This window comes from Mastigoproctus giganteus, chromosome 6, assembly GCF_048544385.1.
Source record: "Mastigoproctus giganteus isolate SK-2022 chromosome 6, ASM4854438v1, whole genome shotgun sequence".
NCBI lineage: Eukaryota > Metazoa > Arthropoda > Arachnida > Uropygi > Thelyphonidae > Mastigoproctus > Mastigoproctus giganteus.
The window spans coordinates 180,606,477-180,880,360 of record NC_143580.1 but is presented as its reverse complement, the minus strand read 5'-3'; the positions used below and the strand labels follow the sequence as shown (position 1 = coordinate 180,880,360).

Genomic DNA, 273,884 nt, shown 5'->3' with positions numbered 1-273,884 from the left:
GGATGTTAGGCATGGAAGGGGCGACAGGGGGGCGATAGGCATGGAAAGGGGCGACAGGGGGCGGATGGAGCACCATCAATGATTGGCCGTTACAAGGATTTTATGGCTTATTTAAAAAATGCTGGGCCAAATATTATTACTGTTCATTATGCCATTCACCGTCAGCATTTAGTTGCGGAAAAACTTGGTGATCAACTGCACAGTTCTCTACAAACTGTTATTACTGCTATAAACAAAATTAAAGCACATTTTTTGAATGATCGTATATTTCGAAAGCTTTGTGATCAAAACAGTGAAGATTTTGAACGATTGCTATTTCACTCCGAGGTTCGGTAGCTGCAAAAGGCAACTGTCTCAACAGATTTTATGAACTCTTTGATACTGTTGTCGACTGTTTTGAAGATAGGAACAACGACCTTAGTAATGACCTCAAGAAAATGAAAACTGATATTGCTTATCTTGCAGATTTATTTACTAGATTCAAATTTTTTACTAACTCAGTGATACGAGGAACTCAATGAACTTACATTTACAAGGACAAGATGTAACTCTATTAAGGTGAAAACTCAAATTTCAGCATTTATTTCAAAATTAAAGCTTTTTATGCGCAATGTAGGACGACGTGAATTGCATCAATTTCCAAATCTCTGGATGTTGTTAAACGTGGCGATTTACGACTTCTACTTACAGAAATTAAACCTAATATTGATAAGCTAATAAATCTCCACCAAGCTCATCCATCGCATTAAATATTAAAATATAATTAACTATTTCCATTAATATCATGACTTATTTATGTGATTAACTTTAATTTTTATGACTTAATTTAAATGACTATAACTGACTTTATTTATGTAGTTGTAATTTTTTAAAATTTCTTTATAATTCACACACATACATGCAGGGCTGCATTTACGTTTTTGGAGGCAAACAGACAAATATTTATTGCAGTTATTTAGCTTCACTTTATATTGGTGGGCTAAAAAAAAGCCCTGGCGAGGGCTTTTTTTTAGGAGGGCGGTGATCCAACCAAGGGGGGCGGTGAACCAAAAAAGTTTGAGAAGCACTGGTCTATATGCTTTATTCGGATCAGTATTTCTCATTGTAAGCATAGCATACAAGAATACCTTGTCCCTTGTAAGCATAGCACTAGTGTTAGAAATCGTAAATAGTGTTTATAGTATGTAGTTTGACTATAGTGCTTCAGCTGTGCCATACCATTGAATACCTATCTAACAATGAAATTAAGCGATTGCTGCAACTACCGAACCTTCTTCTGGTCCGTTGTAGAGTTCTGATATGCCTTTGTTCTAACAGGATTTCCTATCAAACGATGGGAGTGCCAAAGAAATCTTCAACGTTGAAAGAGCTACCCTTGAAGCTGAAGGATCTATTGAGGATGCGCCTCGACATCTCCTAATCCTGCTCACAGGATAGGAATTGCTAATCCTAAATTAGGATAGGATTGCACCGCGATATGTGGTTTCTACAAAGGCTGAAAATTGCCTCCACCTGTTTTTTTTTTTTTTCTCTCTCACTTTTATCTTTTCTCAATTTCTCTTAACTTCCTTTTATTATGGCGGGTCCCTTCTCTGACCCCCCGCTGCACTTCTTTCCTTCCGCACCACCCTAACTTTTCCAGCTTTTTTTATTTATTTATTTATTTATTTATTATTTTATTTTATTTATTTTATTTATTTTTCTCCTAACTTTGCCTATCCTGGAACTTTGTTTCGGTATAGACTAGCATGAAGGTAGAAGATCCTGGCCGCCTCCACGTGGCGGGGATGGGGATGGAAAGCTGTGACCAGGTGTTGCTGCTTCCCACTTGCTAAGAGCCAGGTATCGGCCGACTACATAACAACAGAACACATCATAACATTTACACACCCAACACACTACATACAAATGGCCGGTTCTGGCGTGAGCCTCAAAACAAGAAGTAGTAGCGGCTAATGGGGGAAACCCTGGGGTCCGCCACAACAACATATGAATATCCCCTGAATATCCCCTGTAAGCATAGCACTTCAATTGATTGCAGCTTTGGACAAAAGATGAAAAGTGATGAAAATAACAGTTCAGGTGAATGGCCTTGGGCGTCCAATAATAGGACTCTAACTTTAAGGAGTACTCTTAAATGCAGCACATCTTCTTTGGCAATGTAGAAACCTTCATTGTACAAGCCTTCATAGAGTTTAAGCAGTGCTTCAACACTAACACCGCTAAATGCTGCCTAGATGTTAATTTTTATGTGGTAGTAATTTCTTAATTGTCCTCAAAGGGCCCAAGGATACCATTCGTTGTAAAGAGTAGATTGATGGATAATTTATTTTTAATGGAATGATATTTTTGTGTTGCATGATTTGTAAAAAAATGAGAAGTGAAGATCGGTAGCAAAGCTTTTTCTGACAGTTTGAAAAGACAGGATGCTCTTGCTGCGGGCCTAAGTGAGGCTGTGCCTACTCAGGTGGGAAATATAATTCTGCGCTATAATTTCAGGAAGCTATAGTTCCTGACAGTGAGAAGGAATTGATGGCTATAATTGATTATTGTCGTGTCAATCGTGCGGACACCAGGATGTCCTGGTGTTCTTTGTCAGAGAGCTGAACCATAGGATTTGAGTATGCACAGAATTTTGATATGTATTAAAGGCAGTCGTCTGAATTTAGCAATTCAGGAAATTTATGGATTTTCTCAATGAAAGGAAGCTTACGTTTGTGAAGGACGGCATATATCTTGAAAAAGCAACCCTTTGGATATTGTCTGATGATATCTACTTTTGGTGCAGCGATTGCTGAAACTTGACCATTATGTCCTGTTGCTAAGAGGTTAATAGACTTTGAATCTGTTTCATTTGCTACAAATGGTGACTATGTTATATGAAGACAGAGCTCCACAGCTCTGATTTCCAACACATACTAAAGGATTACTGAAGCAAAAAAAAAAAAAAAAAAAAATCGCAAGTTGATGTTAAGATGTGTAAGCTAACGGACAGTTGTTTTCCTCGTGTTTAATTCAATGAAAGTTGGCCAGATGGACAGTGTCCATCTGGCCAACTCTCATTGCACGTGAATTTGACTTTCAGATGATTCAGCTGCGGAGGAAGATTGAACTCTCAACAGACAACCACCTGAATCGTCTGTTGAGGAAGCTGTCTTGTAAGCTGTGTGAGGAGAAGAGCGAAGTCCTGTAGAAATCGGCAACGTTCCCACAAAGTGGCGAATTCAGGATAGGGGCACCGGGGCACGTGCTATCCCCGTCGTTTTTCGGAAAATATACACCAATAGTTTAAAATCCCTTTAGCTACAAAAAAAAAAATATATATATATTTTTTTCATTGTTAACAGGATTTTATCTATTTTTGCATTATGGCTCAACTATTTTCAACTGACTACAGTTGGCAACACTGATGCTAATGTGATCGCTATTCTAGTGCACAAAATGGTGCCCCCCGTCATTTTTTTCTGGATCTGCCACTGTTTCCACCTCCACATAAATCACTTGATGAAAACTGATAAAATTTTCTTTTTTTCTGCGCCTTCGCTGGTAACACAGAGGTTATAATCATCATCCTTCTACATTAGACTAAAAAGGCCTGAGTTGGAATTCCCTCAGTGACACGAGGAATTTTTTTCATAACGTGGCTGAGTTAGTTTGTCTCAGGCGGGAGTCGCGCGATTCTTTTTCTTCCGGAAATTCGGGTTTTTCGTCCAGCAAACCGACGGAAAGTTTTAACTTGAAATTCTGTTTGTTGGATGTCGCATATATTTCGCTCTTTTGGTGCTTAACACACACCTAACTTAATTTTTTTTTTTTTTTTTTTTTGCTATGGGTAATGTCGGATAAGCAGAATTCGGATTAACGAGCTCAGATTATGAAGACTCTTGTATATTTACCATGTACACACAGCTTCATTTGCGATCCATACAACTAAACCCCAGCTAACACTCAAGGCCATCACTAAAGGAGAGGAACATTGGATGCGAAGCATCCGGCCTTGATGAATGGTTGATTTTAAGTGCTTTCTACTTTTTGTTATGACTAAGCTATAACCTTAGCAGAGATTTTGTGCCCCTTTGTGTCTAGCCCCGGTTGTTCGCACCCTCCTTCCCCACTTCTTCCCCTTTTGAACGGCCCTCCATTTAAGTAAAACAACGCCCTCGCTTTAGTACAGTGGTTATAATAACCATTCTCACACTGTGAAAAGGCCTGAGTTTGAATCCCATCATGCGAGGAATTTTTATGAACCTTTTTCACATCGTGGCTGAGTTAGTTGGTTTGTCTCAGGCGAGGGTTGCATGATTTTTTTTTCTCCCTGAAATTCGGGTTTTTCGTTCAGTCAGTTGCAAACTGACCGAAGGATGAAACCTGTTACAGATACAATATACTGAAGATTCATAGCCATAGTTGTTTTGGCACCTTAATACACACATAATATTCTTAAGTCAATAAATGCTTTCAAAAAAATTGATAAATGTCCTTTTCAGAAGTGCCACTTGAAGCATGCCTTTCAAAATCATCTTCCACCATGGCCCTAGGTGGCATCAGCAAGTTAGTACTGTTGTCAAAGCTACTCAGGCCAATTGTTGTCGTTGTAGTATTGTAATAGGATTTTAGGAACATCAGCGACTAACGCCATATTGCTATACTGCCTGTAAATTGCGTCTTCTGAGGTAGATTTTCTGTTTGTTGGAAAAAAAATCCGAGTTTCCCAGGGAAGAAAAACATGCTACTCTCGCCGAGTCCGACTAACTCAGCCACGTTGTGAAAAAAGCCCATAAAAATTCCTCCCATCATCGACGGGACTCAAACTCAGTTCTTTCCCACCTGTTGTAGGGAGGACGCTGATCCTACCAACTGTGCTACCCACGAGGGCAACTCAGACTAGGAGGCGTCGGCGTGTTGTGTCTGTAAATTGCAATTTTGCGTGAAAAGAAGGCATCGCTAAGTTCCTTGCTTTATTGGCGCAATTCGAATTGGGACTACCTATAAATTCTAGCTTCACCGTGGATTCACTCCATCCCTGCTCTTTAGCAACTGTACCAATCATTAGGCACGTCCGACCAGGAGTACGGACGCGAAGGAATTCTCCTTGCCTGGATTGAAGGGGGGCGAATTTGTTGTGATTTGGGATCCTTTTCAGTCCGTGACCGGATGCATTGTATCCGCTATATTCCTAAGGACCGCCCTTAATCGGGACCCCGCATTGGCGGACCTGTGGGTATTTTCGCCTCTGCAAGGATAATTTCTACAGCCACTGACCTACTTTACCACAAGTACAAGTAGATACGGATGATTAAATTCCTTATTCACCTTCTATTGATTAATTCTGTATTAATTAGTTAAAAAGTATGCATAGATATAAAATTTGAATTGTTCGATGCAACATTGCATCGCAGAGGTGATTAACAAATGCACTGCAGCTTTTGAATGACATGCGATTTATTAAATATTGTAATGTACAATCCTCAAGGTCATTTTAATGCAAAGTTACAAAATCAACTTAAATTTTGATGCTACAGAAGTAAACACTAACATTATATATACGTTTTACTGCAAATGCATTATTTCGTACCCTTATAAGGAATGAGAAATAGTATTTGCTAATTTAATTTCCATAAAAGAAATAGACAAAGGTCGACAATCCAAAGACTAAGTATTCTGTTTGCCTATAAGTTCACTATCATCATGACCCCTTTGAATGAAAAAAAGGTAGGCCAGTTGCCATGGAAACATGTTATACCGTCGACTGAGCTAGATATTTCGGTCAACACAGAATCCTGGGGGTGCCCTGCGGCAAGGGATGGTGAGTCCCGAGCCATTAGCGAGACAGGGGTGTTTAGCTGTTTGTGTTATGTGTATGTCACTTGTGACTGGCGAGAACTGACGCGTGAACGAAGATCAGGGGAAAACTCCACATAAATGTGTATCTGGTTATTAAGCTTACATTAGGTGTAGACTGTTGCGTGTGTTGGTTCAGCAAACTAGCTCTGCTGTAAAAGAAAGTTTATACTAGCACGTGACCTACAGAAGAGTACACAAAGACCGACAGAAGCTCCACCACTGAATTATAACGCGTTTGGACAGTGTCGTCTGTAGTTGCTGTCAGTGTAGATTATGCTATGAAGTAAGGTAGTCAAAGCACGACTGTTTGTATAGGTAAGTGTGAATCTCGTTACGATTAAGTAATTATAGTTGTGGCTATTACTAAAAAAAAACAGTAAAGTGATCGCTATTTTTCATCGCATTGCTGCTTGAAAATACAAGATAATGGAAATGTATTAAATATTCAGATATATTTGTTTCTTAGGAATATACGTTATTTGATGTAATCACGCTAAAATACACGGTGATTCACCGTTTATATTATGCAAGCAACCCTACTACTAATAATGCAAATCCAGAATTCTTGCAACTATATCATCGCTTACTTACTTGAAAAATGGGCTTATCCCATCCATCTTAAATAACCATAGGTATAAATAGCTCGTGGCTGAAAATAACTAATACGATTAAAAAAAACTACAATTGGTAACTTATCTTAATACGATTAAATCTTGTGCATGATTTATTTTTGCTTTTCATTTATATTGAAGTTTCATGTTTAAAATTCCTTATGAGCATGGTTAAAGTGCAAAAATTGCTTTTCGTGGTGCCAATTAGGTACAGTTTATTCAGAGCTTGAAAGACAAAGGACTTTCCTCACAATAATAGAAAATGGAATTTGTCTGACATCTGATTAACTTGGTAAAATGGTAGTGTTACTCCTATTTTTTTTTTTTTTTTTGCTGTACAGTATTCGGTTAACTACTGCCTTTTTTTCGGTAGGCAATGATATGCTGGTATGTGCCCATCATATTAAACGGGGGGGGGGGGAGAAGATTTATGTTCATTTGGTTCCAGTTTTCTCTGTGCGTTTTTCTAGGTGAAGAGTTTGAGGTAACTATTGTTCTTGGACTAACCTCTCCTCTTTGAGAAGTTGTCTAAATTATCGGTAGACACACATATTTAACCCTTAAATTAGTTTCATTAGAGCTTATTAAAGCACTTCAACATGAATATAATGTCTGGAAATAAAAAAAAGTATTTTAAATTTAGCCATTTTATAGCAAAATATCCTTTCTGTAGCTGACAGCAGGTAGTTTCCTTCCCTCCATTTGAAGAAAATCGTTAGGATCGATTTTTCGCGATTCGTATGGCAATTACAATATACAAGGGGGGGGGAGCCACGCAAAAGCCCGTGAAAATAGACGGAATTCCACAACTGCAAAAAAAGCGATTTTTATCGTCTGGCTTAGTCAACCTGTTTTCCATATAACACTGTAGGGAATATTGACCATGATTTCCCCCCCCTCATTATAATATTGCTAACAGACCTAAAAATGGCTTCCACTGTAAGGGTTTGTAATAGTAAGGAAGCGCGAGTAATACGTGTTCAGTGCTTTCACTCGTCTTGTAATCTCCTCGCTACAAAACAAATTGTTTTTAATCTATAATCTTAGATACACGCTCGAAATCAAGCTTCCATGATAGGAACGAGTCATCTTCGAGGTTGAGAAATCTGACTGTCTTCTCGTATGCTTGCTGGCGCCCACTGCGCTTATTTCTGTGCCTTCTTAAAGTCGATGCCCTCTCTTGGCGGACATTTCGAAACGCCGATTACTTCAAAAGACAACTAGTACACGTGGTTCTGATTTTTGCGTGTTTCATTTAGAAAACGTATTATTAAGGAATGACTCGTAATTCTAGGTCTAAAATAATAGCACTGAAAGGGAAAAAAAAAACTTTCTGCATATAAAACAAGACCTACAATTAAAGCTCTTATTAGCTAAAGGTGCAATAAGCTAAAAAGCCATACTTTAAAACCGCAACAAAAATTTTACGTTTATCAGCGAAAACATGATCTTGTGAATCAAACACGCCAATATAATTATCGACTCAATGCCCATCGGCTGGTGTTTTGTGCAATATGGCGGATACCGGTCGGGGCTCTTGCTTGGCTCAAGTCAGTGTTACGCTGGGTGGGAGGTGGAGGAAGGAAATGATGCTGGGAATCACAGCCTCCATTCTAGTCCCAGGGGTGTTTACAGCGCATGTGCTCTTTGCCATGTGCCCTGTGTTGAGTGGTGGCATTGCAGGATCTGTTGTTCAGTAAATGTGGTTCTTTATACTTGCGATCAATTGCATCCACTCTAGGATGGATAGCTATTGTCACGAATACTGAATTTAGACAAGCTGACAGAGAAACTATTTAACAGACGACGACGACTGTCCTGTAAGTGCACATTTTAGTTCATTTTTCTGTAATGCATATTAATTCTGAACTGTTAATTCATCAAGTATTGTTCATACTTGATTATGATTTGCTATTGGTTTTTGATAAGCAAAAAAAAAAAAAACCATTACTCCGGTTTTTCATTGTTTGGAATTAAATTATGGAAGCACTTGGTTGATTTGTTCTTATTTCACTAGCAAATTTGCATGTCCGTATAAAATGGATGCCCTTTGTTTTGTTTTCCAATGCTGTTTGTGTGGAATGATTTTGTTTGATAACCTTATCCAGATACTGAATTATGGTGTGCAAGAAAAAATTCTGTCTTGAAAATCGGGTTCTCTTAAACGTATGTAATATTATTCAGCCAATTAAAAAAAAATGCATACTAGCAGATATGTGCAGCGATATTAGCGTAAACAATAGCAGAAAACGCTTCAGCGTTAGTATAAGACAGGTTTTATTTAGACTACGATGAACTTTGGTCACGCAGTTTCTATGCCAATGCTCGGGAGGCAGACGGCTCATGGAAACAGGACCGTGCGGAATTTAAACAGACGAAAGTTTTTGTTCATCGTAGAACTCTGATTTTAATTTGTAGCATAGCTATGTGATCGCTTTAAGCAAATTTTCAGAGGAACATTTTTGATAATGATATTTAAAAAATGAATCTTTCATGAAGGTAATCCTGGCTTTGTGGGTTACAGGAAAGGCAGAAAAAGGGGAAACACCAGGAATATAAACAAAAGAAAAATCCAAGATACATACGGTATATAAAGAATCTTATTGTCATTAATTCTTATCAGTATTCTAAATAGAGCTATTTACCCACATTTTTCGCTTTCGTGATTTCAAAAGCATCCTGAAAACGCTGTCCTGACGGGGAAGGTTTTTTGCAGAAATATATTGCATTGATACAATAGCATTAAACATGTATAATACTATTTACATGCAAAGACTCGTATTGAACTTAGAGGGAGTCAAGCGATTACAAGATCATAAACTGCGGTACTGATGTGATGTGTTCCAGTTTGATTTATTGCTTACGTTTCTATATAAGAAACTTAAAACCGATTTCATTAACTTCCCCCTTGCCGAAAAATTAAGGGAAACCTTACCAATTCATACAACTAAAATTTTAGTTTCCTTTCGTCACATAAGCATTTAAAAGATTTAAAAAAAAAAACTTCTGGTGAAAGGGCTCCACAACTTAGTTGAAACGGGCAGATGTAAATTCTAACAGTTGAAACCGTGCAAATATTTTGGCGACGCCAGTGGTAAATTCTAAAACTGGAGAAACAGTTGCACGTCTTGGAGCCAAGGCAGTTACAATTAGTGATGTCAGAAATAAGGCAGATTATGACGAAACGCCAACTTGTCATCGATATGCAAAGATTAATTTTTATTTTGAACATTTAGTGTTAAGGGGAAAAGAAAAGTTAAGATTCCTTTTAAAAGGTGTTTGGTTTTTTTTTTTGTATGTTCAAAGAAGCAGTTCGTTACTAGTAATGAAACGCACGATCATTAACTTTGGCGTGAACGACTTTTGTAACGGTAGAAAATGCTTGCATAGTGTTAAGGTTAGGTCACCTGTGGTTTCCACATCTGCGCCATATGTACTCTGAAGAAATAGAATTACTGTAAATGCCAAAAACGTGTAGTGCTGTGTTGTGGCACTTGGCCGAAGGGCTCCTGATCGGACACGACGTTGCCCGCACACACATCGCTAGGAGATAGCCAGGCTGCCTTTATTCTTTGGCTGGTCAGGGTCGCCCGAGCTTCCTGAACGGAGACAAAAACAAAGTGCAGTAGTACAGGATATATGGAAGAAGGGGGAGTGAAATTAAGAGTAAGGGGATGTAGGTGAATCCCCTAAGTTGCCAGTGGAGCGTTTGCTTCATCACATTAGCAAACCAAAGGCAAGCGACGATCCTAATAAGAAACTAATAAAATCCTAATTTTAAGTGCGTCAAAGGAAATGCATTTAACGCACTTAAAGCTATGCTTCGACTTAAGGATCTAAAATTCACACATGCTACAACAAATAGAATTATACTTTCCTAATGATTGTGATGTGATCCGTAGACTAATGTTTTCCCCCCTTCTTGCAAATATGCTTTTTTTTCTTTCTTTCTGTATTCGGTTAAGTACACTACTATTTATTTTAATGGTCACTATATGCAAGGTACTTCTACTGTAAAATTCTCCCCCCACCCCCACAGTATTATTTGAAACAGTATTATTTGAATATAAATCAAATAAGTAACTGTTCTGCAATTATGTTATCGACGAAAAGGAAGTAAACTCCTTAAGAACGGGATGGAGTTTCCTCTGACCTTACTAAAAACGCGAGTTTTTTTTTTCTTTTCCCAGTCCCATTTCATTGCGAATTGCAACTACAGCCATTTCAACATAGACGTTTTCATAATTTCTTAAAAAGAAAGGCAAAAATAGTTATGTAAATTTGAACTTTATTTAAAAACGGTAAACTTTAAATCTCAAATCCAAAAGCGACATGAATTATTGACTCGGTTGAGAGAAAAATTGAAAGTGTGGCGAAATGTCACGACTGAAACTTAATATCACCCTTCCAACGGGAAGGAATAAAGAAATATTAATATATAATAAAAATATATAAATAGTGGTACAAAGCATAGTATAATACAGAATATGCAGTATGTACTGTATATAACAAAAAAAAAAAAATAGGAAGATGGCGCTAGAGCAGTCTTTGATTTCCTTTTAAGTAGCGTGAAATTTTTTTAAAACGAGGGGAATTTACAATAGCACAGTTACTTTCTTGAGGATCAGAGAACTTACAATCGTCGGTTAATACTTTGCATCGTACAGGTGCTGCTCTGGAGAATGGGGGGGGGGGGACACAATCCTCAAACCAAAAACGTCAGGATATTTTTCCTATAACACGAGATCAGTTATTATTTGCCATATGGTGCAAGGAAGCCTCAGGCTTATGCTGCACCATATGGCTAATAATAACATTTAGTAATAAAGCTTATGCTGCACCAGTCAAAACAATTTCCCGAGTTACCTTAAATTCCTACCCTGAGAGTCAGAATTAGAAAGGAAACACCAAGAAAGACAATGTGATATCCAGCTCAGAACCTTGGGTGTGCCAAGCCCATACTCCCTAGATGTTAGCCCCTGGGGCGAGTTGAATCCAGGGGGTGACCGGAGGTGAAACTCATCTCCGACGGAATATAATATCCCCCCCGGAGAAAAATAGTAAATTTTATTCGTTCAAAGACTTCGGACGTTAATTTTCGCAGCATTATTTGTTTAATTTTAATTTTCTTCTTACTGCGCTCTTTAGGGTCCATATTATCAGTTTACACAATGTTGTAATCATAAAACGCGAATTCAATAAATTTATGTCAAATAAACAAATCATAGCAACACGGCGAAAATAATCACTAAAATTCAAGACAATTTTCAAATTAATTAAATAGGCCATATTTCTGGCTGCATAAATTGTAACTAAAAGCCATTATTTCAAGCAGAGCCATAGGGTTTGCGGGGCTGTGTGCGAAAATAAATGCGGGGCCGAAAAAAATAAACTATTTACTCATTAAAGATGTTTTTTTTTTTTTTTCAAATCTAAAAATAATTATTAAAATTAAATCACTTTTTATAGCAAAAGTAACAAACAATTTTATTACACAGTAATTCTACGCGCTTTTTTCGCTGCTAAATCATCCATAATTTGTGAAAAATCTATCCCATTGCAAATGGGATAGATTTTTCACAAATTTGCAATTGCAACTTTCAATAGCCCAACTAGTCCTGCTGCGATATACTGGAGCGTAAATAATTCTTTATAAGTTAATTTCGAACAACTTCGCTGTGCGAAAGCAACAGTTGCTGGAAGGGTAAGTAGAATTCTTAGAGCAATGCATGTATTTGGATAAATGCGTTCTGCGCGAGGATGAAATCAAATGTTATATTCGCGACTTACTGTAAAGTTTTTTTTTTTTTTTTTTAATCAGGGTTCAATATAAGTAATAAAATTCAAACTAATATTTTAATTTTTTATAAAAAAACATCGCCAGCGCTGGGACGTGTGCAGTGCGCATCCTGCCGGCTGTAATTTTCAAGTGTCAGGCATTTTCATTTTATGGTTCCCTTTATTTTTACACAAACATCTCTTGATAGTGTTTCACGCAAACGGTCTACTTGCGACTACAGTACTAATTCTTTATTTGTATATCGCAAACAAAACCGACTGGACTTGGGTTTAGCTGAATTGGTCCTTTATTAGTGACTGCTGCTATTGTAATAAGAAAGTGTCCCGCGGCTTTCAGGGAGAGGGGCTAAACGATATCTGGGCAAGAGAAGAGTCCACTGCAGCCATATTTTAATTGTCGGCAGTTTTGCTTTATGGTTTTCAGATTCCCTTTGTTTTTTTCGTAGCAAGAGTCTGCTTGTGGCTAAGTCTTCCTTCATAAGTATCCCTATGTAGAGGCCTCTGGACCGAGTTCTAAGGCTCGTACTGAAGAGCAATTTGGACAACAGGTACAATAAAGAATGCACTCGCCATTTATTAAAAAAAAAAAGTTACAAAATGTGTCACTATATGGCGCTGTGGCAAAACAAATCACTTGAACAGCGCTACAGTTATTCAATGTGTCCTCCATTGGTCAACAACAGTTTCTATGCGAAGAACAGCATTTTCTACAGCAGAACGTAACATGTCAACTGGAATAGCCAGCACATGACGTCTAATGCTGTCCTTTAGATCTGCCAGAGTTTGAAATCCTTACCGATACACCTGGTTTAAAAAAAAAACCACAACCAGAAGTCGCATGGGGTGAGGTCCGGTGATCGGGGTGGGGTGGCCAAGATGTGTGGAAACAACGGCTGATGACCCGTTCGTCTGTCAAGTGTTGCCTTAGCAATCTTTGGACACAACGGTGGCGCACCATCTTGCATGAATATGGTATCCTGAACCCACCTTGTTGCAGCTCTGGTATTGCGAAATTTGCCAACATTTCATAATACCGCTGTCCAGTGACGGAACTGGTGCGGGGCCCATATATTTTTTGAACAAGTAACACAAGTCGGTGTTACTTGTTAAAAAAAAAAATGGCCCAATAATGAATGTTGCCGTAAATGCACGCCACACACTTTTGGAGAATGTAACGGGACCTCTTGGATAACTCGAGGGTTTTCTGTTGCCCAAATGCGACAGTTGTGCGTATTCACTTATCAATTTAAGCAGACGTGGGCTTCATCACTCCAAAGGCTGTTCCATGGTCAAGTGATATCCGCCGTCATTCGTGCCTGAAACTGAAGTGTGTATGTGAAACGAATATCTGCATCACCATGCTGTAGCATGTGTATCATTTTGCGGACTTGTAAGGATCGTACCGCATTACTAACATTGCAGTGGAAAACAGAATGTCCACTTAGAGAAACAGCTGGCACACTTGCGCTACCACATGAAGATTGACTTGATAAATCCACGAGAGCCATAGCCACATCTTCAAAACGAGAAGTCCACTCGTTTTCAACCTCTACCTGGTTGAACAAGATGTCCTGTCGCTTCAAGTTTCGCAATCATTTTGCGTACAGCACAAAGTCATAGGTCCACGCCTCATGCGCTTCTGACACCGGAATTCTCTGATTGTTGCTGTTCTGATAGTACAGCTTCACTAATAGCGCAACGTTGTTGGCATTGCTGCTGCTGTAGTGCAGGCAATCATCTACTGTATGATTTAGAAGACTGCTTTGCTTTTCTACAGTACAGTAGAGCTGAGTAGTGGCGCTGTGACAATAACTTAACGATTATGCAAATAACGATAAATTATTTGCATAATCGTAACTAAGATAGTTACGCGCCATACAGTGACAAAACTTTTTAACTTTTTTTTTTTTCCAATAAATGGCGAGCGCATTCTTTATTGTATAATTTCTCTTCAGTACGAGCCTTAGAACTCGCTCCAGAGCCCTCTACATAGGGATTCTTTAATTTTAGCAACCCTGTATACTACAAACAAACTTATGGTCGAAGCCTTATAAACAATATATTTTATAATCTTTTCATTATATATGTATCTATATTTGGAAGATTGCATGAAGATAAGCTTACAAGGTCCGAATGAGTTAGTGGAAAAATTAAGTGAAGTGTTGATACGTTATTATAATGCTTGATTATAATTTGTATGAATGTTTTGCTAATTTTAATCGGTGAATTTCATATTATGAAAATATGATTGTCATTAATGCTGTTTTTGTGAACTATTAGTATTTAGACGTTAAATAATATTTCATTTTGTTTTCTAATCTTATATTATTATAACGTTCATCAATGTACAGATTTGTTTGTAACATGTTGTAATTATTAAAAAATATACATGTAATAGGGAAAAAATGCTTATTAGCATTAGTTGAGGACTATCTTATATAACGTCAGCAAAAAAAACGCCCCATATCGCCACCCATCTGGTCACTCCATGTTTGTTTAGTTCAGCCTTAAATTTATTTAAATTAACTTCCACAACAACAGATGGAATTCTGTTCCAGCAATCAACTACCCGCTGGCTAAAGGCAAACTTCATACAACAGTCTTTCTTCAATTTGAATATTTTTTCCCCTCAGGTTCTTAATCCGAGCAAAGTATCCCGTCAGCATCGAGCCTGCTCAAACCATTCAAGGCCTTATACACCTCAATCAGATCACCTCGCAGGTGGTTGTCTCCAGATGCTGCAACTTGCAGAAATTAAGCCTGTTGGTAAGAGCACCCCTTTGTTCCTCTCGCCAATCTTGTTTCCCTTCTCTGTAAAAAAAAAATCTAATTATTGTATTAGGGCCGCCCGCAATTTCTTACATATACGTTCATTTATATATCTGTAAATTGCGAGTGTTCTCTGATCGATTTGCCTGTTTTGTTGGACAAAAAAACCATGCCATCTATGCTTGAGACCGACTAACTCAGCCACGGAGTGAAAAACGCCCATTGAAGTTCCTCTCGTCATCGACGGGATTCGAACCCAGGCCTTTTCCACCTGGTGTGGGAGGACGGTGACGACACCACAGTGCTACCGTGAATAAGAAATAAGTAAAGTTTCTGGTGTACAATTACATATAGCTATCTTTAGTTTCGTTATGTAGCAACCGTTAACATGCGTCTGATTAGCAGATAATGTGATTGATACAACCTCCCTGGATGGCTGCTGTCACTTACCTTGCCCTACAACTGAAACAAAAGCAATAAAGATTATTCAGAGCATCGAAAAAATAACTTGCCGGGCTGATCCTTGCAGTTTAGGTAGTAGAAGAGGATTATATATTAACTCTTTGCTTAGTCTGCCTACGTCCGCTCGTCTAGGCAAATTCCTCCACTGTGTCTGTGAACTTGGCGTTATCATGTTGTCAGGAGGGAATTAAGGCGAATGAGTGCTATAGGCCAGGAGGTAAAAGTTCACACAAAATACCCTTGTGTATTTTGTTTGTAGAAGTGCCTGTTCTCGGGTTGATTTGCATGTTGGGCAACGAGGCGTAACTCACGGGACCTATCTCTCCTAATGAGATCGACTGCAACAGACTCAATTGCAGAAGATCCCAGAAATTCTTCAGTTGTCACTGGAATCGAATCTAGACCTCCAAATGAGTGGTATTTGGCGACGTGTTGTACCGACTAAGCTGATACGGATGGCAGGACAGATTAATTGGAAGAAATCCAGGGGCTCCCATTAGTGAGTATGGGCTTGGCACACCCAGCTGGAATCATCATTTCCCCTGAGCTGGAATCATCATTTTTCTCTTTCTTGGTGATTTCCCCTTTTACTTCTGCCTCTCTCGGGGTAATTCAGAATTTTTTTTTTTTTTTTTTTTTTTTTTTGCTGCTGGTGCAGGCTAAGCTTCCTTGCACCATATGGCTAATAATAATCAGAAAATGTTTTTAGTATTAGGAATAGTCGGAACAGATTTAAAATCTGACAATGTGACTTAATTAAGAGGGGAAGTACTCCCCTGAAATGAAAGTTAAGTTAATTTCTTTTTGAAATTGTAAATAAACATTTTGGCAGATACTGCTATCACTTGGAACGTTCTCGTTATTTTGTTGGTGTAATTATTTTCCGTAAATATTTTATAATTATTTTCACCTGTTTCAAGTGGCTTTCTTACTTAAAGATAGAAAGAAATTAAGTGTAACAGAATATAAAGGTTTTTTTTGACCAGCTGGATTATTAATTCTCGCAATCAACTCGGAACTCTAGGACAACTGGCCGTAATAGCGAATTCGTTATTTGTTGCTCGTTCAGAGAGGCCTGGGTTCAGGACGGCAGCCCGGAAGTGACCACACCTAGTCACCAACTCTCAGGGGAAACAAAATGAATATCATTATTTTATAATCGTAATTTTGTAGTTGCTCGAAACAAGACAACTGCTTTTCATATGCAGTGTGATGAGTTCTGTTGTTCGTCCAATATAACTTAAGCTTCCAGTGAGTACTAAAACGGCGATGTTCTTGCATTTTCTCCATTTTGTAAACTCGGGACTAATATTTAATTGGATCCCGGTATTTCGATCCTCAGTGATAAAACTGATTTTTATTTCATGTGATAAAATTTGATCAGAGTTCGTTGCTTTACAAAAAAATAAATTGTCTGTGTGTGATTCAAGAAGGTAATTATAAAACTGTCAATAAGTTATCGTTAATATCGAGCTCGCATGACTACCATTTTAAGATGGAGAGAGGCCCTAAGCTGTAGCTTGGATAACATATATATAAATCCGGCCCTGCCTCTAACGACGATTAAAGAATACATTGCGAAAGAGACAAAATACAAGAACATGACCAATTTAGTATTAGTAATACTGTACCAAACTTGGTCATGTTCTTTATTCTCTATCTTTCGAAATGTGTTCTTTAACTGTTAGAGAACTTAGAGGCTTTATTGCGAAAGTGCACCTAAAAATTGTATACTTTATCATTAGGTTAAGAAAATATATAAAAGTAGGCATAGAAGAGAATTTCTTTTGAGTAAATTTCACTAAGTATTAATTTTGTACAGCTCAATTTCGCATGTTGCGAAATTGAGCAGGTACGGAATGCCTATGTACATTCTCAAAAGTTAATCTTATTAAGGAAAAAAAGCTTAATTGCATTCAAATTTCGGACGAGTAATAAAAAAAAAAATTCCCTTTGATATTGATTTTAAGTGTAATGCGATTGGGAGCAGCAGTGTCTCGGTGATTAGTAGCAATCGCCGAGACATCCCATTCGAATCAAGTAAAAGCACGAGTTTGACATGAAATGCGTCAGGCAGTTTTTATTTGTTAAATTGTCGTGCTATCTTTAGAGTAATATAAAGATAGCGTTTCCAAAACAGTGTTCCGTGAAAAATTATAATTAAAAATAAATTTTGCATATTTGTAGCGTACACTAGTGCTGCTTAAAGTGCGATCCGTGGACGGGTGACTGTCCGCGACTAATTGGAAATTTATCGTGGACGTTACCGGTCCGCGACGATTGTGTTCTCCAAAAGTACCGACCTCGACGGATTGGAAATAAAAGGAACTGGTCCTTCACAGATAGTTTTGAGAACCACTGGCGTACACTACTTTTGTATCATAATTTTTAACATTTTTATTTCTATTATTAATATACTGGCATATACCGGTGCTAATAATCAAATAGACCTCGGAACACTTTATTTAGACGGGCTTTTGAATAGAGAAGTATGCTTAGAGGTCAGTGTTTATGCCTTCTACCACTACATTAGTCGACAGAAACGCATCCATCACCTGTCAGTGAATAATTTCTTAGTGTCTGTAGCAAGTCATTACGTACAGACGCATCTATAGTCACCATCACACAGACTCGTATCAAATCTTACTTTTTAATTGTAGAGCAGCTCACTGCATTCCATACTGCAGTAATCCAGATTATACCTGTAGTACGATTATACTTTTTTTTTTTTTTTTTTTCACAGTTTTGAAATCAGTGTTCTAGAACCATTTGTCGATATTTCACTTTAAAGTTTGCAATTATTCCTTGGTTGATAAGCGGATGTGACATTGGGAGGGAGGGAAAATTACATCGTTTCAACATTAGTCAGTTTAATGTGTGGGTAAGATGAAGCACAAACAGTTTTTGGTTCTGAGAGAAATGTCCTATAATGGTTAATGTACTTTATACCAAGTGCGTAGTTCCCAGACGTTGCAATTTATAGAAAGTCTTTTGCTTTGATATACACTTGATTTAAAAAAAAGATGATAATAATGGATAGTGCTGCTATTTGAAAGATTACTTACCAAGAACTCATTCGAGAAATTGAGCGCCCAGTATAACAATTATGCCATTCCCATTTTTCTTTCTAGCTCACTGTATAATACGCCCAGCGACCATTCGTATTTTAACGTAAAGTTTATAGCTTTTTTTTTTAGTTTCCTAATTTTTAAAAATTGTTTCACGCCTTTCGGAATTCCTTTTTTGTGAAGTATCCTAATCCTCTGGTACCTAATACAGTACATGCAACTGGAGCTCTCAATGGTCGGTAGTTTTGTGAGAGGCCAATAATCTCTTCCCATTCCATACATCCTTAAGAGGTTGGGCATTGAATGAAATGTGAATGCCTCTGGCTTAATTCAAGGCTACTAAGATGTCCTTGAACAAATCAGGATGTTTTTGCTTAGTCATATAGCTACTGATTGGAAAGAATCTATAAAAATCAAATGAAATCCGGAAAATCGATTTTGAGAAAAGTAAACTTAATAAACAAGGGAAAATACAGAAATATTTTGGGATTAGTATTAACTTTTTCATGCAAGGGAGAAAATATCTAGGAAGTGACCCCCTAGTTCAGTCTTATTTCGGCCTGGGGCGCCGTTTAATCCTTTCAGTTACCAAGTTTTCCGTATTGTATTTGTTTTTATTTAACAATTTAATTGTTTTGTCGAATTATTTAAAAACAAAGCATGTTTATACTTGTCTCCTACGCCATTCTGGACATACTCCTTAGTATTTGTGTATGTATATATTAAGTGGATAGTATGAATCAGAGCTGTAATAATTTAAGTGAAATAATACACAGCCATTTCTGAATAAACAGAATATTTATAAGGCGGCATCGTTTTAAGTTATCTCATATTGCGAATACCTTCACAATGAGTTGCCATAATATTGCACTACTTCGAATAAGTAACGCTTCACCATAAGGAGAAGACTAATGTTACTTATTCTCAGATGGGTACCACCACCCAGACGGTACCGTTTTGAAATATGGTATGGGATAAAGATATCAGCTATCCTCAATATCCCTATAAGACTGAGCAAAGAAAAAAAAAGATAGTAAGAGAGGGAGATTCAGGGCTCTTTGGCCCTTCGGCGGGTGGGTAGGTCCCCAAGTGATGCAATGATGGCAAAACAGTTGTGAAGTATAACTCCACAATATGAGAGATGCCTGATGGTGTATGATGTATTTAGTGCAAATGCTAAATGCATCTTAGTATTTGTGTATATATTAGTAAAAAAAGTAATAAGAGATTGAGCTAATCTTTTTAATAGTGTGTGTAAAAAAGAAAAGTAAAATAATATCCGTTTATTCGCTGCTGGTCAGACTTAAAAAAAAAAAAAAAAAAACGGTAAGAAACACAGGTTACTCAAAGTACACTACAGTCAACTTGATTTTTCTACAAATATGGGGAATCAATCTGGATTCAGAGCAATCGGATATGATTTTTGAACAAAAATTATTTGTTACAGAATGCATTTTCTGTGGGAAAATTCTGTAACTAATTTACATATAGTGAACACTTGTACTTGCGTTTGGCGGTACAGGCCCACTTTCGATCATTCGTTTCGATTCAGACCCCAATGCGCAAGTCTGCTTCCACACTTGACCCCACGAAATTACGAAGATCTAAAAATAGAATTAATTTGAATTTTGCCTTTGCGCTAAAGTTAATATCATTCGTCTTTGGTGCTATTTACCGTATTTTAAAAACGGTTTTGTGTGATTCGGATATCTAAGTTCGGCTACTCCCGCGTTGCTATATTATTTTTTTCTTTATTGTTCTGTTCTAGACAACTAAGCATTTCTGATTTCGAAATAGAATAAAATGTCGATTGATTAGATGGGTAGACGTATTTTAGTTTTTTTTTTTTATATTGTAAAAAAGTGCCATGTGAATCAAACGTCGCCTAGCGAAGCGATATCAACTACCATATATAACGCATATCATAACGCGTCTGTGCTATACCAAGTACCCTACGTTGATCGCCGGAAGGCCTTGTCTTCTGCTGCAGTGGGACCTGAACAGTTTGAGTGACTTCCCTCTTTTAGAGCAAAGAGGACTGGGGGGGGGGAGCAATCATTTAAAGGCCCTTTAATTATAAAACAATTAATGAGTGATGGAATTGGACTGGAACAGAAGAATAATTAGAAATTGATCTGATGCTTATGGCCAAATATCAGATGAACAATTTTTCATTAAATTGTTATAAAATTGACACACCAAATTTTTTTTTTTTTTTTTTTTTTAATTCATTTCTCCATAATTTTGGTACTTCTTTATGTGACAGTTGTCTTCTAATAATTGATTTAGTTGTAATCTTAAAATAAATTATAAATCTGACTATTGTAGGTTCATTTGTTGGTTATTGTAGGTTCAGTTAGATGCCTACAGTACAGTAGATTCTGTGGTAGGGACCACATTCACCATGGAGGCACCTCCGTAGCCAGGTGGGAAGGAGCAGTAGTGCGTAGCACACACTTCTTGATTAGATCGGGGTTCAAGCTTGTCACCACCAAATACGGAGGATGTGGAAAGGTCAGGGAATGACTGCTGCATATCCCGGAGCAATATGGCCTTAGTTGCTAATGCTCCTGAAAACCAAATAACTAACTAACATTCACCATGGGCTAGAATTTTGTTCTGATAAGAGAGGTGGGGTGGCTGTAGTTGACCCAATGGCTTGCATGAGTTTGGCCTTTTTTTAATTTTATTTTTTCAGTAGTAACACTCTATAACTACTTGTAGTTTGAACATGTTTGATAAGTCCTTTATTTAGGAAGAGTTCAGCTTCTGAACTTTTTTCCTTTTTGTACCTTTTTTAAGTCTTCTATTTGTTTTTTTTTTTTTGTAATATCATTTGTTTCTCCTTTGTTTGGTTATCTACAGTTCTTGGTGTAGTGAAACACTTTTTTTTTTTTTCCTCATAATGGCATGTTTTACACTATTCAAGAACTTTTCAAAGTTCACCACTCATCCACATGGGTATTAACATTGGAAGAAATTCTAGTAGTTTGTGGTCACAAATAGTAAATCAGCTAACACTAATGTATTTGCATTCCAAGGTGTCACAGTGGTATCTTATGCTACAAGAAAGTCTGGAATGTTATTCTGATATGTAGTGTGCATCATAGCAGTAAAATTCTTTCAAGAGGAGGGGAAAAACCAAATTTTGAAATTCTGTGATATAGGGCAGGTGCTGGCACAGCTCAAGTTGTGTGCTACAGGATGATAGCTGGAATACTATATGCTGGCCCATAGTGATTTCCCCTTTCCCTAATGAATTTGGGAAGGGGGGAATCACTATGGGCCAGCAGGTATCAGTTTTGCAAGTGTGTAGGTGGTAATATATGAAGGCTCTTCATACGAAAAACCATAGTTGCAATAAAAGATGGACTCATGAAGCAACATTGCTACTGCTTTTGTATTTCAGTCATACAGAATTTGTAGTGAATATCACAAAACCTTGAAAAAGGACATGAATGATTTCATGGTACTAGTTAATATTTGTTGCAGAATTAATATTTATTTATTTATTATTTTTTTTTTTTCACTGGAAGACATTAATTTTAAATTTGTTTTTCATATGTATTAGCTTAATTGCTGAAGTTGAGAATTAATGACTACAGAGTACGTACAAGTTAGTGCAAATGCATCATATTAGTACGCACCTAGACTCTGAATTTGCAAAGGTGGCATCGTTTAAGTTATCTCATTGTGAATACCTTCACAAGTTGCCATGTTGTTGCACTACTTCAAATAAGTAACACTTCACTAAAGGAGAAGACCTACTTATTCTCAGCAGATGCCACCACCCATATGGCACTGTTTCAGGGCTGTTTGGCCCTTCTTCAGTGGGTGGGTAGGTATCCTAGTGATGCAGTGATGACATTGCAACTCATTGTGAAGGTATTCACAATGAGATATAACTTAAACGATGCTGCCTTTGCATATTTTGCTAATTCAGAGTCTAGCTGTGTACTAATGATGCGTTTGCAATAACTTGTACGTTGTCTAAATCTCTCGCAGCCTGAGGCTAAAGCCCTTAGCACATTTCAGTTTTATTTATAGTATACACCATCAGGCACATCTCATATTGTGGAGTTATACTTCATAACTGTTTTGTCATCATTGCATCACTAGGATACCTACCCACCCACCAAAGAAGGGCCAAACAGCCCTGAAATGGTGCCTTCTGGGGGATGTGATGGCCAATGAGTTTCCTCAAATAGGTAAGTCTTCTCTACTGGGGAAGCATTGCCTATTCGAGGAATATGAACCTTGAGTAAGAGTCGAAGGAGCAACTGTCCCTTTCTTCTACGGCATTTCCTTCCTTTACCTCTCCTACTATCACCTTCCTACATCTTTATCTCTTTTCTAAGTCTAATAGGGATAGTATGAGGATAACTGAGAACTTTATCCCATACCAAATTTCAAAACGGTGCCTTCTGGGTGGTGGTATCCACTGAGAATAAGTAACAACAGTCTTCTCCTTTGAAGTGTTACTTATTCGAAGTAGTGCAATATCATGGCAACTCGTTGTGAAGGTATTCACAATGAGATATAACTTAAAGGATGCTGCCTTTGCATATTTTGCTAATTCAGAGTCTAGCTGCATACTAATATGATGCAATTTGCACCAAATTGAACAAGTTAAATCTATTATTGTTACAAGTAAATATTTCAAATATTACTGCTGATTAAATAGCTAATAGACTTTTTTTTTTTTTTCTTTAGGAGACTAAGGTTTTCACAAGAAGGATCTGTTCAGTATGGGTGCTCACTCAAGTAAACAAAAGTCTGTGGATATAGCAAGTTCTCCAAAGAGTAAAAAACTAAAGAGAAGAAAGAGCAAGAAAGAAGCTCCTGTAACTGAAGCAACAGTTAATCAGGTACAAATAATTGCTACATTTATCTGATTGATGGTAATTGCACACATGCTGCAATTAAAAAGTTCAGAAGAAAGGCCCTTTGTGGTGAAAATTGCAATACAATTGATATCTTGGATTTAGCATCAACTTAGCCTGTTTTTAGTTGATTATTGTAAATTTTTCCTTTTGTGTTGTAATGCAATGCCTGTTGCATGCACAAAATTTATAAAAGCCTGTTCAAAATTCATTTTGCTACCTAACTTGTATATTTTGTGCTTATAGCATCCTTCAATATCCAATGCATATGTTATTGGTTTTAATGTGTGTGATTGAGTGGTTAATTTTTTATTAATTTATTTTATTTTTTTGTCATTAAAATCTGTTCATTATGGCTATAGTCTGATATTCAGAAACCCACAGGAGTTGCATAGAATTGCTTCTAGATAACTTCCCTCTTACACTTATAGATGTTGCCACCATGGTCTGATATTGTATATTCGGCTGCATCCTGTATTCCAAAATAGTTCTGAAAAAGTATTTTAACAAGTCAGTTCCCGAACTTAGACATTTAAATATAAAATTTGCCACTTGAGGATGCCTTCCAAAAATGAGGCACATTCTACTTGCACAACAGACTAGTTGCTCTGCTTGGTGCTGGCATCAGTTCTTTCTAAATTATTGCAAAAGGATTTGCCAGTTCCTTATTTCTATCATATCCTATTTTTGTCTTTAGAATGAAAGTCAGTTTTTAGCTTATGGTATGACTGACAGAAGGCCAGCCAAATCTGATATTTGAGGGAATTAAATTTTGAGTGTTACAGTCATCTGAGTGATTTTAATTTCCAAGACCAGTATTTGTATCAAAATAGAAACGTTATCAAAAACCAGAACTGAAATTCATTAACTGAGCTTTATGGCGACTACTTTAGTAGATTGTTTTACTTTGTTTACTGTCTTTGCTATATATGTTTTCAGATATACTATGAAGATTGTTAAATTGACAAATTCATTCTCCATACTATTACCAATAGAAAATTATGGTATCATTTGATTCTTTCCCTTTCATTCCAACTGGCCAGTTCTCTATCTAATAAACTGACTTGTGTGTACATGCATTCAAAACTTGGGCACAGAAAATGCACAATGATACTTTCCTTAGGTAAGTGAGCTGAAGGTTCAATTATATCCTCTGTAGGAAAGTGAGAAGAACTATTGAAAATAACATGCCATTTAGCATGTTAATTTTTAACTATCGTAATTATGTATGCAAACAACAGGAAGGATATATCAGTTTGAACACTTTCTTTAATAATTAAATACAATATTTTGTATTTAATTAGTAATATGCATATATACACCCTATTGTTAACATCTGTATATCTGCAAATAACCTTTTATTTACAGGAAAACTAATAACATGTACTGAAACCTTTAGCCTTTATAACAGCATGAAGTCTTTGTGGAACACTCTTCACCAGTCTTTTGTAAGTGTCCTCCAATATTTGCCATCATTTGGCACTTCAAAGTGACAAGTTAAACTCTTTTTGGGCAGTCTTTTCTCATATGTATCTGACTGTCCAATTCATCCTAGAGGTTCTCTATAGAATTGAAGCCAGGGTCCTGGGCTGGCCAGTTGAACTTTGTCCTGAACAAACCAGTGTGCTATAATGTGATCAGTATGACATGATGCATTGTCTTGTTGATCAGGTGCAAGCCTTCTCTGATATGCCACCACGATGTTGACAACTCAGTCATAGGACATCTAGTTAGATCTCTGTATTCACATTTTTATCCGACACAATCAATGATTCTCAGCCAAATCTGAAACAGCCCCAGACCATCGTGCTGTCTCCCCAAAACTTTGTTGTTGGGACAGTACAGTCCATTAGGTAGCTTTTTCCGGGCATTAGTTGGATTGGTTAGCAGTTTGTGGATGGCTGCACGACTGTAGTAACCTTTATGCAATGTCATGTGCACTGTACTGGTGCTGACATTTGTCTTGCTGAGGACTGGGACATGCCAGCTGCAACAGCATCAACCTGTTACATTGGTTGCAAAGTGGATGATTCTTTGTAGGGCTTTCCTGTCACATTCATTGGCTTCAGAGGAGTTTTCTGGGTCATTTCACCAGTCTGCTTCCATTTGCAGATCATGTTGCATCACCAGCCATCAAGCTAGGAATCTTCAGTGCTGTTGAAATATGTACAGATTTATTGTTTGTGTTGCACCCTGTTATCATACTCTGCTGGAAGTTTAACTCCTTTGATTTCAGTATCTTGCATCACAATTGTACTATTGTCTCCTTGAAGGCATAATTTTATTTCAAGTTGTTTGAAGCATGGCAGGATATGACCAACCATCAACAGAGGTGTCCAGATATTAATGGTATGGCAGCATATTTCTTATGTGTGGGACCAAGATGTTCAAGTTTGGAATGTTCTGCCAATACAGTATCAACCAATGTTTATATTGGTACAGATTCTCTTAACTCTGCAGATACATGTTGTCAACTGTTTTTAAAAGTAGTAAACATTTTTGTTTTCAATAATTTTGAAAATTGGCACAGGAGAATGCATCTGTTCAACAAAAGTCAAGGCAGTGTGGGCTTCCACATGTTAATTCCAGAAATTATCTGGAAGTTGAAAATAGATCAGATAATCTATAAACATAGAGGATATTACTGCATTAAAAAATCTTTAGTTTTTCTGTTTTTGACAGTCTTGCTCAAATGTCAAGATATAAAATCAAAATAAGAAAAAATGAGAGCACAATTCTTCAAAATTCCTTTTGGATTTCTGTAGATGGAATGCATACTTTTTACAAGCTGTCACGCAAGCATTGAGTATATAATTTTGACAACTTTTTTTATTTTAATTGTTAATCTGTTTTCAAGGATGACAGTGAATGCCATGCCAGTAATCTCACATCAGTTTTTGGTGGATATCTTAGAATAGAGCTATATTGTGTTTTTTGCTAGTCTTTCTGTATGTGAACTGTTTTTGCCATCTAAATATGATTCTAATGCAGATTCCCTATAGGCTTTTTGAAAACTTTTTGTTTTGTTTTGTTTTTGGTGTCTTTTAGGATATGTTCCCCAGCAACCAGTGGTCCTACAGCAACCAGACCATTGCATCAGTAAATCTGGACAAAATATTTGTACAAAAAATCCATTGGCTATGGACAGAGCAATGAACAAAAATGCCTCTTTTGTAATTCTGCATCCTAATCTTTCACTTGTGACTGTAAAACAGCCTTAGTTACTTTTATATCTACATAATTACGTAAATATAAAACCATGGGGTTTTATGACTAACTTTGCATTAGCATTATTTTTAGTTCAGATTTTTGTTAGAGGAGCATATTTGTAATTAGTGAAATAAACAAATCTCATAATCCAGATTTTTAAATTTGGAATAAGTTAATTACAAACTACGGTTATGCTATTAGTTAAACACATAAAAACCGAGGAAGTGAAGCCAGTCGACATCGCCGGACAGTGCAGTGTTGAGTCAGTTTGGTGTGACATAAGCATTGGGAGATCAAAATTGAGTAGGAGTGTGCTATAGGCCTAATGACTCTGATGAGTATAATAAGGAATTGTACAGGGAAATAGTGGGCCAGTAAATCAGTCTTATAATGGGAGATTTTAATTCCCCAGATATTGACTGGAATTTGGGGGCTGGTTACTCGCACTAGCAGGGCTTTTGTGGATTTATTGGATGATTGTTTTCTACATCAGCATGTTCGGGAGGCAACTAGAGGGAGTAATACTCTTGATTTGATTATCAGCAGTGATTCTTCATGCATTAAGAATCTGCAGATAAATGAACTACTAGGTGGCAGTGATCAGTGTGCTGAAGTGGGATTTACTCAAAGAGGTAACTACCATTAGGGGTAAAGGGAAGGGTTATTGCTTCTGTAAAGGTGACTACGATGGACTGAGACTGTATTTAAATTCTATACAGTGGGACCAACTGATGATGTTACCAACAGCAAATTCAAAATGGGAAGCATTCAAAGAACTTATCTTGGAAGCTACTAGGCTTTACATACCAACTAAGAAATATTGTTCAAGGTTTAGGCCAAAATGGATGTCAGATGAACTAATGAGGCATATGGCAGAGAAGAAAAATACATGGGATACTTACAAATTAACACATGACACAGAAGCCTATGATAGATACAAGTTGATATGCAACCAAGTTACAAAGGAGGTTAGGCAGGCAAAGGCAGATTACAAGAAATCCTTGGCAAGGGATGCAAAGAAAAACAGCAAAGAGTTCTTTACTTATGTAAACTCTAGAAGGAAGGGGATGAATCAGATTGGTCCACTTGATATTAATGGGTCAACTGTTGATGATCCTGCTCAGGTAGCTAACAAACTAAATAAATGAATATTTTGCATCGACATTCACACATGAGGAGTTATTCAGCAAGGGGAATGCCAGAGGTGTATTCAACTCTAGCAGTAAGCTACAGAATCTTGAAATAACTGGGAGTAAAGAGGAGGAGAAACTGTTGAAGATAAACACAAGAAAGGCACCTGGGGTGGATGGGATCTATCCAGTTATATTAAAGGAGGCAGCAAAGGAAGTAAGCATAGCCATAATTATGAGAGCTTCCTTGGACTCAGGGGAGGTACCCATAGACTGGAAATGTGCAAATGTGACCCCAATTCACAAAGGAGGATCAAAGGCTGACACAAGTAATTATAGACCTGTGAGCTTAACTTCTGTTCCAGGAAAATTAATGGAGGCACTGGTTAAAGAAGCACTGCAGGATCATTTAGACAAGACTTCAGTTATAGCTCAGACACAGCATGGTTTTGTTAAGGGGAAGTCTTGCCTGACCAACTTGATTGGATACTATGATGCAGTCACAAAAGAACTGGATGCAGGGAATAACTTTGATATTATATACTTGGATCTTAGAAAGGCTTTTGATACTGTTGCATATGGAAGACTTCTACACAAATTGGAGCAGTGTGACATTGGAGGCAAATTGCTGCTATGGATAAAGGGGTGGTTGAGGGGGAGAAGACAGAGTGGTAATCAATGGACACTGCTCATCGTGGACTAATGTTATTAGTGGAGTCCCTCAGGGCTCAGTGTTGGGTCCATTATTGTTTTCTGTATTTATAAATGATATTGATGATGGTATATCAAGCTTAATGTCCAAGTTTGCAAATGATACAAAGGTTGGCAGGGTTGCCAAGGACACTACTGATACTATGCTGCTGCAACAGGATCTGGAAAGGTTGAGCAGATGGGCTGAGAGGTGGCAAATGAAGTTTAACATTGACAAATGTGAAGTACTACACATGGGAAACAGCAACCCCAGAGCAACATATCAACTCAGTGGTACTACACTGACAGTGGTAGAGAATGAAAGGGACTTGGGGGTGGTTGTGCAGGCAGATATGAAGTTCTCTGAGCAGTGCAGATGGGCTGCAAGAGTAGCTCATGGAGTATTGTCAATGATATACAGGAATTTTTCCAGCAGGGATAAGGAGGTGATTATTCCATTGTATAAGGCAATGGTCAGGCCACACCTAGAGTACTGTATACAGGTCTGGAGGCCTCATTTCAAGAAGGATGTAGAGCTTCTGGAACGAGTACAGAGAAGGGCAACAAGATTAGTGAATGGAACAAAGGGGTGCTCTTACAAAGAAAGGCTTAAGTTTTGCAAATTATAGTGTCTGGAGACTAGGCACCAGTGAGGTGATCTGATAGAGGTGTATAAAGCCTTGAATGGTTTAAGCATGCTGAATGCTGATGGGATTCTTCCTCTAGCTCAGAAAAATCACCTGAGAGGGCATCAATTCAAATTGAGGAAAGACAGATGTAGGATAGACATGCGGAAATTTGCCTTTAGCCAGCGGGTGGTTGGTGGAACAGACTTCCATCCCTTGTGGTGGAGGTTGATAGCCTAAATAAGTTTTAAGGCTCAGCTGGACAGGTATTTTGAACGAACAGAGGGGTGAAGTGGAAGTGGGTTTTTTTTTTGGCTGATGCTGCATAAGCTTGCTTTCTTGCATCAAATGCCTCTGCTAATGCTAATTCCCAGGTTTTCTTCCAAATTATTGATAACTAATGCCTACCAACTAAACTGGGGGAAAAAAAAAGAAGAAAAAAAGTACTATACTGTATTGTAAGCTTATTTTGGCTTCAATGGCTGAATTATAATTTTACAATAAAAAGAACACTGAAGGAGCCCAAAAGTGCTTTTATTTTTATTCAAAGCAATGACTACTTAATTGAATGCACTTAGTACACTGTTCTGTGAGTTTCTTGAGTTGTTGAAGACATCCAAAGATATGATTCAGTTTGCCAGTTATGTTCTTTGTCCTCAACACCCTGAAGTCTTTTTTTCCTTTGAGACATTTTCATCTTGGGAAAGAAGTCTTCTGGTGCTAGGTTGGAGATGGAGAGTAGGGTGAATGGTTTATCTGTGGCCTTGCCTGGGAAATGTGCTTCAGTAGTCTTTGAAAAGCTGCATGTATATAATGAATGCAGCATTGGCTCTCTCCCCTTCAGGTACAAATTCCTTGTGAACATGATCAGCATTGTCTTGATCCTTGACTTCTGTGAACAAAACGTTTTGGGTCTTGGTGATGATTTTAAAGTTCATTACATGCTCTGACTTGGTTTCCAGGTTGTAATGAACCACCCAACACTCATCTTCAGTGACAATACAATCAAGGAAATTAGGATTGTCTTGACAAGTCTATATGAAGTCTTCACATGATAACACTTTTTGTTGCTTCTGCTCATGTGTGAGACGGTGTAGCTCAAATTTTTGCACAGACCTTCCTTTTCCCTAAATCCAGAACTTGACAAATCATTTCCATATCCAACTCCTCAGACATTTTTGAGGGTCAAAATGATAATCTCTTGCCACAATTTTTCTGAATTTTTGCAACACTGTCCTCATTTTGAGAAGTTGGACTCCACTTCTTGGGTCATTGCAAACATCCTTGCATCCATCTTTGAACTTATATCATTTAATTGCATTGGTACGATTTAATGTTTCATCACCATGAATAGTTAGTTTCATGTTTCTGTTGCAGTCTTTTCTGGTTTAATCAAAATTTGATATTCATTTGTTGCTCCATTTCAAAATTAGAACATTAAAGTTACTGGCTGTTACTTGCAACTTGTTAGCCTAATAGACTTTTTTTTTTTCTACCACTATCTATTGGAGGAAGGTTGAGCTACAACACACCACTTTGGTTTATTTTCAAATGGAAGTGTTTATTTTCAAGTGAATTTTCTGTTAATTCATTTGGATTTACTGACTGGACCATATTTCTAAATTCTTGCCTGTGTTAGTTACCCAAATGTTTCTCAGTGAAACAGTACATTAATGCCCAAGTTACCTTTCCTGATGTTATTAGAATTTATTGAGCAGTTCGTATATGACTGATTATAATCTGACTCCCTGGAGGCAATTATTCCATAATTGTGTACTTCCTGAGGCAGCAGTAACAGTATGTTACTGTTGCCTTGCCTCAGGAAGTCCACAATCATGTCATGTCACAGGGTGCCACATGAACAAAAAGCCTGGTTTAGTAGGATACTGTCTGTTTAGATTGTCTTAAGAGTATACAATCTTAAAGTTAAGAGTTAATGACAAATTATTCTGAAAAATACATGTTATAAGTACTTTAAAATGGAGATAGTAATGGCTTCTATTTTCAGAGTTAAGTACAAAATAAGCCTTTTTATAATATTCACTATATTTAAACTAACTATATGTAATACTTTAACATAGTACTTCATTTATACTTTAAATTCATTTGTATGTTTTAATTTTTTTTTCAGACTTACAAAATTTATTAGCATTTGTTAACTGTGGTGTGTTCCTGACTTAAATCTACCCACATTTGTATATATAAACCTGGCAGTGGCTAACTGTGGATGCCTGATCAGGCCCCCAAAGTAACAAGCTTATAGAAGTATTGTCACCTCGGCTGCTTGTATCTTCTTTCAGTCATATAGCTCCCCAAGGAGCTATTGTGGCCACCAACAAATTCCTTTAACTGCATTGATGATGTGCTATGAGTGGCATTGCAAAATGTCGTGCCCAGTTCACCGATCCCATTCTTTCACCTAATTGCAGGTTTTCCTCTGCATCTCTTCTACTCGGTTTTTTTTTCCTTTATATTCTTCAACAGAGTTTCCCGTCCTTACTAAGTGTCCAAAATATTTAAGTTTTCTTCTGTTGATGCTGTGAAGAATTTTAGGCCTGCCAATTGTATTTGATGCCCACTCATTTGTTCTTTGATCAAGGTGAGAAATATGCAGTATTCTCCTATAATGCCACATTTCTATTTCCCTGTACAGTTCCTTATACTCATCAGTCATTAGGCCTATAACACACTCCTACTCAACTTGAATCTCCCAATGCTCATTTCACACCAAACTGACTCGACACTGCACTGTCCAGTGATGTCGACTGGCTTCACTTCCTTGGATTTAGTTTCTTAACTAATATAACCCCTCCTCCCTTCCTATTTTGTCAATCCTTCCTATACACATTGTATTCCCCAAATTCCAGTTCTGCATTCCTTCTCTGTGTGACACCACGTCTCTGATATCCCAACAATATCTGCCTTTGATGTTCTGAGCAATACCTCAAATTTATTTACCAAACTCTTAGCATTGGTGTACATGCACCTGTTCCTATTCTTAGCCACCCTAACACAACCCATGTGTTTACTTGTACTGCAGTCTTTGAAATACCCTGCATCTTGTTTTCTAGGTTGCTACTCATTTCAATAGAAGCAGTGCAAGAATCACTTTCACCTCTGCCAGTGCCTAATTGTTAATCTATTAGTCCTTGTATCCCCCAATCTAGCAGTTTTCTGATCTACCTAATGCTGCCTCGATGGCATCAACAAATATTCTTGCACCCTTTCTATTTAAGTGTATCCCATCTGTGTAGAAGCAGTCTCTCCTGTTAACAAGTACAGACCAGGCTGGAAAAAAATTCTACAGCTTGAATGAGCCTCGTACGATCTTTCCAGGGCCAAATTGATTGACAAGGCTCTCATCATATACTCCCTCCTATCGTGTCTGAGCAGAATTGCAGACACTTTCAAATTTAACCCTAATTCACTTTTTTTTTTTTCAACAGTGACCTGTACTTGTTAAGTAATTCTGCTGGTCTCCTACTCTTAATATCATTAGTGCCAACATGTACAACAATATCACCCTTTGTGCCCTTAAAATATATCTGCTCTGTCATCAACCTTTGCTCCTGGCAGGCATACCCTGGTCCTGTTCCACCTATCCTTTTAACATAGCATGTTCCCCATTTACCTGACAATAGTTGCCAACAACTAGTTCCTGTGGAACCAGCACATTCTGTTCTCTAGTGGGGGAAAGACAACTTAGTTGATTTCAATCCTTCTAAAACTCAGTCTTGCATAATATTACTCATGCCTTTCAGCTTGGATATTATCTGTCTAGAAAGTGGGGGAAATTTTTATATTTGTTTTGATTGAGCTTGCTAGAAAAATTTATTTACTAGCTAAGATAATTCTACATTTTATATATACTTATTATTATTTTTTTTTACAGATAAATGGAGAAACTGTTACTAAGCCAAAAAGTGAAGAAAAACTTGTAATCGATAATGCGGGTTCAGGTGTTGGTGATGGTCCTGAATGTGCTAAGGCAGAAGACCAAGTTACTGCAGAAAATGGAACTTTACTGAGTAATGATGTCCCAGTTGCTGCTGATGTTACAAATAATGAAGTTTCAGGAATTTTTCAAAGTGATATAGATGAAGAAAAAGTGAAGACTAGCGAAGTTCAAGAAAGCACAGAATTAGATATAAAAAACGAACTTGTCCATAACGAAGTGGAAAGTGATGTTACAGCAGTATCAGATTCCAAAGATAATGAAATCTTAGATGGTACTGATGCTAATGAAACTCCTAATTTTCAGGAATTATCCTGTAATAGGCATGAAGTAAAGGCTATAATTGAACAAGAGCCTTCTGTGGATAAAAAGAGGATAAGTGGGGTATCCTCAGAGGTAAGTGTCTCTTCAAGTAGAGAAATAGTTAAAACTTTAGATTCCGACAATGAAGCCTCTTTAAATTCCGAACTACAAAACATAAATACAGAAAAGTCTGCAATTCCAGAAAACTTAAGTTCAGAAGGTGAAATTCAGCAAGTTAGAGAGGAAAATTTAGTACTTCAAAAAACAGAAGACACTGTTACTTTTGAAAAGCAGACTTCTGGTGAAAAATGTGATACTGTACTTGAAAGCAAGATTGAAAAAAACAAAACCTTATGTGAAACTTGTGTATTTGACTCTAAGTGTGAAGATAAATCTCAACAAGAATTTATTAGAAATGAAGAACAAGATGATTTAGAAAATAAACATGTAGACTGCATTACAGAAGAAACTCTGAAATTTGAAAGTTCAGATCTGATTGAAGAAGAATTTAAACCTAGAGTTGAAGAAAAGGATGCAAAAGAAATACTAACTGCAAACCTCCCAGAGGAATCAAGTACTGAAATTGTAAGTACCCAAGAACTACAAACTGAAGCTGTTCTAAGTACAGAAGAATTGAATACTAAAATTTCCTCTTTTGAAGAAAAGTTGGATGTATCTGACCCAACTAACCAAAAATTAGTAACTGACGTAGCTTTAAATATACAAGGAATAAATGAAATAAATTGTGTTGAGAAGTTCATTGCATCAGATGGTATGAAAAGTAATACCAAAGAGCTAGAAACTGAACTTGCAGCTTCAAATATACAAGAATTAGATACTAAACCTGAAAAAATGTCTGATGTTATATCTATTGGCCTATCAGAAGAACTGGGAATAACTGTAACTTCTGTTATGCAAGAAAATGAATCATTTGAAAGTAAAGACCTGGCTATGTCAGAGGTGGAAACTAAACTTGAAGATTCAGTAATACAAGTGGAAACCCAGTTCATTTTATCTGAACCCAAATTAGAGAAATCTGAAGACAAAGTGCAAGAATTAGAGGAGAAACATGAAAATGCACAGTCTTACCAAGAAATAAGACTTGAAACTGAAGAATTTAATGAACAAACAAGGTCAGATATTTGCTATAACAGTGCTGCAAAGAATGAATTAGATAAAGTGGGTTTACTTGAGTCCACAGATTTGAATGGCACTATTGAAGATTTTTGTAGAGAGCAGAGTTTAGCAGCTGAATTAGAGGATTTGGGAAAAAAGGGATTTGAAAATTCATCTGAAGATTCTCTGCAGCTTAAAGAGAGAGAAGAGGTTGAAAGCCTGTTGCCCATAGTAAACACTGAAAAATTTCAAGGGCCATGTTTAGAAGCTGCTATGCAAGTTCAAGAAAAGGAATTAGAAAGTAATCAAAAACCATTGGTATATGAACAGCCCAAGCAGGAAATCCTAGATATAAAAACAGATGATATAGAAATTCAGTCTGAGTTTCCTGATCTCAAAGAATCAAAAGAAAAGACTTCTACTTCAGTAAAATTAGAAACTAATACCACAGATTTAATTCATGAAATAGTAGAAAGTGAAGCAATGCAATATGAGGAAAAATGTGGGGATATTTTTTTTCAGAAAACTATAATTGTAAATAGTGAAGATGCCTCAAATTTGCAGGAAGAAGTTCCAGTTTCTGAAGAACAGGAAGCTGAAGTTCTATGCATATCAAAAGAAAAAGAAATAAACGATAATTTACAGGTGTTAGATTCAGAAATTCAAGACTCTGAGCAGAGAGAAGATTCTAATAGTGTAAACCAAGAAGTGGAAGTTGAACCACTATCTCTACAAAATGAAAGAGATACTATATATGTTGAAGACCAGAGTGAGTTTTCTGAACTCCTGAACTTGTCTCCAGTTAAGCAAACTAATATGGAGAGTCTCACTATAGATAATGAGGAGAAAGCTGCAAATGAAGATGACTTTGAAATCAGAACATCAAAAATTTGTGAAGAAAATGTAGCAGACCTTGAAATATGCGAGCTCAAGGCAAAAGATGGCACTGAATCTCACGAGGAATGTCCAAATCTTGATGTTGCAACCCAAAGTGCAAATGACTTTGAAACCAAAATCACTCCATTGCTTGAAGAAGAAACAAATATGAATGAAACAGGCAAAACCCTGATTGAATATGGAAGAAATAATGAGAATGTGGAACTTCTAAAGTTATTGCCGTGTTTGGAACAAACTAAAACAGATTCTAATTCCAGTCTAATGAAACAGGATCTTAATGATCCTAAAATGCTCAGTATGATTGCTGATCACAAAGATGTACCTCTTAGTCTTGAAAAGGAGCATGTATATGAAGAAACAAATAAAACAGAACAAGACAGCAAAGTATTTGAATGTTGTAATTCTCATGTATTAATGGATGTTGAGCTTGATCCTAAAATGCTTTCAATGTGTGGAGATCACTTAGAAATAGCTACCAGCTTTGAAAATGAACAAATTAATGATGAATTTACAAATAGATGTATTTCTGAGACCTTTCCTTTTGATGATAGAACCTTAGAAAGTTTGGAGACTTTGCCCATAATTGAAAATGATTTGGAGCAAGATACTGTAGCTGAGGAGCATGTAAGCATAGATTATGTGACTTCATCAGATCTAAAATTAACAATTGAAGATCCTATATTTAAAACTGACAAACAAGTCTTAAACACCAAAGAGGACTCTAATATAATAGAATTAGATTCATGTTGTACAAGTTTTGAGAATAAAAATTGTAACAGGTTGATCAGTGATCTTGACAATGAATTTTCATCCTCTGAAGAGAAAAAAAATGAAACTGATAATGTGGAAATGGCTCTTGATGAACAAAATAATGCCATTTCTTCAGATTCTCTAGTTGAAGAATTGCTAGAAGCTGATAGTTTGGACAGAAAATTTGTAGAGGTAAACATCATAAATGATGCCTTCTGTAGTATCCCAACAATTGCTGAAGGAAATGAGGGAGAATGTTCAGATAAAATTTATGGAAGCAATGTGACCACCAGTGAAGAAGACTCTAGTATCCTAATAGAGACTGTGAATGAAGAAAGCAAAGAATTACTTTTATGTGAAAGTACTGAAAATATAACCTCTAACAGTGCACAGCATAGTCTTATAAAGGAAAAAGACCTTGTTGAATTTGCCCCAGAGTATTCCTGCAGGAAAATGTCAGATTGTGAGTTGGTTGCAAGTGAGGTAAGATTTTTTTTTTTTTTTCCCCCTTCCTCATTAAATGGCTATTAGCCTTTGTGTTTTGTGCTATATAGGAACTCCCAGACTTGTATAAGGGTTGTTCCATAGAATGCTACGTAAATTGGATTTTACATAAGTTCGAATTTCTCCCATGCTTGTGCAGCACTCGCAACTGTGCTCGCTGAATTGATCGAAGCAAAAAAGAAATTTTCGAACATGTAAATAGAATTATTTATTCAATTTTTTATCTTGTGCACAGGAAAAATTTACAAAAGCGTGCAATTTAAAAATGATAAAATTACAAAAAAGAGACAAGACAGGCATAACGTCAGTAAGTCTTACCCCTTGAGCATCATTGCCAGAATCTGTCTTCAGCTGATAGGTATGCCGCTGTGGAGATTTAGAAGAGGTTGGCCGCTCAATCTTATGAAAGAAGATATATTAATAGATGACTGGATGGTGACTTCTTTTGATTGTAGATTTCTTTGTAGCAAGTATATCATTCACCCCTCTGTTAACTTAAGAATCTTTCACTGTCAGGATTCATCATCTCGAACTTTGCCATTGCCATCTCTCTGCTGATGAAGTGTCTCTGCTCTTCATTTGGTTCATCTTGAGCTTTGTCGGCATTTTCTTCTTTTACTGTTGCTGCCTGTAAGTCAATAAGCTAAATAATTCCTTCTTTCTCTAACTCTTCCACATCTTTGGCATCAACCTCCAACTGAAATAGCTCTGCAACCTTTACAGTCATATCTGTAACCTTTTCATATGATTCGTCTTTTTCAAATCCTTAAGTCTTTTATGTGTAGTGGGCATATTTTCTGCAAACACCATTTAAACAACTTTTAGTAATTTCTGCCCAGGCCTTAATGTTTAAGGTGGCATGGTGAATGTAAGATTTCCAAAAGTCTCTTAATGTAAAATTTTTCTCATTGTCTACTGCAGACAATGCCTGAGCAAATTTTGTGCATAAATAGCATGCTTTTAAATTTGAAATAACACCCTGATCCATAAGTTGGGCGAGTGAAGTCACGTTTGGTGGTAGAAATGACTCTTGTTTGAATTAAAATCATCTAGATGTGTAGGATGTCCAGGAGCATTATCTAATAGAAGCAAAATCTTGAAAGGAACATTGTTGTCTTTACAATATTTTTCAAGAGACAGAGACTCTAGTTTGATTGGAAATGCATGGTTAGGGTGGTATTTGATGCTCTTAAATGCACGAGGATTTCTAGATTTAGCATTTGTTTCCAATACAGAGCAGTCTTGTCAATGTTAAAAATTTGCAGCACCTTCAATTTTTTCCAACACATCACAATTTCTCTGCAGCTGCAGAATTGGCACTGGAGACTTCACCGTATACTTTAACGTTGTGGAAACCAGTGCAATACTTGAACCTATTGGTAGTCACTGACACTGGCAATCACTTCTGAATCTGATTTTCCATCCATATTATTAACAGCTGTTCCATCTTCGATATCACACCTGAATGCTGTTGTGTGATCACTGTAAATCTTAAGTGCATTGATCCTTTGACATGTTCTTTTATAGACACTAAAATATTCACCATTGAAGCAATAAGACCTAATTCCCTTGCAATAGATGACAAACTTTGTCCTTTGTACTTAATCATTTTCATCTTTATTTCTAAATCAATTTCGTTTTGTTTCTTGGCACTACCACCACTTGCACTTCTTGTTAGTTGCTTTCCTTTCATCATTGTAATATGTAAACAGGAATGAAGAGAAATTTGAATTTTTTTTATATGAAGATTTCAGTGAAGGGAACACAATTAACCATAATAGCATAAAAACCCACACAATTGCAGTTATCGGTATTATTGCAATACGATAGTTTACTGCCCGTTTATAATCAGATGCACTAACAGAAAATGCAATAAACCAGAAAGTGCAATTGTTTTGTAGTTATGACCTCCAGGAATGAGATTTAGGAAAATATCACAAAGGTATTCAAAATTCTTATAATGGGAACATAAAGATGAAAGGGTAGTGCAATTTCCATTTTAGAGCAGGGGTTCTTAACCTTAGTTCCACGGACCCCTTTGCCAGTCAGGTGAATGCCACGGACCCTTCTCAGAATAATGTTTTTAAACGCATAAAATAAAATTACAAAAAACCAGTTTAATGAAATAGTTACCAAAATTAAAAAAACATACAGTAATGGTTTCTTAACACATTGAATAATAATACAATACACTTAAAATATAGGAAAGTTGAACTTAAATTTTATTTTTTAAGTACATATTAGTGTGAAGACTGTTTTTATCTTGAATAGGAACATTAAACTGTGGTGTGGTATTTGACAAGGCAACACGCATGTCATATTGGACATCTAATAGATTTCAATTTTTTTGTTTTCATTATTACAAGTGCTGAAAATCCCGATTCGCACAGATATATTGTTGCAAATGGTATCAAAGCTTCCATAGCTCACTTTACAAGACGAGGATAGCCTTCTCTCAGGGAACACTAGAATTCTCCAAGGCTTTTTGAGGGGTAGAATTTTTACAGCCTGGTCTGTACTTGTTAACAGGAGAGACTGCTTCTACAGGGATGGGATACCCTTAAATAGAAAGGGTTCAAGAATGTTTGCTGATGCTATCGAGGCAGTATTAGGTGGGTCGGAAAACTGCTAGATTGGGGATACAACTAATAGATTAACAGTAGCCACTGGCAGAGATGGAAGTGATTCTTGCACTGCTTCTATTGGAATGAGCAGCAGCTTGGAAAATAAGATGCAGGATATTTCAGTCTGCATGGAGTCATTGGGGTACAAGTAAACACATGGGTTGTGTTAGGGTACCTAAGAACAGGTGCATGTATACTTGTGTGTACACCAATGCTAGGAATTTGGTAAATGAATTTGAGGTATTGCTCAAAGCATCAAAGGTGGATATTGTTGGGATATCCGAGACGTGGTGTCACACAGATATAAGTAATACAGAACTGCAATTTGGAGAGTACAATGTCTACAGAAAGAATAGACAGGATAGGAAGGGAGGAGGGGTTATGCTATTAGTTAAACACAAAATCCAAGGAAGTGAAGCCAGTTGAAATCACTGGACAGTGCACTGTTGAGGCAGTTTGGTGTAACATAAGCATTGGGAGATCAAAATTGAGTAGGAGTGTGCTATAGGCCTAATGACTGATGAGTATAATAAACTGTACAAGGCAATAGTGGGCCAGTAAATCAGAGAATCTTATAATGGAGATTTTAATTTCCCAGATATTGACTGGAATTTGTGGGTTGGTGACTCATACACTAGCAAGGCTTTTGTGGATTTATTGAATGATTGTTTTCTAAATCAGCATGTTTGGGAGGCAACTAGAGGGAGCAATACTCTTGATTTGATTATCAGTAATGATTATTCATGCATTAAGAATCTGCAGATACAGGAGCCACTAGGTGGCAGTGAGCACAGTGTGCTGAAGTGGGATTTACTCAAGGAGGTAACTACCATCAGGGGAAAAGGGAAGGGTTATTGCTTTTGTAAAGGCAACTACGATGGTCTGAGACTTTAAATTCTATACAGTGGGACCAACTCATGTTACCAACAGCAAACTCAAAATGGGAAGCATTCAAAGAGCTTATCTTGGAAGCTACTAGGCTTTACATACCAACTAAGAAATATTGTTCAAGGTTTAGGCCTAAATGGATGTCAGATGAACTAATGAGACATCTCACAGAGAAGAAAAATGCATGGGATACCTATAAATTAACATGTGACACAGAAGCCTATGATAGATACAACTTGATCTGTAACCAAGTTACAAAGGAGGTTAGGCAGGCAAAGGCAGATTATGAGAAATCTTTGGTAACTTTCTTTCACCTAAACAGCAAACTTTCTTTCACAGGTAAACAGCAAAGAGTTCTTTACTTATGTAAACTCTAGAAGGAAGGGGATGAATCAGATTGGTTCAACTGTTCATGATCCTGCTCAGGTAGCTAACAAACTAAATCAATATTTTGCATCTACATTCACACATGAGGAATTATTCAGGAAGAGGAATGCCATAGATGAAGTATACACTGGCAGTGAGGTAGATGATATTGTAATAATTGAGAGTCAAGTGGAGGAGAAATTTTTGAAGATAAATACAAGAAAGGTACCTGGGGTGGATGGGATCTATCCAGTTATATTAAAGGAGGCAGCAAAGGAAGTAAGCAATCTGTTAGCCATAATTATGAGAGCTTCCTTGGACTCAGGGGAGGTACCCACAGACTGGAGATGTGCAAATGTAACTCCAATTCATAAAGGAGGATCAAAGGCTGACACAGGTAATTATAGACCTGTGAGTTTAACTTCTGTTCCAGGAAAATTTAATGAAAGCACTGCAGGATCATCTTGACAAGAATTCAGTTATAGCTCAGACACAGCATGGTTTTGTTAAGGGAAGGTCTTGCCTGACCAGTTTGATTGGATACTTTGATGTAGTCACAAAAGAATTGGATGCAGGGAATAACTTTGATATTATATATTTGGATCTTAGAAAGGCTTGTGATACTGTTGCGCACGGAATACTGCTGCACAAATTGGAGCAGTGTGGCATTGGTGGCAAATTGTTGCTATGGATAAAGGGATGGTTGAGTGGTAATTAATGGACACTGCTCATTGTGGACTAATGTTATTAGTAGAGTCCCTCAGGGTTCAGTGTTGGGTCCATTGTTTTCTGTATTTATAAATAATATTGATGGTATATCAAGCTTAATGTTCAAGTTTGCAGACGATACAAAGGTTGGCAGGGTTGTTAATGATGCTCTGCTGCAACAGGATCTGGAAAGGTTGAGCAGATGGGCTGAGAGGTGGCAAATGAAGTTTTACATTGACAAATGTAAAGTACTACATATGGGGAAACAGCAACCCCAGAGCAATGTATTAACTCTGTGGTAGTGCAGATGGGCTGCAAGAGTAGCCCATGGTGTCTTATCAACAATATACAGGAATTTTTCTAGCAGGGATAGGGAGGTGATTATTCCCTTGTATAAGGCAATGGTCAGGCCACACCTTGAGTACTGTATACAGGTCTGGAGGCCTCATTTCAAGAAGGATGTAGAGCTGCTGGAACGAGTACAGAGAAGGGCAACAAGGTTAGTGAACAGAACGAAGGGTTGCTCTTACGAAGAAAGGCTTAAATTTTGCAAATTAGTGTCTGGAGACTAGGCACCGGCAAGGTGATCCGATAGAGGTGTACAAAGCCTTGAATGGGTTGAGCATGCTCAATTCTGATGAGATTCTGCCTCTTGCTCAGAATAATCACCTGAGAGGGCATAAATTCAAATTGAGGAAAGACAGATGTGTGGAAATTTGCCTTTAGCCAGCGGGTAGTTGGATGGTGGAACAGACTTCCATCCCTTGTTGGGGAAGTTGATAGCCTAAATAACTTTAAGGCTCAGCTGGACAGGTATTTTGAACAAACAGAAGGGTGAAGTGGAAGGTTTATTTTTTTTTTTTGCTGATGCTGCATAAGCTTGCTTTCTTGCATCATATGCCTCTACTAATGCTAATTCTCAACTCCAATCGTAAGTTTTTTTTTTTTTTTTACCTAAGATCAATGAGTTCATCTTTGGTTAGGTCAACATCTTCGATACAGTTTATATCAGAAAGAAAAGGATTTCGGATCCATAGTTCAATTTTCAAGCCATCAAGATAGAAGTAACTTTTAAAAGAGTTCTGTAATGTTTCCAAGTGTTCGCAGATATCTCTTTTCAAAAAAATTGAGAGAGAAGTTTGCATTTCAACTACATCTTGGTAAAGCACTTTCTGCAACAGTGGAAAGTTTGCCAGAATGTTGGTCTCTACTCTCTTCTTCCATATTGATAACTTAGCCAAGAAAGCTTGTAATATTTCAGTTGCATCCATAATGGTGACTTCATTACCTTGAATGGAAAGATTTATCTCATTCATATGGTGAAAAATATCTGCCAGGTAAGCCAACCCATGGATAAAATCCTTCCTTTCAAAATGTTCCAAGAGTGGGTTTTCTTTCTTCCAGAAAAAGTGAAACTTCTGCCCTTAGTTTGAACAAGTGCTTCAAGACTTGTCCTCTTGAAAGCCAGCACACTTCTGTGTGGTAGAGAAGCACTTCATATTCTGCTCCCATTTCTTGACAAAATCTCTTAAAAATACAATGATTCTGAGAACTTATTTTGATAAAGTTGATAACTTTTATGGCTGTTGACAATACTTCTTTCAGGGTTGTTGGAAGAGTCTTTGTTGCCAGTGCATGTCTGTGTAAAAAGCAATGCGTGACGACGACTTGAGGAGCTTTTTTTTCACTAAAGTAGCAAAACCAGAAGTATTACCAAGCATTGCAGGAGCTCCATCGGTGCAAAGAGAATGAAGTTTTTTTTTTCCATTCAAAGTTTCGTTTATAAAAAAAATCTTTACCATTTCAAAAACGTTGATGGCCTTTGTAGTTTCTGAAAGAGACTACAAAATAAGAATTCTTCTTTGATGGTGTCAGCATGCACATAAAGAACAACAACAAGGAGCTGGCTACATTGAGAGATATCTGTAGTTTCATCCAATTGCATACTGAAGGGAAATGGCGAAGCTGCCATTTCCTCGATGACCTGCTTCAAAATATTAAAAGCTATATCAATTATTCTAGAATGTATTACATCATTTTACAAGGGAACAGCTTCCAGTTTTTTTTCCTCTGTTCCAGTTTGACCATTTCCAGTGCACATGGCTTTACTAAAGTCTCTCCAATAGTTTGGGACTTCTTTTGCTTGGCAATCTGGTAAGCAACTTTATAGGATGCTTCAAGAAAAGGTTTTTGTGAAATGGCAAATCCAAGTTTTGGAAGTGCCCCTGCTTTTTCAAATTGAGATTTTTTTTTTTTGCACAAAAAAACCAGCATCTTTAGATGCATTTTCAGCATGGACAGACTTGAGATGGTCTTTCAGTTTTGCTGGCTTTCATACTTCCGTTTGCAAGAATTTTTCTGCACAAAAAACATTGCAGTATTTGAGTCCCGTCAAGTTCATTAATGCAAGTAAAACCTAATAATACATAGCTTTCATCATACTTCCTTTTCTTCAACATTTCAACTTAAATTTGGTCTGTAACAAATGTTAATTAATGTAAACATAATTAATGCAATATTAGCTACTAAGAAATGTATACAAAGACTGTATGCATCGACAGCCACATGGTGGGCATGCATACACGCTTGTAGCACTGTAGGGGCCTCCCCCGTTGGACCGGTATACACGCACATAGCAGTGAAAAGGTTAAATTACACACTTCAACTCTTATCTAAACTGTAAGACGTGTTTGAACATACCTGGTTTACACTCATAGTCAGCATGTCTATTCATGTTAAAAGTGGCCTACTAGGCGCTGATTTCCTCAGATAGTTTGCCAACTGTATCGCACGATAGTCTGTCCACAGCAGGACTGCGATCAAGTGCAATCTAGTGGCAGGTCTAATAACTGCGTAATTTCAAAATAACGATGAGCGTAAGATTTTTTGAGATATGCAATAACTATAATATGATATGAAAAATATCTGTTATTTCTATTGATGACTACAGATACAGCTAATACAATTGTAATTTATTACATACCTTCATAAGTGAAGGAAATTAATGAGTTGATTTTTTTCCCATCCAAGCTCACAGATCCCCTAAAATCCTTCCATGGACCCCTGGTTAAGAAACCCTCTTTTAGAGAGATAAATAGCTTAGTGATATAGTATAGTGAAATTTTCAACTTCCAAGAACTTGGAACGAATTAAAAAAAAAAAATATTTGGTTTATGTTATATTTTCACAATACCTCCCATTTATTCCTACGGAATGGAAAATAAGTTTCTACTATTTAAGTTTGCCCCAGCTGGCAAAAACCTTAAAGTCAAATTTCCATAAGTCGGGGAGTCCCTGTACTTGGTATAAAACCTGTAGAGTCTGTCAGTCTATACCCATACAACTTTTGAAAGTTCATTGATTTTTCAGTTGATGGTTGCAACTTCTCCATTGTGATAGCCACTTCATGTGAATTAACAATATCTTGTTGATTTGTACTACCATTCTTTTAATATTGGAAGTCAATACCTTTACAGACAGTAAGATTTCATTATATAAGTTACCCAGTGTGTTTTTTTTTTTTTTTTTTCTCTCCCTCTAATTTATAGAATACATTCTAAGGATAACCTTAACAGAATTTTAAAAGGTTGTCAATTACATGTTGTTTTGGTTTTTAGGAGCATTAGCAACTAAGGCCATATTGCTCCTGGGATATGCGGTGGTCATTCCCTGACCTTTCCGCATCCTCCGTATTTGGTGGTGATGGGCTCGAACCCCGGTCTAATCAAGAAGCATGTGCTACGCACTGCTGCTCCTGTCCACCTGGCTACGGAGGTGCCTGTCAGTTACATGCTTATAATACTAAGAGTAATGCAGTCACTTGGCTGATATTAAAAAAAATGAATAAATAAAAGCTGTATATGTTCACATCTATATATATATATATATATATATATATATATATATATATAATATTTCGGTAATTTTTAATAAAAATCAATACTTAAAATTGTATTTGAAATCATTATGAAACCTATATAGGAATTAATTTTTTACACAACTTGTATGCCTTATCATAGATGAGGACTTAAAGTACGTGGTAGCAAATAAATAACTGGTCCTCGTTTCACATTTTGCTATAACATTTCCTTGGGCCCTATTTAATGTTGACACTGCTTTTTTACATTGTAAAGCAGATGAAGTGTACCTTATGTAATGGCAGTTGTGGAGTTTTTGACCATGCAGTATAACCATCTTGAGTAGTACCATGACACTTTATTTTTCCTCACCTTTGGGAAGTATTCTAATCAGTGTGTGTGATTTCAGTACTCCACCATAAAATTCTAGAGATAAAGGTGTATACGAAGGAGGGAGGAGCGGTACTTAAATTTCAGAAACTGAAGTTTTTATTCAAACTTGTCATCCTTTATCATATTTGTTATGCAGTCTCTTTAATGGACTTAATTTTGCACTTATTCACTTTAATTTTTTTTAGCTGCATTTGCAAATGTGAAAGGTGTCTATCAACTTTAACATGTCTGACTGCAACATGTTCACTACATGAACTGATTTTTATGGTTGTTTGCATCATTTTAAGGCTGTTACAAATTTAATCGAAATCTGACTTAATAGTAATCACTTTTTTAAATATGTACAATAGATTCTTGATTATCTGCAGGCAGATTAACTAGGGTCACTGAGCCTGTAGAAGTCTTACATTGAATAACAAAGATGTGTGAATTTGTTACAGATTTGTTTACATCTTGTAATGTTTCTCAGATCTTCACCCCCAACTGTGATTAATTTTATCTCCCTCGCTCTCTCTTTCTCATCTGTGTATATGTCATCTTAAAAAAGAAAAGGGTTCTTCTATGAACAAAAACTTCAGATCAGTAAACATGAAAAGGGTGCTAAAGTATCAACTTTAATGAGTATGATTGACTACATGGAACAAAATCTTGCTTCTGATAATAGGATAATGCTTTGAAATATAAATTACTTTTTTTTTTTGTAGGAAAGGAAACCAAGGGGAGGGAAGGCAAATTTCATTGTAGGAAAACCTTGTTAATAATACAATATTGGCTTATACAAAATCTCATTCCCTTCAAAAGGATTGGGCATTCTCATATTAAATTTATTTAATACAAATACTGTGTCCCTGTTTTTCTGGTTTTTTTTGTGTTGTGGATAGTATAACTATATTTTTAAGTATCATTAGTACAAAGCATGCCAATTGCACTGCAGTACCTAGATGTCAAGGCCCCTTTCTCATTTCAGGAGGGGGTAGTCAGATCTATCAATTTCATGTGAAATATGAAGGAGCTAAAACATGATTAGCATAATTCGTTCTATAGCTGTGGGCATTGGCATAATAAAAAAAAATTCTGTTTATACTCCAAGCAAACCACATAGGATCAGGAGAGTTCCACAAAATAGAGAATACAAGAATGTGACTACATTTATTTTGTAGCCTTGCATGTGGAAACCAGAGTCACTCAACAACACGTATGTCAAACATCAATTTGTTCTGCCCAAGTGAGATTTTCATGTTTTGAATGACTTTTAGTAGAATAAACATTTAGTTTGTGTCAAAAGCAAATTACCACTGTTCAACAGACACAAAAATAAAATGACTTATACTTGCCTAAATTCCAAGTCAGTGGAGAAGTGAAGCTCCCAAAGAAATTGCAAAGCAATTTTAATTAAAGAATCTATTTTAAGTTAAATGGAAGACACTTAATCCTTTTGTAGAAAAAACCTTAATTTTTTAATTAACAATTACACTTGAAATTTCCATTTGTGTAGTTTTAAATTAATTATTTTGGTATTAAGTTTTATTTTTATGAATGTTACATTTTAAATAAAAATGTGTAAAATGAATAATTAAAGTTTATTTGGAGTAAAGTGGAAAACAAAATTAGAAAGCTAATTTTGACATTTCACAAACATAATACAAAGTGAGAAAAATTAGGTTCCTTAAATGTTTTGTTATTAGTGAGGTTTCCAGTATTTTCATTTTACAAAAAGTATACAGTATTTAAAATTTATGTTCATTTTTATTACTTTCTATACTTTATGAATACCATGTGTGTAAATAATCAATTTTTTATTTACACTGCAATGTTTTTCACATTGCAGATTATCCAGTATTTTGATTATGTGGACAAACTTATTTCCCAACTACATTAGATAATTGAGTTTCTGTATTAAAAATTATTCTTATGTAAGTAAGCAAAATGATAAAATTGTTTATGGTTAGAAGAATGTGCAGTATGATAGATATGCAGAAAAACTCTTTTCAATCAAGGTTCATCTTCAAAGAATTAAGCATATTTATTAAATATGCTACTTGATCAGCAGTAATATAAATTAGTGTTTAATTCAAAAACTTAATATATAGTAGTGCTTTTTTTTTTTTTTTTTTTGTCCTGTTTGACAACCATAATTCTCCTGGGCACACTTTCTACCAACTTTTGGTTGCCAGTTAAAATTTGCTTAAATTCCTCCAAAAAGTTTGGTTCCGGAAGAAGGCTGTTTATCCCATTGTGGTTATGATCAGCACTGAGTTGGCCAGACCAACTTTTCAACATTGTCTGCCAACCAGTCTTGTATAAAATGGAATTTTATTGCATTGATATTGTCACAGTGCATAATTCATCAAATAATTAGGCACTACACATCAATGGACCAAGTCTGAAACAGTCCCTATCAACCTTCATAGTAAAAATCTTACACTCATAAGAAGTGCTACTTGGGCAATCACTACATTCAGAACAAAATATGGTGTTGGCAAGCTTGATCACTCCATAGTAGTGTCTGCCACCATTCTGGAGTAAATGAATATAGGAAAGATGTTACTCTAGATGCTATTTTGCATTGTGATAGTTTCATTTTTACAAACATGAAAGGTATTAGAACATGTGGTATTTAGTACCATGTATGGGTTTGAAGGCTGAGAAGATGGAAGATACTTGTTGGCACATTATAGCCACAGAGGCTGTGCCATAAAAGCAAGCAAAACTTGTTTGCTGTAGATTGTAGTATTTTGGGAAAGACGTGAAGGAAGGTTATTCCAGAAAACAAAACTAAAAGGAATAAAAGAGGATTCAGAAGTTGGTTCTGAGTTTTTAGTTGAACTGTGAGTGGATGCTGACTATTTGAGGCACATACTTGAACTGATTGTGATATTTGGCTTATGTGCAGCTACCATTGAACCAAAGGCACATGTCATTTCCCTACATATGGTAGACATTATTGGTTATTCCTGTGGTCCCTGCTCTGATCTTTTCCACAAACAGCATGAGTGATGGGCAAGCTATCATCTTCATGGTTTGTCAGATATGCTTCATTCTTTTTTCATTGAGATATCCCCTACAGGTTTATCTTTCGAATAACACCTGCTATACTGGATTTTTAGGAAGATTAGACATCTCCTTTCTGTGCACAGAAAGGTTGCTGATGTGGCAACTAATTGTTATCTCTTACTGAAAGTCTTAGTTCAGACTCACAACCAGTATTGTCTTTAAGTTTCCTGTGCAAGTAGATCAAAGACTTATATTGGCCTATGAGTAAATAGGCATGCACAGGCAACTTCTGGTATTATACATAACATTTGTGGAGGGGAATATTTGAATATTTTGATTATGTAGTATATATAATAAATTCTAATACAGTGGAATTCCATTAAAAATTTTTAATGACAATTTTTCTACAAACAAATGCTACTAGGGGCCCAACCATGCTCTCTTATTACTGCTTCACGTCTCATTTGAATGAAATACTTTTAGGAAAAGTCTAGTAAATGAATTAAGTCCATCCATGCATAAAATGTATTCATTTGTAATGAAAGGAACTTCTTGGAAAATTTCAAATGGCACAGTGTATCCTATATTTATGGTATGGGCACGGTGCCATTCAAAATTTTCCACAGATAACATGAACTCCTATAGCCCATATTGTATATGGGAGCATTCACTTGGGGGAAATCAAGTTTCAAATGATGTGGCAAAGAACTTAATGTCTCACACCCACTACTGTATTTTGATCTCTCCAAATGATTGTTTTTGTGCTCCTGCAGTTGATTGGTACTTGTGGTAATATTTAGCAAAATAAAAAGGGCAGTTTGGGTATAGGCCTTAAATTTTCTATTTTAAGATGAGGCACTCAAATTGAGAAACAAAATGCAGATATGGAAAACCGTAATAAGAGTACTTGGTTTTTCACGATTTAATGTCTCCTAAAACATTGCTATAAGTAATTCATGTGATTGAAAAAAAGAAGTGTCATAATCCATAACTGAATTAAACTTCTTTAGTCAATGAAATGTTAGTTCAATTTGCACTAAATAGAATTTTCATATTAATGTGTGTGGGGGGGACTTAAAACAAGTGATGTTTGTTAATTTGTCAACTGTACTAATTTCTGAATGCTTCATATTTCCTAAATAAAATATGCTTGCAAAATATTTTTACTTTTGTAGTAAACTTGTCATTTTATTTATTGATTTTTAAAGCCAGTATTTAGGTAAAATGAAGTGGAAATTGCTACCTCCTGTTTATTATAAAAGTGGAACATTATTTATTTCAACAAATAATGCTTTTGGAAAAAATTATTTATCCATTAGAATGAAATTTTATTGTAATAAAATGTGTATCCCTGAGAGGTTTGTAATACAGAATTTTATTCCATTAACCACAGATCTTTGAAATGTTTTATTGAAATTCAGAATGAAATGAGTGTCAAGAGGTACATGCAGTAAAGCAAAAAATTTTTATATACATTAAATTTAATTTGGACCAACAGAAGGGTAGTCATAATAAATTTCAATTATGTATATATTTTCAAGTCTCAGTTCATAAAATAAGCAAATTGTTTAGTCCAACATAAATTAACAGTATTTTAAGACTAATTATGAAAAGTTTGTATGCAAAACATTTGTACAAAGTTCAGATAGAACAAATTTTTTTAAACTAATTAACTTCTAAATTTAATCTAGTGTGGAGTATCTTCCAATTGTAGTTTTTCAATAGAAATCTGAGTTTATTGACTAAATGTTGCATCATATTTGCACTTTGCAATATCTTTATTTCTCATGGAGTAAAAATATTTTTCTGATTCCTTATCAGAATTGGTAAACTTAAAAGGGTATTTAGGCAGCTTCTGCCCTTGTGTAATTAAAATTTTTTTTCTATATTTTTCTTCCTATCCTGTTTCAGATTTTTTAACCCTTGTACTGATATTTCTTTTGCTACCATATCCCTCATCTTGACTCGCTCTACATTCTCCCAGATTAATTTTTTTATGCTGTTGCATGACATTTTGATACTTGATCTGTGATTCCACCAAAATCAAAAGAAAATTGTAATCATTTAAGTCTTCATGCCTTTACTATTATACTCTGCTTTACTTTATTTCAACATGCAGCCCAGTTGTAAACTAGTATTTTGTTATAATTTTAAATATTGGCTAGGGTCTTTTCTTTGTCCTACACTCTCAGAATCTTAAGTTGTCTTCAATGCAAATATTTGTAGCTGATCCATATATTATGGTACTGGGAAGTAATAAAGGCATATTTCAGTGGAAGGATTGAAAGTTCATTACTACTAATAACAATGCTGTTTGTGTGTGTAATTTGTAGTGAACAGTTTGGAAGAAAAGTAATGCAGAAAGCAAAAGAAATTAGTTTTTTAGATGCAGAGGTCTTATTTTATTTAAGTTATTTGCTTTTTTCTGTTGATCACTGAAAACTGAATAACTCTAAAGAAAAGTTTGAATGTTCCTTTATCTTTTGGCATGCTGATAAAAAGCATAGCTACCAACTCTCCAGGCTTACAACAGAGCATCTGTCTTTATATGCTCTGGATATGGAGAGTAAAAATTTTTGTCCATGTGAGGAAGCTCTGTATGACTGTGGTGCAATTTTTTTTCCCATTGAAAAATTCTTAAATGATAAAGTAGCAAAAATCAATTGGCAATACACTTTTTTTTTTTGTGTGGACAAGTTTTTAGTACTTAATGGTGCCATTAAAGGTAAAGAAATTGATGCCATCAATATTTTCCAGCATCAGTTCTGTCAGTTTCAGCATTGAGAACCTGCCAGCCACTTTAAAAAAAAAAAATTGTACAACAGTCTTTAATGGAGGATCTGTCAAGTGCACAAATGTGATAAATATCAAATTATAAATCATTCTTGGCATCTTAATTTCTCATACAATGCCTGGATGTCAGAATATTAGTGACAAAGCAAGCTTATATAGCATTGGCAAAAAAAAAACCTGCCCAGCTCCATACTCCCAGATGGTAGTTTATTCCAACAAATTGATCACTCTCTGGCAGAAAGCAAATTTTTGCTCATCTATCATACAGTGATGTCTTTAACCTAAACATGGCCTTCCCTAAAGGTGCACACTTTGAGGAAAAGACTCATCTAGCTGTACTTTGTAGCTTTATGTACATTCAACTACATGGTTTATAGAAGTTAATCTAATTTTGCCCTAGTTGAAAAAATTCTGTGAGGAACCCCAACTTGCATTCTCATTTGTGGGGGTAACCATGAACATAACCTTTGCACACTTTGAGACTACTGTATTCATTTGTTGGTGCCTCTGGAACCTTTTTAAAAATCTCTTTAAAAGAGCAATTGATCAAGTTAATCAATATAATCCTTTGCAGATTTCATTAAGTATCTTAGAATGCATATTACAACCCATTCATTTCAGTGCTCTCCACATTAGTTCCTTCATTTATCTTCCCTACTTTATTCTTTGGAATAACCTTTTATGTCAAAATCTTGTAGATAAAGTTGATTGTTTAGAAGTTGCAATGTCTTCTAATGTTCTGTAAAACAAGTAATTTCTGAACATTGTGGTTCAGAAATTTTCTGTTTGAAATTACACTGAGCCATCAGTTTTAAGGAGGTACTGTGCTACTGTTATTTTCTGTATAACAGTTATTACCATTACTTTAAATCCTTTTGTCTATTCATAGCTGTTACCCAACCCTCCTTTATAAGTATATTAATTATTGTGGACCAAGGGTAATAGCTAGTGTTAAATGTCTCTAACAGCACTTAACAATAAGGAGAGCTTGCAGTTGTTAAGGTTCAAGGTATGAATTTAATTTTTTTCAGAAAAAAGCAACTGACTTGCATAGCCTCTTAAATAGGCAGGCATCCAATACTGGATTTAAGTGGTCTTGGACTCTGAAAATTTTTTGAGACCTTAAAAATTAGGTTATGAGAGGACTTGTACAAACAGTAATTGTTGTTCCAGACTCTAGATCTTGGGATATTGCATCTGTGCCTTCTGTAAATCTGGTCTTACAGGTGGCATAGGGAGAGAATTATAGGGGGAGTATGGGATGGACACCTTTTAAAGAAATAGTCACAGAAGGAATAAACACCATTAAGAGAATATAACATGAGGAGGGTGTAGAGATGGATAAATGTGGAGCTGGCTAGTGTAATAGAAAAAGATGGCATGGGTAGGCTAGAATCATTCAAATAATGAAGCCTACAATAAAGTTGATTTTTAATAGTACCTCATAAAGGGATTAGGCTGGTGATGGTTGATAATGAGAAATCACTGTATGAGAGAGCAAAGAGGCACAGGTTTTGCATATGTGAATACAAAGAAGAAAATAGATTGGATCATAATGCAATGAATGTGGGAAAGTGATGGATAACCCAGCTGATGTTGCTAACAAATGAAATGGGTACTTTTCATTCATACAGGTGAAAGTTCCTTGGCAGAGAGAAGAAACTGAATGAGTTTATGGGACATTGCTTTTAGAGATAGCAGGTCATAATTCCACTGTATAAGGCAATGGTGAGAATGCACTTGGAGTATTCCATACTTGGACACATATCTAAGTATAATAAAGAAGTTTTGAAAGGCAATCCTCTGCATGCAGATACTATGATATAGTATAGGTACAACACTACTGTGTGAATTAAAAATAATTTATTAAAATAGCAGTTGCCACTTTTTTTGATGTATGGGCTAAATAATGAACTGAATATTTACATTAGCAAAACTTGAAATAGAAAAATGCTAAAGAAAGTTAAGGGGAAGGAAGATTGCTGTAACTTTTGGTTGAAATTTAAAGTACAGCCACTCCCCAACTTGCGTAAGGGTTGGGTTCTGTGGAACCCTGCGGAAGTTGGAATTTCCCTAAATGCTTATGTAGCACTTTCAAATTTGATTGAAGCAAAAAAAATGTTTGAACATGTAAATAGAATTATTTATTCAATTTTTCTATCTCGTGCACAGGAAACATTTCAAAATTATAAAAAGAGGAGACTTGCATAGTGTCAGCAAGTTTTACATTTTGAGCAGTTGCCAGAATTAACTCTCCAGCTGATAAGCATGCTGCTGCAGAAGTTGAGGACTGTGGAGATTGAGGGTTTTTTCCACAATATCACAATTTCTCTGCACCTGCAGAATCAGCACTGGTGACTTCACTGCATATTTTAATATTTTGGAAACCAGCAGGATGCTTGAACCTATTAAACCACCCATTGCTTGCCACAAACTTGGCATGGGGTTTGCCGTACTTATTCTTTAATATCTTCGTAACTACTTCTTGCTTTTGCTTGAATGGCCATTGGACTTATTGCTGCTACTACTTGCTTTTTTGCTTGAATGGGCACTTGCTTCTGAATCTGATTTTCCATCCATATTATTAATAGCTTTTCCATCTTCAATATAGCACCTGAATGCTGTTTTGCAATCACTGTTAATCTTAAATGCATTGATCCTTTAACATGTTCTTTTATACATGTTCTGTCCCTTAAAATAGTATTCACTGTTGAACCAGCGAGACCTAATTCTGTTCAATAGATGACACTTTGTCCTGCTTCGTACTTCTTAATCATCATTTCTAAATCAATTTTGTCTAGTTTCCTAGCACTACCAGCACTTGCACTTTCCATTGGTCCCTTTCCCTTCATTGTAATAAATAAATAGGAATGAAGAGATTCTGGAAATTTATTTGTTTTTTTATGATTGAAGATTTTTCAGTGAAGGGAAACTCATTTCACCATAATACCTAAAAAATCCACAATTCCAGTATTAGTATTATCACAAATGCAATAAGATAGCTTACTACCCATTTAAAATAGATTGCACTAACAGAAAAGCCCAATAAACCTGACAGTGCAAATTGTTTTATGGTAGTGACCTCCAAAAAATGTTTTCAAAAAACATCACAAATGAATTCAAAATTGATTCATTATAACAGAACATATAATGATAAAAGTGTAGTGCAATTTCCATTCTAAAAATTACCTTTTAGAGAGGTAAATAGCTTAGTTATATAGTGAAAATTTCAACTTTGGAGATCTTGGAAGGAATTACCAAAGGGGGAATGCATTATTGGGTTTGCATTACTGTATTTTCATAATACCTCCATTTATTCCTATGGAATACAAAATACATTTCCATGGCTTTTTTAAGTTTGCACCAGGCAGCAAAAACTTACATTATGTCAAATTTTCATAAGACGGAGTGCTTGTAATATTCTCTCCTTACTCTTCCCTCTTCCTTTCCTATTTTGGGTTTTACTAATCTTTATTTAGGTCATTATTTTGAATATATCAAAAAGTGGCAACTGCCACTCAAATTATTTCTAATTCATGCAAAGTAGTGTTCTACCTTAATTCTTGCTATATTGTGTCCAAGTATGGTGACTGCATAAGGAAAGACAGCTTCTCTGTATTAATAAATTACAACTTGTATTTCAAGGTGGTAGGAATCCAGTTTACATTTACTGCTTTTCAGTGTTAATTTAAATGCATACAAGGTGATATAGTGAGTTCTTTTTGACCTCAGCTTTGTAGAACATTTATTCTTTGACTTAATTTTTTTATAAATGTGAAATTGCTTAAATTTTTTTTTTATTAAGAGTGCTAAGAATCTACAGTAATCAACTTTTACATGGCTAGCAAAAGCATTTGGTAGTATGGATCAGTAGTGTGTGGAAGGGGATAGATTCTGGTAGCTTATGGCTGCTTTGTGCTTTCAACTATGCTATGGGAAAAAGTGCCAACTGTGGTAATTGATAGTATATCTAAGTGAGTTGTGCAGTATTGGAGTTAATATTTTATAAATTTGTGTTCTGGTTGAAGTGCATACAAATTAGCTTTTCCATACACTTTGGCTTCAAGGTGTTCAGTTATGCCAAAAAATATGGGGGAAATGGCAGCTGAAAGACTTGCGCCAACCAAGAAAATTACTTTTTTTTTTACTTGTGAATTTGTATTTCTAATGTATGCAAATAATTTTTTTTTTTTGCCCAATTATGCTAAAATCTGGGTGCATCTTATGGTCTGGTCTGGTCTGGCAAAGCCAGTAACTCAACTATTAAATTTATTGTTAATGCAGCTAGCAAAGGATAATTTTTTGCTGTTGCCAAAAGTGTTGATAATAAATTATTTCAAGTGGTTTACAATATATATTTGTCTTTCAATAGGTAACACTAGAAGCTAATGATGAACTTAGTAACTGTGCTGTTACCTTTACTTGGGAAGAAGGTGGTAAAGAAGTAGCAATATCAGGAACATTTAATGAATGGTGCAATCTCTGGCAGCTCACAGAAAAGTAAATTTTTATTGGAAATATTTTGTTAAAATATGAATTATATTTAATGTGATTGATAAACTTCTGGACTGGTTGCAAGCTAATGCTATCATAGTTAAAACAACTCAAGAGTATGGAAAAGTTTGTAGCCTAGCTATGAATCATTAGTACACTAGTCATTGTATTCCCCCACCCCCCTCAAGTATAGTTTCCTCGGAACTGCATATTTTCTAGCAATACTGCAGTGCACTTATCCCATTCTTAAACGATTTGAGCCTGGAAATGCTTTGGTCATTGATATCTTTATTTTGAATTTTTGTCCATTCAGGTGAAGTAGTTCAGGAAACAGTGAGGCCATATCTAATGAATAATATGGTAGTGGTAGCATTTTCTTGGTGAAACAAGTCTCCTTTTGTCAGCATTCCTTTCTTTTAGATGTAGCATCTTGTAATGGATGTAATAGAGTAGCATAATATACACTGAGTAGACAGAAATCATGGGATACCTACCTAGTAATGGGTAGCCCACCTTTTGCCTAGATAAAGGCAGTAACATGGCAAGAAATTGAGTCCACTAGTTCACAAAAGCATTCCACAGGTATTTTCATCCATGCTTGCTGCACTGCTGTCCCTAACTCAGTCGCATTTCTAGGTGGAGGATCCAAAGCTCGAATGGACCTTTCCACGGGGTTCATGCCTGAGGAATGGGAAGGCCATTCCATGGTGGCAAAATCTGTGGAATGCTCTTTGAACCATATTCTAGTTGCCACGGCTCTGTGTGGAGGTGTACCTGCTGGAAGAGTCCATTGCCCTGTGGGTGCATGACCATGAAGGGATGCAGATGGTCTGCAAGGATGGACTCTTAACCTGGACCATTCAAAGACTCGTGTAGACATACCAACGTGTGCCAGTTGAACATACCCCAGACCATTATTATTGACTGTCCACCTGACTGAACAGTTCCTTGTTGATGGGTGCATAGCTTTGGTGCAGTTTCCACCAAATATGCACCCTCCCATCCTTGAAATAACTGGAAACGGGACTCATCGGACCAGGAGATCCATCTGAAGTCCAGGGCCAATGTTCTTTTGCCCAGTTGAGGCATAGAGTACTATTGTTAGCAATGGGATTCTGGTGGGTTGGCAGCTCCCATAATCTATTGCAGCTAATGATTGCCTCATGGTCTTGTGGAGACGTTTCTGGTACCTCCCTTGTTTAAGTTGGCAGTGATTTGTGCCACTGTCACTCTCCAGTGTGCTGAAACAATGCACAATGGCCACGTTCACCCACCACCTTTCTTCACCCACAGCGTGCTGTCCACAATATGTTATTCCAGAAATGGCATATTCCCAATACATTCTTGATACTGTCAAATGGGGGTAGTGCAATTTCTGTCATCCATAATTGATGCCACCAACTGACCAATTATCATTATAAAAATAAACGAAATACAATTAAAATAAATAAGCACAATCGACTCTAAAGTATGGTTTAAAATCATTAAAACTACTATAAAACTGAAGCTTTTGGCAGATGTGCTGCATCAACAACTCATTATAAAGCACTAAGCCTTCCCAGCAGACCCAGGATGTACTATGGTACCTGTGCATACTCAGTTTCCCATATGTTAGCACTGGAAGTGGCATGGGGCTGTACAACCTTAAAACATTTATCCCTATCCAGGATAACGGTCTCAAACATTACTTTAATCCTACAACCCTTATCCCTATTCAAGCTAAGATCACCCAAGGAATAAATCCTTAGGCTCTCCAGCCACTTCTGGTTCCAGAAACCATCTACTTTATCTGTAATTACAGCTCCTAGTTTCCCAGGCATGTTCTACCACGTCTGACCCTGAGACATTAGCCAACCTAAGTGCCCTACTATGCTCCCCCAGTCTATCGCATAATCTATGCTTAGTCTCACCTATGTAACATCCCTCTACAATCTGGGCACTGAATTTTATAGACAACCCCACTGTTGTCAACTCCCACAACAGGGTCTTTATCTGCTGCCATCACTGTGTGCAGCTTCCGACCTGGAAGCTGCACACAACATAATTGGTACGACCGTAAAATGAGGGCTATTGGTTGCAACACGCCCAGATAGTAGGGAATGTATGCAGTGGAGCCAGGTACCTCCTCCCTTTGAGTACCATGTCCACAATCACGTTCGGGGGGTATCCACATCTCATAAGGTCGGTCGTGACCCGCTTGATTTATTCCACCCTATCCTCGCAGGAAGAGCAGTGCGACCAAGCCCTGCTCATTGTGATGTGTTGGTTCTGCCCAGACTGGAGGTCATAAGAAGAGTGTGGTTAGGGCTTTAATGAGCATGGCTTGATTGCACCGCTCTTCCTCGGAGGATAGGGAGGAAGAAATCAAGTGGGTCAAGGCTGACCTTATGAGATCTGGATACCCCCAGAACGTGATTGAAGGTTGTTTTTTTGGACATGGTACTTGGAGGGAGGAGGGGGTACCTGGCTCCACTGTATACATTCCCTACTATCTGGGTGTGTTGCAACCAATAGCCCACATTGTAAACTCTGTGGGTACATGCACTGGGGGAAGAATGTAAACGTTTGGGGGTACACGTATATTTTTTATTATTTAACATCAAAACACATAGTCATTCACAAAAACCACATTACTGACAATAATCAGTTTAATATGAAAATTGCCAATTAAAATTTGCAAAAAAAAATGCAAATTATAATCAGACATGCAAGTACTGTATTATAATAATTTTATTCTTTGAATGTGTTATCAATCATTTTATTAATTTTTCTGATAACTCATTCAGGCCCTCAGCTTATCTTCGTGCAATATTACAGTACAGATGCATATATAATAAAAAGGTTATAAAATGTATTGTTTGTAGGCTGCAACCAAACCTCGTTTGCAGTATATACAAAGGAAGAATTAGCCACAAGTAGACCTTTGCTGTGAAAAAAACAAAAATAGGAATGTGAAAACTATAAAGTGAAACTGCTTATGATTGAATTAGTGGCTGCAGACTTCCTCTGAAAGCCATGGGACACTTGACAATTACAATAGATTTGTAATTGTCAGGAACCAATTCAGGCAAACCTATTTGCAGCCTGCAATCTTGTTTGTGATGTACAAAGAATTAGTCAAGTAGACTGTTTGTGTGAAACACTAACAGATGCTTTGTGTGAAAAAAATAAAAGGAACCTGAAAAACCATAAAATGAAAATGCAAACACTTGAAATAGTGACATTTAGTTACAATTTGCAGCCAGAAATATTGCACGTTAATTATTTTGAAAATTTCGTATCTTAAATTTTAGTGATTTATTTTCACATAAATTTATTGAATTAGTGTTTTATAAAATAAAAATTACTATTTTCCGGGGGGGGGGTGAAACTCTCCCCAGTCACCTTCCTGGATATTACTTGCTCAGATTGCCTTGTGAATATGTTGCTGTAGAAAAACAATCATCCAATAAATCCACAAAGGTCTTGCTAGTGTGCAAGTGACCTACCCACGACCTCCAGTGAATATCTAGGAAGTTAATCTCCCATTGTAAGACTATCTGATTTACTGGCCCACTATTTCTCTGTACGCTTGTTTGTTGTACTCATCAGAGTCATTAGGCCTCAGTGTATAATACACTCCTCTGTTTTGATTTCCCACTGCTCTTGTCACACCAAACTGACTCAACACTGTCAACCCATGTCAACTAGATGCACTTATTTAGATTTAGTTTCTTAACTAACAACATAACTCATCTTTTTATGCTGTCCATCCTTTCTGTACACATTGTACTCCCCAAATTCTATTCCTTCTGTGTCACACAGTCTCTGAGATCCCAACAGTATCTGCCTTTGTCTTGATCAGCACCTCAAATTTATTTACTCTATACTCTCAGCATTGGTGTACATTCAAGTATACGTGTACCTGTCCATACACTTAGTTGCCCTAACATATTCCATACATTTACTTGTTTCTTGAGGACTCCCAGCAGCCCTTGGCATCTCTGGCACCTTGCTTTCCAGGATGCTGCTCATTCTAATAGCAGTGCAAGAATTGCTTTCACATCTTCCTGTGGCTACTATTAGTCTGAATTCCCCCCCCATGTGGCAATTTTCTGACCCACCTAACACTGCCTTGATAGCATCAGCAAATATTCTTTACACCCTTTCTATTTAAGTGTATCCCATTCCTGTTAACATGCACAGACCATGCTGAGAAACTCCACCCCACGAGCCTTGCAAAATCTCTTTACGGCCAAATTGAATGACAAGGCTCTTATCATATAATCCCTCCTCTAGAGTCTGGGCAAAAATTTAACCCTAACTGGAAACTTTTTTTTTCAACATTGAACTGCTTAAGTCTGCAGATCTACTCTTAATGTCATTAGTGCCAATGTGCACAACAATATCACCTTTTGTGCCCTTAAAAGATATCTGCTCTACAATGTCATCAACTTTCCCCTGGCAGACATACCCTGGTGCTATTCCACCTATCCTTTTTGCACAATATATTTTCCATCTCCCTGGCAATAGAATCACTGTCATTAACTAGCTCCTATGAGAACAGAGCATTCTGCCTTAGATTGTCTGATGCAAAAGAGAGCTCTGGCATTGTTGGGCAGCTGAGAGCTTGATGGGACCTCATTTTAATTCCTTCAAGGGCACCTACTCTTAAAACTGACACTTAATTTCTTGGCACTCCCTACACCTAGCACATGCAAAGACATCCTCTTTGGCTAGATCATGTCCTGTTCCAGAAAGTCTGCAAACATTTCACAAGTTAATTTAATACCTTCTGAAGAATACATTACAGCAATCCCCTCTGCAGAGGATTTGCAATTCAGTATGAATTGCCCAGACTGTGTAAGCAGAAGTTGGGCTTAATGAAATTTTTTCCACTGCCTTTCTGTCCCTGTAAACAGTGTTATAGGAGGAAATTATTGGTTAAGGATTGCATGGATTTTTCTCCTAATGAACTTGGTTTTTATCTAGAAAACCAACCATGGAATATATGCAATTTCTAGTCATAGTGAACTGATGCTTTGTGTCCTTAGTTTCCATGGCTGAATCAGTTGACCAACCAATGATTTATTGTCTTCACACATTATATATTTTATTCCAGTGTTTGCAAGCTGATTTAAGTGTACGGAATGGGAAACCATCAAATATGGATATCCTTTGATTTTCTTGGTCTTATTCAAGTGGAATGTTTCTTTCCTTTAACAAACAACATTCTTCAATTTGTCATGCAAGTTTAGGAACATTTGTTTATTCTGCTATTTGTTTCTTATTGACAGATCTTGAGCTCTGTTCTTGAATAATTTATCGTACTGTTCCTTTTACAGTAAAACCTGTATTTAATGGATTATATGGGGGGGGGTTAAGGCTTGTCTGTTATATTTGATTATCTTTTAAACTTAAAATAGTTTCCAAAAGTTAGCTGAATACTATCATGGTGCTGTACTAAGAAATAAAACATTTAAATGTTGTAATACTGTATTTTACCACGCTTATTGTGTAGAGATGTTTGAAATTTTGCTGTGTCATCTAGTAGCAGTGGAAACTGACAATTGCTTCTTTGGCATCTGAAGAGTTGAGTGACCTTGTGGTAGGTTCAGAGGATATCCCTATGGATATATATATATATTTTTTTTTTTTATGTGAACCCCAAACACGAGGGGTATTAGAACCTATAGTACTTAGTACCGTGCTTGGGTTGGAGGTTGAAGACGAAAGATATTTGTTGACATTGGACTTGAACTTCTGTAGATTGTAACTTTCAGGAAATATGTATGAAGGAAGGTTGTTCCAGAAAACGGCAGTTGAATGAATAAATGAGGAAGATGAAAAGTTGGTTCTGTGGGTTTGAAGTTGGACAGTAAATGGATGTTGGCTGGTGGCGGCATGTGTTCGGACTGCTTTGAAAGAGAGCAGGAATTATAGGAGCCAATTCAGAAGAACAGTGTCCATGGAAGTATCTGAAGAAGAGGCATGCAGCAGAAACAGTAATTCTATGAGAAAGCAAGTGGAGAGACTCTGTTAGAGATGAATCATTAATTAACCTAACTGCCCTCTTCTGAATGGAATCAAGAAGCCTGAGAGGTTTTGGGGCACCACCCCAGATGTGGGAACAATGTTCCATGGCAGGGCGGATTTGCAATTTATACAGAGTGAGCAGCTGTTTGGAAGAAAAGTAATGCCGAGAGCGAAAGAAAAGACCAAGTTTTTTAGATGCAGAGGAAGCAATATTTGTAATGTGCTTGTGCCAAGAGAGATTAGAAGTCAGGGTAATCCCCAAAAAGAGATATATTATTTTGCCTAGAAATCAGGAGTGTCACTAAAGATAAGCATAGGAGCAGAAGAATCCTTTTTGCGAGATATAAGACAATACTGAGTTTTAGAAGGGTTGAAATCAACTAAGTTGTCTTTGCCCCACTGGAGAATTACCTGAAAATCGGCATTTAAGGAATTGGTAGCAGATTTTCGAGAAGTTGAAGCTGATTGAGCAGGACAAGGTTTCTCAAAATGGAAAGTTGAATGCAATGTGCTATCATCGGCAAAACTATGGATAGGATTTCCAGTCAATGGAAGTAGGTCATTGATATACAAGAGGAAAAGAGTGGGGGAAAGAACTGAACCTTGGGGGACACCGGCATTAGTGGAGAAGTTAGAAGACAGCCATCTACCATCACCCTCAGTGAGCGATCAGAGAGAAAACTGGATAACCAATTACTAAAAACAGTTGGCAAGCCATAAGATGGAAGCTTGTTTAGAAGACCTTTATGCCAAACACGATCAAAAGCCTTTGAGATGTCTAGAGCAACTACTTGTGTTTCACCGAACCTTTCCATTGAATTAGTCCATAAATGGGTAACATAAGCCAGAATATCACCAGTGGATCGACACTGACGGAATCCATACTGGCGATCGTTGATCAGACGGAAGGTTTCTAGGTAGTTTAAGAGTTGGCGGTTAATTGATTTCTCCATTACTTTAGAAAGAGTAGAAGTAATTGCAATGGGACGATAATTGGATGGGAGGGACTTGTCACCCTTTTTAGGAACTAGTTGGATATGAGCAAATTTCCAAGCAGAAGGAAAAACACCTTTGGAATAAGAAAGTGAAAAAAGGTGGCAAAGAATACGAGTAAGTTCAGGAGCACAGGTTTTGAGAAATACCATCAGGACCTGGAGCTTTCTGACAATGCTTGGCACGTCAGATGTTGATATCACATACAAATTTGACTTCTAAACTTTCATTCCATTTCTAGATTTTCTGAGAAACTCAAAATATTGAAGTTTGAGAATTATTCAGTGACTTCTTTTAATTATGAATGAACCTGGACCATAAATCGGGGCCTGGTGAACTACGACCCACAGGCCGAATTCGGCCTTTGCCTGTTTTTGTATTGCCCACGAGCTAAGGATGGTGTTTACATTTTTAAATGGTTGAAAAAAAAATCAAAAGAATAATATTTCATGACATTTTAGTGAAATTCAAATTTCATTGCCCACAAAGTTTTATTGGAACATGGCCATGCTCGTTTGTTTACGTATTGTCTGTGGCTGCTTTTGCACTACAATGGTAAAGTTGAGTAGTTCTGACAGACTGTGTGGCACTCTCATCACTTTGCACTGCTGCTTGGTGCATTAAGAATCAGTGTAGTGATAACTTGACAGTATTTAGTGTGCCATGCATTTTGCTGTACTGTGACTTTATTTTATTACTAGTTAGTACCCATAGTGTCAAAACAAGAAAAGTGGACCTTGAATGTTGCACTTTTAATGCTCTATGGAGTGTGGATTATTGAATTAAATGACAAAGCATTGTTTATTATGCTATAGCTGTGCTAAAAGAATACAATAGCCGGGTAGGTAAAGTGCCTGCCTGGCAAACCCAAAGGTCGCAGGTTCGATTCCCGCCTTGGGCTGGATATCATGATGGTGCCCAACCAACCGGTTGGTTGGATATCCTGGCCATGATACACGAAGGAGGCAAGAAAAAACTGGTTCCTTCGAGTATTGATCACATCATAAGAAATAAATAAGAATACAATGTGACATTACCAAACTAAGCACTCGTCACAATATTCCCAACTCGCAGGAAAGCAGTGGTTAGAAAATTAAAAAAAAAAATCCATTCTTCTCATTAGTAGACCTGTATTTGTTTGAAGTAATCACAATATCATTTTACTTGAACTTTATCGCTAAGTCATTTTTCATTAGCTTTTATTTTTTTAAATTTTTAGTTACCTTTATTTTATAGCATTTAATTAGTTATTCATTGTGATGACAAGTTGTCCATAAGTCCTTTTGTTCATAGGGTGTCTACTACTGATATCCTATTATTTTTATTGAAAAAACTGTATCCTATTGCACATCATCAAAAACATTCTTGCATATGTTTGTTCACAATATATTTGCATCAAGTTTTTTGCATTTACAAAGATATAGCATTCAAAGTGTCAACCAGGAATAATTTGATATCAACTAGAATTAAATTTTTTAAATTAGAAATTTAGTAATTTTGTTTGTGCAAATATGACTGACCTTGTATTTCAAGGTATCATAAGCACAGTGATAACAATTGAACCAGTAGTGTAATGGATAAGTTGTGTGTGGGTTTTTATTACTTCTGATATACATTTTAAAAGTTGTTGGGAAGGGAATTTATTGATTAAATAACTACTGAATGTCAAACTGAAACTTTATTTTTGATCTTAATAACTGATCTTTATGGCATTCTGTGATCCACCTAGATCACAAATATCACAGACAAGCTGATCACTGAATCCAACAGCATATTTTGCCCAAAAGTAAAATGATTCTACATATACAAATTGTGTAATTATACTAACTTTTAACATTTTCATAACATGCTATTCTCAAATATCTTTGAATAGACTTCAAAAACATCATTACCAAATTTGACCATCACAAGGCAGACTCGACTCACTGCATAAAGTAATGCATTCTAGTGAAATGTTGCTAATAACCAAACTAAAATGATTAGAATGTTGTATATAAAGGTATTGCTGTTCTTGTTTTTAAATAGGCTTTTTTATTGACTAACAATATTTCCATTTAATTGGTAATAAAATGTTATTGAAACATTTCAAAATGTGTGCTGCTAAATGTTACTACCATAGTTATAATTTAAAAAAAATTATATGCAAAACAGTGCTTTAAATTTGGTATACCAGGTTGCATGTTTACTCAATAGGCATGCTCCTATTAGATAAATTATCTGTTTACTTTCTCTTTCTTTCTCTCACTATAATAAGAGCCAATTATATTTATAGGAATGGTGTGTTTTCCTTAAGCAGAGACCTTCCTGAAGGAGAATATCATTACAAGTATTTTGTAGATGGAGACTGGACAGTCAGTACAAAACAGGTATTTGTTTTTAATATTGTTGCCTAAAGTTTAAATGGTTAAAAGTATTCATTTGAGGTAATGAATACTTGTTACACTGTATAAAAAATTTTCAGATTGTTTCTTTATGAATTTAGGTATGCCAATTGCAAATACAACCTTTGGTTTTTGTAGTGTGAATGGTTTGCCTAGAAATGAAAAGTAAATAGGTAATAATATATCAGATTTATTGACAATACTTAACCTCTGTACAGAATAGTTATTTTACTACAAATAAAAAGCTTTAAAAAAACAAAACCCTCCAATTAAAGTGGAAATCCTTCTTGAATTAATCAAAAATATATATATATATTTTAAAATATACAGGGTTGTTAAAATTAAAGCATCCCTATGTAGAGGGCTCTGGAGAGTTCTAAGGCTTGTACTGAAGAGAAATTTGGACAACAGGTACAATAAAGAATGTGCTTGCCATTTATTGGGAAAATGTTACAAAATTTGACTATAAAAATTTGACAAATCACTTGAACAGTGCTACAATTGTTGAATGTCCTCCATTTTGGTCAACAACAGTTTCCATTTGAAGAACAGCATTTTCTACAGCAGAATGTAACATGTCAACTGGAATAGCCAGCACATGACATCTAATGCTGTCTTTCAGATCTGCCAGAGTTTGACATCCTTCCTGATAAACCTGGTTCTTCAAAAAACCCCACAACCAGAAGTCACATGGGGTGAGGTCCGATGGTTGGTGTGGCCAAGATGTCTGAAAACAGCAGCTGATGACCCATTCATCTGTAAAGTGTTGCCTTAGCAATCTTTGGACAACGGTGGATGTGGGGTGGCACACCATCTTGCATGAATATGGTATCCTGAAGGCATCCACGTTTGCAAATTAAGATTATGCAAATAACGTATTATTTGCATAATCTTAACTAAGATAGTTGCATGCCATAGTGACAAATCTCTTCAGTACAAGCCTTAGAACTTGCTCCAGAGCCCTCTACATAGGATACTTTAATTTTAACAACCCTGTACATTGAACCAGATATAATTACCCACCTTCATATTGACTGACATTCTGCCTCCTATTTTTCTGGTTTACAATCAACTTGTCAACTAATTATTTTGTAATTTTCACTTAGTTACTGAGGAAGCCTTTTAGAGATATAATAATTACTAGGCATTTTGCTCAGTATCACTCATTTTGTCTTCCAGTTCTTGTGAAGGCAACATTTACTTAATTGTAGATAAGTAGATATGCCACCTTTTTTTAAAATCTTTCATCACAGTTTTGGAAACAAGATTGTATATGCTTGACGGGATAACAATGCTCTAAAAATTCTGACCAATCATGGTATGGAGTGGTGGAAGCAAGACTTTCTTGGAACCAAGGAATTGTTTACATGCATCTCAATTCTTAGACAATTCTCTTCTGTAGTGCCAATCTGTTGTCCAAGAAGCAGAGAAAGCAAGGGAACTTGGTGAAACCACATTACAACCCCCCCCCCCACCATCTTGAAGTGCTCACAGGTTACTGGTTATACTTGTATATTCTTTAATATGAACAGAGTGCAGAACAGGAATTGATGTGTATGTTCTGATTGTGAAGTAACAGTTATCAAACTTTTACTGCTGTATGAAAAGTCTCCACTCTTCTGGATTGTGACTAATAACAATTTTTTTGTAAAGACAAATAAAACAAAACAAGAGCACAGGGATTCTACATCACTGTCAAAATGTGCACGTGACAGATCTTTTTTTCTGTATGTGGGAATCTTGTAGCTGGAATCCAGTACATTTGTCTTTTTTAAACAGTATGTAAGGAGCTCTGCACTAGATTTGGTTAAGCCCTAGTCCTAAAGTTCTTGCTAATTAGGAAATATGGCACTATACTTCAGGCTTCTGAAGTATAACTCTAATTATCCTGTTCATTAGATTCATCCAGTTTTGAAGACTTTGCTGGAAGATGGATTGGGAATTGGCAGGTCTTCATTTGGTAACAATGGAGCAATAGATTTGTGTTGTGATGGCTTCTTGATATGCTGGCTTGCTTTCAAAAATAGTGGTTGTCATGATGGTTTATGATTCTTCTGATGTTAACCTGCAACTATCAGAGCAGAAACTGCTCTGATAGTTGCAGTCTTGATCACCTACAGCCATTCCAAAATAGTGCTTTCAAACTTTATATAGCATGTAAAGTATAACATTGGTGGCACCAATGTTATACTTTACATTCTATATAATATCAACAAACATCAAGCCTTGAGATAACACTTTTATCCAAAAAACCTATCAATATTATTGGTATGCACTTACGTAATGCAATATAAATATTGCTAAAACAACTTTCAATTGTTGCCAAAATATCGACACTACAGAAAAATCAGTGACTGTTGTATTCTTCATATGATATACACACACAATGGTATGCAAAACTTAAGGACCAACACTATTTCTAAAGGTTGTAACTACAAATTATTTACTTAAGGTACTCTTTACTGATGATAGTAGATTCAGTCTCTGCAGAGGTTCTGGACATCAGCTAATCTGGCGAGAGGTTGGCACACGATATCACCCTGCAAACATCACTGAAAGGGATCAATACAGCAGTCGAGGTGTTCTCGTCTGGGAAGGTGTTATCTTGGATGGATGTACAAAACTCTAGATACTGGAAGGTGGTACTGTAAATGGTGCATGCTATTGTACTGAGTAATCCTTCCCCATGTGCATCTGTTCAGAGGTGCCACTGGCCCCAAGTTTGTGTTTATGGATGATAATTCTTGCACTGCAGCTGTTGATATGCTTTTGGAAAGTGAGGACATGGTTCATATGGATTGGCCTGCCCGTTACTTCCAATCTAAATCCCATCGAACACATATGGGATGCTCTGGGGAGACTCCTAGCGGCATGTCCATACCCACCAGAAGGTGCCTCTGTGGGCAGGAGCAGCAGTGCTAGCACACGCTTCTTGATTAGACCGGGGTTTGAGCACCAAATACGGAGGATGTGGAAAGGTCAGGGAATGACCACTGCATATCCCTAGAGCAATATGGCTTTAGTTGCTAATGCTCCTAAAAACCAAATAACAATCAATACCCACAATACTTTACCAGCTGAAGATGGCGCTGACAGAAATGGATGATGTTACCACAGGACCTTATCAACAACATTGTTCTAAGTATGGACAGGTGGTGCAAAGCCTGCATCAACATTAGGGGTGGTCATATCTCCTACTGAGGACCACCTTCCATCTTTGGCAGCGATGCATCTGAATTATGGCAACCAGTGCTATTTTGCAATTTTTGAAAAGTCCCTCTGTATGCTTTGCTATGCTTTTCTCATATTCAGGCCACTCCTATGAGTCTCTCTCTCTTCCCCCCCCCAACTATAAGGGTGATTTAACACATTGACTGCCACAGCTTATTTGGGTAAACTAGTCTCAGATGCCAATTTGAGTTAGGCACTTTAAATTATTCAAAACCCAAATTATAATATATATTTATCACATACTCATTAAAAAAAAAAAGCATCATGAATTCTCTTAGTTGGTGTATGTAATAGAAAATTCTTCAGGGTAGCCAACTGAGTTAACTCGATTAAATCAGACTTGTAACTTTCAGAATTCTCTGAATCTGTGCTGTGCATAAATCTGCTGCAGTGACAGACTTTGCTGTGTACATTGTATTTAGTACTTTGTTACGTACTAAAGAACCTAAAACATGGATAAGAAGAGATTGAGCTCTATGCTAATATGAGTGACTTGGAATTTAAAGAGCTTTTTGACAAGTTGTACGGTCCTGGTTCATAGATTGATCGGATCAAATGCTCTCATTATTCAGCACTAAGAAAAACCATCAGATGCCAAAAAAAACTCTATTACATATTATAGAAATATATGCATAATGCATACACCCTTTTCCGTCAAGTTACGGGGTTTCTCTGAATTTTGGACATTTTATGGTGGAACCCGTAACTCGACGGAAAAGTTACATTTGAATCTTTGATTGGAGAAAAAATTCTAAATCCCAAAGATTAAAGAAAAATTAGGTCTGAATGTGAAATTCATTATTTAGAATTTCAGTTGGCTATACCACCAACTGAAAAAAAAAAAACCACGCACGACTAAGCTGTGTCGAGTACGTACGAGAGAGGGGAAAAAACTCCACGGAAACAGTTCTTGTCCAGTGTGCTAAGAGAAGCTAGCTCTTTATATGAAAAATTTTATTTTTGTGAATGAATTCAGTTTTCTGACACTGTGGTTGGTTTTTTTTTTCATTCTTATCCCAGAAGCCAACTATCATCAGTTGCACATATTTGCTACAAATATACTCTTAGTGGTGCCTGAAAGGCAAATCATACTGGTCAGAGTTAACCCTTAGTCGGCATCCTGGGCCAGATCACCAAGTACAAATTAACTCTTAGTTGGCATTCAACGTGTTAAAGTAGGGAAAAAAATAATTTGTGAAAGGTGAAAGAATGCTAATACCCTAGAGGTTATAATGAATTAAGTAAATTATGGGCTGAATTGTAAGAAACAGTTAAATTCAAACACTTCTCGTTACATAGTGTTTTTTTTTTTTTTTTCCCCTCTTCTGAAAACTAGTAAGTTAATGTTGGGTGTAAAATTTTTTTTTTTCATGTGGAATTTTATTTTGAGGGCAATTGAAAAAATATGAAATAGTAACAACTTTCCATTGTTATAGTTGATTTAACAACCATGCAGCAGATTTGATTAAGGATTAATCATTATGGCAATCAAAGCAAAGTGCCTGTTACAGAATTGTGATGGTTCTGTGCTGAACTGAAGAAAGCTGGTCAGGAGAAATGAGTTGAGAATCTGCAGAACCAGGGTTTTCAAAAGTTTGGCACTACTAAGAGTGGAAACTTAAAAGTGAAGTTGCAACAGACCAGCAGAGAATTTAAGAGCACTGCTGTAGCAGATATTGCAATAATAAACAGCTCCTAAAGACAATCAATCAGTGCAAGAACTAGGAAAATTTGAGTTTCCTTTGAATGGTATCACAATATCATGATTGTCATTAAAAACATCTTGCATTTGTGAGCTAGGTGGGTTCAGTCAACTTACAGATGAGCAAAAAATAATTTGTCAGATTTTTGATGCAGGCCAAACAATAAGTTTTTTTTTTTTTACCCCATTCATATTTTTAATTCTTGCTTGGAATGAATCATGAAGAACATTATAATATCAAAATTAAGTAGTAATGTGCCATTTGAAAGTGCAGACCCCTTACTGCCAAAAATTATTTCTGACTGCAAGTTTATGTGAATAAGGTTCAATAAAAAAACAACTGAAGGTTTTTTGCAGAATAATGACATTGTATTGAGCATGATAGCATATCCACCTTATAGGCTAGACTTTGCTTTCTGACTTAATTTTTCCAAACTTCAAAACATTTACAGAAAAATTTATAAGCATTATGTTAGTGAAATTCCTTGATTCTCAACTAAACTCTTCAGGGAAAAGGACATGCAAGACAAAAAAAGAAAAAAAAAGCCAAAACTAAGGTTATCTGAGACTTAATAACTAGTATTGACACTTTTCAATCTGCCCTCATAATTTGCTATTGTGGTTTCTGTTTATTCTTTTCACTTATTGGATTTATATTACATGTATTTTGATCAACATGCACACATGCAGGGTTCTAGTGCAGATCCTGATGACAACCACTAATACCCTATTTAAAGTTCATGCTTAGTTTTAGATAAGGAAGGTGTGCTAGTTTAAGAAATGGAATATATATTTGGATTCTGTAGCCTGTGTCTGGCCCCATCGGAGCCTTTGTAGCCACACTTTGCTTGGCATCTTTCATAAGAGAAATTTTTGGAATTCAAAATCTTGATTCCTGGATATCTTATCTGATTGACTAGAACATTGTTTTAATGCCTTGATCTTGTTGCTAGACTAAAGGATCTTTTGCATTTCTTAGGAATTACTGTAATGTTATTGAGTGATAGGACTTCTTCCTGTAATCCACTGTTTTTTTTCTTTCCTGTTGAATGGGTGAAAACATCTGAAGCACTTGTACCTTTTCCTTTGCACTATAACTTTTCAAAAAAGAAAAGTTCATATAGATTGCCTACATGAACTTTTCTTTTAAGGAAATATATAATTTACATTCCTATAAAAATTAAATTTTAAATTGGATTTCATCATGGAAATGGTGTAATATATTCTTGACAAAGGGTCCAATATAACCTTTTTAGATGTTAATATTAAATATTTACTTTAAAGTAAGAGTAGAATATACTTCTATCCTAAATAGTTAAGCATGGTTGTTCTTGATTATTTCATTTTCTTTCCCCCAGTGCTGTAGATGCTAAAAACAGACTGCATTACATAAAAAGAATAATAACCATTTGTTTTCACTAATATTTCCACCTCCTCCCATTTCTAGAAGCATAATGAAGTTTATCTTTTTTTCTCTTCCCTTTTTCCCCTTTCCTTTTTTTTGCAAGATCATAATTTGAATATAGGACATTGAAATATGTCCCTTTTTTTTGTTCTATGTTAGTTTTATCTGAACAAATTAAATGATGTCACTTAAACTGCTATTTGATGAGCGAGTCAAACTCTTGGCACATTTTCTGCTGGTGTCTTCACTAGAAACTGCATTGCTATTAAACTGATAATAACTTAAATGTGATGTATTTAGTAAATTCATCTCAGTAAGGACTGTTTAATGTGTTAATGATTTTTTTGTTCTCTTTATAGCCAATCACAGAACTTGATGGACATGGTCAAGTGAATGTGCTTTTGGTGAAGATAGTCAAATAACATGCATTGTGGGAACACTGTTCATTTTCTATCATAGGCAGCTAATATACTAGTGTTTTGTGCACTAAAAGTATAAACTGGTTACAGCTCTGTTTTCATTGTGGCTGTAGTGTATTTTTTTTTCCCCCAAGAAGCTACAAGGAAGCAGTACTTAGATTTAAAAAAAAGTGCCAAGTTTGTGGATGAAGTGGTGTTAGGTCATACAGCAAGACCTATTGTTTAATAGGTGAAGAATTGGAGGAGAATGCATTAAACATTTTTAATAGTAGTTCATTATAACAGTAATTGCTTTGATATTTGTAAGTTTTTTCTACATATTTAGATAATCAACAAGCTTTATATATATATACACCAATAGTATTAGGTGGAACATTATTTAATTGTACATGTTTCAAGACTAAAGACTTGAATATCACTTTACTAGTATTTCCTAAATTTTTATTCTAGTCCCTTCATTATAATTACTTTCTATTCATTAGAATCTTTATGCTTTTCTCCTCCCATATATAATTTGGTTGCTTTTGTTAATACTTTCCCCTCCTAATATGGTAGTATCCAGAATCATGTCACCTAGATGTTGCTGATATTAGTTTTACAAAATGCAAAGGAGTATTATGCATTTTCTGAAAAGTGGATGTAGTTCATGAACTTCAAAAATATAATTTCAGAATCATGATGAAAAACATTGTGCTATCACCTACAGTGTGGTTACTAATAGTACGACACTGGATAAAAGCAGAGTTCTCAATCTATTTACAAATAGCTTGTGAAAACTAGTCAGGAAGAAGCTCACACTTTTGTATTGCTATTATTAATAAAAAAAACTAATTCCAAAAGCTGTGAGTACTGGTATAACACTTGATCTGCCTAAAAATGTTTACCAAAAAAAAAAACAGGTATGCTGCTATTTTGGAAATCCCATAACTACTTTTTTTTGGTAAAGTGTTACATTAAAAAAAATTTTCCCTCCCCTTCATTGTAGTCCTGTGTTCTAAGATCTGTTTATAAAAATCAATAGATATAGAAGTTTGCTCTATATATATCTCATTTATGTATATATAAAGTACTGACTTGATACATTTACAAAATATTTTAGTTTGATAAGTAAGCAGGATAAAAGTACCAAGAATTTTCTATATTTCTAGTTATTGTAAGAAACTGAATACCAAAGCAAATAACATCTGTTAGTTAAATTGACTGCTTATAATGAAATTAAATTCTTTCATATAACAGTAATTTTAAAATATTACTGGCAATATATACACAAGTGAAAGAGATGGAAATCTTTCAATCCAACAAACTCCACTCAAGAAGTTAACTGTTCTAGTGCACTTTTCTTTATCTGGTTTTGTGATAATTCAAGAATGGCAATTTTTCAAGACTTGTATTAAAATATTTTTACTGGAAGATAATCAGGATGCTTTTCCTTATTAGTATATCTTTATTAACCTCTTTGTTCATAGTCTATTGATATGCACCATCTCCTTTTATTCATTACAATTTAGAAAATGTAGTTAAACTCGTCCCCTGTCTTTCCATTGCTTTTTTTTTATTTTCAAAAAAGAGGTAATTGTCATTATACCTTTATAAACATTTCAGAGGATAGAAATGCCAGTGTTGCTGGAGTACTTACTGTTTTTGAGGTCAACTACTTAAATGTGCTATATTTTTTTTTCAAAATACTGAATTTGTGTAATCTACATGGGCTGTAATTTTTTTAATATACTATTTGCAAAATAGTTTCCATTTGAATTATTAATTTTATTACTTTTAGGCTAAAGGTTAGCACAAGGTGTTTTTTAAATAGTCAAGATTTTCTACTTAGTTTAATATGCATTACTTTATTGTGTAGTCTCAGAGGAAAGGATACTTGAGAATTGCCATTTGAAATGGAACTAGTTAGAAAATGTGGTGCTAAATAAACTGTCTTGAACTTTGTCATGTTACTCTTGTTAATCTGATTTATATCAAAATGCAGCAATAATGGAATGTGCATTTTCATGAAGATTTTCATAGTGGTATGGCAAATGTTGGAAGTTGTACATTTCAGTGAACATGGCTAATGCCTCAGCAGTGGAATCTTTCAATCAAGGTTTGAAAGATTCAACTACTTCAAAATAGTAAGCCATTTTAATTGCAGAAATTAATAAGAGTAATATAGCATCTGTAATTTCCGAAGCAGTCACTGCTAATTGCTATAAAAATCTTATGTGCTTTATAGTTTCGTTGTCAGCTGAAAGGATTATCAATTAACTAGAAATGGCATGTTCACGTGTGCTTTGCTTTTATATGAAGTACATGCAAGAAACTGACTGGTACTCAAAACATTTATTGCCCAACAGTAAATGTTCAAAATTTTCCTACTTTTGTACTTGCATATGCAGTGAATCAAATCCTTCAATCAGCCAGTTTTCACTCCCCCATTGTTTCAGTTAACAGATAATCTATTCACAGGTTTTCCCTTATATTGCAGTTCACTTCATAGGTAGCTTTCCTCTCATTGAATTCACCAATTAAGCATTCTCTATCTGCCTATAAGATTTCCTTTAGTCATCTATCCATAAGAGCCTGGCTGATGTTTTTTGGCTTACCTTCAACTTTTGTAAGTCTGAGGCCAGAGATGGGTTCTACAAAAGCTGTCTTCTATGATAGTTCAAATTATTTTTCATAATTTAAGCAGTGTTTTCTGAAATGTTTAGGTTAAATTCATAGCTATGAAAACTTATGTCAGTGCTTACAGCCTTTGTATTTTTATTGTAAAATGTTTAAATGATCTTAGATTTTGTAATTAATATAACATGCATTTTGTATTGTATATGTTACTTTTAATTCCAGTATTGTAGATTAAAGATTGTGTGTATGTAATATAATAGTTCAAGTTTTGCTAAAGCTGTTGGAGCTGTTTAGCCTTTCATATCTTGTAAAGGAAAAAAATAGCATTTTCTGAGAAATCGATTTTCCACTTGTTTCATATTGTAAAATTTTATTTAAATTTTTAGAGTAGATAATGATATATTTTTTGAGAAATTGACTATTTTAATAACTTCATTTATCTGTAGTGTGTGAAATTTAATCACACAAATTTCCGAATTTGTAATAAATTTTTAACTTTTCAATTAAAGCTGTTTTTACTAAAATGTGAGTACAGTTAAAAACACAGAATACAATTGGTCTGCACAAATTTAGTGTACTAAAAGTTTATTAACCTGATCTTTGTCTTAGACAAAAATAACAAATGTTAGTGTGGCTAAAAATGATTACAAGTTTTTTTGATGCGATAGCAACAGTTTGTATATGTAGAACATGAATTCCAACATCAGCTGGGAAGTCATTGTCCTTATCACAATGCAATCTGGGTACTGCTGGCACAGTGAGGAAAATGGGCCCAGCTTCACATGGTGATGGATGGGCAGCAGCTGCCCAGGTGTTGGCTGCTTCCTGGTGACACCTGTTTTGATGTGATAACAGTTTGTATATGTAGAACAAGCAGGGCCGTGCTGAGCAATTTTAGTAAGAGGCAAGAATGAAAAATTGCACCCTACTGAAAAGATGGCAATGTTGGCAATTATTTAATCTTTTTCTTGGTGCCCATTTCAGCTTTTAACATGAAGCAAGAGCCTCGTTTGCCTTGCCCTCTGCACGGCTCTGAGAACGTGAATACCAACATCTGGAAAGTTGTTGTCCTTATCACAACACAAGCTGAGTATGAGTCTGGGTACTGCTGGCATCCACTGGACCTACCTTTCCTTCCAGTGGAAGGCAAGATTTGCACAGTGAGGGACCCATGCCGATGGATGGGCGACAGCTGCCCAGGTGTTAGCTGCTTACTGGTGGCAAAGAACACATATTTACACTTCACAAATATACATTTACACATTGGTCAGGCAATTTTACAGAAGTTCTGTAGTTCACCACAGTGCTCCTAGGTGGAAATAGTCAGTCTGGGAGCTACCTTAGACAGGGTATACCTACACATGTCCTTATCACTATGCAGAGTTGGGAAAACACTAGGGCTGTAAAACCTGTAACACAATCTTCAAACCTTGTTCTTTGATCTTCATACCAGGATCACAAATGCAATTAATGCTGTAACTTGTGGGCTCTCAAACTTTGATACTGAGATCTAAAATAGTAAATGATTTTGTGCAACCTCCACACCTTCCTCCATGAGTAAAACTAATGATTACATTGAGGTTAAAATTGGGCAATAAACAAATATCCAAATAACTTTGATAGCTAATATTTTATTGAAAATAAAAATAAATTTTGGAATCCTGCAGTAAGAAATATACGGTTATCTGTATATTTCTTACAGAAATATACAGTTAACTGTATATAACTAAAGAAATAGAAATACACATTAGTTTATTTCTTTATAACTAAAGAAATAAACTAATGAGTAGACATCAAATAAAATTTCATTACCCTTAGTTTTTTTTTTAACAAGAGTATCTCTACCAACACTATGGTAAAAATAAATACAAAACATCACTGAGTGGGAAAAGTAGCTTGTCTTGTGATTTGGTTAATGAAGTGAGTGTTAATAATATATCAGATTTAACCCTCATTTTTACCTATGAATCAAGACAGTTTTTATACATTGAACTGTATCCAGCTGCAACCCCTGGGGGTTGCAACTGGATACACCCATACAATTTGAGAAATGCTGTTGTAACTGAATAAACCAGAGAATGTTTATGGAATTGCAAAATAATACTATACTTTCTATCAGTAACGATGTAAGTTTATTGAATCCTGTATAGTACTTAAGTTATTGCAGTTTGGAAGTGCATCAGGACTTTTTGGACCCCCTGTATACCCACAAAAGATCAGCAAGATTGTTTAAAAAAAATTGTTTACCCTAAGGAGAAACCTAGAAAAAGATAAAATGGAACTTGCTAATATGTAATGATTACATTGTTTGTATATCTTTGTTTTTTGGCAATTTATGACCTAAGCTTAACTGCTGGCAAGAAGTACTTTAAAAATTAAGCTAAAGGCCGTGAAATATAAGTAATGCTTATCCAACCAGAAATTCATGATCTTGGCACTCTAATCCCAGTTGGTGCTGGATAACTTTATTTGCTACTAGTGGCATTCTTTAATGTATAAATGGTCTGTGATGAGTGAGATGTCACTTTATCTGCATTCAAACTGAAAAGATGGCTCATTTTTCAAAAGAAATCCATGCACCACAGTTCATTTTTCAAGGAAATAGTAGTAGTGGCATGTGATGCAAGCATATAAGCTTATGTAGCATCAGCCAAAAAAAAAAAAAAAAAATTTGCACATACATTCCCTCCTTGTATTTATTTAAGCCATCAACTTCCACGACAGCTGGAAGTTTGTTCCAGTAGTCAAAAACTACGCACTGGCTAAAGGCAAATTTCTGCACATCTCTTCTACAATTCTTTCCACAATTTGAATTTATGCTCCCTCAAGTTTATAATATGAGCATGCAGAAGAATCCCATTAGAATTTAGTGTGCTCAACCTATTCAAGGCCTTATACACCTTGCAGGTGCAGAGTCTCCAGCCACTGCAATTTTCAAAACTTGACCCTTTCTTGGTAAGAGGACCCCTTTGTTCCCCTTGCTAATCTTGTTGTCCTTCTCTGTACACTTGTTACACTCTTGAGCAACTCTACATACTTCCTAAAATAAGGCCTCCAGGCCTGTACTCATAGCATGGCCTGACCTGCTATATACAAAAGGACAATTGTCTCCTTTTCCCTACTAGCAAAATTCCTGTATATCATTGACAATACCCCATGACCTGCTCTGGCAGCCTGTCAGAAAATTTCATATCTAACTGCACAATTACTGTCTTTCATTTTTTTACTACTGTGAGTGTAATACCACCCAGTTGATGTTTTTTCCTCTGGGGTTACTTCTACCCATTTGCAGTACTTTGCATTTGTCAATGTTAAACTTCAGTTGCCACTTCTCAGCCCATCTGCCCAGCACTTCTAGATCCTGTTGCAGTAGCATACTGTCATTAACAACCCTGCCAATCTTTATATCATCAAACTTCTACATTAAGCCTGCTGTACTTTCATTGATAAATATACAGAACAGTTGGCCCAAAACCAAACCCTGGGATTAATAACATTAGTCCATTGATTATCACTGTTATTGCCCACTCAACCATCCTTTTATCCATTGCAGCAACTTGCCCTTAATACTGTACAGCTGTCTTCCATGCACAATAGTATCAAAAGCTTTCCTGAAATCCTAGTATATGATATCAAATTTATTTTTTGCATCCAGTTCCTTTTGTAACCACATTATAGTATCTAATCAAATTTGTCAGACAAGGCTTTCCCTTAACAAACCCATGCCCTGTCTGTTAGTGCAGTGTCTAGATCCTGCAACACTTCTTTAACCAGTGACTCCATTATTTTCCCTGCAACAGAAGTTAAACAAGTCTGTAATTACTTGTCATTCCCCTTTGTGAATTGGGATACAGTTGCACATCTCTAGTCTGTGGGGACTTCTACAGAGTCCAAGGATGTTCTCATAATTATGCCTAAGGGTTTGCCTATTTCCTTTGCTGCCTCCTTGAATTTAACTGGATGGATCCCATCCACCCCAGGTGCATTTCCTCTGTTTAACTTAAATTTATCCTCCACTTTGCTCTCTTAGTTTAATAAGCTTCTGTCCTTCACTTCCTTAAAGAATTCCTCATGCATGAATGTAAACAAAATACTCATTCAGATTGTCAGCTATCTGAACAAGATCAGCAAAACTTGAACCACAGATATCAAGTGGACCAATCTGATTCATCCCCTTTCTTCTAGGGTTTATATAAGTAAAGAAGTCCTTGCTGTTTTTCTTAGCATCCTTTGCCAAAGATTTCTCGTAATCTGCCTTTGCTTCCTAATCTCCTTTGACTTGATTACAGATTAGCTTGCATCTTGCCATAGGCTTCTATTTTGCCTGATAATTTATATTCAACCCATAAATGCATGAGAGATTCACTAAGTTTGGCATACCTGCTGCTTACAAGATGTGTGAAACACTACTTCAGATCACAAAACATTTTGCTGGGTCCACAGTTTGCTGTTGTACAATATTAGCATCAGTGAAGTGATGTGATATCAGTCGTGGATGGAGTATTGTCAAACTGCAGTTCTCCATGATTTAGTTGGGTATAAACATATCTACCACAGCCAATAGTTTGTTGTATAGTGCCAGCTAATGGCTTTAGTTCCAAGGTTATTCCAGATTGGATGTGCTTTATTCACTTCTAGGCATTATGCATCTTTTGTAAACTCTTCATAAGAACTTTATCAAATATAATAATGCATGCTTATGAGAGCAGCTTATGTTTTGGTTGGTATATTTAGAAATTAATTTTCATAAGTGTAAGGAAACTAAGCAATGTTCTTCTGGCTGTTGCCATAGATAAAATTCTGTGGTTTCTAAGTAGCCTGTTCTATTTATACTCCTTATATGGTTAATTTTTAAGTTTTTTAATAAATGCCATCTGATATCCCAGATTTAATTTTAAAAAATTAAATCTGTCCTTAAAACAAAGACCAATTTAATTTTAAAAAATTAAATCTGTCCTTAAAACAAAGACCATCTCTGCCTAATCAAAAAAAATCTTGTTTATATCATCAGTAAGACTACTGCTTCACCACCTGGATTCTAAAACATTCAAGAATCATTGAAATTTATCAAGCAGCAAAGGAAATCTTCTCAGGAGCAAGAGTGCAGTAGCCCATGCTCTGAGTAGAGTGTGGTTCAAGCTTGTGCCTGCTAAATACAACTAATGATTGTATCTATCATTTATTGTAACCTCTGAGCTGGTGGTAGTGCCAGAGTATAAACAAGAACCTTATTATCATACATTTACTATAAAATTGTGCTTTGAAATAGTGACAGCAAAAAATGGCTGGAACAAACTCTAAATATGCTACAATAGAGTATTGCACAAAACACTACCAGATGAAGTAATTATGATCAGATACAATCTTTAGTTGCTTGACTAAAAAAATTGTATGCCTAAGAGTATATAATTTCATTCTGTTCAGCTGAAGCAGAGGTGAACAGAATTAAGTGATATAAAATTTGCTGTTGGAAGTAAACCTGCTAATAAAATTGACCATCCCTGTTTTCTCACATATATATATATCACTAATATTTTTCTCATCTTTAATCCAAATCTAATATTCTTATTCTTTCTATCCATTCTTACATATACCTTTTCTGTTTTCTTTTCCTATCCAGTGCTGTAGGGGTCTATTGTAGTTTTGTATGCTTTCACCTTTAGCAGTAACTGATTTTGTGACCCTCAAGTTTAATATCTACAGTAGGCATTATTTTGCCTTTGGGATATATCCCACAGATGAAACAAATTTAAGCATGTTATGCACATTAAACAACAATTTAGAAACTGCACATTTCCTGGAAAGATGGCTTACTTGGATTTAGCCATGGCCACTGAAATCTTCACATTAGGAAATTATATTAAATCATTGTTTTAGAATTCCATAGTAAGTGGTGATAACATTGGCCAACATTATTTATTTTTTTTTATCTACTAATAATATCAGCTATTTATTAATTTTATGCCTAGATTTTAAGAATAAATTTCAGATCATGCAACAATTTGTACATATGCAGATTCTTGTGCTTACCCACAACATTATGTTATTAATAGAAGTAGATATGACACTGATATGTTAAAAGGTGCAGTCTTGACTGTCTGCCTCTCAGTAACAAAGGCAGTTGCAGTATATGTGTACAGTTTATCTACATATTTATTGCATATTGTTTATTTATGCTATGTTTTGTTTAGAATTACTTTGTTTAAGTAAAATCAAAGGAATTGTCTGAATCACCCTAACAATTGCTATGTATGTGGACAAGTTAAAGTACAAACTCAAGAAGAAAATCTATAGTATTACCAACATGCATATTCTTTGTACTTTGGTTGTATGATTAATGATCAGAACAAAACCTGTATTACACTAACCACAAAGCTGAGGATGTGGTTAACTGGGAAAATTAAAAATGTGCCTTTTTACTCCTATGGTGCAATGAGAACCATTCCATGTCACTTGATATTTTTGATAACAAAAATATCAGGAATGCCCCAGAAAAAAAAATCAAGCATAGCATATTACAAATTATCTGTAATAAGAATTGTAACACATAACAAAGACCTGCCAATATATTTTCTTCCCACCCCTCTATAATGGAACAAAGAAAGCAATGATGAATATAATGAGGATGCTTTTGTTGGACTTTGCTGGACTCTTTACTTCAGAGGATTTATACTACCAACCAGAAAATTATAATATACTGTAATTAAGCAAGAAAAGTTGAATGACAGTTTTATTTAAACTTATCTAAAGAGCTGCAGAATTCCTTTGTTCTAAATTACAGAAGTGAAAGTGTGAAACAGGAACTAAAATTTCAGTATATATGAAAAATTGAGCTTTTTTAAAAAATTGTTAATAAATACCTCAATGTTTAAAAGTAGTTCTGCTGCACAATAGAAATGCAATTCCTCTACTTCATGTTGTCAGCTCAAAAGAAACAAAACATGTCTCAAGATGCAGAGTGCAATAAAGTAGTAGTGGCACGTGATGCAAGAAAGCAAGTGTTATGACCTTATGCAGCATCAGCCAAAAAAAAAATTGCACCATTCCCTCCAAATGCCTGTCCAGTTCCTCCTTAAATTTATTCAACTTCCACAACAGATGGAAGCTTGTTCCAGCAATTAACCACCTGCTGGCTAAAGGCAAATTTCTGTACATCTATTCTACATCCGTCCTTTCTTAATTTGAATTTATGCCCCCTTAGGTTCATAATCTGAACAAGTGGAAGGATCCCATCAGAATTCAGCGTGCTCAACCCATTCAAGGCCTTATACACCTCAATCAGATCACTGTGCAGGTGCCTAATCTCCAGCCACTGCAATTTGCAGAACTTAAGCCTCTCTTGGTAAGAGGATCACTTCATTTCCATCACCAATCTTGTTGCCCTTCTATGTACACACTCAAGTAAATCTACATCCTTCCTAAAATGAGGCCTCCAGACCTGTATGCAGTACTCAAGGTGTAGCCTGACCATTGCCTTATACAAAGGGACAATCACCTCCTTTTCCTGGCTAGCAAAATTCCTATATATCATTGACAAAACCCCATGACCTGCTCTAGCAGCCTGTCTGCATTGCTCAGAAAACTTCATATCTGACTGCACAATAACTCGCAGGTCTTTTTCATTTTCTACCACCTTAAGTGTAGTAGCACATAGTTGGTACGATTCTCTGGGGTTACTTCTACCCATATGCAGTACTTTGCATTTGTCAAGGTTAAATTTCAGTTGCCACTTCTTAGCCTATCTGCCCAAATTATCTAGATCCTGTTGCAGTAGCACACTGCCATTACTGACATTAACAACCCTGCCAACCTTAGTATCATCTGCAAACTTTGACATTAAGCCTGATATACCTTCATTAATATCATTGATAAATATACAAAATAGTGGACCTAACACCAAACCCTGTGGGACTCCACTAATAACATTAGTCCATGAAGAGCAGCACCCATTGATTATCACCCTCTGTCTTCACCATCCTTTTATCCATTGTAGCAACTTACCCTTAATACCATTCTGCTCCAATTTGTACAATAGTCTTCCATGCACAACAGTGTCAAAAGCTTTCTTGAAATCCAAATATATGATATCAAAATTGTTTTTTGCATCCAGTTCCTTTGTAACCACATCATAATATCCTATCAAATTTGTCAAACAAGACTTTCCCTTAACAAACCCATGCTGTGTCTGAATTATTGCTGCAGTCTTGTCTAGATGATCCTGCAATGCATCTTTAACCAGTGACTCCATTCGTTTACCCGGAACAGAAGTTAAACTGGTCCGTAATTACTCGTGTCACTCTTCAATTCCCCCTTTGTGAATTGGGGATACATTTGCACATCTCCAGTCTGTGGGAACCTCCCCTGAGTCCAAGGATGCTCTCATAATTATGACTAAGGGTTTGTTTAGTTGCTTTGCCGCCTCCTTTAATATAACTGGATAGATCCATCCACCCCAGGTGCTTTTCTTATGTTTAACTTCAACAATTTCTCTTTCACTTTGCTCTCAGTTATTACAAAATCATTAAGTATCCTGCTACAATTTGATAACCTTCTGCCATTTTTAAACCTTAATTCCTCATGTGTGAATGTAGATGCAAAATACTCATTCAGTTTGTTTGCTATCTGAGCAGGATCATCAACAGTCGCACCATCGATGTCAAGTGGACCAATCAGATTCATCCCCTTCCTTTTAGAGTTTACATAAGTAAAGAAATCCTTGCTGTTTTTCTTAGCATCCTTTGCCAAGGATTTCTTGTAATCTGCCTTCGCCTGCCTAACCTCCTTTGTGACCTGATTAGACTAGCTTATATCTGCCATAGGCTTCGGAGTTGCTTGATAATTTATATGCATCCCATGCATTTTTCTTCTCTGTTAAGTCTCATTAGATAACCATTTATGCCTAAACCTTGAACAATATTTCTTAATAGGTATGAAACTTTTAGTATCATCCACAATTAATTCCTTGAATGCTTTCCACTTAGAATTTACTCTTAGTAAAATCGTCAGTTGATCCCACTGTAAAAACTTTCTGAGACCACACTGTACTCACCTTTACAGAAGCAAAAACCCTTTCCTTTACCCCTGATGGTAATTAAATCTTTAAGTAAATCCCACATCAGTACATTGTGATCACTGCCACCTAGTGGTTCCTTTATCTGCAAATTCTTAATATGATCACTGTTGATAACCAGATCAAGAGTATTACTCTCTCTGGTTGCCTCTTGAACATGCTGCTGCAGAAAACAATCATCCAATAAATCCACCAAAGTCTGACTAGTGTGTGAGTGACCAACCCAAACAAAGTACCATGACTTTGCTTGAAATGTCTGTGGTGATCTTAATATAATTGGATTATTTGCTGATCTAGAGGTAGGTTTTGCAAAATTAAGCAGTTTCTCAATTTAAATTCAAAACTATAAAAGAAGGAACTTTCATTGGGAACCTCTAAGGTGTATTTGAAACAAAGTTACTGGCTATTAACTACCATCTTGAATCTTATTTAAAGCAGTTGTGTATGGATTTCTTAGAGGGAAGGAAGATAATTTTTGACATCACTTCAATATTATAAAGTTATGGGCTGCCAAATCTCTGAATTTCACTTTCTTCATTTCCATCTGATTTTCCCTCAAAATTTGGTAGACATGTGTTGGGTTAGAACAACACTTTCATCAGGACTTTCCACAAGAGGAAAGCAGTACCAAAATTGCTGGGATACTGCCATGATTGAGAGATTACTGCTGGTTTGTTAAGGAGGAAAGCAAAATGGCCTATAAGAAAAACTGAGTTGCAGACATTTCTAAGGAAAATACCATGTATGTGGTACATTTTGTGATTTAAAGTATTTTAATATAGCATTTTTTTATTATACAGGAACTCTAAACTTACAGAAATTTGACTTTACATAGTAAGGTTTTGCCAGCCAGTGGAAACTTTAAAAAATGGAAATGTATTTTGTGTTCTGTAGGAATATTGCAATGTAAGCCCAATAACTTTTTTTTTTTTTTTTGTAATTTGTTCTAATACCTTGGAATTATTGTTTTGGTTTATAACTAAGCTATTTATCTTTCTAAAAGGTAATTTTTATAATGGAAATTGCACTAAACTTTCATTGTTATATGTTCCATTATAAGAATCAATTTTGAATGCCTTTGTGATAGTTTTCTAAAACACATTTCTGGAGGTCACTATCATAAAACAAACAATTTGCACTTTCTGATTTATGGGATTTTCTGTTAGTGCAATCTGTTATAAAGGGGTAATAACTTGATCTTATTGCAATACTAACTGGAATTTGGTGGGTTTTGCATTATGGTGAAATGAGTTCCCCTTCACTGAAATTTTCAATCATATGAAAAACAGAAATGAATCTTCTCTTCATTCATGTTTACTTATTACAATGATGAAGGGAAAAGGACCAATGGAAACTGCAAGTGCTGGCAGTGCTAGAAAACGAAACAAAGATGATTTAAGAAGTACAAAGTTGGTCATCTATTGCACAGAATTAGTTCTCGCTGCTTCGACAAGTGAATACTATTTTAAGGGACAGTGTGCATATAAAGCAGTGCTTCTCAAAGTGGGCGATATTGCCCTCTGGGGGGTTTTTGAATTATTCATAGGGACATTAGGCATGACGGGGGGCAGATGGAGCACCATCAATGATTGGCTTTTACAGGGGTTTTATGGCTTATTTAAAAAATGCTGTGCCAAATATTATTACTGTTCATTGTGTCATTCACCGTCAGCATTTAGTTGCAAAAAAACTTGTGATCAACTGCACAATTCTCTACAAACTGTTATTACTGCTGTAAACAAAATTAAAGCACATTCTTTGAATGATCGTATATTTAGAAAGCTTTGTGATCAAATTGAGATAGCTAAGATTTTGAACGATTGTTACTCAGAGGTTCGGTGGCTGTCAAAAGGCAACTGTCTCAACAGATTTTATGAACTCCTTGATACTGTTGGCGAGTTTTTTGAAGATAGGAACAACGACCTTAGTAATGACCTCAAGAAAATGAAAACTGATATTGCTAATCTTGCAGATTTATTTACTAGATTCAACTCAATGAACTTACAAGTTAATTGAGTTAAGGCGAAAACTCAAATTTCAGCATTTATTTCAAAATTAAAGCTTTTTATGCGCAACGCACGATGACGTGAATTGTATCAATTTCCGAATCTGTAGGAAATAAAGAAAATAGCTGATGAAACTAACTTTTTGTAATCATCTAGAAATGTTGCACAGAGATATGCAGGAAAGGTTCGAAGATCTCCTTAATTTGAAAATTCCAGATTGGGTTAAAAATCCTTTCTTAAATAATGACCATGGTGAACGTTTGGTAGAAGAATTGAGTTACAAAATGAAGTTGAATTGAAGTCAAAATTCATATCAGGAATTTTGGTTACAAACGAAAATCCCTGACCATTATCCTGCATTGTGGGGAATTGTAAAAAAATTACTTTTTTTTTTTTTTTTTTTGCAACATATCTAGTTGAAACTAGTTTCAGTGCTGTATCTCAATTGCTGACAAAACAAAAATTGTCTGATGTTGTTAAATGTGGCGATTTACGACTTCTACTTACAGATATTAAACCTAATAGTGATAGGCTAATTAATCTCCACCACGCTCATCCATTGCATTAAATATTAAAATATAATTAACTATTTCCATTAATATGACTTATGTAATTAACTTTAATTTTTATGACTATAACTGACTTTATTTATGTAGTTGTAATTTTTTACAAAGAAGGAATAAAGTGCAGTAAATAGTTTTCTTCATAATTCACACACACACACATACATGCAGGGCTGCATTTACATTTTTGGAGGCAAACAGACAAATATTCATTTCAATTATCTAGCTTCACTTTATATTGGTGGGCTAAAAAAAAAACCCTGGCAAGGGCTTTTTTTTTATGGGGGGGATCAAAAAAAGTTTGAGAAGCACTGTGTTAAAGGCATTCGGGTGCTATATTGAAGATGGAAAATCAGATTCAGAAGCAAGTGCCCCTGGATCCAATGGCAATTCAAGCAAAAGCAAGATGTGGTTATGAAGATATTAAGGATAAGTACAGCAAAGTTCATGGCAAGCAGTGAGTATAATAGGTTAGCTTCTGTTGGCTTCCAAAACATCGAAGTATGCGGTGAAGTTGCCAGTACTGATTCTGCTACTGCAGAGAAATTGTGATATGTTGGAAAAAACCCCTTCTAAATCTCCACAGCCCTCAACTTCTGTAGTGGTGTGCTTAGCAGCTGGAGTTTTTGGTGATGATGCTTGAAAGTTAAGACTTGCTGATGTCTCCTTTCTTTTTGTAATTTTTCCCACACAAGATAAAATTGAATAATTCTACTTACACGTTTGTTGACCATTATTTATTATTTTTTTTTTTTTTTGCTTCAATCGAATTCAGCATGTGGTTGCTAGTGCTGCAAAAAAGCCTTTAGGGAAATTCTGACTTACGTAAGTCTGAACAACTCTTACATAAGTTGGGGAGTTGCTGTATTTGAAATTTGGTTCACAATAAGTAATTAAATTTTAGTACCTCTCAATATATGTGAGGAGATAGCAAGGATATGTGATAGCAATGTAATTTAGACATTTTTGGAAATATCTCCTTTTTCTACAACTTTTGTGCAGAGATATGAAGATTGGTAGCCAGTGTAATCATCTACTGTAATACATAGGGAAAACTGAAATGTTGGTTCATTTTACCTAGAACAAAGGAGGGAGAAACCATACAGTTAAACATGTACAATACACTTATTGAAGAGGGAAAATGTGCACACATGCTGTTGAGGTGATGAATTAATTCTTCACTGAATATTTTTTCAGAGATATCTAGTTGGAACAAGACCAGGATATGTCTGCCAGGGGCAAAGGCTGATGATGTTGTAGAGCAGATATCTTTTAAGGGCAGAAAAGGTGATATAGTTGTATACATTGGCACTAATGATTTTAAGAGTAGGAGAATGGCAGAATTAACAAGTATCGGTTACTGTTGAAAAAAAGCTGTGAATTAGGGTTGAATTTGAAAGCGTCTGCCATTCTGCCCAGACATGATAGGAGGAAGTATAGGATGAGCCTTGTCAATCAATTTGGCCCTGGAAAGATTGTGCAAGTCACTGGGTAGAATTTTTTTCAGCCTGGTCTGTACTTGTTAACAGGAGAGACTGCTTCTACAGGGATGTGATACACTTAAATAGAAAGGGTGCAAGAATATTTGCTGATGCTATTGATGCAGTGTTATGTGGGTCAGAAAACTGCTAGCTTGGAGGAATACAAAGATAATAGATTAACAGTAGCCACTGGCAGAGGTGAAAGTGATTCTTGCACTGCTTCTATTGGAATGAGTAGCAGCCTGGAAAACAAGATGCAGGATATTTCAGAGACTGCTGGAAGTCATTGCGGTACAAGTTAACACATGGGTTGTGTTAGGGTAGCTAAGAATAAGAACAGATGTATGTATACTTGTGTGCACACCAATTTTAGGAGTTCGGTAAATGAATTTGAGGTATTGCTCAAAGCATCAAAGGTGGATATTGTTGGGATATCAGAGACATGGTGTCACACAAAAATAAGGAGTGCAGAACTGGAATTAGGGGAGTACAATGTGTACAGAAAGCATAGACAGGCTAGGAAGGAAGGAGGGGGGTATGCTATTAGTGACATAAGCATTGAGAGATCAAAATTGAGAATAGGAGTGTGCTAAAACCTAATGACTCTGAGTATAATAAGAAACTGTAGAGGGAAATAGTGGGCCAATAAATCAGTCTTATAATGGGGGATTTTAATTTCCCAGATATTGACTGGAATTTGTGGGTTGGTCACTCACATACTAGCAAGGCTTTTGTGGATTTATTGGATGATTGTTTTCTAAATCAGCATGTTCAGGAGGCAACTAGAGGGAGTAATACTCTTGATCTGATTATCAGTAGTGATTCTTCATGCATTAAGAATCTGCAGATAAAGGAACCACTACATGGCAGTGATCACAGTGTGCTGAAGTGGGATTTACTCAAAGAGGTGACTACCATCAGGGGTAAAGGGAAGGGTTTTTGCTTTTGTAAAGGCAACTACGATGGTCTGAGAAGGTATTTAAATTCTATACAGTGGGACCAACAGCAAATTCAAAATGGGAGGCATTCAAAAAAACTTATCTTGGAAGCTACTAGGCTTTAAATACCAACTAAGAAATATTGTTCAAGGTTTAGGCCTAAATGGATGTCAGATGAACTAATGAGACATATGGCAGAGAAGAAAAAATGCATGGGATACATATAAATTAATGGTGACATGGAAGCCTATGATAGATATAAGCTGCTCTGTAACCAAGTCACAAAGGCAGATTATGAGAATTCCTTGGCAAAGGATGCAAAGAAAAACAGGAAAGAGTTCTTTGCCTATGTAAACTCTAGAAGGAAAGGGATGAATCAGATTGGTCCAGTGGATAGTGATGGTTCAACAGTTGAGGATCCTGCTCATGTGGTTAACAAACTAAACGAGTATTTTGCATCTACATTCACACATGAGTTATTCAGGAAGGGGAATGCCAGAGGTGAAGTAAACTCTGGCAGTGAGCTAGATGATTTTGTAATAACTGAGAGGAAAGTGGAGGAGAAATTGTTGAGGATAAACATAAAAAAGACATCTGGAGTGGATGATATCTATCCAGTTATATTAAAGGAGGCAGCAAAAGCAAACCCTTGGCCATAATTATGAGAGCTTTTTTGGACTCATGGGAGGTACCCATGGACTGGAGATGTGCAAATGTGACCCCAATTCACAAAGGAGGAACAAAGGCTGACAAGTAATTATAGACCTGTGAATTTAACTTCTGTTCCAGGAAAATTAATGGAGGCATTGAATAAAAAAGCACTGCAGGATCATCTAGACAAGACTTTAGTTATAGCTCGGACACAGCATGGTTTCGTTAAGGGAAAGTTGTCTGACCAATTTGATTGGATACTATGATGCAGGGAATAACTTTTATATTATATATTTGGATCTTAGAAAGGCTTTTGATACTGTTGCGCATGGAAGATTGCTGCACAAATTGGAGGAGTGTGGCATTAGAATCAAATTGCTGCTATGGATAAAGGGATGGTTGAGGGGGGGAAGAGAGCGTGGTAATCAATGGACACTGCTCATTGTGGACTAATGTTATTAGTGGAGTCCCTCAGGGTTCAGTGTTGGGTCTACTATTGTTTTTATAAATGATATTGATGATGGTATATCAAGCTTAATGTCCAAGTTTGCAGATGATACAAAGGTTGGCAGGGTTGTTAAGGACACTACTGACGCTATGCTGCTGCAACAGGATCTGGAAAGTTTGAGCAGATGGGCTGAGAGGTGGTAAATGAAGTTTAACATTGACAAATGTAAAGTACTACATATGGAAAACAGCAACTGCAGAGCAACGTATCAATTCTGTGGTACTACACTGACAGTGGCAGAGAATGAAAAGGACCTGGGGATAATTGTGCAGGCAAATATGAAGTTCTCTGAGCAGTGCAGATGGGCTGCAAGAGTAGCTCATGGTGTCTTGTCAATGATATACAGGAATTTTTCTAGCAGGGATAAGGTGATTATTCCCATGTATAAGGAAATGGTCAGGCCACACCTTCAGTACTGTATACAGGTCTGGAGGCCTCATTTCAAGAAGGATGTAGAGCTGCTGGAACGAGTACAGAGAAGGGCAACAAGATTAGTGAATGGAACAAAGGGTTGCTCTTACGAAGAAAGTCTGGAGACTAGGCACTGGCAAGGCAATCTGATAGAGGTGTAAAAGCCTTGAATGGTTTGAGCATGCTCAATGCTGATGGGGGGGATGCTCATGCTCAGAATAATCACCTGGGAGGGCTAAATTCAGATTGAGGAAAGACAGATGTAGGATAGATGTGTGGAAATTTGCCTTTAGTCTGCAGGTAGTTGGTTGGTGGAACAGACTTCCATCCCTTGTTGTGGAAGTTGATAGCCTAAATAAATTTAAGGCTCAGCTGGAGAGGTATTTCGAACGAACAGAGGGGTGAAATGGAAATGTGTTTTTTTTTTTTTTTTGGCTGATGCTGCATAAGCTTTGCCTTCTTGCATCATATGGCTCTACTAATGCTAATGAATCTAATTGATAATTTCAATAATTGAAATAATCCATTATATGCAAATTTCTCAAATATGAAATTGCCAATAGTAGCTACTGACCAGAACTGTTTTGCCCAAATGGAAATTATATATCATGACTGAACAGAATTATGGTCTTGAAAACTTTAGCTTTGATAACATCTGATCAAATCTATACACTGTTTTTTTAGATTTCTGAATCGCTTAGTTTCATATAACTGATTGACAATCATGACCATAGCTTAAATCAATATTGTCCTATATAATCTTGCCTCTCACGAATACTACAGTACAAATAAAATGTAAGGTCTTGCTGCTGTCCAAGAAATTAAACCACGCTTATACTGAGCTATTCTCAGATTAATACAACTGTTAACTCTGCCTGCTTCATTCTTTAAATACTCTTTTCTTGCTATTATGCCAATTTTGTATTGTGCATAATAACATTTAGAAGCACCATTTGTGTTTCTATTGATGCAGTTCTAAAATGTTTTATATCTGAAAAAGTGCTGTGTGGTTATTATGTCACTGCAGATTTTCGTATCTTAAGTTCCCAACCAAAATGCTATCAGCACACCATTCTGATAGTGATGAATCTAATTCATGATGATAGATTATTTCAATTATTGAAATAATCCCCAGTCAGACCTAAAGTATGGGAAGAGTTCATTTTAAAGTTTTTCATTATCAATATGACACTACAGTAATCATTGAGTACAAGAGCCTAAAGGCTTTAAGTACTCAGAGCCAAGTATTTTATTAGACTTATATTTGTACATCAAAATTATCTTGACATATGGCAATAAGTTTGTAATGGAGAGTAGGTGTCCGTAGCTGATGTATATTAAAAATGGCTTGCCCCCCTGCATAAAATAAATGGTTTTGACTGATATGTCATTTTCATTTAACCTATTGAGTTGATAAGCTCTAGAAAGGGTTGCAAGCAAAAGTTAATAGGTGCTATTAAAAGCAAAGTTTGCAACATAAATACCAGTTTTCTCCCCATTTTGAAATAAAAAAAATGTAGCTGGTTATGTTTCGTAACTACAATTAAGTGTTTTGGTGGCCACCATAAATTTTGCAAGTGAGCATCATGTTGAAAGCTGAAGACAGTCCAGCTGCTGTTCTGCTAATTGTCCAATCCTAGCCTTGTGCTAGTTTAATTTAAAAATTTTACATAAGTGTTAAAGTACTTATTTTTAATCTAGTATGTATAGCTATTGTGAATATACTACAGCTTATTACTTCTTAACTTATGTCCTGAACTGGATATCATCATTCTTGGGGGGGGGGGGGTTCCGTTCTATTTCTCTCTTTCAGGGTAACTTTTGAATTTTTTTTTGGCTGGTGCAGCATAAAGCCTCAGGCTTCCTTGCACCATATGGCTAATAATAATAACTTAAACATGGTGTTGATATTAAAGTAACGTAAGCTATTGCCAAAGAGTGTTTTAAAATTAAATTTAAGTATTGACACCAATCCCCCTCACTAAATAAATTAAGACGAGCATTACCACCTAGGCTGGGTTTTCTTTTCTGGTTGTGAAAATAAAAACATTACAAGTACATTTGATACATGTTCTTTCACTTGAAGACAAGCAGGAGTAAGGTAATAGTGGATAAAGAATATATTGTAGTGAGAATATATTAACAAGTCAGTTTGTTTGGAGTTAAATGCAAGCATATTTAGGTTTTTTTTCGTTATTTTGTAAATGACCACAAATCATCCCCCACATATAGATTAAATTCTAGAAGCAGTTTTTTTTTTTTTTTTTTTTTTTTAGTAAAGTGAAACACATTACCTTACTTTCTAAACAATTCGTTTCCATACACAGTCAAGTTTTGCCTTTCTGTAAGTTAAGGATAATAAATTAACTGCACTGTTTCTCCATGATAAAATTATGAAGCACCAAAAAGCACTACTACAATACTGTCTTGACTAAGCCATCAGATGATATTGTGCAAGAGCATCAATACTTAAATTTAGTGAATGGAAAGCTCTGAAATTGCTGAATAACTAGCTATGACTAGAAAGTTAAGCCAAACAATGGGCCGAGGCAATGGATAGTAAAATGTTGACTTCCAAAGTGGAATAAACACTGGTGTGCTAAAGCAGAGGATGGGTGCACTTGTAGAGCCTTTGGGTGAAGGAAAATAGAAACATGCAATCATGTGGCCAAAAAAAAAAAGTAAGGTGACAGAGCACGTGCTCTACTTACAGCAGATTATCAATTATAAGAGTGCCACACTCAACTGTCTTCTGCATTTAATGCAGAACCATCAAGAAATCACTACCTCTACCATGCAAATAAGTCTACAAAGAATGGGAGTAGATTTTAGAATCCACACATAAAACTGTATTTGTGCCATGAACAAAATGTGATGAAACAAAACTGGAGACAAGTCCTTATTTGACTTTTTAGCACCAACAGAAGAGTGTACACATAGAGCTAATCATATGAAGTAATGGAAGTTGGGTGTATTTACAATAGAGGCTCCTGGAGAAAGTGTAATGTGGTTTACCCGTTGTACCACTGAAGGACAGTAAGGATGATAGACATCCCTGAGGATAAGGTACGACTAACAGTTTTGTATGGATGGACAGACAATTTTCAAGATGCGTGAAACCATCTGAACTACCAAATGAAACAATGGTTTTAAGAAAACTTCAAATATCTGCAATCATCAGCCTGCAAGTTTTGCATGACACTTTAATTCATTTCTTTGGTATGGGATATCTGAAGGAAAGTTTTTAGAGTGATTGCCCATTGAATTTAAAGAAAATATTGCATCAGTATTGTGGCAATTCTAGCAGTTCCACACATTAGAATGACTACACTCTACAAAACAATGCTTGTATGTTACACAGTGTGAGAGAAAAATGGAAAAGTGCAGTAGCTGACTCCAATCTGAGTGAAGTTTGGGATGAACTATAATGCAGAATTAGAGCAAGTTGAACCCCCCCCCCCCCAATTAGTGGCACTCATAAGCTTTTAAAGAGGAGAGAACAATACAATCGGCTTTCTACAAGAAATTAATATAAGGTATTCAATGACTATTACTTTTATGTTTACACAGAATTAGTATAATCCAAAGCTGCAGTGGAAGTTACCACATTTTAATATTCAATATGACTTTCCACCTTCTGTATAGAATGGAGGAGATGCACTATCTTGATGGAAGAACATAGTTGGTAGTATTATCCTGAGCAATTTACAGGATCATTCTACAGAATGTAGAACTATTATCTTGTAAATTGATTCATTACACAGGACTGGTGACTAATCTTTCTGTGAAAAACAGATCATTTGCCTTTCTGCAACTTGAGCACAAAACATGTCTCAGCTATTACAAAAACCACATTTGGTCTTTCATATCCTGCACTCATATTGTACATTCAACTTGCCTGTGATATAGAACTAAACACTTAAGCAGCTGTGTCTTCTGCCTTCTTAGGAAATATATCCACACACAGTCTGGCTGGCAGCAATAATGGCTTATACTATCTGCAACTAAATTAGTTCATTATTTATCTATATTCTAATTTCTATTACTAAATTACAAGAAATGAATCATGGAAGAAAATGTAACTAACACATTAAAAATAATTCTTGCAGACTTCAACCACAAGTAGAAATGAAAACAAAAATGCTAATTGCAACTGTTTCTCTCTCTCTCTCTCTCTCTCTCTATAGGCCAGCTCTGTTTATCAACAGCAGCAATGTTAAAATTGAAAGTACGAGCTAATGAAGTGCAGAAGAAATTTCAGAAGCAAAATAACTAAGTGCCATTTAGGAATTAGTAAAACAAAGAAGTCTTTGGTTTGAAATTTAGTTGGATCATTGGAGATAAGAGTATTTATCTATGAAAAAAATGGGGATGCAAATATACTTGCTAATAGCATCTTTGATGAGGAAAAAGTAAATAACAATCACTTCTAAATAACTTATATCACTGTATAAATTAACTAAAATATTAGAATTTGTAAGAAAAACTAAACGATACAAATGTTGAAATATGATGGTATAACTGATATGGGTAGCAGTAACCCCAGAGTAACATATCAACTAGGTGGTACTACACTCAAGGTAGTGGAGAATGAAAAGGACCTGGGGGTAATTGTGCAGTCAGATATGAAGTTTTCTGAGCAGGGATAAGGAGGCAATTGTCCCCTTGTATAAGGCAATGGTCAAGCCACACCTTGAGTACTGTATACAGCTCTGGAGGCCTCATTTTAGAAAAGATGTATAGCTGTTGGAACGGGTACAGAGAAGAGGAACAAAGGGTTGGTGTTACCAAGAAAGGCTTAAGGTCTGCAAATTGTAGCTTCTGGAGACTAGGCACTTGCAAGGTGTATAAGGCCTTGAATGGATTGAGTAAGCTCAATGGTAAGGGGATTCTTCCTCTTGCTCAGATTACTAACCTGAGTTGGAGCAAACCTCTATCTGTTGTAGTGGAGGTCAGCAACTTAAGTTCGACAGAACAAGACAAACATTGGGAGTAAATGGATGGGTGAAATGGGAAGTTTTTTTTTTTTTTGGCTGATCCTATATAAGCTTGCTTTCTTGTATCATATGCCCTGCTAATGAAAAGGGGGCAGGCAGCAAAGCTGCTCAAACCAGGTTAATAAAAAAACGAAGCAATGAAGTCTTAAATACTACACATGTGATAACAATTTGGAAATGAAAAGAGACCAGAATCGAACAAGAAATGGTATTATATGAACATAATAAGATTAGATATATCAACTTGTAAAATACCAAATGTCTATACAGGTTGACAGAAACTGAATTAAAATCAATGCCAGTTCAAGGAAAGTCTGCACACAACTAAAACAGGTACAGAAGACTGCATAGAAGAAAATTCCAAAAGTGAAAAAGTGCTTGAGACAATGTTTATTTTACCAGCTTAAAGTTAACAAACTGTAATTCTAAATTAATAAGAATAAGCTATAGAAATCATCTTAAACATTGCTTGCCTTCAAATTCCCTCGAGTGGCATTATTTTTCTTGAGTTTAATGTGTACCAATTTTGTTATATAGATACCACTTCTCTTTTCTACAGATAGTTCCATGGGTATCATGTCAAGCCATCACTATTTGTTTAGAGTTTGATGCCACACACGTATTTTCACTATTATCCCAATGCCCATTCCAACTTTCAGCTTTTAATTCAATCTTGTTTTATGCACTTCTTCACAATTCAAGTAAATATTGATTTACAAGTTTTCTTCTGCGTCACTACTCCAACCATCATACTTATACTCTTGGATTCAACACCCATTTGTGTTTAAGATGATTAAAACAAAATTAAAATAGCTCAAGTTGTCTAAGACAAGATGATCTCCTCACCTATTCATCACTTTCAGAATATTAAAGAGTACATTTTTAAAATAATGGCAGACAACATTGAATAATAATGATATCATAATGAAAAGCACTTGGAATATTCTGTCTAGTTAAGTGTTTTTGGCCAGCAGATTTGAAACTACAGTAAATATTGCCTATTAACTAGACCATTTTGCTATATTAAATATCATAATTTGCATAAGTATGAATTGACTGTCTGCTATACAATTTTAGTGAAGGAGCCAGACTATTCAAAACCATATGCTCATAAATAAATTTCCACATCTGCAATTTTAACAAATATTTTTAATAATAATTGGTCAAATTAAAACAATGTTTTCACACAGTCTGAATTTAACAGTGGTAATATTTATACAAAAAAGTTGTATGAATAGTTTATACTGATTATTTGAAGAATATACATATTATACAAGTCTTATTATGGATGGTCTTCAAGATGAACCATTTAGAAATACACTGAACACTTTCTAAAAAAAAAAAAAAAAAAAAATATTTTCCTGCATAAAATATGTTACAGCATAAAGACCATTATTTTCAGTTCCATGGTCTTTAAATCCCAAGTAACATACCTATAATTATAGTACAGTTTCCTCGCTTTGCTTGGTCAGTAGCAGGTAAAACATTTCATCTTTCAATATAAAAATACCTTTCCCTATTGAATTCCATAAAAGCTAAAAGTATTAACATTTTTAAGAACAATTCTGCTTTTTAATATTCTCAGCAATTTTAGATACAAAATTTTTCCATTACAAATAAAAATAAAGGTAGAGCTAAAATAAAAATAAAGAAAAATCAAGCTTTGATCTACTAAATGGTATTGCCTAAATCAATAAATATCCAGTATTATAAATTATGTTAATTTCAGTATGACACCTTTACATTGTTTTCAAACAAGTTCAAAAACATGGCTTCTCATACATGAGATGTGAACACATTTCAATTTTTAAATAGGTTTTAAGACAGACCTCAGACTTTCCCCTCCCTCGGACTTTCCCTCAAACTCCAATATTTACTTTGAAATGTAGATGACCTAGTCTTAAAGGAGTTCCTCAAAGTGGTTACTTTAAGACAACAAACAAAAATTAAACCATAATTTCTATCTATGCCACAAATACGACAAATATAATAAAGAACACTATAAGAACAGCAAATACTTTTATCATTAGCCATCTGTTTGATGTTACAGACTGAAAATATTTCAGTATCTCAGAATGAGCTGCTTCTACATTCAACTGAGTATCTTCAACGTTTGCATCAATTCTGCAATACAAATTATCAATTAAATTTCAATATTAACCTTTACTGAATTAATGAATAACATTTCAAAAAAAAAATTTAAGGAGTTAAGTTCCTGAGGTTTACTAAAGAAAATTCTTGAATATGCATGTAATAAATTGTGCTAAGTATTTTAAGCATAAAAAAAAAAAACAATATAAAGTTTCTATTTAGTATAGTAAACTCTTATTATGATTCAACACATTCATTTACTGCTTGACACAAGATAACTAATAAAGTACCTACTGTCTGATAATGGAACTAAATTCAAAAACCAGTAAAGGAAGTTCCTGAGTTTTTAATGGATACACCTAAAAATATTAGTTACTTTAGTCATTTCTAAAGAAAGTCCAAGTACTGTCACTGGAGGGACAACAGAATCCTGAGATGGTAAAACATAACACAGTGTAGCTGTTATTTGATTTTTAGGAGCATTAGCAACTAAGGCCATATTGCTCCGGGGATATGTGGTGGTCATTCCCTGACCTTTCCGCATCCTCCGTATTTGGTGGTCACGGGCTCAAACCAACACAGAGTAGCATTATTTTATAATGCTATTTCAAACTCTTGTTATAACACTCCTGCTTATAGCACTAGCCTGCTTTTAATGCTCTTTTCTTCTGGTCTTATGATGAATCCTATGAAATTCCATGCATTTTTTAATGGTTATAGTATTCTTGTTCAAAACCCTTGTACATAGGTCAGGGGTGGCAAACCGATGGCACGTAGAATTCAGACTGAGTAATGACATACATCAATGGAGTTGCATGTTTTTGTTCTCCTCATATATATATTTTTTCTCGTTTTTAAATAAATGCAGGATATTAGTAATAATAAAAATTTACCCTGTATGTGAATGTCATGATCAGTATGATTAAATCATTTACAAAATTTTAAGGTACCATTAGCTTTTAGTACAAATTGAAAGAAAAGATTTCAGAGGCTGTTTAAGAAAAAAATGCATATATTTCAGAGATTTATTCAGAACATAAGTTATTGGTAAAATTGTGAGATATATCATCCACATTCAGTATTTAGCGTAGCCTACTTCATTGTAAATTATGGTATATGTGGTGCAGAGATTGGAGATTAAATCCCATAAATATTTTAATTGCTATTTGCCCTTTACAGTTGTTCAGGATGGCAGCTCAACCACCAAAGAAATATAAACATACAAATGAAGAGGAGAGTATGTGAGAACTGCAAGAATCTTAGAGTGAAAGATTTGGTATGATTAAGAAGGATAAAGCATTTTGTGTTCTGAAACAAGAGGGTAGTTTTTTAAAAGATTTAGTCAATTTTGGCACGCACCCTTTTGTATAAATTTGACTTAATAGTCAAATTTATACAAAAAAGTAATAGTAATTTTTGGAAAAAGAAAGCTTATACAGTCAGTAAAAATAAAACACACACACACATTTTACCTATCCATCCCCTCCAACAGTTTGTCTACTTCTTCATTAAATTTATTCAAAGTATCTACTTTCACAACAATAGATAGCAGCTTTTTCCATCAATCAACCACCCGACGGCTGAAGGCAAACTTCTGCACATCTACTCTGCAACCATCCTTACTCAATTCGAATTAATGCCCCTCATGTGCATAGTCTGAGCAAGAGGAAGAATCCCATCAGGATTAAGCTTGCTCAATCCATTCAAAGCCTTCAACACCTCAATCAGATCACCTTGCAGGTGCCTAGTTTGCAGTCTACAATTTGCAGAACTGAACCCTTTCTTGATAAGAGCATCCCTTTGTTCCCTTCACCAATCTCTTTGCCCTACTATATATGAGTTCCAGGAACTCTACATCCTTCCTGAAATGAGGCCCCCAGACCTGTACTCAAGGTGTCACACTGCCTTCTGCAATGGGATAATCACCTCCTCATCCCTGATAGCAAAATTCCTGTATATCATTGACAAAACCATATGATCTGTCCTGGCATGCTATATGCACTGCTCAGAGAACTTCATATCAGATTGTGCAATTATGCATAGGCCCATTTCATTTTCTTTTCCCCTGAGTGTAGTACTGAAAACTAGTAAGTTAATGTTGGGTGTAAAATTTTTTTTTTTCATGTGGAATTTTATTTTGAGGGCAATTGAAAAAATATGAAATAGTAACAACTTTCCATTGTTATAGTTGATTTAACAACCATGCAGCAGATTTGATTAAGGATTAATCATTATGGCAATCAAAGCAAAGTGCCTGTTACAGAATTGTGATGGTTCTGTGCTGAACTGAAGAAAGCTGGTCAGGAGAAATGAGTTGAGAATCTGCAGAACCAGGGTTTTCAAAAGTTTGGCACTACTAAGAGTGGAAACTTAAAAGTGAAGTTGCAACAGACCAGCAGAGAATTTAAGAGCACTGCTGTAGCAGATATTGCAATAATAAACAGCTCCTAAAGACAATCAATCAGTGCAAGAACTAGGAAAATTTGAGTTTCCTTTGAATGGTATCACAATATCATGATTGTCATTAAAAACATCTTGCATTTGTGAGCTAGGTGGGTTCAGTCAACTTACAGATGAGCAAAAAATAATTTGTCAGATTTTTGATGCAGGCCAAACAATAAGTTTTTTTTTTTTTACCCCATTCATATTTTTAATTCTTGCTTGGAATGAATCATGAAGAACATTATAATATCAAAATTAAGTAGTAATGTGCCATTTGAAAGTGCAGACCCCTTACTGCCAAAAATTATTTCTGACTGCAAGTTTATGTGAATAAGGTTCAATAAAAAAACAACTGAAGGTTTTTTGCAGAATAATGACATTGTATTGAGCATGATAGCATATCCACCTTATAGGCTAGACTTTGCTTTCTGACTTAATTTTTCCAAACTTCAAAACATTTACAGAAAAATTTATAAGCATTATGTTAGTGAAATTCCTTGATTCTCAACTAAACTCTTCAGGGAAAAGGACATGCAAGACAAAAAAAGAAAAAAAAAGCCAAAACTAAGGTTATCTGAGACTTAATAACTAGTATTGACACTTTTCAATCTGCCCTCATAATTTGCTATTGTGGTTTCTGTTTATTCTTTTCACTTATTGGATTTATATTACATGTATTTTGATCAACATGCACACATGCAGGGTTCTAGTGCAGATCCTGATGACAACCACTAATACCCTATTTAAAGTTCATGCTTAGTTTTAGATAAGGAAGGTGTGCTAGTTTAAGAAATGGAATATATATTTGGATTCTGTAGCCTGTGTCTGGCCCCATCGGAGCCTTTGTAGCCACACTTTGCTTGGCATCTTTCATAAGAGAAATTTTTGGAATTCAAAATCTTGATTCCTGGATATCTTATCTGATTGACTAGAACATTGTTTTAATGCCTTGATCTTGTTGCTAGACTAAAGGATCTTTTGCATTTCTTAGGAATTACTGTAATGTTATTGAGTGATAGGACTTCTTCCTGTAATCCACTGTTTTTTTTCTTTCCTGTTGAATGGGTGAAAACATCTGAAGCACTTGTACCTTTTCCTTTGCACTATAACTTTTCAAAAAAGAAAAGTTCATATAGATTGCCTACATGAACTTTTCTTTTAAGGAAATATATAATTTACATTCCTATAAAAATTAAATTTTAAATTGGATTTCATCATGGAAATGGTGTAATATATTCTTGACAAAGGGTCCAATATAACCTTTTTAGATGTTAATATTAAATATTTACTTTAAAGTAAGAGTAGAATATACTTCTATCCTAAATAGTTAAGCATGGTTGTTCTTGATTATTTCATTTTCTTTCCCCCAGTGCTGTAGATGCTAAAAACAGACTGCATTACATAAAAAGAATAATAACCATTTGTTTTCACTAATATTTCCACCTCCTCCCATTTCTAGAAGCATAATGAAGTTTATCTTTTTTTCTCTTCCCTTTTTCCCCTTTCCTTTTTTTTGCAAGATCATAATTTGAATATAGGACATTGAAATATGTCCCTTTTTTTTGTTCTATGTTAGTTTTATCTGAACAAATTAAATGATGTCACTTAAACTGCTATTTGATGAGCGAGTCAAACTCTTGGCACATTTTCTGCTGGTGTCTTCACTAGAAACTGCATTGCTATTAAACTGATAATAACTTAAATGTGATGTATTTAGTAAATTCATCTCAGTAAGGACTGTTTAATGTGTTAATGATTTTTTTGTTCTCTTTATAGCCAATCACAGAACTTGATGGACATGGTCAAGTGAATGTGCTTTTGGTGAAGATAGTCAAATAACATGCATTGTGGGAACACTGTTCATTTTCTATCATAGGCAGCTAATATACTAGTGTTTTGTGCACTAAAAGTATAAACTGGTTACAGCTCTGTTTTCATTGTGGCTGTAGTGTATTTTTTTTTCCCCCAAGAAGCTACAAGGAAGCAGTACTTAGATTTAAAAAAAAGTGCCAAGTTTGTGGATGAAGTGGTGTTAGGTCATACAGCAAGACCTATTGTTTAATAGGTGAAGAATTGGAGGAGAATGCATTAAACATTTTTAATAGTAGTTCATTATAACAGTAATTGCTTTGATATTTGTAAGTTTTTTCTACATATTTAGATAATCAACAAGCTTTATATATATATACACCAATAGTATTAGGTGGAACATTATTTAATTGTACATGTTTCAAGACTAAAGACTTGAATATCACTTTACTAGTATTTCCTAAATTTTTATTCTAGTCCCTTCATTATAATTACTTTCTATTCATTAGAATCTTTATGCTTTTCTCCTCCCATATATAATTTGGTTGCTTTTGTTAATACTTTCCCCTCCTAATATGGTAGTATCCAGAATCATGTCACCTAGATGTTGCTGATATTAGTTTTACAAAATGCAAAGGAGTATTATGCATTTTCTGAAAAGTGGATGTAGTTCATGAACTTCAAAAATATAATTTCAGAATCATGATGAAAAACATTGTGCTATCACCTACAGTGTGGTTACTAATAGTACGACACTGGATAAAAGCAGAGTTCTCAATCTATTTACAAATAGCTTGTGAAAACTAGTCAGGAAGAAGCTCACACTTTTGTATTGCTATTATTAATAAAAAAAACTAATTCCAAAAGCTGTGAGTACTGGTATAACACTTGATCTGCCTAAAAATGTTTACCAAAAAAAAAAACAGGTATGCTGCTATTTTGGAAATCCCATAACTACTTTTTTTTGGTAAAGTGTTACATTAAAAAAAATTTTCCCTCCCCTTCATTGTAGTCCTGTGTTCTAAGATCTGTTTATAAAAATCAATAGATATAGAAGTTTGCTCTATATATATCTCATTTATGTATATATAAAGTACTGACTTGATACATTTACAAAATATTTTAGTTTGATAAGTAAGCAGGATAAAAGTACCAAGAATTTTCTATATTTCTAGTTATTGTAAGAAACTGAATACCAAAGCAAATAACATCTGTTAGTTAAATTGACTGCTTATAATGAAATTAAATTCTTTCATATAACAGTAATTTTAAAATATTACTGGCAATATATACACAAGTGAAAGAGATGGAAATCTTTCAATCCAACAAACTCCACTCAAGAAGTTAACTGTTCTAGTGCACTTTTCTTTATCTGGTTTTGTGATAATTCAAGAATGGCAATTTTTCAAGACTTGTATTAAAATATTTTTACTGGAAGATAATCAGGATGCTTTTCCTTATTAGTATATCTTTATTAACCTCTTTGTTCATAGTCTATTGATATGCACCATCTCCTTTTATTCATTACAATTTAGAAAATGTAGTTAAACTCGTCCCCTGTCTTTCCATTGCTTTTTTTTTATTTTCAAAAAAGAGGTAATTGTCATTATACCTTTATAAACATTTCAGAGGATAGAAATGCCAGTGTTGCTGGAGTACTTACTGTTTTTGAGGTCAACTACTTAAATGTGCTATATTTTTTTTTCAAAATACTGAATTTGTGTAATCTACATGGGCTGTAATTTTTTTAATATACTATTTGCAAAATAGTTTCCATTTGAATTATTAATTTTATTACTTTTAGGCTAAAGGTTAGCACAAGGTGTTTTTTAAATAGTCAAGATTTTCTACTTAGTTTAATATGCATTACTTTATTGTGTAGTCTCAGAGGAAAGGATACTTGAGAATTGCCATTTGAAATGGAACTAGTTAGAAAATGTGGTGCTAAATAAACTGTCTTGAACTTTGTCATGTTACTCTTGTTAATCTGATTTATATCAAAATGCAGCAATAATGGAATGTGCATTTTCATGAAGATTTTCATAGTGGTATGGCAAATGTTGGAAGTTGTACATTTCAGTGAACATGGCTAATGCCTCAGCAGTGGAATCTTTCAATCAAGGTTTGAAAGATTCAACTACTTCAAAATAGTAAGCCATTTTAATTGCAGAAATTAATAAGAGTAATATAGCATCTGTAATTTCCGAAGCAGTCACTGCTAATTGCTATAAAAATCTTATGTGCTTTATAGTTTCGTTGTCAGCTGAAAGGATTATCAATTAACTAGAAATGGCATGTTCACGTGTGCTTTGCTTTTATATGAAGTACATGCAAGAAACTGACTGGTACTCAAAACATTTATTGCCCAACAGTAAATGTTCAAAATTTTCCTACTTTTGTACTTGCATATGCAGTGAATCAAATCCTTCAATCAGCCAGTTTTCACTCCCCCATTGTTTCAGTTAACAGATAATCTATTCACAGGTTTTCCCTTATATTGCAGTTCACTTCATAGGTAGCTTTCCTCTCATTGAATTCACCAATTAAGCATTCTCTATCTGCCTATAAGATTTCCTTTAGTCATCTATCCATAAGAGCCTGGCTGATGTTTTTTGGCTTACCTTCAACTTTTGTAAGTCTGAGGCCAGAGATGGGTTCTACAAAAGCTGTCTTCTATGATAGTTCAAATTATTTTTCATAATTTAAGCAGTGTTTTCTGAAATGTTTAGGTTAAATTCATAGCTATGAAAACTTATGTCAGTGCTTACAGCCTTTGTATTTTTATTGTAAAATGTTTAAATGATCTTAGATTTTGTAATTAATATAACATGCATTTTGTATTGTATATGTTACTTTTAATTCCAGTATTGTAGATTAAAGATTGTGTGTATGTAATATAATAGTTCAAGTTTTGCTAAAGCTGTTGGAGCTGTTTAGCCTTTCATATCTTGTAAAGGAAAAAAATAGCATTTTCTGAGAAATCGATTTTCCACTTGTTTCATATTGTAAAATTTTATTTAAATTTTTAGAGTAGATAATGATATATTTTTTGAGAAATTGACTATTTTAATAACTTCATTTATCTGTAGTGTGTGAAATTTAATCACACAAATTTCCGAATTTGTAATAAATTTTTAACTTTTCAATTAAAGCTGTTTTTACTAAAATGTGAGTACAGTTAAAAACACAGAATACAATTGGTCTGCACAAATTTAGTGTACTAAAAGTTTATTAACCTGATCTTTGTCTTAGACAAAAATAACAAATGTTAGTGTGGCTAAAAATGATTACAAGTTTTTTTGATGCGATAGCAACAGTTTGTATATGTAGAACATGAATTCCAACATCAGCTGGGAAGTCATTGTCCTTATCACAATGCAATCTGGGTACTGCTGGCACAGTGAGGAAAATGGGCCCAGCTTCACATGGTGATGGATGGGCAGCAGCTGCCCAGGTGTTGGCTGCTTCCTGGTGACACCTGTTTTGATGTGATAACAGTTTGTATATGTAGAACAAGCAGGGCCGTGCTGAGCAATTTTAGTAAGAGGCAAGAATGAAAAATTGCACCCTACTGAAAAGATGGCAATGTTGGCAATTATTTAATCTTTTTCTTGGTGCCCATTTCAGCTTTTAACATGAAGCAAGAGCCTCGTTTGCCTTGCCCTCTGCACGGCTCTGAGAACGTGAATACCAACATCTGGAAAGTTGTTGTCCTTATCACAACACAAGCTGAGTATGAGTCTGGGTACTGCTGGCATCCACTGGACCTACCTTTCCTTCCAGTGGAAGGCAAGATTTGCACAGTGAGGGACCCATGCCGATGGATGGGCGACAGCTGCCCAGGTGTTAGCTGCTTACTGGTGGCAAAGAACACATATTTACACTTCACAAATATACATTTACACATTGGTCAGGCAATTTTACAGAAGTTCTGTAGTTCACCACAGTGCTCCTAGGTGGAAATAGTCAGTCTGGGAGCTACCTTAGACAGGGTATACCTACACATGTCCTTATCACTATGCAGAGTTGGGAAAACACTAGGGCTGTAAAACCTGTAACACAATCTTCAAACCTTGTTCTTTGATCTTCATACCAGGATCACAAATGCAATTAATGCTGTAACTTGTGGGCTCTCAAACTTTGATACTGAGATCTAAAATAGTAAATGATTTTGTGCAACCTCCACACCTTCCTCCATGAGTAAAACTAATGATTACATTGAGGTTAAAATTGGGCAATAAACAAATATCCAAATAACTTTGATAGCTAATATTTTATTGAAAATAAAAATAAATTTTGGAATCCTGCAGTAAGAAATATACGGTTATCTGTATATTTCTTACAGAAATATACAGTTAACTGTATATAACTAAAGAAATAGAAATACACATTAGTTTATTTCTTTATAACTAAAGAAATAAACTAATGAGTAGACATCAAATAAAATTTCATTACCCTTAGTTTTTTTTTTAACAAGAGTATCTCTACCAACACTATGGTAAAAATAAATACAAAACATCACTGAGTGGGAAAAGTAGCTTGTCTTGTGATTTGGTTAATGAAGTGAGTGTTAATAATATATCAGATTTAACCCTCATTTTTACCTATGAATCAAGACAGTTTTTATACATTGAACTGTATCCAGCTGCAACCCCTGGGGGTTGCAACTGGATACACCCATACAATTTGAGAAATGCTGTTGTAACTGAATAAACCAGAGAATGTTTATGGAATTGCAAAATAATACTATACTTTCTATCAGTAACGATGTAAGTTTATTGAATCCTGTATAGTACTTAAGTTATTGCAGTTTGGAAGTGCATCAGGACTTTTTGGACCCCCTGTATACCCACAAAAGATCAGCAAGATTGTTTAAAAAAAATTGTTTACCCTAAGGAGAAACCTAGAAAAAGATAAAATGGAACTTGCTAATATGTAATGATTACATTGTTTGTATATCTTTGTTTTTTGGCAATTTATGACCTAAGCTTAACTGCTGGCAAGAAGTACTTTAAAAATTAAGCTAAAGGCCGTGAAATATAAGTAATGCTTATCCAACCAGAAATTCATGATCTTGGCACTCTAATCCCAGTTGGTGCTGGATAACTTTATTTGCTACTAGTGGCATTCTTTAATGTATAAATGGTCTGTGATGAGTGAGATGTCACTTTATCTGCATTCAAACTGAAAAGATGGCTCATTTTTCAAAAGAAATCCATGCACCACAGTTCATTTTTCAAGGAAATAGTAGTAGTGGCATGTGATGCAAGCATATAAGCTTATGTAGCATCAGCCAAAAAAAAAAAAAAAAAATTTGCACATACATTCCCTCCTTGTATTTATTTAAGCCATCAACTTCCACGACAGCTGGAAGTTTGTTCCAGTAGTCAAAAACTACGCACTGGCTAAAGGCAAATTTCTGCACATCTCTTCTACAATTCTTTCCACAATTTGAATTTATGCTCCCTCAAGTTTATAATATGAGCATGCAGAAGAATCCCATTAGAATTTAGTGTGCTCAACCTATTCAAGGCCTTATACACCTTGCAGGTGCAGAGTCTCCAGCCACTGCAATTTTCAAAACTTGACCCTTTCTTGGTAAGAGGACCCCTTTGTTCCCCTTGCTAATCTTGTTGTCCTTCTCTGTACACTTGTTACACTCTTGAGCAACTCTACATACTTCCTAAAATAAGGCCTCCAGGCCTGTACTCATAGCATGGCCTGACCTGCTATATACAAAAGGACAATTGTCTCCTTTTCCCTACTAGCAAAATTCCTGTATATCATTGACAATACCCCATGACCTGCTCTGGCAGCCTGTCAGAAAATTTCATATCTAACTGCACAATTACTGTCTTTCATTTTTTTACTACTGTGAGTGTAATACCACCCAGTTGATGTTTTTTCCTCTGGGGTTACTTCTACCCATTTGCAGTACTTTGCATTTGTCAATGTTAAACTTCAGTTGCCACTTCTCAGCCCATCTGCCCAGCACTTCTAGATCCTGTTGCAGTAGCATACTGTCATTAACAACCCTGCCAATCTTTATATCATCAAACTTCTACATTAAGCCTGCTGTACTTTCATTGATAAATATACAGAACAGTTGGCCCAAAACCAAACCCTGGGATTAATAACATTAGTCCATTGATTATCACTGTTATTGCCCACTCAACCATCCTTTTATCCATTGCAGCAACTTGCCCTTAATACTGTACAGCTGTCTTCCATGCACAATAGTATCAAAAGCTTTCCTGAAATCCTAGTATATGATATCAAATTTATTTTTTGCATCCAGTTCCTTTTGTAACCACATTATAGTATCTAATCAAATTTGTCAGACAAGGCTTTCCCTTAACAAACCCATGCCCTGTCTGTTAGTGCAGTGTCTAGATCCTGCAACACTTCTTTAACCAGTGACTCCATTATTTTCCCTGCAACAGAAGTTAAACAAGTCTGTAATTACTTGTCATTCCCCTTTGTGAATTGGGATACAGTTGCACATCTCTAGTCTGTGGGGACTTCTACAGAGTCCAAGGATGTTCTCATAATTATGCCTAAGGGTTTGCCTATTTCCTTTGCTGCCTCCTTGAATTTAACTGGATGGATCCCATCCACCCCAGGTGCATTTCCTCTGTTTAACTTAAATTTATCCTCCACTTTGCTCTCTTAGTTTAATAAGCTTCTGTCCTTCACTTCCTTAAAGAATTCCTCATGCATGAATGTAAACAAAATACTCATTCAGATTGTCAGCTATCTGAACAAGATCAGCAAAACTTGAACCACAGATATCAAGTGGACCAATCTGATTCATCCCCTTTCTTCTAGGGTTTATATAAGTAAAGAAGTCCTTGCTGTTTTTCTTAGCATCCTTTGCCAAAGATTTCTCGTAATCTGCCTTTGCTTCCTAATCTCCTTTGACTTGATTACAGATTAGCTTGCATCTTGCCATAGGCTTCTATTTTGCCTGATAATTTATATTCAACCCATAAATGCATGAGAGATTCACTAAGTTTGGCATACCTGCTGCTTACAAGATGTGTGAAACACTACTTCAGATCACAAAACATTTTGCTGGGTCCACAGTTTGCTGTTGTACAATATTAGCATCAGTGAAGTGATGTGATATCAGTCGTGGATGGAGTATTGTCAAACTGCAGTTCTCCATGATTTAGTTGGGTATAAACATATCTACCACAGCCAATAGTTTGTTGTATAGTGCCAGCTAATGGCTTTAGTTCCAAGGTTATTCCAGATTGGATGTGCTTTATTCACTTCTAGGCATTATGCATCTTTTGTAAACTCTTCATAAGAACTTTATCAAATATAATAATGCATGCTTATGAGAGCAGCTTATGTTTTGGTTGGTATATTTAGAAATTAATTTTCATAAGTGTAAGGAAACTAAGCAATGTTCTTCTGGCTGTTGCCATAGATAAAATTCTGTGGTTTCTAAGTAGCCTGTTCTATTTATACTCCTTATATGGTTAATTTTTAAGTTTTTTAATAAATGCCATCTGATATCCCAGATTTAATTTTAAAAAATTAAATCTGTCCTTAAAACAAAGACCAATTTAATTTTAAAAAATTAAATCTGTCCTTAAAACAAAGACCATCTCTGCCTAATCAAAAAAAATCTTGTTTATATCATCAGTAAGACTACTGCTTCACCACCTGGATTCTAAAACATTCAAGAATCATTGAAATTTATCAAGCAGCAAAGGAAATCTTCTCAGGAGCAAGAGTGCAGTAGCCCATGCTCTGAGTAGAGTGTGGTTCAAGCTTGTGCCTGCTAAATACAACTAATGATTGTATCTATCATTTATTGTAACCTCTGAGCTGGTGGTAGTGCCAGAGTATAAACAAGAACCTTATTATCATACATTTACTATAAAATTGTGCTTTGAAATAGTGACAGCAAAAAATGGCTGGAACAAACTCTAAATATGCTACAATAGAGTATTGCACAAAACACTACCAGATGAAGTAATTATGATCAGATACAATCTTTAGTTGCTTGACTAAAAAAATTGTATGCCTAAGAGTATATAATTTCATTCTGTTCAGCTGAAGCAGAGGTGAACAGAATTAAGTGATATAAAATTTGCTGTTGGAAGTAAACCTGCTAATAAAATTGACCATCCCTGTTTTCTCACATATATATATATCACTAATATTTTTCTCATCTTTAATCCAAATCTAATATTCTTATTCTTTCTATCCATTCTTACATATACCTTTTCTGTTTTCTTTTCCTATCCAGTGCTGTAGGGGTCTATTGTAGTTTTGTATGCTTTCACCTTTAGCAGTAACTGATTTTGTGACCCTCAAGTTTAATATCTACAGTAGGCATTATTTTGCCTTTGGGATATATCCCACAGATGAAACAAATTTAAGCATGTTATGCACATTAAACAACAATTTAGAAACTGCACATTTCCTGGAAAGATGGCTTACTTGGATTTAGCCATGGCCACTGAAATCTTCACATTAGGAAATTATATTAAATCATTGTTTTAGAATTCCATAGTAAGTGGTGATAACATTGGCCAACATTATTTATTTTTTTTTATCTACTAATAATATCAGCTATTTATTAATTTTATGCCTAGATTTTAAGAATAAATTTCAGATCATGCAACAATTTGTACATATGCAGATTCTTGTGCTTACCCACAACATTATGTTATTAATAGAAGTAGATATGACACTGATATGTTAAAAGGTGCAGTCTTGACTGTCTGCCTCTCAGTAACAAAGGCAGTTGCAGTATATGTGTACAGTTTATCTACATATTTATTGCATATTGTTTATTTATGCTATGTTTTGTTTAGAATTACTTTGTTTAAGTAAAATCAAAGGAATTGTCTGAATCACCCTAACAATTGCTATGTATGTGGACAAGTTAAAGTACAAACTCAAGAAGAAAATCTATAGTATTACCAACATGCATATTCTTTGTACTTTGGTTGTATGATTAATGATCAGAACAAAACCTGTATTACACTAACCACAAAGCTGAGGATGTGGTTAACTGGGAAAATTAAAAATGTGCCTTTTTACTCCTATGGTGCAATGAGAACCATTCCATGTCACTTGATATTTTTGATAACAAAAATATCAGGAATGCCCCAGAAAAAAAAATCAAGCATAGCATATTACAAATTATCTGTAATAAGAATTGTAACACATAACAAAGACCTGCCAATATATTTTCTTCCCACCCCTCTATAATGGAACAAAGAAAGCAATGATGAATATAATGAGGATGCTTTTGTTGGACTTTGCTGGACTCTTTACTTCAGAGGATTTATACTACCAACCAGAAAATTATAATATACTGTAATTAAGCAAGAAAAGTTGAATGACAGTTTTATTTAAACTTATCTAAAGAGCTGCAGAATTCCTTTGTTCTAAATTACAGAAGTGAAAGTGTGAAACAGGAACTAAAATTTCAGTATATATGAAAAATTGAGCTTTTTTAAAAAATTGTTAATAAATACCTCAATGTTTAAAAGTAGTTCTGCTGCACAATAGAAATGCAATTCCTCTACTTCATGTTGTCAGCTCAAAAGAAACAAAACATGTCTCAAGATGCAGAGTGCAATAAAGTAGTAGTGGCACGTGATGCAAGAAAGCAAGTGTTATGACCTTATGCAGCATCAGCCAAAAAAAAAATTGCACCATTCCCTCCAAATGCCTGTCCAGTTCCTCCTTAAATTTATTCAACTTCCACAACAGATGGAAGCTTGTTCCAGCAATTAACCACCTGCTGGCTAAAGGCAAATTTCTGTACATCTATTCTACATCCGTCCTTTCTTAATTTGAATTTATGCCCCCTTAGGTTCATAATCTGAACAAGTGGAAGGATCCCATCAGAATTCAGCGTGCTCAACCCATTCAAGGCCTTATACACCTCAATCAGATCACTGTGCAGGTGCCTAATCTCCAGCCACTGCAATTTGCAGAACTTAAGCCTCTCTTGGTAAGAGGATCACTTCATTTCCATCACCAATCTTGTTGCCCTTCTATGTACACACTCAAGTAAATCTACATCCTTCCTAAAATGAGGCCTCCAGACCTGTATGCAGTACTCAAGGTGTAGCCTGACCATTGCCTTATACAAAGGGACAATCACCTCCTTTTCCTGGCTAGCAAAATTCCTATATATCATTGACAAAACCCCATGATCTGCTCTAGCAGCCTGTCTGCATTGCTCAGAAAACTTCATATCTGACTGCACAATAACTCGCAGGTCTTTTTCATTTTCTACCACCTTAAGTGTAGTAGCACATAGTTGGTACGATTCTCTGGGGTTACTTCTACCCATATGCAGTACTTTGCATTTGTCAAGGTTAAATTTCAGTTGCCACTTCTTAGCCTATCTGCCCAAATTATCTAGATCCTGTTGCAGTAGCACACTGCCATTACTGACATTAACAACCCTGCCAACCTTAGTATCATCTGCAAACTTTGACATTAAGCCTGATATACCTTCATTAATATCATTGATAAATATACAAAATAGTGGACCTAACACCAAACCCTGTGGGACTCCACTAATAACATTAGTCCATGAAGAGCAGCACCCATTGATTATCACCCTCTGTCTTCACCATCCTTTTATCCATTGTAGCAACTTACCCTTAATACCATTCTGCTCCAATTTGTACAATAGTCTTCCATGCACAACAGTGTCAAAAGCTTTCTTGAAATCCAAATATATGATATCAAAATTGTTTTTTGCATCCAGTTCCTTTGTAACCACATCATAATATCCTATCAAATTTGTCAAACAAGACTTTCCCTTAACAAACCCATGCTGTGTCTGAATTATTGCTGCAGTCTTGTCTAGATGATCCTGCAATGCATCTTTAACCAGTGACTCCATTCGTTTACCCGGAACAGAAGTTAAACTGGTCCGTAATTACTCGTGTCACTCTTCAATTCCCCCTTTGTGAATTGGGGATACATTTGCACATCTCCAGTCTGTGGGAACCTCCCCTGAGTCCAAGGATGCTCTCATAATTATGACTAAGGGTTTGTTTAGTTGCTTTGCCGCCTCCTTTAATATAACTGGATAGATCCATCCACCCCAGGTGCTTTTCTTATGTTTAACTTCAACAATTTCTCTTTCACTTTGCTCTCAGTTATTACAAAATCATTAAGTATCCTGCTACAATTTGATAACCTTCTGCCATTTTTAAACCTTAATTCCTCATGTGTGAATGTAGATGCAAAATACTCATTCAGTTTGTTTGCTATCTGAGCAGGATCATCAACAGTCGCACCATCGATGTCAAGTGGACCAATCAGATTCATCCCCTTCCTTTTAGAGTTTACATAAGTAAAGAAATCCTTGCTGTTTTTCTTAGCATCCTTTGCCAAGGATTTCTTGTAATCTGCCTTCGCCTGCCTAACCTCCTTTGTGACCTGATTAGACTAGCTTATATCTGCCATAGGCTTCGGAGTTGCTTGATAATTTATATGCATCCCATGCATTTTTCTTCTCTGTTAAGTCTCATTAGATAACCATTTATGCCTAAACCTTGAACAATATTTCTTAATAGGTATGAAACTTTTAGTATCATCCACAATTAATTCCTTGAATGCTTTCCACTTAGAATTTACTCTTAGTAAAATCGTCAGTTGATCCCACTGTAAAAACTTTCTGAGACCACACTGTACTCACCTTTACAGAAGCAAAAACCCTTTCCTTTACCCCTGATGGTAATTAAATCTTTAAGTAAATCCCACATCAGTACATTGTGATCACTGCCACCTAGTGGTTCCTTTATCTGCAAATTCTTAATATGATCACTGTTGATAACCAGATCAAGAGTATTACTCTCTCTGGTTGCCTCTTGAACATGCTGCTGCAGAAAACAATCATCCAATAAATCCACCAAAGTCTGACTAGTGTGTGAGTGACCAACCCAAACAAAGTACCATGACTTTGCTTGAAATGTCTGTGGTGATCTTAATATAATTGGATTATTTGCTGATCTAGAGGTAGGTTTTGCAAAATTAAGCAGTTTCTCAATTTAAATTCAAAACTATAAAAGAAGGAACTTTCATTGGGAACCTCTAAGGTGTATTTGAAACAAAGTTACTGGCTATTAACTACCATCTTGAATCTTATTTAAAGCAGTTGTGTATGGATTTCTTAGAGGGAAGGAAGATAATTTTTGACATCACTTCAATATTATAAAGTTATGGGCTGCCAAATCTCTGAATTTCACTTTCTTCATTTCCATCTGATTTTCCCTCAAAATTTGGTAGACATGTGTTGGGTTAGAACAACACTTTCATCAGGACTTTCCACAAGAGGAAAGCAGTACCAAAATTGCTGGGATACTGCCATGATTGAGAGATTACTGCTGGTTTGTTAAGGAGGAAAGCAAAATGGCCTATAAGAAAAACTGAGTTGCAGACATTTCTAAGGAAAATACCATGTATGTGGTACATTTTGTGATTTAAAGTATTTTAATATAGCATTTTTTTTATTATACAGGAACTCTAAACTTACAGAAATTTGACTTTACATAGTAAGGTTTTGCCAGCCAGTGGAAACTTTAAAAAATGGAAATGTATTTTGTGTTCTGTAGGAATATTGCAATGTAAGCCCAATAACTTTTTTTTTTTTTTTTGTAATTTGTTCTAATACCTTGGAATTATTGTTTTGGTTTATAACTAAGCTATTTATCTTTCTAAAAGGTAATTTTTATAATGGAAATTGCACTAAACTTTCATTGTTATATGTTCCATTATAAGAATCAATTTTGAATGCCTTTGTGATAGTTTTCTAAAACACATTTCTGGAGGTCACTATCATAAAACAAACAATTTGCACTTTCTGATTTATGGGATTTTCTGTTAGTGCAATCTGTTATAAAGGGGTAATAACTTGATCTTATTGCAATACTAACTGGAATTTGGTGGGTTTTGCATTATGGTGAAATGAGTTCCCCTTCACTGAAATTTTCAATCATATGAAAAACAGAAATGAATCTTCTCTTCATTCATGTTTACTTATTACAATGATGAAGGGAAAAGGACCAATGGAAACTGCAAGTGCTGGCAGTGCTAGAAAACGAAACAAAGATGATTTAAGAAGTACAAAGTTGGTCATCTATTGCACAGAATTAGTTCTCGCTGCTTCGACAAGTGAATACTATTTTAAGGGACAGTGTGCATATAAAGCAGTGCTTCTCAAAGTGGGCGATATTGCCCTCTGGGGGGTTTTTGAATTATTCATAGGGACATTAGGCATGACGGGGGGCAGATGGAGCACCATCAATGATTGGCTTTTACAGGGGTTTTATGGCTTATTTAAAAAATGCTGTGCCAAATATTATTACTGTTCATTGTGTCATTCACCGTCAGCATTTAGTTGCAAAAAAACTTGTGATCAACTGCACAATTCTCTACAAACTGTTATTACTGCTGTAAACAAAATTAAAGCACATTCTTTGAATGATCGTATATTTAGAAAGCTTTGTGATCAAATTGAGATAGCTAAGATTTTGAACGATTGTTACTCAGAGGTTCGGTGGCTGTCAAAAGGCAACTGTCTCAACAGATTTTATGAACTCCTTGATACTGTTGGCGAGTTTTTTGAAGATAGGAACAACGACCTTAGTAATGACCTCAAGAAAATGAAAACTGATATTGCTAATCTTGCAGATTTATTTACTAGATTCAACTCAATGAACTTACAAGTTAATTGAGTTAAGGCGAAAACTCAAATTTCAGCATTTATTTCAAAATTAAAGCTTTTTATGCGCAACGCACGATGACGTGAATTGTATCAATTTCCGAATCTGTAGGAAATAAAGAAAATAGCTGATGAAACTAACTTTTTGTAATCATCTAGAAATGTTGCACAGAGATATGCAGGAAAGGTTCGAAGATCTCCTTAATTTGAAAATTCCAGATTGGGTTAAAAATCCTTTCTTAAATAATGACCATGGTGAACGTTTGGTAGAAGAATTGAGTTACAAAATGAAGTTGAATTGAAGTCAAAATTCATATCAGGAATTTTGGTTACAAACGAAAATCCCTGACCATTATCCTGCATTGTGGGGAATTGTAAAAAAATTACTTTTTTTTTTTTTTTTTTTGCAACATATCTAGTTGAAACTAGTTTCAGTGCTGTATCTCAATTGCTGACAAAACAAAAATTGTCTGATGTTGTTAAATGTGGCGATTTACGACTTCTACTTACAGATATTAAACCTAATAGTGATAGGCTAATTAATCTCCACCACGCTCATCCATTGCATTAAATATTAAAATATAATTAACTATTTCCATTAATATGACTTATGTAATTAACTTTAATTTTTATGACTATAACTGACTTTATTTATGTAGTTGTAATTTTTTACAAAGAAGGAATAAAGTGCAGTAAATAGTTTTCTTCATAATTCACACACACACACATACATGCAGGGCTGCATTTACATTTTTGGAGGCAAACAGACAAATATTCATTTCAATTATCTAGCTTCACTTTATATTGGTGGGCTAAAAAAAAAACCCTGGCAAGGGCTTTTTTTTTATGGGGGGGATCAAAAAAAGTTTGAGAAGCACTGTGTTAAAGGCATTCGGGTGCTATATTGAAGATGGAAAATCAGATTCAGAAGCAAGTGCCCCTGGATCCAATGGCAATTCAAGCAAAAGCAAGATGTGGTTATGAAGATATTAAGGATAAGTACAGCAAAGTTCATGGCAAGCAGTGAGTATAATAGGTTAGCTTCTGTTGGCTTCCAAAACATCGAAGTATGCGGTGAAGTTGCCAGTACTGATTCTGCTACTGCAGAGAAATTGTGATATGTTGGAAAAAACCCCTTCTAAATCTCCACAGCCCTCAACTTCTGTAGTGGTGTGCTTAGCAGCTGGAGTTTTTGGTGATGATGCTTGAAAGTTAAGACTTGCTGATGTCTCCTTTCTTTTTGTAATTTTTCCCACACAAGATAAAATTGAATAATTCTACTTACACGTTTGTTGACCATTATTTATTATTTTTTTTTTTTTTTGCTTCAATCGAATTCAGCATGTGGTTGCTAGTGCTGCAAAAAAGCCTTTAGGGAAATTCTGACTTACGTAAGTCTGAACAACTCTTACATAAGTTGGGGAGTTGCTGTATTTGAAATTTGGTTCACAATAAGTAATTAAATTTTAGTACCTCTCAATATATGTGAGGAGATAGCAAGGATATGTGATAGCAATGTAATTTAGACATTTTTGGAAATATCTCCTTTTTCTACAACTTTTGTGCAGAGATATGAAGATTGGTAGCCAGTGTAATCATCTACTGTAATACATAGGGAAAACTGAAATGTTGGTTCATTTTACCTAGAACAAAGGAGGGAGAAACCATACAGTTAAACATGTACAATACACTTATTGAAGAGGGAAAATGTGCACACATGCTGTTGAGGTGATGAATTAATTCTTCACTGAATATTTTTTCAGAGATATCTAGTTGGAACAAGACCAGGATATGTCTGCCAGGGGCAAAGGCTGATGATGTTGTAGAGCAGATATCTTTTAAGGGCAGAAAAGGTGATATAGTTGTATACATTGGCACTAATGATTTTAAGAGTAGGAGAATGGCAGAATTAACAAGTATCGGTTACTGTTGAAAAAAAGCTGTGAATTAGGGTTGAATTTGAAAGCGTCTGCCATTCTGCCCAGACATGATAGGAGGAAGTATAGGATGAGCCTTGTCAATCAATTTGGCCCTGGAAAGATTGTGCAAGTCACTGGGTAGAATTTTTTTCAGCCTGGTCTGTACTTGTTAACAGGAGAGACTGCTTCTACAGGGATGTGATACACTTAAATAGAAAGGGTGCAAGAATATTTGCTGATGCTATTGATGCAGTGTTATGTGGGTCAGAAAACTGCTAGCTTGGAGGAATACAAAGATAATAGATTAACAGTAGCCACTGGCAGAGGTGAAAGTGATTCTTGCACTGCTTCTATTGGAATGAGTAGCAGCCTGGAAAACAAGATGCAGGATATTTCAGAGACTGCTGGAAGTCATTGCGGTACAAGTTAACACATGGGTTGTGTTAGGGTAGCTAAGAATAAGAACAGATGTATGTATACTTGTGTGCACACCAATTTTAGGAGTTCGGTAAATGAATTTGAGGTATTGCTCAAAGCATCAAAGGTGGATATTGTTGGGATATCAGAGACATGGTGTCACACAAAAATAAGGAGTGCAGAACTGGAATTAGGGGAGTACAATGTGTACAGAAAGCATAGACAGGCTAGGAAGGAAGGAGGGGGGTATGCTATTAGTGACATAAGCATTGAGAGATCAAAATTGAGAATAGGAGTGTGCTAAAACCTAATGACTCTGAGTATAATAAGAAACTGTAGAGGGAAATAGTGGGCCAATAAATCAGTCTTATAATGGGGGATTTTAATTTCCCAGATATTGACTGGAATTTGTGGGTTGGTCACTCACATACTAGCAAGGCTTTTGTGGATTTATTGGATGATTGTTTTCTAAATCAGCATGTTCAGGAGGCAACTAGAGGGAGTAATACTCTTGATCTGATTATCAGTAGTGATTCTTCATGCATTAAGAATCTGCAGATAAAGGAACCACTACATGGCAGTGATCACAGTGTGCTGAAGTGGGATTTACTCAAAGAGGTGACTACCATCAGGGGTAAAGGGAAGGGTTTTTGCTTTTGTAAAGGCAACTACGATGGTCTGAGAAGGTATTTAAATTCTATACAGTGGGACCAACAGCAAATTCAAAATGGGAGGCATTCAAAAAAACTTATCTTGGAAGCTACTAGGCTTTAAATACCAACTAAGAAATATTGTTCAAGGTTTAGGCCTAAATGGATGTCAGATGAACTAATGAGACATATGGCAGAGAAGAAAAAATGCATGGGATACATATAAATTAATGGTGACATGGAAGCCTATGATAGATATAAGCTGCTCTGTAACCAAGTCACAAAGGCAGATTATGAGAATTCCTTGGCAAAGGATGCAAAGAAAAACAGGAAAGAGTTCTTTGCCTATGTAAACTCTAGAAGGAAAGGGATGAATCAGATTGGTCCAGTGGATAGTGATGGTTCAACAGTTGAGGATCCTGCTCATGTGGTTAACAAACTAAACGAGTATTTTGCATCTACATTCACACATGAGTTATTCAGGAAGGGGAATGCCAGAGGTGAAGTAAACTCTGGCAGTGAGCTAGATGATTTTGTAATAACTGAGAGGAAAGTGGAGGAGAAATTGTTGAGGATAAACATAAAAAAGACATCTGGAGTGGATGATATCTATCCAGTTATATTAAAGGAGGCAGCAAAAGCAAACCCTTGGCCATAATTATGAGAGCTTTTTTGGACTCATGGGAGGTACCCATGGACTGGAGATGTGCAAATGTGACCCCAATTCACAAAGGAGGAACAAAGGCTGACAAGTAATTATAGACCTGTGAATTTAACTTCTGTTCCAGGAAAATTAATGGAGGCATTGAATAAAAAAGCACTGCAGGATCATCTAGACAAGACTTTAGTTATAGCTCGGACACAGCATGGTTTCGTTAAGGGAAAGTTGTCTGACCAATTTGATTGGATACTATGATGCAGGGAATAACTTTTATATTATATATTTGGATCTTAGAAAGGCTTTTGATACTGTTGCGCATGGAAGATTGCTGCACAAATTGGAGGAGTGTGGCATTAGAATCAAATTGCTGCTATGGATAAAGGGATGGTTGAGGGGGGGAAGAGAGCGTGGTAATCAATGGACACTGCTCATTGTGGACTAATGTTATTAGTGGAGTCCCTCAGGGTTCAGTGTTGGGTCTACTATTGTTTTTATAAATGATATTGATGATGGTATATCAAGCTTAATGTCCAAGTTTGCAGATGATACAAAGGTTGGCAGGGTTGTTAAGGACACTACTGACGCTATGCTGCTGCAACAGGATCTGGAAAGTTTGAGCAGATGGGCTGAGAGGTGGTAAATGAAGTTTAACATTGACAAATGTAAAGTACTACATATGGAAAACAGCAACTGCAGAGCAACGTATCAATTCTGTGGTACTACACTGACAGTGGCAGAGAATGAAAAGGACCTGGGGATAATTGTGCAGGCAAATATGAAGTTCTCTGAGCAGTGCAGATGGGCTGCAAGAGTAGCTCATGGTGTCTTGTCAATGATATACAGGAATTTTTCTAGCAGGGATAAGGTGATTATTCCCATGTATAAGGAAATGGTCAGGCCACACCTTCAGTACTGTATACAGGTCTGGAGGCCTCATTTCAAGAAGGATGTAGAGCTGCTGGAACGAGTACAGAGAAGGGCAACAAGATTAGTGAATGGAACAAAGGGTTGCTCTTACGAAGAAAGTCTGGAGACTAGGCACTGGCAAGGCAATCTGATAGAGGTGTAAAAGCCTTGAATGGTTTGAGCATGCTCAATGCTGATGGGGGGGATGCTCATGCTCAGAATAATCACCTGGGAGGGCTAAATTCAGATTGAGGAAAGACAGATGTAGGATAGATGTGTGGAAATTTGCCTTTAGTCTGCAGGTAGTTGGTTGGTGGAACAGACTTCCATCCCTTGTTGTGGAAGTTGATAGCCTAAATAAATTTAAGGCTCAGCTGGAGAGGTATTTCGAACGAACAGAGGGGTGAAATGGAAATGTGTTTTTTTTTTTTTTTTGGCTGATGCTGCATAAGCTTTGCCTTCTTGCATCATATGGCTCTACTAATGCTAATGAATCTAATTGATAATTTCAATAATTGAAATAATCCATTATATGCAAATTTCTCAAATATGAAATTGCCAATAGTAGCTACTGACCAGAACTGTTTTGCCCAAATGGAAATTATATATCATGACTGAACAGAATTATGGTCTTGAAAACTTTAGCTTTGATAACATCTGATCAAATCTATACACTGTTTTTTTAGATTTCTGAATCGCTTAGTTTCATATAACTGATTGACAATCATGACCATAGCTTAAATCAATATTGTCCTATATAATCTTGCCTCTCACGAATACTACAGTACAAATAAAATGTAAGGTCTTGCTGCTGTCCAAGAAATTAAACCACGCTTATACTGAGCTATTCTCAGATTAATACAACTGTTAACTCTGCCTGCTTCATTCTTTAAATACTCTTTTCTTGCTATTATGCCAATTTTGTATTGTGCATAATAACATTTAGAAGCACCATTTGTGTTTCTATTGATGCAGTTCTAAAATGTTTTATATCTGAAAAAGTGCTGTGTGGTTATTATGTCACTGCAGATTTTCGTATCTTAAGTTCCCAACCAAAATGCTATCAGCACACCATTCTGATAGTGATGAATCTAATTCATGATGATAGATTATTTCAATTATTGAAATAATCCCCAGTCAGACCTAAAGTATGGGAAGAGTTCATTTTAAAGTTTTTCATTATCAATATGACACTACAGTAATCATTGAGTACAAGAGCCTAAAGGCTTTAAGTACTCAGAGCCAAGTATTTTATTAGACTTATATTTGTACATCAAAATTATCTTGACATATGGCAATAAGTTTGTAATGGAGAGTAGGTGTCCGTAGCTGATGTATATTAAAAATGGCTTGCCCCCCTGCATAAAATAAATGGTTTTGACTGATATGTCATTTTCATTTAACCTATTGAGTTGATAAGCTCTAGAAAGGGTTGCAAGCAAAAGTTAATAGGTGCTATTAAAAGCAAAGTTTGCAACATAAATACCAGTTTTCTCCCCATTTTGAAATAAAAAAAATGTAGCTGGTTATGTTTCGTAACTACAATTAAGTGTTTTGGTGGCCACCATAAATTTTGCAAGTGAGCATCATGTTGAAAGCTGAAGACAGTCCAGCTGCTGTTCTGCTAATTGTCCAATCCTAGCCTTGTGCTAGTTTAATTTAAAAATTTTACATAAGTGTTAAAGTACTTATTTTTAATCTAGTATGTATAGCTATTGTGAATATACTACAGCTTATTACTTCTTAACTTATGTCCTGAACTGGATATCATCATTCTTGGGGGGGGGGGGGTTCCGTTCTATTTCTCTCTTTCAGGGTAACTTTTGAATTTTTTTTTGGCTGGTGCAGCATAAAGCCTCAGGCTTCCTTGCACCATATGGCTAATAATAATAACTTAAACATGGTGTTGATATTAAAGTAACGTAAGCTATTGCCAAAGAGTGTTTTAAAATTAAATTTAAGTATTGACACCAATCCCCCTCACTAAATAAATTAAGACGAGCATTACCACCTAGGCTGGGTTTTCTTTTCTGGTTGTGAAAATAAAAACATTACAAGTACATTTGATACATGTTCTTTCACTTGAAGACAAGCAGGAGTAAGGTAATAGTGGATAAAGAATATATTGTAGTGAGAATATATTAACAAGTCAGTTTGTTTGGAGTTAAATGCAAGCATATTTAGGTTTTTTTTCGTTATTTTGTAAATGACCACAAATCATCCCCCACATATAGATTAAATTCTAGAAGCAGTTTTTTTTTTTTTTTTTTTTTTTTAGTAAAGTGAAACACATTACCTTACTTTCTAAACAATTCGTTTCCATACACAGTCAAGTTTTGCCTTTCTGTAAGTTAAGGATAATAAATTAACTGCACTGTTTCTCCATGATAAAATTATGAAGCACCAAAAAGCACTACTACAATACTGTCTTGACTAAGCCATCAGATGATATTGTGCAAGAGCATCAATACTTAAATTTAGTGAATGGAAAGCTCTGAAATTGCTGAATAACTAGCTATGACTAGAAAGTTAAGCCAAACAATGGGCCGAGGCAATGGATAGTAAAATGTTGACTTCCAAAGTGGAATAAACACTGGTGTGCTAAAGCAGAGGATGGGTGCACTTGTAGAGCCTTTGGGTGAAGGAAAATAGAAACATGCAATCATGTGGCCAAAAAAAAAAAGTAAGGTGACAGAGCACGTGCTCTACTTACAGCAGATTATCAATTATAAGAGTGCCACACTCAACTGTCTTCTGCATTTAATGCAGAACCATCAAGAAATCACTACCTCTACCATGCAAATAAGTCTACAAAGAATGGGAGTAGATTTTAGAATCCACACATAAAACTGTATTTGTGCCATGAACAAAATGTGATGAAACAAAACTGGAGACAAGTCCTTATTTGACTTTTTAGCACCAACAGAAGAGTGTACACATAGAGCTAATCATATGAAGTAATGGAAGTTGGGTGTATTTACAATAGAGGCTCCTGGAGAAAGTGTAATGTGGTTTACCCGTTGTACCACTGAAGGACAGTAAGGATGATAGACATCCCTGAGGATAAGGTACGACTAACAGTTTTGTATGGATGGACAGACAATTTTCAAGATGCGTGAAACCATCTGAACTACCAAATGAAACAATGGTTTTAAGAAAACTTCAAATATCTGCAATCATCAGCCTGCAAGTTTTGCATGACACTTTAATTCATTTCTTTGGTATGGGATATCTGAAGGAAAGTTTTTAGAGTGATTGCCCATTGAATTTAAAGAAAATATTGCATCAGTATTGTGGCAATTCTAGCAGTTCCACACATTAGAATGACTACACTCTACAAAACAATGCTTGTATGTTACACAGTGTGAGAGAAAAATGGAAAAGTGCAGTAGCTGACTCCAATCTGAGTGAAGTTTGGGATGAACTATAATGCAGAATTAGAGCAAGTTGAACCCCCCCCCCCCCAATTAGTGGCACTCATAAGCTTTTAAAGAGGAGAGAACAATACAATCGGCTTTCTACAAGAAATTAATATAAGGTATTCAATGACTATTACTTTTATGTTTACACAGAATTAGTATAATCCAAAGCTGCAGTGGAAGTTACCACATTTTAATATTCAATATGACTTTCCACCTTCTGTATAGAATGGAGGAGATGCACTATCTTGATGGAAGAACATAGTTGGTAGTATTATCCTGAGCAATTTACAGGATCATTCTACAGAATGTAGAACTATTATCTTGTAAATTGATTCATTACACAGGACTGGTGACTAATCTTTCTGTGAAAAACAGATCATTTGCCTTTCTGCAACTTGAGCACAAAACATGTCTCAGCTATTACAAAAACCACATTTGGTCTTTCATATCCTGCACTCATATTGTACATTCAACTTGCCTGTGATATAGAACTAAACACTTAAGCAGCTGTGTCTTCTGCCTTCTTAGGAAATATATCCACACACAGTCTGGCTGGCAGCAATAATGGCTTATACTATCTGCAACTAAATTAGTTCATTATTTATCTATATTCTAATTTCTATTACTAAATTACAAGAAATGAATCATGGAAGAAAATGTAACTAACACATTAAAAATAATTCTTGCAGACTTCAACCACAAGTAGAAATGAAAACAAAAATGCTAATTGCAACTGTTTCTCTCTCTCTCTCTCTCTCTCTCTATAGGCCAGCTCTGTTTATCAACAGCAGCAATGTTAAAATTGAAAGTACGAGCTAATGAAGTGCAGAAGAAATTTCAGAAGCAAAATAACTAAGTGCCATTTAGGAATTAGTAAAACAAAGAAGTCTTTGGTTTGAAATTTAGTTGGATCATTGGAGATAAGAGTATTTATCTATGAAAAAAATGGGGATGCAAATATACTTGCTAATAGCATCTTTGATGAGGAAAAAGTAAATAACAATCACTTCTAAATAACTTATATCACTGTATAAATTAACTAAAATATTAGAATTTGTAAGAAAAACTAAACGATACAAATGTTGAAATATGATGGTATAACTGATATGGGTAGCAGTAACCCCAGAGTAACATATCAACTAGGTGGTACTACACTCAAGGTAGTGGAGAATGAAAAGGACCTGGGGGTAATTGTGCAGTCAGATATGAAGTTTTCTGAGCAGGGATAAGGAGGCAATTGTCCCCTTGTATAAGGCAATGGTCAAGCCACACCTTGAGTACTGTATACAGCTCTGGAGGCCTCATTTTAGAAAAGATGTATAGCTGTTGGAACGGGTACAGAGAAGAGGAACAAAGGGTTGGTGTTACCAAGAAAGGCTTAAGGTCTGCAAATTGTAGCTTCTGGAGACTAGGCACTTGCAAGGTGTATAAGGCCTTGAATGGATTGAGTAAGCTCAATGGTAAGGGGATTCTTCCTCTTGCTCAGATTACTAACCTGAGTTGGAGCAAACCTCTATCTGTTGTAGTGGAGGTCAGCAACTTAAGTTCGACAGAACAAGACAAACATTGGGAGTAAATGGATGGGTGAAATGGGAAGTTTTTTTTTTTTTTGGCTGATCCTATATAAGCTTGCTTTCTTGTATCATATGCCCTGCTAATGAAAAGGGGGCAGGCAGCAAAGCTGCTCAAACCAGGTTAATAAAAAAACGAAGCAATGAAGTCTTAAATACTACACATGTGATAACAATTTGGAAATGAAAAGAGACCAGAATCGAACAAGAAATGGTATTATATGAACATAATAAGATTAGATATATCAACTTGTAAAATACCAAATGTCTATACAGGTTGACAGAAACTGAATTAAAATCAATGCCAGTTCAAGGAAAGTCTGCACACAACTAAAACAGGTACAGAAGACTGCATAGAAGAAAATTCCAAAAGTGAAAAAGTGCTTGAGACAATGTTTATTTTACCAGCTTAAAGTTAACAAACTGTAATTCTAAATTAATAAGAATAAGCTATAGAAATCATCTTAAACATTGCTTGCCTTCAAATTCCCTCGAGTGGCATTATTTTTCTTGAGTTTAATGTGTACCAATTTTGTTATATAGATACCACTTCTCTTTTCTACAGATAGTTCCATGGGTATCATGTCAAGCCATCACTATTTGTTTAGAGTTTGATGCCACACACGTATTTTCACTATTATCCCAATGCCCATTCCAACTTTCAGCTTTTAATTCAATCTTGTTTTATGCACTTCTTCACAATTCAAGTAAATATTGATTTACAAGTTTTCTTCTGCGTCACTACTCCAACCATCATACTTATACTCTTGGATTCAACACCCATTTGTGTTTAAGATGATTAAAACAAAATTAAAATAGCTCAAGTTGTCTAAGACAAGATGATCTCCTCACCTATTCATCACTTTCAGAATATTAAAGAGTACATTTTTAAAATAATGGCAGACAACATTGAATAATAATGATATCATAATGAAAAGCACTTGGAATATTCTGTCTAGTTAAGTGTTTTTGGCCAGCAGATTTGAAACTACAGTAAATATTGCCTATTAACTAGACCATTTTGCTATATTAAATATCATAATTTGCATAAGTATGAATTGACTGTCTGCTATACAATTTTAGTGAAGGAGCCAGACTATTCAAAACCATATGCTCATAAATAAATTTCCACATCTGCAATTTTAACAAATATTTTTAATAATAATTGGTCAAATTAAAACAATGTTTTCACACAGTCTGAATTTAACAGTGGTAATATTTATACAAAAAAGTTGTATGAATAGTTTATACTGATTATTTGAAGAATATACATATTATACAAGTCTTATTATGGATGGTCTTCAAGATGAACCATTTAGAAATACACTGAACACTTTCTAAAAAAAAAAAAAAAAAAAAATATTTTCCTGCATAAAATATGTTACAGCATAAAGACCATTATTTTCAGTTCCATGGTCTTTAAATCCCAAGTAACATACCTATAATTATAGTACAGTTTCCTCGCTTTGCTTGGTCAGTAGCAGGTAAAACATTTCATCTTTCAATATAAAAATACCTTTCCCTATTGAATTCCATAAAAGCTAAAAGTATTAACATTTTTAAGAACAATTCTGCTTTTTAATATTCTCAGCAATTTTAGATACAAAATTTTTCCATTACAAATAAAAATAAAGGTAGAGCTAAAATAAAAATAAAGAAAAATCAAGCTTTGATCTACTAAATGGTATTGCCTAAATCAATAAATATCCAGTATTATAAATTATGTTAATTTCAGTATGACACCTTTACATTGTTTTCAAACAAGTTCAAAAACATGGCTTCTCATACATGAGATGTGAACACATTTCAATTTTTAAATAGGTTTTAAGACAGACCTCAGACTTTCCCCTCCCTCGGACTTTCCCTCAAACTCCAATATTTACTTTGAAATGTAGATGACCTAGTCTTAAAGGAGTTCCTCAAAGTGGTTACTTTAAGACAACAAACAAAAATTAAACCATAATTTCTATCTATGCCACAAATACGACAAATATAATAAAGAACACTATAAGAACAGCAAATACTTTTATCATTAGCCATCTGTTTGATGTTACAGACTGAAAATATTTCAGTATCTCAGAATGAGCTGCTTCTACATTCAACTGAGTATCTTCAACGTTTGCATCAATTCTGCAATACAAATTATCAATTAAATTTCAATATTAACCTTTACTGAATTAATGAATAACATTTCAAAAAAAAAATTTAAGGAGTTAAGTTCCTGAGGTTTACTAAAGAAAATTCTTGAATATGCATGTAATAAATTGTGCTAAGTATTTTAAGCATAAAAAAAAAAAACAATATAAAGTTTCTATTTAGTATAGTAAACTCTTATTATGATTCAACACATTCATTTACTGCTTGACACAAGATAACTAATAAAGTACCTACTGTCTGATAATGGAACTAAATTCAAAAACCAGTAAAGGAAGTTCCTGAGTTTTTAATGGATACACCTAAAAATATTAGTTACTTTAGTCATTTCTAAAGAAAGTCCAAGTACTGTCACTGGAGGGACAACAGAATCCTGAGATGGTAAAACATAACACAGTGTAGCTGTTATTTGATTTTTAGGAGCATTAGCAACTAAGGCCATATTGCTCCGGGGATATGTGGTGGTCATTCCCTGACCTTTCCGCATCCTCCGTATTTGGTGGTCACGGGCTCAAACCAACACAGAGTAGCATTATTTTATAATGCTATTTCAAACTCTTGTTATAACACTCCTGCTTATAGCACTAGCCTGCTTTTAATGCTCTTTTCTTCTGGTCTTATGATGAATCCTATGAAATTCCATGCATTTTTTAATGGTTATAGTATTCTTGTTCAAAACCCTTGTACATAGGTCAGGGGTGGCAAACCGATGGCACGTAGAATTCAGACTGAGTAATGACATACATCAATGGAGTTGCATGTTTTTGTTCTCCTCATATATATATTTTTTCTCGTTTTTAAATAAATGCAGGATATTAGTAATAATAAAAATTTACCCTGTATGTGAATGTCATGATCAGTATGATTAAATCATTTACAAAATTTTAAGGTACCATTAGCTTTTAGTACAAATTGAAAGAAAAGATTTCAGAGGCTGTTTAAGAAAAAAATGCATATATTTCAGAGATTTATTCAGAACATAAGTTATTGGTAAAATTGTGAGATATATCATCCACATTCAGTATTTAGCGTAGCCTACTTCATTGTAAATTATGGTATATGTGGTGCAGAGATTGGAGATTAAATCCCATAAATATTTTAATTGCTATTTGCCCTTTACAGTTGTTCAGGATGGCAGCTCAACCACCAAAGAAATATAAACATACAAATGAAGAGGAGAGTATGTGAGAACTGCAAGAATCTTAGAGTGAAAGATTTGGTATGATTAAGAAGGATAAAGCATTTTGTGTTCTGAAACAAGAGGGTAGTTTTTTAAAAGATTTAGTCAATTTTGGCACGCACCCTTTTGTATAAATTTGACTTAATAGTCAAATTTATACAAAAAAGTAATAGTAATTTTTGGAAAAAGAAAGCTTATACAGTCAGTAAAAATAAAACACACACACACATTTTACCTATCCATCCCCTCCAACAGTTTGTCTACTTCTTCATTAAATTTATTCAAAGTATCTACTTTCACAACAATAGATAGCAGCTTTTTCCATCAATCAACCACCCGACGGCTGAAGGCAAACTTCTGCACATCTACTCTGCAACCATCCTTACTCAATTCGAATTAATGCCCCTCATGTGCATAGTCTGAGCAAGAGGAAGAATCCCATCAGGATTAAGCTTGCTCAATCCATTCAAAGCCTTCAACACCTCAATCAGATCACCTTGCAGGTGCCTAGTTTGCAGTCTACAATTTGCAGAACTGAACCCTTTCTTGATAAGAGCATCCCTTTGTTCCCTTCACCAATCTCTTTGCCCTACTATATATGAGTTCCAGGAACTCTACATCCTTCCTGAAATGAGGCCCCCAGACCTGTACTCAAGGTGTCACACTGCCTTCTGCAATGGGATAATCACCTCCTCATCCCTGATAGCAAAATTCCTGTATATCATTGACAAAACCATATGATCTGTCCTGGCATGCTATATGCACTGCTCAGAGAACTTCATATCAGATTGTGCAATTATGCATAGGCCCATTTCATTTTCTTTTCCCCTGAGTGTAGTACTACACAGTTAATACATTACTCTGGAATTACTGCTAGGGCATTAAAGAAATTTCAATTAATAAGATAACAACCAAGTAATGCCAAACCAAATCATTTGAATCATATATCAGATTGTTGAGTAGTATTAACTGCTGCCAAACTATTTCTCTAAGTAGAACAATTCACTTCCCAACTTGTTCTGTGAGTTGCACTTATAAGGGCTACTCACAGCCTTTAATCATAGACTCCTAAATTTCATGCACGGTTAAGTATGTGTGTGTGTGTGTGTGTATATATATATATAGAATCGTAATATTACAGCGTTTTAAATGTTAAAATAAAATAAAATATTACATGTTAAATATAGAACGAAACGATTAATGCCATCGTGAGATAGAACATTACATCGGACGTTAGATATGCCATAATTAGATATGTTATAGTGCAAGAACCCTCCACAGTTTGAAAATCGAGGCAGTCCCCGGCCAACCATACTCCTGGTAAAAATGAAAAAACATATATAATAGGTTAATTAATATAATAAGCCTTACGTGGGAAAAGGTATTTTGCAAGGGACTTTTTCGAGGGCTAAACCCCTACAAAATATCCAACCCTAGTTAGGCTGAGCTATCAGTTTCTGTTGTCATCTGCCTGTATAACTAAGACCAAAAAGAGTCCATAATGACGGATAATAACATTAAAAGGAGAACTAAGTAAGCCAAATAAGTACAAAGCAGGCCAAATAAGTACTAGGCAAGCCAACAATTAAGGGGGTATGTCTAAACAGTAATTTATTAGTATACAGGCTGGATGACATTTAGCCCAACCGATAGCTGCGAAAACATAAGCTGAGAACGGAAAGTGGTATAGGTAAAGATATAGTACCTCACTCCCCCTCGAATTACTCTAATAGTTCGTGAGGTATGAAAAAAGGCAAGAGGATAGATAAAAGTAAAAAGCGAAAGAAAAGTAAATAATCAATCATACTTCGGATATTACCGGGGGCGTAACCTCCCGACCCTAAAGGTAGGGATCCTGGTATGGTAGTAAGAGCAGGTGAACGATATCAATAACTTGAGAAAGTACAAAACGGAATGGCTAATTCCTAATTCATATTAGTGCTAAATTATACACTACGTAAATATGGCAAGTAGTGTTGAACCTATAAGGTAGAATGCTAAGCGTTAAATCGATAAAGAACACGTATAATTTAGCGCTAATATGAATTAGGAATTAGCCATTCCGTTTTGTACTTTCTCAAGTTATTGATATCTTTCACCTGCTCTTACTACCATACCAGGATCCCTACCTTTTAGGGTCAGGAAGTTACGCCCCCGGTAATATCCAAAGTATGATTGATTATTTACTTTTCTTTCGCTTTTTACTTTTATCTATCCTCTTGCCTTTTTTCATACCTCACGAACTATTAGAGTAATTTGAGAGGGAGTGAGGTACTATATCTTTACCTATACTGCTTTCCGTTCTCCTTATGTTAGCTAATTTAGCCTTATTCTGCAATCAATTGGTTCTCAGCTTATGTTTTCGCAGCTATCGGTCGGGCTTTTATCTATCCTCTTGCCTTTTTTCATACCTCACGAACTATTAGAGTAATTCGAGAGGGAGTGAGGTACTATATCTTTACCTATACTGCTTTCCGTTCTCCTTATGTTAGCTAATTTAGCCTTATTCTGCAATCAATTGGTTCTCAGCTTATGTTTTCGCAGCTATCGGTCGGGCTAAATGTCATCCAGCCTGTATACTAATAAATTACTGTTTAGACATACCCCCTTAATTGTTGGCTTGCCTAGTACTTATTTGGCCTGCTTTGTACTTATTTGGCTTACTTAGTTCTCCTTTTAATGTTATTATCCGTCATTATGGACTCTATTTGGTCTTAGTTATACAGGCAGATGACAACAGAAACTGATAGCTCAGCCTAACTAGGGTTGGATATTTTGTAGGGGTTTAGTCCTCGAAAAAGTCCCTTGCAAAATACCTTTTCCCACGTAAGGCTTATTATATTAATTAACCTATTATATATGTTTTTTCATTTTTACCGGGAGTACGGTTGGCCGGGGACTGCCTCGATTTTCAAACTATGGAGGGTTCTTGCACTATAACTTATCTAATTATGGCATATATATATATATATATATATATATATATGTGTGAGAGAAAGACTATGTGGATGGGCATTTTAAAAGTAGCACATTCTAGTGCATATTGTAGATCTAAAATAAGGAAAAAAGTTACAGAAACACATTTAATTCTCAATGGTTACAGAGGTATGGCTGTTTGAATTTTACAAAATAGCTATGAAGTTTAACACCCTTGCTGCCTTTATGCATACATGCATAAAACAGTACTAGGAGTGATGTGCCACATTGCATATCTGTGTTTAAAATACGCCCAAGCACTTTGCTGTAATGCAGTGTTTCCCAAACGGGTCCGTAGACCAGTTCCGAGGGGGGGGTCCGCAAAATGTTCTGAATAATATGTGTTTAACTAAACGTGTTTAAATAAACACACGTAATATGTGTTTATTTTCTTAAAAAATATACTGATAGAATTGCAACAAATTTTGTTATAGAACATTACATATTTTCGATACGATTAGTATATGTAATTGTATACATATTTCAAATTATTCATTCTGTGTATAGCAAATTGATGATAAATAAAGTTATTATATATTTGTCTAAAAATAAAGTGTTGTTTTACACATAAAACTGAATTTTATTTTCAGAAAACCCAGTGTTCACACACATCATCAAATATGTATACCTGTCTCACAGTGGCACCAGGACTATTCATCTATCTCCACCAATTATCATGTAAAAAAAAAAAAAAAAAAAAAAAAATAATCCCTTAATCACATCGGCCTGAAGTGTAAGTGTAAATTTACCAGGCCTTTCTGCCATCAGGTGGTAGCCACCAACATGGGCAAATACCACCCAATGCCCATCTCTGGCAGAAGTCAACCCTGGGTCTACTTTTAAGTTAATGCTAAAAGAGCATCAGGAAATCCCGCTCCCGCCAGTAGTTGTGAAAAACATGCAGGTGCCCGCAAAATAAAAAAAAATTCCTGCATCTCAGAAAAAAAAAATAATATATATCAGATGCCAGCAATCCCGCTTATCAATTGCAATGTGAACATTTTAGCCAGCATGCAAATTGCAATTGAGAGCCAGCAAAAAAAATAAAAATAAAAATCCCCTGGACTATAAATCAAAACTGAGGATACATAATATCCCACCTACAGTTACACTGAAACTGCAGGTTTTTTTTTTTTTTTTTTAGGAGCATTAGCAACTATGGCCATATTGCTCCGGGGATATGCGGCGGTCATTCCCTGACCTTTCCGCATCCTCCGTATTTGGTGGTCACGGGCTCGAACCCCGGTCTATTCAAGAAGCGTGTGCTACGCACTGCGGCTCCTGGCTACGGAGGCGCCAACAAACTGCAGGGCAGCAAAAATAAAATAAAATAAATAAATTTTACTGCACTGCAAGACCAGAAGTTGACATTACAACTTCTGGTCGTGCAGCGTGCACGCACACATGGGTCCGCAAGCATGTTCTGATTTTGATGGGATCCGTAAATCTCAGTAGTTTGGAAACTACTGCTGTAATGTATACAAGCGGTCATTCATTGAATGTTATAAACATAAAGGCACATGAAATTAATAACCACTCAGTATTGGCGCACTGACTGAATGTTTTGCAGTAATGCTTGGCTTTTGTTTATAGACTTGGCAGCACACAGTTTTATTTGTTCTCTGCTTGTTGTTGATGTTAATTTATGTACATGAATAAACTTTTGGCGAAGGTAAAGAAAGCCTGCACGAGAATGACGAAAAACGTCAGATAACTTATGCGGAAAATTAGTTTCCCAATATGGCACTCTAGCACTGCTCACTCGGTAAACAGACCGTAGGTGTTATTGGTCTGGAGCAAAGTCGTGAACGATATATTGATTGATAGGTAGGCGTGACAAACAATGTGCTGATTGGTGCGCGAACACAACACACAATAACAGCAGTTTAGTATCACTTTAGCAGCACTAATGGTAACTTGTCCTAATCACACATGCCCTAACCTTTTTTCACCATTACAGTATTTCGTAATGGTGAAAAAAGGCCAGGTTACCTTGATTGGAATCCCATGGGAGTTGAACCCTTCCCGAAGTGGAGGGGGTAACCTAACCTTTTTTCTTTGGAATCAGTCATATTTTGAAATAAATTCATAAAAAAATAAATTTTTTATGACTGTATTTTTATTTTCTTGTTCAATAATATGCCCTAATGGTGAAAAAAGGTCAGGTTACATCCACTTGAATCCCATCGGAGCTTGTACCCCTCCTGAAATGGAGGGGGAAACCTAATCTTTTTTCTTTAGAATCATGGGTAGACTAGCACATAAATTGTTTATTAACAAAATATTAATTTTTTATTACTGTACTTTTATTTTTAAAGACACTCGTGGGGATACATACGTATCATAACGTCAATCAGCACCTTAATAGCTATTCAGTGTATATATATATATATATATATATATATATATATATATATATATATTTCCTAACCTACCATTTAAGCTCAGGTTATGAAATACAACGAAAAACAAAGAAACCTTTTCCTTTTTTCGTAACCAAACCTAAATCAATAATACAGTAAAAACACTCATCAACTGCAAAAATCTGCTTTTAATAATGAGGGAAAAAAAAAAAAACACAACGAAGAACATAAAAATGAACGGAACGAGACTTTGTCAGAAAAAAAATTCATGAGTACAAACCATACAGTTGGACCTGAATAGCTATTCGCAATTTGAGTAACAATATTGTGAAAAGTATCTTCATGATTTTTCTCATAAATTTGATGCCACATATATTCATTGATATGACCCATCAACATATGTTTACAGCTGTCATTTACTCTTTTAGTTACACTTTTCAGTTTCTTCCATTGGGCTTTGATATTATTCGTATGTGCTCCTGTAGGTGGATCTACAAAATGTTGTGTTTCACCGTTAAATGTTTGTAATTATTTTTTTCTAAGGCCGTAATATGGCTATATGCACACCATTCATCTGTTATGATGGTAGTATTTTTCTTCACTCCTTTTCTAATAATGCACAAAAGAGTTTTTGCTTTCCGATTTTTTATCAATTTCACGAAGACGAATTTAGATTCTCTTTTGAACACACCAAACACCCATTTCTTCTTAGCAATTAAATTTTGTCCTCTGTGATGTTTTGGTTTAACCAATACAGTTTCGTCTGCTTCTACAATTTTCCCCGATCAACCCAACTTAATGGATTTTTTTATCAACTGCAATTCACAAATATCTCTTAGTTTGTTATAAAACTTAATTGCTGTCACTTTTGAAATCTCCAGATGGAATGCTGTCATAGTTACCAGCGTGCACATTGACCAAAAGTATACAGTAAACCCCCGCTATTCGCGGGGGTTACGTTCCTGAGAAATGCCGCCAATACCGAAAACACGAATACTGAGTTATGGCTCCCATAGTAATAAAGGGGTTCCGTTCCAAAGTATGAAATATATAAGAAAAACTAGTCTAAAATTTTGTCTATGTATGTATTATATGTACCTTCATAATATGACTATGTACATAGACAGTACATAGTGAAATGCAAGCATATGGCATCGAAATGAAAATAAGAAACAATTTAATATTAAATGTAATATTTATTAGAAATTTCAAACAAATCTTTCAAACCAGCATCTTTGCTAGCTAAAAAACTTATCCCGCCAGTGCTATCACCAGTTTCGCTAAAGTGGTGATAAAGGAGTTTTGCCTTTTCACAAATGATGAGTGAATTTAACAGAATTTTATTTTGAGTTCTGTCTTCTATCCACAGATTTAAAGCTTTTTCCATTTTTTCTAATTTAACATCACGAGTTACAGAGCAAATTTTTGAAGCAATTAGCGCGTTTTCACAGACACTATGGTGGATTTTTTTCTTCCGATTTCTTGATTGATCGTACCGTTGACTCATTGATTTTATAATGTTTTGCCACTGAGGAGACACTTTCACCATTAGAAATTTTGTTTGAAATTTATTTATGTTAATTTTTGTTAGAAATTTATTCGTAGCCATATTTTTGTACGGGTTAGAAAGAACTTGTCCACAATAAAGTCACTTTCTTCCGTTAACACACTCGAAAAAGTCTGTTTTACACTGCAAAACGGTGGATTTATCACTTTTGTAAGCATATCAATTTATAAATTTATTCAATTTATAAGCATATAAATTAAAAGCAAATGACGAAGCCTTCCATGACAAGCGCATAACACATACTGAACAAGGATTAGTGAGAAACATCCACACTCGCGATTTTGTCACCCCTCTCCCTCCACCCGCCGAGCGCTGTTTTGACCGGGAAAGGTAATTTCAGCAACACCCATGTTTTTTTTATGGTGGAAAATGTTCACGGCGCTTTAAAATTCACATTTTTTCAGGTTTCATTTTATTATAAATCAGCGACCGCGAATACATGAATACAGATACCGTGAATAGCAGGGGTTTACTGTATAAGGTACATTATCTTTTTCAATGAAAGTTTTGTATTTTCCATAAAACTATGTTTCAATAAAGAAACTTGCGAAGGACATTTTTTACAATACCACAACTTTCCACATAACTCTGTTCTTGATTCAATTAGTTGAATATAATCATTGCACTTAAAACTGTACAATTTTGGTCTTATCAATTTAGTTTTCATAAAAAAACAAGCAACATTTTATTTTCCTTACAAATTTCTTCCATCTTTAAAAGATTCATTGCTACTATTACCTCTTCACCATTCATTACAAAACTATGTCCGTTCTTTACTGGTAAATACACATCATAATGCCAACCAATGACTAAACAGTAGCTTGTCGTCTGTCGCGCCCACCACCAATCATTTCATTGTTTACCACGCCTTCCTGTCAATCAATATATCCTTCTCGATTTCTGCGAGCGAGCAGCGCTGGAGTCCGGTGTCAGGAAACTAATTTTCCGCGTAAGTTATCCGACGTTTCTCGTTGTTCTCATGCAGACTTTCTTTACCTTAGCCTAAACTTTTTTATAAAATTTTAAGGTTTCTGATTTACAGCTCAGCACAAAAGTAAGCATTTACTCTTAGCAAAAAATTCCAACTTGTAATTTTCAACTGTACAAATTGTCAGAATATTGAGAATGTTGAGGTGCTTGATTTTTTTCAATATTCCGAAAATTACAGAACATTGAATGGGTTTTCTCATATTTAGGTAGCAGCAAATGTGTTAATGGAAAAAAAAAAAAAATAAATATAATAAAGTAATAAAAACAATAAACACTTCACTAGGTGTATACATATTTACATATTCTTATTATTCAAAACTGCATAACTATTTTCTAAAATTCAGACAGCAACTCAGAATTGTACACGTTTATATGACTTTTTTTTCTTATTTTGGCCTTTACAATAAAACCCTGTACTTTTTGCACACAGTCAGTCCTCGTATAACACGTGTTTACACTACATGAATTCGACCATACACGATTTATAAATAGGGGAACAATATCGTATATAACACAAACCGAATTCACTTATGCACGATTCGCCTTTGAGTTTACAAGAAATTGCAGTCAAACGCGAAATCATCCCAACTGAATGCAACACGATAGGAATGAGAAGATTCAGAAAATATATTTATGTTTTTTATATCAGTGAAGGGGAAACACATTTCACCATAATAACATAAAAACAGGTTATGCTTATTGCATAACATAAAAACACACAATTCCAGCTATTGGTATTATCGCAAATGCAATTAGATTGAGTTTACTACCAGTTTATAACAGATTCCAATAGCAGAAACTCAACTGGAAATTGTTTTTATTGTTTTATGGCAGTAACCCCCAGAAATGTGCTTTAATAAAATGTGAGCTAGTGAGTTAACAGTGTGTCTCTGCCTTTATGGTGTTGTTTATTCAGTTTCTACACACACGCAGCTTTGTTTATGTCTATCAAACGTGACTCCTCATATTTTAATTGTGCTTTATTCCTTAAAAATGAGTAAAAAGGAAGCGTCCTGGTGAAGATACTACAGATTCAGAGAGAAAAAGAAAAGCAATATCGATAAACAGAGGGCGGACTGAGTAAAAAAATCCTTACCTGAAAAAATTTGTAGTGGCCTCATACTAGCATTTATGGCCAAAATCACACTGGCCTCCAGGGTTTCCCCGGTAAGGCTTATGACCGCCTCGGTCAATAGAGAAAAAAATATGAAATTGTGAAACGCTTTGAGAAAATGAAAGACCATGTGATATTGCACGTGCTACAATGAGGCAACACCAAGAATTAGAAAGAATGCAGAGAAAACAAAAACAACTTTCATAGCAGGAACAACTCAAAGTGTAATTAAAATCCATTAGATCAAGACAAAGAATTTGTAGAGATGGAATGGCTGTCATCTGTTTGAATAGAAAATCAAACAAACAAGTTTGCTTACAATAGAAGCAAAAGCATTAGCAATATTTTATTATGTAATACAATACGTAAGTATTTTATCACGCTTATTTATTGTGTTTGGTAATGTTTTGGTTACAGATGTGTGTTCAATCTTGGGTGGTCGGAACCTAACCCTATTTTTCCCATAGGGCCTGTTGTTTGCATTGCACGAGGGTTTCTAGGAACACAACTATCGTGATATACGAGGACTAACTGTACTTTTGAAACACCCTGAGTGTACACACAAAGTGATTCAGAATTACATGTCATAAATTTTACAGAGGGTTCCTGACGACAAACAAATCTAAAATATTCGTAGGACTTTTTTGAAATGCATAGATTTTAAGAAAACAATGGTAAAGTTTTGTAATGTTACTTCCATTATCACAAAATTGAATGTAAAATAACATGATTACACTTGAATACCGTAAATAATGTAAAACACTTGTGATACAATCAACCTGAATTCAGAAATAAAAATTATCAAAAAAAAAAAAAAAGAAATGCTTATTGCATTACAGGATATCTCTTCCCACATTGTCTTAAGATGACCGTGCAGGTTTCAGCAAAAACTCGCATTGTGTGACAATGCGATTATTATTCATGTTGGAATCAATCAGTTTATTGCCAAGAATAGACTGTGGCTTGCTCTGATAGAGCCAATTCAATGACGAGGGATGTACATAATATAAATTCAGGCCCCAGAACAGAATAACCAAGTGCAAACTACTCTGGTCAAAAGGACTTAGTTCTATTAGGAGACTATTGTCAGGGAAATGGGAAATATTTTTTTGTAATAAGAATAAGTCTGCCGGGAGCAACAATCAATGATGTCACCAACAGATTGTCAGATTTTAAGGGGTATAAAGATAATATTATTATTCATGTGGGTGGGGACATGATATTATGCACACACAATCTGAAGATTTGTTAAACAAATATAGGACCAAGTTGAAGAAATGCCATGAGTTAGGTCACAATGTCTGTGTCTGCAATTCTGCCCAGACACGATAGGAGGAATTATATGCTGAAAGCCTTGTGGATTAACTCACAACTTGAAGGACTCTGCAAGATTTTTGGGGGAAATTTTTATCAGCTTGGCCAGCAATTGCAGGTAGAAGGAATCTGTTTTGTAGAGACAGGATACATTTAAACAAAGGTGGCACAAGGGATTTTGCCAATATTATTGAGGATACCTTAAAGGTTCAAGGAAACTGCTAGTTTGGGGGAGGACAAGAGTAATATCGATATGTGTTTATCTGATAATATTGGTCAAAGTAACGCTTGCACACACACCTCAAGAGTTCTTGTTTGTTACTGCAACAGAACATATTAGAAAGATGTTCTGAGGGCACTGAATGAGCGAGTAGCTAATGCCAGGGAAGCGAGCTTAAATAACTTTAAGGGGTGTGTCAGATTAGTTAACTATACAAGAACACCAAGCCTTAATTATTTATATAGTAATTTCAAATGAGCGAGTAGCTAATGCCAGGGAAGCGAGCTTAAATAACTTTAAGTCATTTAAGGGGTGTGTCAGGGTAGTTAACTATACAAGAACACCAAGCCTTAATTGTTTATATAGTAATGTCAGAAGTGTCATCAATAAAATGAGCGAATTTGAACTGCTGGTTAGGAAAAGTAATGCTGACATAATAGGGGTTACGGAAATGTGGTGCCACCCGGAGATAGGAGATCATGAGTTTCAGTATGGTATGCATAATGTATTACGAAAGGATAGGGCAAATAGAAGGGGTGATGGGGTCATGCTTCTTATTAAAAGCAAAATGAGCATGATGAAAGCTTTCACAGATTCAGACGTTAGCATTCTAGTATAGAATCTGTATGGTGTGAGATAGTTGGAAGAAGACGTATAATGAAAGTGGAAGTAATCTACAGGACAGGTGACTGTGAAGATTACGATGAGAGCCTCTACATGCAAATGGAATGGGCAAAGTAAGCGATTTTAATTTGCCTCTAATTAATTGGAGCAAATGGGAAGGAAACTCCACATGGGGGACAAAATTTTAAAATCAACTAGATGATTTTTTTTGTATCAAAATGTCAGGGAGAGTACTAGAGAAAATAATATTCTAGACCTCATCATCACCCATGAACCAGATGCCATAAAAGTGCCAACAGTACAGGAAACGGTAGCAGAAAGCGACCATGCAGTTAAACAGTGGAAGATGAAGAGAGAGAGAGAGAGAGAGAGAGAGAGAGAGAGAGAGATGGCAGTAGTTAAAGGTAAAGGAATGGGTTATAATTTCAGAAAAGGAAATTATGATGCCTTAAGGTGCTACATGGCCTCTATTAACTGGGTAGATATCGCACAGAGTGCAAATACAACTTATGGTATACCTTTAAAACATTAATCACAGAAGCCTTGGATGCGCCTATACCATTAAAAAATATACTTCACGAGGAGGATTCCAAGTTGGATGAAAAATGAAGTTGCCAAATTATTTGAGCAGAAAAAGATGGCACGGAAAGTTACAGAGCGATAAAAAGTACTGAAGCCTATATCAGCTACAAAGTGATCTGTAATAGCGCCACAGAAAAGGTTAGGCTGGGATTATGAGAAATCACTGGCAAAGAGAGCATGGAGGGGGGGGGGGGGAATAAGGAATTCTTCACATATATAAATGCAAAGAAGAAAAGGACAAACCAGATTAGACCATTATGTAATGGATGTGGGATAATATTAGCTACCCCAGCTGATGTTGCAGATGAACTCAACAGTTACTTTGCATCTATATTTACAGAAGAAAAACCCTTTATGTAAAGGAGAAATTATGGGGGTGAAGTTGAAAAATATGTAATTAATGATATTAAAATTTCACATGATTATTTAATTAAAAAACTTTCAAGCCTACAGACCAATAAGGCTCCTGGGGTTGATGGCATATGATACAGTGAACCATTGAGGGTAATTATGAGAGCATCACTGGACTTGGGAGTGATTCTGTTAGATTGGAAAAGTGCCAATGTCTTTTCAATACATAAGGGCAGTTCTAAGAGTGAAGTGGGAAATTACTGACCGGTCAGTCTAACTTCAGTAGTAGGGAAAATCATGAAGGCAATGATCAAGGGTGGAATTCAGGATCATTTAGATAGAAATGGAATTCTGAAGGTTACTCAGGATGGGTTACTCAGTAAAGGGAAAATCATATTTAACAAATCTGGTTAGATATTTTGTTAGGGTCACTCATGAGCTGCATTTAGGGAATAATTTAGACATTTTTTATTTGGATTTCAGCAAGCATTTGACTCAGTCCCACACGAGTGGTTAGATTTTTGGTTTTTTTTTTTTTTTTAGGAGCATTAGCAACTAAGGCCATATTGCTTCGAGATATGCGGTGGTCATTCCCTGACCTTTCCACATCCTCCGTATTTGGTGGTGACGGGCTCGAACCCCGGTCTAATCAAGAAGCATGTGCTACACACTGCTGCTCCTTCCCACCTGGCTATGGAAGTGCCTACACATGAGTGGTTACCTTATAAGCTGGAAGTTTAAGATTGGGTTAATGTAAGTGGGGTTCCCTAGGGATTATTATTGGGGCCAGTGTTGTGTTTGATTTTCTTAAACGATCTCGATGAAGGGATAGAGGGAGTGATATCTAAATTTGCTGATGATGTAAAGATTGGTAGAGTTGTTAATGATCACCATCAAGCAGAGCTTCTTCATAGTAACCAAGACAGAGTTCAGGGATGGTCAGAAAAAAAAATGGCAGTTATGCTTTAATCCAGTATTAGATACCCCAGTGCAAGGTAATACACCTGGGGAACAGTAACCCCAAAATAACTTATACACTTGGTGGAGTTGAACTAAAGCCAGTAGTGGAGGAAAGGGACTTGGATGTTACGATACGGTCAGACAAGAAGTTCTCCGAGCACTGTAGACAGATTGCAAGATAAGGACTTCATAATCCCATTATATAAGGCTACTGTTAGACTACACTTGGAATACTGTGTTCAAGTATGGAGACTGCACCTAAAAAAAAAAACACTGAGCTTCTTGAAAGGGTGCAAAGACTTGTAACTCCCCTGGTGATTTGTTTGTTTTGGAGCATTAGCAACTAAGGCCATATTGCTCCGGGAATATGCGGTAGCCATTCCCTGACCTTCCCACATCCTCCGTATTTGGTGGTGACAGGCTCGAACCCAGGTCTAATCAAGAAGCGTGTGCTACACACTGCTGCTCCTTCCCACCTGGCTACGGAGGCACCTACTCCCCTGGTGAGATCGCAAAAGGGCATCCATATGAAGAAAGACTTCAATACGTGGGTTGCACAGCTTGGAAACTAGGCACCTTAGAGCAATTTGATCGAGGTGTTTAAGGCTCCGAGAGGCAATAGTAAAATGAATGAGGATGAAGTTTTCATAGTTCTAAATCAGTGGTCATCAACCTGGTCCCTACCTACCACATACTAGTGGGTGATTCAAGCTTTCATGGTGGGCAGTGGGGGTTTTTGTCCGTTGTTACAAATTTTGTTCTTTCTTCATATACTGAATACGTTGCTAACAACTTCGCGAGTTTGACTTTTTAAAATATGCTTTTGCAATTTACTTTTGAATTCCATCTCTAAACTTTGAATATAGATAATAATTCACCGGACACTTCTCGAAGTATACTTGTGGACGAGGGGCTAAATTGAGTTACTGCAGCACTGGTGGGCAGTAAGGAAATTATACAATCAACAAAGATACAAAAGTGGGCGGTAGGAATTAAAAGGTTGACGACCCGTTCTAAATGATTCTAGAACTACGGTCCATAAATTCAAATTATGGGGAGAGATGTTTAGAATGGATTGCAGGAAGTGTTATTTTAGCTAGCAAGTTATAAATTACTGGAATAAGTTAGCTACATGGGTAGTAGAGGCTGGCAGTTTTGGGAAATTCAAAGGTCAGCTGGATAGTTATCTATGGGAGGAGGGAAACATAGGTTGTCTATTTCCTTTTCTTTTATTAATTATTTATTTTTTATTATTATTTTATTATTATTATTTTTTTTGGCTGGTGCATCATAAGCCATAGGCTTCCTTGCACCACGTGGCCATTGCTAATACTAATAATAAAACAAGGCACATTAGCAAAAAATAATGAATTAATGGAAAACAAATTCAATATGCATTATATAACACAGTGATAATTAAAAACAGAAATAAAGTTTGCGTTGAATGAACACAGTAACAGACAATTTGCATGCAAGTTTACAAAAAACCTGGTACACATAAATAGAACATCAGATTATTCTTGAAGATCAAAAAGAAGCAATGTACAGTCAGTCCTCGTATAACACGTGTTTACATTACATAAATTCGATCATACACGATTTATAAATAGGGGAACGATATCTTATATAACACGAACCGAATTCGCTTATGCACGATTCGCCTTTGTGTTTACAAGAAATGGCAGTCGAACGCAGAATCACCCCAACCGAACGCAACACGATATGAATGAAGAGAAGATTCTGAAAATGCATTTATGTTTTTTATATCAGTGAAGGGGAAACACATTTCACCATAATAACGTAAAAACCAACACAATTCCAGCTATCGGTATAATCGCAAATGCAATTAGATCGAGTTTACTACCAGTTTATAACAGATTCCACTAGCGGAAACACAACTGGAAATTGTTTTTATTGTTTTATGGTAGTAACCCCTAGAAATGTGCTTTAGTAAAATGTAAGGTGTTAATAGTGTATCTCAGCCTTTACGGTGTTGTTTATTCAGTTGCTACACACGCGCAGCTTTGTTTATGTGTATCAAGCGTGCCTCCTCGTTTTCTAATTGTGCTTTATTCCCTAAAAATGAGTAAAATACTTAAAAGGTGTGAAAAGGAAACATCCTGGTGAAGATACTGCAGATTCAGAGAGAAAAAGAAAAGCAATATCGATAAACAGAGGCGGACTGGATCAAAAATTCTTACCCGGGAAAATTTATAGTAGCCTCATACTCTGGTTTATGGCCAAAATCACGCCGGCCTCCGGCCCACCGGGGTTTCCCCGGTAAGGCTTATGGCCTCTGTCGATAGAGAAAAAATATGAAATTGTGAAAAGGTTTGAGCGAAATGAAAGACCACGTGATATTGCATGTGCTACAGACCTAAATGAGGCAACGCCGAGAATTACAAAGAATGCAGAGAAAATAAAAACAACTTTCATAGCAGGAACAACTCAAAGTGTAATTAAAATCCATTAGATTAAGACACAAAGAATTGGAAGAGATGGAACGCCTGTCATCTGTTTGGATAGAAAAATCAAACAAAAAACAAGTTTGCTTACGATAGAAGCAAAAGCATTAGCAATATTTTATTACGTAATAGTCGTAATAAAATGCGTAAGTATTTTCTTACGATTATTTATTGTGTTTGGTAATGTTTTGGTTACAAATGTGTGTTCAATCTTGGGTGGTCGGCACCTAACCCCATTTTTCCCATAGGGCCTGTTGTTTATATTCACGATTTTGCATTGCACGAGGGGTTTCTAGGAACGCAATTATCGTGCTATACGAGGACTGACTGTATTTGTAAAATTAAAAGCCACTTGCAAATTGCATGTTGATGCAAACATGAGGGAAGGATGATTTAAAAAAAAATAAATAGACAAGCTTTGTAGAATGAACAAACTGGGTAAGATCAGTAGCTAGAGCACTGGTTTGTAAATGGGTGGTTCTACATATGTTTCATAGGGATGCTGCAAGTTTCTGAAAATTTATGTATATTTTGATAGATTCCATAAATGTATTTTTTTTTTTTTTTTTTAGGAGCATTAGCAACCAAGGCCATATTCAGTTAGCCAATCCAAAGAGGCCAAACAAAATAAAAAGCATCACTTATGAAGCCAATTAACACACACACACACACACACACACACACACACACACACACACACACACACACACACACACACACACACACACACACACACACACACAAGTAAACAAAGGTCTGTGCAAATTAAGGCCCATTATTCTATTTAAATATATTAAATTTTTGGGGGAGGATGAATTCCGTGGATGCATAGTTGCCAAAGTAACAATTTTTAGGTTAATTTTATGTAGATAAATTAATTAAAATTAATAGAAATTTTTATAATTAACATAAGATAAAATTAAATGAAATTGGTAATGAAAATTTACACGTACTGTATAAGAAAATATTATTTTTGGAAAAATTCAACTGAAAGTTACCTATATAGTACACATTAAAAAGTACAGGTAACCTGTAAATTAAGAAATAAACACATGAACATAAATTAAAATGTAAAACCTTGTAAATTGTAAAAGTCTAATTTAAAAATATTTAAGCATTTTTTCTGGACTGTGTGTAAAAGAGTTATTTTAATTTTTACACATACAATAAGATTTATTTATTATTACTTACGTTATAAGTGTGTTATTTCAAAATTGCACAAAACAAGACTACATGACTGCACTGTACCTTCATAATTCTTTTCTTACATTTCAAATTACCTCATCAAAGCATACTTGTTGCAAAAATGATTGAACACCTGGTGGAGATTAACAGTTTAGTTTCTGGATAGAGAGTATGGTAATATCAGACAGATAATTTTTCTCTGTTAGTCAGACAACTTCAGTAGTTGAGACCCGCTAATTTTCGTAAAATCGGACGAATGCTAACAATTTATTGTAATTTTTCCTTGTAGAGGATCTGAAATCTCATTATGGATTTAAAATAAACTTTGAATTTTTTGAAAAGGGTAGTATAGGCTATTTTTGGGAAATTTAAAGGAATATTAAATATTTTATTTTAAGGCAGAAGAATACTCTTACCTGGGGTTTTATTCAGGGACGGCTGCCTCCGGGAGAGGTGTAATTCAGAAGGTGTTGAAATTGTAATTATATGGAAGGAGGATGTAGGAAAAAGCCAGCTTTTGTCCTAAATCCTGATGGAGGCTTTTCGTTAATACCATCTTCAAAGGAGGATGAATATGTGTCGAGGCTGTCTTTTATAGCGCAGGCACGTTCCATTGCCGTATTTCAAAAGCGTGGTGGTGGTGGGGGGGTTGAGTAATTGGAAAATGGTGAAGTTGGGTGGGGGAAGGAAAAATTTCCCACCTCACTGTATTACACTTATAGTTTGGGAATTTGGAAATTGTAGATTTTTTTTGGCGAAAAAAAAAACGGTAGGAAAGGAAAGAAAGGGGTTTCACTTGGAAATCCGGGTGCGTGACTACCCATCCCCATCAGTAGAGGTCCTGGATTTGATGAGGGGGGGTTATGTTCTGTTGTTAAAGTTGAACTTACATGATATTTGTTTTAGGTCCCATTCTTCAGAGGAGGGTGAATATGTGTTATTGGTCTAAGCATGTTTATTGACCTGTTTGTTGATCTCACTGCTAGTGTTTCACTGATTTCTAATTTAAATTTTCAGTCTTGTTTGTCAATTGTTATCGTGTTTTCGAAGGAGGGGTAATGTCCTGTGTCTAAGTGGTGAGCTACCAATTTGGAACTATTATTTTCTTTTCCGTTCGGTCTGTTTTTATTTTGTTATTTGCTTTGCGGATACTTTTAAACTGCTTTTATGTTTTTGGATTCTTGTATGTAGCGATGTTCTCTTGCTGCCTATATATATGCAATCGAAATCTGGTGCGCATGGGGATTGCATAAACCACGTTTGTTTGCTGTTTGAAATTATTGTTTTTTTGTTGATAGCTGAACTTTTTAGGTATGTCCATAGTTTCTTGGAGCTGCCAAAGGCTAGATTTACTCCAGAATCTTTGAAGATTTTTTCAATGGTTGTTGTACATTTCAATGTACGGAAGCCCCATCCATTGTTTTTTTGGCACTTCTCGTTTTGGTTTTTCTTTACTGCTTTTATTGGCTGTATTTAAGGTGCCATTTATGAGCCATTTTGGGTAACCAAGGTTGGAAAATCTATTCTTAAGCGTTTCGATCTCCTGTTTGCGTTCATCTTCTATAGATGAATACCTGAAAGCATTGTTTGAACTGGGCTATTAGGATTGATTTTTTGTGAGAGAGGGGGCCGTAGCTGTCAAAATGTAAATAATTCTCCTTATCTGTAGGTTTGTGGTATATTTTTGTGTTGATTTTGGTGGCATTCCTTGTTAATGTTAAATTTAGGAAATTTATCCTGTTGTTTTTTTTATTTTCAATTGTGAACTGTGGCCAATCATCTACATTATTCAACTCATGGAAGATGGTATTTATGGTGTGTGGTTTGCCTATAAGCAGACAATCATCTACGTACCTTCCATAAAATTTAAGGTCTGGGAAAGAGTACTTGGTGTAGCGATGTTCTCGTGCTGCCTATCACTACATACAAGAATCCAAAAAACATAAAAGCAGTTTAAAAGTAGCCGAAAATAACAAAGAAAAAACAGATTGAACGGAAAAAAATAATAGTTCCAAATTGGTAGCTCACCATTTTAGACACAGGAAATTACCCCTCCTTCGAAAACACGATAATAATTGACAAACAAGACACAAAATTTAAATGAGAAACCAGTGAGACACTAGCAATGAAATCAACAAACAGATCAATAAACATACACAGACCAATAATAATCTCTGAAGAATGGGACCTAAAACAAATATCGTATAAGTTCAAGTTCAACTTTAACAACAGAACATACCCCCCCCCCCAAACCAAATCCAGGACCTCTACTAATGGGGACGGATAGTCATGCGCCTGGATTTCCAAGTGAAACCCCTTTCTTTCCCTTTCCTACCTTTTTTCGCTAAAAAAAACATCTACAATTTCCAAGTTCCCAAACTATAAGTGTAATACGGTGTGGCAGGAAATTTTTCCCTTCCCCCCACCCAACTTCACCCTTTTCCAATTACTCAACCCCCCACACACACACCACGCTTTTGAAATACGGCAATGGAATGTGCCCGAGCTATAAAAGATGGCCTCGACACGTATTCACCTTCCTTTGAAGATGGTATTAACAAAAAGTCCCCATCAGGCTTCAAGACATCATCTCCCTTTATGCCTATAGTTACTTCCCATGCAAGGATTTAGGACAAAAGCTGGCCTTTTCCTTTGTCCTCCTTCCATGTATTTCAACGCCTTCCGAATTACACCTCTCCCGGAGGCAGCCATCCCTGAAGAAAACCCCAGGTAAGAGTATTCTTCTGCCTTAAAATAAAATATTTAATATTCCTTTAAAATTCCCAAAAATAGCCTATACTATCCTTTTCAAAAAATTCACAAAGTTTGTTTTAAATCCATAATGAGATTGCAGATCTTCTACAAGGAAAAATTACAATAAATTATTAGCATTTGTCTGACCAACTGTCTAATAAAGTTTCGAGACTGTAGGACCTCCACGTCATAATTTTTTACTCTATGAAGAGAAGATGTTAAGAATAGTTTTAGGTGTGTTTATAAATTTTGGGACCTAATCACTACCCTGCCCAAGTTACAGTTCTGTTTAACAGGGTATCAGAAATTGTAGTTCATAATTTCAGGGTGCTACCAGCTAAAAAAAATACGAGTACCACTGATCTAGAGTATTTATAACTTTTAATAACTTAAAAGGGAAATGACGCTTAACTGTCCATAGCCTGTTGCAGAGAGGAATCAGTGTTGGCCTAATTTTGTAGGATCTCCTAGAGATCTGTCAACTGATGATAGTCCACAAATCAGGACAGTGTAATATAGAGCATAAAAAATTTGCAGAATAAAGCTATAGCTTTATTCTGAAAGTTATATAAAAGCTTATTTATAATTATATATTTAATGCATTCAGCCATGAAAGTTCTGGATGTGCTAGGCTCAATGCTAGACAAAATTGGGGAAGCACAGAGTACGTTTTAAGAATTTACTGAAATACCTAATGAAGAAATTAGCTGAATGAACATGTTAAAAATGTTGTTTTAAAACCTGAAGTACTGTGGTAAATTTGTTTGCTAGGTGGCTGCAATGCTGAACAAAACAGAAGTGTTATAACTCCAAGGTCTTTATAAGGTAACCAAAGATGTGTCTATTTGGGCTGGGAGGACTGCAACTTGAAAGTTGATCTCTTATGAGTAATTTGTGGATGCAATGACCCTGAAGGACTGATTGACAGGCTAAAAAAATTTGGACACTCCAAGAATGTATTTAAAATATTACAAAAAAAAAAAAAAACTCTGAGGAGCAGATGAAAGGAAGGAGTCCAATGGAGAAAATTTTTTTTAATATCATCTGCATTAGATAAAACATTTCTATGAATTTGGAGAAGTGATTGAAGGATCACTGAAATGAGTGTGGCTGAAAGAGAAGGCCAGCCGAGATCACTAAACATCTCTTTGTACTTTGAAAGGAAGTCAGTGATGTAACATTCTACTGCAAAGGAGATTCTCAAGAAAGGGAATTAGATCATCTTAAATTCAATAGAAAGATTTAAGAAGTGTAATAAGCAATCTGGAGCAGACAATATAAAGCACCAAAATGATATCCATGTATACAATGTCTGCTTCCTGTTGTTAATGCTTCCATAATTAAGAAATTTGTGACAAGAATATTGGTTGCAGCAGACTACTAGCAATACCATAATGAGGCAGGCAGAAAAAAAAATTTTCTGAAGGGATAGGCAGAGTGCGAAGTTCAAGTATTTTAAGCATTGATAACAAAACTGGATGAATATTTTTAACTGTTTTGTGATTACATTTTGGAAGAGGGTAAAGTTTATAGATTGCCTATGTATCAATGAAAAAGTTGAGCAATATGTTATAAAATCAAGAATGCAATTCAGAGAATAAAAATGGGAACATCAAAACCAACTGAAACCAGTATCTGAGGAGGGGGGGAGGGTAAGTCCTAAGACACATGAGCTTAGCAGACCAACTGAAAGAGATATTATCAAAGTGGCTTGCACATTCTTCCAAAATGTAACCCCTAAGGTTATTCAAAATTTCTTGGTGTTATGCTTCTGCATGGTGAGTGAATAGAATATTTTCCATGTTTTCCCAAATAGCAATGGACATTCCCATGACCTAACAAATTTCTCCATCCATAATTAATTAAACATAAAAATGCCTTAATTAAAAAAAAAAAAAAAAAAAAAAAAACAGTGTACAGTCAGTCCTCGTATAACAAGTGTTTACACTAAATGAATTCGATCATACACGGTTTATAAATAGGGGAACGATATCGTATGTAACATGAACCAAATTCGCTTATGCACGATTCGCCTTTGTGTTTACAAGAAATGGCAGTTGAACACGGAATCGCCCCCAACTGATGCAACATGATAGGAATGAAGAGAAGATTCTGAAGATGTATTTTTGCTTTTTATATCAGTGAAGGGGAAACACATTTCACCATAATAACGTAAAGACCGACATGGTTTCAATTATCGGTATTATTGCAAATGCAACTAGATCGAGTTTACTACCAGTTTATAACAGATTCCACTAGCAGAAATGCAACTGGAAATTGTTTTTATTGTTTTATGGTAGTGATCTCCAGAAATGTGCTTTAGTAAAATGTGAGCTAGTGAGGTGTTAATAGTGTGTCTGCCGTTACAGTGTTGTTTATTCAGCTATGCACACCAGCTTTGTTTATGTGTATCAAGCGTGCCTCCTCATTTTGTAATTATGCTTGATTCCCTAAAAATGAGTAAAATACTTAAAAGGTGTGAAAAGGAAGCATCCTGGTGAAGACATTACAGATTCAGAGAGAAAAAGAAAAGCAATATGGATAGATAGAGGTGGACTGGGTCAAAAATTCTTACCGGGGAAAATTTGTAGCCGCCACATACTAGTGTTTATGGCCAAAATCACACCAGCCTCCATAGTCTTCTGGCCTCCAGCCCACCGGGGTTTCCTTGGTAAGGCTTATGTAAGGCCAGTCTGGCTCTGTCAATAGAGAAAAAAAATATGAAATTCTGAAATGCTTTGAGCAAAATGAAAGAACATGTGATATTGCACGTGCTACAGGCCTAAATGAGGCAACACCGAGAATTTAAAAAAATGCAGAGAAAATAAAAACAACTGTCATAGCAGGAACAACTCAAAATGTAATAAAATCCATTAGATCAAGACACAAAGAATTGGAAGAGATGGAATGGCTGTCATCTGTTTGGATGGAAGATCAAACAAAGAACAAGTTTGCTTACAACAGAAGCAAAAGCATTAAGAATATTTTATTATGTAATAGTCGTAATAACATACGTACGTATTTTTTACGATTATTTATTGTGTTTGGTAATGTTTTGGTTACAAATGTTTGTTCGATCTTGGGTGGTCGGCACCTAACCCTATTTTTCCAAATAGGGCCTGTTATTTATATTGCACGAGGGTTTCTAGGAACACAACTACTGTGCTATACGAGCATACTGACTGTATTACCACCTGGTGTAATACTGTATTACACCAGGTGGTAATATCGGTTTGGTGTTACTGACTGTATTACCACCAAACCGATAACGAAATTGGAATATTTTTTAATACTGACCCATCTTTTTAACCAGAATGGATAATTGGAACAATTCTTCCAATTAATAAATAATATGAAACAATTTCACATGTCAGTGAAATTGTTGCATGTCTCTGAAGATAAGCAACAATATTTTGGTAACGTATCATGAATCAAGTTGCATTTGAAATTAAAATCTCTGAGTTAATATTTAAAAATGTATTCTTATGTTCACTAAAAACTCACACAGGGACTGACTGAAACTTAGCAAATAAAATTTACTGTATTAATGTGATTAAATTTTTAACAAACACAAAATTGTTTGCTTCTTGTAATATGTACCCAGAAATCATAATTGTTCATACTTATTTCCATTAATAGCAAAACAATATACCTTTGAACCATTTCTTCTTGTTCTTTCACCATATGGGCAAGTTGTTGAAATATTGTTCCTAATTCTACAATTGTAGCCTCGATATTCTGCATGGTATCTGCTCTGCTTTGAATATATGAATCCTACAAATGGCACCCATCATGAAAAAAAAAATAGTGATTTTTAAATTTTTTTTTACTTATTAAATACATTTTTATATATTTTAGTAAAAGAACTGACATTACTTTTTAGATCCTTTACAACTGTTAATGTTTAGCATTTTGATTTAAACTGAAACAACAGTGTAAATTCAGTAAGTAAACTGATGGGGAAAAAAAGGAAAAAAAAATTCTATGAGAAAAAAATAAAAAAAGCTATTGTTCATATTCTAGAGAAGGTGGGAAAAAAACTACATATTTTATCTTCCATTTAATTACTTACAGCACACTATTTGCATGCAAAAAATTATTTTTTAAATAAGCCTAACTATTTTAATGTTCACATGAAAATACATGAATATGAAAATATATGAAGAAAAACAAACTCAATGCTTAAGAAGTTTTTAAAATAAACTAACTTTTATTACAGCAAATGTCTCAGTATGAAGAGTGCTATTTTTTTTTTTAAGTCAACACAAATAAAGTTTGTCTCTCTTTCTGTTTTATGCCACAAACTAACAAAGCTTAGTAAAGAAGTCATGATAATCATACAACATTTGTTACTGCAGTTCTTTTCAGAAACACATAATTGTTATGTACTTCTTTCAACAACAGCAAAATACCTTTTCCCAAATCCTTTTCAGAATTGAGGAATGCAGAGCTCTGTAAAATAACCAACAGTCACAATGCAAAGTTTTAACTTTAAAAGAAACAACAGAAGTACACTTATGATTAATGTAGTCTTGAAAGTAGTGCAGTAAGACAGAAACATGCACCTTGGAAATCATTTTCCCATAACAAATGTAATTAAAGCTGGGTTATGTTCTGAATAAAATTATCATTTCTCCACCCATCAATGTACTTCTTCATGTTAATGTTTGATATGCATTTTTAATTACGTTCACAATTACATAAAAATCATTTAATGTGTTATGTGCATAGATTAAATGCAGTAATAAATAAATTTAAAAAAAATGAACGATAACAGTTGTATTTTTTAAAAATAATGGCATGTGCATATGTATCATGCATACTCCATGATGACAAAATTAGAATGATGTCTTAACACGAGCATATGAGGGCCACCCTGTTGATGCATAGTTGATAACTTGATAATCATAGGTTTTTCTAAATGGACTAATGGGAAAGATTTTAACTGTTATGGCCCAGATCACACAGAGTAACAATGTAACGGTTCTCAACTAATAAGTGATTAGTACTATTAATAGGAGAATCCATTAAAAACTTCTGTATTTTGTAAATTACTTTTTTTTTTAGTAAAACGGTATAGGGTGTAAGATATATAAGATTCCCAAAATTGATTAGTTAATTGTAATAGATTTTTATGTGAGATGTTTGCTTCTTAACTATATCATCATTTGCATATGATGACACAGCCAAGGCAGCTGTTAATGACCATTTTAAGGAACAAGTTTCAGAATTTTAACAAGTATTAAAAGACTGCAGGGAAAAAAATGAAAAAGTACACTAAAATACAAGAACATTATATTTAAAAAAAAATTATAACTGAAACCAATATCTTTTCTTTAATGCTTAAACAACATTTGTGTGATGAGGCCTATGATTAAAGTTGGTTCAGCAATGTGTGTAGAGACAGGCTAGCAGGTTTTGACCCCATCTGTTTCACTTAGGTTATTTAGATGGGGCCAAAATCTGAATCACTTATGTATCACTTAGCAAGCAACTAAGTTTGTACTTTCAGTACTGAAAATACAAGTTTAGTTGTTTTTAAAATTTTTTAACTATTTGGGATTTAACAAACAAAACTGTAAATCACTGCCTTTCAAGATAATATACCAGTCCTCTGCTTATCCTTAAACCAACCAAAAATTAATGGTCATTTATTTCTATTTATCAATTATTCTAACTAATCTTGTTTAACCATGCTCACTGAAAGGTCTTTTCCCAACTTTATGTGAAATGTTAAAGCCATGCATTTAATAGCTTTTAATAAATCATAGCATAATATGCAACTACAATTTGTGCTAATTACACTGGCCAACATGATTTTTACCGCCACTATATCAGCTGTTTTGCCATCAATTTTTATGCATAGATTTCGAAAATAATTCTTAAAATTTCAAATCACATCACAAAAATTTCATGTCCACATTGCATGATATGATCGGGAGCTGGTACTTGTTTGACCAATAATTATGCATGACAGTTTATGCTTGGCTGGAGGTCTCAGTCATATCTGCATTGCAAGACACGATTGAGAGCATGTGCCAGTGAAAATGTGTGATGGATAGTGATTTCTTTGCCCCTAATGTGATTCTCCATTCCGAAGTGTGAGTGAATGTCTAAATGCAAGGACATATAAAGGTTATTGTATATTGCGAATCAAAGAATGAGTAAAAGATATGACTGTGTGTATTTGAGTGTATGTCGCTGTGTATGTTAATGTATTTCCCTATTCGTGCTAGGTGAGAAATGTGTCCACTTCATCTGGAACAACAACAACAAAAAAAAAAAAAAAAAAACCGTGTGTGTGTGTGTTGTCCTATTCTGGGTACTCTACAACGTGGGAAAAGTGTGTGAAAATGGTAAACGCATGAGTGTGTGTGTGTGTGTGTGTGTGTGTGTGTGTGTGTGTGTGTGTGTGTGTGTGTGTGTGTGTAAATAAATATATATTTATTTTTACACACACAAAAGAAATTAATGGTAATTTATTAATGGAAATTAATGGTGTGTGCATGTAAAAATAAATATATATTTACTTTTACACACACACAGTATTAGTTATATAAATAAATATTTATATTTTATAAATATATATTTATAAAAATAAATCTGCAGCCATTGTCAATCCACTCCGGTGGGATGCAGGCCTCCTTAACAATTCATGTTGAGGGAAATGGACCATAATCTGCCATGCTGGTCCAGCACAGCCAAGTTAGGTGAGTCGGAAAACAGCTAGCTTGGGGGGGGGGATACACGGACTAATAGATTAACAGTAGCCACCGGCAGAGGTGAAAGTGATTCTTGCACTGCTTCTATTGAAATGCAATTGAGCAGCAGCCCGGAAAGCAAGGCAATGGGGATTTCCAGGACTGCTGGGAGTCATAGTGGAACAAGTAAATACATGGGCTGTGTGTTAGGGTAACTAAGAATAGAAATAGGTGCATGTATACTTACATGTACACCAATGTTAGGAGTATAGTTAATAAATTTGATGAGCTGCAAATGCTAGTCAAGACATCAAAGGCAGATATTGTTAGGATATCAGACACGTGGTGTCACAAAGAAATAAGCAGAATTGGAATTTGGGGAGAACAATGTGTACAGAAAGGATAGACTAGACAGGACAGGACAGGAAGGAAGGAGGGGATTATGCTGTTAGTTAAGAAACACAAAATCTAAGGAAGTGCATCCAATTGATGTTGGTGAACAATGCAATGTTGATACTTGTCACACCAAATAGTATCTTTGGTGTGACATAAGCACTGGGAAAGGAAAAATGACAGTAGGTGTGTGTTATAGGCCTAAAGAATCTGATAAGTATAATGAGCAATTCTGCAGAGAAATAGAATGAGCCAGTAAATCAGAGTGTCTTATAATGGGGGTTTTTAATTTCCCAGAGATCGACTGGAATTTGTGGGTTGGTAACTCACACACTAGCAAGGCTCTTGTGGATTTATTGGATGATTGTTTTCTACAGCAGCAGCATGTTCGGGAGGCAAATAGAGGGAGTAATACTCCTGATCTGATTATCAGTAGTGATTCTTCATGTATTAAGAATCTGCAGATAAAGGAACCACTAGGTGGCAGTGATCACAGTGTGCTGAAGTGGGATTTACTCAAAGAGGTAACTACCATCAGGGGTAAAGGGAAGGGTTTTTGCTTTCGTAAAGGTGACTACGGTGGTCTGAGACATTATTTAAATTCTATACAGTGGGACCAACTGATGATGTTACCAACAATTCAAAATGGGAAGCATTCAAAGAAATAATCTTGGAAGCTACTAGGCTTTTCATACCAACTAAGAAATATTGTTCAAGATTTAGGCCTAAATAGATGTCAGATGAACTAATTGGACATGGTTGTTGTTGTTATTTGGTTTTTAGGAGCATTAGCAACTAAGGCCATATTGCTCCGGGATATGCGGTGGTCATTCCCTGACCTTTCCGCATCCTCCGTATTTGGTGGTGACGGGCTCGAACCCCGGTCTAATCAAGAAGCGTGTGCAATGCACTGTTGCTCCTTCCCACCTGGCTACGGAGGCGCCTAATTGTACATGGGGCAGAGAAGAAAAATGCATGGGATACATATAAAATAACAGGTAACACAGAAGCCTTTGATAGATGTAAGCTAGTCTGTAACCAAGTCACAAAGGAGGTTAGGCAAGCAAAGGCAGATTATGAGAAATCTTTGGCAAAGGATGCAAAAAAAAAAAAAAAAACAGCAAAGAGTTTACATAAAAAGTCGATGGTTCAACTGTTGATGATCCTGCGTGGATAGTTAACAAACTAAATGAATATTTTGCATCTACATTCACATATGAGGAGTTATTTAAGGAAGGGAATGCCAGAGGTGTATTAAACTCTGGCAGTAAGCTAGATAATCTTGTAATAACTGAGAGTAAAGTGGAGAAGCAATTGTTAAAGATAAACATAAGAAAGGCACATGGGGTGGATGGAATCTATCCAGTTATACCAAAGGAGGCAGCAAAGGAAGTAAGCAAACCCTTAACCATAATTATGAGAGCTTCTTTGGACTCAGGGTAGGTACCCATGGACTGGAAATGTGACCCCAATCCACAAAGGAGGATCAAAAGAAAACACAGGTAATTACAGACCTGTTAGTTTAACTTCTGTTCCAGGGAAATTAAGGGATGTACTGGTTAAAGAAGAATTGCAGGATCATCTACACAAGACTTCGGTTATAGCTCGGACACAGCATGAGATTGTTAAGGGGAAGTCTTGTCTCACCGATTTGATTGGATACTATGATGTAGTCACAAATGAACTTGGTGAAAAGAATAATTTTGATATCATATATTTGGATATTAGAAAGGCTTTTGATACTGTTGCACATGGAAGACTGCTGCACAAATTAGAGCAGTGTGGCATTGGAGGCAAATTGCTACTATGGATAAAGGGAGAAGACAGAGAGTGGGAGAAGTTGTGAGGGAGAAGACAGAGAGTGGTAATCAATGGACATTGCTATTCGTGGACTAAGGGTATTAGTGGAGTCCCTCAGGGTTCAGTGTTGTTTACTGTATTCATTAATGATATTGATGATGGTATATCAGGCTTAATGTCCTAGTTTGCAGATGATACGAAGGTCAGCAGGGTTGTTAATGACACTAATGACAGTACAAAGCTGCAACAGGATCTAGAAAAGTTGAGCAGATGGGCTGAGAGGTGGTAACTGAAGTTTAACATTGACAAATGTAAAGTACTGCATATTGGAAGCAGTAACCCCAGAGTAGTAGTAGTAGTAGTAGTAGTAGTAGTGGAATGTGATGCAAGAAAGCAAGTGTATGAGCTTATGCAGCATCAGCCATAAAAAAAAAAAAAAAAACCACACCATTCCCTCCAAATGCCTGTCCAGTTCCTCCTTAAATTTATTCAACCTATCAACTTCCACAATGACAGATGGAAGTTTGTTCCAGCAATTAATCACCTGCTGGCTAAAGGCAAATTTCCGCACATCTATTCTACGTCTGTCCTTCCTTAATTTGAATTTATGCCCCCTTAGGTTCGTAATCTGAACAAGTGGAAGGATCCCATCGGAATTCAGCGTGCTCAACCCATTCAAGGCCTTATACACCTCAATCAGATTATCACGCAGGCGCCTAGTCTCCAGCCTGCAATTTGCAGAACTTAAGCCTCTCTTGGTAAGAGGATCCCTTTATTCCCCTCACCAATCTTGTTGCCCTTCTCTGTACACGCTCAAGCAAATCTACATCCTTCCTAAAATGAGGCCTCCAGACCTGTACACAGTACTCAAGGCGTGGCCTGACCATTGCCTTATACAGAGGGACAATCACCTCCTTTTCCCTGCTAGCAAGATTCCTATATATCATTGACAAAACCCCATGACCTGCCCTGGCAGCCTCCAATCTAGATCCTGTTGCAGTAGCACACTGCCATTACTGTCATTAATAACCCTGCCAACCTTTGTATCATCTGCAAACTTCAACATTAAGCGTGATATACCTTCATCAATATCACTGATAAATATACAAAACAACAGTGGACCCAACACCGAACCCTGTGGGACTCCACTAATAACATTAGTCCACGAAGAGCAGCACCCACTGTCTTCTCCCACTTAACCATCCTTTTATCCATTGTAGCAACTTACCCTTAATACCATTCTGCTCCAATTTGTACAATAGTCTTCCATGCGCAACAGTGTCAAAAGCCTTCCTGAAATCCAAATATATGATATCAAAATTATTTTTTGTATCCAGTTCCTTTGTAACCACATCATAATATCCTATCAAATTTGTCAGACAAAACTGTCCCTTAACAAACCCATGCTGTGTCTGAATTATTGCTGCAGTCTTGTCTATATGATCCTGCAATGCATCTTTAACCAGTGACTCCATTATTTTACCCGGAACAGAAGTTAAACTAACTGGTCTGTAATTACTCGTGTTATCCTTCGATCCCCCTTTATGAATGGCGATACATTTGCACATCTCCAGTCCATGGGAACCTCCCAGAGTCCAATGATGCTCTCATAATTATGGCTAAGGATTTGCTTAGTTGCTTTGCCGCCTCCTTTAATATAACTGGATAGATCCCATCCACCCCAGGTGCTTTTCTTATGTTTAACTTCAACAATTTCTCCTCCACTTTGCTCTCAGTTATTACAAAATTATTAAGTATCCTGCTACAATTTGATAACCTTCTGCCATTTTCAAACCTTAATAATTCTTCATGTGTGAATGTAGATGCAAAATACTCATTCAGTTTGTTTGCTATCTGAGCAGGATCATCAATAGTCGAACCATCGATGTCAAGTGGACCAATCAGATTCATCCCCTTCCTTATAGAGTTTATATAAGTAAAGAAATCCTTGATGTTTTTCTTAGCATCTTTTGCCAAGGGTTTCTCATAATCTGCCTTCGCCTGCCTAACCTCCTTTATGACCTGATTACAGACTAGCTTATATCTGCCATAGGCTTCTGAGTCGCTTGTTAATTTATATGCATCCCATGCATTTTTCTTCTGTCACGAGTTTCGAGTAATGTATCAACTGTGTGGTACTACACTGACAGTGATAGATAGTGGAAAGGACCTGGGGGTAATTGTGCAGATGGGCTGCAAGAGTAGCTCATGGTGTTTTGTCAATGATATACAGGAATTTTTCTAGCAGCGATAAGGAGGTGATTATCCCTTTGAATAAGGCAATGGTCAGGCCACACCTTGAGTACTGTATACCAGTCTGGAGGCCTCATTTTAAGAAGGGCAACAACATTAGTGAATGGAACAAAGGGTTGCTCTTACGAAGAAAGGCTTAAGTTTTGCAAATTACAGTGTCTGGAGACTAGGCACCTGCAAGGTTATTTGTTATTTGGTTTTTAGGAGCATTAGCAACTAAGGCCATATTGCTCCGGGATATGCTGTGGTCATTCCCTGAATGACCTTTCCGCATCCTCCGTATTTGGTGGTGACGGGCTCGAACCCCGGTCTAATCAAGAAGCGTGTGCTACGCACTGCTGCTCCTTCCCACCTGGCTACGGAGGCGCCTCCCGCAAGGTGATCTGATTGAGGTGTATAAAGCCTTTAATGGTTTGAGCATGCTCAATGCTGATGGGATTCTTCCTCTTGCTCAGAATAATCACGAGAGGGCATAAATTCAAATTGAGGAAAGATAGTTGTAGGATAGATGTGCGGAAGTTTGCCTTTAGCCAGCGGGTGGTTGATTGCTGGAACAAACTTCCATCTGTTGTAGAAATTGATAGCTTAAATGGATTCAAGGCAGAATTAGACAAACATTTGGAGCGAGTGTATGGGTGAAATTAGAAGGGGGGGTGTGTGTGTGTGTGTGTGTGTGTGTGTGTGTGTGTGTGTGTGTGTGTGTGCTTTTTTTTTTTTGGCTGATGCTATATAGCTTGCTTTCTTGCATCATGTGCCCTTGCTAATGCTAAAGCATGGGTGGCAATTTAGCTGTATTTAGAAATCGTGGGCTTGAATCCTGTTCTATTGAAAGAGTACGCACCATTTCACACCTGTTCCTAGCCACTCGGCAACAGAGGCCTTACCATATAAATAAATAAAGAAAATCCATTCTTGCAGTTAAGTTGTTTTAATGTGCATTAATGGCAAGTCATCTGCATTAATTATGCAGTGATCGAGTGAATGCTTGTGACTATTACAAAAAAAAAAAACGTGATTGTCTTGGTAGTTGTCCATATCTAGGTGGCATCTGTGTCCTGTATAGTTGTATGATGATGAATGCAAGGTGGCAAATGTGAGAGAGAGAATGTAGTGTTATATGTTGTAAGTCAGTCTGCTCTAAATATATTTCATAAAAAAAAATTTATACCTATGTAGCATTAGTAACTATGGCCATATTGCTCCAAGTACATGCATACATGTAAAGTGTGTTGTTCTTACAGGCCCCCTGCTCAATTAGACTGCAGTGGGGGCAACCTACCATGAAATCCCCCTGCCTTGCTGATGTCATGCCTCCTCTTCTGAAGCATGGCATGGATTCAGCTGGCTTCAGTTGGCCTGGACAGTGTGGGATTTGAAACAGAGAAGTACTGTACGCCCATAGTGTGATCTTCACCCCCATAAGATGCCCTGGCCCTGACTTTACTCCCCCTTTAATATCTGTTTCCCTACTCCATCTCCCATCCAAACTTTTCACCTGGTGGACTCTACTACTATAAAACTTTCCCTTCTCTTAACAGTACCCCCATGGAGAATGGACCCCTTCCACAGGGGTTCCCCTCTGCTCCTTTAACTTCAGTTTTGCAGATAGAAACCTTCCTACAATTCACCTTCTTTTCTTCATATGTGCTCCTCTACTCAAACTGTTTTCCTGGTGCTCTTTTCTAATAAAAACTCCCCCCCCCCCCTTTTAAGGACACTGGGAAGTTTTGGTGAAACCAGGGTTCAACCCACCCAGAGAACCTTTCACACTGTACAACCTGCCCCATCTCCTCGTGGTAATGGACAAGCACTGGGGGGCTGCGGCTAAGTGGCCAGAGGAACAACATACCAACACAACTTTACACTACACTAAAACTCAAACTATCTTTGGCCTTTACAGGGTTTGACAGAGTATACAATGTTGAGGGGAATCCCTACTGCCTCTTGACAATAAACACTATTTACTATCGCATCACAATTTATACATATACAAGGTTTTTGTATTTACCCATAACATGTAAATCTTACTACAATTTGGGGAAGTAGATATGATACTGATCTGTAATATTAATGTAACTGATCTGTAATATTATCCGCAAATAATGTTTGCACTCATAGATGGCAATAATGGTGGGGAAAGTTAATCATGTTCAACCTTGTCTGTCTGCCTCCACCTCTTTCATTTAGTAATGGTAAGACAATTGCAGTGTCAGAATGTGTATATCAGCATTGAGTTTGTATGATGTGAGGATAGGAAAAATTATATTGGGGTTATGTTGCTTAACCAGAAGACCATGAAGAGTGTAATGAGAGCTTCTAAATGCAGATGGAATGGGTGCATGCCTTACAGGAGGTTTCAATCTGCCCCTTATTTACTGGAGCAACTGGGAGGAAAACACACCTAGGAGTCATGTTATTGCTATTTTTAAATCCATTAGATGCTGTCCATATTAGTATCTTAGAAAAAGTACTAAGGACAAAAATATTCTGGACCTAATCATCACCTGTAACTATGATAGTACCATGGGGGCTGACAGTAGAGGAAAGTGATTGCAAGTGTCAAGGTAGTTGATGACAAGTGAGATCTCTGTTGGTAAAGGAAGGGGGTTTTAATCTTGGAAAAGTGGACTATGACAGTCAAAAATGCTACATGGCCACTAACTGGAAAGACTATAGCAGATCTAGGAGAATGAATACAGGTGAATTGTGGAATAAGAGAAACCACAAATGCAAAAAAAAACATTAAAAAAATATAGCAAGAGAAGGACATCAATGTGGATAAATAAGGAGTTGACAAACAAAAACCACAACAGCAGCAGGTATATGGTAAATTTATTTCACCAATCAGTGGAGAAAAAAATCAAGAAACAGTTTGAAACAGGAAAAATTTATTCTTAATTTTGATATTACATTGTAGGCATGTGATGCAAGAAAGCAAGATTATGTAGCATCAGGGAAAAAAAAAAAAAAAAAAAAAAATTCACACATCCATTCCCTCTAAAAGTTTGTCAAATTCTACCTTGGATTTATTAAAGCTATCAACGACAGATGGAAGTTTTTTCAGAAATCAAATACCCGCAGGCTAAAGGCAAATTTCCACACATCTGTTCTACAACTGTCTTTCTCAATTTGAATTTATGCCCCTCAGGTTCATAATCTGAGCAAGAGAAAGAATCCCATCAGAACTCAGCCTGCTCAACCCATTCAAGGCCTTATACACTTCAGTCAGATCACCTTGCAGGTGCCTAGTCTCCAGACACTGAAATTTACAGAACTTAAGCCTTTTTTGGTAAGAGGACCCCTTCGTTCCCCTCACCAACCTTGTTGTTCTTCTCTGTACTTGCTCAAGCAACTCTACATCCTTCTTAAAATGAGGCCTCCAGACCTGTATGCAGTACTCAAGGCGTGGCCTGACCATTGCCTTATAAAAAAGGATAATCATGTCCTTTTCCCTACTAGCAAAATTCCTGTATATCATTGACAATACCCCATGACCTGCTCTGGCAACCTGTCTTCTGCACTATATTATAATTAGAATTTAAAAAAAAAAAAAAAAAAAAAAACATTAGAAACAAGTTTTGCTATCCAAAAAATTTTTTCCTGCCAAATCCCAGGGTATTCAGCAGGGTAAAAAAAAAAAGAGACAGAAACCAAAAATACACAAAAAGTAACAAAAATAACTAATATTTTACATTGTACATAGTGTTATAAAGAATTTTTTTATGGCTAAAATTTTCAATTAAAAAATAATTAACACTTAGATTGAATGTGAATATCATATTGCAGGAATACTGACATTCACACCAATGTCACTTTAATATGGGGATCCCAGAGGTATATCTAATTCTATCAGGAAATGGTTTTGTAATAACAGAAGGACAGTGGAAAAGAAACTGCTGAAGGTAAAAGTAAATAAGGCAGCAAAAGAGGTAAGCAAACCTTTAGCCATAATTATGAGAGCATCCTTCGATTTAAGGGAGTTCCTATGGACTGGAGTTGAGTGAATGTTACCCTAATTCCAAGTTTGCCTTCTATTCACTAGTCAAAAAAAGTAATGCAGTACTATCTAGCCAGGAATGCAGTTATATGGCAGTCATAGCATGAATTTGTTAATGGGGTTATCTTGTCTGACCAAACTGAATGGATACTATGGCACAATAACAAAGGAACAGGATGTAAAAAAAAAAAAAAAAAATTGATATTATATATTTAGATTAGTGGAGTTCCTCAGGGTTCAGTGTTGGGTCCATTGTTGTTTTCTGTATTTATAAATGATATTGATGATGGTGTATCAGGCTTAATGTCCAAGTTTGCAGACGATACCAAGGTTGGCAGGGTTGTTAAGGACACTACTGATACTATGCTGCTGCAACAGGATCTGGAAAGGTTGAGCAGATGGGCTGAGAGGTGGCAAATGAAGTTTAACATTGACAAATGTAAAGTACTATATATGGGAAACAGTAACCCCAGATCAACGTATCAACTCTGTGGTACTACGCTGACAGTGGTAGAGAATGAAAAGGACCTGGGGGTAATTGTGCAGGCAGATATGAAGTTCTCTGAGCAGTGCAGACGAGCTGCAAGAGCAGCTCATGGTGTCTTGTCAATGATATACAGGAATTTTTCTAGCAGGGACAGGGATGTGATTATTCCCTTGTATAAGGCATTGGTCAGGCCACACCTTGAGTACTGTATACAGGTCTGGAGGCCTCATTTCAAGAAGGATGTAGAGCTGCTGGAACGAGTACAGAGAAGGGCAACAAGATTAGTGAATGGAACAAAGGGTTGCTCTTACGAAGAAAGGCTTAAGTTTTGCAAATTACAGAGCCTGGAGACTAGGCATCGGCGAGGTGATCTGATAGAGGTGTATAAGGCTTTGAATGGCTTGAGCATGCTCAATGCCGATGGGATTCTTCCTCTTGCTCAGAATAATCACCTGAGAGGGCATAAATTCAAATTGAGGAAGGACGGATGTCGGATAGATGTGCGGAAATTTGCCTTTAGCCAGCGGGCAGTTGGTTTGTGGAATAGACTCCCATCGCTTGTTGTTGAAGTTGATAGCCTAAACAAATTTAAGGCTCAGCTGGACAGGTATTTCGAACGAACGGAGGGGTGAAATGGGAGTAGTGGTGGTTTTTTTTTTTTTTTTTTTTTGGCTGATGCTGAATAAGCTTGCTTTCTTGCATCATATGCCTCTACTAATGCTAATGCTAGATTTCAGAAAAGCTTTTGATACTGTTTCACATAAAAAACTACTATACAGATTGGAGCAGTGTAGCATTGGGGGCAATTTACCGCTATGGATAAAGGGATGGTTGCATGGGAGAAGTCAGAGGGTAATTATCAATGGGCACTGCCTTTAATGGACTAATTTTATTAGTGGAGTCCCCAGAGTTCAGTGTTGGAGCCATTGTTGTTTTCAATATTTATTAATGATACTGATAACGGCATATGAGGCTTAATGTCTAAGTTTGCAAATGATACAACGGTTGGCAGGGTGGTTAACAACAGCAACCATGGCACACTACTGCAAAAAGATCTAGAAAAATTATGTAGATGGGCTGAGAAGTAGCAACTGAAGTTTAACATTAACAAATGTAAAGTACTGCATGTGAGTAGCAGTAATCCTAGAATAACATACTAACTACCACACTTAAAGTAGCAGAAAATGAAGACCTGGGGGTTAATAGTACAGTCTCTGGGCAGTGCAATTAGGCTGCTAAGATAACTCATGGTGTTTTGTCAATGATATACAGGAATTTTCCATTTGCCTTTATTGCATTTTTTCCATTTGCCTTTATACCATTACCTTATACAAATGATTATCCATTTGTATAATGGTAATGGTCAGGCTAAACCTTGAGTATTGCATACAGGAGTCTGGAAGTCCCATTTCAGGGAAGATGTGGATCTGTTAGAATGCATGCAAAGAAGAGGGGAACAAAAGGTATTCTTACCAAGAAAGACTCCAGGTCTGCAAACTATAGCAATTGGAAGCTATGTACCTAAAAGTAAATCAGACTGAGGTGTTTAAGGCTTTGAATGGGTTGGGTAAACTAAATGTTCATAGCATCCTTACTCCTGCTCCGACTGCACACAAGAGGGTATAAATTTTAAGGAAGAACAATTGCAGGATAGATATATACAGAAATTTGATTTCAGCTGGTGGGTAATTTTAATAAATTTAAAGAGGAACTAGACAAATTATTAGAACAGATGGACAAGTAATGTGGGGTGTGTGTGTGTGTGTGTGTGTGCATGTGTGTGTGTGTGTGTGTGTGTGTGTGTGTGCGTGTGTGTGCGTGTGTGTGTGTGTGTGTGTGTGCGTGTGTGTGTGTGTGTGTGTGTGTGCGCGTGTGTGCGTGTGTGTGTGTGCGTGTGTGTGTGTGTGCATGTGTGTGTGTGTGTTTTTGATGCCATATAAGCCTGCTTCTTTGCATCATTTGTCACTACTAATACCAACAGATATTTAAATTTATAAGTAACTTTTAGTGTTTTCGGTGGGTGTATAAAATAAATTAAGTTTACCTGCCAGAGGGTGAATAGAGCAAAAAAGATAGCATGAGACAGTTACAATGATGGAAAGTATTGAACTGTATAATAGCTATAAGTTAGTCTATAACTCTACCACAAAAATGATTAAGTTGACAAAAACTGAATATAAGAAAGCAATGGCCAAAGAGCAAAGAATGGGAACAAGGAGTTTTATACATATGTAAAAATAAAAGAAGAAAGGTTAAAATCAGACTGGCCTCTTATGTAATTATGGTGAAAACGTTGCTAAGAACCCATCTGATGAACTGTCTGGGTACTCTGCATTGATCTTTTCCAACAAGAGCCCCTTCATAGGGAGGAGAAACTAACACTGAATCTGAACACTAAAATCAGTGATATGGAAATTAAAGAGGATTATATTTAAAAGAAAAACTTTTGAGCCCGAAGGCAAGTAAAGGGCTTTGAGATGTATTGCATACCCCCAGTTATTTCAAATAAGAGGCAAGGGAATGCATTAAACCATCTGGGTTAATTTTTTCGAATGTAGTTGTACAAAAGCATGTTTTGAATCAGAAACTAAAAAGAAGACACTTTTGCATTAGTTAAACTGGTTGCTCTGGAAAACTTAACTCAGAATTAATACTAAAGGTACAACTCTGTACCCTTCTCAGTAGTTAACAAAAGAATATTTAACAATTGGAAATATCTATAATACAGCTGGAGTCCTAACCATTTCAGAAACATGGACCTATATATCAAAGTAACTATATAAATAAAAAAATAATAAATAAATAATAAAAAAAAAAAAAAAAAAATTGTGTTTCCTATATTTGTTCTGATGGGTGGAAAACTTGAAAATGAAGATGTGCTGTGCCTGGACAAAATATGCAGAAACTTGCTACTCAATGGATGCTTTGGAAGTTTCATTTACAGATAGTCATTATCTGAGTCAGTGGCCATTGTTCAGCTGATAATTTGACTGATCTTCTGAGGCCAGTGATGTTGCGGATGATCTGAGGTGATTCTGTGATAGGCAGTAGACCACAAAAGGGATCCACAGGTCTGTGGAGATCCTGTAGGTGGAGTGGAATATTGTGGTAGCTTGATGGATGGTGGGGTGCTACTGTATGCTACCATTGATTTTGGGAGGATTGTTTGGAGGAGGTTGCTGACAGAATGAGAGAAAAACCCAAGGATGCAGGGGTGTGATGATGACTTTCCCTCATTATTATATGTGGTGGATTATATTATAAAGAAAGCTTCCTTTTAGTCTCCATTTTTAGTTGTATTCCCTGATCCATACGTTGGGCCTCTGCAGGTTGGTGTTCACAAATGCTGCAAAAGACGATGTCACTGCTCTCTAGGTTCCCAAAATGGCATGACACTGTGAATCTCTCTCATCCTGGAGCAGAGCTTACAATAAAACTGGCCAATGTGGTATTTGCCACATTGGGAGTCAACCTGGTAGACTGCATTTCTGCTTTCATGACAAGAAGGAAGGGGTAGTGGAATGTTTGAGGATCTGTTTTAATTTCTTTGTCCCCGGGTGGCAGACTTCAATTTTGAGCCTGCAAGCAATCCTGAACATGATAAAGCATGTGTAAATTTATTTGGGTAGCAAAGCATGCTGTTTGGATTAAAAAAAAAAACTTGCTCCTCTTAACTGGAAGGGATTCCTAATATTGTCTCCCAAACAACTGAGTAATCAGCACCTTCAATACCAGTTGACCATGTGGTAAGCATCCCACAGTCACAGACAATACCAGCTATGTTGTTACAGCAATTTTTATTCACTTGGTGGAGTTCAACTAAACCCAGTACTGGAGGAAAGGGACTTGGGTGTTACGATACGGTCAGACATGAAATTCTCTGAGCATTGTAAACAGGTTGCAAGGAAGGCCCATGGTGTCCTATCGATGATCTATCGAACTTTTGCAAGTAGAGATAGGGACGTGATAATCCCATTATATAAGGCCTATGTTAGACCACACTTGGAATACTGTGTTCAAGTATGGAGACCGCACCTAAAGAAAGACATCGAGCTTCTTGAAAGGGTGCAAAGAAGGGTAACTCGCCTGGTGAGATCGGCAAAAGGGCGTCCTTATGAAGAAAGACTTCGAATATGTGGGTTGCAGAGTTTGGAAACTAGACACCTTAGAGGAGATTTGATTGAGGTGTTTAAGGCTCTGAGAGGCATCAGTAAAATGAATGAGGACAAAATTTTCAAGATTATAAATGATGCTAGAACTAGGGGACATAAATTCAAGTTACGCGGGGAAATGTTTAGATTGGACTGCAGGAAGTTTTATTTTAGCCAGCGAGTTATAAATTACTGGAATAAGTTGCCTTCATGGGTGGTAGAGGCCGACAGTTTGGGGAAATTCAAAGGTCATCTGGATAGTACTTTCGGGTAAGGGAAGCGCATAGGATGATAGGATTAATTTCCTTTTTATTTAATTTTTAATTTCATTTTATTATTTTTATTTATTTATTAATTATTATTATTTATTTATTTAATTTTTGTTTTTATCATTGTTTTGTTCGGATTTTTTTTTTTTTTTTTTTTTTTTTGGCTGGTGCAGCATAAGCCATAGGCTTTCTTGCACCATACGGCCGTTACTAATACTAATACTAATACTAATTTGACTTTATAAGGTAATCCATTGGGTATCCACGTAACACAGCTCTGTTGGTGTGTGAGAGAGAGAGAGAGAGAGAGAGAGAGAGAGAGATGTTAACTGCAGAATTTCAGTCATTGATTTAGCATCTAAAATTGATATGTGTAATCAACTTCTGAAACAAACCATTTCCAAAGCTATTGTGATACTAGTGCTTAGCTGATGTTACTTAGAAATTACACTAGAATAAAGTTATTTCCTGTTACTTTCCTAAAAAATGCACTTACCTGTTCATCTATTAGTTGCAATTGTAACTGTTTCTGTTTCTGGTCCCTACCAAAGGATTCCATGTCAATAGCAAAATCTCCACCACTTCTACCAGCATGTTCATCGGCAAGGAGGACACTTCCTGTATGACCTGACATTGCAGATGGCGGTAAAGTACATGACACTGTACCTTGTGTGAATTGTTCTCGTCTAGTTTTTTGATGCTTTAAATTCTGAAAGAGTGGTCAAATTGGGTTTAGCTACTATATATTATCTGCAATTAAGTATCACATATAAAAGAAGAACTGGATTTTAGCAGCATCACTGAGAATATTTCCCAAAATAGCAAAAATACTCATACACTGGTTATAAGACTCAATTATATCAAGTTTGAAAGGATACATCACTTTTTAGAGAAAGGGGATAGAAGAAATTGCTCAAACTACAGAGGAATCTGTGTTTTAAATCCAACAGAAAAGCTCTTTAGTGGGATACTGGAAACTAAACTAGAGAAAGAAATAAGAGAGAAAGAAATATTTTTCTGGAAAAATACCAAACTACTGAACAGGATATAGGATTAGCCTTTATTGACCTGGAAAAAGCTTATGATAGTGTCCCAAGAAAGATGCTGTGGAGTGCCATGGAAAAAATATCAATACGACAACCACTGATCGACATAATTAGAAAAATATACAAAAATAAAACTTGTTGCATTTAATTGGGTCAGAAATATCAAGGAAATTCAAAACATCAAAAGGCTTGCTACAGGAGTGCTGTTTATCCCCCACATTATTCAAGTCGTACCCAGAAGTGACTCTGGAGGTTTGGTCCCAAAGAAGCAGACCAATGGGATTATGTATGGCTCAAAACATCTACCTTTCAAACCTTCTGTTCGCAGATGACCAGGTACTGATTGAGCAGGATGCTGACTATATGTGCAGAAAGCTATTGGAACAATATAGAGAATGGGGTTTGACAAATTTTAATAAGATGGAATATACGAATTCAAGGGGGGGGGGCATTCTGAATGTAAATGGAGCAGAGATAAAGAATGTGAAGCAGTTTAAATATCTAGGAGCTATTATGCAGATGGATGGTTCATCTGAAGATGAGATTACAAGAGAATTAATGAGGGAAGAAAGGAGGTCTTGAGAATGTTGAATCCAATATTATGGAGCAATAACATTCTCCCAAAAACCAAATGATTACTATATAATGCAATTTTTCAGAATATCTTACTATATGGATCTGAGATTTGGACTATAAAGGAAAGGCAAAGGAAGAAATTGCTAGCTGTCAAGATGGATTTTTGGAGGTCAGCCAGAAGATCTAAACTAGAAAGAGTTAGGAATGAAGACATAAAAAACAGCAATGAACGCTCAAATAAACATCTTCGACAAAATAGAACAAAAGAGATTAGAATGATATGGACATGTTATAAGAATGGGGAAGAGAGATTACCTAAAAAAGCAATGGAATGAACACCCCCCTAGAAGGAAAAGGAGAGGAAGATCTAGAAGCACTTAGATGGAGGGAGCTATGGAAAAGAGGAAAATCTGGGAAGACAGAAAAGAGTGGAGGAACAAAATTAAATTATATAAAAAAAAATAAGTTATACAACAGGGAAATCCAAGAAGAAAAGAAATATACCTATACTTTCATGTATCATAATTAGGACAAGGTCACAAAAACAACATTAGCAAAAATCTTGGGAAAGTCAGAGGACAAAAAAATCATGGAGGAAAATCACAGAAGGTAATATACAAAAATCAAATTAAAAAATAAATGTACTTTTAATTATTTAAAATATATTTGTTTGCTACTTGTTCATTTGTTTTGCAATGCGCTAGCACTTGCTGAGAGAGGGAGAGAGAGAGATGATAGCAGATGCCAAAGAAAAATTTATGGGAAGATTTATAAAATTCAGAAATTCTATTTTCAGTGATCTATTATATCAACATGAATAGATCACTGAAGTATTAATTAAATGTGAAATTGAAACCAAAAAATGCGCAGACTGCAAAGCTGCTGACTGCCTGACATAGTTACTTGGCATTAAAAGTTTATCCAGGATATCCCTCCTTGGGTAGTTGATCAAATTTTGGAGGCTGTGTGAATTAATGCCACACTTTCTTGAATTAAATGCATTTTATCTTAATAAAAAATAAATAAAAGCCCACATCAATACATCTTGCATTTCTGCTCATTTAAACATAATGCCTTGGAAACTGCAATAAAACTCATTACAGAAGGGCATGTGATTTCATTAAATTTGAATACAGAAATGATTTTTGATACAGAATTTGAAGTCACTAATTCCATGTTGTTGAGCTAGATAATTTGCCTTTTCTTGGAAAATCAGACCTGATACTGGCAAATTAGATGCAAGCATTTGTTGGTACCACTCAAAAAGTTTTGTTTCAAGCTCCTCGTGTTTTGCACCACAAATTTGAATCCTTTTTTTATAGCTGTCCCAGTGTCACGCACTTCTTCAAGTCTTTGCCGGTTTTTCAGTATTACAGATAAAGTAGGTAAAGGGATGTTGTTATTCCTTTGCAATGTCTACTATTTTGCTTTGTTCCATCCTATCAGCCTCTTGTATAATTTTCAGTTTAATTTCCAGGCTTAATTCTGTCTGTTTATGTTTTGTCACAATAACATTGCTAGATAAGGTTTAACGTAAACAAATTTTAAATTAATTTAAAGATACAACTTCCAAAAAAAATAAAATCTTGCTGACCCTTTGATTTTTCAGTGAAAATTCCAAAGAGTTAAAAGTCCAAAGAGCGGGCATTAAGTGGCCAAAGTAGTAGTATTCACAGCGGATATGGTCTTTGCCTTTGAAATGTGTGGCGTTTGAAGATAGCTTTGGCATAGGAGGTCAATGCTTGGAAGACTTCTTTGGATGCAATAAGCTGATGTTCAGTCTAAGGTCAAGATAGATTGTCCAAATATTTATGATGTGGTACCAAGTTCCCCGTCCCCACAAGGACAGAGCATATCTTCCTGGATTCCCAGATCTTGAAATTTACTGTTAAATGTCCTGTTAAGAGAAAAGTTTTGAAAGTTTGGATTCAGCAGTGAAGTTGCTGTCACATTGGGAAACATTTTCTGGTAATTTCCTGTCTTGGGCTGGCTTGTCCATTTGTTCTCACCGGGTGACAAAAGCCTTACAGATATATTTGTTCTCGTGATGGATATCGGCACCAGTCTTGGCACCGATATTCATTACGAATGGCATGAGAGCTCCCGCAGCAAGCAACAAAGAGGTCAAGGAGAGGCTCCCCCCCCATAAGGACTTGAAGTGCGATGGTAGAAGCTGTCAGACACACCATGGAAAGTTGAAGAAGGATAGTTCTCTGTAAATAAAGAAGTTGTTTAGCTAGAGGGGATTTATCTGTGCAGTGGAACCAAACCACCACTGCGTAAGTGACAATAGGGATGAAAACGGTATTGTTCAATCAAGTGAAGAACTCTGCCCTACAAATCCCAGTCTCTTGTAATTCTGGTGAGAAGGATGGTGTACTTCTTAACTTTTTCTCTGAGGTGCTGATCACGTGGCACAAAGGTGGGCTTTGTTATCCCAGATAATGCCAAGATGTTTGACAGAACAGCAGTTTTAGAAAGAGCAAATGATATGACAATCCTATGGTGAGATTATGTAACACACACACACACACACACACACACACACACACACACACACACACACACACACACACACACACACACACACACACACACAATCAGTACTAGCCATATAGTGCAAGGAAAAAGAGAACATAAAACAGAATAAAGTAAAATAAATAAATAAATAATAATAGTAACTGGACACAATCAACCATCCCATGCACTTGATATCAGTTCTCATCATGGGGTAGAAAAAAATCCCATAAAAGAAAAAAAAAATTTTTTTTTAAATAATACAATAAAAAAATAAAAATAAATAAATCTAAAATAACAATAAAAATATAAAGAAAACTATAAAAGATAAAAGAAAATATATAAAAAACAGCTAAATACAGGTAATTAACCACTTTACCTTTCAGTCTCTCAAAGTTGTCAGTCTTGACTACCTATGGAGGCAACTTCTCCCAGTAATCAACAACTAACTGGCTAAAAGAAAACTTCCCGCAATCCAGTCTAAACCTCTTCCCATGTGATCTGAATTTGTTCAGGAATCCTTGATAACAAAAGTTTGTTTTTGTTATCAAGGTTTCATTTTACTATCTCCTCTCAAAGTCTTATAGACTTCGATCAGGTTCTCCTCCTAAGATGTCTGGCTGCCAAGCTTGTAGCCACACAACTGATGTCTTTCCTCACATAGTTGCCCTTTTGCAGATACCATCAATAAAGATATGTAGAAACATCTTGCTATTTGTGTCACTAAGAAACTTTGTACAAGACATGGTAATTTTTCCTGTAGTCCTATGGAGCAAAGGTCTTGAAGGATCCAAACAATTTGTAAATGAGTATTTGCAGGTCTCCATGTACGCACTAAAGCATTTTCTATACTGTGACTCACCATGATTAAATGTTTGTCTCTGACAAATGTATTGCAAAGGTTTGCCTCTGTTTTGACCATCATGTGCAGGTCTACGTTCCCAAAAACCACACTGATTTTTCTTGTTACATTTTCAGTTTTGAGAGCCAGGTGAACTACATATATAATATATAATTTTTTCTAAGATCCTCCCTAGGCAACTGGTGATTTCATATCAGCTGGTAATTTTGTTGGAGTGATTGTGCTTTAGTCAGTGTTGGGCAGGCTAAGACAAATAAATGTTGCAAAGATTATGGTTAAGTGTTTTCTCATGGGATTCAATTATAAAAAATCAACAGGGAATTCTAAGCTGTTTCATTTAACTATTTTAACACAATGTTATATTCCATCTGTACTAGAAGTGCTGCTGGATGTTCTCAGTAGAGACTCTGAGCTCAATTATCACGAAAGCCTAATTGTAAGGAAGGCATGTGTTGGTATTAAAGGTTATTTTATATTGTTTCATTAACATTTTAGTATGATGGAAGGATAGATCATCCTTCCTGGATGGAAGGAGCTATGGGGGTTTGATGGCACATAAGCTAATTTGGCTATAATGCCCTGCAGGAGCATTTGCCATCTCCAGTGGGAGAGATGTGTCCTGCCTTCCTACTGGAGAGAATATTGGCAGATACTTACAATTTAATGTTTTGTTTTTTTTTTAGGATTTTCTTCCAACATTAATATAGAATCTATATCTTTCATAATAGTATATGCAAGGTATATCCAGGAGTCCTTTGCTATTCATCTTATTTGTCTCTTTTTGCATTAAGTTTTTTGTAATTAATAAGAGTTAGAGTAGTAAAATGCTTATGAAATAAGTTCCAAACTTCATTCCCACTGTTTTGCTTTGTTGCATAAAGCATGCCTACAAGTGATTGGCATGCCTGTGTTTTCTATTATATGATTGAGAACTGTCTTGGCAACTACTGTTAATATTTGCCTGGTAATATGCTCTGCCACAATATCTATGAGTTGAGACTGGATAATATAGTTGTTCATGAAAATGCCAACAAAAAATAAATAAATAAATATTAAAAAAAATCATGTTATCCTTTGTTTTGTGCACATGGATATTGTTATCTGCAATCTACAAATGATGAAAATGATCTCTGCCAAGAAGTTCATTTAATGCTGTGCACTCTACATAGAAACAGAGTAAGGGAACATATAGAGAGTTCAACAGCTGAAATGTATCCTGTTGGAAAATGTATTTTATCTGGTGTTTAGTAAGATAAGGTTGTATTGATCCAGTAATGATTCAATAATCTACCTCTTCTATCCATGTGGATAGAAGAGATAGATTATTGTGGAGAGATCTGCATAATGGATGGTACCAACTGAAATCACCTAATAAATGGAATGGAAATGGCATTTTGCTACAAGTTCTTCAAGATCTTTGGCAGTCATAAGCATGATTTAGGGAAAGATATACAGAAAACAATGGACAGAATAATTCTTGGTACAATACAGACACCAACTGTCCCCAAGGAAGTTTGAACAGGAATATGTATGGATGGAATATCTGAGTTTGTTAGGATTCCATTCCTTTCCCCACTCCAGCAGGCAGAGGAAGATGATTGTCTTTTTAATACAACGTATATTTTCTGACCTTGTGAGTAACTTGTAAAATTAAACTAGTCTCTTGCAAGCAAATCATTATAGGATCATATTAAGAGATTAAATCACAGATATCATCAATATCACTACATAAATCACAGCAATTCCACTGCACAATATGATGCATCATCTAATTTTTTTAGATGAAAGAAAATAGGTCTGTCTGGTTTGCTTGCCATTTTTTTCAGAGGGAAAATAGGACATCCAGAATCTTTGCCATCTGAATTGTTGTTCAGAATATTAAAACCCAGTCTTCATTTCTTCCTAATGAATGAAGATTAAGTACTATTTCATCTTGGCTGGTAAAATCAATAGTGCCCGTACTAGTTAGGTCTGGTTGTCTCAGGGTATTTCCACAGTACCCTGCCTCAGTGGTTTCGTTGATCAACTGATGTGATTTTAGTAAGATAAAGTTGCACTGATCCAAATACACAACTGTATTTGAAATGCTACTGGTTTGCTCTAATTGAGCTGGGTTGGTAGTTGGGTGGTGTACTGAGAGTACAGACTAGGCTCATTCTGCAAATGTGTCAATGTACCAGGGAGAGAGGTGGGGGTGTAACACCACTGAGCTGCTACGCTTAGTAATTTTGGGTGGCAAAAGCAAAGGTGCATTTTGCATATTTATGACTGTATCTGCTTGACTGCCTAAAACTAGCAAAAAAATGGATTGCCATATTTTAAACATTTGACTATATACAATAGTCATCACTGCTATTATTATACCAAAGATTAATCTATACTTTTTAGTGATGAAACAATGTAACAATTGATTAAAATGAAACTCACCTCAGTTCTTACTTCTAATACTTGTTTGAAGTCATTGGACATGGATGCCAGTTTTGACTAAAAAATATCATATAATTAAAATGGAACATCACTGGCTGTACAAATTTAACTGTTTTTAAAATATGAATTTCAGTTTAATTATTAACAGTATGATAAACTAAAGAAAAATTCAAGAGAGTGAATACAAATATGGATACCATTATCTGAAGTGGGTATGTATACAAGCATTGTTGGGATATCAGAGACGTGGTGTCACACAGATATAAGGAATGCAGAACTGGAATTTGGGGAGTAAAATGTGTACAGAAAGGATAGACAGGATAGGAAGGGAGGAGGGCGTTATGTTATTAGTTAAGAAACACATAAAATCCAAGGAAGTGAAGCCAGTCGACATCGCTGGACAGTGCAGTGTCGAGTCAGTTTGGTGTGACATAAGCAATGGGAGTCTTGAAACAGGCCTATGGGGCTGGGAATTTCCATACTATAATAATTAATGATAAAACACCAGCCAGGAATTAAACTAAAAATTTACTATACAATGAAATAATATACAATGAAATGTGATGCAATTAAAATAAAAACACTGATTAAATTATAGTTAAAAACAATAAAATTAATTAAAATAAACTAGGTTAAAAGCGATAAAACAATGAAACCTGGAGCTTTCGGAGAATTGCCGTCTCCTTCTTCAACAGCATACTACTAGTGCTAAGACACATCCTTAAGTAGCCGGTCCATGGCACTCATGCACGTGATCATCAGACACATGATCTACATTCTCCATGCGCATATTGGAAATGGAAGTGGCTCGGGAGCGTGTCAAACAGAAACGGTCATCCCTTCTGAGGACAACTGCCTCAAACAGGGGGTGTAAACGGATCCCCCTGTCCTTATTAATAGTACTGTGACTGGATGAACCGATTCGCAAGTTCTCGAGCCACTTGCGTTCCCAAAATCCATGGGCGCGGTCGGTAATGACCACGTCTGCAGGGGAGATCCGATGCTGCTTTTCCCAGAAATGCTCTGCCACAGCAAACCTCGCATAGTTAGCAGTCTTGATAGCGGTCGTGTGTTCCCCCAGACGGTCCTTTAAACGTCGGCCCGTTTCCCCCACATAACACTCCTCACAATCCGGGCACTTAATCTCGTAGACCACATTGCTAGTATGGTCCTGGGCTACGGGATCTTTAACTTGGGATATCACTGTGTGCAACCTCCGACCCGGAAGTTGCACACAGTGAGTCTGGCACTCCCGCAATGCCCGTACAATACGTTCTGAAAGGCCCGGATAGTAAGGAATGTATGCAGTAGCCACAGGGGCAGGCCACTCCCTACGATTGGACTCAACCCTATGAATATATTTGTCCAAGACCCTCTGGGGGTATCCACATTTCCTGAGATCTGCCGTGACTTTGCAAATTTCTATTTCCTTTTCTTCAGGGGTACTACAGTGGGTCCCCACCCTATTCAACAATGCCCTGGCTACACTGTTCTTATGATGACAAGCCTGTGCTGAGCTATAATGAACAAATTGGCCACGGCACATAGGCTTTCTATAGATCGTTGTTTTTAATCTAGATCCATCTCTGCTCACCAAGACATCCAGAAACGGGAGGGACCCAGCTTCTTCCACCTCCGAGGTAAATTGTATAAATGTGGAAAAGCTGTTGAGCAAATTGAGCACCTCATCTTCCTTTCCCTTTTTTAAAATAGTGAAGGTATCGTCCACATATCTCCTCCACTCGCGCATGGGGAAATTCAACTGATGAAACACCCTAGTTTCCAGTTCCTCCATTGCCAAAAGGCAAAATTCCACACCTTTACAAATATCATCAATGCTTAGTAAAGATCTAGCACTAAAGCAATCATCTCATTCCAAGGCCGATCTTACACAATGCACCCCATGTTCAATGGGGATACATGTGAACAAGGATACCAACATCAAACGAAATCATGAGTTCGTCTTCACCTATAGATTGGCTTCTTATAAAGTTCACAAATTCCTTGCTGTTCCTGATTACTAAACTGGAGCGTCCCACTATAGGAGAGATGACTCCAGCTAAAAATCCAGATAAAGCATAAGTGGGACTACCCACAAATGATACTATAGGTCTCAACGGAATGCCCACCTTGTGCGTCCTTGGCTACTGCATACATTCCTTACTATCCGGGCCTTTCAGAACGTATTGTACGGGCATTGCGGGAGTGCCAGACTCGCTGTGTGCAACTTCCGGGTCAGAGGTTGCACACAAGTTAAAGATCCCGTAGCCCAGGACCATACTAGCAATGTGGTCTACGAGATTAAGTGCCCGGATTGTGAGGAGTGTTATGTGGGGGAAACGGGCCGACGTTTAAAGGACCGTCTGGGGGAACACACGACCGCTATCAAGACTGCTAACTATGCGAGGTCTGCTGTGGCAGAGCATTTCTGGGAAAAGCAGCATCGGATCTCCCCTGCAGACGCGGTCATTACTGACCGCGCCCATGGATTTTGGGAACGCAAGTGGCTCGAGAGCTTGCGAATCGGTTCATCCAGTCACAATACTATTAATAGGGACAGGGGGATCCATTTACACCCCCTGTTTGAGGCAGTTGTCCTCAGAAGGGATGACCGTTTCTGTTTGACACGCTCCCGAGCCACTTCCATTTCCGATACGCGCATGGAGAATGTAGATCATGTGTCTGATGATCACGTGCATGAGTGCCATGGACCGGCTACTTAAGGATGTGTCTTAGCACTAGTAGTATGCTGTTGAAGAAGGAGACGGCAGTTCTCCGAAAGCTCCAGGTTTCATTGTTTTATCGCTTTTAACCTAGTTTATTTTAATTAATTTTATTGTTTTTAACTATATTTTAACTATAATTTAATCAGTGTTTTTATTTTAATTGCATCACATTTCATTGCATATTATTTCATTGTATAGTAAATTTTTAGTTTAATTCCTGGCTGGTGTTTTATCATTAATTATTATAGTAAGCAATGGGAGATCAAAATTGAGAGTAGGAGTGTGCTATAGGTCTAATGACTCTGATGAGCATAATAATCTTATAATGGGGGATTTTAATTTTCCAGATGTTGACTGGAATTTTTGGGTTGGTCACTCACACACTAGAAGGCTTTTGTGGATTTATTGGATGATTGTTTTCTAAATCAGCATGTTCAGGAGGCAACTAGAGGGAGTAATACTCTTGATCTGATTATCAGTAGTGATTCTTCATGCATTAAGAATCTGCAGATAAAGGAACCACTAGATGGCAGTGATCACAGTGTGCTGAAGTGGGATTTACTCAAAGAGGTGACTACCATCAGGGGTATAGGGAAGGGTCTTTGTTTTCGTAAAGGCAACTACGACGGTCTGAGACAGTATTTAAATTCTATACAGTGGGACCAACTGATGATGTTACCAACAGCAAATTCAAAATGGGAAGCATTCAAAAAACTTATCTTGGAAGCTACTAGGCTTTACATACCAACTAAGAAATATTGTTCAAGGTTTAGGCCGAAATGGATGTCAGATGAACTAATGAGACATATGGCAGAGAAAAAAAATGCATGGGATACATATAAATTAATGGGTGACATGGAAGCCTATGATAGATATAAGCTGGTCTGTAACCAATCACAAAGGAGATTAGGCAGGCAAAGGCAGATTATGAGAAATCCTTGGCAAAGAATGCAAAGAAAAACAGAAAAGAGTTCTTTACCTATGTAAACTCTAGAAGGAAAGGGATGAATCAGATTGGTCCACTGGATATTGATGGTTCAACTGTTGATGATCCTGCTCAGGTGGCTAACAAACTAAATGAGTATTTTGCATCTACATTTATACATGAGGAGTTATTCAGGAAGGGGAATGCCAGAGGTGAAGTAAACTCTGGCAGTGAGCTAGATGATTTTGTAATAACTGAGAAGAAAGTGGAGGAGAAAGTATTAGTTTCCTCAGATACACGAAATGACAAAGGATTCGAAGCGCACTGGTTTATGACATAAGGATTTGACGTATACTGATTTACTTGCTAACGGAAAAATATCAGGCAATAAAAATGATAAAACATGGACTACATTTCTTTAGGACAGCTAGAGAAAAACTCTTCTCTAAAAGAGTTAAAAAAAAAAAAAAAAAAAAAAAAAGGAATTGTATTATTAAATTGTTGGTCAGGAAAATACTCCAATTTACATAAATAAAATACATTTACACACATAAAAGTGGCAGTCCAAATTATACAGGTTTTTACTGCAATAGTTTATTTAAAAAACAGAAAAGTAATCATTGTAATTTAAGTGATTGCCTTTGTTGATCACACTATTCCCTTTCAGAAGCGTAATGCAACCATCATAGCAATTTCTTATTAAATTTTTTGTTCTTCCTCTATTAATCTAAAAGTAAAACAAATGGTAGAAAAAAGTGATAATTTTATAAACTAGGTTTAATTTTCGATTATTTAATAAATAATTTAATATGTAAAATTTAAGAGAGAACACAGTATGCAAGTACAAAATGGCAGGGGAAAAATGGAAATTTTTCAAAAGAAATTACTAATCTCTAATATCAAATTCAGAAAATATATGCAGTTGAAATCATTATAAAAGAATGACCAATTTTCCAAAGAAAATATGAAATGACTTACAATAATAAACAACTTCTCCAGGCAATAAATCAACAGAACATAAGAACATAAAATCAACTGCATCTGCGGAGTAAGAGGATTAAGTGACATTGCCAAAAATGTCACTATTTCAAAATAACTTTCCACTACTAAGGAAAAAAAAAAGTTTGACTAAAATATGAACAGCTTTCTTGCTTACATTGAAATTATTCTTCATTGAAAACTCAAATTTGTAATGATTAAAAATGCATTAAAATGTCAATTATTTTTTACTTTTGTCATTTTTAGTGCTGGGGGAGGTAGCTACTAACTTCATATATCCACTGATAGATTAAACAAAGATAATTCCAAAAGGCAATAATTACGTTCTGTATAAAATAGCATAAAAGAGTAAAAGGGTAGAAAATTTATACTTCTATGTCAAGCTGTTTTCACATGGAAGTAGAAAAGGAAAGGTAAAAATCAAACTACTAGAAGCAGACTTTATTTTACTATATTTTTAGAAAATTCATTCTCTGGTTATGTTTTTCTATAATCATAGTGCCACATGCTATAATTTCATTTAATGCATCAAAAAATACAAGGACAATTTAAACATAAGGTGGTTGTTGTTGGTTTAGGGATTTATTAGGCGCATTGGCAACTATGGCCATAGTGTGCCAAAAACATAAGGTAACATGTTTTTGGGGAAGAAACTGTATCTTCTTCTTCAAACGCACAGAAATTCATCTAAAACTGCAAGCCATGCACAGTCTGACTATCATGTCAAAAAAGAAGTTTTTGATGCAATCAATTCAAACATGGCCCACTGCACATGCTGCTGTCTACACACGACAGTGGTTATAGCATTATGGATCAGTAGTGCTTGTCCATCCCCACACAATCTAAACCTTGGCTCTTTTTGACACTCATCTGTTAAGCCTTGAAAAAACATTACAGGGGAATCATTTCAGTTATGAAGAAGCAGTTAAATGGTGTTTACCTGGTTGAATGGGAATGTCCCTGAATTTTACAAGAGGTATTGACTGCACTCCTGACACAGTGGGATAAGTGCCTGAATGTCTTCATCTATGTTTCATTTCATTGCTCTATGATTGAATGTCTCCTAACAAAAGCATTTGATATCTTACTTTTCAAACAGTCTTTGTGAGGAGCTTCGACCCAGTGGTGGTGACACCCCCAATTGTGGAAAACATGGTGGCAGGTCACCTGACAGGTGTCCAACTTTCTTTTAAATTTTTAGAAAAGTTTTTTTTTTTGTTGTTTAATTCTTCTTTCACAATACTAATATGTCATCCTTTCTCAATGTATTGCAATACATATTGTAACATAACTTTTTACTTTTTAATAAAAAAATTAAATACCTAAAAAATGCTGTTTTTTCACACTTCCATTTTCTATTTAAAACAGAGTTAAGATTTTGAAATTTTAAAGATGTGCATATATTTCTGCTGCTTATTGTGTATACAAGTACTTTTACAAAATTTGAAAAAAAAAAAAAAAAAATATATATATATATATACATACTGTGTGTGTGTGTGTGTGTGTGTGTGTGTGTGTGTGTGTGTGTGTGTGTGTGTGTGTGTGTGTGTGTGTGCACGCGCGTTATATTGATAATCATTAATATATGGAAATTATGAGGTAATGCCATTGCAGTGGCAATGGATACACTATATCCATAATATAATATATATACTGTATTATTTTATGGGGAAAGATTATCGTAAAAGACATGCCTACATAAAGCTATGGAGAATGCATAGGTGAAGTATGTTACATATACACAAAGGATAATATCAAAACAATAATGCACAGTATCATTTGGACCCACACTGTGTCCAAGTGGTTCGAGGAACACAGTGAAGATATCATCCATATTGATTGGCCTTCAAATTCACCTGACCTCAATCCAATTGAACACCTGTGGCATGTTTCCGAATGGGAAATGGGGTGTATGGACATGCAACCGTCATCTATTTTGACACGGGAAAGCCCTGCAGGCAGCAAGGCTTTCCTCAGTGTGGTCTTCAGCCATCTAGTGGAGTCAGTGTCTAGACGAATAGTGGCTGTTATGGATGCGAATGGTGGCCCGGCCCAGCATGGTGTTAGGTAGGTGGTCATAGTGTGATCACTGAGTGTATATGTATGTACACATCAGAGATACTGTAAATACTTAATTTACAAATTAATCTTACTTTATTATATAATCAATGCAAAATGTACATAATCTTCATTTTCTTGTTTCATACTATAGTATATAGTCTATATTAGATTATACTATATTGTATTAGTAGAATTATGTTAAATGTTCAAACTTTATTTTGACGTTTCACTATAATAACCATTTTTCTCATTCTCCTTGGGGGGGGGGGGAGATCACTATTAAGGACTTTAATTGTAGTAGCTTGAGAGGAAAAAAGACTATTTAAAATTTTGATGAAATGTCCTTAAAAATTGCTTGTTTGTTTGTTTTAGTTAGTTGTTGGCGCATCGGCTTCTGTGGCTATAATGCACCTCCCAAGGTTTTTGCAGTACTCTGACCCAAGCCCGAGGTGGGATTCGAACCCGCAACCTTTGGGTTGCCAGGCACGCACTTTACCCACCCGGCTAGCCCGGTCGGCCTTAAAAATTGCTGTAGATTATTTAGCTGCAAGAGGAAACTCAGTGTTGAGTTGGGCAAATTTGGTAAGTATTTTTCTTTCAGTGCTTGTAAAACACCTATTGTGGAAACAAGAGGTACACAGTCTACTATTATAGAGTTTCTAACATATGTTAAATATGTTCAAAAAATCTTGGACTGTGCCACAAATTGTAAACAAGTCATGAGGGTCCCACACCCCTTTAACTGTACCTTAACCTCTTAAAGAACTGTTTTGAAAGCACTGTTAGATTTAGAAGAAATTGGACTAAATGCTGTTCCATTAGTTTGTGATTAAGCCTTTACTAGTCAAGAACAATTTTAAGATATTCTTTGGGCAGCATGATGCATTTATTATCTTCAAACAAGGAAATTGAGATCTTAAAGTGACAAAAGGCACACTTTTTCCCCTCCATCAGTGAAAAAAAGACGATGTGCAGCATTTATTGGAAGAGTGCAAGAATTAAAAAAAAAATCATGATATTCAATTTTCTTTTTGAAGAGCTGAATGAAGTTCATTATCTAATTATAATTAGATAATGAACTTTGCTTAATCATTGTGTGCACTATTCGTGAACTTATGGAAATCTAGAAATGGAATGGACATACATTACTTCAAAATCTGCCTCTTCTTTAAAAGGTAGAGAATGTGTTTTCTAACTTTTAAGTCAAAATTGGACAAAAATAGCTTTCAAGTGTGATTGCTTCTTCCAATTTTAAAATCTATTTTCACACTGCTATTTGCATTTACAATTATTTAGAAACACGGACAAGAGATAGCAGCATTTACCAGAAAATTTGTAGTGTACTCTGCAGTGTTATTTGAAACAACATTGAAAACAAATATATATAAATATATAAACAAAAAACGGAAGAAAGTGAAAAAGGAAAAGAAAAGATGTTTACGGACAAGGGCCAGTGACAGACAGAAAGTACCCAACAGCCACAATGAATATAAGTGAATATAAAGATATACACATAAAGAGAAAGGATTTTTATGACAGAATGTCCAAAATAGCACCATATACTCATTTCTTGAGAACTAAATACACATTGACTACTTAGAAGAGGCAAAAGATGGATATAGGTGGAGGTAGGAGTAATGGAATAAACAGAGGTTTTTGAGTGATTAAAAGAGATGAATACAAAGGAAACAAAATATACTGTGTGAAGGGAAATATATGGAATGAATACTCAATTTATTAAAAATTAGACATGAAGTTATTTATGCAATTTTAAATGGCTTATTGAGCAGATTGCAGGTCATCTCCAAGCAAACTTAAAGGAGACCTGTGGCCTGCTCAACTGTGTTTTAATAACGGATGCCCAAGTTAGATCCAAAACATTGACAAGAAAGCAATAAGTTTGTCTTCTTTGTCTAATTTCTACTTCAGGGACTAAATAAACCATTTAAAGTTATATATATATATATTAGTGATAAAAAAGAAAAGAAAGTTAAAACGACAATAACTGTAACTAATATTTATGGATCGATGCAGTTGCAAGCAATCATGCAATACACCCATAATGTCTATAAAATATTAAGGACAATAGAAAATAATAATACTATCAGGGACTTAAGAAAATGCAAAAAAAAAAAAAAAAATAATTATTATCGCTTTTTACCGACAATCTAGATGACTTTAACTGGGGCCAAACACCCAGACTGAAAGCAAAAAACGACAAGAGGTTCTCTGTTTCTGTAATGATTAATATATGCTAAGTAATTTAAATCTAAACCAAATATAAACTAGTATAGGCCAAATATAAATCAAATGTAAGAAATATTAGTAAAATATAAATGTAAACATATATTAATCATCGTTGACCTGACGGAGAACGTAATTTAATGATTAAAATAAGATTAAATATATAATACATACTACATATTTACCGTATCTAGGACATAATATAATAGTGGTCAAAATAATGTGGTGCCCCCTATGTGATGGATACAGTAAAAATAAATATATATAAATAAATTTAAGTTAATGCAAAGAGAAACATGCAGATAGTAAGAAGAAAAACTAAAGGAGTAGGAATAATAGAACCTGAACTCCACAAAGGCAAAAAATAGTGGTATAGATAAGAAATAGTTTCTCCTACGTTCTCAGAATGCCCTAATAATTTTGGAGAAATAAAAATAAAGAGTGTAGGACAGTTTAAAGACATTACAAGATATAAGTTGTGGCTCGGGTATGCCCGGGATCGCAAAGCCGTTCCTATAGCAGGACTATTCAGCTGAATTTACCTCAGCGTGAACTTAAGTAAATTTAAATGAATTTAACTATATATATATATATATATATATATATATATATAGAGAGAGAGAGAGAGAGAGAGAGAGAGAGAGAGAGAGAGAGAGAGGGGAAAAAAAATGATATGCTGTAATTTGCAAGCCGGTGGGTACAAGTTTTCTACGCCCTAAGACACCAAGAATGCAAAGTGTATCCTATGTACATATACATGGCACTAAATTGCGGGTGGTTGGTGGGTGGAACAGACTTCCATCCCTTGTCGTGGAAGTTGATAGCCTAAATAAGTTTAAGGCTCAGCTGGACAGGTATTTCGAACGAACAGAGGGGTGAAGTGGAAGTGGTTATTTTTATTTATTTATGTTACTTTTTTTTTTTTTTTTTTTTTTTTTTTGGCTGATGCTGCGTAAGCTTGCTTTCTTGCATCAAATGCCTCTACTAATGCTAATATATGACAATTATATTGAAACAATAGGTTCAGAAAACCAATTTTTGAAATTAATTATGCTTATCGCTTTCCTGAAGTGATATTTCAGGTAAGCGATAGGGAAATTATTATTAATCAACTTGCCGTATAATGCTGTTATGCCCACTGAACAGTTTTTATTACTATTGCAAATATAAGCAATCCTTAGACATTGCGATAAAATTATATTAGCATGCACTGATTTTGATATATTAGATCTCCAGTTTGTAAGGCTGACTACATTAAAATGAAATGCGTCTCTTTTATTATATACGTTTACATCTATATTATTATTATGGAATATTTCTATACGAAGATCCAAGTAATTTGCTATAGTATCGGAACTATTAGTTTTTTCTACTGGATATAATTTACTGTAATCCTGAACAAAATGTGGACAATTAAAAACACATAGATCATCTACTTATCTGTATATAAGTAGGTTATCTTGGAACGCTCTTTCTGTATAATATAGATAAAGGTTTGCGATTATGCTTGATGCTGGACTTCCCATAGGGGTGCCAGTCACTTGCAATGATGTTCCGTCAATATACATAATTATTAAAGATGCATAATTTTATTAGAGTATCCCAAAAGGTTAAATCAACCTTTATAGCATTTTTATTTTCCAAATACAGTTTCTGGAGAACGACTTTTAAATTATCAAGATTAATGCTCGTAAATAGACTGTTAAAGTCAAATTTTTGTATTTGTTGAATATTGTTATTTTTTACTGCATTTATAATCAGTAAGTTATTATTTATTATAATAATTTTATTTAAGTTATTTAATATAATTTTAAGTAATTTTTCTAATGTTTTTCGGGAAATTTAGCATAACTATTCTACATGATGTTATGAATCTAAAAGCAATAGGTGATTTATGAAATTTAGGTATGCCATATATAAACGGATATTTTAGGTTATTATACTTTAATTTTTTATGCAATGCAATTAATTTTTTGATTATTATATTAGAGGAAGATGTTATCTGTTTATATGTATGGCTAGACTGTAGTTCATTTTTTATAATTTCTATATAATATGATTTACATATGATTGCATAATTGCAAGCAGCTTTGTCAACAGGAGTAATTACAAAATGTTCATGTATATCTTTGAGCTGCCTATTTATTAATTTGGTATTATATAGATTATCCTGTATGAATTTCAATTGATTATATTTGTTAGATATGACCACATGTGGTATGCCTCAACCAGTATGTTATATTTGTATGCTGATCTTATGAAGTATTTTAAATTAATTTCAAAAATTTGTTTTCTGAACCTATTGTTTCAATATAATTGTCATATTTAGTGCCATGTATATATGTACATAGGATACACTTTGCATTCTTGGTGTCTTACAGCGTAGAAAACTTGTACCCAGCAGCTTGCAAATTACAGTGTATCATTTTTTTTTTTTTTTTTTTTTTTTTAATATATAGTTAAATTCATTTAAATTTACTTAAATTCACACTGAGATAATATGCAAATTCAGCTCAGGGTCCTACTATAGTAGTAGTAGTGGCACATGATGCAAGAAAGCAAGTGTAGGAGCTTATGCAGCATCAGCCAAAAAAAAAAAAAAAAAAAAAAAAAATCACACCATTCCCTCCAAATACCTGTCCAGTTCCTCCTTAAATTTATTTAACCTATCAACTTCCACAACGACAGATGGAAGTTTGTTCTAGCAATTAACCACCCGCTGACTAAAGGCAAATTTCCGCACATCTATTCTACATCTGTCCTTTCTTAATTTGAACTTATGTCCCCGTAGGTTCGTAATCTGAACAAGTGGAAGGATCCCATCAGAATTCAGCGTGCTCAACCCATTCAAGGCCTTATAGACCTCAATCAGATCACCGCGCAGGTGCCTAGTCTCCAGCCACTGCAATTTGCAGAACTTAAGCCTCTCTTGGTAAGAGAATCCCTTCATTCCCCTCACCAATCGTGTTGCTCTTCTCTGTACACACTCAAGCAAATCTACATCCTTCCTAAAATGAGGCCTCCAGACCTGTACGCAGTACTCAAGGCGTGGCCTGACCATTGCCTTATACAGAGGGACAATCACCTCCTTTTCCCTGCTAGCAAAATTCCTATATATCATTGACAAAACCCCATGACCCGCCCTAGCAGCCTGTCTGCACTGCTCAGAAAACTTCATATCTGACTGCGCAATTACTCCCAGGTCTTTTTCATTTTCTACCACCTTAAGTGTAGTACCACACAGTTGGTACGTTTCTCTGGGGTTACTTCTTCCCATATGCAGTACTTTGCATTTGTCAAGGTTGAACTTCAGTTGCCACTTCTTAGCCCATCTGCCCAAATTATCTAGATCCTGTTGCAGTAGCACACTGCCATTACTGTCATTAACAACCCTGCCAACCTTTGTGTCATCTGCAAACTTCGACATTAAGCCTGATATACCTTCATCAATATCATTGATAAATACACAAAACAACAGTGGACCCAACACCGAACCCTGTGGGACTCCCCTAATAACATTAGTCCACGAAGAGCAGCACCCATTGATTACCACCCTCTGTCTTCTCCCACTTAACCATCCTTTTATCCATTGTAGCAACTTACCCTTAATACCATTCTGCTCCAATTTGTACAGTAGTCTTCCATGCGCAACAGTGTCAAAATCTTTCCTGAAATCCAAGTATACGATATCAAAATTATTTTTTGCATCCAGTTCCTTTGTGACCACATCATAATAACCAATCAAATTTGTCAGACAAGACTTTCCCTTAACAAACCCATGCTGTGTTTGAATTATTGCTGCAGTCTTGTCTAGATGATCCTGCAATGCATCTTTAACCAGTGACTCCATTATTTTACCCGGAACAGAAGTTAAACTAACTGGTCTGTAATTACTCGTGTCACCCTTCGATCCACCTTTGTGAATTGGGGACACATTTGCACATCTCCAGTCCGTGGGAACCTCCCCTGAGTCCAAGGATGCTCTCATAATTATGGCTAAGGGTTTGCTTAGTTGCTTTGCCGCCTCCTTTAAAATAACTGGATAGATCCCATCCACCCCAGGTGCCTTTCTTATGTTTAACTTCAACAATTTCTCCTCCACTTTGCTCTCAGTTATTACAAAATCATTAAGCACACTGCTACAATTTGATAACCTTCTTCCATTTTCAAACTGTAATAATTCCTCACGTGTGAATGTAGATGCAAAATACTCATTCAGTTTGTTTGCTATCTGAGCAGGATCATCAACAGTCGAACCATCGATGTCAAGTGGATCAATCATATTAATCCCCTTCCTTTTAGAGTTTATATAAGTAAAGAAATCCTTGCTGTTTTTCTTAGCATCTTTTGCCAAAGATTTCTCGTAATCCGCCTTCGCCTGCCGAACCTCCTTTGTGACCTGATTACAGACTAGCTTATATCTGCCACAGGCTTCTGCGTCACCTGATAATTTATATGCATCCCATGCATTTTTCTTCTCTCACGAGTCTCATTAGTTCATTTGATAACCATTTAGGCCTAAACCTTGAATGATATTTCTTAATCGGTATATAAAGTCTAGTAGCTTCCACGATTAATTCCTTGAATGCTTCCCACTTAGAATTTACTGTTTGTAACATCGTCAGTTGATCCCACTGTACAGAATTTAAAAACTGTCTGAGACCACTGTACTCCCCTTTACGGAAGCCAAAACCCTTTCCTTTACCCCTGACGGTAGTTACCTCTTTGAGTAAATCCCACTTCAGCACACTGTGATCACTGCCACCTAGTGGTTCCTTTATCTGCAAATTCTTAATACACGAATGATCACTGCTGATAACCAGATCAAGAGTGTTACTTTCTCTGGTTGCCTCTCGAACATGCTGCTGCAGAAAACAATCATCCAATAAATCGACAAAAGTCTGACTAGTGTGTGAGTGACCAACCCACAAGTTCCAGTCAATATCTGGGAAGTTAAAATCCCCCATTATAAGACATTCTGATTTACTGGCCCACTCTATTTCTCTGTACAATTGTTCATTGTACTCATTCAAGTCATTAGGCCTATAACACACTCCTACTCTTATTTTTCCTTTCGCAGTGCGTATCTCACACCAAACTGACTCAACAGAGCACTGTTCATCTATATTAACTGGGTGCACTTCCTTTGATTTTATGTTTTTCTTAATTAACAGCATAACACCCCCCACTCTTTCTGTCCTGTCTATCCTTTCTGTACACATTGTACTCCCCAAATTCCAGTTCTGCATTCCTTATATCTTTGTGACACCACGTCTCTGCTATCCCAACAATATCTGCCTTTGATGTCTTGACCAACACTTCAAATTCATCAAATTTATTTACTATACTTCTAGCATTGGTATACATGCAAGCATACATGCTCCTATGCCTATTCCTTGTTACCCTAACACATCCCATATACCCAACTATTCCATGATAACTGCCATCCGTCCCTGAAACCCCCAACACCCCTCGCTCCAGGTCGCTTCTTATTCTAATAGAAGTTGTGCAAGAATCACCTTCACCTCTGCCTGCGGTTACTGTTAAACTATTAGTCTTTGTATCCCCCCAAACTAGCAGTTTTCCGACCCACCTAACACTGCCTCGATAGCATCAACAAATATTCTTACACCCTTTCTATTTAAGTGTATCCCATCCCTGTAGAAGCAATCTCTCCTGTTAACAAGTACAGTCCAGGCTGAAAAAAATTCTACCCCTTGAGCCTTGCACAATCTTTCCAGGGCCGAATTGATCGACAAGGCTCTCATCATGTACTCCCTCCTATCGTGTCTGGGCAGAATTGCAGACACTTTCAAATTCAACCCTATTTCACGGCTTTTTTTCAACAGTGACCTGTACTTGTTGAGTAATTCCGCCGGTCTCCTACTCTTAATATCATTAGTGCCAACGTGTACAACTATATCACCTTTTGTGCCCTTGAAAGATGATATCTGCTCTACAACGTCATCAACCTTTGCCCCTGGCAGACATACCCTGGTCCTGTTCCACCTATCCTTCTTACAAAGGATGTTCCCCGCTTCCCTGACAATAGAGTCATCAACAACTACTAGTTCCTGTGGGACCAGCGCATTCTGCCTTAGGGGTTGCCGCTGTGTTGCGTGATGACCAAGTGCAAGCTCTGGCGTTGATGTGGGCAGCTGAGAGCCTGATGGGCCCCTCAATTTAGATCTTTCGAGGGCATTCACCCTGTCCTTCAAACTCTCATATAGGCCCATAACAACGTCGAGTTGTCGCCTGATTTCCTTACACTCCTTACATCGCGCGCACACAAAGACATCCCCCATGGCAATATCATGTTCCGTTCCAGAGAGTTCGGCAAACATTTCACAAGCCACACATTTTTTTAGGCTGTGATGCGTTGGAGAATTGCCCCCCTCAGTTCTCCCCCGAGTCACAGCACTCCTGCCACTTTGTGCCCGTTGCTTTGCTGCTCTAGTTTGGGGCATGGTAGTTTAAATTAATAAAATCAATAAATTAAATGTCAATAGTATTTGAATAGAAACTATTAAATAGAAACAGTGAAGCGTATTACTATATAATTATGCGTTAGAGCTACCTAGCTACCTCAATTAAAAAATTTGAATTCCCTACCACTATATCCAAAAACAATGGCTACAAAAATGGAACGAAATAACGGTTTTACCTATCGTAAGTAAAATCCACAAAAACTCTTTATCTAAATTAAAAATAAAAAATAACCAGCGTAACTATAACTATATGACTACGTATTAAGTACAATATAGGAACGGGTTTACGATCCTGGACATACCCGAGCCACAACTTATATCTTGTAATGTCTTTAAACTGTCCTACACTCTTTATTTTTTTTTCTCTGAAATTATTTGGGCAATCCGAGGACGTAGGAGAAACTATTTCTTATCTATACCACTATTTTTCGCCTTTGTGGAGTTCAGGTTTTATTATTCCTACTCCTTTAGTTTTTCTTCTTACTATCTGCATGTTTCTCTTTGCGTTACCTTAAATTTAATTATTTATTTATATTTATTTTTATCGTATCCATCACATAGGGGGCACCACATATTATTTTGACCACTATTACATATGTCCTAGATACGGTAAATATGTAGTATGTATTATAAATTTAATCTTATTTTAATCATTAAATTATGTTCTCTGTCGGGTCAACGATGATTAATATATGCTTACATTTATATTTTACTTATATTTCTAAAATTTCTTAACTTTTTATTTACATTTGATTTATATTTGGCCTATACTGGTTTATATTTGGTTTAGATTTAAATTACTGCATATATTGATCATTACAGAAACAGAGAACCTCTTGTCGTTTTTTGCCTTCAGTCTGGGTGATTGGCCCCAGTTGAAGTCATCTAGATTGTCGGTAAAAAGCAATACATTTTTTTTTTCTTCTTTTTGCTTTTTCTTAAGTCCCTGATAGTATTATTATTATTTGATTGATTTACTTTTTCTATTATTTTCTATTATCCTTAATATTTTATATATATATATATATATAAAAAATGAGAGTCAATTTTTAATAATTTTCGAGAAATGATAAAATTTTAAATGAAAACATTCAATACTACTTACCTGAAGAGATACTACAACCGAATTGGAATGTGACTGCATATGCCTTCCATGATAATATTCTCTAGATTTTGTAAGCTGTAGGGAATAAAAACAAAAACAGGCATGAACATTATCAAAGAATATTCACTACAAGGAGGGGATCCTAATAAATACTCAAGAGCATGCAAGTTTAAAAAAAAAAAAAAAAAAAAAATTATTAAATTTATTCAAATTACAGTACTTGATTTAATTAAAATATCATTTTTTTTAAAAATAAAATGATACAATATAATAAATTTAAGTCCTGTTCTGTGGCCTAATAAACAAGTTTAGAGAGAGAGAGAGAGAGAGAGATTAAATGCTAACAGAAGTTTCTAAGATGTTAAAAAAATATCAACTTAAATTTGTTAGTTTTAATACTGATAGGAATTGTTTAGTCTCACAGAAGTCTCCAACCTCTTTTCCTACATCTCAAACCACCATCAACTCAACCTTGTGAACCACTACTGTGCACATCTGACCATTCAACTATATCAGGCCATAATATCATTAACTTTGGGTGTTGTACTTCAATTCCAAGTTTATCAGAATTAAAATAAAATGAAGGATTGAGTCAGTGAACAGTTTAAAAACAGAATGAATATCAAAATACCTTTTCGCAAAGTCAAAAGGAAAAGGCAACAACTGTTTCTTTACAAGTGAGACTGGTTATCTTATCTATAAAGAAATAGTTGTTGCTTTTAAAAATTGTAATCTCGATCATTTCCAAACTAACTACTTCTCGGAGGGCAGGAAAAATATACAGCAAAACAACATTTCTCTGCACATCCAGATTTTTAAGATGAAAACAAGGTGTTACTAACGAGGTTACACACCCTCTCTGGGTGTGTAACCTTGGGTGCCTACTTCACAGTGGGTTACCTTGGAAAAATATTAGATAAGATGGGGTTACCAGTATAAATAAAATAAAGCAACTAAATAAATTAACTTTAACTGTGGAAGGCATTGAAACTAAAGAAAACTCCAAATTGCAATCCCTGTCTGAAGGATCTCAAAAAATATTAGCCTACAATAATTTTTTTTTTTTTAACAGGTGAGTTTGGTAAGTTTTTTCTGAGTGCTACCAAGCATTTTTGTCAATCCCCTGGATTGTCACAACTTGGAGATATCTTTGGTAGAAATTACTCATGGAAGAGTGTTGACAGCTCATTTACACCTTTCACAAAGCCAAAGCTTCTTCAGTTTCACAACACGTCTAGTTATCTTTTCTTTTTTATTATCTTTAATATCTTTTATTTTATTTCTTATAGTAATCCTACCTTATTTAATATTTTTCCAAGGTATGCAGGGTGATTCACTACCAGTGCGACAAACTTGCAGGAGGTGTAGGGGACACAAAGACGAATCGGAATCACATAGCATTGCAGGGTCCGAAATGCTTTCGTCATGCGGGAGATCGCATGAACAAAGAAGCAAAGAAAAAGAACAGAAACAGCAACTTGTTAGTGTAACAGAAATCATTTTAATGGCAAGTTTTACACTGGCAAAAAGCCATGCTACAGAAGGTGTTCGAAAGTTCGATCAGAAGCAGTCACACAGGCTTCACAGTGCCGCCGCATGGAATCCCTAATGTTCTGGAAGATTCCTGGCGTGTCTCGAATCTCCTCGGCAGCTACAGAGATGCGAGCGACGAGGTCTTCAACTGAATCAATGGGGGTCTCGTACACCAATGTCTTCATTTGACCCCAGCAGAAGAAGTCCAGGCATGATAGGTCCGGCAATCTAGCAAGCCAATGAACCGGATTACCATGAACTATCTAACGCTGTCCAAATGTAATGTTTAGGTGTTGGCGGACGCCATTAGTGTAATGTGGGGGAGCCCCATCATGCTGGAACCACACTGAGCGGCGCAACAACTGAGGAACATGTGCTTCTTCAATAAGTTCAGGCAGGACTTGCTGTAGAAAGATCAAGTATGCCCTACCGTCCAGACGAGGGGGCAAAAGGTACAGTCCAATGAGGTGGTCTCCAACAATGCCGACCCAAACATTGACAGAGAAACGGCATTGAGTTGCACATGTTCGCATACCATGGGGGTTCTCCAAAGCCCACAAATGGGCGTTATGTTGATTGAAGGTTCCCTCTCTTGTGAAACTTGCCTCATCCGTGAACAATATGGACGTAAGAAATGCGCTGTCTGCCACACTCTGTTGAAGAAACCAAGTAGCAAAGTCCTCCGGAGTGGATAATCCGCAGGCTCCAATGATTGGACGCGTTGCAGATGGTATGAACTCATTTGGTTTGTTGACAGTATCCTCCATACAGTGGATTGGGAAATACCCAGTCGTTGGCCTATCGCTCGAGTACTCGTACTCGGATTGCCTTCTGCAAGACGTAGGACATTCCCCTCATTGTCTGGCGTCCTCGTCGTTCGCTCTCAATTCATGGTACCTCTCGTGAAACAACAAGTCTCACATAACCTTCTTTGCACATGTGCAAAAATCGTATGATGAGGAGCACGCCTGTGCGAGAAATATTCCTGGTACAAGCACAGAGCGGCACGCCTGTTACAGTCCACGGCTCCATACGCGAGGTGCATGTTGGCCAGTTCAACGTTTGAACACTCGTCCATCCTACTGTCTCGGGAACCGGTTCGCAAATGCTGACTTCCAGTGGGATCGCTGTTCACGCGACCTCCCATTCAACGTCCTCTACCGCATGACGAAGGCATTTTGGACCCTGCAATGCTATGTGATTCCGATTCGTCTTTGTGCCCCCTACACCTCCTGCAAGTTTGTCGCACTGGTAGTGAATCACCTTGTATACTGTGTTGTACACATCCAGGGAGAGTCACCACATTAGCAAACTTGTTTCGTCTTAAAAATTTAGAAATGCAGAGAAGTGTGATATTTATATTATTATTAGAATGAGTTATTTTGATCATTAAAACTTAGGAAACATATCAAAAACCTTATTAAATATTGTTTCATCGCTAAATCCAGAATAAATATATATATATATACAGTATATGAATTTGGCTATATCTTTAAAATTAAATTGCACTGTGTCCAGACTTACTTCTTGAAGTTGTGCTATCTGTTTATTTAAGCTGCTTATATCTTGTTTGATGATATATGTTAATTCTTGAATTTCAATAGATTTGTCATCAAACAAGGATCTCTGTTTAGCCACTGAAAAATAAAAAGATTTTTCAATTTAGCAAATTTATTAACTGGTTAAAATGAATATATTAAAACAGTATGTCAGTACAAGAAAACTATATGTACATGTCTTTGAAATGTAAGCACATTTATTTCAAAGACATATACAAAGATATACATATTCTTTTCCCGATAGTGCCTGATACAAATAAAATTCGTATTTAAATAATGGGAGTTACAAGATTACACAATTACCCAGGAAAGGCTACATGCAAGAAAAAAAAAAAAAAAAAAAAAAAGAAATTAGGAAGCCAGAAACGTTCTATCTACAATTAGGAAGTAAAAACTCCAAACTGGGGAGAAGAAACTGTCAAAGCTTCTCATATTATCAGCATCATGTGTTCATGGAAAGGCTTAGAGGACAGAAAACCTGAGAGTAAAGTGAAAACATTATTTTTTTAGAAGAGGTAGGGTTGATAAAAATAAAATGCATGTATTCAACAATCAACAAGTAAAGAAAGGGGTAGTATTTTTAAACTGATGCAACTGACCTCAGGTTCTCACAGTAGTAAAACTAAGACCTTACATAAGCAGGAACTGACAAACCATAATATGTAAAATGATCACAAATAGAAGAGAAAAGGCAACCATAACTAAAAAAATTAAATGCAGAGATAAAAAAAAATTATTGAAAAGTAACAGCTTTTCAATCATAAGGATGAAAAAGTACATGTATGGTAATGACAACAAAATGCAATGTATCCCACACAATGGTATGAACAGTGCAGGCTGATTGCAGTGGTTTTCTGATCTGATGAATGTTTTTGCTGGGTTACCTTAGGTCCTCCGATACATATACAAGAATATTAGGTAGTGAAAACCTATCACACACCATCACTGCTGGCTACATACACGGGTTGATGTTTCTGTTGTTCCCTGAGAGGGATGGCATCTTCCAGCAGGATAATGCACCATACCACCGAGACAGACATACAAGAGAATAATTTTCTGAACACTTAAATTAAAAAAAAAAAAAAAAATTAATGAATGCACCTGAAATATAATGCAAATGTTGCTAACCTGTTTTTTGTTTTGTTTTTTTTAATTTTCTGCTATAATTATTGTTGTCATCCACACCTCAGCATAACAAAGGGTAGATACAAAAATTTTAAATGGAATTTGTACAGATTCATTGCTTTCTCATTATATGAGAAGATAACAAGCCTACATATTTTCACAGAGCAGCAGCTGGTGAGGGGTCTAGTGATACTAACTTTGCAGCAAGTCAGAGATGATTTGAAAAATTTAAAAAAAGGTTCCCACTGTAATGCAAAGTTAACTAGTGAAGTAGCAACTGAAGACAAGGCTGCAAAAGCTTATAAGCTCTGATTTAAAACAGAGACAACAAAGCTTAAAAAAGTAATACAAATGTTTCAATTAACTCTTTTAAAAATGGAAGGCATTTGCTAAGCAAACATTTCTTTACATTCAGTATATTCTTTATCACTAAACAAACTTAAATTTTACTCTAAGATTTTGGCAATGTGATTTATAACAATAGCAAAATATTCAAAATGTAAGGTATATTATTGTTACCATTTATGTTGAAATGACATAGTACACTTGTTATAAATACTTCTCAGCATTTATGTTCAGCTGAAGAGAGCAATATATAGAGATCACATTTATTGCAAATATAATTACACAATAACGTAATAAGCCCATCGTGGCCAGAGGACCAGGAATTTACAATGAGATTGAATATAACAAATACATAATATCTAATAAGATATTATGTATTTGTTATTACATAACTGAAATATGATATACAAATTTGTATATATATACAATAAGTGGATGCTGGTACAGTTATAATATGGTTAAATTCTAACACATTTTAGGCAGAAAACATTATATATTTTCAATATAATACAAAATTACAAAAGAAAACATGATATAAGAAAGTTATTTGACAGTAGTTCAAGAGTCTGCTTGTATTTATATTACTAGGAAGTATATGATAACTGTCCACTAACCCTGACTTCAAGTATCAAGAATTCAAGGATCATTAAAATTATTTTTGGAAACAATGAAGTTAGCACAATATTCATTCATAAAAACTCAATCACGGCACTTTTAGAAACCTGTCCCCAGAGACATGAAAGGATTCTGTATATGATTTATCAACCATCAATGTCTTTAGTGGGTTTTTTTTAGCTTTCACTGATGAGATGGGATATCCAATGACAGATTACCACTACATTTTCTAATTTTCCTATTTTAATTTTCTACTTTCATATGATGTCCAAAGTTTAAATTTCTATGTATTTTACTGATTTCAGTTTTAACTGATATGTAGTTTAAATTTTTAGATTTTTCTTGTCTTCTTATGAGCTATTCAACTTATTCTGGGGCATTCTAAATTGATACAGGTTAGGTGGGGCAGAAAACTGTTCCACCCCACCCTTCTGTTAGGTGGGGGTGGAAAACTGCTAGCTTGGGGTGGATATACAGACTAATAGATTAACAGTAGCTGTTGGCAGAGGTGAGCTGTTAACAGTAGCTGTTGGCAGACACGTGTAATTACAGACCTGTTAGCTTAATGTCTGTTCCAGCAATCCCTAATTCATAAAGGGGGATCAAAAGGCAACATGAGTAATTACAGACCTGTTAGCTTAATATCTGTTCCAGGAAAATAATGGAATCACGGATTAAAGAAATAATTCAGTATCATTTAAACAGGAATGAAATTATACCGCAATCACAGCATGGATTTGTCAAGGGATGGTCTTATCTAGCCAATGCGATAGGTTACTATGATGCAGTGACTAAGGAACTGGATGCAAAAAATAATTTTGACATAATATACTTAGATTTCAGGAAGACTTCTGATACTGCTGCACATAAAACACTGCTGTACAAACTGGAGCAATGTGGCATTAAGGGCAAGTTACTGCTACGGATAAAGGGATGGTTAAGTGGAAGAACCCCAGGGACTCACATCTGGTTAGTATGGACTTGGCACACCCAGGGTCCTGAACTGGAGGATATCATCGTGCTTCTTTTCTTGGTGATTCCCTTCTACTTCTCTCTGTCTCAGGATGACTCAAAAATTTGTTTTTGGCTGGTGCAGCATAAGCCTCAGACTTCCTTGTACCATATGGCTAATAATAATAATAAGGTTATCAATGGGCACTGCTCTTCATGGACTAATGTTGTTAGTGGCGTTCATCAGGGTTCAGTGCTGGGTCCACTGTTGTTTTCAATATTTATCATTTATACTGATGGAGGTATAGCAGGCTTAATGTCTGAGTTTGCAGTGATACAAAGGTTGGCAGGGTGGTTAACGACAGTCATCAGGGTGAGCTACTGCAACATCTAGGAAAATTGGGTCAGTGGGCTCAGAAATGAAAGTTTAACATTGATAAATTCAAGGCACTGCACACAGGTAGCAGTAACCCCCTGAGTAATTTATCAACTGTGTGGTACTACACTCAGGGTAGTGGAGAATGAAAAAGACCTGGGGGTAACTGTGCATTCAGACATGAAATTCTCTGAGCAGTGCAGACAAGCTGTAAGGAAAGCTCATGGGGTTTTGTCCATGATATACAGAAATTTTGCTAGCAGATTATCCCTTTGTAATAGACCATGAAGCCACACCTTGAGTAGTGTATAGGGGTCTGGAGATCTGCTGGAGCGGGTGCTCTTACTTAGAAAGGCTTCAGTTCTGTCTTGAGACCAGGCGGCACCTGTGAGGAGATCTAATTAAAGTGTTTAAAGCCTTGATTAGATTGAGTAATCTGAATGTTAATGGTATTTTTCCACTTGTTGAGACTACACACGAAGGGACATAAATTCAAGTTGAGGAAGGATAGTTGCAGGATAGATTTGCAAAAGTTTGCCTTTAGCATGTGGGTGGTTGATTGTTGGAATAGGCTTCCATCTGTTGTTGTGGAAGTGGTTGGGTTGAATGAATTCAAGGGAGAACTAGACAAATCCTTGGAGGGTTTGAGTGGGTGAAAATTATTATTATTATTTTTTTTTCCGGATGCTATATAAGCTTGCTTTCTTGCATCATTTGCCATTACTAATACTACTATTATATACTGATATATATATTATTAGTAGCGGGAAATAAAGCAAGAAATCCAAGCTTATACAGCTTATAAATAAAAAAATATATATCACTTCAACCCCTGTTTTTTTATTAGTAAATGATGCAAGAAAGTAATCTTTTACAGCATTGGCAAAAAAAAAAAAGAAAAAAAAGAAAAAAAAAAAGCAACCTTCCCACTCACCTATCTATCCCCTCTAATTGTTTGTCTAGTTCTTCCTTGAATTTATTCGCATCATCCACTTTCCACAAAAACATGTGAAAGTTTGCTCCAGCAATCAATCAACCCCCGGCTGGCTGAAGGCACTCTTCCACACATTTATTCCACAATCACCTTCCTCAATTTGAATTTATACCCCCTCATATGCATAGTCTAAGCAAGAAGAATGCCATCATCATTCAGCTTGCTCAATCGACTCAAAGCCTTAAACATCTGACAGGTGCTTTGTCTCCAGATGACTTAATTGGCAAAATTGAAACCTAAAATGAGGCCTCCAAACCTATATGCAGCACTCATAATGCAGCCTAAACATTGTCTTGTAGAATGGGATAATCACCTCCTTTACCACTGATAGAAAAATTCCTGTATATATATATATATATATATATCCTGTACATGCAACAAAAATAAAGAATGCATCAACAATAGCTTCCTTGCATCATTTTGTAATGTTATGCTATGGTAGATAATGCAGTGCAAGCATCAATAACATTTCATCCTAAAATTCTAAGGTCGTGGTTTGGGATTTGAGAGTTTGTACTGTACTTATTCTGGAAGTTTTTGGCTGTAATAATGATGTACTGCACTGTATGAAAAAATATATCAGGAAAAGCATATTCTATGCTAGACAGAGCTGATATAACAATCCAATAAACAGATGCCATTGCCCCCGTCCTCATTATTGCATCATCATCATCATCAGCCATTTTCAATCCACTGCAGGATGAAGGCCTCTCCAGCAACTTTCCAGTTCCTTCTGTTTTGAGCACTGGCCATCCATTTACTACTCAAAAACTCATGAATTTCATCTATCCATCTCCGCCTTTGTCTTCCAGGTTTTCTTCTAGCTCCTCTTGGGTACCATTCTGTTATTTTCTTAGTCCATCTGTCATCATGTCTTCGAGCTACGTGTCCTGCCCAAGACCATTTTAGTTCTTTAGTTTTGATAAGAATGTCCTTTACTTGAGTTTGCTGCCTAATCCATGTGTTTCTCTTCTTATCTAACAGTCTGATTCCCAATATAATTCATTCCATTCTTCGCTGTGTAGTTCTTAGCTTCTCTTCCATTCTTTTGGTGAGTGCCCAAGTTTCACTTCCATAAGTCATGGTGGGGAGTATACATTGATTCATTATTTTACGTTTCAGACAAACTGGGATATTGCTCTTCAGTATGTGACTATATTTCCTGAATGCTATCCATCCAAAATTTATTCTTCACTTGACTTCCAGCCATTTATCATTATTACAGCTAATAACTTGTCCCAGATAAATATATGACTCCACCTTTTCAATTACTGCTCCTTCAATCATTATTTCCCTTTCCGTGGCATACTTGTTCATCATTACTTTTGTTTTAGCCATATTCATCTTTAGTCCAAAATCCTTACTAACTGTGCATAACTGATTAAGATTTTCCTCTAATTCTTTGGGATCGTAGCTTATGACCACAATGTCATCTGCAAATCGTAAATGGTTTAGGTACTCTCCGTTCACATTGACTCCTTTCTGCAACCAGTCTAATCTTCTGAAAGCTTCCTCAAGGGCAGCAGTAAACAGCTTCGGAGATATTGTGTCTCCTTGTCGAACTCCTTTCTCGATTTTAAATTTGCTACTGTCTTTGTCTAGTCTAATAAAGGATGTAGCACTCTCATATATTTTCTTCAAAATCATAATATATGGAGTATCTATGCCTTGTCTTTCCAGTGCCCGAAACATTGCCTTATGCTGTATGGAGTCAAATGCCTTTTCATAATCCACAAATGCCAGGCATAATGGTGTTTTATATTCATTTGCTTTCTCCATTAGCTGTGATATTACGTGAAGGTGATCCATAGTTGAGAATCCTGTCCTAAAGCCAGCTTGCTCTTTCGGTTGATTCTCATCAAGTATTCTTTCTAATCTGTTAGTAATGACCCTTGTGAACAACTTGTAGATATGGGATAACAAGCTAATTGGTCTATAATTTCCAATTTCTGATTTATCTCCTTTCTTATGCAGCAAAACTATGATTGCATTATTCCACTGCATAGGCATCACACCTTTTCTAATGCACTTTGTGAAGAGCCTTGCCAGTTTTTGTGTTATGTCTCTTCCTCCCAATTTTAACAACTCTACAGTAACTTCATCTTCCCCCGGGGCTTTCCGATTCTTCATTTTCTTCAATGCATGTTCTACCTCATCAGGAAGAATATCGGGTATGTCGTATGTGTTGCTACTTTGCAATCCATCTTCCCCACTGCTGGTATCATTCCCTCGCTCCTTGTATAATTCTCTATAATAGTCTTCTGCTATTTGAATTATGCCTTCTCTGCTGTTTATAAGTACACCATAGCTATTCTTCAGTTTCAGTATCATTTGTCTTTCTGTATTACTGCTCATGGCTGCTGATTTAAATCCTTTGTTTTCCCTTAATGCTTGTTCTACTTTTCTTGTGTTAAATCTTCTTATGTCCTCTCTGAGTCTCTTTCTAATGGCTTTGCATAACTCAGTACACTCAATTTTCTCCCTGTCAGTGTTTTTCTTGCTCTTCATTTGTCGTCTTTGGTTCATCATGACAAGTGTTTCTTGAATAATTTTTTCTTCTTTGGATTTCTGTTTCCCTATAGGTTTCTTGGGCTTTATCACTTTCAGAAAGTTGTAATATTCCTCGTCGATATCTTGGTCCTGAGCAGTCTGCAGAAGCTCAAACTTGTTCTTAAGTTCCAGTACATACTGCTTTTTCTCCTCCTCTGTTATTTCAAAGAACTTTGTATTATTTACTCGAGTCAGTTTTTTCCTTTCCTTTCCTACATCTATATCAAGAGTACATCTTACCATTCTGTGATCACTTCCAACATTTACCTTATTCAGGACGGTAACATCATTCACAATATATCTTCTGTTAGTGAGGATGAAGTCGATTTCATTAGTTGTTAATCCATTTGGACTCTTCCATGTCCACTTTCTGTTCACCCTTTTCTTGAAAAAAGTGTTCATTACTGACATTCCTTGAGATTCTGCAAATTCCACAAGTCTTTCACCTCTTTTATTTCTTTCACCAATTCCAAAATTTCCTATAGTTCCTCTTTCTGCACTGTTTTGCCTTTTTCCAACCTTAGCATTGAAGTCCCCCATAATAATAGTGTAGTGGGTTTTCTGCTCATCTAGAAGACTCTCAATTTCAGTGTACATTTCTTCAACCTCTTCATCATCATGGCTCGATGTTGGTGCATAAATCATTATAATCTTTAGCTTGTACCTCTTAGAAATCTTGAGTATTAGTCTTGACACCCTTGGTGATGTACTTTTGAATTCCAAAATGTTGTTTTTAAAATCTTTATGGACCAGAAACCCAACTCCACCTTCACTCCTTTCACTGTTTCCATTGGTTTACAGCAGATTTCCACTTGATAAACTTATAAGTGATTCATTTCTTCTTCTTGTTTCAGCCAAACCGATGATATTCCAATTCACATTTTCTAATTCCTTTTCCAGCTCTAATATCCTGTCTTCACCGATGAGTGATCGTACGTTATAACAGGCCAAGTTCAATTTCCGTGCATGGCAGCCTGGTCGTACCCAGAGATTCTTAGCACCCTCTGCCTCCACTCTGATCCTCTCGCTGCCGTAAGAGGGAGAGTGAAAGCTGCTGGGGACTGAGGGCCATTTGTATTGTTGTGCTCTCATTGCTGGAGGGTTTGGTTTTTTCCTCTTCACGCTGACCAGGCGTCTTGAAGAGAACCACTCTACACGTTCGTTGCCACCTAAGTGACGTAACAGGGCTTACCATCGAGAAGGTGTGCATGAGTGGATTTTAGGGAGGCAGGCCAACCGGACTTCTCCTAAATCTTCTGTAATAGAGAGATATTGGATCCATCAGTGTTTTAGGCTGAGTGTCTGATAACACACAGGATACCTGTTCCCCTCTAAGCCCATTATTGCATGTAACTATTAAATAATCTTGAATAAATACATGCATTATTATTATTATTATTATGTGTCCTCACAAATTTTCATGACCACATCTCATAAAGGTTTGCACCAGTCCTTATGCTAGATCAACAAAAAATTAAGTAAGCATTGCAGTGGCAACACTAATTTTACAAAACAAACTTTTCTGTATGGTATGTCTGTAAAATATATATCGATGAGCCCAAACATTATGACCAGTGAGTCATTATGCAAATCTAAGCAACTGCAGGTGAACTACGGCGCGTGCGGGGACACCTATAAAAAACACCTGATACTGAGCTTCGTTAATCAGTGTTGCTCTTTTTCTTCAGATGGGAAAGGCAGCATACTTAAGCGAGTTTGACAAAAGCCAAATTGTAATGGCCAGATGACTGGGTCAGAGCATATCCGAAATGGCAAGGCTGGCAGGATGCTCACAGTCAGCTGTGGTTAGTACCTACCGAAAGTGGTCTGAGGAGGGAAAACCCACGAACCGCCGGCGAGGTGTTGGATGACCACGGCTCATCGATGCTTGAAGGCTCTCCTGGATGGTACGTGGCAACAAAAGGGCGACTGTGCCGCAACTCACTGGTAAATGGAATACTGGTGACAGGAGTAATGTGTCACAACACACAGTACATCGAACCCTGCTGAAAATGGGGCTGCATAGTCGCAGGTCACTCCGAGTGCCCATGCTAACCATGGTTCACCGGCAACAGTATCTACAATGGGCACGCGAACATCAAAACTGGACCTTGAGTGATTGGAAGAAGATTGTCTGGTCCGATGAATCATGTTTCCTGTTCAACCAGGTGGATGGCCGGGTATGTGTGCATCGTTTGCCTGGGGAAGTGATGGCACCTGGATCACCACGGGACAAAAACAAGTCGGTGGCGGCGGTGTCATGCTTTGGGTGAAAATCTGCTGGGATATCCCAGGTCCAGTCATCCATGTGCCAGGCATTCTGACGTCTACCACCAACCTAAACATCGTTGCTGACCAGGTACACCCTGTCATGGCAATGGTCTTCCCTTCTGGCGGTGCAGTCTTTCAGTAGGATAATGTGCCACGTCACACCGCCTGGATTGTTCGAGACTCTTTCGCAGAACGAGGAAGACTTCCAGGTATTGCCCAGGCCTCCAAATTCCCCCAGACATCAATTTCATTGAGCATCTGTGGTTTGTGTTGGAACAGCAACTCTGATCTGCAGAGTCTCAAACCGTACAGGAGTTAAAGGATCTGCTGGTTACGTGTTGGTACCAGATACCACAAGACACATTTTAGAAATCTTGCCAGGTACGAGCTGTTTTGGCTGCACGTGGAGGACCAACATCATATTAAATAGGTGGTAATAATGATTTGGCTTATTGGTGTAAGTTAAATACGTAAATATTTAAAGTACAGGCAACCCCCGTATAACACTATACTTCAACACGGTTTCGCTCTAACACGATTGATAAATTGTGGCAATCCTCACACAACATGGTACTTCAACAACAAGGTTTAGCTCTAACACGGTTTGAGAAATGCTGAAAATCTCGCATAACATGGTATTTTTGAGTTTTTGTGCTGGGAAAACCCTGCTATTATGTTAGATGTGATTTTCAACGTTTCCATTCCTTTTTGTGAATCCCTGCTGTTGACTCGCTAATCGTTATCGCCTTCATGATATTTTTCTAAAGCACATTTCTGGAAGTCACTACCATAAAACAAAAACAATTTGCAGTTTCCAGTTTATTGGTATTTTCTGTTAGTGTAATCAATTAGAAAAGGGTAGTAAATTAGATCTTGCATTTGCTATAGTACCGACTGGAATTCTGTGGATTTTCACGTTATTATGGTGAAATGTGTTTCCCCTTTCACAACATATTCAATCATATAAAAAACAAATTTTCAGAAACTCATTACTCTGTATCTCACTTGTGTGTGTCGTGTTTGTTGCAACTTGTGCACGCATGTTCTTTGTTATTAATTGCTTATCATTTTTACTGTTTTAAATTTTACGACCAAAAAAAAAAAAAAAAAAAAAAAGTCGGTGAACAGAAATATCAATTAGTATGTACATATTACAGTACGTATTAATTAAGCTATGTATGTAAGTGTAAATTTATTTTTATTTTGCTAACTGGAAAATATTCTTCCGACTTTCATGTATCAGTTAAAGTGGGAGTCCACTGCATTTTGTTGGGAGATCCCTGGGTTAGGTTCTGTGCTATTGAATTTGTGCTTGTTTGAGACCATAAAAAATAATCGTGACTTCGAAGAGTGCAGTTCGTGACTTTTAAAGAGAGCAGAAGGTAAACGAAATCTAGATGCTGCAGAAGAGATTGTGCTTAGCAGCGAAGAGGAAGAAAATCAAATGAACATACATTATCTCACACATAAGTATCACAGTTTGTAAGGTGAGACTTGTGTTCAGTTCTTACTATTTAAGTTTGTAAGGTGAGACTTTTGTTCAGTTCTTACTATTTAAGTTTGCAAGGTGAGACTTTTGTTCAGTTCTTACTATTTAAGTTACTATTATAAAAATAATAGTTAAAATATTAGGTTATTACTACTATAAGTTTCCGATAGTTATAGGAGATTTTGTAGGAACCAAACTTCCGTATCATACAAGGGTTACCTGTATTTAATTCTCATTTATTTTACTTTCAATAATGTGAAACTCACTTATTTTACTTCCCATAATGTACTATGCAGTTCCTGAAGTTGAAAAAAAAAAAATTCACATGATCAAGCTTTTGAATCTATAGATCAAATGTGATGTGTCAAATTCTTGTTTATAAGACCAACTGTTGGTAAATTGGATGTTCATAAATCAGGTGGTTACTGGAACTGATTGAGTGATCTACTGCTTTGTTATCTGATGAACAGCTATACCTTCAATGTAGCATCCTACTGGAGATCCTGTTTGAAAGGGATCTAGGCCTTTTCCTTGACCTGTCCTGATTCCAACTATTTCTAGGTCTGCTGTTCTCTTGTACATTCATTGAAAACACAGTTGCTATCTACCTTCCACATAACCTTTGCAATATGCTCCTGTTTTCATTTCAATATGTGGAATCTGGTAAGTGTAAATTTGCTATATTAGACTTGCAAACAGAAGTTTGTACAGGTAGGTAGGCAGGCAGGCCCAACTTTCCTAAAACAATCATCCAGAGAACCATCCTCAATTTCAGATCTTCTTCACCCCCCCCCCCCCAGAATTAGCATCATTACCACTCTGCCTACCATCTGGGATAGGACAAAAAGTTTTCCAGGAATGGAAGGAAACACCAAGTGAGGGTGTTTATCACAAGCAATAAAAAGGTCGGGCACATTCTGAGAGCCCCTCCCATTACCATCTGAATATCATCTGTTAAATTGAAGGTACTTACTTTAACAGATGGCATCTCCTGAATCAGACTTTGTCTGCAGATTCCATGACATGACTACCTCAGTCTGATGGTATTTACCATTATTTAAAATATTTTAACAACAGAGCAAATTGTCATATAACTTAGTGCATTCCATTTCTATACACAGTAAACCAACCAAAGTTGTGTAGCAGCAGCATTACATGACATTTCATATTGTGAATTCCTTTACAATAAGTTGCCTGTCTCAATTATTAATTTGAATAAGTAAACAGGGGAAGCATTAGTTATTCAAGGAAAATTGAGACAGGCAACTTGTGAAGGAATTCACAATATATGTTATGTAACGACACCACCACACAACTTCAGTTGTGTTTACTGTATATTTAAATTATGTTAGTGCACTAACTTACATGACATTAAATTCTTCCTGCAGTCTGAGGCTTTTTAGCCGTAAATCACATTCACACATTCAACAGAGCAAATTTAACTTATCTAGCAAAAAGGCTGACATTTTTTTTGTTTATCAATACAGATTAATATAATCAGATTGAAAAACTGACTGTATGAATCATTTTTGTTCTCTCTTATTCAACTAACCTGTTTTTAATATACTGTACCTAATTCATGTTTACAGTTCCTACTATTATGAAGTAAGTGTAAACTAGCTGAAATTTATAGGACATGGGAAAGTGTATAAGTGAAACTCAAGCACAAGATGAGAAATTTGCTTTCACGAGTGTGGTGCAGTTTTCCCGTTACAGGACTGCCTTCAAACTAAAGCTGTTAAAAGTGAGAGAGTTGTTTTAATATGGTTATAATCTTCATCAATTTGTCTTAAAACTCTGAAATGCAGTCTTATTATCATCATCATCTAAGGCCTCTTGAGAAGAGTGTTATTTGTAGGCATCATCATCATCATTAGAAAACCACTCAGCTAGGTCTGCAAGCTTCTTCAAGCCTGCAGACAAGAATGACTCTACATCAGTACAGAATGCTGGATAGGCAGGATTTTCCACCCTCCACCAGCCTGCTCAGCATATCAGACAACAGTAATGTGTCATCTGAACCCTCCACGGTGGGTATTCAAGAGTTCTTCACACTTTGAATAAGCATTAGTCAGGGTTACCACTATACAACATGGCAAATTTCAAGCTCTTCTGATCCATGCAAATGGTGAGTGTTTAAAAAGTGGTAAAAAATTTAATTTTTAATTTTTTTTTTTAAATTTCATAGAGTAGTTTTTTTATGATATTCTAACAACATTCTTCAGCAACCATATATATACACTTTTCTTTCAAGTTTATTAGCTGTTCACTAATGCTGATATATAGTCTGTTAAATTGGACTTTTACTAAATGTCCATTTAGTCAAAGTAAAATTTCTTCTAATTTCAGTGTAAAATATTTCCATTAAAACATCTTTTTCTTTCATTTCATTTCATACACAGTGAAGTGACTCTTTTTACTATTAAGTGCTTTAGCTCTTTCCAAAGATTATTTCAGCATTTCTTCATACTTTTCACCTGAACTGATAATTTTTCAATGGACAAATAAGTTATGATTTTAAATGAGATATCTACATCTTAATTAAAAAAAAAATCAAAAAATCATAGGACTCTAAAAGAAACTACTCATGACACTATGAAATGTGAATCAATTACATTTTGGTAGACAAGCGGAGCTAATTTTCTAGATGCTAAAGATTTTTTTTGCCTTTCCTCTGAACTGTTTATTAAGATGAAGAGTATGTTAAAAAATTAGCATTAGCTATTTATCAATTCTCATTCAGCAGACTATTTTTACAATGTTGGTGTGCTTACATTTAATGTGCCTGCCTCTGGGTGGAAAAACCAGAGACTGACTTTCTGAGTTTCTACCCCCCCCTCAGGGTATAAATATCCCAAAACCTCAATCTGAGACTGAATGACTTAACCCATTTTGAAAAAGTGCATAAATTCTGCTCACTGAAAACATGCCACAGAACTAACAAAGTAGACCTTCCTGTCTAAAAGATTTGTGACTAATGTTTTCCTGTCATTGATTGGTTTTTGATATAGTTTCAATTGTATTAGAATACATACTAATAAAAAATATTCAAATAAGTAAAGAACCTGCAAACTGTTAAATGCTTTGCTCTGGACCACTGCTTAAACAAACTGCAAGACTGAGAACCATTTTCTGAAAAAAATGTCTGGTTTTGGCACCACTAAATAAAAAGTTGTCTAACTGTATTAAAAAAAAATAATAATAATCTCTTTTGTAATGATCCTAATCTCTCATAAGGACATGTCTACCAACCATTGAGATTTCTTGTTATTACACAACTTCAAATAAACAGTATTTGCAATGTCATGTTATGCAAGCTCAATGCCATTGCAGAAGCAATTTGTTTTTTCTAAAACATACTTGTGTTCACACTAGATGTGTGATAACTAAAAAAGAGCTTAATACTATAAAGATAAATGTTTAAAACAGAATTTTAATATTTTTTATATGCAAGGATTTCACTAAGACCAACAAACAAATATTAAATAGATTTCATATAATTCCAGCAATGTTTGATTATATATAAAATTTACTTACATAATGTTAATTTTTCTAGCTTGGTGAATGTATTACTGATGTCTCTGCCAATTTGTCTAAATTAAGGATATAAAACAAATCAATCAAAATGCTTAGTTCATAGAGGTAAAATAAAAATATGAGGTTCTACCAAAAGTATCTGAGCTCCCTTTGCCATGGCAACATAGATGATGGTAGCAAAGTTCTGCCACTAGATGATAATATATAAGTTTGTGAACAGCCCTGACACTAACCTCGCTGGTCTAGCATGTTTGGTGTTATTCTATGCCTCTGAGTGATTTACTTGATATCCATTTTGTTAGGATGATGGATTTGAAAGAACTAAAGTTTACATCAAGTTCTCTTAAAAGTACAGATTTTTAAGAGAAAATGGCAACTGAAACACATGAAATGTGAAAGGCAGCATTTAGAAAGAAAGTAAGGGGTAGAATACAAAATTGTCTCTGCCAAGATTTCATTTGTTGTCTCTTCCGAGTGACAACAAATGAAATCTTGCACAAGCTAGCAAGTTAATTCAGAAAAAAGGCACCTCACCATCTTTGATGTCGTGGAAAAATGGGACTCTCCTATGGAACCTGCTAAAGATTTTTAAAGAAAAATTGAACATCTGACACAGACTGTGGCAAAATTTGTGCCCAATATGATGAACCAATTTGATGAACTCCACACTCACCAGACCTAGCTCCCTATAATTTCATTTTATTTCCAAGACTAAAATTTTGAACTAAAAGGGCAGGGATTTAATGACTCAACAAAAAACCAAAAAAACTGTAAGAGGTAATAAAATAGGAAGTTTCAAGAGTGCTTCTAGCAAAGGCAGAATTACTGAACAAAGTGTATTATCTCTATGAAGAGGATAATAGCAAAGAACAGCTGGGTAAGTGCATTTTTAAAATTTTTCAAATTTAATTTTTTTTTATTACAGCTCAGACACTTTTGGATAACACTTTTGCATATTTATGGATAATGTACTTTTCTAATAAAAATAAGCAAATTAGAAAATAATAACTGAAAATTAAAATGCTTTACCTAGCACAAACACACAAAAATAATGAGATCTTTTACAAATTTATAATATAACATTAGTCCAATATCAAAACCTGGTAACTATTCCGTATGTACTAGTAACCAGGAATAAATAGTGAACCGTTTAGACAGGAAGCAAGGAAACTCATGTAATTTAAGTAAGCTACAGATTTTTAAGGTCTGTTTTTCTATATGCAGGGAAAAAAATCCCAAACAAAATTCTGGGTGAGGGAATGGACCTTTATCTCTGCATAGGACTTGCTAACTCAGCCCTGTTTACAAAGGCATCCAAAATTTACAGAATTCAAGCCTGGACTATTCCAGTGAGTGAAATGACAAAGAACACAGCATTAAATAAACTGCAACATTATATGCTATGAAGTGCCATGCCTTGTAGCTCGATGATAAAACTCCCCAATACATCCACCAAGGTAATGACTGTATTACCCATTTGTGTGACTGCCCTACAAGTTTGGACTTTTTAAGCTTTTACTAAACAAATATAACTGATACAACAACTAAGTTTATCTTCTTGGGAAGCCTTATAATAACAGTGATAACCTATATATCCTATTGATAACCTATATGTGCAGAAAAGATGAGAGAATGGAGATTAATTACACAGACATTCAAGGATAAAATGAATAATAACAGGCCTAAAGAAAGATGGATTGTTAGTTAATCGATATCGCAGGTCTTGATACTTAAACTCCCACACGGCTGTACAGGAATATGTATGATATGTACAATGACTATTCAATAAAGAATGATCATAATTTTTCATGAACAACCAAATAGCTTGCTATTTCTACCTGAGCTGTGGAATATAAGACCAAACCATGCAGCAATGCCGCAGTTGACTCATGTACATGGTGTGTAACCTTGGTGGTCAGTGAATTTTATACCTCTTCAGTTTTGCATACATAACAAGGGACATGACACGTGAGGAACAGTATGCTGCTCACAAATTTTGTTTCCATCTCAAAAAAACATCAACAGAAGCATATGAAATGTTAAAAGAGGCTTATGGTGAATTTACACTTCTAAACCACCTGTGACCACAGCTAACAGGTAGTTTAGAATGTTTAAAGATGGATGTGATTCAATAAAAAAAATCGGCAGTCCTGGAGTGCCAACCTCTGCTGTCACCACAGAAACCATAAATACTGCTTCTGTAATCGTGAGAAAAGATCATCATATAACAATAAGGCAACTAGCAGAGATGCTGAGAATATCAGTAAGAAGCATGCATGCATGGTATTCTCCATGACCATTTGCATATGACACATGTTTGTGTACACTGGGTCCCAAGGATACTCACACCTGAGCAACAGCAAGTTTGTATGAAGGTTTGTCAGGATCTGCAATGGATGGTTATTGAAGATGGTGAGGTTCTGCACAAGGTAATAACCATGGATGAAACATGGCTTCATCATTTCAACCCAGAGAGCAACAAAGCTCTGGAAGTTTACAACATTGCCAACGCTGAAAAACGGAAAAGTTGTGACTTCTGCAGGAAAGTTTTTTTTTTTTAGCATCCAAGAAATGTTTCAAATGAAACACTTTTCATGCAAACAACCACAACTGCATGCAAGTGGATGGATGCTGCATCATGACAATGTGAGACCTCACAATGTTCATATGTCATTGAGTACTTGCCAGTCTAAATGTCAAATGTGTTCCTCATCCACCCTACAGCCTTGACCTTGCAATTTTTTTTTTTTTAATTTCCAAAGTTAAAGAAGGAGCTGTGAGGCAAATTTTCCAGTCATCAGAAGTTGTAAAAACATCGGAGGTGATTCTCAAACACATATCACACAATAGTTTCTACCATGTTTTTGAAGAATGGCAGAAAAGTTAGAGTAAGTGCATTTCATAAAATGGGAACTACTTTGAAAAGGACCATCAAAATTATAGATGATTAATAAAGGTATGTTGTGGAAAAAAAAAAAAAAATTGTGATCATTCTTTATTGAACAGCACTAATATATAAAAAAAAAAAAACTTTTTTTTTTTTTTTTTGAAAACCCCAAACACGAAAGGTAGAATCTATAGTACTAAGTACTGTATATTTGTCGAAAGCTGAGAAGACAGAATATACTTGTTGACTTGAATATCTGCAGATGGTAATTTTTAACGAATACATATGAAAGAAGATTGTTCCAGAGAATAGAAGTAGAACAGATAAATGAGGAAGGGAAAAAGTTGGTTCTGTGAGTTTGGAGTCGGATAGTGAATGGATGATGACTGGTTGTAGCATGTGTTTAGACTGGTTTATGTGAGACTTGGGAACTGAAGATGCCAATATGAAAATATACCTGTGAAAATATCTATAGAGAGCGGAAAGACTGTAAGAAAATTATCATTAATTAATCTGATTGCCCTGTTTTGAACAGACCTAAGAATCTGAAAGAGGTTTTGGAATGTCACCCCAGATGTTGGAACCATATTTCATGGTAAGGCAGATTTAAGATTTATACAAAGTGAGCAGCTACTTAGAAGAAAAGTAATGTTGAGATCAAAAGAGAAAAACGTACTTTTAATGCATAATATTTATTATGTACTGCCCTGATAACTCAGCTACAGAAGACTGCAGTTAACAAAGAATTAAATTATTAATAGCATATTCCATAGCTAAACTACAGTTTCAAATATTATGATCATACATAAATAACAAGGCATTTATAAAACAATGTCAAAATAATATAATGCCTAAGTTCATAAGTCAATTGAAAGAGGGCTGGGATAAGCCAACTAATCCAGGTTTGGTGAAACCAACTAGTTATTCCTCTGATTTTTTTTTTTTTTTTTGGGGCATGCAATCAGTCACATATAATAACTAATATGAAAAGCAGAGTTCCTCATGTTTCTTGAAATATGGATCTGGTCTCCTATGCTTCCCTTTTTACTGCAAAAAAGTAGCATTCCTGACATCATATAATAAATTCTTTTTAAAACTCTTTTTGGTGGAACCAACTGATATTTAAAAATGTAAATGCCAAATGGGAAGTATTAAGAGAGGTAATTATGGAGGCTACTAAGTGTTTTATAACAATCAAGGGACACCATTCCAGGTTTATACAAAAATGAAAGTCAGATGAACTGATGATCTTAGTGGCAGAGAATAAAAATGGATGGGGGGGATTATAAATTTCAGGAAGCATACAGTAAGTTTAAAGTATTGCAGCAATCATGTTACTCAGCGTGTTAGGTATGCTATGGTAGCATTATGAGGTCTTTGGCAAAGAGTGCAAAAAAGTAGCAAGGATTTCTTTGTTTACATTAACACTAGAATGAAAGGCATGAATCACATTAGTCCACTGGATATGAATGGCAGAACTATTGGTTGCCCTGTACAGGCTGCTGACAAACTGAATAAATATTTTTCATCTCTTTTCATTATTTTAAGTTTTTAGAGACTGTGTTAGAGAGTATCTAATACTGATTGGGAATTAAATGACTTTATAATTGAAAGGAAGGTGGAAGAAAAACTACTGCAGATAAACGTGAACAAAGCCCCCGGGGGTAACCAAATTTATCCAATTATCTTAAGATAAGCAGCAAAAGAAACAGTTGAACCTTTAACAATAATGAGAGCATCCTTAGGGGTAGTCCATGAGATTAGATTGAAGATGCGCAAATGTATCACAAGTGGTTCAAATGATGAAGTGAGAAACTAGACATGAAAGTTTAATCATAATCACTGTGCCAAGGAAAACAATGTAGTCAATAGTTGAAGTAATGCAAGATCACTTTAATAGGAGTATGTGCAATTACAGTATGATTTTATAAAAGAGAGATCATTACTGACCAATCTAATTCACAAAAGAACCGGATGCAAAGAATAATTTAACATCATATACTTAAATTTAGTAAAGCCTTTGATAATATACAACATGATATATGATTTTTGTATAAATTGTAACAATGTTGGTTATGGGCAAATAATTACTGTGGATAAAGGGATGGTTAAGTGGTAGGAGACAAAGAGTAATTATAATTAATAAATCTTTATTATACTACAATAATATAAAACTTCACAACCAATGGCCTGGGGTTGTACATTGAGAAATAGCTACTGCTATTCACAGAGAAATGTGAAATAAGCAGGGTATCTTAGGGTTCCATGTTGAATGCCCCTTACTGTTTTTAGTATTCACTAATAATACTGATGTAGGTATTTCAAATTTGATGTCTAAGTTTGCTGATTATATAATAGGGGCACAATGTCATAGCATATTACTTCAAGAAGAACTAGATAAACTAAGCAGATATGCCAAAAAATGACCTGGATGCAATACTTGCATTTGTCAACTAAGGTTTAACATTGACTTATGCAAGTATTACATCCATTGGATCTAAAATATTTACCTTCAAATTCCAAAGAGCATTTGCAAAATTATTTCAATCACTTGTATAGTTATGATGTTTGGTATCTTTAATGAGATGGCTAAGGCTACCTTGAGATGTTGGTATATTGTGTTTATAAGTTGTATGTATTCCATGGTTGATTTGCCTGTGGAAAAATGAAGATCTGAGTTTCTTGGGGGAGGGGGGGGGAGAAACATTCAACTTGCCAATAAACTGTATCATGATGTCGAACACACCTGGAGTTTCTTTGACAGTAGCAGAGCGCAGACAAGTCTCGCCATGAGATTCATTTCCGTCTCCACAGGCGATTCATACACGATAGATTTGAGGCCCCCCACAGAAAGAAATCAAGGCTCGATAAATCAGGTGAGCGTGGGGGCCAGGCAATGGGTCCACCACAGCCAACCATCGACGCCCAAAATGCCTGTTCAAATGATCACGAACACACCTTCCATAATGGGCAGGTGCCCCGTCATGTTGAAACCAAATGTTGCGTCTCACATTTGCTGGAACATCGTAAAGTAACCCTGGTAGAACTTGTTCACGAAACATCCGATATTTAGTGGAATTCATGCGGGATGGTAATAGGTATGGGCCGACTAAGCAGTCACTGACCATACCTGCCCACATATTTATTGCGAAGCAAAGTTGTGCGGCATGGGGACGCACACCGTGTGGGCCCTCTGCTAATCCATACACTAGGTGTATGTCTGCCAGCTCATAGTTCGTATATCGATGCATGCTCTTCATGCGGCGACTACTGCTTGAATGAGTAAACCAGAAATTTTCCCTCTCGCAAACTGATGAACAGTGCTGTGTACCAACTTACGGTGACGTTTCTGGTTATGGGTTCCTATGCGATTCACATTCCTTTAGATGTTACCTACCTCCCCTAAACATTTGTACCAATATTTCTGAGACACCCTGTATATATGAGGTCAGCATTTTTACTGTTTTGGCATGAATTTTTTACGGCCAGATGCCCTTTCTGACGCAACCCTCACCCTTTATCCAGGCTGGGGATATGTGGTGGTCACTCCCTGACCTTCCACATCCTCCGTATTTGATGGTCACAGGCTCAAACCCCAGTCTAATCAGGAAGTGTGTGCTGTGCACTGCTGCTCCTGCCCACCTGGACAAGTGGTTAGTAGGTGTGCCTGTGCTAACTACGAGACTAAATCTTGTTTAATCCAGAGGAATGCACATATAGTCTTTGAGCCTCCACACAACTTCTACAACATCATGCTCTTCATCTGCTTGGTCCACACAGCTAAAACTCTTAATACCTTTCAACAAAAGTATTTTTATAATTTTTTTTTAGTTATGTAAAACTTAAAAATGTAGGTCCAGTGACCTAGGTGGCCAATTTTGTGGACCACTATGACCAATTCATTGTCCAGGAAATAAGTCGTCAAGGTGAGTAACCACTGCATGGGAACAACGAGGAGGAGCTCCATTGTGTTGAAAATATATTCAACATTATATAGCCAAACATACACCTTCTAACAGGTGCAGCTATTCACTTTTCAGATTGTAGAGACCTGTCTAGTAAGATAAATCCCAAAAATAAATGGACCAATCAACCGATCACAGAGCATTCCACACAACACATTAACACTGAATTAAAATTACTCTCCACAGTGGCATAGGGATTCATTTCTGACAAAACAAGGGAACTGTCCATGCTGTTGATGTGCTCTCCAGTGAATTAAGCTTCACCACTGAATAGAATGCAAATGTAATTTGGCCAATTGCAAAATTCCAATACACACTCTCAATGTTCTCCGTACTCTCGGAAACACAGAGGCATATGGATATCTTTTGCATACTAGCATAAGGACTACGCTGCACCAGCCTCAACAATGTTCTCTTGCTCAGCCTCATCTTATTGAACCACGGCATTCATATGGGATGTGAACACTGGAAAGTGAGCCAGAATCTTGCAATGTTTGGAAACCTCAGCTAATAATTTGCCAATTTGTAACTTTGTGGTTCAGGAAATGTCGCTGAATATCAGCAACAGCATTTCCTTTGTAGAATACACAAACAAATACCATATCACCATATTCAGCACTTGTAAATGTAAAAGATACCTTGAAAGTAATAGTGGAACATAAAAGAATGGCACCACTCTGCACATGTTTTGTTGAGCTATGTTCAATCAACATCGTGCTGGCCCACAAGTTACAAGCACGATTCACAATGGTGTATTGCTGAGATTCCACAAACATTACATAAACCTGTAATTATTCAGAATTGGACCAATATTCATATAAACATTATGTGAATGAGCGTGCGCACACACGCGCACACACGCACACACACACACACACACACACGCTTACCAATCAGCTGCCAGTCACAACATAAATAATACCAATTTCAAGTTACCTGTTCCATACTGAAGCAAAAATGGCAGAAGTCCAACTCTTAGTGTGCACTAATGATGCACTGATTACATTGCTTTTGCAATAACTCACAAGCGATTAAACTTTTCTGCATTTCACAGGATAGAGCTTTTCAGCAGAGAGTTTGCCAGGGGAGTGGATCCCTCGCAGTGAATTTTCGTAATATCAGACTCTAGGGAGTAAGTATCTTTGTGGGATTTTAAAATTTTGTACAAATACTTTAAAATATTAATATGTCCACATTTTGACTTCACTGCCCAATAATAGAGAAAATTACTATCAAAATCAAATCACAATGATTCTTGCAAGTAATTCTGTTCAAAATTTTTAAATCAAACAAGTTTTATTTTTTTTTTTGATGCAGCAATATCCTCTTCATCTATTTATGTATTACTTGATTGTTTTATCCAATTCTTGATCTGAATTCCACAAAAATTCTTACATTTTGGCTTCTGTAAGCTCAAATTGGACAACAGAGTTTAACAGGTGTGATCTTCTTTTCCAATTTTCAATAATACCTTTGGTTCCTCTTTCCAGTCCACTTCTGATTGTAGACACAGTTTATCCATTATAAACTGTGTCTACAATCAGAAGTGGACTGGTCCAGATGGTTAGGCACACACTGCCACCAGAGCCAATAGCATTTGCAGCATATTAGTGCTGCAAAACTAAAGAAGGGTCAAAACTGCTGGAAGCCAATGTGTCAACTACAGCCAGTTTCCCCCATCTACAATTAGTTGGAAATACAGATAAGATATGGCAGTATGTATTAGAAAAATTGAGACAAATAATACATTAAAATAATGTATTGTTTGAAACAATCTTCAAATCATAAATGTACACACTGCTGAAATGGTTATACAAAGAAAAAGATAACAAATAAAACCCTTTTTTCAGTCAATACTATACTACAATACTAATGTATTATCATCTGCTGCACAAGCCACAGTGACTCTAAATAATGACACAGAAAACCATCATGATGAAAAAGAAAACATTTTTGTTCTAATTTCTAAAAAACAAAATTAAAATTCTTTGACATTTAGAGGCTAGCATCGAATCTAGCCATATAAATGGCTTAGAATCTAGCAAAATAGGTTGGCCGGGACAAAGCAGAGACAAATGACAGTAATACAGTTAAGAACTTACATATTATACACATATAAAGGCTGAAAGAAAGTATTTTAACTGAATTGGCATGGTGGCACATAACATTTCTGTATACTGGAAATAGTGGTACATGAAAGAGGAGGCTGAGGCTCTACTTCCTTCAATCACAATAATAGAAATTCATATTTATGAAAACAGGTTATAAGCCACATGCATCATATATAAATCCACAAATTTTCCCCTTTGGATTAATCTGAAAGAAAACAGCACACCAAATAATAGTGGCAGTTTTCATCAGTGCTACATGATAAAACACACCCCCAAACTGGAATTCTTGTTAATTACTGTACTTACTAAGTTTTTTAATGGTTGTACTTGAATTTATTTTACTTACTTGGCTATTCTTACAAAATCAGTCCATTCTTGAAGTTCTCTGGCACGCTTGTTTCGTGGAGGTGGTAAGTATCCATTTCCCTAAACAAGCAATTAGACAAGGAATGCATTTTAAAATAAACAATCTCTCTGTGTATTAGGCTTGATTTCATAAATGGTCAAGAAAATATTTATATTTTACAATTTTTTTGTACTTCTTTCAAACTAACGGGTATAATTTGAACAGTCGCTCAGCATAATTCAGTGCCATCACCCACTCAATAAAAATATTTGAAATGCTCCTGGCCTTTTATTTATTTATTTTATTTTTTTAAAGATTCTTAAAACAACATAGATTAAGAAACTTGCCAATGAACGAGTACAGGAGGCTTTTGGAGCCATCTATATACAAGGGGGGGGGGTCAATAAACGTTTTGGTATTCACCCAGAAGTAGATGTGATAGTGTTGAAACAAACACCATATACAGGCAGTTCTCGCTTTACGAGTTCCTGGGTTTATGAGTCCTTACCCCCAAGTATGAAGTATCAACAAAATCGAAAATATGAACATTAATCGCAAAAAAACGAATGTTAAACATTCATAAATACCGCATTCCAAACCACGTGCGTAGCTATACAATACAGTGTACCCCGCTTTACGATATTAATCAGTTCCAGAGACACCATCATATCGTTAAAATATCGTAATGTGAACCCAATAACACTGTTTTTTTGGTAATTCGTTTCAAGATCTCAGAATTTGAAATTTTCACTGTATAACTAAGCAATTTATCTCTCTAAAATGTCATTTTTAAGGTCACGAGCATGATCTAAGGCCATATAAAAGGTCGTGAGTATGGTTTGTAAATTGTATTAGTTACCAATTCAAATCATTAAAATGCACTTCACTTTCATCGTTATCATATGTTCCATTATAAGAATCAATTTTAAACATCTTTGTGATATTTTTCTAAAGCACATTTCTGGAGGTCACGACCGTAAAACAATAAAAACAATTTGCACTTTCCGGTTTATTGGACTTTTCTGTTACTGCAAGCAATTATAAACGGATAGTAAACTCCATCTTCAAACATTTGTGAAAATACTGATAGCTGGAATTGTGTGGTTTTTTATGTTATTAAGGTGAAATGTGTTTCCCCTTTACTGAAATCTCCAATTGTATAAAAAACAAATAAATTTTCAGAATCTTCAATTCATTGCATATTTTTTTTTTTTTTTTTTTTAAGGCTTCGTAAATTTGTTACTCCACGGAAATCATTTTAGTTGCAATTTGTGTGTGCCATTAAAAAATGCTTATGCATGCAATCGTGAGATTTATAATTAAAAGAGAAGATTATCTCAGAAACAAACACCTCTTGAAACATTTCTGAAGAAGACAACTCCTTGTGCAACAAACCAACGAGTGCCGAGCCAATAATGAGTGATCAACGAGTGTGCATTTAGTCGATGATGATGAAGAATAAACATTCTTTAACATTTGTAAGTCGTAAATAATTTCTCTATTATTATAATTTGCTTGATTTTACAGGCTACGTTTTCATTTCTTTCGATAAATCAATCATTGTTTAAACAAACTAATCAGCTAGCTAATTTCATTGTTCATAATGTAGCCCCTATTTTTAACCTTATGTCTATGGGAAATAAATTTCTGCTTTACGAGCGTGTGCTAGGAACGAATTAATTTGTAAAGTCGAGAACTACCTGTATTACTTTTTCCAACTGAGTCATCAGACAAAATGGCACATTTTTGCCACTTCTCAATACACTTCCATTGGCTAGTTTTGTAGAAGTCTTCTGTCTTCAAACCATTATTTCATCATCATCAGCAGCAAAGTGTTTTCCACAAAAGGACTTCAGAGCAGGAAAGAGGAAAAAATCTGAGGGTGCAAGGTTGGAAGAATAAGTAGGACGTGGCAATATTGAATCCACTCTCGTGGGCACACCTCACTGCAACATGTGAGGAATGCGTAGTGGCATTATTGGGGAGCAGTCACACACCTTTTGACAGCTTTTCCTGTCTTTTTTTCTTCTTTTATAGCAGTATGTAGCTTTACAAGGAGGTTGGAATAATACTTCATCATCACAGTACAGCCCTTTTGAAGGCAATCTGTTAGTATTACAATGTACTGATCCCAAAAGGCTGACAGCATCACCTTGCCATCACTTGGTTGCACTTTATTCTTTTTGGGGAGTGGTGATTCTGCATGCATCAATTGTTTTGACATTTGTTTAGTTTTTGGATCATAATGATGGATCCAAGTTTCATCTGTGGTGAAAAAACTCCTCTTGCTTTTCCTGGCACATCGACAACATTTCATGTGTACATTTTGCTCTTTCCTTCTTCTGGTAATGGGTCAGAAGTCCGAGAACCTATCTAGCAGAGATTTTACTCATATGCAACTGTTGATGGATGCTGTTTTCCACAGATTCTACACTAATTTGGAGCTTCTAGTTCTTTGAAGCTAATATGAATCTTCCAGGATTAATGTCTCAATTTCTGCAACACTCTCTTCTATTACTGCAGTTCCTGGGCATCCTGGGATTTCTTCATCATGCATTGAAGTTCTTACACATTTGAATTGTTTATACCAATGTACAACTGTAACTTGGACAGTCCTCTCCATAAGCAACAACCATTTCTTTGTGGGTTGTTCTGGGTGTTTTCCTTTGCAGAAAGAGGTACCAAACCATTGATCCATATTCCACTTTATCCACTGTGACACTTCACTTCATTCAACAGAGCAAAGAAAAAAAAAAAAGAAATGTCAGGTCAAAACCAAAATTTGTGTGGTTGCTAAAGAGAACAATGCCTGCTTAAACCAAAACAGCAGTTTAGAATCCAAATCCTTATGCTTTGCCACAAACCAGCAGTTCCCAAACTGTGCACTGCGGGATATTTAAAATTTTCAAGGGAAATACAACAATACTCGACAACTCAAGTTTAACATGTGGCAAATGACACGATAGCATCATGGGAATAGAGGTTGTAGAAATGAACAGCATTATTAATGAAGCAATTGTCTAGTTTCCTATACAAGAGATACCAGATGTAAGTACAGGTAGCCCTCATTTTGTGCTGGTTTGATTTGTGCCGATTCGCAGTAGCGGCAATCACGAACCATAAGGCCATTTTTATTTATTATTTTTTTTTAAATTGAAAGTTTAAAATCATCAGACAAAATTTATTGGCATTGCACTGTACTATGCATCATGTTTCATGTGATCAAGAACAATCTGAGCCAATAAGTAATCAGCATGTCTATATCACAGCCAATCAGAGATGAGAAAGCTTCCCGCCCTCAAAGTAGCCACTCATGGATGCAGATGGTAAAGGTCCATGAAGTGAAGCATTCAGTTGGTTGTTGTTTAAGCCATTTACACATTGGAAACTTATTATGCTAACATTTTTTAATTAATTGTGCTATTAATAAATTAAATAACAATTAATAATAGGGGTAGCCATGTACAGTTTTTGCCAATCGTGTTATAAAGTTTTTAATTTGATAGAATAAAGAGACGCCATGTCTGATAAAAGAAGTTCAATCAATCCTAGTGCAAATTAAAGTGTGAAAAAGGCACATTGATCTATCACATTGGAAAATAAGATGGAGGTTATTCGAAGGATGGAAGCTGGTGAAAGTCACCCTAATGTGTGTAGGGCTATAAATATACCTCCATCAACTATTACAACTATGAAGAATGCTGCAAAATAAAACAATCAATGCAAAGTGCTACCAGAGCAAGTGCTACACAAGTTGGTATAGCAGAAGTAAGCTTTTACAAAAAATGGAGCAATTGCTGACAATTTGGGTCGATGATTTAAACAAAAAAAAATAATAAAAAAATTTTATTAAAATTTTTGGTGCCCGGAACCTAACCCTGTGATTTCCCATTGACTTAACGATATAAAGGGTTCCAATTGGGGCAGTATGGCATTAATGGCAAGTTACTGCTCTGGATAAAGGGATGGTTGAGTGGGAGAAGACAGAGAGTGGTTATTAATGGATACTGTTTACCATGGTCTAATATTATTTATTAGTGGAATCCCCAGGATTCCATGCTGGACCCATTGTTTTCTTCTATATTTATTAATGATACTGATGAAGGTATATCAGGCCTAATGTCTAAGTTTTCAGATGATACAAGGATTGGCAGGGTAGTTAATGAGTAATCAGGGTAAGCTACTGCAACAAGTTCTAGAAAAATCACTCAGACTGGCTGAAAAATGGCAGTAAATTTAACATTGAGAATGCAAGGTACTGCAGATAGGTAGTAGTAATCCCAGATTAACATGCAATGTGCGTATGGTACTATATATATATATATATATATATATATATATATATACACCTATATACCACACCCAGACAGCACCGTTTCAAAGTTTATTGGCCTCTCATCCACCAAGAATAAGTAACATTAGTTTTCTCCGTAGGTGAAGCGTTACTTATTTGAGGTAGTGCAATACCATGGAAACTCGTGAAGGGTATTCACCATATTAGATATAATTAAAACAATACATTAAAACTACCTTGGTAGTAGAAATTATGTGATTGCATTACCCATGCATAAGTAAACTCCTTCATACTCTTAGGCATTTAGACAAAAAAAATATCTTTTAGATTAAACCACACCCACCATCAGGCATCTCTCATATTGTGGAATTGTACTTCATAACTGGGTTGTCAATATTGCAACAACAGAGTACCTGCCCACCTACTGATGAGAAGCCAAGAAACGGTGCTGTCTGAGTGGTGCTGCTGAGAATAAGTAACATTGGTCTTCTCCATAAGAGAAGCGTTACTTATTTGAGGTAGGGCAATACCATGGCAACTTGTTGTGAAAGTATTCACAATATGAGATATAATTAAAACAATGCAATTAAAACTACCATGGTAGTAGAAATGATGTGTGAGCATTACCCATGCATAAGTAAACTCCTTCATACTCTTAGGCATTTAACCAAGAAATATCTTTTAGAAAGCACCATATATTAAAATACATACCATACGGCCTTGCATAGACTTTACAGTAGACATAAATTCACTAGTTCTATCTCTACAAGTCATCTCTTGCAGATGATTAATAGCAACTTTTGGAGAATCTGTCTGTAAAGTGTAATCTTGTGGCCTGCTAAAAGGTAAACTATCTTTCACTTCTTTATCTGTCTCTGAAGTAGTTCTTCTGCGCCGAGTAATCATTGGTGAAATAAATAACTATCATATGAGAGACGTACCACCTAAAAATAAATGAATACAATTAAAACTGAAAGAATAAAAACTGATTACTATTAAAAATTTCAAATATGTTACACACATTAAATGCATTTCTATTTAAAGTATTTTTTTATAAATTAAATTAATAAGTCTCTAGAATACAATGACTTGAGGTTTTCCAAATTGGGTTCCACAAGAAGCTAATGGGGTTCATTGAGCCAATTAAGACGTTGAAATTAGTTCCTTCAAGTGACCCAGTTCAATGCATCCTGCATGTTCAAACAAGAGTGACAGAAATTTGCCTGGGTCAGATGTGGCAATACTATGAGAGACACGAGTAAAGTGCCCATATGCCCATTCAAATAGCATATGCTCCTTATGTAACTCCTTATATAACTGATGTTCTTGAACATTTTATAGTAAAAATGAGACTTTAAGAAATCAAGGCTGCTTCTGATGAGTTAATCATCATCAATGAACATTATGTTTATCATGAACATAGTTTTGTATAGAGTTCAAGCACACAAACTCTTAATAAATATCCATTGCTTATAATACTATAATCCATCACCTTATAACATGGATAACTGGCTACAAACTAATACTAGTAAACCCACAAAGAATAAAAAAGGTGAAACCAAAAGTGAAGTGACCCAAATTCTAGCACTGTTGCATATATGTCATCATCATGTGGAAACACTTCAATACAACTAACTAATATGGATTTACACACAAGAAACATAAACATGTTAAGAGTTCCATCAATTTCAGTTTTACATGGACAAGGAATAAAGACAAACCACGTGGAATGTGTGCTGAATGTGAACAAGTAATAGTAGCTTGAATCCTGCAAAATATAAAGACATCTTGAAACCTAATATCTCTACTTAAAAAATAAAGGTGCCTGAGAGTTCCAAGCAAGCTGCAGTTCACGAGAACTGAAGTCTTTTCTGGCCTTAACTAATCTGGTTGCTCTTCTCTACACCTTATCAAAGAGACCATATCCTTCTTAAAATGAGGCATACCACAGCACTTGACTTTTGCCCTGTCATAACATTAATGAGGTGTGGGTTATGTCTAGTGTATGCATAATTTTTTTTTTTCTTAGAATGAATGATGCAAATTTAGAATAGTTTCTTGCACTTGTGCCTTTATTAGGAAGAGGCCTGCATATATGTGCACTATATACAAGAGACTGTTATTAAAGATATACTTATATGCAGGCCTCTTCCTAATAAAGGCACAGTGAAGAAATATTTCATTTGATTAATTCATTTACAGAAAAAAAAAAAAATTATGCATACACTAGAACATAACCCACACCTCATTAATGTTATGACAGGGAAAAAGTCAAGTGCTGTGGTATGCCTCATTTTAAGAAGGATATGGTCTCTTTGATAAGGTGTAGAGAAGAGCAACCAGATTAGTTAAGGCCAGAAAAGACTTCAGTTCTGTGAACTGCAGTGCTTGGAATCTAGGCACCTGAAAAGGCACCTGAGTGAGGTATTTAAGGCATCATTAGGTAAACTAAACACTGATGGCATCTTTACTCTTTCTTGGACAACACAATAGGGAGAAAAATTTCCATCTGATGTTCTGGAAAGGAGCAATTTGAATCAAAGAATGATTAGATAAATTACACCACTCTACATGGTTTTCTATATTTGTAAACTAATAGCTGATTGCAACTCAGTTTTTTACACTGATTTCAGAAATGTAATTAATTTTTTTCTATCACAAATTCACAATTAAGTTAAGTTGATGTCACGAGTTGTATTATTGAATGTATTAAGTTAGGAGTAAATGCTGGGAATTTGTAAACTAAATCTTCACATGCTGGCAACACTGTTTTCAGTCATTTGTTTCTTAACCTTGAGAACTCCAAACAGTGTTTATCTGTGTTAACTCACTTTATTTTTTAAGCTATCATGTCAAACTTGTGCTGAAAAGTGAGCAAAATGTCTTCACACAAGGGTTTGAACAATCCAAACTTATTTTGTTATATTTGTGGAAGTTATGTAGTCCTCAAGCAAATACAAGATATTAGAGAATTTGTAAAAAATGCATACTGTGCTTATTTTGGAGTGAAACTCTGTGACCAAGATAAACAATGGGCTCCACATAAAGTCTGGTGAAGTCTGTGTTGAAGCACCAAGATTATGGAAAAACATAAAAAGAAGACTATGTCATTTGCAATTCCCATGATTTGGTGGAAGCCTACAAATCACTGTTGATGAATGTTACTTTTGCTTAGTTAATGTAGAGGGATACAATGCAAAGAATAAGAAGGGTATTGTGTATCATAATATTCTATCTGCTATTAAATCAGTCCCACATGGAGATAACCTGTCGATTCCATGCCCTCAACTTATAATGAAGAATGAAGCAGCAGGGTGTGCTGAAAGTGAAGCTTCTGAAGTCTACGCACCTGGAGACGGTCCAGGCCTCAACTATTTCCACAGCAAGAACTCAATGATCTGGTTACAGATTTAAATTTGATTTGCCAAAGGAATTTGCAGAACCCTTGGTTCTAGACTAAAGTCAAAAAATCTTCTAGCACATGGGACATTTTTCTCATGACACAGGCACAGAGAACAAGAACTAGTACCCTACTTTTCTGAGGATGATGCTATGGCTTTTGCAGTAATATAAATGACTTAATGAACTATTTTGGAATTAATTACAATCCGACAGAGCAGAGATTTTTTACGGACTCAAAGAAGAGGAGTCTCAAAGGTGTCTTGCTCCACAATGGAAATAAATATGGGTCAATTCCAATAGCTAACTCTGTACATTTGAAAGAAACACCTTTGTAATAAATTCACAGTGAACACTCAAGAGAAGCTAAAACAAGGTATTTTTGTTGGGCCTCAAATTTGGAAACTGATGAGGGAAGAAGATTTTAAGAGAACTATGAATAAAAGAGAAAAACAGACATAAATTAGCTTCGGGTCTGTTAAGTTGTTAACTTCTTAGGGAACAACAAAGATCCAGACTACAAGAATATAGCTAAAAATATGTTAGTAGTAGTAGCAGCAGTAATGGCAAATGATGCAAGAAAGCAAGCTTATACAGAATCAGCCAAAAAAAAAAAAAAAAGAAGCATGTGCACACTCTGTACATACAAAAGATGTTTTATGTGAAAACATCTTTCAGGAAAATGTGAAACAAAAATGATACAAACAACAGTGATCTCAGACAGCTTTTAAATGCTGTACAGAGGAATCAACTGATGCTACCAACAGCAAATTCTAAATGGGAAGCATTCAAGGAATTAATCATGGAAGCTATTAGGCTTTTCATTCTGATTAAGAAATACAGTTCAAGGTTCAGGTCTAAATGGATTTCGATGAACTAACGAGACTCGTGGCAGAAAAGAAAAATGCATGGGATGCATATAAATTATCAGGCAACAAAGTAGCCTATGGTAGATATCATCATCATCCATTTTCAATCCAATGCAGGATGATGGCCTCTCCAGAAACTTTCCAATTCCTTCTGTTTTGTTCAATGGCCATCCATTTACTATCCACAAACTCATGAATTTCATCTGTCCATCTCTGCTGTTCTCTTCCAGGTTTTCCTCTAGTTCCTCTTGTGTACCATTCTGTTATTTTCTTAGTCCATCATGTCTTCAAGCTATGTGTCCTGCCAAAGACCATTTTAGTTCTTTAGTTTTGATAAGAATATCCTTTACTTGAGTTTGCTTCCCAATCCATGTGTTTCTCTCCTTATCTAACAGTCTGATTCATAATATAATTTGTTCCGTTCTTCGCTGTGTACTTTTAAGCTTCTCTTCCATTCTTTTGGTGAGTGTCCAAGTTTCATTTCCATAAATCATGGTGGAGAGTATACACTGGTTCGTTATTTTACGTTTCAGACAAATTGGGATATTGCTCCTCAGTATGTGACTATATTTCCTGAATGCTATCCATCCAAAATTTATTCTTCTCTTGACTTCCAGCCATTTATCATAATTACAGCTAATGACTTGTCCAAAATAAGTATATATGACTCCACCTTTTCAATTACTGCTCGTTCAATCATTATGTCCCTTCCTGTGGCATACTTGTTCATCATTACTTTTGTTTTAGCCATATTCATCTTTAGTCCAAAATCCTTACTAACTCTGCATAACTGATTAAAATTTTCCTCTAATTCTTTGGGATCAGGGCTTATGAATGTCATCTGCAAATCTGCGACCAGTCTAATCTGAAAGCTTTCTCAAGGGCAGCAGTAAACAACTTTGGAAATATTGTGTCTCCTTGTCGAACTCCTTTCTCAATTTTAAATTTGCTACTGTCTTTGTCTAGTCTAATAAAGGAAGTAGCGTTCTCATATATTTTCTTCAAAATCATAATATACGGGGTATCTATGCCTTGTCTTTCCACTGCCCGAAACATTGCCTTATGCTGTGTGGAGTCAAATGCCTTTTCAAAATCCACAAATGCCAGGCATAAGGGTGTTTTATATTCATTTGCTTTCTCTATTAGCTGTGATATTACGTGAAGGTCATCCATAGTTGAGCCGGCTATGGATGACCTTCACGTAATATCACAGGCCTAAAGTCGGCTTGCTCTTTCGGCTGATTCTCATCAAGTATTCTTTCTAATCTGTTAGTAATGACCCTTGTGAACAACTTGTAGATGTGGGATAACAAGCTAATTGGTCTATAATTTCCAATTTCTGATTTATCTCCTTTCTTATGCAGAAAAACTATTATTGCATTATTTCACTCCTTAGGTGTTATGCCTTTTCTAATGCACCTTGTGAAGAGTCTTGCCAGTTTCTGTGTCATGTCTCTTCCTCCCAATTTTAACAAATTTACAGTAATTTCATCTTCCGCCGGTGCTTTCTGATTCTTCATTTTCTTCAATGCATGTTCTACTTTGTCAGGAAGGATATCGGATGTATCATATGTGTTACTAATTTGTGATCCACCTTCCCCACTGCTGGCATCATTTCCTCAATTCTTGTATAATTCTTTATAGTAGTCTTCTGCTATTTGAATTATGCCTTCTCTGCTATTTATAAGTACACCATCTCTGTTCTTCAGTTTCAGTATCATTTGTCTTTCTGTATTACTGCTCATGGCTGCTGATTTAAGTCCTTTGTTTTCCTTTAATGCTTGTTCTACTTTTCTTGTGTTAAATCTTCTTATGTCCTCTCTGAGTCTCTTTCTAATGACTTTGTATAACTCAATACACTCAATTTTGTCCTTGTCAGTATTTATCTTGCTCTTCATTTGTCGTCTTCGGTTCATCATAACAAGTGTTTCTTGACTAATTTTTTCTTCTTTGGATTTCTTTTTACCTATAAGTTTCTTGGGCTTTATCACTTTCTGAAAGTTGTAGTATTCCTCGTTGATATCTTGGTCCTGAACATTCTTCAAAAGCTCAAACTTGTTCTTTAGTTCCAGTACATACTGCTTTTTCTCTTCTTCTGTTATCTCAAAGACCTTCATATTATTTACTCGAGTCATGTTTTTCTTACATCTATATCAAGTGTGCATCATACTATTCTGTGATCACTTCCAACATTTACCTTGTTCAGGATGGTAACATCATCCACAATATATCTTTTATTAGTGAGGATGAGGTTGATTTCATTAGTTGTTAATCCATTTGGGCTCTTCCACGTCCACTTTCTGTTCACCCTTTTCTTGAAAAAAAGTGTTCATTACTAACATTCCTTGTGATTCTGCAAATTCCACGTTTTTTACCAATTACAAAATTTCCTATAGTTCCCCTTTGTGCACTATTTTGCCTCTTTCCAACCTTAGCATTAAAGTCCCCCATAATGATAGTTTAGTGGGTTTTCTGCTCATCTGAAAGACTCAATTTCGGTGTACATTTCTTCAACCTCTTCATCGTCATGGTTCGATGTTGGTGCATAAATCATTATAATGTTTAGCTTGTACCTCTTAGAAATCCTGAGTAGTAGTCTTTTAATGTACTTTTGAATTCCAAAATGTTGTTTTTTATATTTTTATGGACCAGAAAGCCAACTCTACTTTCATTCCTTTCACTGTTTCCATTGGCAGCCTGGATATACCCAGAGATTCTTAGCAACCTTCTGCTTCCACTCTGATCCTCTCGCTGCCGTAAGAAGGGGAGTGAAAGCTGCTGGAAACTGAGGGCCATTTGTTTTGTTCTGTTGGAGGGTTTGGTCTTTTCCTCTTCATGCTGACCAGGCATCTTGAAGAGAATCACTCTATATGTTCAATGCCACCTAAGTGACATAACAGGGCTTACCATCAAGAAAGTGTGCATTAGGGAGGCAGGCCAACCGAAATTCTCCTAAATCTTCTGAAATAGAAAGATATAGAATCAATCAGTGTTACAGACTGTGTCTGATAACACACACAGAATGCCTGTTCATCTCTAAGCAACTTGTAGATATAAGTTAATCTTAATCAAGTCACAATGCAGGTTAGGCAAGCGAAGGCAGATTATGACAAATCTTTGGCAAAGGATGCTAAGAAAAACAGCAACGACTTCTTTACTTATATAAACTCTAGAATGAAAGGGATGAATCAGATTGGTCCACTTGATATCGATGATCCAACTGTTGATGATCCTGCTAAGGTAGCTAACAAACAGTGAGTATTTTGCATCAACATTTACACATGAGGAATTATTCAGGGAGTGGAATGCCAGAGGTGTATTTAACTCAGGTAGTTAGCCAAATGATTTTGTAATAACTGAAAGCAAAGTGGAGCAGAATTTGTTGAAAATAAACATAAGAAAGGCACCTGGGGTGGATAGGATATATCCAATTAAATTACAGGAGGTGGCAAAGGAAGTAAACAAACCCTTAGCCATAATTATGAGAGCATCCTTAGGCTCAGGAGAGGTCCCCACAGACTGGAGATGTGCAAATGTATCCCCAATTCACAAAGGAGGATCAAAAGGTGACAAGGGTAATTACAGACCTGTTAGTTTAACTTCTTTTCCAAGGAAAATAATGGAGTCACTGGTTAAAGATACATTGCAGGATCATCTAGACAAGACTGCAGTAATAATACAGACACAGCATGGGTTTGTTAAGCAAAAATTTTGTCTGACAAATTTGATTGAACACTATGATGTGGTTACAAAGGAACTAGATGCAATAAATAATTTTGATATCCTATACTTGGATTTCTGGAAAGCTTTATACTGTTTTGCAAGGAAGAGCTACTGTACGAATTGGAGCAGTATGGTATTCAGGGCAAGTTGCTACAATGGATAAAAAGGTGGTTGAGTGGGAGAAGATAGACAGTGTTAATCAATGGACGCTGCTCTTCGTGGACTAATGTTATTATTGGAGTCCCCCAGGGTTCAGTGTTGGGCCCACTGTTGTTTTGTATATTTATCAACGATGTTGATGAAGGTATATCAGGTTTAATGTTGAAGATTGCAGATGATACTAAGGTCAGCAGGGTTGTAAATGACAGTAATGGCAGTGTGCTAGTTCAACAGGATCTAGAAAAGTTGGGCAGATGGGATGAGAAATGGCAACTGAAGTTTAACATTGACAAATGCAAAGTACTGCATAAGAGTAGAAGTAATCCCAGGGAAATGTACCAACTGTGTGGTACTACACTTAGGGTGGTAGAAAATGAAAAAGATCTGGAAGTAATTGTGCACACAGATATGAAGTTTTCTGAGCAGTGCTGACAGGCTGCAAGGGCAGTTCATGGGGTGTTGTAAATTATATACAGGAATTTTTCTAGGAGGGAAAATGAGATGATTATCCCTTTGTATAAGGCAATGGTATGGCCACAAGTTGAGTACTGCATACAGGTCTAGAGGGCTCATTTTAGGAAGGATGTTGAGTGGCTTGAGCAAACACAGAGAAGGGCTACAAGGTGGGTGGGGGAAACGACGAAGTCCTCTTACCAAGAAAAGCTTAAGTTCTGCAAATTGCAGCACCTGGAGAATAGGCACCTGTGAGGGGATCTGATTGAGGTGTATAAGGCCTTGAATAGGTGTTGAGCAAGCTGAATGCTGATGGGATTCTTCCTCTTGCTCAGATTACAAACATGAGGGGGCATAAATTCAAATTGAGGAAAGAAAGGTGTAGAATATATGTGCAGAAACTAGCCCCTTTAGTCAGCTAGTAGTTGATTGCTGTAACAAACTTCCATCTGTCATTGTGGAAGTTGACAGCTTAAATCAAGCTAACAAATCCTGGTCCTTGAGGTTGTCACAGACATTCTCTCAGATATGCTAGACAAGCTGTACTTGCTACCTGGGAGTCTAAAACGCAGATGGAACTGATATTCGGGTGACACTCAAGTCAAGTGGACCAAATTTCGGCAAAGTCCAGACAGTCTGTAACAGCCAAATCCAGTGCTTGCACCTTCACGATGGTGGGACTGTTAGTTATCCTGGGTATAACCTCCATGCACAAGTACATGGTGGGTTACCACCCAGGTGTGAACCAACGTAAGCAGTGGTCGAGGTGTGGCGCCCACACCACATGGAGGAACGGCGCCCCTCTGTGTTACCAAGGCAGTACTAGGTGGTAGATGACTTTCATCAACCTGTGCAATACCACCACTTTGTTTATTGGAGGCTTGAAGTGGTGGAACCCATGTTTAGTCTCCAGAGCTAAGTTCCGGTCAACCCTTCCCCATCTCTTCCATCATGCAGTATGATTGATGACTTTTGAGGTTATGATGAACATCATGGTAAGATCCAATATTCCTTACACTTTGAGGGTACAGCTCTAAAATGGTGTTTGCAGGCTGGCCGCTAATTAGTACACCAAACCGAACCTATTGGTAACTCTCCAGGAGGCTTCCAGATCAGCTAGTGTATAATCTTGCTACCTCTACTCTGCCAGATAGTGATTGGAGGGAGTCTGAGTAGTCTGAATGCAGGGGGCATTGTCGAGGCCACGTTATGTCAAGGATCTGGGTATATTCTTACCATGTATACGCCACATCCAAAAATTTCATTACTTCATACAGCATGTCCCACCCACTTTTTATTACTATTGAATACACCATGAATTGTCAAACTAATAGAGCAAGCTTATCTGCGAAAAGATCTAAACCTCCCAAATACTTCCTACTTCAGTTCACAAATATACGTGGTCTCAATTCTAATCTCAACGATGTTCATTTCCTCTTGCAGTCTGCCAAACTCCATGTACTTTTTCTGACAGAATCTCAGTTAACGGTTGATTCAACTAATGCTCATCTTAGTTGCCCAAATTATTCGCTGTATGATTTCTTTCGCCTCAACGGTGGTACTTGTGCATATTTCCGTTCCAATATTCCCTGTCAGAGACTTGGTAATTTGGAATCTCCTCTTTTCGATCTTCTCTGGCTTAAAATCTCTCTACCTCATTGTGTCAAATTCATCTGTTGTATTTACCATTCTCCCAACTCCACTAATCACTTGGAGCTCTTTGACCTTCTCTCTTTGCAACTTGACTTTCTCCAGTCCAACTTTCCTAACAGTGAGGTAATTTTCCTTAGTGATTTTAATGTTTACAATTCCAGCTGGGTTCCGTTTTTCTAGTCACACCAACCCAGCTGGTTGAGATGCTGAGGCTTTTGCAGTTACTAAAGACCTTGAACAGATTGTTCATTTACCTACAAGAATACCAGAGAAACCTAACCATACAGCCAACACACTTGATCTTTTTCTCACAAACAACCCTTCTGAGTACATGTTCGAAGTCCTTTAGGCACCTCAGATAACAAATCTGTGCTTGTCTCTTCTCCAATGGAGCCTTTATCGCATGGCTATTCCTAACCTCGTATTGATTGGCATTACAAGAATGCAAAATGGAATGACCTGTGAGATTTCTCTTCTTGTTTTCCTTGGTCGGATTACTGTTTCAAAACTTCTGATGTCAACGTTTGCTCAGATCGTGTCAGCAAAATTATCCTTTATCCCACACTCCACTTTAAAATCTCGTCCTTTATCTAAACCTTGGTTTCCCAATAAATGTGCTAAGGCTGTTCAAGAGAAGAATGTTGCATACCGTAATTGGCTTGTTTCCAATTCGTCAGTTTCATTTTCTGCTTACCTCAAAGCTCGCAACAATTGTAAAGCAGTTATTAATCAGTCTAAACTAGATTTTGAACAGACAGAGTAGAAAACTTGCTTCTTGCCCTAATGGTAGCCGAGCATTCTGGTCTCTTGCCAAAGCTACTGGCTGCAACTTTTGCCCAACTCTGCTCCCACCTCTGTCCAAACCAGATGGTTCTGTTGTCACTTCAGCCAAGGATAAAGCTGACCTGCTAGCATCCCATTTTTCTTCCAACTCATGTATTAATGATCTTGGTAAAACACCTCCCACCATTCCCAACACGCTCCATTCAATGCCTCCTGTGGTCTTTCGTCAAAAGAATGTCTGAAGGATTTTGACGAATCTTGATGCTAAGAAAGCTCCAGGTCCCGATGGTATTTCTCCACTTTTTCTCAAATCTGTGCTCCTGAACTTACTCCTGTTCTTTGCCGCCTTTTTTCACTTTCTTTTTTCCAAAGGTGCTTTTCCTTCTGCTTGGAAATTTTCTCATATCCAGGTAGTTCCTAAAAAGGGTGACAAATCCCTCCCATCCAATTATCATCCCATTGCAATTACTTCTACTCTTTTTAAAGTAATGGAGAAATCAATTAACCGCCAACTCTTAAACTATATAGAAACCTTCTGTCTGATCAACGATTGCCAGTATGGATTCCATCAGTGTTGATCCACTGGTGATATTCTGGCTTATGTTACCCATTTATGGACTAATTCAATGGAAATGTTCGGTGAAACACAAGTAGTTGCTCTAGACATCTCAAAGGCTTTCGATCGTGTTTGGCATAAAGGTCTTCTAAACAAGATTCCATCTTATGGTTTGCCAACTGTTTTTTGTAATTGGTTATCCAGTTTTCTCTCGGATCGCTCACTGAGGGTGATGGTAGATGGCTCTCTGTCTTCTGACTTCTCCACTAATGCCAGTGTCCCCCAAGGTTCAGTTCTTTCCCCCACTCTTTTCCTCTTGTATATTAATGACCTTCTTCCATTGACTGGAAATCCTATCCATAGTTTTGCCTATGATAGCACATTGCATTCCAATTTCCATTTTGAGAAACTTTGCCCTGCTCAATCAGTTTTAACTTCTCGAAAATCTGCTACCAATTCCTTAAATGCCAATCTTCAGGTAATTCTCCAGTGGGGATAAGACAACTTAGTTGATTTCAATCCTTCTAAAACTCAGCCATGTCTTATATCTTGCAAAAAGGATTCTTCAGCTCCTATGCTTATCTTTGGTGACACTGATTTCTAGGCAAAATGATATATCTCTTTTGGGGATTACCCTGACTTGTAATCTCTCTTGGCACAAGCACATTACAAATATTGCTTCCTCTGCATCTAAAAAACCTGGTTTTCTCTTTCGCTCTCGGCATTACTTTTCTTCCAAACAGCTGCTCACTCTGCACAAATCGCAAATCTGCCTACCATGGAATATTGTTTTGGGGCACTACCCCACATCTGGAGTGGTGCCCCCAAAACCTCTCTCAGGCTTCTTGATTGCATTCAGAAGAGGACAGTTAGGTTAATTAATGATTCAGCTCTAACAGAGTCTCTCCATTCGCTGTCTCATAGATGCAGTTTCTGCTGCATGCCTCTTGTACAGATATTTTCATGGGCACTGTTCTTCTGAATTGGCTTTTATAATTCCCGCTCTTTCTTTCAAAACAGTCCGAACACGTGCTGCCACCAGACAACATCCATTTACTGTCCAACTTCAAACTCACAGAACCAACTTTTCATCTTCCTCGCTTATTCATTCAACTGCCGTTTTCTGGAACATCCTTCCTTCGTATGTATTTTCTGAAAATTACAGTCTACTGAAAATTTCCGAAAATTACAGTTCAAGTCCAATGTCAAGAAATATCTTCTTTCGTCTTCTCCACCTCCAGCCCAAGTACGGCACTAAGTACTATAGGTTCCAATACCTCTCGTGTTTGGGGTCTACATAAAAAAAATAAATTGAAAGGAGGAACTGGACAAGCATTTAGAGGGAACAGATGTGTGAAATGGTTTTTTTTTTTTTTTTTTGGCTGATGCTATAAAATCTTGCTTTCTTGCATCACGTCTCTAGTACTCAACATTAGTGACTACATTAGCATCATTTAGGAAGTGATGCTAATGCAGTCACTAACGTTGAGTTGTAGAGGCACGTGATATCATTTGCTTCATTTCCGTCTGACATTTCATTACCAATAGGTTTTGCTTCAGTCCGAAAATGTAGTGGATGCCACCAAAGATGTTTTCACTTGTTTGTTTGTTTGTTATTTGGTTTTCAGGAGCATTAGCAACTAAGGCCATATTACTCCGGGGATATGCGGTGGTCATTCCCTGACTTTTCCGCATCCTCTGTATTTGGTGGTCACGGGCTTGAACCCCGGTCTAATCAAGAAGTGTGTGCTATGCACTGCTGCTCCTGCCCACCTAGCTAAGGATGCGCCATGTTTTCACTTAAAAAACCCACAATTCACATATCCATAACCTCCATGAATTTGTCTAGTTTCCCCTCGAATTTATTCAAACCGTTCATTTCCACGACAACAGATGGAAGTCTGTTCCAACAATTCACCACCCACTGGCTGAAGACAAGCTTCCACACATCTATCCTACAACCATCCTTCAACTTGTTGTTGTTGTTATTTGGTTTTTAGGAGCATTAGCAACTAAGGCCATGTTGCTCCGGGATATGCGGTGGTCATTTCCCTGACCTTTCCGCATCCTCTGTATTTGGTGGTGATGGGCTTGAACCCCGGTCTAATCAAGAAGCGTGTGCTATGCACTGCTGCTCCTTCCCTTCCCACCTGGCTACGGAGTCGCACATCCTTCAACTTAAATTTATGCCCCCTCAATAGGATTCTTCCATTTGCTGTAATCTCAGCTACTTGGCCGCTTGCTAATAAAAAAGGAAAAAAAAAAAAAATAATAATAATAATAATAAAAATGTAGTCTCAGGAAATGGAAGAATACTATTGGCTTTCAGCTTACTCAATCCAATCAAGGCTTTAAACACCTTAGTCAGATCTAAAAAGCCGTGAATTAGGGTTGAAATTGAAAGTGTCTGCAATTCTGCCCAGACACGATAGGAGGGAGTATATGATGAGAGCCCTGTCAATCAATTCGGCCCTGGAAAGATTGTGCAGGGCTCAAGGGGTAGAATTTTTTTCAGCCTGGTCTGTACTTGTTAACAGGAGAGACTGCTTCTACAGGGATGGGATACACTTAAATAGAAAGGGTGCAAGAATGTTTGCTGATGCTATCGAGGCAATGTTAGGTGGGTCGGAAAACTGCTAGATTGGGGGGATACAAGGACTAATAGATTAACAGTAGCCACTGGCAGAGGTGAAAGTGATTCTTGCACTGCTTCTATTGGAATGAGCCGCAGCCTGGAAAATAAGATGCAGGATATTTCAGAGACTGCTGGGAATCATTGGGGTACAAGTAAACACATGGGTTGTGTTAGGGTAGCTAAGAAAAAGAACAGGTGCATGTATACTTGTGTGTACACCAATGCTAGGAGTTTAGTAAATAAATTTGATGAATTTGAGGTATTGCTCAAAACATCAAAGGCAGATATTGTGGGGATTTCAGAGACGTGGTGTCACACAGATATAAGAAATGCAGAACTGGAATTTGGGGAGTACAATGTCTACAGAAAGGATAGACAGGATAGGAAGGGAGGAGGGGTTATGCTATTAGTTAAAAAACACATAAAATCCAAGGAAGTGAAGCCAGTCGACATCGCTGGACAGTGCAGTGTCGAGTCAGTTTGGTGTGACATAAGCATTGGGAGATCAAAATTGAGAGTAGGAGTGTGCTATAGGCCTAATGACTCTGATGAGTATAATAAGAAACTGTTCGGAGAAATAGAGTGGGCCAGTAAATCAGAGAGTCTTATAATGGGGGATTTTAATTTCCCAGATATTGATTGGAATTTGGGGGCTGGTCACTCACACAGTAGCAAGGCTTTTGTGGATTTATTGGATGATTGTTTTCTACATCAGCATGTTCGGGAGGCAACTAGAGGGAGTAATACTCTTGATTTGATTATCAGTAGTGATTCTTCATGCATTAAGAATCTGCAGATAAATGAACCACTTGGTGGCAGTGATCACAGTGTGCTGAAGTGGGAGTTACTCAAAGAGGTAACTACCATTAGGGGTAAAGGGAAGGGGTATTGCTTTCGTAAAGGCGACTACAATGGACTGAGACAGTATTTAAATTCTATACAGTGGCATCAACTGATGATATTGCCAACAGCAAATTCAAAATGGGAAGCATTCAAAGAACTTATCGTGGAAGCTACTAGGCTTTACATACCAACTAAGAAATATTGTTCAAGGTTTAGGCCTAAATGGTTGTCAGATGAACTAATGAGGCATATGGCAGAGAAGAAAAATGCATGGGATACATACAAATTAACACGTGACACGGACGCCTATGATAGATACAAGTTGATCTGTAACCAAGTTACAAAGGAGGTTAGGCAGGCGAAGGCAGATTACGAGAGATCCTTGGCAAGGGATGCGAAGAAAAACAGCAAAGAGTTCTTTACTTATGTAAACTCTAGAAGGAAGGGGATGAATCAGATTGGTCCACTTGAGATCGATGGGTCAACTGTTGATGACCCTGCTCGGGTAGCTAACAAACTAAATGAATATTTTGCATCGACATTCACACATGAGGAGTTATTCAGCGAGGGGAATGCCAGAGGTGTATTCAACTCTAGCAGTAAGCTAGAGAATCTTGTAATAACTGAGAGCAAAGTGGAGGAGAAATTGTTGAAGATAAACACAAGAAAGGCACCTGGGGTGGATGGGATCTATCCAGTTATATTAAAGGAGGCAGCAAAGGAGGTAAGCAAACCCTTAGCCATAATTATGAGAGCTTCCTTGGACTCAGGGGAGGTACCCATTGACTGGAGATGTGCAAATGTGACCCCAATTCACAAAGGGGGATCAAAGGCTGACACAAGTAATTATAGACCTGTGAGTTTAACTTCTGTTCCCGGAAAATTAATGGAGGCACTGGTGAAAGAAGCACTGCAGGATCATCTAGACAAGACTTCAGTTATAGCTAGGACACAGCACGGTTTTGTTAAGGGGAAGTCTTGCCTGACCAATTTGATTGGATACTATGATGCAGTCACAAAAGAACTGGATGCAGGGAATAACTTTGATATTATATACTTGGATCTTAGAAAGGCTTTTGATACTGTTGCACATGGAAGACTGCTGCACAAATTGGAGCAGTGTGGCATTGGAGGCAAGTTGCTGCTATGGATAAAGGGGTGGTTGAGGGGGAGAAGACAGAGAGTGGTAATCAATGGACACTGCTCATCGTGGACTAATGTTATTAGTGGAGTCCCTCAGGGTTCAGTATTGGGGCCTTTATTGTTTTCTGTATTTATAAATGATATTGATGATGGTATATCAGGCTTAATGTCCAAGTTTGCAGACGATACGAAGGTTGGCAGGGTTGTCAAGGACACTACTGACACTATGCTGCTGCAACAGGATTTGGAAAGGTTGAGCAGATGGGCTTCGAGGTGGCAAATGAAGTTTAACATTGACAAATGTAAAGTACTACATATGGGAAACAGCAACCCCAGAGCAACGTATCAACTCTGTGGTACTACACTGACAGTGGTAGAGAATGAAAGGGACCTGGGGGTGGTGGTGCAGGCAGATATGAAGTTCTCTGAGCAGTGCAGACGAGCTGCAAGAGTAGCTCATGGTGTATTGTCAATGATATATAGGAATTTTTCTAGCAGGGATAAGGAGGTGATTATTCCCTTGTATAAGGCAATGGTCAGGCCACACCTAGAGTACTGTATACAGGCCTGGAGGCCTCATTTCAGGAAGGATGTAGAGCTGCTGGAACGAGTACAGAGAAGGGCAACTAGATTGGTGAATGGGACAAAGGGGTTCTCTTACGAAGAAAGGCTTAAGTTTTGCAAATTACAGTGTCTGGAAACTAGGCACCAGCGGGGTGATCTGATAGAGGTGTACAAAGCCTTGAATGGTTTGAGCATGCTCAATGCTGATGGGATTCTTCCTCTAGCTCAGAAAAATCACCTGAGAGGGCATAAATTCAAATTGAGGAAAGACAGATGTAGGATAGATGTGCGGAAATTTGCCTTTAGCCAGCGGGTGGTTGGTGGGTGGAACAGACTTCCATCCCTTGTCGTGGAAGTTGATAGCCTAAATAAGTTTAAGGCTCAGCTGGACAGGTATTTCGAACGAACAGAGGGGTGAAGTGGAAGTGGTTATTTTTATTTATTTATGTTACTTTTTTTTTTTTGGCTGATGCTGCATAAGCTTGCTTTCTTGCATCAAATGCCTCTACTAATGCTAATGCTAATGCTAATCTCCCTGTGCCTAGCGATGCTGAAATTTGCAAAACTGAAGATATCTAGGTAAGAGCACCCTTTTATTCCCTTCAGGGTCATGCAAATGGGGGTGAATTGGATGTGTCACACCAGGGCCTCCAATCAAGAGAGCCATCAAAGTCTCAACATAAATAAACTAGGCTCCTTAATCCCTTTTGCATCCGGGCTCCCAAGTAACTTTGAACAGCCTTGATTCCTTCACCAATCTGGTTGCCCTCCTTTGCACTCATTCCAGCAGATCTACATCCTAAAGTGAAATCTCCAGACCTATATACATTACTTAAGATGTAGCCTAACTATGGCCTTATACAAAGGGATAATCACCTCCTTATCCCGGCTAGCAAAGTGAGCTGTCCTAGCAGCATGTCTGCACTTATTGAAGAATTTCGTGTCGACTGCATAATTACCCCCAGGTCTTTTTCATGCTCCACTATCCTGAGTGTAGTACCACACAGTTGATAAGTTAGTCTGGAGTTACTGCTACACATGTGCAGTACCTTGAATTTGTCAATGTTACACTTCAGCTGCCATTTCTCAGCCCAATTGGCCCAATTTTCCCAGATCTTGTTGCAGTAGCTAACCCTTATCATTGCTGTTAACCACCCTGCCAACCTTTGTAACATCTCCAAACTTAAACATTAAGCCTGATAGAACATCAATATCATCTCCAAACTTAGACATTAAGCCTGATAGACCATCAAAATTACCCAGTTGCTCAATCTGGTGAGTAATTGGTGATGGGCTTGGCACACCCAGGATCCTGAGATGGATATCATCATTCTTCCCTTTCTTGGTGATTCCTTTCTATTTCTGATTCTTGTTCTCATATTATCTCTCTCTCTCTCTCTCTCTCTCTCTCTCTCTCTCTCTCTCTCTCTCTCTCTCAGGGTAATTCAGAATTTTTTTTTGCTGGTGCAGCATAAGCCTCAGGCTTCCTTGCACCATATGCTAATAATAATAAAAATAATCATATCATTGATAAATATTGAACAACAATGGACCCATCACTGAACTCTAGGGATCTCCGGTGATAACATTAGTCCACAAAGGGCAGTGCCCATTGACAACCACTCTGTCTTCTTCGGCGCCTCTGTAGCCAGGTGGGAAGGAGCAGCAGTGCGTAGCACAAGCTTCTTGATTAGACTGGGGTTCGAGCCCGTCACCACCAAATACGAAGGATGCGGAAAGGTCAGGGAATGACCACCGCATATCCTGGAGCAATATGGCCTTAGTTGCTAATGCTCATAAAAACCAAATAACAACAACAATCTGTCTTCTTCGACTTAACCATCCCTTTATCCATAGCAGTAACTTTTCCTTAATGCCACATTGCTTGAGTTTGTACAGCAGTATGTTATGTGCAGTATCAAAAGCCTACCTGAAATCTAACTATACAACTCCAAAGTTATTTTTTGCATCCAGTTCCTTGGTTACCGCATCATAGTAACCTATCAGATTGGTTAGACAAGATTGTACCTTGACAAATCCATGCTGTGATCGCAGTAGAATTGCATGTATGATCAAATGGTCCTGCATTACTTCTTTAACCAGTGATTCCATTATTTTCACTGGATTAGACATTAAGCTAACAGGCCTGTAATTACTCATGTCGCCTTTTGATCCCACTTTATGAATTGGGGATATATTTGCACTTCACCAGTCCATAGGGAGCTACCCAATGAAGTCTGCCATGTTGGCAAATTTCAAGAAGCTGTGCTGCAAGATACAAGGTAGCTGTGCTGCAAGAGTGTCAAGGTACATTTTTGACACTCCCACATCAACTACTTCCCAGAAAATCTAGAAAGCGTTACTGAAGAACAGGGCGAGAGGTTTCACCTGGAATTAAAGACATGAAGATGAGGTACCAGGGCAGGTGGAATGTCAACATGATGGCTAACTATTGCTGGATGCTGAAGAGGGACTGTAAAGTAGAAGGATCAGGAAAAAAATCAAAACAACAAAAATGTGTACCCATTGTAGATCAGTTTTTAAAACGAAAGGTGAGTATTTTGTGGACTTTTACTACACTGTCCTTTTTAATAGTGTTTTCAACATGCATTTAAATATAAAACTCTGTTAAAAGTACCATTTTGTTATTATTTCAGTGCGCAAATTCAACCAAAAGTAATAAAAATTTTTGCAAAATCAAATTTTCTTTCATGATTTTTGAAGAAACCTGATGTGATGGAAACAAATGAAAGTAATTTTTGAAATCAGCATTAGAAAATGATTCAGATACACCCTGTTCTGAGACAACAGTGAATTTTTTTTGTTTTTTTTTTTTTTGGCTGATGCTGTATAAGTTTACTTCCTTACATTTTTTGCCACTACTAATACCAAAAAAATAAATATAGAAATAGACTAATATAGAAGATAATCTCCACTTACAGGCTATATCAATTGTCCCAAATATTAAACTTTTATCCCAGAAAAAGCAATCACATAGTAATTAAACATTTATTTACTAAGTTAAATATATAAATTACTTTCCAATAACTGTTGAGTTCTTTACTTTTATTTATACTGCAATAAAAATTTTACTTACATAATAAACATCGTATTTTTATAACTGCAATCATTGAAATAATCAAAAAACACTTAAAGATTATAAAAAAATTCCTTTTCTTAATTTTTTTTATGTTGGATTATTTCACATAATATTAAAAAGCTGCATAAATAAATTTAAAAATGTTATAAATAAAATATATTGAGCAAAAACGCTTTTGTTTATCACTATTCGTTTTTTACCATTACCGTAAAACTATAAAAGCTGTTCACGGTTAAATAAGGTTATTTATATAAGATAAAGACATCAGAGTTCCTCAAATTTTTTTTGGGGAGGCAAATGATCCATTATTCCTATAAGTTTGAGAATCCTTGCACCAACTTATGTGTGAATACCCCTCAAGGTAGAATATCTTTGGAATAAGAACAAATGAGCAAAAATTTTCTCTGACGGTTTCTACATAATCAACTCCCTCTACCAGCTGAAGCAAAATTCTGCCTCACCAGAAAGATAAAGTCATTCACAGAAGTCAGTATGAGAAGTTGTGTCATTATGACCTTTGATCCCGACCACATGCTTTCCAGCACACAAGATTTTATTGCTGCTGACCAAAACTGTATATTGTTCCTGAAGGCAGAGATAAGGATTTTATGGGATCACACACTAAGTTTTTATGTGTGACAAATTTAAAAATGCTGGATCATTTTTTTATCCAATGTGGCTGTGAACAGATTAAGGAGACACCCCTGATACTTTCCTAGTGTACTCAAGGATCAAAAATGCCTAAACAATTTACTCAAATGCCTATTCTTGATACACAATTTACTCAAATGCCTATTCTTGATACACAATTTACTCAAATGCCTATTCTCGATACACAATTTACTAAGCCCTTATACCTGAGTTAACCTTAGTAATGTTCTCAGAAGTTGTGCAAACAACTTCTGTTATTCCCTAGTTCTTAAGAGTACAACAAAGCATCACCTAATTTTCTATTTTGAACCTTTTTTGTTTTTGTTCTTTTAGGGCCAACATATTTATGCATTATGATGCAGTGCTGAAATGAATTGGTATGACAAACTCTTAAAATTATATGTGGCAAAAAAAAGATTCTTTTGTTGGTAATTATAACACTATATATATTTTAACTATCTTAATAAATATCCAACTGCTTTTTAATTCAGGTAAAGCAGAACATTTATCCTGTCTTTAAAAACTTCTAAATCATAACATTAGTTGCACTAGGATCATTTTAACTCTTTTTAAATACTTTAAGTACTGCCACCTCTATATTTTATAAATACCTCCTCCACATTTATGAAACTGGATCTGCATTTTCCACAAGGACCAAAAGAACACAGATTGAAAATTGGCCTCAATTTGACTTTTTGTTCTAGAGCAGTGCTTCTCAAATTTTTTTGGATCACCCCCTTGGTTGGATCACCGCCCCCCTTTAAAAAAAGCCCTCACCAGGGCTTTTTTTTTAGCCCACCAATATAAAGTGAAGCTAAATAACTGAAATGAATATTTGTCTGTTTGCCTCCAAAAATGTAAATGCAGCCCTGCATGTATGTGTGTGAATTATAAAGAAAACCATTTACTGCACTTTATTCCTTCTTCGTAAAAAATTACAACTACATAAATAAAGTCAGTTATAGCCACTTAAATTAAATCATAAAAATTAAAGTTAATTACATAAATAAGTCATGATATTAATGGAAATAGTTAATTATTTTAATTTTAATGCGTTATTTTAATATTTAATGCGATGAATGAGCTTAGTGGAGATTTATTAACTTATCAATATTAGGTTTAATATCTGTAAGTAGAAGTCGTAAATCGCCACGTTTAACAACATCCAGACAATTTCTTTGTTTTGTCAGCAATTGAGATACAGCACTGAAACCAGTTTCGACTAGATATGATGTTGGAAAAGAAATAAACAATTTTCTTACAATTTCCCACAATGCAGGATAATGGTCAGGGATTTTCTTTTGTAAACAAAATTCCTGATATGAATTTTGAAATTTTGGCTTCAATTCAACTTCATTTTGTAACTCAATCAATTCTTCTTCTATAAAACGTTCACCATAGTCATTATTTAAAAAAGAATTTATAACCCAATCTGGAATTTTCAAATTCAGGAGATCTTCGAACCTTTCCTGCATATCTCTGTGCAACATTTTTAGATGATTACAAAAAGTTAGTAGAGTTTCATCAGCTATTTTTTCTTTTTTCTCTATTTCCTACAGATTTGGAAATTGATACAATTCATGTCATCCTACGATAAAAAGCTTTAATTTTGAAATAAATGCTGAAATTTGAGTTTTCGGCTTAATAAGAGTTACATCTTGTCCTTGTAAGTTCATTGAGTTGAATCTAGTAAATAAATCTGCAAGATAAGCAATATCAGTTTTCATTTTCTTGAGGTCATTAATAAGGTCATCGTTCCTATCTTCAAAAAACTCGACAACAGTATCAAAGAGTTCATAAAATCTGTTGAGACAGTTGCCTTTTGACAGCCACTGAATGTCGGAGTGAAGTAGCAATCATTCAAAATCTTCACTGTTTTGATCACAAAGCTTTCGAAATATACGATCATTCAAAGAATGTGCTTTAATTTTGTTTATAGCAGTAATAACAGTTTGTAGAGAATTGTGCAGTTGATCACAAGTTTTTTCGCAACTAAATGCTGACGGTGAATGACACAATGAACAGTAATAATATTTGGCACAGCATTTTTTAAATAAGCCATAAAACCCTTGTAACGGCCAATCATTGATGGTGCTCCAACCACCCCCTGTCGCCCCCTTTCATGCCTAACGCCGATATCTTCTCAAAGTGGGCGATATCGCCCACTTTGAGAAGCACTGTTCTAGAGTAATATGCGAAATATACATTCATTTACACGAACAGATTTCTGTGATTGGATGGGTGATGAATGACCAGGTTGTCCAGTATCCATGAAAACTGATGAAAATGTGGAGCGGGTGAGAACACTTATTAGAAGTGATCATCATTTAAGCATTAGAATGGCTGCACCAGAACCCAATATGGAAAAAGAAACAGTTAGACAAATTTTAACTGAAAATTTAGTAATGAAAAAAGTGTGCCAAGAAGGTGACAAAAATTTTGAATGAAGATCCAATAATAAGAAGACTAGTTTGTGAAGATGTTTTGAAAAAAAATTGAAGAATCAGACTTTCTGAGTAGTACTGTAATACTTGTGATGAGAGTTAGCTGTTCCAGTACAACCCAAAAACTAAAAGATAGTCAATGCAATGGAAGATAAAACAATCCTCCAAGACCAAAAAAAGCAAGAATGCCAAACATGTTTCTTGTTTTCTTCACTATTAAAAGAATTATTATGGCTGAATAGGTCCAACCAAATCAGACTGTCAATCAAATGTACTACATTGAAGTTCTGATAAAGCTGTGTGAAAAAATTTGAAAGAAGAGACCTGAATTGTGAGAGGATGGTTAACCCGAGAGGCTCACATATGATGAGTATGGGCTTGGCACACCCAGGTCCCGAGCTGGATATCATAATTCTTCTCTTTCTTGGCGATTCCCTTCCCTTCTGACACTCTCTCACTCACTCACTCACTCACTCACTCTCACTCTCTCTCTCTCTCTCTTTCAGGGCAATTCAGAAAATTTTTTTTTGGCTGGTGCAGCATAAGCCTTAGGCTTCCTTGCACTATATGGCTAATAATAATAATAAATAATAAGACAATGCTTCAGCACACAATGTGCTTTCTGTTTGCCAGTTTCTGGCCAAAAAACAAATCCCTGGGTGTGAACATACAGCCTACTTGCCAGACCTAGCCCCTTGTGACTTGCTTTCTCTTCTCTAAACTAAAAAGTGTACTTAAGGGAACCTATTTTCAGGGCATGAAAGACATTCAGAAAAAAAAAAAAAAAAACCGAAATTTTAAAAAGGCTTACAGAAGGTAACTTTCCGTGTGCAAATGTATCTCCAATTCACAAACTGGGATCAAAGAATTGACATTCTTTGATCCCAGTTTGTGAATTGGAGATACATTTGCACATCACCAGTCCACAGGACACTCACCTGAATCTAAGGGTACTCTAATAATTATAGTCAAAGGTTTACTTTTCTCCTTTTCTGTCTTCCTTAATATAGTTGGATAGATAGTATCAGCATACGATGCAAGAAAGCAAGCTTATACAGCATTGGCCAAAAAAAAAAAACATTCCCATTTCACCCATCCATTCGCTCCAAAAGTTTTTCCAGTTCTTCCTTGAATCTATTTAAGCTAACAACTTCCACAACATGGAAGTTGATAGTTTAAATAAATGATGGAAGTTTGTTCTAGCAATGAACTACCCACTGGTTAAAGGCAAATTTCTACACATCTATTCTACAACTGTCTTTCCTCAATTTGAGTTTATGCCCCCTCAGGTTCATAATCTGAGCAAGAGGAAGAATCCCATTAGCATTGAGCAGCTCAAACCATTCAAGCCTTATACACCTTAATCAGATCACCTTGCAGGTGCCTATTCTCCAGAAGCTATAATTTGCAGAACTTAAGCCTTTCTTGGTAAGAAAGAGCACCCCCCTTTGTTCCACTCACCAATCTTTTTCCTTTCTCTGTACTTGTTCCAGCAACTCTACATCCTTCCTAAAATGAGGCCTCCAAACCTGTAAGCCAGGCATGTCAAATACGCAGCCCGCGGGCCACTCCAACAAAAAGACTGTGGCTCGCCAAGATTTCTTGAAAATCTTTTTTTTTTTAATTAAAAGAAATGGAAAAAAAAATACTAATCAAGTTTATTTTTATTTTCACATAATTTATTTCGAATTTTACATTTAAACAATTTTCAATGCAGCACTCAAAAAAGAGAGAAAAGAAAGGCCATAATGTTTCATTTTTAAGCCTCCACCTGCAGCTTCGAGCACTACAGACGGCAAAGTATTTGCTCAGTTGTATATTCGTGAATTATATTTTTAACTGGGTGCAGTTAATTTTGTGTTTTATTTTTATTAAATTAAAAAGATGCAAAATAATAAACATTATGTCAACCCCTAATACCAGTATGAGTAAGAAAAGAACAATCGAAGATGAACGCCGTAACTTCCAAGAGAAATGGGAGCTAGGCTATTACTGCACCCAGAAAAAAAGCAAAATAGTATGCTTAATATGTAGTAACTCTATTTCAGTCCGCAAAGAATACAATATCAGGAGACATTATGATACACATCGTAAAGAAATCTATGATAAATACATTGAGAAACATCGCGAAAGTAAATTATTAGAATTGAAATCAATTCTTAAAAAACAGCAAAACTAGTTTACCAAACCTTCTGAAGAAAATACAGCAGCTGTAAAAGCTAGCTACTTGTTATTACATTTAATTGCAAGCAAATCAAAACCTTTTAAAGAAGGAGATTTTATTAGTGAGTGTTCAATTAAAGTAGTGGAAGTAGAAACATAGTAGCTAATAGGATCGATGAAATAGCTGAGAATTTAAGAAATCAGCTCAATTCAATGATATCCACATTTGAAGCTTATTCTATTGCAATTGAAGAAAGTACAGACATTCAAGACAATGCTCAACTAGCCATTTTTATTTGTGGGTGTGATATGAACTTAAAAGTAAGTGAAGAGCTTTTAGAAATTATTCCTATGTATGATACAATCATTGGGGCTAATATTTTTGGTGCACACATGGAAATTCTGAATAAATAAAAATTACCATTGAACAATTTGGTTTGTCTTGCAACTGATGGCGCACCTGCCATGACAGGTATTACTAAGGGTGTCGTTGCAAAACTAAAAGAAAAGTGCAAACAACATGGTAATAATCATTTCGAACATTTTCATTGCATTATTCACAAGAAAGTATTATGTTCCAAAGTTTTAAATATCGAACATGTGCTAAAAAAGTCTCCAAAATTATAAATTTTATTCGAGCACGTGGACTTAATCATCGACAATTTGTTTCAATTCTGGAAGACATAGAAAGTGAACACACTGATCTATCCTATTATACAGAAGTTCGATGGATTTCGAGTCATAAAATCTAAAAACGATTCTTTTAGCTGCTGGATGAAATCGCAATGTTCTTGGAAACAAAGAATTATGAATGTACTGAATTAAAAGCTGTACAATGGATAAAGGATCTGGCCTTCTCAGTTGACATTACAAGTCATCTTAACCAACTTAATCTTAAACTTCAAGGAAAACATCACATTGTTACAATGTTATTTGATAATATTAATGTTTTCAAAGAAGAATTATTACTTTGGCGCAAACAAATAGAAAAAGAAAAATTATCTCATTTTAAAAGTTGCCAATCTCTGTTGTTAAAATCACCTGACTTAAAATTTAAAGAATATACACATCAAATTAAGTTGTTAGAAATTGTGAGCGTTACGATATAGCATAACTTAATAGCATATAACTCGAACTTGATAGATAAGGTATAATGTAAAACTATATAGAGCTAATGCAGTATATTACTGCATTAGCTTAGTACAGTATTGTATAGTAAATTAATCAATTAAATTTATGAACCTTATTAATTTTAATTGTTAAGTAATACAATCAAAAACGGAAATCATGCCCCAGACTACAGCAGCAAAGCAACGTGCACAAAGTAGCTCGAGTGCTATGGTTGGGGGAGACACCAAAGGTGGCATTTCTCCAACTCAGCCTAAAAAAAATGTGAAACTTGTGGAATTTTTGTTGACCTTTTTGGCAAACAATACATAGAAGAACAGTAAAGACTTCTTTACTTATGTAAACTCTAGAAGGAAGGGGATAAATCAGATTGGTCCACTTGGCATCAACGGTTCAGCTGTTGATGAACCTGCTGAGGTAGCTGAAAACTAAATGAGTATTTTGCATGTACATTCACACATGACGTCTATAGGGAATTGGAGAACAGAACCTTATCAGACTCTGGCAGGGAGCTAAATGATTTTGTAATAACTGAGATCAAAGTGGAGAAGAAATAGTTGAAACTGAACATAAGAAAGGCACCTTAGGTGGATGGGATCTATCCAGATATATTAGAGGAAGCAAGCAAACCCTCGGCCATAATTATGAAAGCATCCTCGGATTCCCGGGGATCCCAATGGACTGTAGAGGTGCAAATATGTCCCCAATTCACAAAGGGGGATCAAAGGATGACACAAGTAATTACAGACCTGTTAGTCTAACTTCTGTTCCAGGGAAAATAATGGAGCCACTGGTTAAGGAAGCTATGCAGGATCATCTAGACACAACAGGTTTGTTAAGTGGAAGTCTTGTCTAACCAATTTGAATGGATACTATGATGTGGTCACAAAGAAAACTGGATGCAAAAAATAATTTTGATATCATATACTTGGATTTCAGGCAAGCTTCTGATACTGTTGCACATGGAAGACTACTATACAAATGGGAGCAGTACGGTATTAAGGGCAAGTTTCTACAATGGATAAAAGAGTGGTTGAGTGAAAGAAGACAGAGCGTGGTAATCAATGGACGCTGCTCTTCGTGGACTAATGTTATTAGTGGAGTCCCCCAGGGTTCGGTGTTGGGCCCACTGTTGTTTTGTATATTTATCAATGATACTGATGAAGGTATATCAGGCTTAATGTCCAAAATTGCAGATGGGTTGAGAAGTGGCAACCAAAGTTTAACATTAACAAATGCAAAGTACTGCATATGGGTGGAAGTAACCCCAGAGAAACGTACCAACTGTGTGGAACTACAATCAGCATAGTTGAGAATAAAAAAGACCTGGGGGTAATTCCTATATATCATTGACAATACACCATGAGCTACTCTTGCAGCCCGTCTGCACTGCTCAGAGAACTTCATATCTGCCTGCACAACCCCCCCCCCCAGGTCCCTTTCATTCTCTACCACTGTCAGTGTAGTACCACAGAGTTGATACATTGCTCTGGGGTTGCTGTTTTCCATATGTAGTACTTTACATTTGTCAATTTTAAACTTCATTTGCCACCTCTCAGCCCATCTGCTCAACCTTTCCAGATCCTGTTGCAGCAGCATAGTGTCAGTAGTGTCCTTGACAACCCTGCCAACCTTCGTATCATCTGCAAACTTGGACATTAAGCCCGATATACCATCATCAAAATCATTTATAAATACAGAAAACAATAATGGACCCAATACTGAACCCGGAGGGACTCCACTAATAACATTAGTCCACGATGAGCAGTGTCCATTGATTATCACTCTCCGTCTTCTCCCCCTCAACCACCCCTTTATCCATAGCAGCAATTTGCCTCCAATGCCACACTGCTCCAATTTGTGCAGCAGTCTTCCATGTGCAACAATATCAAAAGCCTTTCTAAGATCCAAGTATATAATATCAAAGTTATTCCCTGCATCCAGTTCTTTTGAGACTGCATCATAGTATCCAATCAAATTGGTCAGGCAAGAGTTCCCCTTTAACAAAACCATGCTGTGTCCGAGCTATAACTGAAGTCTTGTCTAGATGACCCTGCAGTGCTTCTTTAACCAGTGCCTCCATTAATTTTCTGGGAACAGAAGTTCAACTCACAGGTCTATAATTACTTGTGTCAGCCTTTGATCCTCCTTTGTGAATTGGGGTCACATTTGCACATCTCCAGTCCATGGGTACCTCCCCTGAGTCCAAGGAAGCTCTCATAATTATGGTTAAGGGTTTGCTTACTTCCTTTGCTGTCTCCTTTAATATAACTGGATAGATCCCATCCACCCCAGGTTCCTTTCTTGTGTTTATCTTCAACAATTTCTCCTCCACTTTACTCTCATTTATTACAAGATTCTCTAGCTTACTGCCAGAGTTGAATACACCTCTGGCATTCCCATCACTGAATAACTCCTCATGTGTGAATGTCGATGCAAAATATTCATTTAGTTTGTTAGCTACCTGAGCAGGATCATCAACAGTTGACCCATCGATATCAAGTGGACCAATCTGATTCATCCCCTTCCTTCTAGAGTTTACATAAGTAAAGAACTCTTTTCTGTTTTTCTTTGCATCCCTTGCCAAAGATTTCTCGAAATCTGCCTTCGCCTGCCTAACCTCCTTTGTAACTTGGTTACAGATCAACTTGATCTATCATAGGCTTCCATGTCACCCATTAATTTATATGTATCCCATGCATTTTTCTTCTCTGCCATATGTCTCATTAGTTCATCTGACATCCATTTAGGCCTAATCCTTGAACAATATTTCTTAGTTGGTATGTAAAGCCTAGTAGCTTCCAAGATAAGTTCTTTGAATGCTTCCCATTTTGAATTTGCTGTTGGTAACATCATCAGTTGGTCCCACTGTATAGAATTTAAATACTGTCTCAGTCCATCGTAGTCGCCTTTACAAAAGCAATAACCCTTCCCTTTACCCCTAATGGTAGTTACTTCTTTGAGTAAATCCCACTTCAGCACACTGTGATCACTGCCACCTAGTGGTTCATTTATCTGCAGATTCTTAATGCATGAAGAATCACTACTGATAATCAAATCAAGAGTATTACTCCCTCTAGTTGCCTCCCGAACATGCTGATGTAGAAAACAATCATCCAATAAATCCACAAAAGCCTTGCTAGTGTGTGAGTGACCAGCCCCCAAATTCCAGTCAATATCTGGGAAATTAAAATCCCCCATTATAAGATTCTCTGATTTACTGGCCCACTCTATTTCCCTGTACAGTTTCTTATTATACTCATCAGAGTCATTAGGCCTATAGCACACTCCTACTCAATTTTGATCTCCCAATGCTTATGTCACACCAAACTGACTCGACACTGCACTATCCAGCGATGTCGACTGGCTTCACTTCCTTGGATTTTATGTATTTCTTAACTAATAGCATAACCCCCTCCTCCCTTCCTATCCTGTTTATCCTTTCTGTAGACATTGTACTCCCCAAATTCCAGTTCTGCATTCCTTATATCTGTGTGACACCACATCTCTGAAATCCCAACAATATCTGCCTTTGATGTTTTGAGCAATACCTCAAATTCATCAAATTTATTTACTAAACTCCTAGCATTGGTGTTCACGCAAGTATACATGCACCTGTTCTTTTTCTTGGCTACCCTAACACAACCCATGTATTTACTTGTACCCCAATGATTCCCAGCAGTCTCTGAAATATCCTGCATCTTATTTTCCAGGCTGCTGCTCATTCCAATAGAAGCAGTGCAAAAATCACTTTTACCTCTGCTAGTGGCTACTGTTAATCTATTAGTCCTTGTATCCCTCCAATCTAGCAGTTTTCCGACCCACCGAACACTGCCTCGATAGCATCAGCAAACATTCTTCCACCCTTTCTATTTAAGTGTATCCCATCCCTGTAGAAGCAGTCCCTCCTGTTAACAAGTACAGACCAGGCTGAAAAAAATTCTACCCCTTGAGCCTTGCACAACCTTTCCAGGGCCGAATTGATCGACAGGGCTCTCATCATATACTCCCTCCTATCGTGTCTGGGCAGAATTGCAGACACTTTCAAATTCAACCCTAATTCATGGCTTTTTTTCAACAGTGACCTGTACTTGTTAAGTAATTCCGCCGGTCTCCTACTCTTAATATCATTAGTGCCAACGTGTACAACTATATCACCTTTTGTGCCCTTAAAAGATGATATCCGCTGTACAACGTCATCAACCTTTGCCCCTGGCAGACATACCCTGGTCCTGTTTCACCTTTCCTTTTTACAAAGCACGTTTCCCTGACAATAGAGTCACCAACAACTACTAGTTCCTTTGGGACCAGCGCATTCTGCCTTGGGGGCTGCCTCTGTGTTGCGTGATGACCAAGTGCAAGCTCTGGCATTGGTGTGGGCAGCTGAGAGATGGGCCTCTCACTTTTAATCCTTCGAGGGCATCCACCCCGTCCTTCAAGCTCTCATATAGGCCCGCAACAACGCTGAGTTGTCGCCTGATTTCCTTACACTCCTTGCATTGCGCACACACAGACATCCTCCATGGCAGTATCATGTCCCGTACCTGACTGCTCCACAAACATCAAGCAAGTAGTGCATTTTAAAAGGCTGTGATTCAGAGGGCAACTGCCCCCCCTCAGTTCTCCCCTGAGCCACAGCACTTCCATTAGCTTGAGCCTTTTGCTTTGCTGCTCTGGTCTGAGTCATGATTTCGATTTAATTTCAATAAAATTTAAATTTCAATACAAAATTAAAACCCTAAACTTGTATCCCAACACAGTTATAACGCTATATTTATGTTTCAGTATTGAGTGTTAGCTACAAAATCCCTTTATATAACTTCCATATCAAGTTAAGTATTAATTATTTATTTTTACTAATTATTTATGTTACGTAACCTAAGTTGTTATATGTACAATTAAAAGTACAATTTAATTGACAATGAAGTTCAACAAGATTAATAGATTTTACTGATTAATTGACAATATTATATACTATACTATATTAAGCTTATTCTATCTAGTTCGAGATATTTTGTATCGCGTAACAATGGCGGCAATTTACGAACGGTAAACACGTGGATTTGATACCCTTACCGATACTAAGTAATACCTACAAAATCTCTATCTAAGTTACTTTAAACTAAGTATCGTAAATAGGAATATAAAGCTACTCTAGAAAATAAGTTAATATGCCAATTTAAGCTAATAAAACAGAAAATAAATCAGAAAAAACTTCTCTGTTCCAGGAGCGGCAAAAAGCTACATCAGCACAGGCTACGCTCGTTCTCAAACTCCTTGCATCATATGCTTCTGTTAATGCTAAGTACAGGCAATGTTGGGAAAGCCCCCAAGTTTAGGATTAAATTTGAAAGTGTCTGCAATCCTGCCCAGACCTGATAGGAGGGAGTACATGTTGACAGCCTTCTCAATCAATTTGGCCTTGGAGAGACTGCAAGGCTCACAGGATAGATTTCTCAGCTTGGTTTGTGCTTGTTAACAGGAGAAACTGTTTTTACAGACAGACTAGATACTTGCATGTACACTAATGCTAGGAGCACAGTAAAGAAATTTGATTAATTTGAAGTAATAATTAAGTCATCAAATGCAAATATTGTGGGGATATCATACACTGGTGTGCAAAACTTAAGGACCAACACTATATCTAAAGTTTACAACCACAAAATGAAACAAAACAGCCTGTGGCGATTTGCATAACTGTTGCCATTCAGTAGAAAGCCGGTGCACGTGAAAAAATTTGAATCATGATGAGAGGGCTCACATAAACAGATAAAAGCAGCAGTTCAGCAGTTATGTGCAAATTACCAAATGGCGAGCATGATTGTTACAGACATTCGATTGGTTTCATACAGTGTGACAGACAATGAAATGGCCAGTAGACAACATCTGGATGACTTTATCTGGGGTCGAATAATTGGGAAGCTCGAGGAAGGTCGAAGTGCAAGGAGTGTGACTGCAGAGTTTGGTATCGCCCATAGCACCGTCTCACATGTGTGGTTGGCCTTCAGAAAGACAGGTACAGCTGTTCGAAGGACTAGTGGTGGTCATCAACAAAAAACAACACCCAATGATCACCGCTATATACTCCTAGAGACCAAGAGGGATGGACACCGGACAGCGGGATCCATTGCAAATAAGCTGCACAGGACGCAGGATATCGCAGTTTACTATGGCCAGGAGACTCCACAAAGGTGGTCTGTTTGCCCGATGGCCAGTACACTGTGTCCCTTTAACACTTGCCCATTGGAGACACCGTTTACAGTGGTGCATCGAACACAAGGACTGGACAGCAGCGCAATGGGGTAAGGCACTCTTTACTGAAGAGAATAGATTCAGTCTCAGCAGCAATTCTGGACATCAGTTAATCTGGCGAGAGGTTGGCACACAGTATCACCCCACAAACATCACTGAAAGGGATCGATATGGCGGTCGAGGTGTTCTCATCTGGGGAGGCATTATCTTGGATGAACGTACACAACTCCAGATACTGGAAGGCGGTACATGCTACTGTACTGAGGTAATCCTTCCCCATGTACATCTGTTCTGAGGTGCCATTGGCCCCGAGTTTGCGTTTATGGATGATAACGCCATACCCCATCGCACTGCAACTGTTGATATCCTTGGAAAGTGAGGACATTGTTTGTATGGATTGGCCTGCCCGTTCCACCGATCTAAATCCCATCAAACACATATGGGACTCTCTGGGGAAATGCCTAGAGGCACGTAGACACTCACCAGAAAATGTTCACCAGCTGAAGGTGGTACTGACAGAGGAATGGACGATGTTACCGCAAGAACTTATCAACAACATTGTTCTAAATATGGACAGGCGGTGCAAAGCTTGCATCGACATTAGGGGTGGTAATATCTCCTACTGAGGACCACCTCTTCCCTTTGTTCCATCTTTGGCAGTGATGCATCTGTATCATGGCAGCCAGTGCTATGTTGCCATTTTGGAATAAAGTCCATCTGTACCGTTTTGTTTCCGTTGTGTCGGTATTGTTTCCTTCATCATTTCTGTACTAGACGAGGTTCCTTTGGTATATGCTTTTCCCATATACAGGCCACTCCTACAGGTGAAAACCTGACTGGTCCTTAAGTTTTGCACACCAATGTAGATGTGGTGTTCCTCGGATATAAGGGATGCAGAATTTGAATATAGGGAGTACAATGTGTACAGAAAGGGCAGGGGAGGCAGTGTGGTATGCTCTTAGTTAGGAAGCATATTAAATGTAAAGCAGTGCATCCAGTCGACATGGGTGGCCAGTGCAATGCTGAGTCAGTTTGATGTGACATAAGCACTAGGACAACAAAAATGAAAGTGGAAATGTGTTATACGCCTAATGACAGTAATAAGTATAATAAACAACTATACAAAGAAATAGAGTGGGCCAGTAAATCAGAAAGTATTATAATGGGGGATTTTAACTTTCCAGATATTAAGTGGAACTAGTTTGCTGGTCACTCATGCAACAGCAAACTTTTGTGGATTTACTGAATGGCTGTTTTTACAGCAGCATATTAGAAGAGAAGCAACACTCTTGGATCTGATTATCAGCAGCAACTCTTCATGCATTAAGAACCAGGGTAAAAGACCCTCGGGGTGGCAGAGATCAATGTGCTGACACGGGACTTAAAGATAACTATTGTCAAGTGTAAAAGGTTTTTTTTCCTGTAAGGATGAGTACAGTGGTTTCAGAGTCTTTAAATTCTATACAGTGGGACCATCTGATGATGTTATCAACAGCATATTCTAATAGGGAAGAAGTCAGGCTTTTCATACTAACTAACGAACACCATTCCAAGCTTAGATCTAAGTGGATGTCATATGAACTGATGAGACTTGTGGCTAAGAAGAAAAATGCATGGGATACATATAAGTTATCAGGTGATACAGATGCCAATGATAGATATAAATTGGTCTGTAATCAAGTCACAAAGGAGGTTAGGCAAGCTAAGGCAGCTTATGAAAATTCTCTGTCAAAGAATGCCAAGAGATGTAGCAAAGATTTCTTTACTTATATCAACAGTAGAAGGAACGGGTTGAATCACATTGGTCCGCTTGATGACAATGGTTTACCTGTTGATCCTGCCCAGGTTGCTGACAAATGGAATAGGTATTTTGCACCTAATTCATGCAGGAGGAGTTTTTTTATTGAGGAGAATTCCAGAAGTTCATCAGAATCTAACAGGGGTGTAATGATTTTATGACAACTGAGGGTGTTGTCACAAAAGTGGAAGAGGAATTGTTGAAGCTCAACATAAAAAAAGGCATCTGGGATGGATAGGAGCTCTCCAATTATATTAAGGGAAGCAGCAAAGAAGATAAACAAATCCTTAGCCATAATTATGAGAGCATCTTTGGATTCAGAAGAGGTCTCAGTGGACTGGAGATGAGCAAATGTATCCCCAGTTCATAAAAGAGAATCAAAGGGTGACATAAGTAATTACAGACTTGTTAGCTTAACTTCTGTTCTGGAGAAAATATGGAGTGTCTGGCTAAAGAGGTAATGCAGGATCATCTCAACAGAAATGAACTTATACTGCAGTCACAACATGTATTTGTTAAGGGGAAATCTTGTATGACCTTATCTGATTGGATATTATAATGCAGTAACAAAGGAACTGGATAAAAAAATAATTCTGATATCATATACTTGGATTTCAGGAAACTTTTGATACTTTTGCACATAAATGACTGCAAACAAATTAGAGCAGTGTGGCATTAAGGGCAAAGTTACTACTCTGGATAAGGGGATGGTTGAGTGGGTGAAGACAAAGAGTGGCTATTAATGAAAAATGTTCTTCTTGGACTAATGTTATTAATGGAGTCCCCCAGGGTTCAGTGCTGGGCCCTTTGTTGTTTTCTATATTTATGAATGATATTAATGAAGATATATCGGGCTTAATGTCTACATTTTCAGATGAGACAAAGTTTGTCAACATTGTTAAAGAGAGTAATCAGGGTAAGTTGCTGCAACAAGATGCAAACAAATTTGGCCGATGGGCTAAGAAATGGCACCTGAAGTTCAATATTGATAAATGCAAGATACTGCATATCATCATCATCATCAGCCATTTTCAATCCACTGCAGGATGAAGCCCTCTCCAGCAACTTTCCAGTTCCTTCTGTTATGTACAATGGACATCCATTTACTACCCACAAACTCGTGAATTTCATCTGTCCATCTCCGTCGTTGTCTTCCAGGTTTTCTTCTAGCTCCTCTTGGTACCATTCTGTTATTTTCTTAGTCAATCTGTCATCATATCTTCAAGCTATGTGTCCTGCCCAAGACCATTTTAGTTCTTTAGTTTTGATAAGAATGTGCTTTACTTGAATTTGCTGCCTAATCCAAATGTTTCTCTTCTTATCTAACAGTCCGATTCCTAATATAATTCATTCCATTCTTCGCTTTGTAGTTCTCAGCTTCTCTTCCATTCTTTTGGTGAATGTCCAAGTTTCACCTCCATAAGTCATGGTGGGGAGTATACATTGGTTCATTATTTTACATTTCAGACAAATTAGGATATTGCTCCTCAGTATATGACTATATTTCCTGAATGCTATCCATCCAAAATTTATTCTTCTCTTGACTTCCAGCCATTTATCATTATTACAGCTAATGACTTGTCCCAGATAAGTATATGACTCAACCTTTTCAATTAATGCTCCTTCAATCATTATATCCCTTTCTGTGGCATACTTGTTCATCATTACTTGTTTTATCCATATTCATCTTTAGTCCAAAATCCTTACTAACTCGGCATAACTGATTAAGATTTTCTTCTAATTCATTGGGATCATGGCTTATGATCATAATGTCATCTGCAAATCTTAAATGGTTTAAGTCCTCTCCATTCACATTGACTCCTTTCTGCGACCAGTCTAATCTTCTGAAAGCTTCCTCAAGGGCAGCAGTAAACAACTTTGGAAATATTGCATTTTCTTGTCGAACTCCTTTCTCGATTTTAAATTTCCTACTGTCTTTGTCTAGTCTAATAAAGAGGTAGCACTCTCATATATTTTCTTCAAAATCATAATATATTTTCTTCAAAATCATAATATATGGGGTATCTATGCCTTGTCTTTCCAGTGCCCGAAACATTTCCTTATGCTGTGTGGAGTCAAATGCCTTTTCATAATCCACAGATGCCAGGCATAATGGTGTTTTATATTCATTTTCTTTCTGCATTAGATGTGATATTATGTGAAAGTGATCCATAGTTGAGAATACTGTCCTAAAGCCAGCTTGCTCCTTCAGTTGATTCTCATCAAGTATTCTTTCTAATCTGTTAGTAATGATCCTCGTGAACAACTTGTAGATGTGGGAAAACAAGCTAATTGGTCTATAATTTCCAATTTATCTCCTTTCTTAGGCAGCAAAACTATGATTGCATTATTCCACTCCTTAGGTGTCATGCCTTTTCTAATGCATCTTGTGAAGAGTCTTGCCAGTTTCTGTGTCACATCTCTTCCTCCCAATTTTAACAACTCTACAGTAATTTCATCTTCCCCCAGTGCTTTCTGATTCTTCATTTTCTTCAACGCTTGTTCTACCTTGTCAGAAAGGATATCAGATATGTCATATGTGTTACAAATTTGTGATCCACCTTCCCCACTGCTGGCATCATTTCCTCAATTCTTGTATAATTCTCTATAGTAGTCTTCTGCTATTTGAATTATGCCTTCTCTGCTATTTATAAGTACACCATCTCTGTTCTTCAGTTTCAGTATCATTTGTCTTTCTGTATTACTGCTCATGGCTGCTGATTTAAGTCCTTTGTTTTCCTTTAATGCTTGTTCTACTTTCCTTGTGTTAAATCTTCTTATGTCCTCTCTGAGTCTCTTTCTAATGACTTTGTATAACTCAATACACTCAATTTTGTCCTTGTCAGTATTTATCTTGCTCTTCATTTGTCGTCTTTGGTTCATCATGACAAGTTGTTGTTGTTTGGTTTTTAGGAGCATTAGCAACTAAGGCCATATTGCTCCGGGAATATGCGGTGGTCATTCCCTTGACCTTTCCGCATCCTCTGTATTCGGTGGTGACGGACTCTCATGACAAGTGTTTCTTGACTAATTTTTTCTTATTTGGATTTCTTTTTACCTATAGGTTTCTTAGGCTTTATCACTTTCAGAAAGTTGTAGTATTCCTCAAGAATTTATTATAGTTACACACAGAGCGTACAAATAAAGAAGAAATATATGAGCTTTCGGCTATATGGTAGCCTTCATCAGAATTAAAAATACATGAATGGCAGTTGGAATGAAGATGTGCACTGCCAGGTGCGTGAGACGCGAGGTTTAATTGTTTGTTGACGTCTGTGGCTGTGACGCATGATGACGTGGCCAGCGCTTGTCCAATGACAGAACTACTGACTCTGTGATCGGGTTGACTTGGCAACCACTGTTCCTGTTCAAGGATTTATCCGAAGATTTTATATTTAACGATTCCAACCAGGTACGTTTTAGGTAATGGTGGGATCTGTCTACCACCACGACATCGACCCACTCAGCGGATATAGAACACTCAGCGATAGCTGAGTGTTCTATATCCGCTAAACGGATCGCTCTCTTGTGCTCCGAGAGACGTTTCTCGAGTCGACGTCCAGTCTCTCCAAAGTAGCAGCTAGTGCAGTCACGGCAAGAGATGCGGTAGACCAAACCGCTCTGCAGAAGGGTGGGGACAGGTGTTTTCACGTTGGAAATGAAAGAACGCAGTTTCTTGCCTGGGAGTTGGATGCACTTTATTCCGTGCGTTCTCAGGATTCTACCGATCTGTTGTGACAGGTTGGGGTAGTATGGGATGAATGCCCTCGTGGATGGCTCGTCACTGTTGGTGTTGTAGCTGGTCGTCACGATGTCACGTGTCTGTAGATCACACCTGTCGAGGACATCAATGGGGTAGCCACACCTCGTAAGGTCTACTTTGACCCTAGTGACCTCTTTGCGTCTTTCATCAGCGGAGCTGGAGTGTGTCCAGGCGCGAGTAAGCAAGGTTCGGGCAGTGGAGAGGAGGTGGCCTCGCGCGTGTGCTGACCGGAAGTTGGTGAACTGGCCAGCACACATGGGCTTACGATAAACTGTAGTCCTCAGGTATGTGCCTTCATGTCGGACAAGTGTGTCTAAATATGGTAAGGAGTTGTTCGACTCCAGCTCAATCGTGAATTTTATGAAGGGCGATAGTGAGTTGAGGTATGATAGAAGTCGCTGACCTGAGTCTCTAGGGATGACCACGAACACATCGTCAACATAGCGACACCAAAAGGCGATGTGATCTGGTGCGTGTGCAAACGCACGTCCCTCTAACTCCTCCATCACGATGTTTGCTGTGACCGAGCTGACAGGGGAACCCATGGCCGTGCCATGTATCTGCTGGTAGACTGAGTCATTAAATATGATCGCACCCCCTGTTAAGCACAGTCTGAGGGCGGCGGAAATGTCATCGGGTGTGAGACCAGTTCTTTCGTTGAGGGTTCTATCATTGTCCAAGAGTTGTTTTGCACAAGAAATGGCAAGTTCCACAGGGATGGAGGTAAAGAGCGATATGACGTCGAACGATGCCATAACTTGATCCTGCGAGATGGATACAGTGCGAATCCTCTTTATGAATTCAACACTGTTGGAGACGGTGTGGGTGGTCTTGCCAACTAGAGGAGAAAGAAGTCTCGAGACAAATTTAGACAGCTCGTAAGTCGGTGATCCACAGCAGGATACAATTGGTCTCAGTGGTGTGTCTTCTTTGTGCACTTTCGGTAGGCCGTAAAACCGTGGGATCTGACATCCGGAGGCACGGAGGTGATTACGGGTTGACTGTGTGATCTTCCCTTGTTTCAGCCAACTGTTGATGAGGATATTCACCTCTGATTCCCATCGTTCTAAAACTCTGTTGGGGTTGATGGTCAGGGGTTTGTATACGGTAGTATCCCGTAAAAGTAGTAGCGCTTTTGCCATGTAATCGGTGTGATCCATTACAACCGTACGGCGGCCTTTGTCTGCCGGTAGAATGACGATGGACGAATCCTGTTTCAATGCCTTGAGGGCAGAAAACTGTGTACGGTTGAGGTTAGAAGAGACGGGGCGAGCACGGTGTAGAACTGCTGCAGTCTTCAAGCGGATTGTGTTGGCTACATCTTCTGGGAGGCGTGATAAGCTGGCTTCCACACCTAAGGCGATGTCGGTGATCGGCGGGTGCTTAGGAAGAACGGCAAATGTCATGCCAAGAGTCAATAAGTTTATTTGGTCCGCAGATAACTGTTTGCTGCTTAGGTTCAATACGAAGTCCGTGGAATTAGTGAGAGGGGTATTACGTTGGCTGCGAAATTGACGGGATTCATTAATCAAATTACAAAACTTACGTTTCTGTCGGGCACAATAAAGATCTGATTCTCTGACGGCCTGGTGACATAAAGTGTTGACCACATCGGTGTAAACGGGAACGGGAATCAGAGTCTTAAGGTCGGCTAGTAGGGTTGCCTTGCTCGCTGAAGCACGTTGTATGTCATGATGGAGGCAGCCGATCCATATACGTAGGGTTTTGAGGCCGAAGTTCCGACAGGCACGTCTCATGCGCTCATTAGAAAACGGTTGTTTGTAGCGAAACCCTTTCGGTATAATCTCGTTAGCTTTGCACCTATGCGTAAACCTCAGGTGTTGTCTACTACGGGCTATAAAGATAAAATCTTTCTGTAGTCTCACGACCATGTCGTATTCATTGTCCGACGTGAAGGCACATACCTGAGGACTACAGTTTATCGTAAGCCCATGTGTGCTGGCCAGTTCACCAACTTCCGGTCAGCACACGCGCGAGGCCACCTCCTCTCCACTGCCCGAACCTTGCTTACTCGCGCCTGGACACACTCCAGCTCCGCTGATGAAAGACGCAAAGAGGTCACTAGGGTCAAAGTAGACCTTACGAGGTGTGGCTACCCCACTGACGTCCTCGACAGGTGTGATCTACAGACACGTGACATCGTGACGACCAGCTACAACACCAACAGTGACGAGCCATCCACGAGGGCATTCATCCCATACTACCCCAACCTGTCACAACAGATCGGTAGAATCCTGAGAACGCACGGAATAAAGTGCATCCAACTCCCAGGCAAGAAACTGCGTTCTTTCATTTCCAACGTGAAAACACCTGTCCCCACCCTTCTGCAGAGCGGTTTGGTCTACCGCATCTCTTGCCGTGACTGCACTAGCTGCTACTTTGGAGAGACTGGACGTCGACTCGAGAAACGTCTCTCGGAGCACAAGAGAGCGATCCGTTTAGCGGATATAGAACACTCAGCTATCGCCGAACATGTCTGGACAACCCACCACGACATCGACCCACACCGCGATGTCGTGGTGGTAGACAGATCCCACCATTACCTAAAACGTACCTGGTTGGAATCGTTAAATATAAAATCTTCGGATAAATCCTTGAACAGGAACAGTGGTTGCCAAGTCAACCCGATCACAGAGTCAGTAGTTCTGTCATTGGACAAGCGCTGGCCACGTCATCATGCGTCACAGCCACAGACGTCAACAAACAATTAAACCTCGCGTCTCACGCACCTGGCAGTGCACATCTTCATTCCAACTGCCATTCATGTATTTTTAATTCTGATGAAGGCTACCATATAGCCGAAAGCTCATATATTTCTTCTTTATTTGTACGCTCTGTGTGTAACTATAATAAATTCTTAATGAATCCAGAGCGCGTAGGCCTGTTTCGTTATGTAGTATTCCTCGTTGATATCTTGGTCCTGAACAGTCTGCAGAAACTTAAATGTGTTCTTAAGTTCCAGTACATACTGCTTTTTCTCCTCTTCTGTTATCTTAAAGACTGTATTATTTACTCAGTCAGGTTTTTCCTTTTTTTACATCTATATCAAGTGTGCATCTTACCATTCTGTGATCACTTCCAACATTTACCTTGTTCAGGATGGTAACATCATTCACGATATATCTTCTGTTAATAAGGATGGAGGCGCTTCCGTAGCCAGGTGGGCAAGAGCAGCAGTGCGTAGCACATGCTTCTTGATTAGACCCAGGTTCGAGCCCGTGAGCCACCAAATACGGAGGATGCGGAAAGGTCAGGGAGTGACCACTGCATATCCCCAGAGCAATATGGCCTTAGTTGCTAATGCTCCTAAACAACAACAACAACAACAACAGTGAGGATGAAGTTTATTTCATTAGTTGTTAATCCATTTGGGCTCTTCCATGTCCACTTTCTGTTCACCCTTTTCTTGAAAAAAGTGTTCATTACTGACATTCCTCGAGATTCTGCAAATTCCACAAATCTTTCACCAATTCCAAAATTTCCTATAGTTCCCCTTTGTGCACTATTTTGCCTCTTTCCAACCTTAGCATTGAAATCCCCCATAATGATAGTGTAGTGGGTTTTCTGCTCATCTGAAAGACTCGATTTCGGTGTACATTTCTTCAACCTCTTCATCGTCATGGTTCAATGTTGGTGCATAAATCATTAAAACCTTTAGTTTATACCTTTTAGATATCCTGAGTAGTAGTCTTGACACCCTTGGTGATGTACTTTTGTATTTCAAAATGTTGTTTTTTTATATCTTTATGGACCAGAAAGCCAACTCTACCTTCTCTTCTCCTTTCACTGTTTCCATTGGTGTACGGCAGATTTCCACTTCATAAACTTATAAGTGATTCATTTCTTCTTCTTGTTTCAACCGCATATGGGTAGCAGTAATCTCAGATTATTAATATACCAATTATGTGGTACTCAGGGCAGCAGAAAAAAAAAATGAACTGGGGTAATTATGCAGTTAGATATGAAGTTCTCTGAGCAATGCAGACAGGCTGCCAGGACAGCTCATGGAGTTCTGTCTATGATATACAGGAACTTTGCTGGCAGCTACAAGGAAGTGATTATCCTGTTGTATAAGGCAATAGTTAGGCTGCATTTTGAGTACTACATACAGATCTGGAGGTCTCATTTTAGGAAGGATGTAGATATGCTGAAACATATACAGAAAAGAGAAATGAGATTGGTGAGGGGAACAGGGGGGGATGCCCTTACCAAGAAAGGCTTCAGTTTTACAAATTGCAGCATCTTGAGGCCAGGCACCTGCAAGGTGATCTGATCAAAGTTTTTAAGGTGCTGAATGGATTGAGCAAGCTCAATGCCGATGGTTCTTTCTCCTGCTCAGACTAAACACGAGGGGACATAAATTCAAATTGCGGGAGGAAGGTTACAGGCTAGATCTGAGAGGGTTTGCCTTCAGCCAGCAGGTTGCCAATTGTTGGAAGAACTTCCACCTGTTGTTGTTGTGGAGGCAGTAGTTTAAATAAATTCAAGGAAGAAGCAGATAAATTATTGGAGGGGATGGACAAATCACATGGGAAGTTTTTTTTTTTTTTTTTTTTTTGGTTGATGCTTTATAAGCTTTCCTTGCACTAATAATACAATATATTCAGGGGTGCCCTTACCAATAACACTACAGTAATCCTGCTTATTTCACTCCAGTACAAACTATGCTATTTTAAATTTTGTAATGTACTATGTTATACAGTTACATTATAAACTCACATTTGCATTGCTATAAATTTATAGTTTATGGACCTAATAAAAATATTTATACTCTTACAAACTACATAAAAAAACAAGTAGCACCTCTGTAATTCCCACACACACAAACACACACACACACACACACACACACGAACTCCTCGACTTTTTTTTTTTTTGGCTGATGCTGCATAAGCTCATACACTTGCTTTCTTGCATCAAATGCCACTGCTAACTACTACTACTTATGTAATACTAGACTTATGGAAATTTGACTTTACGTAAGTTTTTGCCAGCCAGTGCAAACTTAAAAAAATCGTGGAAACGTATTTTGCATCCAGTAGGAATAAATGGAGATATCATTAAAAATATCGTAATGCGAATCCAATCTTTTTTTTTTTTTTTTTTGTAATTCGTTTCAAATCCTTGGAAGTTGATAATTTCACTTTATTACTAAGGTATTTATCTCTCTAAAAGGTCATATTTATAATGGAAATTGCACTACATTTTCATCGTTATCATATGTTCCCATTATAAGAATCAATTTTGAATGCCTTTCTGATATTTTTCTAAATCAGATTTCTGGAGATCACGACCATAAAACAATAAAAACAATTTGCACTTTCCGGTTTATTGTGCTTTTCTGTTATCGCAATCTGTCATTCCTATATATATAGGAATACAATAAATTGGTAGTAAACTTGACCTTATTGCATTTGCGATAATACCAATAACTGCAATTGTGTGGATTTTTACGCTATTATGGTGAAATGTGTTCCCCTTCACTGAAATCTTCAATCATATAAAAAACAAATTTTCAGAAACTTCTCTTCATTCCTATTTATGTATTACAATGATGAAGGGAAAAGGACCAACGGAAAGTGCAAGTGCTGGCAGTGCCAGGAAATGAAACAAAATTGATTGAAATGAAGATGAAAATGATTAAGAAGTACAAAGCAGGACAAAGTTTGTCATCTACTGCAAGGGAATAGGTCTCACTGCTTCAACAGTGAATAATATTTTAAAGGACAGTGCACGTATAAAAGAACATGTCACAAGATCAATGCACTTAAGATCAATAGTGATCACAAAACAGCCTTCAGGTGCTAAATCAAAGATGGAACAGCTGTTAATAATATGAATGGAAAATCAGTTTCAGAAGTGAGTGCCCCTGAGTCTAATGATCATGCGAGCATAAGCAACGAGTATTTATAAAGATATTAAGTATAAGTACGGTGAACCCCAACCCAAGTTCGTGGCAAGCAACGGGTGGTTTAATAGGTTCAAGCATTGCGCTGGTTTCCACAACATTAAAGTATGCAGTGAAGTCACCAGTACTGATTCTGCAGGTGTAGAGAAATCTTGTGATGTGTTGGAAAAAAATTATTGATGAAGGTGGCTATTCAATGCAGCAAATTTTTAACTTTAACGAGAGTGCTCTGTGTTGGAAAAAATGCCGGATCGAACATACATTGCCAAAGAGGAAAATACAATGCCAAGTTTCAAGGCGTCAAAACATAGGGCCACGCTCTTGCTTGGGGCTAATACAGCGGGAGATTAGAGATTAAAACCACTGTTGTGTACTATTCTGGAAATCCTCGTGCATCAATAAAGCCACTCTACCCGTGCATTTCCGATCGAACCAGAGAGCATGGATAACAATATCTCTCTCTCTCTGAGGATTGGTTTAAATGCTGCTTCATTCCCGAGGTTGAAAAATATTGTAAAGACAACGACATTCCTTTCAAGATTTTGCTTCTATTAGATAATGCTCCTGAACATCCTATGCATCTAGATGATTTCAATTCGAATGTGAGAGTCGTATTTCTACTGCCAAACACGACTTCACTCATCTAACCTATGGATCAGGGTGTTATTTTGAATTTAAAAGCATACTATTTATGCACAACATTTGCTCAGGCATTGTCTGCAGTAGATGATGAGAAAACTTTTACATTAAGAGACTTTTAGAAATTTTACAATATTTACCATGCCATCTTAAACATTAATAAGGCCTGGACGGAAATTACTAAAAGTTGTTTAAATGGCGCATGGAAGAAAATATGCCCACAGCACATAAAAGGCTTTGAAAAAGACGAATCATATGAAGAGGTTACAGATAAGATTGTAAAGGTTGTAGAGCTACTTCAGTTGGAGGTTGATGCCAAAGACGTGGAGGAGTTAATAGAGGAAGAAGAGAAGGAATTATCTAATGAAGAACTTATTGACTTCCAGGCAGCAATAGTGAAAGAAGAAAATACCGACGAAGCTCAAGATGAACCAAATGAGGAGCCGAGACGCTTCATCACCAAAGAGATGCAATGGCATTTTGTGAAATTGCATCGGCAATGGCGAGGTTTGAGAAGATGGATCCTGACAGCGAATGATTCTTAAAGATTAACAGAGGGGTGAATGATATGCTTGCTTGCTACAAAGAAATCTACGATGAAAAGAAAAAAGCCTTCCTCAAATCATCCATTAATATGTTCTTTCGTAAGGTTGATTGGCCGACCCCTTCTAAATCTCCACAGCCCTCAACCTCCACAGCAGCGTACTTATCAGCTGAAGATGTCAATTCTGGCAACGATGCTCGAGAGGTAAAACTTACTGACGTTATCCTGTCTCCTCTCTTTTTTTGTAATTTTATAATTTTTAAATTTTTTAAATTGCATGCTTTTGTAATTGTTCCTGTGCATGAGATAAAAAAAGGTTGTTGGCTACCTTGGGAAAAGCTGTTCCTTATGTAGTAGGCTTTAAATGTGGCAATAACACTTTGGTCCATTGGTTGAATCAGAGATGTGGTGTTTTGAGGCATGTAAAAAATTTTTATATGATTGTTCGAGTCTTCTAAGCCCTCTTGGATGTTCTGGCACATTGTCCACAATCAGAATTGCTTTATAATATACAATGTTCAAGTAAACTGTCCATTACAGACACTGTACTGAGTGATGGCTGTGGTCATAGAGCTGATGTATATACAAGCAAACGCAACGCACAACTTTTTGTTGCTGTTAAAAAAGAGCATTATAGCGAGTTATAACAGTGTTATAGTGAGATAAGGGTTATAATATAAGAACAGCATTATAGCGAATCAGTGTAAAGTGAACCATGTTATAATGAGGGCCTACTGTATATGATGTTTTTTAAATATTTAAAATATTTATGCATATAACAAGCAAAAAACTTATGTGCATGTGCACATTTTAAATTTCTCACTCTTAAGGATCTTTTAAACTGAAAAGTGGGAGAGACTAATAGATTCTTATTTATATTTTAATTAAAACTTGAATATATCAGCATTTTCTGAAAACACAGGTTAACTGAGCAGTAACAGCAAAAAGGAAAGGTGGATAGGTTTGATATACAGTGAAGAATTTTTCTACTTGTAAAATCACCATTATACCCCGAGATGGATCTGTAAACTTGGAATATACTGGTCACTAAGAACACGTTTGCAGCTTTTACTATCAACTTTCCCCACCAATGTCTGTTGAGGTAATTGTAAACTTCACTGCTTGGTTGGGTTCAATCAATAGGTTATTCTTAGAAACTTTAACCTTCCACTGAATGTACAGTAGAACCCACATAAGAAATTCCCACTGAAAATCCACTGGAAGTGTTGCCTATTCGAGAATCCAGTGTCAAGCATTGCTTATTCTAGGTAGTTAAACATCAGGGCAACTCGTTGTGAAGGCATTCACAATATGTGATATCACAAAAACGATGCCACCTACTTCAGTTTTTACTATGAACTGAAATGATGCTATACACTAACTTGTTCGATTAGTGAATTTTCCACAGTCTGAGGCTTTCAGCACTAAAACCTTTTTTAGTATAAACATTTTATATAACAGAAGTGATATACTGTAATTGTTTTCATTGATATCCATAATTGGATAGCTCTGACCACATGAAGCACAGTAAAGCAATTGCTGTTAAGTTCTGAATTACTCAGTGGATTGTTGCTGTCTTATTGTAATTGTGACCTTTTAAGGTATGCTGAAACTCCAAAGGAGCTCATCCTTCCAACTTGTTAATGAGTACAGTATTTAGTAATGAGTTTAATGAACAGAATGTTAAGCAATTAGAAATCCTCAGTTTAAAAATGTTTCCCATAGGCAGTAAAATATTTATAAATTCTGAAATAGTACTTAAAAATGATCTTTAATTTATGTATGTGCATCTTTTCATTTTTATTTGTGTAGTTAATATTTCATACCATTAGGTCATTTTCCCTTCTAAGAAGTTTTCCCACGTAAATAGTTCTAAACCTCCAGTCCCTTGGAAAACTTCTTATCCAGGTTCTACTGTATTTACAAAGCTCTCAGACTTCCTGATAATAAACATGGCTAATATGCAAATTAACTGCAATAATATTGCATTTAGCCATGCTTCTGCAACACTTTAGAGAATGTTTTGATCCTGGAGAATATATCTGCAACCCTTACTGCTGATGAAGTTTTTAAATAAGTAAATAATTTTTTTGTTTATACTCCACAAGATGGGTACATAGGGTCAGAAGGGTGCACGAGACAGAAATAGAGAATACAAGAACATTGCTATATTTAGCAATCACACAGACTCAAATCAACACCAACTCAGACGCATGTGCAAATATACACTAGCATCGGACCACTCAGTTACAGCCTGACTATGATCCAATGGTGGCTACTATTTTTTTGGATGGCAGGAACCCATGCAAAATACCTCACAGGAAAGATAATTCAATAGAGAGAATCTGTAATCCAAAATGTAAATACTGAACTATTTATATTCCTGTTTTGCTATTTCCATGTGAATGCCTCAATAGGCTCACAATCAATGATGCCACTTTCTGGATAACACAATAGATAGCCTTTATAGCAAATGCCACAATAACAAAAATATGCCTTATTAGTCTAATTCCAAACTGCAGTGGAACAAAAATCTCTCCAGGTGTTTTAAAAAGAATTAAGTAGTATGCGCAGCACTCAAGAAGACTTAATTACCTGAGTCATACTCAAAATTATTGAGCGTATGAAAGCTCTTTTATGACTACATAGATTGGACAAATTTATGAATGTTTGCCTTAAGAAGGGCAAGATAATTTTCTCAGGATGAAAGCAGAATTTCCCCTATAATTTAAATTTGAGAGAATGGAGTGAACCCATGCTTCAGATGCTTCAGTTTAAAGAAGCAGACATAAATTTGGATACTCAACCCTGGAAAAAGTTCCCACCAATTACCAACCTGAAAATATCTGATGAATAACTGATTTTAAGAATTCAAAGCTACAATGAGAATGTATAGGATTCCAACTTTTGGATTAAAGACTTATCTCTTATTTCATTAGCAAAGAGCTCAGACCCAATCACTCCCATTACATAACAAAGGAATTTGCCACTAATCATCACATTCTTATGGACAAAAGTCCTACATGCAATATGGCAATGTATTCCTTGACTTGACTTTTGACTGAATTCAAATTGCACCTCTTCTCTTACTTTTGGAGAAGTTTCATGGTTTTCTCACAATTTTTTTTCAACTGCTGAGGTATATGCTAACACAGAGATTTCTATTCTTCAAAGCTGATAAAATCATCATAAATATCTGATGAATAACTGATTTTAAGAATTCAAAGCTATAATGAGAATGGATGGGATTGAGACATCACTACAAGGACTTGAAATATTGACACCTTAAAGTCATACCTTGACAGGTTCTGGAAGTATGCTAATTTCTTTGGATTATATATCCTAAGAAATCCAGCTATCTCATATTCTCTCCAACAAAAGCGGGTATTGCTTAAATGGATGACTCCTTAAATCCATGCCTGGCTGGGCATTCCCTAGTCCCTTGCAAATATGTCAAATTCCTGAACATGGTACTTGATTCCAGCCTTTCATACAAAGAACACATTCGGATCTAAGAACCAACTTTATCTCCATACAGCTTGACCATCTAAACACCTGGAATACAGCAAGGTGTTGGATTTCATGAAAAAGACCTATGTATTAAATGTATTAAATCTATGCTACACTCAACCCACAGAATTTTTTTTTTTTAAATGAAACCCCAAACACAATAGATTGAGAAGACAAAAACACATTTCCCTAATTAAATTCTTCAAAGCATGAATGAGATGCAACTACACCATGATTTTCAGGCAACCAAAAAAACTCTAGGCCTTTTCCATACAGAGGACTTCAAGCTGTGCCAATATCTCTCTCTCTCTCTCTCTCTCTCTCTCTTTTTTTTTTTTTTTATAATTTATATCATGCCAGTGTGGAAATATTTATTTTTTTAACATATACTGAACAGCAAAATCAAATGGAAGTCTATACGTTGAAAGTGATTCCGCAAGTAGTGACAGATTATAAATCAAGTTGTTTGGAATTTTTAACTTCATTACGAAATAAAATAAATATATATGTTCTAAACGAGAAACTAGTAAAGAATATGATTAATAGTTATGAATCAGATTATCTGATAATTCTTAATGTAAAATGCATTTTTATTTTTGGGTCCTTATAATTTTTCTTATATACTTGTAAAACAAAAATTACAAAAAATATGGCTGCAGGATGAATGTGTGGAAATTTGCTTTCAGCCACAAACTGGAACAAACTTTCATTTAAACATATTAAATTTAAGGATGCATTACATAGATTATTATAAATTATTAGCAGCAATGGACATATGAGGTGGTTTTTCTTTTTTTGCTGAAGCTGTATAAACTTGCATCCCTTGCTACCACTAATACTAATGATAATTATATAATTGCACCCGGATTAGTATTTTTGCATTACTGTAATTAACCGATTACTAATTTAACTTAAACCAAAAATAAAATTGCAGATCTTTTTGTGCACTGTTTACTGAAATATTAGCATTGCTAATATTAGGGTACCCTAGAACAGCATGGGCAGTCAGTAAAAATTATGCCACCGTATATTTTACAGATGAGTCCCAGAAATGTCCCAGTTCTTCCTCAGTGTGTTTAGTCCAAATTTTTTCATCTGCTGAATTCATCATTGATGAATTTGTCCCAATTTTCATTTCCAAAATTCTTGCACTGATTTTCATTACTGATAATATGGTCACCCTAAGTTAACCTATCACGAGTTTGCAACATGGGTTGAGTTGGAATAGCAGAATAGATCTGAAGCCAACTGGAGGGAGGACCTACATATAAAAAGAGGGGCAGAAATACTGAATTCAGCATGTAATGACCTAAAAATCATACCATCTGCATGCATTAGATAAATAACCATGAAACGAATAACTCATTGCCATTAACGTCCTCTCGTTATTATTGAGCAGTAATGAAATATATAATAAATGAAACTACTAAACATCGAATGCGATTTGTAGGAAAACTCAGATTCATGCATTAACACGGTATGTTTTTTGTTGTTTTTTTTTTTTTTTTTTTTTCGTGTGGGTTTCGTCAAGAGTGAGAGATAACTCATGAGCTGGCTGTATTGAGATTACTGTTTCTAATCCATGTACTGCTCTAAAAAAATATAATTTTATATACTGCATAACGTTTAAGGGTTCAAGACAATACTTTAAACAGTACTAAAGCAACTTCATTGCCACGCTTTTTGTGAAACCTAGAATATGCATATCACCGGCTGAGAAACGACAAAGTAGATAACCTCTAATGTGACTACATCAAATGAAAGAATTAAAACATGCTAAAACTATTGGGGGGGGAGATAAAACCCTCAAAACAAAAAAGTACTTGTGGCCAAGAACTTTTTAAATGATTAAATAACACCGGCATTGGCTAGCATAGGTTAGAAAACATTGCTTAGTCCAACAGCTGGCGTATCATAATTTTCAATTAAACCAAAAGGAATATCTTAAATAAATAACTTTTCACATCTCATATGTGAATGCTCACCTAAATTCAACCTTCTTATGGACAAACATCCACGACATCTCCTACGTCAAAATACAGCTATCATCTGCTTCATGTAACTTCCTGTATATGATGCCATGTAGTGAGAAAATTTGAAATTAACCAGTAATCTGACAAATAAATCCATAAATTATTTAGATTTTAACTGTGGGAATGCTAATATCAAAAATAACAATTATGAATATGTAATAAACTGGAAATGAGAAGTAAATGGGTTCCCTAAAAATATAAATAAACAATTATTTTTTCTTTCATGATTCCAGCACTCTACACCGGACGTAACATACTCGTAAAATCTCAGGCAATAAATTTCTCATTTATTCTCCGAAACGTTTCTTTGCAGTACATGCAGCAGCAGGGGTGTATCCGTGAGCTTAAGAGACTATTCGGCTTCAGTCCTTCTCAAGAAGATTCGATTATTATTATTATTATTATTATTATTATTATTATTATTATTATTATTATTATTATCCATATGATGCAGGGAAGCCTGAGGCTTATGCTGCACCAGGAAAAAAAAAAAAGTTCCCGAGTAACCCTGAGAGAGAGAGAGAGAGGGAGAGAGAGAGAGAGAGGGAGAGAGAGAGTCAAAAGTAGAAGGGAATCACCAAGAAAGAGAAGAATGATGATATCCAGCTCAGGACCCTGGGTGTGCCAAGCCCATACTCACCAGATGTGAG

The 273,884-nt window shown here is 36.4% G+C and overlaps 2 protein-coding genes across 2 annotated transcripts; one reads left to right on the top strand and one right to left on the bottom strand.

Moving 5' to 3' along the window:
- Window positions 1-36,186: 36,186 nt before the first annotated feature.
- LOC150084786 (uncharacterized) lies at window positions 36,187-71,931 on the top strand. The gene is made up of 4 exons (XM_090375547.1): window positions 36,187-36,596; window positions 55,613-55,740; window positions 65,015-65,108; window positions 71,821-71,931. The coding sequence occupies exons 1-4, from the start codon at window positions 36,213-36,215 to the stop codon at window positions 71,881-71,883; spliced, it is 669 nt and encodes a 222-aa protein (XP_090231673.1). The 5' UTR covers window positions 36,187-36,212; the 3' UTR covers window positions 71,884-71,931.
- Window positions 71,932-126,439: 54,508 nt separating this feature from the next.
- Syx5 (syntaxin 5) lies at window positions 126,440-273,274 on the bottom strand. The gene is made up of 10 exons (XM_090375545.1): window positions 273,187-273,274; window positions 223,212-223,444; window positions 218,207-218,286; window positions 208,898-208,953; window positions 194,610-194,722; window positions 191,553-191,627; window positions 175,005-175,061; window positions 168,073-168,285; window positions 151,178-151,299; window positions 126,440-126,856 (listed from the first exon to the last, which is right to left on the bottom strand). Exons 2-10 carry the CDS (start codon window positions 223,404-223,406, stop codon window positions 126,697-126,699), a joined length of 1,071 nt encoding a protein of 356 aa, XP_090231671.1. The 5' UTR covers window positions 223,407-223,444; window positions 273,187-273,274; the 3' UTR covers window positions 126,440-126,696.
- Between the last annotated feature and the right edge of the window lie 610 nt (window positions 273,275-273,884).

Excerpts from the sequence above, each read along its gene's own strand:
- LOC150084786 (XM_090375547.1), top strand. The coding sequence starts at position 36,213 with ATGGCTCTTGATGAACAAAATAATGCCATTTCTTCAGATTCTCTAGTT. Across the intron at positions 36,597-55,612 it reads GTGAGTTGGTTGCAAGTGAG|GTAACACTAGAAGCTAATGA; the intron begins GTAAGATTTTTT and ends GTCTTTCAATAG. Across the intron at positions 65,109-71,820 it reads GGACAGTCAGTACAAAACAG|CCAATCACAGAACTTGATGG; the intron begins GTATTTGTTTTT and ends TTCTCTTTATAG.
- Syx5 (XM_090375545.1), bottom strand. The coding sequence starts at position 223,406 with ATGATTACTCGGCGCAGAAGAACTACTTCAGAGACAGATAAAGAAGTG. Across the intron at positions 194,723-208,897 it reads GCTAGAAAAATTAACATTAT|TGGCTAAACAGAGATCCTTG; the intron begins GTAAGTAAATTT and ends TTTATTTTTCAG. Across the intron at positions 175,062-191,552 it reads CGGTTGTAGTATCTCTTCAG|TCAAAACTGGCATCCATGTC; the intron begins GTAAGTAGTATT and ends GATATTTTTTAG.